The following is a 288358-nucleotide window of genomic DNA, read 5'->3' as shown; positions in this document are numbered from 1 at the left end:
TCAGAGTGCCCCGATGGCTGAAGAAAAGCCCAAGTATAACTGCACTGTCAGTGAAGTCACGATTGTGAACCTGCAGCCTGATAAAAATCCAGTTCTCCTCTTGCCAGGAGGGAAGCCAGGAAGTGAACATAGAAACCTTGGTTTCCAGCCTCCTTCTCCAAGGATTTCAGAGAAGAGGCTAGGCCAAGGAGAGAAAAAATTGTGGCCAGAAAAGATGAAAAAGGAGGGAGTTTTGTCTCCCAGCCTGCATCGTGCAAATGAGTTGTGTAGCACAGAGAATGTTACCCTGAAGAGGCCAGTGAAGCTGGCCCCTCTGGAGATCCCTCTAGAAGTAAAAGAAGCCCAGCTCCAAAAGATTATGAGCATCCAGAGAGAAGCCCAAATGGCTGCCCAGAAGCTGATGGTGATCAACTCCATGCGGAATGAGCCCCATGTGAAACGGGTAAAGAATCTGGCACAGGGGGAGCTGGGAAACCTTCAAAAGATCAAGCTGAGTGAGAAGGCTGCTCTGGAGAGCAAAGATGATCTCCTACCCCCTAAAAGCAGCAAACCCCTTGGAGAAATCCAAATTATTTTGCCTTCAGAGACAACCTCCAAGGTGACTAAACAAGCAGGTGCTGAGGAGGCTCCCAAGACACTCTGTAAGCCATTAATCCCCACTCTCCACGTGTCTGACATGCACGGAGAGTCCAACAGCCCCGACAGCATCCCTGATCCCTGCCAAAATGTTTCTCGGCGCCGATTCAGATTAAGACACACGAAAGAGCAGCAGGAAGACCACGGGAAAGCCGAACCCTTAAAGGCCACAGATCCAAGTGTGGGAGAAGGCAGGAAGAAAACTGCAGGTCAGCGGACACAAAAAACCCTCAGTGACGCCAGCAAGCTCATTGAAAATGTGTCCAAAAAGCAGAAGGAACAAGGAGCAAAGCAAAGGGAAATGGATGAAGCCTCTCTTGTGAGGAGGCAGTCCATTCGAAGGATGGCCTTGGGAGACATCATACAGGTGGATGATGACTGAATGTTACAGCACAGATACCCAGAAAAATGTTTCAGAATGACTGCTTAGCTAGAAGTCTTCAGAAGAGTGCTTGGAGACATTTAGTAGACCACCAAGTAAAAATAAGGCAATATTGTTGAACAACTCCAGCATTTCTGAGATGCTCAAACAAGTGGCTCAGAGAAAATAACATTCCACCCTGCTCAACACTAGAAAGGCCTCAAATATCCTGAGCCCAGCAGGGAGTATAACTTTTCAAGACACATATGGACCATGCAGGAAAACTAGGGATGTGGACTGGGTGGAGGAATCAAGAAAAAAACAGGAACATAGAAAGTGCTGTGTCTGGGGCTTTTTGCTCCTGAGAATACATCCCTTCCACTCTCAGATGTGGCATGTTTGTTTCAGAAAAAAAGATTAAAAAGTTCTTCATATCTACTGTTGGCAGAACAAAAAATAATTAGCATTAGTTTAGCAGGAGACATTCAAGTCAGAAAAGGAGAAAAACTTTTAAGTACAACAGACACCGAAGAATGATGTTTACCAAGATGGGAATCTCTGTCACTGAAATTTTTAATAATGCATTAGGCAAACACCTGCCAAGGATGTTTTCAGATGAATTAATCCTTCATTCACACACAAGGACCGGATGATCTGTAATGTCCTTCAGTCTCAATTTTCTTATATTGTATGGTGTATCTTTTCAGTTGTCCACCTGTGGGGCTGCATACTAAGCCATGTAGTGCAAAAAGGTACAATAAATGCAACTTTTCACTTTTCACTGATTCTTCATTGTCTTGCAGCTTGTGCCAAGATATTCATTGAATCCTTCAGAAGGAAGCATCTAGTGCTGCTTTCCCTTGGTTTCTTCAGACTTCTGTTTATTCTTTCACAATTTCTTGGTAAATGGAGGAACAGTTCATCCGTATATTTTTTGTGTTGCCCTTTTTACCTTTTCACCTTTGGTCACTTTTTAAGATCTTAGTCATCTTGTAAAGATTGAGTATTGGGTTTATGTATAATACAGAATAAACCAAACCTATTCAGTCTCAACTTAGTCCCCCTTAGAATCTTTTTAGGGGGCAAAACCTATTTCGTGGGGTTTAGGACAGGTATTATGACAATGTGGCAGAGTTTCTAGCATGGTGCAAATATTATTAATAAGGTTAACATACGATAACATTTGCTTTATAAATGACTTTTACAGAAAGAATTAGGATGCTCAATGTCTTCTGGGAATTCACTTCTTCAGTTGTTTGACTTTTTTATTAAAGGTGGTGAAATGATCTTAGAGGCTGGGACTTCAATAAACCAATGGTGAGACTTGCCATAAAACCCCAAGAGCTGGTAAAAATACATGGATGTCTAGAAAAACAAAAGGTGGGTAGAAGCAGCAGAACTCAGTCTTTAAACATGCTGGGGTTGGTGGGAGATGAGAAAAGAAGAATGAAGATCTTTTGATATAGAAGTGAGCCTTTTTGCCTCTAATTCTTTCTTCTATGTACATGATGAAGACAACCAAAGACAGAGCAGATGAGGGCTTGAAAAATATTTGAGTATTCTTCTGCATTCCAACAATATCAGAAAATGTGAAACTTTTTTTTGATTGTTTGTTTCCTGATTGTTCTCTTAGTAAGGGAAGACCCACAATTCAGAGATTCTTTTGGAATTTGCTTGAGTGTTCCTTGCTGAAGAGAAAACAGACATTGCCAGGACTGAAACTCTGCCCAGGCTTGTCACAGCAGCAGTGGCTGAATTTATACAAATCAGTCACCCTGTGACTTGCCACCACCTTTATCTGTCAATTTTCTACGCTGAGAATACCTGGGGAATGAGGGCTCACAACTATGCAGGCCAGATAATTCCAGGTGAATAAGAATTTTTGTAGCAGTTGAACAAATAACTTGGAATTAAAAAGAGATGTTAAACCAGGAATAAAAAAAAAAAGAAAGAGAAGTATGTCCTCCTTGTGATGTCTGGGCAGTGAGAAGAAATAAAAATTTAACTAATAAACTCAACTGCATCTCTGACTCAGTGCAACTTCTCAATTGTGAATGTGAAACTGCAATTCCCATGCATTTTGTTGGCATCTCACAAGTTCCCAGACAGTATTAATGGGATATCCAAAGAACATGCTACCAAGACTTTCAGTTTTCAGTAGAAGAGGGATGGCATGAGACAACAGCTGAGTTAAGCTTGGTCTGGCTCACCTGAGAAGCTGCTGCCTTTCGTTAAGCCATGATGTAAGAAGGTCCTTCAAATGGGTGTTGAGCCCATCTGGTTGGGTCTCTTGCCTTGGAAATACAGTGACAACCAGGATGAACAACCCCTTCAGTTGTCTGTGGGAAGGCCACTACAGGTGTCACAATGACTTTCTATTCCTCTATTCTTTTAGTGAGCTCTTTTCATGCAAGTAAATGCCTTAAAACAAATTTTTAAGGAACAAATGATTAGGTGATGCTTTAAAAATGTGAACCAATGAGACTGAAAAGAACTCAGAGGTCCCAACTTTCTCCTGTGGCTGCAATGACAAATTGTTATTGGATAAACAGGTAGAAGACTTTTGATTGGGGAAAGGGACTAAAAGCTTTTCGATCTCCAGCATAACAAGGTCATTGAGGAAATGGCACCCCCAGGACTCAGTATCCAGTTTTACAAGGAATTTCATGCTGTGTCCCATGCTTCAAAGAGCACCTTCATTTACTGGAAAAGTGATAGGGGGCTAATCTGAATTCTAGGAAACTTAATCTTCCATGAGACAGGGAAAAAGTGTGAGCTGTAGTTTGTACAAGGTTTTTTAGGAAGAAGGAAAAAAAAAAGGATATAAATAATTTAGCAGAAGCTGAATCTTGAGAAATTCATATAGGAATTGGGTGCAGCATTTTAACTCGGGCTGCTGTCCAATATAAATGCATTCTGCCCTGGCTCTTTGCACTGCTTAGACCTTCTCACCACCCCCTTATGCTGGCACTGCTTCTCAAACAGCAGCACAGTGATCTGGAACAGTGAATTTAACAGAAAATTCCCCCAAAAGATGAGTATTCAACTGGGGTTTGCACCAGGCTTGATTTAGCGAATTGATTCACTGGTGCTTGAGTCAGTATGAAGGAGGCAAGGACAGGGAAGCACACATGCATTCTGGTCACTCACTGGTCTTTTGTCATACTGAAGTGTATCTAAATTATAGTCTAAAGGCAGTAAACTACTGCACTGAAGTGGCCAGGGTCACAGTGGGCTCTGTGACACGACACAAATATTTGAACAACCTGGGCTCCACCCTCAGACTTCTGAGACTGAAGACTAATGGTGGCTTGGTTTAGAAATGCCTGTCCAGTGTTGGCTGCTCCACTCCCTGTTCTGGATCTGTTCACTCTTCTGATCAACTGTGGTTTTGAATCTATTTAGTCTGAAACATGATGGAAGTCATGTTTTCCATAACACCAAACTGTATCAGTGTGGGAGCATCAGAGGAACTCTGGTGCCTATACAAAGAGAGCAGAATGCTTCCAAAGTATTGCCCTTTTCTAGTAAAATAGGTGTGCTTCAATGTTATCTAATGCTTGCTAGTGTGTAAAGCAAGAAGAGAAAAAGCAGTGCTGTGCACACATAAAATAACATTTTGAGGGCAAATTCAATTTCAGAAGGATCCCATTGAAAAGGCAAGATTAGGGCAAAAGAGGCTGGTTTTTTTTCAACCTAACTCAGGCCATGTCAAGGTGGGTATTGTGGAAGGGGAACCAAGCTCTGCTCCCATTTACATGCTGTACATGGAGTATCAGTCCCTTGAGTCAATTCAGTTGCCCTATCTTCAGACTGATGTCAGAAAATGATTCAGGAACTTCAAACCACAGCATTAACTGTGGATGATGCAATCAGTGGAGCTGAGATTTAATTGATCTCTAAAGACCTTCTCAAATATTGAGAATAAAGGAAAAAAATGCAGCAACTTAATAATGAGGGGGATCCATTCTTATGCAAATAAATTTAATAAAGGAATAAATGTACTTTAAGGATTCATATCCATGTCTCTGTTCAGTTGGTTTTTCCAAGAGAAAACCCCTTTGATTGCATATTCCATTGCTCTTGCTTCCAATGTTTTTGCAGCTCAGGAACCCAGTGGGTGATTTGTTTTGTGTAATGCAAAAACAATTTCTATCCCTTTCCCCTAGGCTGTGAAAAAGCAGGGCACAAAGATGGTCTCCACTCCAAAGACATTTTAGCCTCAATGTAAAATAAAGAGGTAGTGGGCAGACACAACAAACACAGACAAGTGAGATACCTTCCAAGTCAGTCATGAGCAAAATTTACAGGCTAATGTCACAATCCCCTAATTTAGGAATAGCACATGTTTCACAAACAGCACCTTCCACCCCCACAGAGTCTTACAGGCTTCGCAGAAGAACAGGATAACACTGGGATGAGAAAAAAAGGGTAAATTCTTGATTGATTCATCGACCTCTAGAGCCAAACATGGTCCCTCACTGGAAGTGTGAAGAGGACAGCCCAGAGATAACTGGATCCCAGTCACGACTTGTAACGGATAGGAACACTGTGAAATAGCCAAATGTCTTGGCTGTCCCCTCCACCGTGCAGAAATGTCCCTGAAAACACTGCCTGGGTGTTTGCTCACAGTTTGTTCTCCTTTCAGTCAGCAACAGGATAACTCAGTCCTGGATGGAACACAAAGAGATTCAGGAAAGCTTTTAGAGGCAAGGACCTGAAAGAGCACCATTTCTTATAAAGAAAAGTATTTTTTTAATCTCTATTGTTGCTTATTATTAGATTGTCTTTGCAATTGCCTTTACATTTTCAGGGATTGCCATATGGATTTTGTGGAGAATTACAGGAAATGAAAACACAGTCATCAACAGATGAAAGGAAGGGAAAGGTAAGAACCAGAACACAAATCCAAGAACTCCAGAGATAGTCTTCATTCTGACTGCCGTTAGTGCTTGCTCTAGACTTTCCCCCATCTCTTCAAATTGTAAAATCTAGAAGTTTTAAAAATCCCAAAGTCTCCATCTTGCAGTTCATACCAGTCTGGAGAAGCCTGAGTCAGGCCCACAAATAATGAATCAATGACTGCACAAGATTCTGTCCATGCACTTCTCTGGGGTGAATCACAGGGAGCAGGATCCCACTCTGGAGTCTGTGATCCCACTGCTACTGCCTTTGAGTTTAAGTAGCCACAGGGTTCTTTCCAGAAGAGCTCAACAATTAGCAGCAGTAGGGAAAATCCTGCTATACTAAATTGAGATTTCTAGTTATTGCTGTGGGGCTGGGAGAGCACAAACACTGGCTCTGATTGCTCCTGCTGGTGTAACCTGGGCACACTAAACCCTTGGAAAACAGCCTTACAACTTCAGGAACGAGATGGCACTATGTCTGCCTTTGAGATCCATGTGCTGATGCTCTCAGGATGTTTGTGCCAACAGGTTGCCTTAATTTTCAGTGTGAGAGACATGATTTTAAACATAATCGTTTCCTCTGGATATTCACCAAGGCTCTAGGGGTGACATGCTTTCAGGCAATTGCAGCAGGAACAGCAGTAAAAGGAACAGTGCTTGAAAATCTTTAGCAGGGAGTACTTTTAACTTTGTTCCTTGAATACATTGCCTTCTACCCAGGCAGCTTGCTGACACTTCTATCTCTTGAAATTTATTGTAACAGTGGAAGTTGAAATTGGTTCAGTTAAAATAAAGGATGTGTGGAGCCACCAGCTAAACCCAGAAGCAAACCCAGACGAGCTGTTAGAGGTACAAAACACACAGAGCCTTCTTCCTCCTCATATTTCTTTTCCTGTTAATTCTTGATGGAAACAGGGACAGAAACTATGAAAGGCCCGCTAAGTGTTCCTGTCCCAGTAAGGAACAGAAAAGAGCATGCAAGCATCAGCCATGTTTTCAGAGCAAGAAAGATCCAAAAAGTCCAATAAAGTTGAGGTGAGCAAAGAGTACACGAGGCCTTGGTGTGACCAAGACTTTTTATGTGGCTTTGTAATCAATGGGAATCAATCAGCAGGACTTCAATGAATTTCTGAGGTAACCTTTTTACTTAGGCCTCCTGCAGTTACATTTATCCAGCTCCTGACAGACACCTGGACAGGGATTTGTTCTGATAGTACTACATAGAATGTTAGAGATGAGTCAAATGCACAGGGGAAGGTATCTCAGCTCAGACTGGAGGCACTAAAACCACCTGAAAAGCAAACCCCAGAACGTCCTAGGTGGAATTCACTCGGGTTGTGTAAGCTACATCCTCTCTACATTTCCAGCTTCAGGTGATTTGGCTGACTTATCTGACTTGTGGTTGTTCTATCTAGGCTGCATATTTTAAGATGTTGGTGCAGACTTAGCATGAGAATATGGGGGACAAATTACTGAAAAGTATTTGCTTGATGATTAATTACTTAGTGGAGAAGGAAGTGTGGAGTTCCTGTTGTTAAATTGCTGCAAAATGAAAGTTTGGGAGGAGCTTTTTCCCTTATATTTGCATTTCCCCTTTGCCCATTGAGGTAAGGAAAGGAAAATCCCTTACTAATTACTGTTAAGGGCAAAATAGATTTGAAACAGAAAGAAAAAATACATTAAAATAGATTCTGACAGTGAGACATAGACACAAATACTCAAACAACACCTTATCTCCACCCAAGGGTCTTTCCCAGTCCCCCTCCTCCCCTTCACTCCTGACTCCTCTGCCCCATGGGGAACAGGGGTGGGACAGCACTGCAGTCAGTCCCTCTCAACCCCTCTGGGATGCCCCTCCCTCCCCCCTGCCCCAGGCTGGGCCTTTTCCTGGGCTGCAGCCTCTCAGGGACGGCTGCTCCCCTTGGGACTCTCCATGGCAGCAGCTCCTGGGCATGTCTGGTACACCCAGTACACTCCAGAGTTGTCCCGGGATGCCCACATGGATGGTAACAGATCACGCTGTGGATTTTCTGTCTTCTCAGAGGCTGCTTTTTGGCTGTGTTTTTCCATCTATGAAAAGTCCCAGTGGCCACACCAGTGCCACTGGGTGCACAGAGAGAAGCCCTGACACTCTTCCCTAGACATGAATGCCAGTGATAATCCATGGTCTAGTCAGAGAATCACAGAATCACAGAACCATTTCGGTTGGAAAAGACCTTGAAGATAATCCAACAAAACATCAACCCAGACCTGCCAAGTGCACCACTACACCTTGTCCATCAGTGCCACGTGTACCCAGCCAGCAGAGCAACCTCTTCAGCAGGGGCAGAAGGAAGTAAAGCCAACCACTTTTAATAACCTCTTGGTCCCAACAAACCAAGACTGCTGTATTAGGAACAGAGGTGTGGAAGATATTTTTTATTTCTCCTCTTGATAGTGAACATGCTTTTTCATGCCTCTAATTCAATTAATGCTTTTCCATCATCAGGTTTTCTGTTTGTGCTTTTCTCATTTTAGAGATCTGTCAGTGGAAGGTAATGAAAATGTAAGCAAGCCAGCATTGTGTGGGTGGAAAGCAAACTTTGGTGTTAAGTTAAAAATCACAGTTTGAGGTCTGGGTGCACTTCCAGAGGTAATTCACTTGGTAAATCAACCAGTTTGTTCTATCATCCAGCTGTCATTTCTAAGCAGTGCTGCAGCAGCTTACTGCCAGAGACTATTAAGCAAGTCATTATTATTTCAGCCCCATTAGCTAACGGGATACACCTCTCTGCCCAAGGAAAGGTGTTAATCAGCTTCGCCTTGAAGCTGATTCAGCCTTTTGCTTCTGAGATATGACTTCCTACACCATTATTAAAAATCAACTTGAACTGTGGGGCAAAGAGCAGAGTGTTCAGGGGTGAGATAACATGATCCCTTCTCCATCTGACTGCGGTGACAAGTAGCAAAGACAGGCATGGGACCAGGAACTACAGATTCCACAAGGAGAAGGATAAAAACACAGCCCTAGTTTCCAAGCTAAACATGGTGACCAGTTTGTTCAACCTGCCTCCCTCCTCCTTCAGTCCCTTTTGGAAACTGAATATGTGCTGTGAAGTCGTTTGGGTGATTTTTGATTTTGGTAGTTTCCCTGTTGGTCTTAGTTACACACACACCCCACAGGCTCCACACATGCCCAGGCACACAGATCAATGCAGAAAGAGATTACTTTTTTTTTTTTTTTTGGTCAACATCCCCACAAACACACTCAGCACTCATAGAAAAATGAACAAAGATGGCTCAATCCTCTTCTCCCCTCAAGCTGATCAGGATTGAAGGCTGCTATTGAAGTACACATCCACAGTGTGGATCTCACCAGCAGCTCATCTGGGACCTCCCTCCTACTCAATAAGCAGCCTCTGAACCTCAGTGTTCTCCAGGTGCTGGCACCCAGGTCTCTTATCCCAGTCACCAACCAACTCACCTGGCAGCTCACTGGTATTGAGACATGAATTTAGAATAGAGAGAGCAGCTGGAAATAGGATTTAATGAGGATATAGGACAGATTGTAGTGATCGAGCACTGTCCATTCACCAGTAACATGGTAACACATACCCAGCTCCTTTCCCCTTTATTTCCTGTCTTTTTTCTCCTCAGTTCACCTTAGTCCCTCCCTTTCCCCACTTCCAATTCTTCCCCTGATCATCCCATAATTAATTTTGCACATTTACACAATCTCCTTAAAATCTTCCATCCTGAATTTTACAAAATCTCAAAATGCTCTTCTCATGTTAAATCCTGTATCCCTTTAGGTAAACCAACTGTTCAGGTAGTTTGGCTTTCTGTGGGCAGAATGTCTTTGGCTGGCTCCTTTTGGTGGGCTCCATTCCAGGATGCTGTTCTAGTCCTTCTCCTCTGAAGTTCTGTTCATCGGTCTGGTATCATTGTTCAGGTTTTCAACATGCAGATGGATGCTGTATCTGTGCTTAACGTTTTATGCTCTGTTTGCCCATCATAGATGTTTTCACCTCCATCAGCATTTAGCATCTGTATAATGCTCTATTTTTAAGGTATCTCTTCATAGTTTCCCAACTTTCTTTACCAAGCTGCTTATTTTTCATGAAATTTGAAGGAAAAAAAAAAGATTTCTCAGTTTTTCAAACATCAGCAAGTGGCTGTGTCCTGCAGCCCTAGAAAGGGTTATTGCAGCAGCACTCCAGCAGATGGCTGGCTTCTGTCAGGAATAAAACTTTCCCAAGGAAAACACATCATGCAGCAGCACATTTGCAGGAAAGAGCAGAGATTTATTTCCTTTGGCTATGGATTAATACAGCAGCTCTCTTTCCACTCTGAATTCGTTAGTGAAAACAAACCTGTGGAGCTCAAGGAAGACAAATATGACAAAGCAAAGCAAATTGCTGACATGAAAGATTCACAATTGCCTAAAGAAAAGCCACTAAAACTCCATTCCCAGTTCAGCTCTCCTTTTTAAGAACTGGTACTGCCAATCACAGAATCACAGAATCTGCTGAGTTGGAAGGGACCCACAGGATCACTGAGTCCCACTCCTGGCCCTGCACAGCACCATTCCCAAGAGTCACACCAGGTGCCTGAGAGCATTGTCCAAACACTCCTTGAACTCTGCCAGGCTTGGTGCTGTGATCACTGTCCTGGGAAGCTGTTCCAGTGCCCAGCCACCCTCTGGGGGAAGAACCTTTTCCAAATATCCAACCTAAACCTCCCTGGACACAGCTTCAGGCCATTCCCTCAGGTCCTGTCCCTGTCACTGAAGAGATCAGTGCCTACCTGTCCTCTTCCCCCCATGAGGAAATTGTAACTGCAATGAGGTCTCCCCTCAGCCTCCTCTTTTTGACGTTGAACAGAACTAAGTTCATGCACATAACTATTATATTCTGGATAAATTCTTTTTGGGTCATGCTAAAATAAGTGCTGTTCCCCTTCCCTAGAACCAAAGGGAAAAGGCTGAATGTATCTAAACAACCAGATTTGATTTGTCTCAGTAGGAGAAGGGAAGATGAAATAAGAATTGTCAAATGAGACGATCTGACAGTTCTTGAGCATTCGGATACGTGACTTAAAGTGAGTGTGCTCAACAGTAAAGAAAGCAAATCTTCAAAAACTGGAAGCTGTTGGATTCAGGTTGTTTCAAACACAAATGTGCCCTGAAGTCTTTTAGCTTGCTGAAATCTTTCAGTCTCACTGTATGCAAAAGTAGGTAAATACCAATTCTTCCCAACTATTGAACTAAAACAAGGGGAAAAGGGGCCCTGAGTCCAAGAGTCATAAAGGACACACCGGGAAGCCCATCCAGAACTGGCTCACTGGTACCATCACTGCTGTCTCTGCAATAACTAAGCTGACAAACAATTTGATGTTTGCCACTGCAGTCAATAAAGGGATGAAGTTATGACCAAGCAGCCACAACTGTGTGGTGAATCACAGAAAACAGGGTTTAATGGACTGTCAGAGACTCCCTCTTAGTCCATGTTTCTGTTCCATACAAATCTGTCCTAGTAGTGCTTCTTCAAATTCTAACCCCCAGCCCCCTCAACCTATATTTTCAAGAATAAATATTTCATTACTATTTCTCTCTGTTTTTCTCTGACAGTTTATCTCCCTAAAGACAACTGAAGCCCACTGCTTGTTGACCTAACCCAGATGGGTATGCAGGAAAATCTACTGCCTTTCTCCTTTCAGCAACCTCCTACATATTTCAGGATTTCTGCCATGTCCACCCTCAATTTCCTCTTTGCTAGGCTAAACAATCCATTCCTTTCAATCTGTTTGCTTAGGTTATGTTTTCCTGACTTTTGAGCATCCATCCAGGTCTCTGAATAAAGTCCAGCTCCGCCACTTTACTCTTGTAATGCAGAGCCCAAAGCAGGACACAGCCCTGAGTGTTGTAAAAAAGCTGCTGCTTAGGAGTTAGGAGGAATAACTTTGAGTCTGCAGATGACAGCACCTGTTCTGCCACGTGGCTGTTGTCAATTCAACAAGGACTTTGCTTGTTTTTTACTGTAATGCTCTCTCCAGGTGAAGAGGTGAGGGGATTAAACCTATCTGCCTGTATTCCAAGTAACTCTCTAGGAATTTTTATTTGGAATGTGATCAAACCCATGAAAGCAGAATTAAGAATGTACTCTGAAAAGCATTTAGAAGTCTCTCTATCACATTCTATCTGCACCATAGGAAAAAATAGACCCATAGGTCCTCGGAGGGGGGATTTTCTGTCTGATGGTTGTCATCTTCCATAAAGATGGTCCCATTAACCTCATAGGTAATCACTGTAGGGTGTTGTGGGCATGGAAAAGTGTTTCAATCCTATGAGAGAGACAGATTGGCTAATGCTTTTAAATCTGATAGATTATGTACTCTTTTAAAAGCCTGGTATAATCCTCACTCATGAAGTTAGATCAAGTTCTCAGACTGATAAATTTTGAGGTCCAGCAATCTGTGACGTCCCATTAAAACAATTTATTCACCTTCCTTAAGAAGTAATGGATTAGCAGATACAGAGGAAGTGACATAATGGTACTTTATGAGTTATACTGGCTTTTGGTAAGGCCTGATGTGACATTTTCAGATATACACAATGAGCAAAAGATGACATGTGGATGACAGATTGGAAAATCACTCCCAAAAGTATTAGTCAGTTTGAATGGAGATGCTGAGTAGGTTTATAGCAGAATCTACAGTTACTGATTTATCTTCATTAAAGACTTTGTTGATGGAAGAGAGTGAATTTTAGTAAATGTGCAGCTAACAACAGGGGAAAAAAGTTGAGAATAAATGATTTCTATTTATTTATGTCTATGAATGGATGACTATGTGCAGCTACTGACGTAGACTTAAATACAGAGACTAATTAGAGAGGTGTGAGAAAAAGCAGCAAGGCTGGCAAAAGCTTTTGAGGATATGAAATAAGAATACTGAGGGGCAAGTCAATAGTATTCTTCAGGAAAAATGTTTTAGTGGGGCATGTTGTGATAGGACAAGGATTAATAGTTTAAAATTAAAGTATTAAGAAAATAATAATTTCTGAGGGCAGTCATCATTATCCAGGTTGGACAGGCTTCCAGTTGGATGGTCTGACTTTATCAAGTTCACTTTGTGGGCACACCCAGCCCATGACGCACTTTAACCTAGTTCACAGTTTTACTCCTGTAGAAGACTGTTCAAGCAGTAAATGTCATGTGAGCAGCTTAAAGATATGTGAGCTAGAACAGCTGTCTGAGACTATCACTCACATGCAGTGACACTGTCTCACCAGAGAGCTTCCAAAACTCTGAGTCACCTGTGAAGGCAGCTGAGGCCAGATGACACAGGTGGGATGGAGTAGAGAGACAATTCTAGAGGAGTCCTAACTTTCTGTAGAGCAGTTAGTTCAGAAACAAATCACTTGATGTTGCATTGAACCATGACCAACCCCAGGGCAAGCCCCAAAAACCGTGAGCACCCCAAAAGCTGCGATCCGTGCCTTACCTGAAGCTGCAGCTCTCCCTTCCCCACATTTCTTACATTCGGTTGTATTTCCAAAGAGATCTATGTTCTTCAGCAGCTAATTGGTCTTTGTTACTCCTCCTCTCCTACCACTTCCCCCATTGGCTGTAATTCCTTCTCGGAATTCGGGCAGTAGTTTGCTCGGTACCAGGACACTCACCCAGGACAGTACTGCAGCAACTTGCCAAGCAAGATTTTCTTACACTTCTCCTTATCCACGTAAGCCAGGTTTGCTGTTCAGACAAGTCATCAGGTGCCAGCCTGTGCCACTTTGTCACCCAACTTCCTGCTAAATGGAAGTACCTTAGGAAGCTGTTTATTTGGCTCAAACCATGGTCACACTAAATCAAAGATAATTTAATCACTGCCTATGTGAGAAATGAGACAACTCTTAGTTTAAAAAAAAAAAAAAAATTGAAAACAGAAAAGGGAAAAAATTACAGAAATTAGAAAAATATAAAAATTTGGGATCCTATGGCTCGGTAGATGGTATACCCCAGGAGCGCAGGGATTTTAGATCTTCTGGCTGAAACAGCACTGGACCTCAGGTAGAGAAAAAGGGCTTGCAGTGCTAGGCTGGCTTTTGGCTGGTCCAAAAGCAAAAAAAATTACTAAAGGCTCCTTAATAGGAGTAGGCTTTCCCAGCACTGGCGTCCACCACAGCTAGGCTGGAGAGAGAAAAGGGGCATGGCTCTGTCTAGCTCGTTGTTTTATAGTGCCTTTGCTCTGCCCCAGTCCGCCCACAGCCCGCCCACAGCCCGCCCCTTCGCTTTAAAGTGATTGGTGCTTTCCCTTTGACAGATCATCTCCGTCCACCAATGGCTCATCCTTGTCAGAGGGGTGGTACTAGTTGAGATAAGGGTGCTACAATGCCTTCATTAAAGTTCAGGTTGCCATGGGGCTTGCCTACAGGGTAATGGCTATGGGGCTAAAAATAGCTGCTGGCTGTTAGAACTGGGGTTTTTGAAATTTGCCTTGGAACCAAAGTACAAGTAAAAACACCTAAAAAAGTATTAAAATACATCTAACACATCTTAAAACACTTGTAAAAGTATACAGTAAACACAGGAAAGACAACTCTTATGGTATACAAGTGGTTTGAAGTTTGAAAAGGGAGCATTAAGTTGGGAATTTTAACTGGGGAAATTTTAACTGGGAAGGATGCAACTCTCTTAATAAACTACTTTGAACAATTGAAAACACTGATAATGGAACTTGATTTTTGTACCTGGGCTGATGGGTTAATTTTAACATTCAAATTAAAAATATTTAACTCAAAATTAATTAATTAAAGCACTTAATATGCAAAGACCAAGCACAAATAGGGATTTCATGTATGACAACTTAAAACTGTAACTTCACTGGAGCTGAACAGAAGCTTTGCTCTCGGAGTTGTATGTGTTTCAGTCACCCATTCATGTGGTGGAATTTATGGCTGCTATAAAACACAAGGAAATGGACAATGACCAAAGGGAAGCTTCCAAATCTTTACGACTCTTTGGTCTCAATGTCCTGGCAACATGCATATTTTTGTACAGTGTATTGAGTTCTGCACACCCTCACTGGTGACACTCATGGAACAAAGCTCACTGATGAACCATGTAGCATTGCCACTCCTTGGAGTTTAAATGACACTGCAGACTCCTCCTGTGACCGTGTTGAAGAGAATGTAACTGTGCTGCTATGCTCACTGAAGGCATTTTGCTTGGTTTGTGATGAGGCTGAGGCATCCTACAGTCATCACAAGCTGTATCACCTAAGTAGGATTTTCAGTTCAGGGGAGAAGCTCTGAGCATTGACAGAAGAAGGGGAAGGTCTCAGGCTTCCTTTGGTATCATGAGTTAGATCCTACAGAGGAGCCATTTTTGAAGCTGTACTGAACAATTCACCAAAATTACTGAACCAGTTTTTGGCTCTGTTGTAATATTTCTTTCCATCAGTAGTGAAAAAATGATAAAAAAACCCATGAAGAATGTGTAGTGATGGGACTTTTCACCAGATCCACAAAACCGTTATATCAGTAAAAGGAACACAACAAGCTGGAAAGAGCAGGCAGAGATTAATGTTCTGTCTGATGAAACAAGAGCAATTCTTTAACTGCTCTGACATTTGGAGGGCAAAGATGTGGTAAAGGTCAAATCTGGCTTCCCATTTCTTAGCTGCACTTACTGATCATGATTGATTGTTGTGTCTGGTGCTTACCACATTTGTTGCTACCAGAAAAGAGTCTGGTCTTGCCCAAGTAGTCCCCAAGTGCAGTCCCTTCCTTCATGCATGTCATGACTGCGTATCCTGGGAAAGCCATACCTGAAGGTCAGACATTTATTCTGTGTTTGAGGTAGTTTAGAGGACTTGGTTAAAAATATGTTTCATGAAGAATCTAGAAAGAAGGTCAGATTGCGTCACAAAGTTTTGCCCTGACATAAGCTTCTATCAAAAGTCCTTAAAACTAAAATTTTCACATTAAAAACATTGTGTGAGAAAGTTAATTTTCTGCAGGAAATACTTCTAGTGAGGCCTTTCAACTTATTTGATGCTGCTGGTTTTCTTTCCTTGTTTTATTATTTCCACATATTTGTTTCATAGGACAATTGAATGAATCTCCTCACACACCCATTTGTGGTTCAAAACACTGATGTCTAATCCAGAAAACCACTGCTGTCTTCTTTTTCCGGTAGTCTGCCTATTTATCCTCCTCCAGAATTTATTTGGCTTGTCTTACTTTACCTTTTCTTTTGCAGTGACTGTCAGTGGGGGTGTGCATGTCCCTAACAAAGCTGCCTTCCTTTTCCATGCTCTTCTAAGGTGAATTTTATATCTGATTTACTTCAGGTAACTCACAGATGTAGATTTCCAGCAACAGGCAGCAGAATTCTACTGCAGAAAAGGAAAAATCTTATTCTGGAAAGTATTAATGGGCAGGAGGATCAATTATTCCATTGCAATTAAACCCTGTGAGATTTCATTTGGAGCACTGGATGTTGTTTTGGGCCAAGATTCTGAAGTCTCTCGTGTTCACTCTTGGACTTCTTATGGCAACTTCATCGCTGCCTGCATGAAAAAACAATAATGGATAATCACCCAAGGGCTTTACCAATATAGGAAGTATTCCCATCACACCTTTCACCTGGGTCCCAGTGAGGCAGCAGACTTTGCTGAACAGTGAGTCCAGAGGGGTCAAGGACCTGGTGAAAGGGCTGGAGCAAAAGTCTGATGAGGAGCAGCTGAGGGAGGTGGGGGTGTTTAGCCTGGGAAAGGAGGCTCAGGGGGAGCCTTATCACCCTCTACAAATACCTGAAAGGAGGGTGTAGGCAGTTGGGAATCAGTCTCTTCTCCCAAGTAACAAGCAAGAGGTTGGGAGGAAATGGCCTCAAGTTGTACCAGGGGAGGTTTAGACTGGATATTAGGAAAAATCTCTTTCCAGAAAGTGTTCTTAAGCTTTGGAACAGGCTGCTCAGGGAAGTGGTTGAGTCACAATGCATGCAAGTATTTAAAAGATGTGTAGATGTGTCACTTAGGGACATGGTTTAGTGGTGGAGTTGGCAGTGCTGGGTTAATGATTGGACTCAAGGCTCCTAAGGGTCTTTGCGATTCTGTGATCCAGTGATACCTTCCAGAGGGAGTGCAGCTTATCAGACCAGACAAAGGAGCAAGATGTCATAATTTACCTGCTGAACTTGTATTTTGCTTTGAACAGCACCTCTACTTTTTCAGTCTGCATTTCAGGGAAAAGTTCTATATTGGGTTTGGGAAGAAGCAAAGATTTCCGAGTTCAGCAAATGACATCAGGAACCTGACAAGCAGATTGTCTTTTTAATATATACCACCTTCCTGGAAAGAAACTACACTTGGTCAGCAAAAGTTGGAAAATAATGCCTGTTTTTCAGGCTCCCCCTCCACTGCAAGTGGCAGCCTTTTACTTTACTTAGAGCTTACTACAATGCTCAGTGCAGAGCTTCACAGTGGCCAGAAGTCACTTGTGGAGTCTCACTGGGGTTGGTGTGAGCAGATCTTGTCCTCAAAAACTAATGGAATAACAAGGAGGCAAAATTATCTAACAATAGTAAATCATTCGTGTTAGAAGAGAGATAAACCAACTGCACATAGTGACAGAAAGACTTAGTGAAGGACAGGGATCTAGAACTGCAGATGAAATTCTTTATTGATAAGTATAAAAGGGTGTACATGGGAATCCAATCCCAAATCTATACAGAGAGTGATAAGTTTCTACCCTGTTGTTAGAAGATATTGGGATTACAATAGGCAGGTCCATGAAATGCTTAGTAGCAGTCAAAGACAAGAGCATTTTGCAATTATGAGGAGAAGAACTGAGAGCAAAGCAGTAACAGGTAAGTCACTGCATGTGTACCTCATGGCAGGAGCAAATCATAACTACTGACTCCTGCCCTTGTTGCTTCCCAAACAATTCCCCATCTTAATATGGATAAACTGATATTTGCCAAGGCACAGAGAAGACTGGCAGGGATAATTAGAATTTTGAGAAGGTCAAGCAAATGAGCTACAGCTCATCCTGCAAGAAATAAAGACTGAAGAGGACTATGATAGAGGCTTAATTAAATCATGGAAGATATGGAGAGTCAGAACAAGGAAGGACTGCATTCTAGACCAAAGAGGGTATTAAGGGTCATCAAGTAAAATTAATAAGTGTCAAATATGTAGAAGGAGTTGTTTTTTTTGCACAATGCAGCAAAGTTTTGAAACTTGCTGTGTGATCAGCTTGTGTTAGTTCAAAGAGGAATTGTGTATTTCATGAGGGAGAAATCTACTGAATGTTGTTAAATACCATCCTCTCATCTAGGAAAAGACAAAAATAAAAATTACTGGAGCAAGGGAGATGATTATGGAGAGCTTTACTGTAGATTCAGCCTGCTTTTCTCTAGGAGTGTTTTATTAACTATTAATGAAGAGTAGGGACTAAGTGCAGCATTGGTCTAACTCTGTAGAGCTCTTCTTATATCCTTCCAATTTCTAAATCACATAGAGTATCCCACAGTCTCCAAAATCAACCAGTAAAACCATTCTTCTGGCTTGTCACTCTGCTTAGTCACCCTACCATCCTGCCCTAAGCTGTCTGACATTCACTCTATGAAATTCAAGCTTCTTAAAGTGCTCCTTCAGAAAACTCACAGTTCTTTCTCCTCCCAAATTTTCCATCTGTTCATATTTTATATTGTGTCCGAAGACCACACTTGCACTGTCAATCACTCAACTGTGTGGTGCATTTATATGCACAGAATAATCTTCAAAATTGCTCTTCTCCCTGCTTTTACCTCAACTCATCCCACCTCTCTGATAGTACAAACCTTAACTTGTTTTCTACCTCTTTTCTTTCAAAATATCTTTTTTTTTTTTTTCTCAAATGATGTAATCTAATTTCGATATTTCTTTAAAGGCACCAAAAAGAAATACATCAGTATTTTCAATAGAAAAATGTATTTCATATTCATAGGGGTTTTTTCACCGTGTTGCTCAACCTGTAAATACACTGCAGCTAGGTGCAGATGTTACCATCAACACTGACACTGACTTTTCTCTGTATTTTGAAGTCCAATGGAAAGGGAAAAACAGGCTCTTCCTAGTAAATATACTATGCATGAGTTATGGATATCCATGTAATAAATTTGTGTATTTTTTCCCTTTGACAACGTCACCACCACATCACCTTTCTTCCCAGACTAATTGCAATATTTCAAACCTGGGAAAAATACCAGTCAGTTGACATGAAAGTAAGTTTTCTTGTATGAGAATATCTTCTTCATCTCTCAAATTTAATCCTTAAAACTTTCCTTCTATATTTGTCTTGGCTTGAGGCCATGAATAAGCCATATTCAGTCTGGGTCATTATTTTTGTCTTCTGTATATAAAAATCTACAGAACTTTATTTTCTGGAAGTCATAGTGAAGAAATTTGACTTTATCTTTGGTTAAAATGTGATTTTTTCCTCTCAGTGGGATACAAAATATAACTTACAGACCTAGGAGCTACCAAGATGCAAAATTATTCCCAGTGGAAAGTTATTTCCATATTGAAAATATTATTTTGCATTGAAAATATATGGAGAAAAAGGTTTCAGAAATATTTCTGGACTTTTATAATGGCTTCACACAGAAGGACACTTGGGTGGTGTAAGAACGGGAAACTGTGGTGCAGAGGATAAACAACACCAGCCTCTAACCTTTTAAAAACATATCAGCTGACAGGCTGAGAGAGTGAAAAAGGAAAGGGATGATTAGCACTTGCATGGGCTGCCCAGTTTCTTTGTATTTTGAGTTATCCCTTCATCTCAAATGTGCACAGTGAGAGGTTTTACACCCACAGCACCACTCGCCCTCATGTATCTCCTTTGGGCCTGACATGCACAGGCTTCTACACCCCATTTCCTGCTGTCATGCTGCAGGTTAGTTCAGTTGCAAGATCTCCAGTGTGGCTCTAGAATTAGGCAAGGATGCCGAGAACATGAAGAAATTTTACAGGTGGGAAGCTGTTGCAGGATATATCAAACAGTACAAGCTGGAGAAGAAACCATATCAGATCAACTGCTTGAAAAGGGTCTTCCAGCACAAATAAGGGTCACAGTGGTGACTATGCTATCAGAATAAATTTCTGTTCTTATAGGTATTTTTAAAAGCTCATGAGTGACCTCAAGAATCACAGTCACAGAATCCTAGAATGGCTTGGATTGTAAGGGACCTTGAAGATAATTTAGTTCCAACCCCCTGCCATGGACAGGGACACCTTCCACTAGACCAGGGTGCTCAGAGCCCCATCCAATCGGACTTTGAAGGCCAGGACACAAGGACTTCAAACTGGTTAATTGTCTACTTCAAAAATATAGAATTTTTAATGTTTACTGGCACCTTAACTTTAGACTCATAAACATATTTTCCCTCTTCTTCTTCTGGGTCTCTTTTCCCAGGTAAAAAGTATTCAGGACCAGAGGAAATGGCATCAAGTTGCACCAGGGGAAATTGAGATGGGATATTTGGAAAACATTCTTCCCTCAGAGGGCTACCAAGCATTGGAACAGGCTGGCCAGGGAAGTGGTGGAGTCACCATCCATGGGGGTACTTAAAAGCCATGTAGATGTGGAATTTGGGGACATGGCTTAGTGGTGAACTTGGCAGTGCTGGGTTAATGGTTGGACTTCATCTTGAAGGACTTTTCCAACCTAAATTATTCTATTATACTCTGATTCTTTAATTCTTGCTCCTGTTCTGCCTGTCTCTATTTATAAAGAATAATTCCTTGATTTCAATGCAGTATTAACTTCAAAGAAATAGACAATATATGTAAAAGTAAAATTACCTAGAGAAGCAGTGTAGTCTGTATCTTTTCACTCAGTCTGCATTACACTCTCAAAAAGAGAGAGAAAAAAGCCATTCTGATCATGTTTATAGATGAAGTGCAAACAACAAAGGATTGGTGATGTTCAACATTGAGTTCTGTCCTGAGCATATGTGATGCTTTTGAGTTCAGTGATCAGGGTGTTTGTAAATGAATTAGGCTGTGGAATTCCAGATTCTTTGATGATTGTCAAAATATTAAAATGTAATGGAAGAGGGGAAGAAAGGTGTTTCACTGTCCTAGAGATGGAGACAATGCACTTAGGCTTTACTTGCAGCAACCCCAGCCCCAACCCACTTTGCCTGGCTTCACTGAAAATCCAGGAAAGAGGCATCAATGTTGATTTACTGTAGTACAAGGAAATGCAAAGTTGAAGAGCACTCCAGGCCCTGTGTTGGAGTTCAATAAAGAGGAAGAAAACTGTTCTGTGCTAGTCCATCAGACAAGCTTCATTTTGCAATTCATTGACTGTTTGAGCCACTGAGTCACAGACACATTCAGAAGAAAGCCTTCACTGTATCAATATCTTTACAAGTGTCTTGATTTCAAGTGTGTTGTGAGTTACTATCATCCCCAGAACTTGGCATTACAGAAGTTTGTACCTAAAAATGGAGAGAAGGAAAAGCATTTAATTTATAGACCTTGTAATGTTGTCAGGTCATCAGTCAGGTAATGTCATCAGTCGTGAGCTGGATTCGATGATCCCAGTGGGTCCCTTCCAACTCAGAATATTGTGATCATGTGATTCTCTAGTGTCACCAGTGATCAGATATCAGATTTACAGAAGCTACTAAATCTACCAGTAGTCCTTGTAGTAATTTGTAATAAATAACTCAAACCTATGACAAGGATGTGATACTTTGTCCTCTTTGATATTGATATAACTAACAAGAACTCAATTATATGTTTGGCTTGTGCATTGCTTTTTCAGACTTTTGTGGAGGGAGCCATGTGATAAATCACATTTATTACATACAGAGAAGTTTTTTCCACTATGCATCCTTTTCATAGGTCAGCCCAATGAACTGCTTAAAACAGTTATGTTTTACAAAATGAGTTTCAGAAGGTTGGGTCACCATAAGGAAAGATTTCTCCCTTTCTCTACCATAGTATTTTCTCCCCCAAATTACATGGAGAAGACAAAAAGGGATTTTATGAAATACTATGTTTGTTATATGGTTTAGGTATTAACTTATAAAAGCAAAGTTTACATTTTTTTAAAATGTGATTTGTGAACAAAGAATCAGAAGTTGGTGACTGAGAGATGGATAAACATAAACACTGCGCATTAGAGAGATGGAGAACTATGAAAATGCCCTTAGATAAGTCAGGAAACAAGAAATAATTATAACAATATTTGTGTGAGTTATCATTGTTCTTACAACCATTTTATATTAAATGGGATTTAGAAGCAGCTGGGGTTATCAATACAGGAACAAATTATATGTGGCTCAAGAGTCAGCTGGTTTTTCTGAAGAGTAGGAAGGAAATTTTTAGTCTTTGCTCATGTTGATGGTAGATTTTTCCATTTTTGTTGCCATTGCTCTTCGCTCTTGAAGGTGTTATTCTGAAACTTACTGTAGGATTAGTAGAAATTTTATTTGTTTTTAAATTAACTTTATGATTCTTTTCTTCACTATACTGTGAGGTCTCCATAATTCATGACTTTGTAACTTGCAGCATTGGATGAAAAGAGGCATGCAATGCTCATCCAACAGAAATAGTTAATGTGTCAGGATTTAGGAAATACAAATCCTGTGATTCACTAACAACAACAAAGTAAGAACAAGACCAAAACAGAATACTTTCATGGTACATGAGTCCTATAAAACCTATAACAAACTAAACCATGACATGCAGCACAATAATGCAAAATATATTCTTCTGCAGAATTTAGTCTTTTCCTTTCATTGCTCTCAATAGGTTTTGGCATAGAAAATTCTACACTGCAGGGAAGAGAATATTTCTTTTCTAGCTAGACTTTTTCTTAGGAGAGACCATTTGGATCTGCTTCATGCCTTGAAATGTAAGCCTTTAGGGACTATAATACACAATGTGCACAAGAGAATGTATATAAAGATAAAAAAAAGGACAAGAGTACTCCCCAGTGATGCAAATCCTTGTTTCTTAAGAATTTATGACTTGCCAGCACACAGCTACTGATCTGAGCCTTGACAGCACCAGAATTTTCAGGGAATTTGTATAAGAAACCTGTCAGAGCCCTGAGACACCATTAACTGGGCAGAAGGAAAAGCCAGTTATATCTGTGATCAAACTGGATGTTTCAGGAGGTAAAGGCACCGTGATTTGCAGAGTGCATAATTCCTGGGAGTGAACTATTGCAGGATATGTCACCACAAAAAATTTGTAAGTAATACTTATCTGGCTTCAAATGTGGCTGGAAAATTTACTAGAGAAGAAAGGACTGTGAGCAGTTCAAGTCACACACCATGTCTTTGTGAGGAAATCCCTCTGCAACAATCACAGACCGAGACATCATTCTCAGGAAGCATTGTTGGAATGATTACTGTTTTCCTACACACCTGCTGAGCCATCCGTTCCTGGGGATAAGATATCAGGCTACACAGACCTTCTTCTCCATGCAGTACATCCATCTTTTATATTCCTAACCCCAGGGTGAAAATGGAAATCAAAGGCTCACAATCAGAACAGAAAGAACTGAAAAATGTGGGGAAATTGAGTTATGTATCTGTGCATCGATGTTTGTCATAATCCTCTGAGCTGCTGATTCAGTGCTGTTTCCAACAGAAATCGTAATAAGACAGCAGCTTGAATTGCCATCTACTTGTTTATACTTCTTCCAGATCATTGGAGACAAAGTACCTGCAAAGAGGAATGATTCTCTTTCAGTTAATCACCTTGGTACATTGTAAAGAGAAGCAACAACTTTAACAACTGAGCTTGCTGTAAGAATGTTGACAGATGATTATTATGTGCAGTAGATGAAATACTAACTGCTGCAAGATCTAAATACAAACCTTCTACAGACCAAGGGAGGATATTAGGTTTTCTTTTATGTACACAACACTCATCTGCTTTACACCACTTGGTTTAATGTCTTAGAACAGATCAAGCTAATGTGACAGTGAGAAGATCCTTCACTTGTGTGAGGCAAAATATTCTTGGGAAGGTGAAGCTTTAGGGAGAAAACCACCAGCATCCCATAGGCTTAACATTAGGTAAAGATAATATTTAATATAATACTGGGTTGGGAACTGAAGTAGCCTGAAGAAAAAGTTATGCAGAAAGTCAGCATAAAGAACATAGCACTCTATTATGGGAAAAGTTTTGCTTTGCTGCTTCAGGCTAGAGTTGAGCAACCCCCTGCCCTCCTTTTTCTTTTCATAGAAACATTAAGGTTGAAAAGACCTCTAAAACTGAGTCAAACCATTAACCCAGCATCACCAGCTGCACCACTAAACCATGGCCATAAGCACCACACCTACAGGTTTTTTGAACACTTCCGGGAATGGTGATCCCACCACGTCCTTGGGCAGCCTGTTCCAATGCCTGCCCGCCCTTCTGATGCAATTTATGAGTGCTGGAATGGGATCAGCTGGAGACAGTGGATTCCTTCTCAGGTTTGTAGATGCATATCCAGCATTCAATATTTCATCTGCTTTTCGTAGACCAATGATTCTGGGTGATTCTGACGGCAGAGATGTGAATAAAGCATGCAATCACTCCAAAAGCTGGGCAGAGGTCAGCAAGGCTGTGAGTCCTCAGGAAACTTCTCACCTTCCTGCACTCATGGATATTTTCTTTCATACCACTGAACAGATTGTCTAATAACCTGTGCCTAAAATGCAATCCTGTCAAGAAATTTTAAACAGCCATACGATGAACACAAACCTCAAGTCCCAATCCAGTAAATACAGCAAAGTGCTTTGGGGACTCAGGCTCTAACTTATATTGAGGTAGAGATCCCTGCAGGAAACCTGAAAGGGAACAGCAAAGGTTGTGATCCTCCTCCACTAGCCAAGTCTTTCTGTACCCACACAGAAGCTGAATGTGTTCTGTCCAAGGAATGGAGGAACTGGGAGGTGAACAGGTCTCTTAAAAAATGCACAGGATGGCCATGAATTGGTCTTAATATCACACGAAGGATAACATAATTACACTTTGTCTCATTGGCAGTAGCAGGGATGAGACTGGGCTGAGTGAAAATAACATGTCACTGGCAAAAGGGGTGAGAGAAGACACTGGACACCTGCCTTTCCAACCACCTGACAGGGTGCTCCATTTAAGCATATGTCAACTTAAAGTATGTATAATAATGAATGCACGTTCCCCAGAAAATTCTGAAGTTTAGAAAACTGAATTTGGTCAATGATTTCTCATAGCAAAGCAGAAAACTTTGTGGAAAGGTATCTGCAGTGCTTCTTCAGCTTGAGGGTGAGCTGTAACACAACAGAAAGAACCTTCTGAGTCTGTTACTACCACATAGTAGATAGACCAAAAAAAGGGAAATCAAACCTGCCATCTGCCACCAAAGCTGTGTGGGCTTTCATGGATCTGAGCAGCCACAAACCTGCTGACACCTAAGGTCTCAAGCCTACACTGGGAAATTACAGCAGACACAGGAACATCGTTATAACCCGGCCTAGATCCTGACCCACCGATCTGCTCTAGATGCAACTGTGTTTATGATAGAATCAGAACGGTTTGGGTTGGAAGGCACCTCAAAGATCATCCCGTTTCAACCCCCCTGCCATGGGCAGGGACACCTTCCACTAACCTAGGTTGCTCCAAGCCCTGTCCAACCTGGCCTTGAACACTTCCAGGGATGGGACACCCACCACTTTTCTGAGCAACCTGAGAAAACATGTTTACAGTCACGCTAAAAAAGTGCATGGGCACTGATGACATCCTTTGTATGTCGTTTGGGTCTGCTTTGAGACCTCCCGTTTGGGGCAGGCATCCGTCCCCTCGTGGACACCCGCCCTGATGGGACCGCGGGGACAGCTGTGAATTGCTTCCGCCAGGGCAGAGGCTGTGGCGTGCGGCAGCAGAGGGACCGGGGATGTGTCTGGAGGAGGGGTGAAGGAAGAGTGGCTCCAGCTCACAAGTCAGAGCTGAAATTCAAGCAAAAATATCCCATCTAAGGGCTTTTTATTTAGACACTGAGCTCAGGGAGGAGGTAAAAGCAGAAACCACCTGTTTGCTAAGACAGGAAGGGCGTTTCCTCCCCACACTGCGGGGACACAGCTCCCTCAATTCTCTGCCCTTCGGGGAACACATTTCTCAGCCCCTCGGGCCGGCACCCCCATCCCCTTCCTTCGAACCTCTCTCTCATCGCCCACATCTCCCACCCCCCCGTCCCCCAGCCCACACCCCCGGACCGGTCAGTCCCGGCCCCATCCCCGGACCCCCCGCCCCGGCCAGCGGCGGGGCCCGCAGCCCTCCCCGCCCAGCGCTTCCCCTCCCCTCGCTCCTTAAACCCGCGCCCGCCCTGCCCGGCCCCTCTCCGGCCCCTCTCCGGCATCGCCGCCGGCCCGGCCCGGCTCCGTGCCCGCCGCTGCCGCCAGCGCCCGCTGCCCTCCGCTCCATCTCTTCTCTTCTCTTCTCTTCTCTTCTCTTCTCTTCTCTTCTCTTCTCTTCTCTTCTCTTCTCTTCTCTTCTCTTCTCTTCTCTTCTCTTCTCTTCTCTTCTCTTCTCTTCTCTTCTCTTCTCTTCTCTTCTCTTCTCTTCTCTTCTCTTCTCTTCCTCTTCTCTTCCTCTTCTCTTCCTCTTCTCTTCCTCTTCTCTTCCTCTTCTCTTCCTCTTCTCTTCCTCTTCTCTTCCTCTTCTCTTCCTCTTCTCTCGCAGGTGGGGGTGCACAGGGGATGCAGCGTTTTGGCCATCCTTGCCGTGTCACTGACAGGGACCTGTGAGCGCGTGTGTGCGCAGGGGGGCTCAGGGGAGTGTGTCTGTCTGTGTGTCCCTGTCCCCGAGTCCGTGTCCGTGCGTCTGTCTGTGCGCTCCTGCCCCACCCGCCCATCAGTACCACATCCCCGCCGGGCTGACAGCTCTGCAGGGCGCACCCGGATCAGGAGCCGGGCTCCAGGTACCACTTCGGGTGGTGCTGTGTCTGTGAAGGTAAGAGGACATTATTGGGTTTGCAAATCTGGCACCTGGGGCACTGTTACTGAACACAGCTTCTGCTGTGTCTTTTTCATTTTTCCCTCCAGCAGGGAGGAATATCAAATTCAGAAGACTAATTTTTTTAAACTATGCAAACATGAAGGAACAGGGTCTGTCTTTTACAAAGGAAATCCAGAAGGATCTGTGTTCCATTATTCTTAAGCTGGGTTTATTTATTTCTCATTTAGTCAACAACATTTTCAGACTAGAGTGTGCTAGGTGAGTCTGTCACCTGAATCAGGTTTGGTCAGCCCTCAAATTTGGATCAGCAGATGTAGAAGACTTCATTGCAGGTGATAAAGCAGCAACTGAGGGATGTGTAATGCCTTCATTGAGGAAAGCCATTGACAGGAGGTTGACAGATGTCAAGATTACACTATAATCAGTTTTCAGTGTTGGGTCTCAGAACATAAATACCTTGGGATTTCTGTGACCTAACACCTTCTTGTATTCTGTCTTTGTGTTGGTGCAGTTTGTACCAGTATCTGGAAATACCTTGCCATGTTAACATGGTATTTTCTTCACATTTATTACAAATGTCACCCTCTAGCTGTAACCTCCAAGCCTTCCTTTAAACTGCCTAAATCATCCTTCTCTTCTGGGTTTTAACATAGCTAGAGTTCTTAAAAGTGCAGTGACTGCTGACACTTCACAGCATTAGCGTGCATGTGGTGCTGTGCCTGTTTGCACGTATTTTGATTAAAATCTTAAAATAGCACAGCCCATCTGTGCAGTGTGGACACTAATAGGATCATTCTCATGAAGATGCACCTGCAAAGTCTGTCTGTATTACTATGTGCTCAATTACCAACCAGAATTACTGTAGGTGCATGCCTGAATCTTTTTCTCTTTGATGAAAGACTGGTTAGACACCTGTTTTGGGGGAGTTTGTATAGATAATAATTGATAAAATAATAGGAAGGAGTGTTGCTAAATAGGTCAGGCAGGCAATTGCAAGGTTTATTCCACTTCAAAAACTATATCACTTTTTTTATTTGTTTGTTTTTTTAAAGAGTAAGAATTTAGTAGTTTTAGCTAAAGTTTCAATCCTACCAACTATCATACATATTTTCCACCAAGATGCTGCTATTCTGAATATACAAATACTATGGTCTGGGCAGCTGGGACAGTGTCCTGAAGTAACTTCTAGTTAGACATATCAAGTACATGAAGATAGATTTTATATCAATAAAGTGTTTATAGAATATTATTACAAAAGAAACTCCTGAATATGTGTTGTAGATTCACTGTGCATCTTCAATAAGTGTGTTGTGTTCTGTTGCTTCTAGGAAGAGGCAATGTTGGATATTTTGGCATCTTTTCTGGTGAAATGGAGAAGAGTCCAGTTCTGAGCTTAGGAATGGGCAGCCCACCAACTGATGAATGTCATCTGGTTTTGTGGAGAATTGCTCCAAGTAGTTTGCAGAAAGGCAGTCCTCAACACATTGCAAAGCAAAGGGAGGAAACCAGGTCTTTTGACTTTTAAACCAGCAGATGACAGTGCTTCTCTCTCCTGGGATCAGTTTGGGGCCAAATCTTGTTTGTTTTAACAGAAAACGATAGTCTCTCTGATTTTAGTGATTGTCTCTTGAATTTGAGTGAGACCTGTGCCATGAATGAGAAGAGTCTTTGGGTTGGAATAGCACATCTGATGGAGGACTCATTGCAGGGGAAGTATCTGTCTGACTCATGTTACTCTGACTCATATTACTACAGTGGAAGAAAAGCTCCCCAGTGGGGATCTAACAGAGGAAGAATGAAGTGGAAGGATTAGTTTATTTTTTTGGTCTGTGGGAAGGTTTTTCTGAGCTCAGATACCCAGAGAATGTGTGGGTGAGCATGTCTATAGCACCTATACATACAATACATACACAGAAGTATTTTCTTACTTCTTCAGGCATTTCACATGGTTTTAAGGCAAACATCTTTGCTACATGCCAGAGCTAGCTTTTGATTCTGGAGATTATGATACTGAAAATAATAGGAATAAAAGAACACTTTTGTTTCCAGCATGTGATAACTTACTTGCTAAAATATATTTCTGAGATTTGTTCCATTATTATCTTGGCTTCAAAGGATATTTCAATTTGTCATACTGCAATGTTTTATTCTAAAACCTGTTTTGATTAATCACTGCTGGGTGATCACAATTCCTCCTGTTTAAAGACCATTCTTAAATTCTTCCTATTTCTCATAATGAGGATCAAAATCTTTAAGAAAAAAGTTCACATTATATCAACATCTTGTCTGTACCACCACACCTGAATGGTACGGGTGGTACTGGACTATTTCAGCTCTTCAGGCAATGCCAAATTCCCCAGTCATTCTTACATGAGCTTTAATTATGTATTATCTCCTATGACACTGAAATATCTCCTTCCAGGCTTCCCAAGTCTATTTCCCATTGCAAGAAAATGTAGTGGTGCATTTTTGTCTTTAAAACTGACTCTTTAGAGAAGAGTTATTCCTGCAGGTCTTTCCATGGCTGAGTGAGTCTAAATTCAGGAATGTTGGGTCCTTACTGGGTGCTGCTCACTTTGTATTAGGCACTACCAGCTGTTAAAAAGATGTTTTGGAGTTTGAGAACTCGAGTTATGTTTGGGGAGTGAGGAAAGGGGGAGACAGTATCTGTGGAAATCACTGAACTGTAACTGAGGAACTGTGAACATTTTTTTTTTTTAATTCTTGTAGCAAATGTAGGTACAGCAGGAAACAAACAGGAAAATGGACATATTGGAACCTAATCCCCTTTGGACACAAACTCATTCTGGTAATTTTCTTCATCATGTGCTTGATTTTACTTCGTGTTTTCCTAGAGGCTTCTTCTAGTTGCTGCTGGAAATTTAGTGATCCCCTTCAGTGGAAATCACATCAGGCTTCTGAAGCTGGCTGGAGCAAAGCTTGGCTGAGATGTCTCAGCTCCATGAGCGGAGCCAAGCAGAGGAATGCATTCTGCAGAAAGAAACTTCTGCAAAAGGCTCCCCAGTACTTTTGGGAGGCTTGCAGGTCTTAAGTCCTGAAGTGATCTGCTCAAGGTTCACTCAGACTTGCCTTCTCCTTTGCAAGCAAGTGAAAACTCACAAAGCAATAATCATAACATTTATTTTACAGTTTTTAATTTCAAATTTTGTTTAAAATATACTGCTAGGTTTTGTTTGTTTGTTTGTTTTTTCCCGGGGAGAGGAGGTCTTAGACCTAATGTTCTTGATTTATAAATATCATCAAGGGTCAGTAAATTACAGGTGAAGTTAAGGATTTTTTTTTAATTTCTGGGCATAGGCAGCGATATGGGATACACATCATAAGGTCACCCCAAGACACCTTAACAATGCCGCTCACTGAAGTGTAGTCAGGAACTATGGATTGAGGATGTTGCACTGGCAGCCTTTGGCAAGTCACTGAATCTGTGAACAGTCAATTCTTCCAGCTGTGAATAAGAGTTAGTATTAGAAGGAGGTTTCACATGAATTGTGGCTTTAAGTTCCTAAAAATACCCCAAACAAATCAGAAGGTCTATATTAGTTCAAAGCATCTTGATTTCTTATTAATTGAATAATATATTCTGTAACAATCTGCAACATTTATAGAATTTTAGTTGCAAAGAGACACTAGCTGGAGCTGATTTCTTGATAAGTATGGAATCAGAGAATAATAAAACAGTTTAGGTTGGAAAAGACCCCTAAGAACATCAAGTCCAAGCATTAACCCAGCACTGTTGTGTCCACCACTAAACCATGTCCCCAGGTGCCACATGCATTTTAAATACCTGCAGGGATGGTGACTCCACAGCTTCCCTGGGCAGCCTCTTCCAATGCTTGACAACCCTTTCAGTGGAGAAGTTTTTCATAATCTCCAATCTAAACCTCCTCTGGTGCAATTTGAGGCCATTTCCTCTTGTCCTATCCCTGTGACCTGGGAGAAGAAACCAACCTCCTCTCAGGTCTTCTATTCAGAGATAACAGTGGAGCACACAGATCCCTACAGCCCTCGTTCTCCCTCTCAGGATTTTTCCTTCATGTGATCTCCTTTGCCCTTGCTGGTGCAGGCTGCCATGGGGGTTGTGATAAGCAATTACAAACCCTGGGCTGGAAATCACAGCAGAGGAGCTTGGCTGGGGGCAAAGGGTGGGGGGAGTATGCCCTGATTTCTTCTTCCTGCTTTACTCCTGATGTCCAGCTCCACTGACTAGGCTGAAAAAAATGATCATGTGAATGTGAGCCACGAAACAGGATGGATAGTTCTGCTTGTGGGACAAGTTGCTTCTTCCTTTCTAGTCTGAATATGAGGGTGGGAGTGGACTGATAATATTTATTTTTCAGCATCACTAAAAGGTCAGTTGAATAGCTCATACTTCTCATAGCAAAAAAAAAGTATGCACACACTATTATTGCCCTGAGAAAACTGATTCAGGATTGGCAGTAGGTGGGTTGATGGCGGATACATCACCTACCAGAGACTTGTGTTATAGCTTGGAGATTTAATCTGGAGTGGGGAAAAAAAAGAAACAACCCATCTCTATAATAACCATTATTGATATACAACATCATGTTGTTTAGTGGAAAATTTATTTCACAAATCAGGTGATGCAAGTAGTGAGACACCTTTTGATTCCTTGTACTGCCAGATGCAACCTAAAAAAAAAAAAAAGTACATTTGGGAGATCAAAGTGGGCTGAGTTGCTATTCTTTATTACATTGAGGTTTTCATGGCAAATATCTGGTACCTCTGTGTACAGTAACAAGGGTCTGAGATTTCTGGAAGTGTTTTGACTTTAGAAAGCTTCTTCCTGTAAAGCAGTATGAATACTCTCTAAAAACTTCCCATTTCTTTCCTAGTACGGAGGAAATTCAGCAGTAAATACTGGGCAGGTGCCTGTGAGCTCTGATACTCACTTGCAAATCCTGGCTCTACAGAAAAAGCAAAGCAGCCTGTCCTGGGAGCCCACTGAGGAGTCACAGATCCCAGCCCAGGGTGTGTGGGGCTGCAGAGCTGGCCAAAAAGTGCCAAACCTGTACCTCATCTGATCACATGCCACAAACCTTCTCCAAGATGTGTTAGCCGTGATTATTCATTAGGAATGAATGAAACAGTTATAGGTCATGTTTTGCAAGTGCTGTCAGTCCTGATTATGCAGTTGTGTAGATTTCCTCTGCTCAGGGAGTGCTGTTATCACAGAGCTCATCTACTATGCAGTAGATGTAAGTTATCCTTCTCCAGCTCATCAGAATCTATTTACTTTGCATTGATTCAGTTCCTTAGAAATTAATCTTTGATTCTTTGCAGAACAGAAGGATCCCCTGAGTTTGGTATAAGCAACTTGATATGATTATTGTTATGTCCTGAATATTGATTCTTAAGTGATTTTAATAAGAGATGTCAAAACTGCCATATTTCACTTCACAGTGGAGGGCAAGTTTAAACCATTGACAGATTTAATTATTTTTGGACTCATGGTCTTTGTTCTAAGCTTAGTCAATACTTGGTTGTGGTTTAACTGCTTATTGCCCAAATGCAATTTTTTCAGTGCTCAACCATGTTGAATTGTGTTCCCATGGTCAGCACCAGGTATTTCCTTCCAGAGCAACCTGGTTAATACTGATTGCCATAGGAGGAATTACTCTGCCTATTGATTGCAAAGATTTTCTTTGAGCTGTAAAGTTTAGCGGTACTGGGGGATTTCTGCTGGCTCCATACTTAGTGTGAAACTAATGACCTCTTGTATGACAGAACTTCACCAATTCCAAATTCACCAGCAGATAAGGGCTACAGATAATCTGTGTGGACTCTCTTGATTGCCACTGCAGTTCTTAGAAATGAAACAGCAGCTGGTACCTATTTCACAGCACTTCTGGTGCTGGACATCCCTGAAACCCTTTATCTATTTCAGTGGTAGGACTGCTTTTTCTTCACAATAAATTAGATACCCTAATGAATCTACAAGGAAAGGAACACATGGTTTTCAGTCCATTGTAATGCTCGATAAAAAAATGTTTCTCAGTGCTTATCTTTGCAAGATATACCAGAAAATCTGCAGCAAACCCCACTGACTGGGTCTAGACAGGGTGGTCAGGCACAGTGGTTTTAAATCCTGACTGGGAAATTAGTTCAGCACCGGCCAGGAGACAGCAAGGCACTGCTCTTCTGTAGCACTTGGAATTCTCCTGTTCCTGTGTGAGCACTGACAAAGCTCAGATCTGCCTCATTTCCATGATCTGCAGCAGCACAGCCCAGGATGCTCAGTCTGAACACAGGACCTGATGGTGTAGCTCTGCCATGGACAGTGCTTCATATTCCTGCTGAAAGAGGAAGAAGAAAAAAAAAACCATTCTTTTTTAAAGGACAATGCTTTAACATAGATAATAAATCTCTTCAGCTGCCCTGGGAGGCTGGGGCAGAAGTAAGCAGCTCATTCCTAACAGATGGGTTGACAATCCTTGTTCAAGTCTGATATTTCATAAGCCACCTTGAGCTGTTTCAAGGCAATTTCGCTTGTCCTGCTTTGCTGTTTAATTATGGTACCACCTCTAGAGTGTTTCTGAGAGTGGTTTTTATGTTTTCTGGAGGCTTTTCTTAATTATACGGATAAGTACTTTTATGATTGATTCCCAAAATTAAAACAGTTTACAACTGGGCTTGTATTATCTTCTTTCTTTGCCATCCCTTGGGTTTATTACTGAGTACATTTTCTGTTCAGTTTTTACTCAAGCTATTTGTATATATTTGACTACTTTTTTCTCCTCCCTTTAAATTTGCTGTTCTGCCATTATTTATTTTTATTGCTGCCTTGGATTTTTTTCTCATTTTCAGTATATATTTTTACTGCCACATTTTCCTCCCTTAGCATCCTTTTCACTTCCCTTAGCAGCTGTTCCCAGACTATGGGCCATGACCCCAGGCAGGCTGTGGCAGTTACGAGTGGGCTACAAAATTAAGTTGCTAATTTTGGATGTGGTGACACAGGGAAGTCAAAGAGCTGCTGATTTCCTTCAGCATTTTTCTGAGCTAAGACTGATAACGTAGGAAAACAGATAAAGCATCAAGTACCCTTATACCAGATTCCACTGGTATGATAAACAACTTAAACCTATTTACTCTTACTTCAATTTCTCCTCATTTCCATGTCTATGGCTCTGCTCCCTGTCTCTCCCCCAGAGAATGTTTTTGAAGGCAATAACCTCTAAGACATGTTCTGCCCAGCCAAGGAAGCCACAGAGGGTGCACTGAGTTTTGGGGAGTTTTGGAAAGTCTGTCCCCCTAGTTGAAAGAGTTGCTGGCAGTTTTGTAGGTCTTTAGGATTCAGAAGAAAAAACAAAACAGAACAAAACAAAACAACCCAGAAAACCAACAAAACAAAAAAACCCAAATGAACAAAACAAACCAAATCAAAACTATACAAGAAAAATCCCACCAGAAATAAGCAGGAATAACTCTGGTTTAACCAGTGTCACTTTTTCCCTTAGCTCTATGCCTCTGTACCTCTCTTCATTAGTGACTTGCAGATGCATCATATTGTGAGCTTAATTGCCATACATAATTGCAGTGGCCCATGGCATGGATGGACATAACACGGGACAAGAGGCTGTGACGCTGGTTTGTGTGGCATTTACCTCTCTTGGGTCTGTCTGCCTCAAGCAGAGAGGCTGAGTGTGTGTGGAGATGGGCCTTTCCTGTCCAAGATGTCATGTTGGGTCACTTCACCTAGATTTAGATGTCTGTCGTTGATCCTCACTCTCAGCCAGACATCCCTTGCTGCCTTAAAATGGTGGAAAAAATACTAAGTTTTTCAGGGTAATTTGTCTGACCTTTTTGAAATATGTTACTCCCCAGAAATGTCTGTTCCTCTTTATGTGTTATAGAGGGCTGGCAGCTGGTTTACTCAGACACTACACTGTAAATCTCTGTATTTGGTCAGAGGAAACCTCATCATTTTAATAAGGCTCAGCAGAGTCTCAGCAGGAACTGATTGCCCACAGCAGCGTGGACTAGCCATGTCTGTTGGCCCAGTATAAGTGGTAGCTCTCTGTCAATAAATTGAAACATTTTGTATTGATTAAAAAACCAGTTTGGGTGAGCAGGAAGGTCTGGAATAGCTGTAGAGGGGTGCTGTGACTATTTACCCCAGGTATCAGGTTTAGGATCTTTCAGGAGACACATGATGTGACAGTGATGTCGTACAGCTGAGTGTCAAAGATGGCAGAGGTAGCATTAGGCTGTTGGACTGCACATTGCCTTTAAAAAACCCTCTCTCATCCAGGGCCCATGAAAGAGGTAAATTGGCTTTGGGGAATACCAGTCTTTGGGTTGATTTAGTGCAAGTTTAAGGCAATTCTGACATGAAGCCAGTGTTGCTTTGAAACCAAAATAATTGCTGGAACATGGCAGGCAACAATTTCCTGTGAAACAGACACCTGCATAAATGATCATTTCACTTATTCCTGTTACAAATAGGACGAGGTTTATTAATTCTGATTTGTCATTAAGAAGTTCCGCAGAGCATGAATTTTTTCTTTTGTCAGTCCTATGCTGTCTGCAAAAACTTGGCCTTTATCTACGCGAGTGTCTCAATTAAAAATTGGCCTTTATCTATGGAGTCTCTCAATTAAATAGCAGTATTATGAATACTCTTGATTCATGCCTAGGTGGGAGGATCTGGGCCATGTGCAAACAGCTTTTCTGCCTCATTACCAGCTCTTCTTGTTTGGCTAACTTGTTTGCCCGATCAGATGATAAGTGCTAATCCCTTCTCTCTTCTGTGACATGATGCTGAATTGGATGGCTGCAAAGCTCGTAGGAGAGTTTTTCTCCTTCAGTACCATTGGGAAGAATGGGAGATTTGAGGAGGCTATTAGCCCCTTTGGACTTTTAATGCTGTGTACTCATGGGCTTAGTGAAATCCTGTCTATTACAAGGTAAATCTTTCCACACAAGGATCAAGTCTGGTAAACAGGGCACCCTTTGCTCCTGTCCCAGCTGAGATAATGTGGGACAGGAGGGCCTTGCTTTTGGTGTGGGGCTTGGACAGCTGAACTGAGCTTAATTCTGGGTCTGTCACAATAATTTTATACAAAATGAACCATAGAAATCATAGAATTTTTTGGTTTGAAGGGAACCTCAAAAATCATCTTGTTCCCACCCCCTGCCATGATCAGGGACACCTTCCACTGGCCCAGGTTGCTCCAAACCGCATCCAGCCTGTTCTTGTACCTCCAGGGATGGGGCATCCACATCTTCTTCATCTGAAATCCATCCCCTATCCCCATCTAAAAAAATGGCATTTTAAAGACCAGGTGACAGGTGAAGAGTCTCGTTATAACCCTATTTTTCTCACCACCTGCCTTCATTTTTTATTCATTGCCTAACTTGCATTTCTTCATGAAAAACTCCATCTTGGTAGCTGCTCACATTGCAAGAGCAGCACCCAGACGCCTGAGCAGTGGACAAGTGACCAGGGGGGTCTCGTAGGTTTTACACCAGGTCCCTGCTGTCCTAGAGGGTTTTGAAAAGAGTCAATGATCAGCATTTCATGCTTCTGGAATTGCTGTTGTTTTAACTGTATGGCCTGCTGCCAAGAGCAGAGCCTTCTTCCCAAGAATTTGAATGATTATTGGCTCAATAATCATCTAAAACACATAATTCACATCTAAGCATCCTTTTCCTTTGGTCCTAGGACTTGTGAAATCTTTTATTTTACAGGAGATGGTTCTTTTAACTCATCATTTTTCACAAAAGACAAGCTTTTGGCCTTCTTGGAGAAGTCAAACTGAATCACAAAACACTCTGAATTTCATCCCCTGGGACACAAAATGACAAAAAGTGAAAAGAATGGGAGCTAAAAGCTAAAAATTGAAGAAGGAGCTTGTAAAGTATTAGATACCTGGGAAAACTTTCAAAAGTTTGTACCATTATTTTCTAGGAGAAAGGAGAAATATACCCATTTCTTACTAAATTAAAAAAAAAAAAAAAATTAGTCTGATACTTGAAGGAGACTAAACACATCTTCCATCAATGATCACAGAAGCACAGAATTCCTGAGCTGGAAGGGACCCACAAGGCTCATTGAGTCCAGCTCGGAAGTGAATGCTCCCCATGGGGATCAAACCCACAACCTTGGTGTTATCAGCACCAGGCTCTGACCAAGTGAGCTCATCCCAGAACAATTTCAAATGCTGCCATCTGGTTCATAATGAAAGAAATTCTGAAAACACTGGAGAATGCGGGCATCGATCCCGCTGCCTCTCGCACGCTAAGCGAGCGCTCTGCCACTTGAGCTAATTCCCCATCAGTGGTGCCACTCGAGTGAAAGTGTTAGGATGAAATACTGAAAATACTGCTCACTTTAGTGACCATGTTCAAAACATGGCAGGCATGTCTAGTTCAGTGCCTGCTTCTGTGCTGTAGGGTCCCAAATTTCAAACTTCTAATGGGAAAACTTGTTGATGAAAATAAGTAGATTTTCTGTATGGGTGGGTATTCAGGCATTACTCAGGGATTACTTTATATTCAACTCTATATTTAAGGCTCAAAAATTCTTTTGCTAAGGTCCTTCATTGTATCACTTGAATTTGGGGAAAGGCCTCTGACCTTGTTCCCACTGATGCTTTCTTAGACAGTAAAACCCAATTTTTTTGTATTTGTTTTAAACAGTGTGCAAGCAGAGTGGGAACTAGTAATAAAAAAATGAATGTAATCTTTCCCATGGGCTTAATGTTTTCTGGGAATAAATCCATGAAGCTTAAGAAGGACTCTGTCACCAGCAATTATTTTCTGTGATTTAAGGTTTCAACAGTGTCTTTGATGTTATACAGACTTAAGTGGAAAATTACTCCCAATTTATTGATGCTTCAATTGTGTTGTCTTTATTTAGGGACAGATTCTGTCATTCCAATAAAAAATTATGGAGTGCTTTAATCTGCTAAGAGGTGTGCTGAGAGACCAGGGGGATTGCCTGAACATTGATCCTTTTGTGAGCCATGCTACTAAATCAGCAGAGCCAGCAAAGTCTAAATCACATATCTCAGGGTGTGGTATTTAATAAAACAATTGTCTGTGTTGGCTTCCACTGATGTGATAATTTCAGAAGGCATACCTGAACTATTAAAAATGCTTAATTTTTAAAATGCATAAGTTTAAAAATGCGTATCTTTTCTAATGCTTTCAATAACTGTCAAAACCTGTAGGTTTAAAATTATGACTTAATTGTTTTTTTAAAAATTGTATATGACAATATTGTGAAAAATAATGCCCTCAGACTGCTCTGTTCAGCAAACCAGGTGAGCTGGAATATTTCTGGTAACATCCTTCCTAGGCAATTTCATCAGGAAATACTCGAAATCACAGACTAGAAGCCACTGACCTGTGAGTGCCAGGCAGCAATCTGAATTAAACGGGTATCTGCCAACCCCAGTGAAACCCTCAGTCCATGAGTGCTGATCCTGGGACCAGGAGAAGCTCTGGTGGATCTGCCAGCAGAGGGAAGGGGTGTTAAGCTGTGCCTGTGTGTTCCCCTGGCCAGGCAGAGGATCCAAGGGCAGCAATCATGGGAGGCACCACGGCAGGGGTAGCCCTTCCTTACTATCCTTCTCTTCTGCATTTGTGGTGGCTCTGAGGCTACTTTGGTCCCTGGGAGGGGTAGAGAAGTTCCCAAGTTCTGCCCACATCCTGCCCGTCCCTGCCTGTTTACTTGCAGGGCTGTAGCCTGCAGGAAAAGCATTCCTAAAGGCAATCCTCTGCTGCAGGACAGAGCTCAGGAATAAGGTAGGTCTTAATGTGCCTCAGAGACACATGGATGGAAAAATACTTCTCCTTCCTCTTATTCTTTTCCTAAAATGAGAAATGGGGTGATATAATCCATTCCTAGATTAAATATCTGAATTTCCCCTAGAAATGTTCCCCTTGCTGTGAGTTTCACACTATGCAAAGACAATGCTCCTATTTATAACTTGTGGCTGAAGAGAAGTCTCTCATTAAGTAGAATCATCTTAGAGTAACTGTTGAATGGATTTCAGTGCTTTGGTAACATTTATTTTAAGAGCTTGTCCTCTGCAGAAAGGTGGGTCAGCCTCAGCATCAGGGTCTGTGTGGCTTTATTCAGACTTTGCACTTGTGTGTGTCCCTTGGAGTTTGCTTTTTTTTTTTTTTTTTCTTTTTTTGTGGTTGTTGGTTTTGTTTTCATTTTTTTATTTTTGATTTACACTAATAGAGTTGCAGCTGCACATCAGGATGGAGCCAGGCTCTGAGGTATGAGAGATTTGCTGTGACAAAAAAATAATTGGTTCCTGCAATTTGGAATCTGATGAAACTGAACCATTTAAGGTTGAATACTTAGCCTGCTCTTGCATGATCTTTCCAATAACTCATGCTCCTTTGAAGTCACTTCATTGTCCTGACTTTCCTGGGTTTGAATTGTTGCCAGTGAAACTGAGTCCTCCTGGTGTAATTCATAGGCAGGAGTTATAAACCTGACACTCTTGCATATTGGTATAGGGGGAAGAAATCTTTTTGCCCCTAGGATGTTATTAGGATCAAGATGACAACTTGTGAATATTTTCCAGGTATCATAATGCTTTAATATATTGGAATGTTGAATAACATCAGTGATAACATCACAGCAATGTGTGACACAGTGTTTCTCTTGCCCTGAATTGCAGCTCTGTTCTAGCTTATGGTGGACATCAAAAGTTTTAATGCTCAAACTTTTATTATAGATTTTAATATTATTTATGTTTTTTAATACTTTGAACCTTACAAGGACATTACCTATGAAGTACACAAAAACAGGGAAAACAGTGGTCTTATGGATATCCAGTGGCATTCCTGTGGTTATAACTGAACACTTTAGAAAAGTAATAGAACTGGCTTTTATGAATAGCATCCCAAAGCAAATCTGCTGGAAAAAATCTGTCAGTCTATGAAGGATTTATTTGTGCATTTTGTTTTGTTTTCCATGGTGAACTTTTCATAAATAGTGTACTTATAGGCGAGGTGGACAAGCTGCTTCATGTGAATAAATGAATCGATACATCAAACTAATGCAGTGGTGTGGAAAAGCAAGAAGTGGCCTATTGACAGCGAGAAGAGACTTGAGGGGTGTGAGGGTGGACACACTTTTCAATTTGCTGCAATAAATATTTTTCCAAAGACTTCACTAGTGGAAGTTCAGTATAAAGACTGAAGACCTGCATTATTCTCTCAATCTTTTGTTTCTTACACCTCAGAGGGAAATAAAATTCTGCCTTCTCAAAGGGGAGACCAAATGTGAGGAGATAGTGCTTTTCTCTCTCAGACTTGAGAGTCAAAGCTATGGTTCATGTGGATGGGACCACCAAAGAGAAGAGTTAAGCCTGCACCAGTCTTCTGCTCAGAAGGTTGATCCAGTACAGGGAACCAGCAGCACTCTCATCTGTCTCACAAAGACATTTCATGGGTGAGGGAAATCCCTCTCAACAGATAAATGTCAAACCTGGCTGTTGTACTGTATGGTGCCAGTGGTGCAGAGAAGACTGTGCCATGGGAAGGCATCATTTATGTGACATGAATTAAGTACAGTGGCTCTCCAAAGCTGTCATACCACATGTAGTGTTGAAATTTTGTAGCTTTCCAGCACTTGCTAGTAAGCAAATGCAGCAAGACCAGAATTCTAATGCAGCAAATCATAGAATCACAGAGTGGTTTGGGTTGGAAGCAACCTTACAGGTCCTCTAGTTCCAACTCCCTTCCACTCGACCAGGTTCCTCAAACCCCCATCCAAGCTGGAACACTTCCAGGGATGGGGCACCCACAGCTTCTCTGGGCAACCTGCGCCAGGGCCTCATCACCCTCACAGAGAAGAATGTCTTCCTAATATCTGATCTAAATCTGCCCTCTTTCAGCTTAAAGCCATTCCCCTTTGTCCTGTTATTGCATGCCTTTATAAAAAATTTCTCTCTCCATGTCTAGCAAATTAGGGTTCTTATAGATATTTCCTTTCCTATCCCCTTCATAGTGTTTTGGGGTATACACCAGTTATTGCTCTAAGTGTAATTCTCTTGGATGTCCGATTTGCCTGAGAGATGTTAAGTATTTGTACTGGCATGGCATTTCACTGGAAATGAAAGCCACAGTTCAGCAGTTTTGATTTAAGCCTGCTGAATTTTTGAAAGAAAATTCCTTCCCTGAATTTGGGAGTAACCCCAGCAACCCACATGCCATGCATGCCAAGTGGAAGAGGGAGTGTGGAGGCTGAATGGGGAGCAGGATTGCATCAAAAAGCCTGGAAGTTGGATATGTAGATAACGGCTGAAAAATGCGCTTTCTTATGTAGCTTTAAAAAGCGTTCCCATTAAAAATACAGTGAATACAGTTGCTATAGCTACTAGCAGGGTTTTGTGCAGAACTTCATGAGGTACTTGCTGTGTAGTTGTAGAAAAGTTTTTCTCAGTTTGAGGGTTCAGTATCACCTTGTGATTAGTTTTTCTCCATTTAAGCAGGCATTGTTGAGCACCAGCTGTGTTTACAGTTTCTGCACAGAGCAGAAGAAGGCAAGGAGCTTGAAAACTTTTTTCTTTTTCTCTTTATTGTGCAAGTGAAACACTGCTGATGTAGCTGAGCTAACGTGTTACTTAATTTCTTACTTATTTGTCTGTTTGGGATTGTTTGTAGGCCAAGAAACAGCTAATGGCATTGTGGGCTTTTATGTTTACCTTAGTATGGAAAAATTACAATTCTTTTATGATTAACCACCAGTCAAGCAACTTGTTCTGGGCCCTAGAAGACAGGGAAAAGTTTCAGATTAAAACATGACACTGCAAACAGAAGATGAATGCATTAATTCTAGAGATCAAGTGCATCAGGCGATGATAGCTGAGCACTCAAATAGCTTTCTAGTCCTAGTGAGGGAATGTTCTGTCTCATATATCAAAACTGATAGTTCTATAGATCAGGAAAAGTACTGCAGCTTTGAACAAGTTATAGATGATATACTGGGATTGTTAGGAATAATTTTGGATTTAAGTTGGCCAGCAGGTCAGACTGCATGTTATAGTCTCTTTCAGCTGTACTAATCTGTAAGTAAGTGTTGTTCTCTGAATAAATTGACATGACTATGACAAATTTTCATACATCGAATTAGGTCTCATATGTATCTGTGGAAAACAAGTTATAACACCTGTTCTATCTCTTAAAGAACAGGCTGTCAGACTTGTTAACAAAGACAGAACAGCAAAACAAGCACAATCACATCCTTTTTTCTTTTTTTTTTTTATTTGGCAACAGATAGATTAAAACAGTTACTCTTCAGACAACAACTGTGTTTGAAATATTTTCTTATTTGTACATGATGTCAATTCATGTGCATGTCTGCCCAGGGCAATGTATTAATACTTTGGTATTTTTCTTGGCATCAAAAGGAAAAGAAAGCAAACTACCTTCTTGCTCCTGGGTGGAGCAGGAAATGTAGTGCCAAAACAGATGTAGAAAGGCCAAGGTGCTCAGGGCCTTTTATTTTCCTTGTGAGGGCTCCTGAGCCTCCGAGCAGTCAATGAGAGCAAAGCATCACCCACTGGCATTTGGGACAGCTGAGCATCAGGGCTGGCTTCATCCAATCCAATTCATGGATAGAGAAGACTCAGAGTGAAGTGTAACCCTTTAGGCAATCCAGGAGTGCCCCATAGTTTTAGTTCCCATATCCATTATATTTCACCTAGAAACTAGACTAAACTCTGCACAGAATGTTCTTAAGCTCTCCCTGTGGAAAGTAGTGTGAAAGTTCAGAAAGACATTACTTTTCCTAGCTCCATTTTGGTTCTTCTTCCCAAATCTGCTTTTCTTGGACAATTTCATCATTCAGGGAGGAGGATCTGTTTAGAAGTCAAGATGTGCTTCTTCTGTTCCCCACTAGGCAAAGATTTTGTACTCAAGTCTATTCATCCTCTGCCTCTGAAGTTGATAAAGTTTCCTGTCGTTACCTTTACCATCTTTAGCTGTTGCTGGTTTTGGCTGACTTTCTTATGTCACCTTGACCAGACAGACATCTGCTGAAATATTGGTGTCTGTTTGTACACCAATATCTAAATCTTTGCTCTTTGTCTAAGCTTCTTTTATTGTGTCTGGGGAAAATAAACACTTCTTGTGAGTAGTTAATTTATTTTACTCTTCCTCATGAGAAAGAGATAAAATAAATCTGGGTATGGATTTTTTCTTTCTTCTTTTTTTTTTGATTCTCTCCATGAACTGGAGATGAGCTTAAGAATAAAACCACATAAAATGTTAGTTAGACACCTACAGCCTAAACTTAAATGACAAAAATCCCAGCCAGAGCTCTGCTATTTCTAAGAAAAAGAGTGTAGTGTGAGACTGTTTGAAACTAAGCTTTACAATGCAGGAAGGCAGAGATTTAACTTGTTTTAAGTTCTAGCACTGCTGTCTAAGTAGGTACTTCTCCATTTCTACAAATTTTCCATGTCCTTTCTCCTCCACCAAATTTTCCATTGTTGCTTTAGTTATTATTTTCCTGGAAGCACTTTATGTCCTTATCCATTTCAATATATCCTCTCCCCAACTACTTAGTAAAATCTTTGATATCTTATATTACTTTCCCAATAGCTCCCTCTTCTTCTAAGGTAAAAATTCAGGATATTGCATATGAAGAGGTAGGGAAAAGGGAATTAACTAATTTTTGGAGTTTCAGGTCTTTTTGAGACAGCTTGAGGCACTGAATCTTAGAGTTAATTGTGAAAACTTTAAATATGAAGATATGAGAATGTTAGGAAGACCTGAGTATAATGTTATTTCATGTCTCATTCATGTGATCTGTATATTCCTTTTTTCTTTCATGGCCCATTCCCTTTTTGCTTTCTCTTTTTCCACTGCTGTTTCTGAAACTTGCATGAAGAATGAAAAGGAAGGAAGCAGAGTGGAGAGGATGGGACAGGGTGAGAGTTGAAATGGCTCAAAACCCTTCCAGCCAACATCAGGATTATTGATTTGATACTGTCCCACCCCTTGCCATAAGCACAGACAGGCAAAGCCAGCTGTGGTGCAGGGGTAGCAGCACATCTCTTATCAGCTCCTGAGTGACAGCCCTCTTGCCTCTGTCAGCTGCCTGGTGTGAGAGCTCTGCATGGGCTGTAGAGCACAAGCTTTTGTATCTTATCCTTTCTATGTATGTAAGTGACAGTGGTGAAGAGAGCCCTTCCTGTTAGAAAATGGGGATAATTTACATGTTTTCTCCAGCTACATCTTTTCCTGTTTAATTTACATCTGTCAGACCCTTATTTGCTGTACTTCTCTTCAGTGCATTCTTGATCATCTTCTGTTTTCACAGAATCATAAAAGGATTTGGGTTGGAAGGGACCTTCAAGACCGCCTAGTCCTGACCTCCCTGCCATGGGCAGGGACACTTTCCACTAGACCAGGTTGCTCAGAGCCCCATCCAACCTGGCCTTGAACACTTCCAGGGATAGGATATCCACAACTTCTCTGGGCAACCTGTGCCAGTGCCTCACCACCTTCAAAGTAAAGAATTCCTCCCTAATATCCAATCTAAACCTGCCCTCTGCCACTTTATAGCCAATACCCTTGTTCTGTCACTATGTTGTCCTTGAAAAAAGGCCCCCTTCATCTCTCTTGTAGCCCCTTTAGATAGTGGAAGGGTGCTGTAATGTCTTTTCCAGGTTGAACAACTCCAATTATCTCAGCCTTTCCAACAGGAGAGGTTTTCCATCCCTCTAATCCTTTCCTTGGCCCCCTGTGGGCTTGCTTCAACAGCTCAATATCCTTCCAGTGTTGCTTTAGATGGGGTCTCATGACAGTGGAGTAGAGGAGCAGAATCACCTCGGTCAACCTCCTGACCACGCTGATTTTGATGCAGACCAGGATATGGTTGAATTTTTGGGCTGCAAGTTCACATTGCTGTGTCATGTCCATCTTCTCCTCCACCAGCACCTTCAATTCCTTCTCAGCAGGGCTGCTCTCGATCTCTTCATCCCATCTTACTTAGTTTTCCATCTTACAGCCCGTGGGGCAGAAATGACAATAAAAGTGACAAGGTAGAACTTTCCTGCAGGTCTCCGTCTGATGGGATCATGGTAAAATCGTGGAAGGATTCACAGTCAGTGATTTCCTGTGTGTCACATTCAGAAATTGAGAGGAGTAAAGTGTATTTTATCTCAGTCTTGGACTTAGGATCTCTAACACTTGATAAACTCTTTTCCTTCTTGACTCCCCTGTGTTCCCCCTTCCTCCATGCCCGATGTTGGTGGTGGCCACAGTGCTGGACAGAGATGGCTGAGACATCAAAGATCCAACTTGTCTTCACTGAAAACTGCCCTGCACTGAGGCCATGCTTCTTATTTCTCTCATTTTATAGGAGTCTGTTCATGGTGAAGACAACCACAATGCAGAACTTTGTGGTCAGAGGAGATGGTTCTTCCTGTCTTCTCTTAGCCCAGCTCCTTGCATAAGAAAGAGAAACCTTTCAGGTCAGAGTCAAAGAGAGACTGGAGGCAGTCACTTCCAAGATTTTCAATCTTGAATTCTGCATCCAACCTTGCCACTCTACAGACACCTATGCTGGGTAAGGTGTCTAAACTTAGGTTTCTGTGGCTGGGGCTTCCAAGATTTGTCTCTGCCTTAAATGATTTGAGTTGTACAGTTATGAGATATTAAAGTGGCAATCCTACATTGGTTCCAGTACCACTTTTTTTTTCAGGTCAGTTCCCAAAATGCTTTGTTACAAAGTCAACTAGCTGTGAATTGCTTCCTACCCTGGGGCCCTGTTGCAACAAGGAGGTAAAGAATGGCCTGTTTCTAGAATACCTGGTGGGGAAGGGGTTGCTTGCAAGCTTCCTATATCTGTTTAACTGTCCTTTTCACTCTGGTGTTTTAAAAAAGAAATGTCCATGCTTGTTCTCAGTGGAGGAGAGCATGGAGATGCTCAGTTTGTGTGGATTTCAGGCAGTGGATACAATGGGAGTTCTGGGTACAGAGGGAAAGGTTCAGAGCTGAGGATGTAACCCTGCTATCTGCACCTCTGCAAGTAAAGAGACACCTCTTACTGTCATGGCCTTTATTCACAGATCCCTCACTTTTGCTGGTGTGTTGGTGTCCACAGTAGAGTTCTGGATTTCATTACAAGGGCCAAGACCATGCAGATCAGACCATGGAAAGGCTTTGCAATACTAAATCTCTTAATCAAATGCACTTGTTGTTTCTGAACAAACTTTCATTATATTAGATATCCATCATCTTTTCGGAACATATGGAAGAGGAATGCACCCACATGGTGCAAGTAGAAGGCATTGATATTCCTGTATTTGGGAAATTTTTTGTCATTAGTTCAGCAGAAGTGTTGGGAAGTGGTAGGTGAGTGTGTGGTGTATCTCCAATTAGCAGGGCCCTATTAATAACCCTGAGAGTGACAGACAATGGGTATGAGCTCATTTCTAGAGTTTGTAGGGATTCTGGTTATCCAGGCCATTATTATAAGGCATAGAGCAAGGAATGCAAAGCAATTCTTCCTTGCCCCAGTTAAGAGTTCTGGGAAATGCGTTCACCAGGCTTCTCTTTGTTAGAAAGTATGTTGCCTATTTTCCAAATAGGTTTAGGCTGTTACCCCATCCTGATTCCTCGCTCCAGCTCTGCTGGCTAACTATATAAAGCCATGACATATGGGTCTTTTTACTGACATAATCCTCTACTGTACTAAAAAAGAAAATATTAAATTTCATTCCAAGAGCTGTAAGAACTTCCATGAGGATATAAAAAGCAGGAAATTGGCCCTGTAAGAGTGGAGTACTCTCATATTGAATAGCCTCCAGGGGCTCAGTCTTAAAATCGTCTTCCTAATAGCTAATGTAGGTTGGAACATCTCAGCCTCTGCCTGAGAGGAAATGGGATTTGTAGGACTTTGCTGCTACAGGTTACAGGTCTTAGGCCAAAGGACTGGTGTTCTGTGGCCCTGTACAAAATCAACATGCTCCGTACGTACTGCACTAACGAGGGTTTGAACATGCAGTATGGAGGAAGAATCTCAGGATTTTCCACTCCACCACGAACTGTTCCTACCATAATGTTTCTGGACATCATTTTGGTCTTTGTCTTGCTTAGATCATTCCTCCCTAATCTGAACACCCTGCAGGCAGAAGTGGGGGTTAATTTGAATGTATGAAGCTCTGGGAATAATGTTATCTATTACCCCAAACAGCCAGTGAGCCTTGGATTACCTGCAGGTGATAGATTTTCCATTTCCAGGATGTGTGCGTGCTGCAAACCCTGCTTCAGCCACAACATGAGACATTTCAGCCTTGTGCTAGGTTTAAAAGAAGCAGACAAAAAGATACAGGCAAAGCTTTCTAACTTAGCCTGGTGCAATAAAGTCATTATCAGGATGGGTGAGCTGTGCACCTGCTACTGGGTAGTTTGGAGTGTGTTTTCCCCCAAGAGCATTCCTAAATTATTATGTATCTAATAATATCATTGTGTTAATATTCACAAGATTCAAATACATTTGCACCTCAAAGGATGAGGCACTGCAGAGGCAGAATATGGACCAACATGTTCTGTAATGGACTTGCAATCTACATGACTTGAATTATATACTTGAGAAACTTTTGGGGGGGGAAGAGGATGGAGCAAATGAGATTATGACAAGTTAACTGACCTCTGAGTATCCTGTTCTGTTGCTAGTTCCCTGGTCCATGCTAAAGAGGTGCAGGCTACAGCTTTGCAAAAGAAAGTAAGTAACAATTAAAGGGAAAAAATTGGTTCAAACAAAATGCAGCCCTGAGAGGCTACTTTGCTATTAATAAAAAAAAGCATCTAGAAATATTGAACCAATGCTTCAGTTTCAAGTTCAGGATGTTCTTCCTGCCTTTGCCAGTGAGTGAATAAACACTGTGAGAGAAGCTGTCAGTACAAGTGCTACAGGTGCTGGTGCCTGGTTCTTGGGCAAACTCTTTTTTCAGGCATTGTTTTCCCAAATCAGATATGCAAAACTTCCTCTTATCAGCCTCCCCTTATCAGCTCTTCTAATCCCTTCGACCTCACATATGCTCTGAGACACTTCCCATGGGTCTTTTCCTTGATAACTATTTCAGTCAGGCTAACCAACACACTTGAGCAACTGTGTTTTATACAGAACCAGCCTTTTAGATGTAGAACTTCTTTTGAAATTCAAACTCCTTGTTAGCTTGATGCCTTTTCCTGGTCTTAAAATCAAGAGTCACACACGGTTAGAAGGGGAAAAGGGATTTTACCTTGGTATTTATTTTAAGGATCCTTAGGTGTACACGTCCAGGTCATATGCATTGAGATGCACCCTGCCGAGTCTATCTATGTCTCTGTTTGTCTCTGTTCCCCCTCCCCAACATTGGGTATAACATTATAGGTTTTTCTAATTAGCAGATCTATCAAAGATTCCCCAATGAGAGGCTCAAGTGAGCCCCCCCTCCCCAAGGAACCTTCCCCTGGATGGTTCTATCTTGGTTTACAGAATGTGTTCTGGAGAGGACCTTGGGGTCTGGGGCACACTGATCTCTAACTACGAAGCTTCTAAAATGTTTAGTCTCTTAGCTTAACAAACAAGTCCAAGAATGTAGGCAAAAAGCACTAGGAATACAGAAGTTGTAAAAAGGTATAACAGGGGTCTAAAAGAAAAGGCAAAAATCTTCATGGCATCAAGCTGAAGTGAGAAGGGGTCACCACTTGGCTGCTCCATAAACACAGGTGTTCACATGGTACAGTGGAGATTTTGCTTACAGTCTGGTCGATGATGCCAAAGCCAAAGAGAGAGTCTGTCACACAGATTTTCATTGCAGGTTCCTTTGGGGTTTTCTTAGACAATCAGTAGAGAGATTTTTAAGCTTGATATACAAGAGTACAATTTAAATTTAGAGTTACTTCCTCTGGGCAAAACACTGAAAAGTTATACTTGGGGATATTGCATCAAGGTTTCAGCCTGCAGACACTGCGTGGCTGCAGCAGGCAAAAATACCCTGCAAAATCCTCTTCTAACAGTGAGGGTGTTTTAGAATAGCAGTGATTTGGCAGACAACCAGTAAGGGCTTGTTTTAAAGCATCTATGGTAAATGCATTTATGAGGGGTCAATTTGTGGAATGCATGATCCAAGCATAGGTTAAGGAGTCAAGAGTAGCTGAATTCTAATTCTGACCTTCTCTCAGGATTCCTTGTGTGTGCACATGCAGCATGACAAAGGTTAAAGGAACGTTTCTCAGGCTGCAAATTAGGAAATGCCCATGTTGAGTTAATCCTTGGAGTGTGCTTTATGGCCCTCTAGGACTCTTGGTTATGGTCCTGTTTAGGATATTTTTCCCCATTCACCTCCTGTTTTGTTCTGTCTCCTGGACAGGTACCTGCCACTTAGGGAACAGCTATTTATTATTTTTCCCCTCCTAAATTATGGACTTTATTTCTCGCACAATCAAACTTGCTTCCAATTGCAGCAATATTAATCATTCATGGGCCCAGGCAGTTCCAGCACCAAGTACTTCAGGGCAGTAATAGAGTTCAGCTAAGGCAAAAAAAGCGCTGGGATGGAATGGTCTGCTGATCATTCCCACCACCCTATTTCATCTCTCATAAAGCTGACAGATTGCTTTGGCTCACACTCATGTTAACCATCTCTCTGCATCTGATCAGTATTTTAGGGATTGAGATAGAAGTTGCTCTTGAGATGTGATGTAGCCCAGAGAAACTGTGGATGCCCCATCATCCCTGGAAGAGTTCAAGGCCAGGCTGGATGGGGCTCTGAGAAACCTGGGGTAGTTGAAGGTGTCCCTCCCTGTGGCAGGGGTTGGAATGGGATCATCTTGATGGTCCCTTTCAACCCAAACAATTCTGTGATTCTGTCATTGCAAATGAAGAGAAGAACCATCCCACCCCCTGCAGCCTCGCCAGCACTTAGAGCAGACATTGAAGAGTTTTTTCCTAGCAGGGTGCATGAATGGCTTCATCCAACATACTGTGGGGCTGCTGACTGTCTCCTCCTTGATTTCAGCAGACTTTGGATCAGTTGTAGTTGAGCAAAATATCTCAGGAAGAACTCTGGTGTTAGCAAAGAGTTTTCTGCTCTATTATTCACTTGGGTTTTTGAACAACGTCCACTGAAATCAATGTCCCTCTTTTCATTAACTACAGTTGGCTTTGGATCAGGCCTGGGAAGATGCACATCTTCCAGAAATGCCATCAGATGATTTCTATGAAAATCATAGAACAAAGATACACAACTGCATGGGATGATCAGCAGGGAAGGAAGTCCTATCTCTCTTTTATACGGTTGGCTTCCTGCTCATATCAGCAATAATTTAGATAATTAAATTGCTTAGTTCAGTAGTTGGAAGAGGCACAATCAAAAAACTGACTCTACTAAGATGTCAGATGTATTAGTGTGCTGGGTTTTATATTTGTTTTTCTTTTTTGTGTGTGTGTGAAAAGCTGTGTAATTGGACACTGTCTTTTTCACCCCCGGCTAACCTCTTCTTCAGAGGAGCATACCAAAGACATTTAAAATCACATTATGAATGCCAGCATAGTTACAACATTTATATGGCATATGGTGATGTTCAGTGGCAGCAGACGAATGGATGAAATCAAGCACAATAATAGAATCAGCCCCCCTTGAATTTAACAGTGAGAGAGACAGTTCAGTGGTATAATTTAGTAAAATGCAAGTAGGAGTTTGAATATTTTAATGAGGTGTCTAAAGTACATAACTGGGCATACTTTTAGCATTCAACTTTGATTCAGTGGTCTTTGTACTGTCCCTGTAGGGTCTTTGAACTTTTGCTCCCATGAGGTAGAAACGGTTTTATTAAATCACACTCCTGAAACGCTCGTCTTACTGTGACTCCAGGTTTATTTTATTTTGATTTATGAATATTTGTGCCTGAATCACTCCTCTGAAGAATGAAGGAGATCACAGAAAGTGTTCTGTGTTGTTCCATCTCTAATTCACGTGGGTTTTGCTGTTGATGGCGTCTCTCAAACCAGGACAGAAGAGCAGTCTCTGGAATGGCTGAGATGGGGTATATCCAGTGCCGGTGCAAATTGCTTCTCCTAGCAGTGCCGTGAAGTTTTCTTCTCTGACACATTCTCCGTGGCTGCCCCTTCTTTTCCTTTTATTTTTCCAAGATGCCACTTCCAAACAAACAGTTTCGCTTCTCTTTTTCCACAAGTGTTTTTCATCCTTGTTCTCTGAATCTCAGTGTTGAGATGAGAAGTCCCAGTTCTTCTTTGGCTCTTTTTTTTTTATTGATGTTTTTTGCCCTATATTCCCCAATGAGTGTTTACTTATTGTTCAAAACTAGAGAGACCTTACCATGGATTCTAACTGACCTAAAACTCTATACTAACCCCTACAAAAAGCCATTCTGAAGCTGAAAGTTATATAGAACTCGTGCCTATCTTTTGCATATTGTTTGTTCAACTGTGAGATGGTATGAATAGCTTAGTGCTGTGCTTGTATTTTGAGTGCAGAGGGCTCACTAACATCTACTGACTTCTCAGCCAGGATGCCATTCCCACATCAAGTTTGCATGTAGCCAGAAGTATTCACTTCTTTTTTTCCCATTAAACTATTAAAAATGGAGCCTCAGACACAGAGCCCGCAGTTCAGTGATAAATTTGGACGTGATGGGATTTGTCAGTTCTTTTTGCAATATCCCTTAATGCATCACAAGGGAATCCCAAAGTGATGTTTGTGAAATATAATGAAAATGGGAGGTATTTTTAAATGATGTACATTGGCTTAGGCCTCTTTGAGCAAAATTATTCCCACATGATAGGCTGAACTAAAAATAATAGTAATAAAAAAAAATCCATGTTGGCCATTTGGAAATAGGGTCAACTAAAGAGAATTTCGTAGTCTTGGATCACTCTGAAACCTAAACTGTCCCACTTTTGGCTCCTTTTGACCATTTCTCCTGGAAAAGGAAATAAATAGTGATCAGCTGCTGCAATTTCAAACTGGGCTCAGTCTCAAAGTGGCTGACTGAAGTGGGAAAGAAACAAGTATGGAAAACCCATTACTGAAAATATTTCGTTTCCAACCTTTCTTCTAACATCCCTGAAGACTTCCTTGCCATGACATGAGTCCTGCTGATGTGAATGGGGCAATTTTCTCTCACTGGTATATTTGTACACAAAGTAGTTGCAAGTTAAGAGACGTGGTTCAATCCTTCGTGCTATAAAAGTGGATAAAATTATATATTTTGGCCCGAATGCAAGAATAATATTGAACCATAAATGTGTATTAAAGCCACCACAAGTTATGATTATAGATTTTAAGCAGATGTTCTGTTTTGATTTGCAGCTTTTTTTTTGCCACTATTTTTAGCCTAAATGGCTGTTCTGAGACACCTTGCAGCATTCATAACGCAGAAATGAGTTCTTGAAGCGTTTTGGCAAGGAGGGGAGAATAATGAGGCCTTAGAGACAGAGCCCTCAGGCCTGGCCATGGGGGAAGTCCTTCTGCTGGGGTAGAATCCCACATGTACCAAGTGAGCCCCATCCACCGAGCTGCATCCGCTGCTCGCAGAGCCAGAGTTGTTCTGCTGACTGACACCAGCTGGTGCTCTGCTCCTTTTATCCTGGCCTCATGTGGGTTAGCAGCTGGTTAAGACTGTTTTTAAGAATGTATTTATAAAACTTCACAGCCGTGCAAGCCCAGACACAGAGAAAGGACGTTTTGAGCTCGGCACTGGAAGTGCAGGATGCCGCTTGGCAGATCTGGTTTCCCAGCTCCTGCTGCTGCCACAAACCTGCTGTCCCATCACTAGTACCCAAAAACAGTGTTTCCTAAAAAAATCCAGGGGAGCGAAAACCTAGGGCTGAAGGCTCCTGTAGATATTTTAAGCAATGCCTGTCCTGATCCCTCTGCAGGTGGCTGCCTGATTGGTATTTCAATAACGTGCTTATTTAGAAGGAAATTCTAACTCCTGTAGGGCACAGTGGTGTTTTCATGCCTTTTTTACCCTGCAGCCTTTTCCAGCTGGCTCAAACCTGAGCACCTCACTGTCTGGTAGGGACATCATCTGGCTGAGGTGTAAACTACAGCACTTGATTTTGTCCTTTGTATTTAGAGTTGGTACATGAATAAATACAATTTTTTTTTTTTTTTTAATCTTTCTTGTATTTATGTTCCACTGTTGGCAGACACTTCCACATTTTATTTGCAGTGAAGGATTTATTATATGTATTGCTTTTCTCCTTGTCTGCATGTGATACGGACTTCTGAAAATAGCCTGTATTTTATCTTTTGAAAAGAGCCTGTATTTTTTTGTGGGGATAAAAATTTATAGCGACATCTTGAAAACTTCATAAGATTTTTCCCCTTTTTAATTTCCTAAACCAGGACAACATGCTGAGATACGTGGTAGAGATAGGCCCAACATCTGACTGATCAAAATGGGTTTTGAACCAATGCTGACGCCACTGTTTTTTCTGTCTGTGATTCCCACAGAACCTTATTGCTTTGAAAAGAAATATCCTAGAAGGCATAATCGACCCTGCAGCAATGAACTACATCAGACAGTGTCCCCTTCATGACTTCTACCCAGCTACCAACAGTGAGAAGCAGACATGCATGTTAAAACACTGAGAAGGCAGAACTTCCCCAAGAAAATGGACAAAGAAATCATTAAAATCATTAAAGAGGAAAAGAAGGAATCAGAATCTGGGAGAAAGTTTTTAAAAATAATGCCTTAGGCAGTGAGAGCTGCAGAGTGGAAGCTGGTTTCTCCCTTCTGGGTGTGCAAACAGTAGATCAAACTGCAATGACTTTATGATATAATAAAAAATAATAAAACAAGAGCAATAAGAGATTAATTTTTTAAAGTGTCTATCTAGTGTTAGAAAACACAGCTTAACTTAACAGCTCAGCCACTTTGCCTGACTTCTTACAATACCTTCTGACTTCAGTGACTCCACTCACAGTCAACTCAAACCAAAGACCTTATACTGAAGATAACCCTGAGTTTTTGCACGTCTTTAAACTAAATAGTGGAAAGACATGTTTTGAAACTGCTGAGTTTACTCCTACCAAGAAGGACCAATGGCAACAAATATATATATGAAAACAGTGTTGTGTTTTTAGCATGTGTCATTTTAGGGGCTGCTGAACTGACTGAAAGCAGCGATGGGTGAAGTGGCAACGGGTTGTGTGTGTGATTTGTAGTGGTTTGTATCTGGGCTCTGCGCTGTGTATCTCCTAATGATGAATGCGTGGGAGGGCCAGGTCAGGAATGGTTTCCACTCCAGTGCGCTGATTGTGTAGTTGGCAGTGGGCTCAATTAAAGTATAATAATCTGGTAATCTCTCTCCTGTTTCCATTCAGCTGCTTCACAGTGAATAGAGCCAGTGAACAAGTATAGCTTTTGAAAAGTAGGTGAACTCCTGCCTCTTTGTCTGAGCAGTTTATGTCTAGTCAAGTAAAATGACAGGCAGAAGAGGCGACTCTCCAAAACGTTGCTCTCATGACTTGCATCACTGCTGCCGTTTGTGCTGCTGTGAGATAACACTTGCTCTTTATTTCCCTCTCTAGGCTGCGTGTTGGATTTCTAGCAAGCTTCGCACCACGGAGAAAAGACGAGCTGATGTGAGAAAGGAGATATGGATATGTCCATGATGGGAAGGTGCTGTGTGCTCCATCTCTTGGTTCTTCTCACATTCATGTTCAGCGGGGAGAGAACCGAGGCACAAAGAGCAGGTATGCCTTCAGTTTACTGCCTCGTGCCCTGGAGGTGCTGGGGCTCTCCCATGGCTGGGAAGCCATCAGTACAAGGAGGAAAACTATAAACAACCCAAGAAATTTACTGCTGAAAATACATTAAATGGACCTTAGGGATGGAGAAGGCTCAGGGATCAAGGCTGTGGTTTACCTGGGTCTCTTGTTCTGTTGCAGGCTTAGAAAGTTTAGCTCAGCTACCCACAGCGAGAGGAGCAGCTCGCCACAGTTAGCTCTGGATGTGCTGCATCTACCCTGCACTGGCATGGAGATCACGTCTTCCATTGCCTCCTGTGGGTGTCAGATGAGACCTGGTGAATCTTCTGCCTGGCTGTGACTGTCCTGTGAGCTAAACAGGGCCAGGGTACTGTTCTTACCCTCCCTTGATTCAAGATATTTGAAGGACGTGTTGATGTGGTGCTTAGGGACATGGCTTAGTGATGGACATAACAGTGTTGGGTTAGTGGTCGAAATTTATGATCTCAGAGGCCTTTTCCAACCTAAGTGACTCTAGGATTCTATGCTTCTCTACTGTCTAGTTGCTAGCATGGTCCCTGGCACAGCTTTTGGCCTGGGCTCATGAACACTCCCCCAAATGCCACTGAATGCATTAGAGGATGGTGTAGCTGAGGGACTGTTCTTACAGGGATCCTTGACAAGGACACGTTGGCTTTTGTGTGGTAGCAAGAAGAGTTGAGTTATCTGGCATCAGTGATGCCACACCTCAAATTTAACGTGGTTGTAGACCCACACAATTTTTTTATAAGAGTCCAAAGGCATTTTGAGATGGAGGTTTTCCCTCTCTTTTTCTAGGAAAGCAGCTAGTCTGTAGGCTTGGGTATTTTATAAGAAAGAAAAGGCTTTTTTAGGCCTTCTTTCACTTTAAGGAATAGCTGCTTTGCAGCTTTATTATGTGATCTTTCTATGGTTTTCTAGATGAAGTTTAACAGGAATAAATACTTAGTAACCAAAAAAAGTGAAATCTCACATTTTTTTCTCTGCTTCTGGACCTGTCACAGGCAGAATATAGTGGTGGCATTTATATGTTCCTTCTGTGCTTACTTTAAATAGTTTTGGGCTTATAGCTTGTTTGTGAACTATTTTTAAAGGAAATATTGCAAAACAGTTCATTCAGTGTCTGAGTAGATGAACACAACTCCTTGAATCATGCTCCCAGAGAGCATTTCTGCAATCACAAACCTGAATTTTTGCTTTCTATGAGTTATCTCCCATATTCCCTTAACATGAACTGAATTGTTTCTGCCAGTAAAAAGTAATGTTATGGCATTCTTGGCAAACAATCAATTTTGTCCAGCAGTGGACATTAGAGTGCTAAAAATGCAGATTAATATTTACTAAAAGCATTTCTGCAGCATTTCATCTCACTGCCATCAGGCGTGTAAGCAAAGAATCACTAACTCAAAAAAAATGATCCTGAAAGACCATGTTTTTCTTCCATGCAATGCTGCCTTGAATAGACATCACTTTTTAAACCTTAACTCCCCCTTGTTTTAAGGCTCATTGCCCTTGAACACAGACAGAATTCATTCTGTCTGTTCTGTTTGTTTTGAAATTGCAGTTGTCTCACCTGCTGAGAGTCATTAAAGTTACAGGAAGTTCTGTACCTTGTGGGTTTTGCTCTCTAGTTAGTCTCACCTAATTAACATTCTTCCAGCCAGAATAGATTAATATAATAATGAATTTAGGAAGGAGGTGAGGTGGGAAAGTGTAGAATCCTTTCTTACCTTTTGCTGTTAATCCTTTATATTCTCCAAAAATCAAGCAGAATCACACTTGAGGGTCCAGCTGATATACAGAGATTTAATGTTACTTACATGCCAAAATATAAAATTATATAAACCATCATCTCCCCTCTCAGACTGCCATTAAGAGAGTTTTTCCAGACAGACTTTTCTTGCTTTGGGGTTAGAGACAAGCACTCCCTTGCTCACAGATGCCATCACAGAACACATTCCCACAGGAAGGTTTTGGCTCAGATAGAGTTAATTTTCCTCACAGTAGCTGGTATGGGGCTGTGCTTTGGATTTGTGCTGGAAACGGTGTTGATGACACAGGGATGTTTTTGTTACTGATGAGCAGAGCTCACACTGAGCCAAGGCCTTTTTTATTCCTCCTCACACCAGCCAGGAGGCTGGGGGTGCACAAGAAATTGGGAGGGGATAAAGTCGGGACAGCTGCCCCCACCTGACCAGAGGGGTATCCCAAACCATAAGGTGCCATGCTCAGGAATAAAACTGGGGAGTCACTTGGCTGGAGACTCCTGCTCAGGCACTGTCTGTGAGTCAGTCAGTGGTGAGCAACTGTTTTCATTTGCATCTCTCCTCGTTCTTGGGTTTTATTTATATCTCTTTGTTATTTTGCTTTTCATTACAACTTCTTCTTTCTCTTCTTCTTATTTTGTGTTATAGTATTTTATTTCAATTATTAAACTTTCTTCTCTCAACCCACTTTTACCTTTCCAATTCTCTTCCCCCTGATCCTGCTGAGGGCAGTGGGTGAGGGGGTGTGTGGTAATTAGTTGCCAGCTGGGCAACCACAACAACAGGTCATTTCCAAAGAGATCCCATGTGGATGGGGTGATCCCAGTGTGGTCCCAATCCTTTGTGCATAGGTTGTTCCCATGGGCCCTGCACCTGGAATGTGCTGGGATGCGCTCTGCTACAGAAGTCAACACAGCAGCAGGTGATGATGCTCATTTCTCATCACCTGCCACACTCCAAGTGTGCAGTCAATCATTCTCATGGTCATCATGCAATACCGTGAACACTGACCTACTCTTTTGTAATGCTTTTACTCTTCTCCTTAGGCAAATCCTCTCCATGTAGCTGAGCTACCCACTCCCTCCTGCCCAGTGCAGTAGGGTGTTCTGGAATTCTTCCATTCCGGGCAGGGTCACAACCCTAGGATGAGCAAAAGAACCAGAGCCAATTTATTTCAAAATCTGGGTGTGGGAGAAGACTTTTTGACTTTCCTATCGGTTCAAGTGCTGGAATTCAATAGGAAATATGTATTTTTTACCACTGGTTCAAACATGCAGTTTTACTTTGTGAGACAACATGAGACAAGCTGGAGAAGTAATGGCTGTGATCAAACTGACTTTGTAGAGCAGCTTTGAGTCTTAAAACTCATAATTTATTAGGGATTGTGGTCTATAATACTGGTTTAGAGAAACATATGTATTTATATGCACATTTTGTCCAGCTGGGGCATTATGTTGATAAATCTTGGGCATCTGTGGGACTTTTATGGATCTACTGCGTCCTGACTTGCATGTATCCAGAAACAGCTAAGAAACATCTCCTGAGAGATCTACTTTTTTTTGCAAGTGTCTGACAAATGATAGTCTGGACTGATAGACCAAACAAGTTGCAATTAAAATAAATTTGTGTTTTGAATTACACAGGCCTCACATTGAAAATATCATGGTTGGAGGCAAAGGGATGGTTGTGGGTATAAGTGAACTTTTCCCTTACAAGGCAGCTGCCCTTTGTTGTTGAGGAACACATCCTAAAATTCAGTGAGTCATCCTTTAGTCAATAGTCAGTGGCAGAAAGCCTCAAAATTGAAATAATCTTGTTATAGACTTGCTACATCAACATATCACACTGGGCAAAATAACTACCTCTAGCTAAGCATAAATTAATCATAACATTAATGCAAGAGGGAACACGAAAGCTTCACTACTCAGGGTCAGGATTGGCATAGGCAAGGTCAGGGCAGGGCTCTTGATCTGTCCAGGTCATTTCAGAGCATTGCCTGAGCAAAGGCACTGCAATGAAGTCAGAGAAAAAGAGCTTCATGTGCATGCAGGGGGTGTAGGTGAAGGATTGAGCAGAAGTAGTTAGAAGCAAAGGAATGGAAAGCGTTTGCATTTCAAAGCAAATTGTGTACTGGTCTGTAGATGTCCTGAAACAGATGAGCTGAATCACAAGGAAGAAAGGCTAGGAATCTGCTTTTCCTCTGCAGGATAGGGAGAGGGTTTGCTGCCTCCTCCAAATTGCTCACAAGGGAGCTGTGGCTAGGGAATATTTGGTATGTTTCCTGCCACTTAACAATGTTTCCTGCCACTCTTGCAGGTTGCAAAAGTGTTCACTACGACCTTGTCTTCCTCTTGGATGCCTCCTCCAGCGTTGGAAAAGAAGATTTTGAGAAAGTTCGTCAGTGGGTGTCTAATTTGGTGGAAACTTTTGAGATTGGGCCAGACAAAACCCGTGTAGGTGTGGTGCGATACAGCGATCATCCAACCACGGAGTTCGACCTGGGAAAGTACAAAACCCGTGAGGAAATCAAAGAGGCTGCACGAAAGATTCAGTATTATGGGGGTAACACGAACACTGGCGATGCTCTCAGGTACATCACCACCTACAGTTTTTCCAAAGAAGCTGGTGGGAGACTTAGTGATCGAACTGTTAAAAAGGTGGCTATCCTTTTGACTGACGGAAGGAGCCAGGATTTTGTCTTGGATCCAGCCACTGCAGCCCATCAGGCTGGGATTAGGATTTTTGCTGTGGGTGTTGGAGAAGCCTTAAAAGAGGAACTCGATGAGATTGCTTCAGAGCCCAAGTCTGCTCACGTGTTTCATGTCTCTGATTACAACGCCATCGATAAAATTCGGGGGAAGCTGAGGAGGCGTCTCTGTGAGAGTAAGTAGAATGCCCCATTCTGCAGAATTAAAATAGGTTCAGTTAGCATATAGGTATGAAAAGCTGTGATTGTTTTCTTTCATGCTTATACTTCTTTATTTTCATGTCTTCCACTCAGTTCCACTCCGTAAGAGATCACTGTTAAAGGTCAGGTTGGGTGGAGCTTTGAGCAAGCTGATCTAGTGGAAGTTGTACCTGATTATGGCAGGGATTTGGAATTGGGTGATCTTTAAGGTCCCTTCCAGCCCAAACTATTCTCTGGTGTTATGATTCTGTTGTTTTACTACAGGAGATATGATGGGTTTTTCTCCCAAGTCAGTATTAACTATAGGTCATCTTCCAGAGCAAAAGATTAATTCCCTTTTCATTCTGATATAGTTAATTACTTTATAATAATTTGGACTACTGAATATGAATATTGCATTTATACATAGATTTTGGGTTATTTTGTGTACAGTCTTTCCCCCCACCTTATTTGCTGGCATTGTACTGTGAAAAGAATGCTCTGGATGCTGCTGGGAAGGATCCTTAAGGAAGCAAAGGGATGTTTGTGCTTTTCTGCCTTTCAGCATCTCAACTCTACTGACAACTGGTGTTCTGTAGTGCTCTGGCCACCAACAGCACAAGGATTGGTGATGTCTTGAATGACTTTTAATGGAGAAAAGTGTGGAGGATTTGCACTGAATAAATGACCTTGATTTTCCAGCTCCTTGGTGAAGAGCATGGGAATGGCATTGTGGCTGGTATCTCCCAGCACTTTAACAGGAACAGCAGTCACACAGCCTGTTCTCCTTCCACCAGATAAATCACTCTCTTGTTCTTAGTGACTACCTGAAACCTGCCTGGTTTTGCTGCAGTGTGTGTTGTGGTTACTGTGAACAGGCCTCGTAGATGATGTTGTGAAGACCTGTTATTGCATTCTGTAAACTCTGTTTGTAAGAAAAAAGCTCTGGGCTTATGTAGGGTCCTTAAAGAATGACAAGCACGAGTAGGCAGAGTCTAGTTGACATTGCCCAGCAATGTCAAGATATGACTGCTTTTTTAGCCTAAACATAAATGGGTAATGGGTGGGGTAATCCCCATACAAATGGAAGTCATGGGGGATAATGACTGTAAGATATGCAGACTGAAGGAGCTTGTTTTTTTTCTGTGAAAATCTTATGTAATCCTACACACAACTGGGCTGTAATAGAGAAGGGTAAACCCTTCTGGTTGGCACACTTGGCCAACTCAAACAACTTCCTGCTGCAGCTGCTGAACTCCAAAAATGTTATTTTCGTTTGCAATTCTATTGCTTTCCTTTTCCAAAGCAAGTGTTTTCTCTGCTTTGTACCTGGGTCACCATTTGTTGCCTACTCAAAAATTCCTTTACCTGCCTGTCGGAGTATAATACCATCTGTCTGTGGCTTTCTGAGCCCATCCTGTGTCCACACGTGCCAGCATAACACTTCTCATTCAATTGCAAAGGACCACTGGGAGCATCCTTCATCCTGAATCTGATGAGTCCCTCCTCTCCAAGGTGTTTGCTTCCGCCTGCACTAGTGAGCTCAGTAAGAACTGGGGGCTGTGGGCAGTCCATCACACATCTCTGCTGCTCCTTCCTCCTAGTGAGGAGGACTCCTCGCACTCTTTCCCTTCTCTGGCATGAGCTCCTCTCTCCATGTGTCCACAGGTCCTGCCAGGAGTCTTCTCCAGCATGGGCTAAGCCACAACCTCCTTCAGGTATCCACCTGCCTTGGTGTGGGATCCTTCCCGGAATGCAGGTGGATCTCTGCTCCCCCATGTGCTGCAGGGACACAGCTGCCTCACCATGGGCTGCACAGGAGCTGCAGGGGAATCTTCTGACACCTGGAGCATCTCCTGCCCCTCCTTCTCCACTGACCTCTGTGTCTGCTCGGCTATTTCGCTCACATATTCTCACCTCTGACTGCAATTTCTCCTGCATAGAAACTTTTCCCCCTTAAATACACTATCCCAAAGTCTTCCCTAATTTTTTTCTTCCTACATTTAAAACAGGGAAAGTGGTCTTTGGCAAGAATCAGTGTTATCATACTTACTTAATTTACTGCTTTGCACACAGAAAGTTTTTGAGAGGCATGATGTTTAGATCAGGTCTAAAAAATCATGAAAATCTTGCTGAAGCAGAAGATGAGGTAGTGAGAGCACCTCCAGCAGAAATACTATGGTAGAGATCAGTTAATTTTTTGTTACCTGCATGTGTGAGGTAGAACTGGGAGGGTGAGAGAATTGAGGTGGAGAACAGGACCAAGAGATTTCTTGTGCATGTACCACTTTTAAATTCTATGTTAATACAGCAGGAACAGGAAAGGAGTGATGGCCGGACCTTCTACATATTTAGAAGGTCAACCTTTAACAGCTGTTGCAGTTAGCTCTCAGTGGTTTTAATGACAGCACTGCACAAAACATGAACATACAAACCACAGGGTGGGTGGAAAACGTGACCAGGGCACATGCCAAGCTGCTGTTTGTTTTGTGCACATTCTGAGACAAAAGCGTATATTGCCACAGCCAAGCTGGGGTTTTAATAGACATAATCCCTTGTGAGCTCCAGGGAGACACATCAATCAAAGGGCGGAAATGGGAGGAAGTTTATTTTGTACTGACCACTGATGAGTCCTCCAGTCCTGGTACTGCCACTGAAATGGGAAGGGTCGTCAAGTGTTGCAAATGCTGGATTTCACGCCAGCAGCTGTTCAGAATCACTTGTCTCAGGTCTCCCTGGACATCTGGCCTAGACTCTGTCATTCCATCTTGCTATATTTGACTGAATTTATTGCTAAGAACATTGCTAAGACTCATTGAGTGCATTAATAGCATTTCAGCTTTCATTTGATCTTGTGGCAGTAAGCATAGCATAATCGAAAAATAACATGTCTGCTCAGCAGGACATCACGGCAGGGGGAGATATTTTTGCCACACGTCTCCATTACATTCTGGACTATAGCTGGCAGGCAAGAATGGGTGATGCTTTCACAGGAAAGCAGGAGAGATACATTCTGCTAAAAATTCCAAAGATACTACATGCTTCCTAAATACAGTTCCTGCTTATATGTTGCAGGGATAACAACAGGCAGATATGGAATATTTAAAAATATACTAGACCAAAGGACCATCATCACATGAATCTCAAGTGCTTTGCAAACAGAAGGAGATGAGGCTGAATTGTTTAAAAAATAGCTTGATACCGATGGTTTGTTATTGATTTCAGTTGATTTAGTGAGGCCTGTGATATCAAAAGCAGTCACATGTCCATTTATATTTCTATTTTTACACATCTTTGTTGACTTTGGGAAGTGCATAAAACAAGACATACACTTCTACTGTTCTGTTACTGATGATGAAGGGCTTCCAGCCTTCAAGGCAACACCTTGAAGGCCTGTCAAAAGAATAGTCTGAAGGCTTCAGAAATGTCTTTTTTTGAGGTTCCCTTTGCCCAGGTTCATGATATAATCACAGAAGAACAGCAAGCTGTTTCTTCTTGGCCTTCAGTGTTAAAAATACCTCATGCACAGAGACCATGACAAAAGGCAGGCATCTGAATTGCCGTATCTTGACTGACACCTCCTAAGAGACTTATCAGTACAGTCAAATCTCACAAAAATACTGAAATATTGGAACATATCAACACCTAAGGGTGTGTTCCAAATTTTGCTGCTTAAGAAGATGTCCAGATTAGGGGCAGGTACTAAGAATTTGACCATCACTTGAAAATCTAGTGACTTTCAGATGGCTTGGGAAGTCTGCTAAAAGCTCAGCAGACCACTGCTGCTTTTTAAAAAGCTGCAGCTGGGCAGTGACCCAGCTGATGTCACCTCTGATATGTCCTGCTGCTTCTTGATGCTCTACTCCCACAGCTGCAGTGGTGCCTTTCCCAAACTCTGTAACATCTCCAACTTGTAGCATCACTCATGTTACAGATGACAGGATCACTTATCCTTTCATCACCATATTTGCTGGCTAACTGCGGTGTCCTGTGAAGGCATAAAAGGTCTGTGACAGAATTTCCGACTGATTTATCCTTTTCTTGAAACTAAAGAAAAAAAATGATTTTCATGGATGTGAGGAGACAAAATATTTATTTAGTGGTGGTCTTCTGCAATTTAGTTGGACAACTGTCTATTGGCTCCAGGAAGCACAGCAGAGATATTCAGATATTCTTTTACAGAATGTTTTATTTTCAAATAAAATGTCTGAAACTCTCAGATCTAATTTTCCACTTGGCCCAATCATCATCACCAGCTTAGAGAGAAATGGTTCCAGAGCTGGCTTCTGGCAGGCAGCCTTGAACTTTGGGAATGAGCTGTGGCTGCTGGTTGCCCTTCAGTTCCTCCACAGATTGTGCAGAAGCGACTGTTTTCCCAGATGATAACTACAGTTCTGGCACTGTGTAATCTCCACATCATTTAAATGTTGCATGTCCAAAGAAGGGCATCAAAGCTGGTGAAGGGTCTTGAGCACAAGTCCTTTGAGTAGTGGCTGAGGGAGCTGGGAGTGTTAAGCCTGGGGAAAAGAAGGCTGAGGAGGAATCTTATAACTCTCTACAACTCCCTGAGAGGAGGGTGTAGCCACGTGGGGATTGGTCTCTTCTCCCAGGTAACAAGCAACAGGACAAGAGGAAATGGCCTCAAGTTTCACCAGGGGAAGTTTAGATTGGATATTAAGAAAAAATTTCTTCACTGAAAGGATTGTCAAGCAGTGTAAGAGGCTGCCCAGGGAAGTGGTGGAGTCACCATCCCTGGAGGTATTTAAAAGATGTGTAGGTGTGACACTTTGGGACATGGTTTATTGGTGGACCTGGCAGTGCTGGGTTAATGGTTGGACTCAATATTCTCATTGGTCTTTTCCAACATAAACAATTATATGATTTTCAATAAGTTCCTCTTTTGCTTGGTACTCTGAAATGAATAGGTTTATTCTGAGATTTGCAACAGTGCTGTTTTATGACCAGCCCAACTTCTAAAAAAGAAAATCTTATTCTTCTTAACTTCCTTCTCCCATCTGCCAGCACATGCATTTGTGTGGCCCCACCATGAACTATAGCAGGGAGCCAAGGAATATTTTTGTTTTCTTTCCCAGATTAGTTTTTACTCAGATTTAGTTCACCATGCTGTCCCAGGGGAGGAACTGGCACAAGGTGAGAATGGCTAACTAGGAGCAGAAGACCTGGATTGTGTCCTTTGGTGCAGTGCTAGCTCATATCAGCTTGATGAACATTAGTTAAGGACTCCAGAAAACTGAGGAACATCCTTCATGTGCTCCCAATGCAAACCCAAGCCTGTGCTCTGCTGTTCTCTGGTTGAAGTGTGCATAAAGTGGATTGCTAGGCAGGTTTTTTTCCCATTCAAACTCCACTTCTCGGCTTCAGCACAACTTGCTTGCCTTGAATAAACAGCTTGCTTAACAAAAATATCCCGCTGCAGATGGATCTCTTCAGGATCCTGTTCCATTTTCCTTAAACAGGCCTTCCAGTACACACGATTGTTGCTGTTTTAGTACAGCCTTAGCTCCTGTTTGTTCAGGGAGGGATGGCAGAGTTCTCCCTCCTCAGACACACTGTGTCTGGCTGGGAGCATCTTGCTGGGAGTTGTTGGTAGGAGGGATAAGCAAGCTTGCCACCACCTTCACTTAGACACAGACTGTCTGTCAGTGCCTCCAGGCAGCACTTTGATATTTCTGTGCACCCGGGTAGCTTCTCTCCTCCAGAATGGATGTTAGCTCTGTTAGAGTTTCAGAAAGTGATTTATTGATTTATTTTCCTTCCCTTGTACATTGGAAAAAGCAATGTCTTAGACATTGCCCTCAGGTGATGAGGATATTTCAGCATCTGTGGCCTGATTTCTTCTTTGGTGAGGGAGAAAAGATATGAATCCAGAAGTCATCCAAAAACCAGAGTTTTAGAAATAAGTCTGTGACAGAAAATGGTTTTACTTCTTTTCTTTGATGAAGTTTGTGAGAAAAGGAGTCTGTTCCAATCCTGCAATTTCATACATACCACTGGGAATATTAATATGGGACTCTGAAGATAGGAATATAATAAAATGAGATCAATTAAACCTTTTGCACTTGCCTTTCTTATCTCTAGCTTCTTTCTTTAGCAGTTACAGACAAATAGTAGCATCATAAACCACAGGCAATCACTTTATGTAAAGCAGTGAATCTCTGGACTGCCAACATCTTGTCTGAAATCACAAAATCAGGCTGGTTGATAACATCTCCCCAAGATTGTAATAGGTTTTTTTTCATTTCGGACAAGAAAGCTCTCTGAACAATGTTTGATGTACAGTAAAACTAATTGTAAAGGCAAAGACTCAGATAAAAGTAAGTCCCAGATTTAGAAAGAAACACTGAGTCAGTCAGAGAAAGCATGAGTCTCAGAGCCAGGAGAAATGGCATCTTATGAAAAAGTAATGAACTGCTTGGAGAAAAAAAAAGGGGGGAAATGTGGTGACTATGGAAGCCATTTCTAAATAATGTAGAGGTGAAGGAGAAATACAGAAAAAGGAGCAGGCAAAAAACATATTCTTATGTGCTGGAAGTAGCTTGTTTTCCAACAATATCTGCAGCCCTCATTGATTTTGCAGGATCTGTGGATGCTCAGCCTGTTCAAAATTGATCTGTAGAGCCCAAAACTTCTCCAGCTGCAATCAGAAGGAGGCTTTCTGTCTGCTCCAGTGGAGTCCAAATGATGGGGTAAAAGAGACAACTTGTCCTTGGGGCAGCACTGTCTTTCTTGGTGTTTGCTGTCTGATGGACTGCTGAGGAATGTTCAGTAGAAAGAATAACCTCTGAAGATGGCCAGATGCTCAGCAGGAGACTAGGGCAAGGCACTTAAAAACCTCTGAGGCCTTAGGTTTAGTTACAGGCTTTTCTGTCCAAGAAAAACAAAGCTATGAGGAGAAAATCCTTGGCATGTAGACTTCACGAATCTAAAATACTTTATATTTCAGCAGATTTGTACAGTCAGGCCTTTCTTCCTCCTTCATTAACAACCCCTAAACTGACCTCAAACTGAAAGGACACCACTTACTTAAAGTCTTAGTGTTGTAAGCCTGCCCTGTTGTTAATTTGTATGCTTTATGTGACTATTCACATCAAAATCTAAGGGTAACTTCCAGCACAATCTATTAATGGAATAGACCGTTGCCTGCTGTGGTTAGGTGCACCTGCAAATTAAAGATTTCCTCTGCTCTCCCTCGATTTGGGGATGTAGTTCTATTTAGGATGGATAAAGTCTGGGGGGGTGCTATGGCGATTTAGTCCCAGTTCTCCTGATGGAGCTGGTAGAATTTACTGAAAATGATAGAAAAGGTTGAATTCATGTCAGAGCATGCAAACCCCATGAAATGTATGAAAGGTTCCATCATAACATACTGTACTTCTGAAACACAGTGGGTTTCCTGAAACCCCCAGCTTCTTATAAAATGAATATTTCTATAAGCCCACTATAGCAATGGTGAGCTTGGTCTCTCAGGGCTGGTGGTTTTTTTTTTTGCTCCTGGCTCCATAAATTCCAGCCTCAAATTCTTGTGAGGAGTAACTGTACTGAGAGCTGCAGATCCTATGATTCAACCTAATGAGGGAGCTTGGAGGTACCATGGCAGGTCCTGGATTTCATGGAAAGATGCAGTGATTGCTGGTCATGGGCTGCCTGTGATACTTGGGAAAAGGTTTGGCACAAAAAGTCAGCTTTCTCATCAAATAGATTAACCAGAAAATTTGTGATCTTTCATGGTATTGAATCAAGGTCTTTGCATCCCCTAAAAATTAAACTGATTTTGAAACAATTTCACAGGCAGAACTGAACTATAAGACCCAAACTGTGTTTGGATCTGGATAAGCTGTCACATTAACACCTGGAACAAAATGGGCAGGAACACCTATTTTTAAGATCAGGAATGAAACCATTGATTCCAGTTCTGTCTTTAGCTGAGCTGTCTTTAGAACAGCTTTGTTAGAACAGCAGTGTTGTTTATTTCTCTGATCAGGACCAAAGCAAAGCTGGGCATTTAAGTTTGAAGGGCTTATTTTGAAGCTGTAGGTAGATCATTAAATCATAGAATGTTCTGGGTTAGAAGAGACCTTTAAGATCATCTCAGTCCAACTCCCTTGTCATGGACAGGGACATCTTCAACGATCCCAGGTTGCTCTGAACTCCATCCAGCCTGGCCTTGAACACTTCCAGGGATGGGGCATCTGGTTGAACAGATCTGTGATACCTGTAAACCTTGTGTGGTGTCTCTGCAACAGAGATAGTCATGCTATTACTGGAGTTCAAACTGAAATGACACAATGATTTCCTTTCTCATCCCTTGGTAATATGAAGTGGTGCATCCTTTCTTCCGTGGATGTTTGTAAATGCCACTGAATTTCAACTCTTTTTCTTTAAATCAACCAAGCCAGCAAACAAAATTGAATTGTAATGTACCAATCTGTAATGTACCAGTCTGTTAAGAATATTTTCTCTTCAGTGGTAGAGCTGCAGTGTGGTTTAACTGGTGGGCTATTTTTGTTAGTAAATTGTAGGGTTAGTGATTCAATACCATCAAGTTCCCGACAAGTTGCACACAAACACCAAATTCCTTTTCAAATCAGTAAGGTTGTTTATGATGTGAAACAAAAGCAGTAGGAGTACTCTGACACCTTGGAGAACTGCTTTTTGGTAAAGTACTAATTAAGTTCTTTAAAATGCAATTAAGAAATTTCAAGTTCTGCTGTATTAATGTATTTTAAAATGGTGGAGAATAGTTCTAAGTTCTGCATAAAATGCTTTTTGGCATGCTATATATTTTGGGAATTGTGAGTACTGCTGCTAATCCTGGCCAGAAGTAGGGAAGGTATCTTTCAGGAAAGGTAGCTCAATTGGATAAGGTGATTTTTGTCACATGCTGTGATTTTTGTCTGTTGAGCAGCAGGGTCATGGGACATCACATTCCTAAACTCCATTAATTTCCTTATGAATTAATAGTCAACATTCAATGTCAGTTTAGCTATAACTTCATCTGTACTCTAGGAAACTAAGTAATTTATATGTAGAATACATATACGTGTGTGACTGTATATAAGATATTTATTTCTATGTATATAAACTCTGAAAAATAAATCTGTGTCCTTTCAGCCTGAAGCTTCAGTCTATTTTACAGTGAGGTAGATAAAGGTTTGTTAAAGCTCTAGAGAGGATGAAATACAGGACATTTTTACTGCAAAGTAACTACACAGAATCAACCGAATCCACAACTTCTGGGCAGGGCTTCATTTAGCTACACTGCCATAGGAATCACTGTGCTTTGTTCCTCCAGGGTTTTACAGCAAGATGGATAGCATATATTAGTTCCATCTATATATTAGTTCTATATCTACTAAAAACCCCTCTATTTTTTGGCACTGAAGATGCAGCATCTTTGTGAGAGGCTGCAATACTAATATGACAGGTGTAATGGTGCAGCAGAATTTTAGTCACTAGTTCTAAAGCTTTGTGGCAAATGACTCTTAGTAGCTTAGATCAAAGACTGATGTTGGATCACAACTGAGAAGCATAAATAGAATTTAAAAATTTTGGCAACTTGAATCTTTATATTCAAGTATCTTTAGTGGGATTCATATCACCTAACTACAGTAGCCTGAAAGTTATTTGTCTGCGGTCTTTTGATAGTCAGTGGAAAGGAGTACACATCTCAAGAGAATGTTTCATCCTGTTTGAGACAGGTGACATGATTCAACCTCTGAGTGTCTCTCTCTTTTCATTCACTTTTGAGAGTGCTTATATAACTTTCTCATTGGATTCTTCACTTTGACAGCCAAAAGCAAAAGAGCTGAACCTTTCCCTGCTGCATTCTGGGAATACAATAATATTTGCTTCCTTTGCCAGTACATCAGTCTGCTGAAATTTATATTACTGATGGATACTCAGGCCAGTGTTGTTGCAAGCTGAGGCGGACATGCTGCATTTCTCATCCAGCTCCCTGATGCTGCAGGATTTGTGCAGTTGAAGGAGACAATGTCAGTTTAGAGAGCTGTTATCAAGTATTGCCATATGCTTAGGGTCAAAGATTGCACTGCCAAATTTATTTAATCCCTAAGGGACTACTCCTGTGAGAAGAATGGTTCCCTCTCCCTTATCCTTGGCTTGTTCCTAAATCTTGTGATAAATTTGTCCTTGAAGTGAATTGTGTTGTGATATTACCTGCTGCAGTCTGTTGACTCATTTATAGCAAGGAGATAATGCTTTAAGAAACAACTAATGGCTGCAATACAATTAAGAGTAACAGAGACAGCTTTTTAAATTACTATTATTGAAAGATACCTTTGCTGCTAATAGCTTTTTTTGTTGTTGTTGTTAATTGAAGCGTGAATCCACTCGTGCTTAATGATCCTTTCCGTTCTCACTGTAACAAAGTCAGACCCCAAACCAAACTGTACTTTATTGGAACCAAAATGGGAAGGATGCCAGCTCAGACCAGCTCGAATGTTAACCAAAACCATGTTGCTGGTGCATCCTGGTTGTCTTTCCATAGAGACAAGCTTTATAAAAATTCACTTGGAGGACCTGGTGAACAAACCCAGTGGAAGAACTGCTGGGATAAATTCATCCTGCTATGGATGGGATTGGAAAGCTGGTAAATGACTTTGAGCCAGTGGAGTTCTGAGTATGGGTTAAGGAAATTAAACAATCTTTCTTATCTGATTATTATCTGGTAGAAAAAATGGAAATGGCTTTAAACTGGAAGAGATTAAATTTAGATTAAATAGTAGGAAGAAACTCTTTGAGGGTGGTAAGGCACTGGAGCAGGTTCCAGTGCAACAGGACTTTGAGCACCCTGGTCTAGCAGAAGGTATCCCTGCCCGTGGCAGGTTTGGAACTGAATGATCCTTTAGGTCCCTTCCAAACCAAACCATTCTATGATTCTATAATTCAAATTTTTATTGAATTCACTCTGGGTGCCATTTGCAGAAGTGTCCATGTGAATGGCCCCTCTGCAGTAGTGTGCTGGTTTTGGCTGGGATGGAGTTAATTTTTTTCACAGTGGCTGGTATGGAGATAGATTTCTGCTGAATAGAGTGTTGACAATGTAGAGATAGTTTTGTTGTTGCTGAGCAGGGCTTGTCTGATGGAATACAGCAGGGCTTGTCTCGGATATTTTGACTCGTATATAAACATAACACATATAAGAAGGCTCATGGTAGAGAGGGGATGTGCTCTGGACTAACAATCCCCAGGGGACTGAAATGATCCAGACCAGCCTTTGAGTCACAGACTCCTGAAACTCAGTCTCAATGCTCTCTGGTGCAGCACACTGCACAGATCAGGCACTTTGGAAGGGTCACTTAGGTGTCTACACTAGGAAACTGGATATCCATTTTTTCCAATTCCCGACATCATATTTCCCTATATATTTTGGGTGTGTCCAGAGCCAAGAGTTTTGCTACAGGGCAGATGTTGGCCATAATCCCTAGATGATCTTATTGACAACCTGCGGTCATCACTCCCATTCCAGAAAAATAACCCCACTTCTACACCTGTGGCTCTATTAGAGCTCATGGCGCTAATGAAAAGGGTAACAAAGTTCTATAAAAATAGAAGGAAATCATCATTATTCTTGTAATGAATAGGATATGAGTATTAGTTGAATTGTGAGTGTATAATACTCATGGAATAAAGCAAAATGTACTGGAAAATTTGCTGTGTTAGTTTATTCAGGGAAGTATCTGCTAACTATTCCTCCAAGCTATCAGAGCTATGTGCTGGAATAGTGAGTCATACCTGTTGATTTTTAACAAAGTTGTTTAAAGACAAGTGTAACATTTGCAGAACTGCAAATCTTTCAAAAATTCAACATCATTTACAATGGCTGTTCTGATTTCTATTAGCAAGCACAGAAGCAGATGCCTGTCTAATTTACCTGCCTGATAAACTGTTCTTTGTAGTGACCTTGATGATATCCTGAAGTATTAATTTCCTTGGCTAATATTATATTTATAATGTATTTATCACCAGCTGAGTATTTACGTGCTCACAGCTTTATAAGCTGTAAGACACTGTGGCTTCACGCAATGTAAGATGGTACACAGGAATCTCTTTAATGTATGACTGGCTCAGAATCAAGGATTTTTATCATCTATAATTAGGAGTTTATCCCAGTGGGTGGGATTTTTTTTTCATCATAAATCCTTTCGCATACTATTATTTAGTTAAAAATACTGTCCTGTGTGCTTGCTGACAGCACAAGAAAACAGCGTAGGAACTCTAAATAAATGGAATTAGTGGGTGGGTTGCTACACCCTGCCACTACATTCATCTCTGCAAGCTATTTTTGAGTTGATTATAAGTAATTTGGCTTTGGAGGTCGATATTTTTATTTGTTCTAGAGGCCCTGTAATAAAGAAAAGTCTCTCAGCTTTTTACTTTGATTCCCATGGGCCTATGCCTTGACCATAAAATGTTAGGTGCTACTGAAATTCTGAAAAACACCTCTTAGTCTCACAGGGTCAAGAATATTCCTTCCTTGTTCAGATCCCAGAGAAGGTTGTTTCCTTTTTTATTTTTTTTTTTTTTTTTGGTTCTTTAGTTTATCTTATAACTAAAGCATTAATTTCTATTTTAGAGCATAGAGTAGTTTCACTCCTCTGTGTTTATGCTCAGTAATATCTCGCTGCTAATTATTTTCCACAAACTAGTATTGCGCAAGATAATAAATGTTTAATTAACGAAACATCTGAGAAACTATTAGACTGACTTGGCACGACTTGTCACATTCTGAGTTATTTCTCGTGAATCCAATGGTTTTCTTAAGCTCACACAGCAGGGCAGTAAAAGACCTCAGAAATAAACCTTGTCTGGACAGACTCACACGTGGTGCAAATCCCTTCCTTGTGGGGAGCTCGGAAGGTTTTCCATGGGAGGTTTGGTGCACTCCAGTATAACGAAGATGCACATTGGGCCGTAGAGATCCAGCCTCTTGGTCCTAAAAGAACTCCTGTCCTACCAGCAGGGAAGGTATGTGAAACAAACGTAGAAGCTCTTAGGAGATGGTTCCTCACTGCTGGCTGTATGTGGAGGTTTTACCTCTGGGGGCAGGGGTGGGGTCAGGGGTGTCCCTATGCCTTCTTAGTGCACTCAGCACAGCCCAGCTCTAAACATGGAGCTGGGCTGGCTCCGTAGGTTTCTGGATGGTGTTTCTGCTCACATCTCTCCCACTGCTGCCTGACAGGCACCTCCAGCATGGTGCCAGGCTGAGGCTATGTTGGTGCAGTTCAGGAATGGTGCAGGAGCACTAGAGGCTGTAATTGTGTGAGGCTGACCCTTTCATCTTCTGTTCTTTCCTTTTGTCTTCTCAATAATTGTCTCCCCTTCACCACAAAATGCACAGGAGAAGAACAGCTTTTCAGGAAAAGTGTTTTCTACCCGGAACCCTGTGGTGGAGTGAGAGGGAGTAATGCCAAGTAAATTGATGTCAATAAGTTCATAGTCACAGAGGTTGTTTTGTCTGTGTTTTTTCTTCCCCCACCACCCCTCATTATAGAATAGCCTTCCAAGTAACCTGCAGCCAGCAGAACACAGTGGGACTGAAGGCACCAAGGGCCCTCTCCCCTTCATCTGCTTTGTCCCAGGGGCTTGTGACTTTTTTCCTGTGACTGGATGGATTCAAACTGAGCAGGGGATGAAGTATTGATCAAGTCACTAAGTGGAAGGGGCTGGATGCTCATCTTGTGGATTTCTGGTGAAGAATGGTCACGGATGGGGGACTCTACAACTCCCATGGTATCAGGCATCCCCCACAATCCATCCTTTAAATTTGCCTCTTTTGTAGTACAGGATATTCTTTTGGAATATCCTTTATTTTCTTCTCTTCTGGACCCAGTTCTTTTTATAGCATCCACATTTTTTTTAATGTATGTATATGCACACACATCCATATATATATATAACTGAAAGGGAATTGAGAGGATTTCTCTCAGTTAACACAAATTAAATCTAGGGAATGGAAACCACAGGGGTGGATAAACATGCTATTCATGCTGGGTGGATCTGTGCTCCCATGGGGGTAGGTGAGTGTCCTAATTTCAGAATAGGACACACTGAGTTTTCATTGAATCAGTAGATGTTTAATTATATAATTTTGAATGGGAAAGTGGAGTGTAGACATATATCTGCAATGAATCTATAATTATATAGTAATTTCTGTTGTTTTGTTGGGGTTTTGATGGTTTGGGTTTTTTTTTTTGACATGTTGATGATTTTCCTAGGGGTGGTGGGACCCATGAAAAAGCAGCTGAAGCCAGTAAAAAGAAAACATTGTCTGTGTGCTTTCCTGCTCTTGGGCTGAGCTTTTATTTCACTTTCATCTGGAATTCCAGGCTGGATGCAGAGTTTGATTCTCCCTATGCTTCTGGGTTTGTAGGCAAGGAGGAGCTGTGCTAGGGTGATAGCATGAAGAAATGGTTGATATTTCACCAAGGAAAACAACACAGTGCTTACTCCCCTGTGATTCTGCCAAGCAGCATTTAACCTTCCCTGCTGGATTCACTCATTCTGCTATGGCAGCTCTTTTTAATGAAGGTGGAGCACAAAGTGATGAACTCCAGCTGTGGGAGGTAGATCCTCTTGGTTAAAATGGGCCAGCTCAGGGAGTGGTTCTAGTAAGGTACACCATGGCAACATTAACTCAAAAGAAATTACATTTAGAAGTTTATTATAGAATTATAGAATGGGTTGGAAGGGACATTAAAGATCATCCCTTTCCAACCTCCTGCCATGGACAAGGATACCTTTCACTGGATCATGTTGCTCACAGCTCCATCCAGCCTGGCCTTGAACTCTGACAGGGATGGGGCATCCAAAACCACTCTGGTCAGCCTGTCCCAGTGCTTCACCACCTTTAGAGTAAACCAACTTTTTTCTAATATCTAATCTAAACCTACTGTCTTTCAAATTGAATTCTTTCTCCATCTCTCAGCTATAAAAAGGCTGCAATCGGGTCACCCCAAAGCCTTCTCTTTACCTCCTGAATAATCCCAATTCTCTCCAACTTTGCTCATAGGAGAGATGCTCCATCCCTCTAATCAACTCAGTGGCTTCCTCTGGACTTGCTCCCACAGGTTGATGTCCTATGTACATGTATAAAGAAATTAATGCAAACAGTAGATTGGATGCACTTGTGCAGCTTTATTTTTGTCTGGGCAGATACCATGTGATGGAAACTTGGGCTTGCTTGGGATTTGTGCAAGATGTCAAGAGAAACATGACACTGAATCTTACCTTTAAATTACTCTTTTATTTGGACTTCTACATAACCTTGCACTGACTAAGAAAATACATGCCACATAAAACACTGGCATTGGTAATGATCAAAACTCCCAAACCACATGTGGAGAATATATGAGGAGAAATGACCATCAGTACCTATCTTGCCTTGGAGAAGTATGGAAACGTGGAAATAGAGGGCACATCATCAGTGTTAAAATTTGTTGCACTGATTGTCTGAATCCCTTCAGCAAGGCAAAAGTGGAAACTAGGAGTTGCTTCTAAGGGGCATGTAAGATTCATTTTTGCTAACTGAGCATAGTTAATCCCTGAAAAAAGATCACCTATGGGGCTGGTAGAGTGTGCTCTGGCTTCTTTAAAATGCAGGCTGATGCCTCTGTAAGAGATGAGGTTTTGTTCATCTCAGCCTCAAACTGCTGGCTTTAACATCATTTTCTTCTGAAAAAGGAAAAATTCTTTTCCAAACAAGCAGATATTGCAGATATTGCTGTGGAATATGAGATGTCTGATGTCATGTGCAAGAGGCCTTGACACTGGTCATAGTTTTCTGTAGCAGTAAAATTTGTGAGTCTGGCAGAGAGATGGAAAAACAGCTTTGTTGAGAGATCACCAATATATTTTCCTTGTGATTTCTTCCAGCAGAAAATCCACCAGAACCTCTCTATTAGACTGAGCTTTCAGATCTTGGAGGAGGAATATTTTAATCTCTAAGTGTCTACACGTATAGGAATGTTTGCAGCATCTTGGCCCTGGCATGGGTGGAAGATGGGAAGAAAAATAAAATGGAAAATGTGGCCTTTGATTAGAAGGCAAACTGCTCCAATGGAGGTGATTAGAGACAGACTGTAAACTTGTTTGGCCATAAGGCAATAGAGTGATTTTCTTGTGTGGTGGCCTGGAAGACTGCCAAGCTGTTTCTCAGTAACTAATCCCGAGTCAGTTATGGGCACAGAAAACAACACCACCTCTCCAGCACTTTCCAGGAAAAGGGGTCAGACACTGATGGTGGTGATCACTGCAGGGAGCACATTCTCAATTTCCCAGCAGGAGCACTGGGTCCATATCTCTCTCCCTAACTCATCTGCTTCCCAGAGAGGCAGTGGGGGAACAACTGAAGAGAAGCTGGCCTTGGATCGTTATAAAGACAGTCAGTTCTTCGGGAAGCTAATGATGTGATGGCTAGTGGATGGCTAGGAAAAAAACAGATCCAAAATGGATCAAGCCTAACTTTGAAAGGAGTCCGGGTTTCCCCATCTTCTTATCTCTCATGAAAATTCCCTCTTTCTGTAAGACCATATAAAAGCATGTCCTGGCCAAAGAAATGCCCCTTTGTAAGGCCTTTGTAAGATGGAGTCACTGTCACCTGGAAGGCATTCTGGCCATGACAGCCACTGCTATGAGCTTAAGGCAGCGTCCTGCAAAGTTGAAACTACCAGAGCTACAAGTGACCACTGGTACATTAAGGTGAGAAAAGACCTCTAAAATCATTGAGTTCAATCCCATCGCTGCCATGGCCACCACCAAACCATGTCCCTCAGTGCCACATCTACACATTTTTTGTGCACTTCAAGGGATGATGATTCCACCATGTCCCTCAGAAGCCTGTTCCAATGCTTGGCCATTCTTTCAGTGAAGAAATTTTTCCTAATATCCAATTCCTGGTGCAACTTGAGGCCATTTCCTCTTGTCCTCTTGCTTGTTACTTGGGAGAAAAGACCCACCCCCACCTGGCTACAACCTCCTTTCAGGGAATTATAGAAAGTGAGAAGGTCCCCCCTGAGCCTCCTTTTCTCCAGGCTGAACACCCCCAGATCCCTCAGCTGCTTTTTATCAGACTTGTGCTCCAGACCCTTCCCCAGCTTTGTTGCCCTTCTCTGGACACGCTCCAGCAACTCTGTAATCTACTTGAGTAACTCAACCAAATCCATGCTGGTTCTGGATATCTCCCCTTGAGCTCTGGGATGGAGGGAACCCCTTTGAATACCCCAGCTGTCTCTGTGGATGCTTGTGCGGAGCAGCAGTGATGGAGGGCCCAACTCTACGTGTGCACACACAGTGCAGGCAGGAGAAATGCCACCCAGAGGGATGTCCTGTGTCAGCACAGGCCCTTGGAAGCCACACCACTGCCAGTAAAATCCTGGGCCCTGGCACTGTCCCACCGCAGCCCATAGGACACTCGGTGGGATGGGTTCACTCTGTGCTAATGAGCTCTTTCTAAACAATGACCTGACATGGTTCAGGGAATAGCAGGGTCCCAGGCCAGGAACCTTTCCCTAATGGGCAGTGGGAATGTGGCATCCCAATTTTGGGTGGATGGGAATAGGGAGAATAGTTTGGCTCTGCCTTCCTGCCCTTCTGGCCAAAGAATGAGTTTGGTTTGTATAGAAATATGAAAGTGCTGAGCATGGTAAAGCCGATGGGATGTTTGAATGTGGAAGCATTGGTCCATACTACACTATTTTGGGGTGGATGGGAGTTTCCTCAGCTAGTCATAAATGCTGTTGCCATTTTTTGTGTAGTGGCACAGCCATCAAGTTTGTAAGTACTTCTTAGGCAAATCACATTCTTTGTGGTGTTTTTTTTTTCCTATGTGGATTTGGGGTTTGGTACAGTTACCTGTGAAATCTCATCTAAAATGTTGCTGGGATGAGAAGCTTAGTGAAATAATGAAGTTCTGACCTCATGGCCAAAGACAAGAATGTGATCACAGAATCGTGGAATCACTGAATAGTTTGGGTTGGAGGGGAAGTTAAAAAATCATCTAGTTCTAAGCCCCTGCTATGGCCAGAAACACCTTTGACTAGATCAGGTTGCTCAAAGCCCCGTCTCACCCAGCCTTGAAACTTCCAGGGATGGGGCATCCAAAGGTTTTCTGGGCAACCTATGCCAGGGCATCATCACGTTTATAATAAAGAATTTCTTCCTAATCCTCATATCTAATCTCAATCTACTCTTTTTCAGTTTGAAATAATTTCCCTTTGACCTGTCGCTACCTGCTCCTGTAAAGAGTTCCTCTCCAGATTTCTTGTATTATATACGAAGATTTCTCGCTGCTTACCAAACCAAGGCTGTCCTGTTCCCTCCACATGGGGAACTTGAGGCAAACTGCCTTTCCTGTTTTCTGCTTTTACTTCTGTGTGAGCTTTGTCTAGATTTATTTCTGTTCACCTGAATGGCTTCACATCCTCAGAATGAGTTTTGGGGGCTCACAGCTGTAACAGGACACATTTGATTGATAGCAGGCCTTGGTCATTAGGGATAGAGCTGACTTTCAGGCATCCTGTGCTGTGCTTTTAGCTTTGTTTCTTTGTGATCGGCAACAGCAGCAAATGGGTGTACACAAAACAAAACACCCAGCTACATTCCTCACTCATTTACATTGATCTAAATCCAGATTAATTTCACTTTAATGAATGACCAACTAAGCAAGAGAGTTGGCCTATCACCATACTTTGTACTAATTAGTATTTTTCTTACCAGTGCCTGCAGAAAAGCCAATCTGTTTTGTATTCCGAGCTGAAAAACACCCTCTGCGGTAATTTTCATCGCCAGCATGTATGTCATTCCTCTGGGCTTCCGCAGCCTCTTAGAAAAACCTGTTGTGGGGCAAAATAATTTCAACAAGCTTCTGGTGCTCAGCAAGCGTGGGGCATGGAGGGCTGGACGTGCTCTCTGCCATGGGGACTTTCCTGGAATTCACGCTGGCCTCCATTTGCTCATAGCTGGGTTTTGTGATAGCTGCTTTCCATGCAAAATAGCTCAGCTTTTGTGACATCCAAGCACAGACCAGCATGAGTGGCAGCTGTGCTCTGCGGCGAGGGGAGCTCTGCCTTTGTTGGAGGGGTTGGGTACTTGCTCCCAGTTATTCAGAGCCTCAATTAAAGGAGGCAAACTGTGGTTATTAGTTGTGCTCACTGGGGCAGAGCACAATAAGGTCGGCTCAGTGTGCGAGGGAACCCCCTGGATGGCTCAGGCAGCCCAGGCCTCCCAAAGACTCAGGGGGAAATGGGGAGGGGAAAAGCACAAAGCTCTGGGTGCTGGTGCCAAGCAGGGACACTTGGGCTAAACGTGTCAAAGGCAGCCCTGCTCCCTGGAGGGGCTGTGGGGTGATGTGTGGGAATGGTGCTGGTGCCAGCAAATCTTGGCAGTGGGGCCTTTGTTCACCAGCAGTATTTGCTGAGCTGATGGATCCCATTTCCATTGCCCTGGGGGAGAAGGTGGCAAGGGGCCATCTGGTCCACACTGGGACTTGTGAAGTGGGTTTTAGAGTTATTAAAAGATTCTTTTAAGAAATGGATTAACTTCTTCAGCTCTGTTTTTCCATCTTCTGCATTCCCCTCTCATGTGTGTTCTTTATAATCTTTATAATGAACTTACAGTCTTTTGCTACTTCAGGCTTTTGGCCACTCTAGCTAATGGCACTTACACAGAATATTTATAATCTTATCAGAAAGTGCTAATGAAAAACTTTAATGTGTCTAGCCATGTTCTTGCAGCAGACTTCACTGTTCCTTCCTTCACACAGAAAGTGTCAGCCCAGCATGTGCCCTGATACACTTCTGCAAGCACAGACTCATCCTCCCATGATCCTCACCTACAAACAATTTCTTCTTCAGGTCAGAACCTAAAATATCCACTCCACAAGTCAGTACCTCTGCAAGCCAGGTCAGATAAACTTGCACAAGCCTTCACCACATTCTCCTAAGGCTCAAATCTCTCTTTAAGAGGGGAGGAATCCCACCTGCAAAAGGCAGCTGGGAACTTCCTTAGGATTGCAGTTCCTATGATAACATTAGCTCCTCTTCCAGTTCTCCCTCTGCATGGGTAGCATATAACTGCAAGTCAAACCTTGCTAAATAGGCAACTTCCCCAAGAAGTAAAGCTGAAATGTCATTTTTCCATCTTCCTTGAGGGACAGATGCTGTGATCCGGGTAAAATAACAGCTCTGATTGCTCAGTAGTTGCACAGATGTCTAACTTCTGGACCTTATGGGCAAGTGGGAATGACTCTGCAGGGTTGATTTTCTCTAGTCCTCCCTGATAAAACCAAAGCTGATTGCCCTGTCCTTTACTGGGTGCTTGTGAGCCCTCCTGGCTGTTCTCTCTCTGTGTGCAGAGACACATGGATGTCCTAGCCAAGCTCTATCCCTGCTCTTTCCTGCTTTTATTTTGTTTCGTGCCCAGCATACTCTCTATAAAGTATTGGAAATAACTGCTCAAGAGCTAACAGAATTGCTTTTTCAGGTATCAATTATACAGATTATAATCTCCTCTGCCAGTGAAGAAAGGGGGAGAATTACCTAAGAAAATAGGTTGAATATTAGGAAAAAATTCTTCACTGAAAGAATGTTTAAGCGTTGGAACAGGCTTCCCAGGGAAGTGGTGGAGTCACCATGCCTGGAAGTGTTAAAAACAGGAGTGGACATGGCACTTTGTGATATGGTTTAGTGGGCATGGTGGTTAAAATGTTGGACTCAATGATCCTGGAGGTCTTTTCCAACCTTAATGATTTGTGATTCAGTGTTACTATAGGAAAGAGTTAAAAAAAAATTAGAGTCTGACTGGTTCTTAGTACCTGTGTGGCTCTGGTGCAATGAGAGCATCTTCATTTAAGCACTGTACAAAGGTGCAAATCCCCAAAGTAGCTGTGCTGAAAGGATCCCAGTGGATCCCCATGCTAGGTGATGCAGACTGAGGATGCAGAACTGATTGTGAAATCCCACTTCCCAGCTATGCAGCCCCACCTGATGCAGCAATTCCCTGTATATGTTCTGCATGAGCATAAATTAGTGGGGGTAAAAAAAGTCTGAAAGGAAAGAAAAGAATTGGTATTTGGCCTAAATTTGAAAGACAGGTATAGTGGTTTGGTCCAAAATACTCATGACTATTTACCTTCTGTGAGATAAGAATTAGGAGAAATGCAAAGCAGGCACCAAACTGGAAAGAATATAAAGAAGTTTATTAACAGACCTAAAATAAGGAAAAAGAAAAGAGAAAAAAAAGCCATACCACACCTTCAGAACACTTCTCCTCCCCCCACCTTTCTCCCTTCTCCCACTGACAATGTAAAAAGACAACCCTTAAGATGTTCAGTCTGTTACCACTTCCATAATAACCTTGTTCAGTCCATTTAGAAAGGGGAGTCTCTTCTTGCTCATGCTATGGAGACATTATCACAACGAGACAGCTGCCCGGGTTGGTTCTCTGCTCACATCATGTGAGAGTCCCTTCCCACGATTTGCAGCGTTTCCCACAACTGCTTTCAAGGGTCCAATCTTGAGCTACTGAGCTGCAATTTTAAGGTTGAGCTGTTCAGAAACAAAAGTTCTCTTCACCCATCTCTGGGAGCATTTAATCTCTAAGCACAGAGGCCCTTCTCCTTCCCTGGGAGCAAAGGGTCCTCCTCATCTTCATCTTTAGGACTATCTCTGGGAGCATCTCCAGGAACTGAGGTTTTCTCCTTTTCCATTTGGAGCAAAAGTCCTCATCACTTCCATCTCTCCCTGTTCAAACTTCTCATGAAATTACAGCTGTGTCAGCATCTGCCTATCTCAGTGCATGTGCTTTTGCTCACAAGTACAAGTTGAACGCTCCACCCGCCATGCCTTCATGAAATTACAACGGGTACTCCGATACATCATAGCTTTACAACAGAATTTCAGCTTTAAGCATCTCCTCTTTCTCCTCCCTCAGGTTTTCAGCTCTTCACAGCACTAAAAGGGTTAATCTCACCTGGGCCTTGCAGCTGGAATTTCGCTTATCGCTGTTGGTCACATGATCTTTGCTGGACAGCCGGGCAGCTTCAGCTGAATCTTGGCCACACTGGAGAAGGGGAGCCGGGCTGCTCCGGCTGCCCACAGCAGGGCTGTGGGGGGGTTCCGTGGGTGGAACAGGGCCCATTGGCTCCAGGCTGGCCGTGGCCCGGCCTGGCCTGGCCCGAGCAGGGCCTGGGCTGGCCCCGCTGGCCCCCACACGGGGCCCGCAGCCACCTGTGCCAGCGCCGGCAACTAGAGAGGGCTCTGATCGGGGTTTGTCTATTCTTAAGTGTGGATCACAGAGGTGGTCACCATTTTAAGCAGCTTAAAAAATTGTCCATATTCAAACTGGCCAGCTGATAGGTTCTGTCAGGTCACAGAGGAAGCTGTAAGCACCCCTTTGCAAGAACATCACATCCGAGACTATGCTTTGCTAACCCATGACAACAGGTTTCAGAGGTCCTTGGATAAAATTAGGGATGTGTAAATGAAAAAAATTTAAAAAACCCAAATCTGTTGGATGTGCTTTAAAATGTGAAATGACCCTGCAAAAACACCTTGTGGGGATAAATTTTACTACAGACCACTTGCTGAACTGCTGCTGAGGCATCTGATACAATACAGCAAATCTCCTTTCTGAGGCCACAAGAGGTTTTCTGAAACCGTTTTCCTTCTCAGGCTGGAGAAGAGCATGCACGATGAGCACGATGCTGAATGTTGTCCTTCAGGACTCATCAGAAGCTCTCGAGCTAATACACTGTACTTCTGCCTGCAACATTTTATTTTATTTCAGATTTAAATGTCAGTTCCAAATCTCTCACTCCTAACTGGCATCAGGTAAAATTATCCACCTCCCACATCCTATACCCCTAGGTGCATGGGCTAGCAGACATTATATTTTGTAGGAAAAGAAACCTCTCAGAATTGATTTGGGACCTCTTAATTACATGCCTGTCATAGGGAAAATGCTAATTCATCAAGATCAAAACTTCTGGGCAAAACCAATTTAGATGAGTTTTTGATCATGGAGAAGGATGGGGAAAAAAATCTTTGAAGCCATTAAAATGCTTTATTTTGAACTCGGGGGTTTTTTTGAAGGGGAGAAGTTCTGGTTTTGGTTCAAAACATCAATTACTTAATATGTTTTAAAAAATCAATGCAAACCATGTTCCCCTTCAGAGAGTCAGAGTGCTCAGCTCCCTGGAGAGGGACAATGGAGACAGGTACCACTGGGCTGACTTTGCAGGTCCTTTGGAAGCACAGATTGTCTCACCCTGGGATGTGCCTTTTGTGGTCATGTAGCTGAAAGTTTTACAGCATTAACTCATCCTGGCATGTCTGTGGGGAAGCTTGGGTTCTGCTGCTGGCAGACTGGCACAACAATAACACAATTAGCTTCCAGGTACATGAATAAGGCAGCACAGGTGTATTGCACAGTGTGGCAGCCCTTTATTAGTGCAGAGGGCTTGATAAATGGGGGCTTTTCTGGCACAGATAAGCTTTTAGTGGGGAATTAAGATCTCAGTACCCAGAAGTGGCAAGGCTGTAGCTGCTGATTGATACCCATGTGCTTTCTGCCTCTTGATTAATTTCTTTTTTGTCGTCTGGTTTGATTCTCACCCTTTCCCCTTCTTGCACAGTGCTCTTGTCTGAAATATCTTCTTAGACCTCCTTAAAAAATGAGAGTTTGACATTTTTGAGCAGGGAAAACTCTGTTGGGGGAAAGAAAGGGGAAATTGGCATTTGAACTATGTGCACCTGGCTTGAGTAACACAGCCCAGGTTGTGCCTGCTTTGATTTATTGCTCAAAACCCCTTGTTTTCCAAGCTCCACTTGTCACATCCTTTGTTTGGCAGAGTGTGGAGGGGGCAGATGCCCTCAAAAGCACTTCCTGTTAAGTTGCTTTTTTTTTTTTTTTGGCTGCTTTTAGGCTTCAGAAGAGAGATTGCTGAAGTGCCCATGGGAAGGAAGCACCCAGATCTTATGCAAACTTCCTTAGAAAGTTTGGGTCTGGTGGCATGTTTGGAACTGGAAGGCGGACGAAGCTGTGTGGATAAAATTAATATTGGACTGAAGTTATCTTTCAAAATTTAAGTCAGAAGTGAACTCAGTGCTTTCAACCTGGCTATTTTTAGGTGTATTTGAAAGCTAAAAACCCAGAGAGTCTCCAAAAGGTCTTTAAATCTCCAGAGACCTTTACAGATATCAATGGTCTGTTTAAACCCTTTGCAGGTAGAGAAGCAGACACTGGGCTTGTTTCTGCCATCCCCCACTCATTTTGAGTAAGGTCTCTTTTCTGCTGGACTCTGTAGCACCCTGCAAGGCAGAGACAGAGCTCTGAGACCCAGCAGCTTGTGGTGGCATGCAATCTGGGACAAGCCCTTTTTCCCCACATGATCAATAATCCTCATGCTGTTTCCATTGGTGTCCCCAAGGTTTATCCCCATGAAGATTATCAGATGGATGGCTTGCTCTTAAAGGATCTCTTCTGAAGAGCTGTACCACTACAGAAGTATCCCATTGCTTTCTCCAGCTGGTCTTGGGGCTGTCACATGCCCGCCACTTCCTTCTGCTTCTGTGGGGCCCATTCCATGTCCTACCCAGGAAAGGACATATGCAGGTAGTGGCAAGATGTGGACATCAACCAGAAAAACTTCTGAGTTTGCTGAGGTGCATCCATGAAATAGCATCCTTCAGCCAGGATGTTATTTTTACCTGGTTTCTTCTAAGAGGAAACCAAAGTCACTTATTTTTCTTAAACCCTCTCCACTTTGCAAAGGTGATGTTACAATTCTTTACAAGACAAAACCAAACTCTTAGACAGTCATGTTTAGTATTTATACAGAAATTTCTTTGCTTTGCTCTTATGATATATTTATACTGCTGCTGGTCAAAGTCCCAAAGCCACAGTTACAGCAGCCCCCAAAAATACCCACATGGAAGAAGATACTGTTCAATTTGCAGTTGTATAATTACACCAGAAGAGTAATGGCAGTCAGAGTCCCTCTTAAACTTGTCCTTGAGCTATATTTCTCTCTTGGAAGTTATTTGAGAACAGCTAGTGTATATTTATTGATCAGCTGAGAAGCCATGAGCTTTGAAACAAGTTGCTTCTAATTAATTCACTTTTGGAACTACTGTGAGGGAACAGAACACCTTACCTGGATTTCTCGTTATTATTCTGGACAAGTAATTGCTTTTACAGAAATTTAACAAATAAAATAACATTTGCAGTCTGCCCAGGATTTGCTTTTTTAAAAAATCAATTATAAACTGTGCCTTGACATCTCAGCTTTCTGGCAAGTGCTCAGATGAGGAGACTCCACGCTCTTTTCTCCATGTTGTGGCATGTGGGAGGATAATGGACAGACTGTCTTGTCTCTCCAGCCAGCAGTGGGAACTGATGGCTTCAGCAGATCTGTAGCTGCACTGCTCCATTGGGCTCATCTGGGGAATGTGCCTTCCATGAATGCCGAGTGCAAGTGAGATTGATGGAGTTTTGCAGCAGAAATACTGTAATGTTCCTATTCAGTGAGAACCAACCTACTGGAACTTCACACTGAGTTTATTTTTAATCATCCCAGTGATTTCAATTACAGGACTAACACAGAATTGCTATTTTAAAAACCAAATGAAAAAAAGCCAAACACCTCTCTTGTGTTGGTAGCATTTTACAACACTTGAGTCCGTCCTAAAACCAGCCATTGCTTTAAGAGATTTAGCATTTTTTGCTACTGTTGCTACCAGCTCCCTGTTGTGAAATTTGCTGCTGGCAGAATTTTGCTTCCATATTACTTGTTTAATAGCACAGGAAAAAAAAAAGAGGGATCTGCTTGTGTTAGTGAAATGCTACATTTGCATGAGTAGAACTAATCTTTATAAGTTTTTAAGGGAGTAAAAAGCACAGATGTTTTAGCTTGGGTCTTCTTACACACCACAGAAATCTCATTGTTCATTACACTGGTGGATATTGGAACTGATCCATATCCAGTGGTGCAAAATCCCAGAAAATAAAAACTTTTATTTTCTAGAACTTAATGAGTGAGAAGGGGACAGAGAGTAATGGAAATTTTTGATGCTTGGCAGTTCTGCAGCTTTGAGTTGGTTGGCAGGAGAGACAATCTACATGGAGTGCTTCCTGTCCCATCCACAGACTAGTCATTCCCATCTGCACCCCTAGAGAGGCCCTGTGTGCTGATCTCTTCTTTCTACACTCCTGGGATCCTCGCTTTGGCAGGTGGGGTGGCTTTGTCTCCCCACAGCCAAGTGAGCAGAACCTTTGATCTTTGCTCTTCCTCTGGGACACAAGGCCAAGCAGGAAACATTTTTAGCCTTGCAGCACCCTGTTCTCACCAGCTTCTGGGGTGCAGGCAGCAAACACACCTAAAATTGTGCCAAAGAGCCCAGCAGCTGGGTCAGGAGTGACATGTTCCATCTGTGCCAATAGAGCAGCCACTGAGGAAGGGCTTCTTGTTGTGGCTGGTGGCTCCTGGAGGATGTGCTCCAGCTCATCTCCATACTGCCATCTTCTTAAATATTTTATGTCATCAGCATGAAGACATGCTCATGGCAATTGCTCTGCTAAGGCAATGATTGGCCACTCAGGAGAAACTCTGTAGCTCACTAGGATCAAGGACACTTTTCATGGTGAAGCTTCACCCTTTTCCCAAAATGAGAAAGTGAGTTGGACTTGCCCCAGAGCAGCAATCAGCTCCTGGACTGGATGGAGAGTAGCTGCTAATTGCTTTCCTCAAAACCTTGTGCTGTTTGCCGACGAGCTCCTTGGCACACAGTCTCTGTATTTGTTTAGGGGCAGACACAAACAAATTAGCTTGGAAGTGCCAAGGCCTGATGCTATTTTTGTAGTTCCCAGAGTGCCACTTATTCCCTGTGGGAGCATGTGCAAATTAATTCTGTATGCTGCTCACTTAAATGGTGCTAATTGCATCAGTCCTCTTGACAATATACTTCTGCTGCCAGTCATACTACGAGTTTCTTGCATTTGTGTGGGTGCATCAGAGAGGGAGAGGTTCTCTGAGCATCCCGCAGTGCAGGTATCCTTTGGAAAGATGAGTCCTCACCAAGATGCAGGAACATCTCTAGGAAATTTCAAAGGGCATCTGAAGCTGAGCTAAGGATTAGAGTATGGAGTCAGCCTGGAGATGGGGCTGTAAAAGGCTCCCTGTGCCAGTGGGGGGGTGTAGTTGTCACTCCTTGTGTGCTGTTGGGGTGTGAGTGCCTGTAGTAGCATTCTCCCTTTTGGAATCAAGATCCAGAGCACGGGACAGAGAAATGAGAAATAAAAAAGCAGTTGATGGTGACAAAAGGAGAAGAGAGAGATGCTTGGATCCAGGGTGAGAAGATGGTATAAATGCACAGCACAGCCTGCCACATTGTGGGGAAAACAGTATTTTTCAAATCTCTCTGATCAGCTCCAGTATAAGTGAAGCGGGACATGAATAAAAGAGTAGGAGAAGAATATTTTTAATTTTACTTTTTCATCTTCAAAAGGACTTCAAGTGCTTTGCAAATGCCAGAACTCCCTGCATTCCTGTTGTCCCTATTTAAATAGGATACAGTATTTATTGGCTGTGCACTCAGCCCCCCTTCCAACTTTCCCATTTGCACTGAATGCATTAAAAAATTGGTTGCCTGTGACCATAAAATCAATTAGCATTTTTGCTCAAGAGGGTCCTTTTGATTTGCATCAGAGAACTCTTAGCAAAGGATGGTATTTATGGGCTGTATCTAAACCAGTTACCATAAATGTGGCCAGAAGCATTCCTGGGCAGTGGAATGCGCTCATCTGCCCTGGGCTCTGGCACGTTTTGCCCCAGGCAAACTGATGCTCCACTGGAACATCTCTAGGGCCCAGGTGGGTACTTCCAACATGCCAGGGAGTGTTCATTGTCAGCAGCCATCTCGTTTTGGAGGCTAAGACCGTTTGCTAGCATAGATATGGGCTTGAACATGCCTTGGCCTCGGTGCCCAGGAATGCACCCAACCATGCTTGTTTTAATTGGATGGATGTGACTCTGGTGCCTTTGATAGATGTCTAATTTGGGAACCATGTGTTCCTAGGTTTCTCCTACAAACAATGGGAAGAGAGTAGCTTTTTCATGGCTACATCAGGGCACCTAAATTGGGTTTCTACTCTGAATTGCTCTTTGAAGGAGCCCTGTTTCTCCATTCTGTAGAAAGAGCCTTTCAAAGAAGAGTGTCCTCTTACCTGGGACCTTAAATGTGTGTTGCATGAGAGCTCTCTGGGGTATAATACCCTGTAGTAATTCTGCTTACTCTCTGTGTGGAACATACAGTCTGCTGAGCAGTGCCAGCACTGAATGTGCAGTCACACAGAGATTCACTTTTTCTGGCTACTGTGCTGGAAAAGGGGAGGGACCCCTGTGGACACAGATATCCACAGTCTCACTGAAGTCACTTGGGAATTTCTCAGGAGACAGGGGAGCCTGGGGAGCAGTTCAGTTGAGTGCTGGTGTATTTTCAGAATAATGTTTTAATGGAAAAATGTGACAGCCTTAGGATATTATGAGAAATAGGGTGGGCTGTGGCTGTGTTTTCTCAGCCTGTAAGCTGTGTTGTGGGGAGCGTTTACTATTCCCTTTGCATTTCATCATGAGCATTTATGAGCTCTACAAGAGAGCTGGACAGGGATTTTTGACAAGAGCATGTAGTGATAGGTAAGGGGTAATGGTTTTAAATTGGAAGAGGGCAGGTTTAGGTTAAATATCATGAAGAAATTCTTCACTGTGAGGATGGTGAGGCACTGGAACATGTTGGCCAGAGAAGCTGCAGATGCTGGATCCCTGGAAGTGTTCAAGGCCGGGTTGGATGGGGCCCTGAGAAATGTGGTCTTGTGAAAGGTGTCCTTAGCCATGGCAGAGGGATTGGAAACAGAGGATCCTTAAGGTCCTTTCCAGCCCAAAGCATTCCATGATGCTCTGATTCTATCCCTGAAGTGACAGAGAGCCTTCGTGTGACACCAAATATGGAAACCTCATCCATCATCAATGTAGGCATTATTTGAAGGAAAAAAGGCAGAATCGACCTTGGCTTCAGCAGCCACAAACAGGTGATTTTCCTGGCACTGAGGGACTTCAAAATCAGCAGTGTGAAGATTCAGTGTGATTTCAGAAAGGAAGAGAGAGTTGCACAAGGCATTATACTGCAAGGTGTAATCATATAATTGCTGTGATCCTCTGTTGTACCTACACCTTGATACAAATTATAATGTTAGTACAGACACTATTGCAGGCTCATTACACTGCCAGGGCCGCCTGCCACTGTAGCTGGAAAAAAACACCACATTTTTCCTTATAAATTTGTTTCCATGGTGGGTGGCACTTTATGGATTGGTTCACTTGCAGGGAAAGAATATCTGACAACAAACATTTGCCAAAAAATATTCAGTGAATATGGGCAGAGAGTGGAGGTATCTTTTAAAAGAAGCTTTTTTAAAAGAGTAGGGGAAAAAACCCTTAAATTTTGAGGCTATAAAGTGGTCTATGTGCAATGTTTTATAAAAGAAAAGAAAAGAACAAATAAAGGTAGTACTATATATAGGAGTCATCAACTGACTGCAGGGAATTAAATGTGCTGGAGGAACTGCTGCACAGAGAACCGCCTGCATAATTAAAGAACAGAGCTGATGGGCTCTGAGAAAGCTCCTCTGAGAAACTACTTTCATGAAATATTCTTGACTTTAAGAAAAATTTTCTCACCAGGCCCCTTCCCCTTTAAGTGCAATCTTCAATGGGAAAAATTATTTCAATGTAGAAAAAATATGCAATACTATCTCCATAAAAATATGAAACCTCCCCACCCCTTACCCCAAATCCCTCTTTCTTACCAGGCTGTCTGGTCTCAAGTTTTGGGAGACAAATTTTAGGGAAGCCTGCATTTGCCCTGTATTGCCTTATCCATGGATAGAATTATGAGGGGCTAAACTTCATTGTCAGGGGATGAGACAACTCAAATGTTTCGGTTGGGAGAATCCCACCTTTTGAGAGAAACTGGAGAATTTCTCTTGTGGGAATGGAATAATGACGGAGATACAGGGTGTGTCTGAATCTCTGCCACTGCACTGGGTGCTGCTGAGATTCTGGAATCCTGAAATTCTGACTCTGGAAAGGAAAAAAAAAAAACCAACCCAAAAAACATGGTAATAAATAATGTTTGCTTTAACCTTCTTGTGTTTCTATTCTCACCTCTCTACTTTGTTCTTGTGGAACTTGACAGCTACACATGTTCAGCATTCATTATACACAAGTCCCCAGAGGAGCCCTTGGCAGCGGAGGGCTTGCTTTTTCTTGAAAGAATTAAAATGAAAATTAAAAAACTGTTTCAGCTGAGTCCTATGGACACAAGGATGGAGTGCTGGCAACGGGGATTTGTGTTTGTCACTTTACAGGGAAGGTTTCTCTACAGAAAGCCCTAAGGGGCAGCAGAATCACACCATTCCTGGCCAGGAAATGCTATAATAAACACAATACTGCCATTTCCTTCCTTCCTTCCTTCCTTCCTTCCTTCCTTCCTTCCTTCCTTCCTTCCTTCCTTCCTTCCTTCCTTCCTTCCTTCCTTCCTTCCTTCCTTCCTTCCTTCCTTCCTTCCTTCCTTCCTTCCTTCCTTCCTTCCTTCCTTCCTCCCTTCCTTCCTCCCTTCCTTCCTCCCTTCCTTCCCTTCCTTCCCTCCTACCCTCTCTCCTACCCTCCCTCACTACCTGTTTTTCTCTCCACTCCTTTCTCATTCTCTTTTGTTTTTCCCTTTGTTTTCTGTCCCATTTCCTTAATTTGCTTTTGAAACGGCTTGGAGGAAAAGAGACTTAAATGACCAGATCATTCTTCTTTTCCAAACTCACAGCCCTATTGCTACATTTTAGTGATAATAGGTTATTAATATTATTTTAGTGCTAGTGAATGTTCCTGAGCCAAGACCTTCTTCTGACATGTCTCTTTCTGGAACATGTACTCTGTAGGACATATTTTCTCTTGCTTTTAAAATGTTTGAGAGCTTTGGGATTCTTTTCATAGGGAAGGTTCTAAGAAATGATGTTTAAAAGTGATGTTTAAGTCCCTCCCATCAAACAGATCTCAGTGTGGTTTCAGGAAAGAGTGTTATCTGCAGTTAAATTACTTTCAGAAATCTTCCTTCACCAAGAAGCTTGTACAAACAAAGGACATGATTGGTTTATGGGCTGCCAGTGCACACGGCCAGCTCCTGTCCAGCCTCTCACCTGCCTGCAGCCCTAAGTCCTTCTGGGCAAGGCTGCTCTCAGTCCCTTCATTCCCCAGCCCCAACCCAAATTCAGCACCAGCACCTGGTCTTGTTAAACCTGATGAGATTTCCATGAGCCTCTTCTTGAGCTTGTGCAGGTCCCTCTGGATGGCTCCATCCTTCAGGGGTGTCAGCAGCCTCACTCAGCTTGGTGTCATCTGCAAATTTACATACATAGAGCTTCCTAGTCCCTCTAATTATGGGCCTTTGAAATGATGATAATGTAAGGCTGTTAAAAATTGAAAAATGGTCCATATGTATAGTTATAAAGCAATTTTCCTGATCTCACTCACAAAAAAAGTAATATTTGATGTTGAAGCCAGTGAATAAAGTATTACAGAATAGGAATTATTATGTATCCCTAGTCAAGAATTATAATTTTATGAGAAAGAGGTCATCTCTAACAAAACTAATTTTCTTCTGTGGAGTTACAGTTTGGTTGATATGGTAACTACCTTGATAAAGTACATTTGTTCTTTAATAAAGTACAGTGTTTCTTAGGCATTGTTACCATGTATTGAATTGCATTTGCATTAAAAAGTAGCACTTTATAATGGATTGAAAGCTGACTGATCTCATGTAGCAGATGTCAGTGGAAATTCAGCCATCATTTGTAGTGCAACTCTAAAGGGAAATATAGCACTGCTGGTGCTATTAAAAATTTCCATCAACCCCATGGATATAAATGCAAAATCTGTGCTGATAAAAATTTTGGATAAAACAAATGATTGACAGAATATTATATAAATTTCAATACAAGAAATAAGTTTTAAATAATATGTATTTAAAGGCAACTGCAAGCAGAGGATGTAACAAGGAGCAGAGGCTGAAAGCTCAGGTCAGTCAGCTGTATTTTCTCTTCTGTAAATCCATAAAGATTTACAAATTAGCAGAGCCTTAGCTGTAGTGCAGATTTTGTTACTGTCTCTGCCATTTGCAGCAGATGCTCATTGCTGCAAATCCTCTGAGCATCACAAGTATTTGCTCAGAGTTTTGCGTGGTGGTAGCAGAAAGAACAGGCAGAAACACTCTTTGGCACTAAAATGTTCACCTATATCAGGGGTTTCATAGAAAGGCTCCACAGAAGGACAGCTTTTTTCTTGCCTTCCCAACAATGCAGACCTGGGTGTAGCAATAAGACCTGCTGCCTCCTTGGGACATATGGATGTGCTGTCAGACCAGCACTCTGCTCCTTTGGACACACAGAGCCATGATAATAACTGGGATGGTAAAGTACCAACCACTTTTGAGCCTCTGTGAATTATTCTGTGGCTGGAAAGTGAGAATTGCAATAATTTTCTTTCCCTTGCTGACTATTTATGCCTTAGATGCAGGCAGGCAGGGAGGAGCCAAAAGGAGCACAGGATGTTTGTAAAATAAAGGCAAAAGGGAGGCTACGGTTCTTTAAGAGGCAATAAGAGATTGTCCTATCACTCTCCTTTTTTATAAGCCCCTTTTAATTAGTGGAAGGTGCTATAAGGTCTTCCTGGAACTTTGCCTTCTCCAGGCTGAACAACCCCACCTCTCTCAGTCTGTCTTTATAGGAGAGGTGCTCCAGGCCTCAGATCATTCTTATGGATTTCTCTGGACCTGCTCTAACAAGTCCAATATTATAATGTTATATATTTATTGTTGCTGTTGTTGTTACTATTGTTACTATTTTTATAGTAGTTATTATTATTATTATTATTATTATTATTATTATTATTATTATATTGGACCTAAACAGGCTAAATATCTCTAACAGTTCTCATTAAACTGATTCCTTGAGCTACCTGTCCCCATTGTTTACAAGTGTGCAATAAACTACTGATTTGGGAAAAGAAAGCAAAAACAGAAGTTATTTCAAAGGTTTGGCAGGAAGGAGGTGGATACATAGTTCTCTGTGGAAAAGCATTTATCTGCAATTGTGCTGACACTAATTGGGAGCATGAGAAATGGCTGAGAAAGGCTGGGTATTTTCATGACTTTTTGAAGCCTGTCTTTAAGGGTGAATATTCTTGAAAGTTTTAGTCATATTTAACTCTGATTTCTGCTTGAACAAACTCAAGGAGGTTTTCCAGACTAGGAGCTGTCCTTTCTGAAAAGTTTGGGCAGCACCCCATGTCAGCTGGCCTTTCAGAACTTCCCTTCCAACCAATACAAGAGTGGAAGCACATTCTGTATTTTCTTACGTTTTTTGTGACTTTCATGCACATTTATGGGCAGGAGAAAGACACAAACCCAGAGTGTTGTCTGAGCTGATGGAAAGGCTCGGTTCACCTATCCTGACTGTCCTCCTGTCTGGTCAGGCAGAAAATGTGCCACAAAACCAGACACAGTATATTGGGTCTCTTGTCCATCATGAAGTTAGGGAATAGGAGAGAGGAAGGGTATTTAAGATGTACAGAGCCTGGGCTGGAATTATTGCTGAATTATTTCCACGTTCAAGAATCTGAACAACACCCAGAAGATCAGCTTTTGTTAGTTCTGCAGATGTGTTTCCTTGGGATAATTCTGTACTGGTTCTTTTGCTTTTCAGATGTCCTGTGCCCAAATGTCCACGTGGAAGGAGATCGGTTCAAACACACCAACGGGGGCACTGATGAAATTCCAGGTAAACAGACACACTTTTCAGCTGTACCTCTGGGAACTGAAATAGTATAACTGTGCATTTCTAGTGTGACGCTCTGATTACTTACATCTTTCCTAGCTGGAGTTTTCTTATTCCAACATGTGTTCAGTGGTGGAGAAGTGTATTACAAACTGTGAGGCTCCAAATGAGATACAGGTGGACAGCCAACACCAAATTAATCACATCAAGCATCTTTTGATATGGCATCAAATTAAAAAGCCAGTGGAGCTTAGTGCAGTAGCTAGAGGAGTGCAATAAGTTTTGGAGGTCACTTTTTTCTTACCACTGCACACTTAGTGACTTTTAATGTCCATTTATTTGATCTGTGATTGTTGTGGAAATCCAAGCACGATGGTAGTTATCACTGAAGAAGGTTTATGTGTGTTTTTATATAAATAAAAGATTTTCTGAAGCACTGGTGAGACATCAAGGGGAAATACAGTCTGGTGATATCTCTGCTTTTCTGTGAGCTCTGATATATCTTTTCAGCCAGCTGAAGGACTTAATCTGTCAGATATATGCGTGGACTGTGCCTCTTTTCCAGCCTCCAAAGACTGTTTGAGCTGTTGGCAGAGAAAAGATGCCCATCAAGGTTGCACTGGGAATAATTGTGACTGACCCAAGAACACAAGTCACTGCAGTGGGAGGCTGAAGGCTCTTCTGAAGCTTGATTATGAGTAGAAATGGTCAATGTTGACAGCTTTGAAACTCACTCGGAATTTTTTCCTTGGAGGATTTTCACTCCTTGCACAAAATATCAGCTCCAACTGGGCTGTCTGTGGGAAGCTTATTTTGGCTGCAGTCTGATTACATCTGAGCCTGTGATAATGTTGCGTGGTAACATCTCTTCTGGTCATTACACCCAAGCAGATCATTCCCAAACACCTATTTTGAACTGCTGTCTATTGCTGGGTCTTGCATTAACCTGTCCTGAAAGTCCTCCTGGTGCTGGCTGGGCAAACTTCAGAGCAATTCAGCCCTACTGATTCTGAATGAACCTATCTGCAGTGGAAGCCACTCCTCAAAACGAGTGGGAGGATTGTGTCCCTTCTCAGATGATCACATTCTGTGATTCTTTCCAGAAGAATGGAGTTGCAAAAGGACTCCTATAGCCAGTTCATGTTTCTCTGAATTTTGATTCAAGTGCTAATTAGTAGACTCTATGCTTTCATTTGACTTCTAAAATATATCTTTTGTTGATCAATGTAAAGGACAGGAATCCCAATTAAGATCTGGCACAAAAATTTTGAGTAGAATGCCTATTTACAGTAATATTTATATATGTGTGTATATACACATATATACGTGTGTGTGTGTGTGTGTGTGTGTGTATATACATCTATATATAAATACACTTAGTCTCTGCCATAATGTTTTTGAAGTTTTTTTCCCTTTTATGTTCAAATTCCACTTCCCTGCTAGGAAAGAAGCCAATATTCAGCCTGTTAATGTAAAAGATGACTTTTCTGTCTCAGATCTGTATGTTAGTTCAGGTTGGAAGGGTCCTATGGAAATCATCTAGTCCAACCTCCCACTCAAAAATAGGATCTTCTTTGAAACTGGGCCCATTTTAAAGTTAGATCAGATGTCTCAAGACCTTGTATAGTTGAGTTTTCAGTATCTTCAAAGATGGATACTTCATAGATCCTCTGGGCAACTGTTCCAGTTTGGTCAGCATCACAGTGGTTTTTTTGTTTTTGTTTTTTTTTTTTTTTTTTTTTTTTGTTTTTTTTTGTTTTTTTTTTTTTTTTTTTTTTTTGTTGTTGTTTTTGGTTTTTTTTTTGTTTGTTTGTTTGTTTGTTGTTTTTGGTTTTTTTGTTGTTTTTTTGTTGTTGTTTTTTGTTTTTTGTTTTTTCCACTATATTAGGGAATTCCCTAAGCAGAAAATAAATTTTTTGCACCATCTGGTCAGGCTGATCATTCAGGGCTGGTCATTTATTTGACCTAAGAGATCTCTGTTCACTACAAATGTTCACCATAGCATTCGGTGTCTTAACAACAGATTAGTTACAGTATTTAATTAAAAGTGACAACTCCAGTCCCTCACCAACAAAACAGAGGATTTGCAGAAGGCTCCTGATTGCTCCAATATGGTGAGAAAATTATTTATTTCACATCCTGTTCATGGTGATTAGGAAAATGTGTGCCTCTTCCCTGGAAGAAATGGAACAGATAGTCTGGGTCTGCTATGGATTGTTGTGCTGCTGGAGATGGATCATGTAAGATTAAAGTGCTGTTCCACTTCTCATGTGGTCCTTACTTAATTCATAGCATTTTCTGAAGACTCTGGGCTCCTGGGTTGGATTCCAACAGAAAAACATTGTCTTCTTCCAGTTAAACTGGAAAATTTGGTCCACGGTGCTGTGCTTCCCATTCCAAAAGGATATGTTGTGCTGAAAGGCTTTTGTGTTTTACTGCAATGGGGAGTGCACTTCAGCTTTGAGGCACAACCTGTGTCCTGCTCTCTCAGACCTGTGAGGGAGGTTCAGCTCTGGGAGGTCTGTGAGTGACAGCACTGAGGGGGAGGCTGTTCCTCTGCCACTCAGGTCCTCATATGTACAAGGATTTTAAGGTAACACCTGTGCCTTGTGCTCCAGTTGGAACCAGAATCGATCCTTGCCCAACAGGCTCCTAACACTGAACTTCGTAGCTTTGTCTTGCACAAACTTGTTTCTCAATGGACACTAAGTGCAGTCTCATAGAGTAGAAGTTGCAGTAAATCTCGTTTTGGGGACAAAGAAAACAGTATTTAAAAGCTCTTAGATTTAACACCTTTTCCTCTCTCAGAGGACAAGACATCAGAACTGAGGGACAGAGGGGAAAAAGTCTTTCTGTGGATTTTTTAATTTTTTTTTTTTGTCTTATATTCAACAGCAGAAGGGACAGACAATTGTTTCACACAAGGCATCACCAGTTCCAGCCCTTTCTTGTCTACCCTACCTGCATACAAGTTATAGCATGACTTGCTACATTTAGTTCTGTGCCTGCATTTAAGTGGATGTGAATTGAGTCACTCTGTATCAGCAGAAGTAAAAATAAAAGCTAAGCCATAAAACCAGCTATAAAAGGAGGAACTCAGTGAGATGAAGTGAAACAGTGGTGTGGCTGAGGTGAAAGATTCATAGATTTCGTTAAGTCAGAGGCTGAGAGTGGGGGTGAGGGTAGTGAGGGTTGCTCCATGCAGAATCAAATAACTGCATCAAAAAAACACATTGTGATCTGGAGGAGAGCCAGTGCTCTAAACTGATATTTTCCTTTTAAAAGACAGATGATTTTTTTTTTTTCTTTAGACAAACAGCAATAAGTAAATCTCATCTATCTGGACTTCAGCAAGCATTTGTTGAGCACTGCACTGAAAGTCACTGCTAAAGTGAAAAAGGGTAGAGATTAATAAATGTAAACTGAGCCAGAAACTGCCTGGCAGGGTGACAATTATGAAGTTTCTAGGAAAGAGAGTAACAAGTAAGAGTGTAGGCAGTGATTAAGTCCATCAGGGTCTATTTTTAGGTCTAATCTCCCCTGTGAGTTTCCACTCTATAGACTGGGATCAAAATATCCTTGAAGGAGGAACTGGTTGGCTCCAAAAAACAGGGATTTTTTTCCAACTAACTTGAGACTCTTAGTTTAAAAGGCCTGTTTTGGTAGGTATGGATCAATATCAGGACTATAAACTATAAACTCCTCCTGTGGGAACTGATGGTGTTTTAGTCAGCAGATGTTTGCACGTCACAATCCTGTAGAGCTGGGGAAAATGCAAATGTCATTGCTGGACAAGGTAGAGAAGGGAAGAATTCCTGAGACTGGAAAGGGCTTTTGGTTACTGCTCATCTAGAAAAGTGTGCTCAGACCTCCTTAGCTCAGGAAGGATGGATTCAGCCTTGAGGAGCTATTAGAGTGTTCAGGAGACAGAGACAGGCGATTAAAAACCTGGGCTTGGTTAATCTTGCAGGGTGCAGGTGGAAAGGGGAGATAATACTGCTGTCTGTTAATAGATCAGGAGAACAGCAGGAGGGAGACAGGGGAACCACTCAAGCTGAAGGACGAAGGCAGCAATAAGAAATGAAATCAGCTGTTTAAGAGATACATTCAAGACATCAGAAGAAGACTTGAAGCTATCAGAGATATGAACTGCTGGGACAAGAGGTGAAATAGTACTAATGGAGACAAATAAACAGTGATGGATAGTCATGAGTCCTCTCATAGCAGAGGTTTGTACTCTATGACCCTCTGGTCTCAAAGCATTTAAATAAAAAATCTCCAGCTGTATCATTCAGGAAGGGCTGCTACAGTGAAATAGGGTTTCATGAGAAAGAATAGATACATATATATATATAAGCAGCTTTAATACTGAAAAAATTTTGTCAGTGAAGTGAAGCAGCATCTACTTAACAGTACATAAAACATGAATTCAGAATATAACGCTGAATATGTTGCTAAATACATTAGAAATCAACAGACAACTTTGAAAGAAAGCAAGGAATCTACTTAGAAGATCACTTTATCCTTCAGGAAGTCTGATACTTTAAACCAATGCTTAATAATGGTTTAAAAAAAAGTCCTTACAGCATTCTTGTGGGTACTATGTTTCAGCTGGTTTTTTTTTAAAGAGAAATAAAGACAAGAGGGTTTAACTCATCTGCCCTAAAATATTCAATAAAACCTCCCCTTATCTTACTTAATCTTATCATACTTAATACCTCTTATCATGCTGAATTGTCATTTTCATTCCATTAGCATTTACCAAGGATGGAAAACCAGGCAGGGAAACACATTGGTAATATTTTGCATCATGAAGATGTGCCCTTTGTGTATTTTTAGGAGATATAATACTGCATCAAAGTTACACCTGAATGTTATTTAAAATGAATTATACTTCTTGAGGTTTTAAGACTTCACATTTGAATTATATGCATTTTAAACTAGACCTGCTGGGCATGGGATTTGGTTGCAGAAATCTGGATGATCTCTAGAATTAAGAATGAGCTGAGCTCTAGTCCTGAGCATTACTAGAGGAGATAAAACTCCTCAACAGATACTGGCTGCTGCTTTCAGGGGACTCTGCCACGGAAGTAAAGAAAGGCCTGAAGTGATTTCCACAGGGTCTTAAGAAAAATAAACCCTGGGGAGGGACAATTACAGCCACTACATGGGATTAAACATCCCACACTGGATGGTGTTAATAGGGCAAGGGAGGAACATGAAAGCCCTGACTTCAACTCCTGAGTAGTTGCACAGGCCGTGTGTGTGAACAAGAGCAGAAACTGCATTATGAGTTGTACCACAGACTGACCTCAGCCTCCAACTCTCTTCCCTGTCTCTGAAACCTCCATGTGTAAATGACCAAAATTCCAACACATTTATGACCTGCATGTTTTTCTGTGACTCTCTAAAGGGTGTTTGGGTATTTTACAATGAAGGCACTGGTTGTAAAACTAGTTCCCTACAATTACAGACTGCAGTGGCTGTGTTTAGCTGTCAGTGTGTCTCCAGTTCCTGTGGTTTGCAGCACATGGGTTCACATTCCAGAGGTGCCAGTGACTCACTAGCTAATTACAATATCCCTGGGACTATTTATATGTGCCCACTAAAGCATGTGGTAGTATGAGAAAATTGGAGTGTCCAGGCTGCTGAACCTGCAGAACGAGCGCATTCGACCGACATCCTCCTGGGGAAAAAAATGTATTTGTGGTGCCTGTGTGACAGGCATTGTGCCCTCCCTTTGCACGTGGCAGTCTCCTTGGGAAGCCCCCGAAAGGCCAGTGAATAGTCCATGAACAGCTGATATTTGTGAGGGATCGCTGCCTTGGGTCAGTGGATGCGCAGTCACAGTGGTCGCCAGCAGAGACTGCACACGTGCAGTGCTGGTGGAGCTGGCTGTTCGTGCAGACAGCACCACTCTCCTCTCCATCCTCAGGGATTTGCTCATACAGGCAGGACTGGAAGCAGCTGTGACATTTGTGAGAGATGGGGCAGAAGGATGCAGCCTTGCTGTGCCACGGCACAGTCACTTTGCTCTCATGTTTTTCAGTGACCCATCTCTAGGCAGTGCTAATGGGATAGGGCTCAAGACTTCTTATTTCCTCCTCCCCCTGCATTTTCTCTAGGAAGTCCCCCAGATAATGTGAAACTGGGCTGAGCTGAATTTGAAACTGAGTTCTGACATACAGACATCTGGTGATAGCTGCTCTAAGTCCTGAGAAGCAAATAGGGAAAGGAACAGCTGACCTGTAGCTGTAGTCACAGGAGCTATGTGAGTCTCCTGTGAGCTGGAGAAAATGTCTGGACTTGTGTTGTGAGGTGGATTTGTCCTCTGGGCTGGTGGATGTGATACCTGCAGTACAGGTGATACTATGGAGGTCCTGTTAGCTCATTTTTTAGGAGTCTATACAAGTCTTATGAAGAGAAGCTGAGGGAACTGGGAGTGTTTAGCCTGGAAAAAAAGAGGCCCAGGAGGACCTTATTGCTCTCCACAAATCCTTGGGAGGAGGGTGTTGTGAGGTGGGGGTCAGTCTCTCATGCCAGGTAACAAGTGACCAGAGGAAATGGCCTCAAGTTGTGCCAGGGGCCGTTTTGTTTGGATATTAGGGAGAATATCTCCACTGATTAGATGGTCAAGCATTGAAACAGGCTGACCAGGGAACTGGTGGAATCACCATCCCTGGAAAGCTTTAAAGCCATGTAGATGTGGCACATGGGGACATGGTCTGGTGATAAACCTGGCAGTGTTAGGTTAATGGTTGGAGTCAGTGATCTTAGAGATCTTTTCAACCTTAATAATTCTGTGATTCTACCATTCTACTGTGCAATAGTTAATCTCAACACTATAGCCTAGATCACTGCACTTAAAAAGTCTGTGAAGTTTTTCAGAGGTTGACAAATGGTTCACTTGTGTTCAAAAGCATTTTAATATTCAGTAACTCTAAAAAAACCCAAAAAAAACAGGTCAAGCAGGCAAATAATTACCAAAAAATCATCTGTGACTTCTAAGCACAGCCACTGCAGTCCTGTGGGCTGGCTCTCACTTGTGCATGCCCAGTGTCCAGACCCGCCAGTCATCCAACATGGGCACCCTGGTTTCTTTAGGGGTTGTGTGACAAGGAATTTCCCTTCTACAGAAACTAAAGAATTGCTGAGTGAAAATGTACAGTCACCCCAACAGGGAGTAGGGAGTCACCAAAGTGTGCATCGGGATTAGGAGCCTGGAATTACTAGAACATCCTCTAAAGTGTGCACAGCCAGGCTGACACCAACAGAGCTGGGGTGAGTTCTTTGAATTAGAAAAAAACATGTTTTAAATGAATTTTTTTTTTCTTAATATGGTCAGAGATGTAGCTGTTACCCAAAGCCATGGATCTCAGTGGACTCTTGACAGAGCAAATGACCTGACAACATCAGGTCTGTGCTGGAGCAGGCAGCATGGCTGAGTTTCTCAAAAACATCAGGAAATATGCAGAATGAACGCTGAATTTACTTTAAAATGTGCTTCTGCAGGAAGTAAACTGGTACCAGCTGAGCAGTCCCTGTGAAAGACATTCCCTGGTCTGAATCCCCACAATGGCAAATTCTAACATCTGCATTCACATTAAAGTTTTAACAAAGGTTAATCATACACATGAAAGAGCACGTGAATTATTCAGATCTACCTGCACATTAAACAAAATAAAAATAAATCTGTCCCTATTTTTTTTTATTTTTTTTTTCCTTTGACTAGTAGTATTTTCTTTCTCCCAGAAGTTAAACAATCCAGGTCTTTTTCTTACTCCAGTGCATTTGAGATTGATGAAAAGGAAATAAATTCAATTTTGCCTGTTCATACCCAAGAAGCAACCAATCCTTTGGCTATAAAAAGAATAATAGGTTGTCTACCTGTGATATACTCTCAGTTTTTTCTCAGTCCAAATATTCTAGATTAATTCTCCTTCAGAAATCAGCCCATGGATTTTTAATCAGTGCAAGCTTTCTGGTTATTGTGGACAAATGAGGAGAAGAAGGCATATATGGAATCTTAATAAACTACTCCTAATTCTTGGAGTTAAATTAGTCTGTCTGATAAGAATTCTCTGTGATGACAGCTGTGGCCAGGTTTTGGGGTAGTGGTAGGTCTAATCTGTTTTGTATTGGTCACCTGGCATAAGCAACCATGACAGTCTCTTAAAGAGTAGTCCCTACCCGCTTTCATATTAGGCCTTGTTCATCACACCTAAAATTACTGGGAATATTTTAATTTTCATGGAAAAATAGCTTATTGGTCGAGTTTTCCTATAGCCCAGACAGCGTTACAAGGAGAATCTAGCAGGTCTTAGTAAGATGTTTTTCCTTAAATATATTTTCCTACCTTAAAAATAATACTTCCTGCTTGTACAGAGGTCCTCCCCTCCCCACTGCTTTCCCAAGGGATGACTTTGCAGATGTGCCACTTGATGGTTTTCTGGAGGAACACAGAGCACCTTGACACCTGAGGAACTCAAAAGAGGCCTTCAAAATAGAGGAACTAATTAAAACCAGAACCTAATACAAATAGTCCCAGGAAAATTCATCTGGTTCAAGGCTATCTGGCACACAAAGGACATCAAAGGAGTAATGAACTCCTGTTTAATCTTGTAAATCACTAGAGCAGGAAAGGAGCTGAAAGAGGGTCTGTGGCAGCAAGCCGAATGTCCATCACTGAGAAAATGGAGATGACTTCAACACAAGAAAAGCCTTCAGTAAAGAGGCAAAGAGTTCAGTGTCAAAACCACCTTTCAGTCTTGTTCAATATGCCACTTGCAACTGTTTGAAAACTGAGAGGCAAAAGGGTAAGAGAGAAGCAGGGGACTGATGTAGATAAACAGAACCATGCATCACATAAAGTGGTGTGTTATTAACATGGGATCAGGTGTTGAAAGGTGCTGCCTCAGAGGCAGCTGCTGTATACATTAATTTATTTCCTGTTTTTACAGCAGGCTGGAGGTTAGATTACAACAGCCTTTACACAGGGTGGGGTGGCTAGAATTGTGTATTCACTTACTTGCTTCTGTTTTTTATTTCTCTCTCATACTGCATCTTTGGCCTAATTTTCTTATTGGTTTATGTTCATTTTATATTTCCTGAAGTGTTATCTTTTCTTTCCTGTGTAAAGATACCAAGTGCTGTATTTTTCTCCTCTGTTTTGGCTGAAACTTTAGACTGATGTTTCTGAAACAGTGGCCCCATACTTCAGTCCAGTGACTGCCTGCTCACCTGCCTCACTGCCTCTGGAAGATTGCTCCTTTTTGAAGTATTACTCCATTATATACCTCAAGTAAGGTTTCTGCTCCTCATAATCCCAAATGTGGATTGGTGCTCAAGCTGAGATCAAACTCCTTTTTGTGGTCTGCATGGGACTCTTGGGGCTTGTTCCTTTCCTGGGGCCAAGGAAAAGTAGAAATTGTGTCTTCCAGTGCTGTGATGCAGAAGAAGCAAACCAGGATCAGTAAACCAACAGCCTGAGTGGTGGCATCATGTACTGGGGTAAATCTGATATATAAATTTTATAAAATTGAGACCATCTAAAATGTGCTCTAAGCCAAATTATTTGAGTATGACCTAGAAGGTAGTAGGCTTGCTGGAAGATACCTTCTTCATGCTGGTGTAAGACCTGTTCCCCCTGCTTCAGCATTAGGTTAAGCTCTAGCTGCTCTCCCTGCTGGAATCTGGGGATCTAGTGAGAAGAAAGTTGGGTCAGCATGAAGTGTTGCTTGAATCCCAGCTGGAACATTACTGGAAACAAAGGTTAATAGCAAGAACCTCTTTAAAGCACTCTTGAGGCCCTTAATCTACAGACTCTGGAAAGCTTTATAGTTCCAAAATTCCCTTGCAAGCTTCTTGTAAAATTTAGCTAACAAATTTTTTTAATGACCTGTTCAACCCATTTAGTCGTCATTACAGTGCTTCATGCAGGGCATGTGGGCAGCCAATAAATCTCTGGTTTGTTCCTCCAGAGGTGCAGTCCTTAATGCTTTGGGGGTAAGTCAGGGAACCACTGCGGACTGATGATGCTGAATCAAACTGCTGGGAGAGCTGAATGGGGGTTGAATTACCCACGCAAAAATGAGCTGTTCCTTTTTCCATTTTTGCTGAAGAGGTGGAATACAGGGAAATAAACAGGGCAAGAAGACAGAACTCATATCCTTTGTTAGTCTTTGGAAAGAATTTCTTCTGACAGCCAAAAATAGTTGGGGAAAAAAAATATTCCAGACAACTACTTTCTTTCAAACCCCTTTATACAAACATTTGCAATGCCACAGGTCTAAAGAGTGTGAGCTGCAAGACTCATGCACCTGCACTTGTGCAAGGTGTTTGACACAAGCATGACCTGCTTGTCTCTAAATTGGAGAGACATGGATTGGGTAGACGGACCACTCAGATAAAGAGCTGGATGGGTTGGCATTCAAACTGTCGTGGTCAATGGCTCAATGTCTGAGTGGAAACCAGCGATGACTGGTATCCCTTGGGGTTGGTATTGGGGCTGACACTGTTTGACATTTTTTTGGTGACATGGGCAGTGGGATTGAGGCACCCTCAGCAAGTTTGCTGAGCACACCAAGCTGTGAGTGCAGTCACACACTGGAAGAAGGGGATCCAGAGGGACCTGGACAGGCTGGAGAGGTGGAGCTGAACCTTATGAAGTTCAGCAAGGCCAAATATGAGGTCCTACGCGTGAGTCAGAGAATGTATTGATTGCAGCCCTGAGGAGAAGGACTGGGGGGTGCTGGTGGATGAGAAGCTCAACATGTCTCAGCCATGTGCACTTGCAGCCCAAAAAGCCAGTCATGTCCTGGGCTGTATCCAAAGCCACATGGAGAGCAGGAGGGGATTATGCTCCTATATTCTGTCCTCATGAGACCCCATCTGACATGCTGCTCTGGGATACCCATCATAAGAAGGATGTGGAACTGTGGGAGGAAGTCCAGAGGAGGCCAGAAATATGCTCAGAGAACCTCTGCTTTGAAGACAGGCTGAGAGATCTGGGGATGCTCAGCCAGGAGAAGAGAGGGGGCCAAGGACACCTTCTTACAACCTTCAGTACTTAAAGGGGGCCGATAAGAAAGCTGGAGAGAGACATTTTAAAAATGCAAGGGGTGGTTGGACAAGGGGAAATGGCTTCAAACAGAAAGAGTGTAGGTTTAGATTAGATGTGGTAGAAAATCCTTGGAGATGGAGATTTAAAATTATGCCTAAAATCTGATACTCAGCTCTTGACAGGGTTTCCTTTCCTGTGGAGGAAGAAATGCCAGGAACAGCAAAAATACTGTAGCAGATGATGGCTACTATGACAATAACAGCAATGCATGCTGAATAAAGTCAGTGGCCCCCCTTTGGGATTTGGATACTTTTGCTTCTATCCCAGCCCTGAACTGAGGCACAAATAGCCTCTTTCAACGCAGAGCACTGTGGAAGACAAGGATGCTGAATGTTTAGATACAGGAGAAAAAAAAAATAACTCTCGTCTATACTCTGCCTTCACATAACTAATTTGCCAGACCTATCTCATTGAATTCACCATGTAACCTTATCTTATGGCATGATAGCATATATTTTTTTCTCTTTTTTTTAGAGTCTATATTAGCACAGAAAATAACTAAGATAGGTAACAAAAACTAGGGCTCTTTACAGTGGCAATAACCTTGCAGACCATGCTGGAAGAATTAAAAGGGACACTGAGGGCATACAGGCTCTTCCTTGTGGTCACAGGCAATCCGTGAAAACTTAACTTTCAAGAGTGCAGAAATGTTAGACAAGATCATGTATTTGCTGGAAGACTCCCAGGTGCTACTGTTTTTCATAGGAATTTATACACTGCTCTGGTGTACAATAAAGTTTAGTGCTGTTGACTATCCTCCAGTAAAAGTAACGTGTGCTATTTTATCACAGGCTGTACAGATTGCTGTTTTCAGAAGTGTCAGTGAACCAGCAGGTGATGACAACCTCCCTGATCTTGGCTACTGGTGATATTTCATCAATGCATTGGGAAGGCTGATAATTCAGCTGGGAGGCTGAGCAAAACCAGAGTCAGGAGCATTTACTGCAAAAGCTGCTTTGTTTGATATTAGTGCTCATGGCTGGCAATCCACTGTAGTAAATATATTCCAGACTCCACACTTGAGGCTGTTATGTCCAGTGCCTTTCCTGATTCCTTTCTCAACCACTTTCCACATTCCTCTCCAGGTTGTTTTCTCACCAAAAACTTTCACAATTAGAAGTATCCCACTTTTTCCCCCTGTGAGTGTTATCTTGGGACCCTTGGGAACACAAAGCAAGAGACTTTTTTCAGAATCTTCTTTGGGAAAAATAAGAAGTCAGTGATTCTGTGCTGCTTTGAGAAGCCTTTCCAAATGTACACACTGCTGTGTTTTGTGGCTATTAAATATTACATTTTTTACTCTCTTTTTCTGGATTTGGATGCTGTTTTTATTTTGTGGGGTTTTTGCCCCTGAAGACAGAACAATCAGGAAAATCTCAACATACACATGAGCTGCCACCATGCTGCCCATATCAGATCCTTAATGGAGCCAGGCAGAAATCCAGCTCATATTCAGGGCAACCAACCATGGCCCCTTTAGTCAAGTCTTCAGATAATTATCTTAAAATAAAGGTTGTAGGATGATGGGATGAATACAGAGTTGTTGGATCATGCTTTGGCCATGCTTTAAGGTGCTGGGTGCAGTGTGGACATTTGTCCTGTAAAAGAGAATCTGGCTGCACATTACAGTTAGATGATGTATAAATTGTCCAGTGCCAAGGTTTGCCATCTTCTCCCTGCAGCAGAAAGATCTGGGTGTGTTTTCTGATTCTGGAAAACAGGCTGCTTCCTGTAAGGGGGTTATAACTCTTCGGGGTGACACATTCGGCTGATTTGATCAGCAGAGCAGTGCATAAGAAATTACTTTTCAAGCCAAGTATACTGTTACAAATCTGAGCTTCTCTTTCAGCTCTCTATTTTAATTTTAATATGGACTAAGGTCTGCTGCTTTTCAGGAGATGTAATCATGTTAGAGGGTTTCAGTGGCCCCATATTGTTTTAGAAGCTCTAATGAAGTAAGAGGCTTAAGATCAAAGAGCATCTTACTAAATGCCATGTTTATGGCATTACTGATTAAGCAGTTCATGAGCCAATTGGGAAACCACACCTGCCCTGTAACACAAAAAGCCACCTTTTAAATCAAAGCAGCTGAGAACAAGAAAATCCTACCTTTTCACCCTGTGCTTGAGCATGGTACAATAGGTAACAGCAACTTTGTCCTTGCTAATTCAGGCAGGTCTGTTCTTCCCCATTCACTTGTAGAGATGACTGGGAAGTTTGGGAAGTGGCATCTCACTCTCCATATGCCACTGACAATATGGTGCCTCCTTGGTGGTGGGAAAACCAATGAACAGACTGTACTTCTGCTGTAACTCCAGCACAGAAATGCTGTGTGACACATTTAACTGTTTGGGGAAAGATCTCATTGAGCAGTTTGTCCACTGCTAGTGGACAAACACTGCTAGGTGAAATGTCCTGGTCAGGTGGTGCAGAAATGATCACAGCATTGCTTATTTTTTTACATTAATATTGTTGTTCAGGATTAAAAAGTCAAAATTGAAGGCTTCATGCTGTGTCCCTCACAATACCAGCTCCATTCCTGAAGTCAAAGGAAAATAATCCATGCAAAATTCTTCCAGGCACATGAAGTAAACAAAATTATAGTAATAATAGTAGCAATATTAGTACTAACAGTAGTAATACTACTATTAGTGGTAGTGGTAATAGTAATGGTAATAATATATTTGCTTGTCCTTCAGCTGAAACAATCTTAGAGGTTCCTTTAATTCATAAATTCATTTTTAGGTTTGCCTAGGTGTTTTCTTTCCAGTTCCACTTGAGTAATCTGCCTTTACTACTTTCTCAGCTGACATAACAATATTTTGGGTTTGTTTGTTTGTTCTTCAGAAGTGATTTTGAAAATCATAGCTGGTTAATCAAGCTGAATTTAAAAATCTGCAATCTTTACTCAGTCCTGATGGCAAATGAGGAAATGTGAATATAAATTATGTGTGATTTGTTAACAGTTTTGTCCTCTTTACCTCTGCTTTACTCACTGCACAAAATGGATAGCATTCCCTATAAGCAGAATACATCTCAGACAGCTTCAGTACTCTGGAAATTCCCATCTGTATGAGCTCCCTCTCCTGTGAATGGAAGGAGGCACTTCCAGGTAGGGGTTCAGCCTGTCTTTAAGATGAGTTGTTTTTAAGATGAATTGTCTTAAAGACTCCTGAATTTCTCTGCTGACTCACAAGGAAACTGAGGAAGCCTGCATCTATCACGTCTCTTTTTCAGACAGCTAAAATGAGGTGAGATGCATCTCATCCTTGTCAGAGTTCTTAATTTTTTTTAGTGTATGGCCTGATGACAAATCTTCTGTAATTCTATTGAAATCTTTCAGCAAGCAAAGTGCCCCTTACCTTTAAGGGCTTTGGTTGTAAATGGAGTATCCAAGAGTAGAGGTTATCTCACCAGTTGGACAATACTTAAATTTGACAGAGAACAAATCAATAGTGTGGTTAAAGTAAAAAAACCCTTTGCTTTTGAGTGTGGACTCTGATACAGCTAAGGACTTGAATTTCAGTGGATCTACATTACATCTTTCAAAAAGCCATCGTCATTCATCAATTAAATAAAAATAGAGAAAGAAATTTTTGATTTGCCAATCCATAATCTGAATAAAAGAAAAAAATGCCATTGTTATTTACTTTTGTGCTTTATCCAATCCTAAATGTAAATGTGATTATGTTGTGAGAGTGTGAGTTATTTTCATTACACCAAGTTCCATTTGCAAAATAGTTTTGATAACCATGTTTATGTTTCATGGAGTTATTTAAGCATTGAAACTGCATTTTGATGGATAATTCAGGGAAAAAAAAAAAGAAGATATTGATTGAATCTGACTCTTGTTTCTACTGGAAAAGCATACTACTGCACACAGCTTCAGAGTTGCTCATGATGTGAACGCTCATTTGAGTTGTCGGAGAAAATGAGAGCAGCTTTGGGCCTGAACTATGGGAAAACTTAGCAGGATGTTCTTGTCACTGTACCTTGCACTTGTGCATTTTTAGCAATGGAGCTTTACAGGACCCATGAGGTGAGCAGGATTTCACAGCTTGAGGCCTCTGGAGACTGGGCATAAGGACGTCACTTGGGCAGCATTTCAGCCTTCACCATCCACAGCTCCTCTCCTGTGAATGGTTAACAATTTCCCTTCCCAGTCAGTGTGGTCTCTTCCTGCCAGCAACACTCAATTGCTTCCCTCAATTCCTGTAGTTGGTGTGGATGATGGATATGTACTGGGCAGAGGAATGAGCTGTATGGACAAGTCATAGTGTTGTTTGTGACAGCCTCATGTTCTGGTATTGATAGCTGCAATCGTGGCTGATTGCAGTGTGTCAGCGGGTGTATCACTGGAGTTGTGCAGAGGTGATTATGAGGTGCAGCCATGAGGCCCTGGAGCATCTTAACTGCTTTATTTGCCCTCCTGAATGCCCAGTAATAACTGAAAATAGAGTGGACAAAAGGGAAAAGCTGTTGACAGCCAGGAAAGTTACTGTAATACTAAAGGCCTCAACTTGGCACCAGACAGCCATTTCTGTCTTTGCAAACAATTAAGAGTATATTTCCTCAGAAAAAGCAATTTCTGCAGAAAAAGGTCCAGAAAATGATGGAAGCTTTACATTTTATTTGCTGTTTGCTATTTTGATTTGCCTAGGCACTGGCCCATGCAAGTTTTTGCACCTATTTATTCATATAAATGTGAAGAATAATATCATTTGGTTGGTGCCTTTTCATGTTGAAGCTGTTTTCAAGCTCTGCAGTGCCTTTCAGCCTGAAAGGTTCATGAAGACAACTAAGAAACCTAAGAATCTTCAGGCTTAATTTCATCAAATAAAAATGTTTATCTATCCTAGAAAACTTTTAAGAGCTCACTAACTGAACAAAGTTGAAAGAACTGCCATAGTTTAAAAGCAACTTATCCAAATAAGCTACACTTATGTCATCAGGTTTGTGTGCTGGAATTACAAAAGCACGAATTAATATGTGCAATTGTGCATATGTGAGGGGGAGAAGATGTGGGAATAGGCTGAATAACATTAAAACACATATTCTCTGCTCAGTTGCTCACAACATGCCTTTTACAGTGCCTTCACCTCTAACTCCACAGAGTGTTTGTTTCTGGGAGTGGCTGATAGTTTGGATTTGCATCCTGTGGAGACAGTTTGGAGATTAAAGCAGGATGTTTGCATCCACACAGTTCCACACCTCCAGGAACCGGATGCATTCATGGCACCATTGCACCCTTCCTGTCCCTCATGGTTTAGCAGCTGGGACTTCATGTCACAAAACCATGTGTTCATTGTGGCTGGGACCATGTTGATACTGGAGCTGTGTAGACTCACTTGTGTGGTTTAGGATTGACCTAAAAATACCTTGTTAGAACAAAGTCAGAAGCTTTAGACAAATGTCTTCCGTCAAGATTCATAGCTCTCAATAATGATAAGTTGATTGTACTGAATTGTATTAAAATGATATGAAAAGTGTATGTAGTCAAGTTTCTTGGACAAGTAGTCTTCAGTAAAGACCTGTACCACTGGAGTGGACACACAGTGGAGGTCCATGAAAAAGATGGAACACCTCCGCTGTGAAAAAAATTTGAGAAGGTTGGGGATGCTCAGCTTGGAGAAGTGAAGGCTCCAGGGGGACTTTCTCATGGCCTTTCAGTATATAAAAGGGCCTTGTAAGGAGGAAAGAGGCCTTTTATCAAGGTCTGTAGTGACAGGACAAGGTGCAACAGTTTTAAGCTGAAAGAGGGTAGATTTAGATCAGAGATAAAGAACTAAATTTTTACAATGAGGGTGAGGAGACACTAGACTAGGTTGCCCAGAGAAGCTGTGACTGCCCCATCTCTGGAAGTGTTCAAGACCAGGTTGGATGGGGCTTGGAGCAATCTGGGCTAGTGGAAGGTATCCCTGCCCATGGCAGAGGGATTGGAACTAGATGATCTTTGAAGGTCCCTTCCAACCCAGAACATTCTGTGTTTTCTATTAGTCTATAGGCTAGACTAATAGAAATAGCACTATAGTGCTTCAGCCTGCACTTGTGCATTTTTCTCCATGGGAGTTAATGAATTATGCAGCATTTTTCAGGATGTTGTGGCAATGCAAATATTAGCTACTGATTTCTGGAAAACACTGTTCATGCCTGTGGCAGCTTGAATTTAAGCTTGGTTTTGAGTTTTTTGACTGAGAGGATTAGACCATATCAGAATTTTGTTCTGGGTTTTCCCAACAGGAACAAGACTTGTTTCTGAAGTGCAGTTTGTGGGCTAAGAAATCCATGTAGTTACAGTTGGAGGCGTGTCCCACTGCCTGATTAATGTCTTTTATTTATGTTTCTGTAATGGATAGGATTTGACCTGATGGATTCGTTCAGCGTGAAGCAGATTTTTGGAATGAAAGAAGATGGGATTCAGAGTGCTTATGTACGGCTTGGAAGCTTTCCGGTTGTTCAGAAAACTGAGTGAGTACTCTGGGTTTTCACTTTATTCTCATCTGAACGTCTGCCTTACATTATTTGGTTCCTCTAGGTTAACCTTGTAGTAGTTATCTGGTACCTACAGGTTTATTCCTGCTTTGAGCAGCTCTTTCAGTTCAGCTCACAGAATATGCACGACGTGGTCAGGAGTCTCAGCAGTAACTACAGGCTCCATCCTGGCAGAATATGAGCTGTGTTTGGTGTATCTGAGTGGTTCTGAGAAGCAGTATCAAGACATTCACAAAAGAGCTTAGGGCTTCATAAATAGCTTCTAAAGGGAATATTTGGTAGCACTCCCATTGAGATGGAAATTTGCTAAACACAGAGACCAGTTGCTGGTAGACATTGTGACGAGTTAGCAAATACGGGTTCTGGCCTTGTAGAAGAATGAGCAGTTTTTAATCCTGTGTCAGCATGGATTCAGTCCTCAGAGTCTTTTCTGACCTAAGGCTGCCAGTTGTGTCGCAGTCTATCACAAGTGTTTCTTTGGGTTGTCACTTGAGCCCTGCTAGCATTAGCCTTGAAAAGAGTGAGTGCATAATTGCACTGAGTAACTGCGAGCCATAGATTGAATTGTCATCATTAACATTTTTGCAGTAAATTTCTCTGTGCTGGTTTGAACTTCAGCTTAAAAAATCAATAATACTTCTTTTCCTTCTTATGGAGGAGGACTTTTTTTTTTCAATCTGTTTTTAGCTCTTTTACTCAGCTCACTTCATTTTTGAGATTGTCCCATGAATTACATTTGCTTGATTTCACAATATTTTTTTTCATCCTGGAACCAAACAGGATTGATGTACTCTTTTCCCCTCCCTCTCTTTTTCCATGTTAATACACAATTAAAAAAAATAAAAAAGTAAAAATATGACATACTGAGAGGAAAACTGTTTTCTCTAGAGTCCATAAATGATATCAAGTCCAAGGGTAAAGAGTCATGATCAGTGATCTCATTCAACACAGCCAACTAAAATCATCTTAGGTTTGGTATATACATAACTGGTCTGAGTGTGGATGGGAATAAACCATCAACCTATTTCATTTGGATGGGAATAAACCTATTTCATTTGTCTCATTGTGATCTCTGGGTTCTGGGTGATACTATGACAAATAGTGCAATCCTTGGAGTATAAGCAGGAACTGTCATGTATCAGCTGATAATCTTCATATCACACAGCTCAGTCACTGCTGCTGCTGTGCCCAGCCTTAATTTCCATAAGTCATTAGGTAGAAATGGAGTGAATGAAAGTTTGAAGAGCTGTGGAGCAAGTAGGATAGTGATAAATTCAAGAAGTACAGCGTAGACAGGTAAAGTTAGGAAGCAGCCAACAACTGAAGGGATCATTCTTTGTGAGAACCTCTGGGAAATCAAAGCTTGGTTAAGGGTCTTTGAATAAGGGTCATGGTAGACTGAAAGTCAGTGGCTACTTGACATCAAAAACCAGCAGGGAAAAAAGGCATGCTTTTAAGGATGAATGTAATTAACCACTGAAGAAAGTTAGCACAGATTGCAGAGAGTTGTCCATTTGAATCCCTTTTTCAAAGTAAGGATTGAAGTACTTTGTTGTTGTTGTTTCTGTTGTTATTTTCTCAGAAAGACTGAGGGAGTGAAGCCAGACCAACCAGCTGTGATGACTTTCCATCTGCTCAGATTACACCCATTTATTTGTTGTTGCTGTTGTCTTTAAAATAAGCACAATATTTTACGGCCCAGGACAATTAGAAGTAAAACATCCTTAATTAGTAGATTAAAATGAATAAGATTCCTTTTGGATTATTCTGAAACATGGAATTCAAGGAGGACTTTTACATTTTCAGCCTTTTGTATTATAACTTCCACCCTCTTGTATTTTGGGAATGAACCCAAATGGATATAACACCATGGAAGGTGTTTGCATATTTGGTTCATTTTAGCATTTGTTTGCCAGGACTCTGAGATGCTGCACATAGGGTCATTGCTCACAGAAAATGAAATCTTGTAAAGCTCCACAAAACCGATAACTGGAATAATAAACCAAACAAAAACATCTGTTGTGGCTCACAGATAACCTCCAGCAATGTGTAGCAACTGATAGCAACATCTCATAATTAGATACAAAATCATTAACTGAGTAATATATGTGATTCGCTTTATTATCTGCTTAAAGGATTTGTATCCTTTTATACAAGCAATAGTACTTCTACAGAGTGCCAGATTAGCTGTCTGGGAAATGTGCCTACTCATCTTCTGATCTGTAACCTACAACGATGAACTTTCTTCCTCTTTGTGGTGAGGCATCATCTGTGAGCAAGGAAACCCAGCAGCCAGAGCTTGGCTGCAGTCAAGGACCTGATCACTGAAGGACACACAGGTGTCTGTACCTGTCTGAGGACTGGCCCCAAAATCTGGCTGGTGCTTGTCCCCACTCCTCATGTAGCTGGGGCTGTCCTACTCTATGTTCATGGCTTCTCAGTGGATCTTCTGGCCAAAACTGTGCCCCAGACTTCTGGTTTTGGATGCTCAGGCTTGTTTCTCATTACTGGTGTCTTGTCTAATGCCAAGATTTTGGCTCACTCTTTTGTTCTGTCATCTATCTATATCTCCCAGGACCCTCCCCCTGACCATGTCCATTCCTCAGTTTTCTCTTTCCTGGTGCGGTTCCAGCCTGACTGGATCATGATCTTGGCTACGACCTCACAGAATTACCTGATGCTTGATCTAGTCGTGATCTCTTTGCTCTTTATATTGGGATAGTGTTGTACCAATACAGAGTCTTGGGTTGTTTAGGGCATGTATACCTTGGTGTGTATTTCTGGGGACTGTGTCTCCTGACATCAGCTTTGACTGCAGTCACCTGCCTTAGGTTTCTCCATGGGGTCCTGCCCTGGTCTCATCATTTGTCTCCTTCCCAGGGAAGAAATTGTACAAAAAGCTACTGAAACCTCCTACACTGAATATGGAACCTGTTGAAAGTTTCCTTGTTTCTTACTTTTCCCAAACAAATACTTCATATTGAGAACAGCAGAGACAAAAAAGCTTGTTCAGCTTAGAGAAGGGAAGAGTCAGGGAGGGAGTATCTTACCCATGTGTATAAATACCTGATGGGGAGGAAACAAAGACTATGGAGCCAGAATCCTTTTAGTCATATTCATTGACAGGACAAGAAGGAATAGGAACAATTTAAATCCATTAAATCTAAACACAAGAAAAATATTTTTAGATAAGATGATCTCAAGAGGTCCCTCACTGTCTCCTATTTCTAACAAGGTAAAGGAGATAAAGCATGATGGAGGAGGAATGACTGAAGGCTTTTTCAGTCTTGTGGAGAGTAAAGGACTGTAGAGAGAGCAGAGAAACAGAGAAAAGACTGCAGCAAGGAGAGGAGAACAAGTTGTTCACATGGCTTCTTGTGGAAAAAAGTTGTTTTGGGAAAATTAAACTACAGCAAGTGAGATTTAGGATAGATTCCTTTTTTTTACAGCATGTAGAACAGAGAAACACAGGAAGAAATTACCTAGAGAGGTTGTATCTTTTCCATCACTGAGGTTTCTGAAGTAGAAGCCAAAAAGATGCCTGCCAAAGATGTGAGACACATCCTTCCACAGCCTTTTTCCTTTTTCCTTTTTCCTTTTTCCTTTTTCCTTTTTCCTTTTTCCTTTTTCCTTTTTCCTTTTTCCTTTTTCCTTTTTCCTTTTTCCTTTTTTTTTCCTTTTTCCTTTTCTTTTCCTTTTTCGTTTTTCCTCTTTTATTTTTTTCTCCCATCATTCTAAGACCCTCTGGTGATGAGAAGCATATGGAAATGAACTGGCTTTCTCCAACTTGGTTTTGCAGATCTTAGTGGGTTACATTTCATATTAGTGGGTTTTAGCTTTGTAAAATTGGTCAAATTGCTCAAGCACATTAACTACACTCTTCCTCACCAAACACCTATTAGGTACTATTGCATTCAGTGTCTGAAATGAGAACTGATGCTATCATTTTTTCCATAGGGTTATGATAGATGTGGGATCTCAGGCTTATTGTCCCAGATGAAAGCTCTTATTGCAAATTAAAGCATGTGAGGTCGCTATATATTGAAATTCAGCAATGGTTAAAAGAGTTTTCTGCCTTCTTATTAAATTTTTTTCCTTTGTACAAGTTGTGATTCACCTGACCTTGTAGTTGAGTTAATTGACTCTTAGACTAACCTGCAGCACCAGGGGATTATTTTGTCTTGGAGTTTTATTAGGGCCTCTTCTGCAATCTATCCTGTTGTCAGAATTATAGAACAAGGAGCTGGCAGAATGCTCCCTGTCAGTACCAGGCATCCAGCAAAGTTCCACAATATCGATCATCACTTCAGTTCAGCCTTGTGTGAAAGAAGAACATAAAACATTTCTGGATGGGAAATGTTTCTGGGGACAGCAATTCCTGCTCTTGGATCCCCAAGTAAAGCTGAACTTCTAGATGGAGATAGTTTTTAAATGAGGAAATAAGTTAAAACTCCTAAACAAAGTTTTTGTTATTTTTGTAGCAATGCAGCTCTGTAAAACATACAGGGACCCATGACTTCAACAACAGCTTTTGTCACATCTTCAAAGCAATGAGAATCTTTTTAGATTTCCTTTTGGCATGAAACCTTTCTCTGTTGGGAACTTCCATCTGGTTCCTCAGCAGCTTTAAAAATCAGTTGAGGGTGGCAGGTAATGGGTCATTATGGCTTTCTGTCAGTTTAAATCTACTTGATGGACTGTTTGTCAGCCTTGTGTGATGAGGTGTGGCCAGGCTCACAGGGATATTTAGGTACCTAACTCCCAGTTATTTCTGTGGGCATTAAGCACCTGAAAACCCTTTTTGAAATGAAGCTTGCATGATGATATTCCTGTTCCTAGCTCAAAGCTGTCCAGAACCATAAAATTGTTAACTTTGGAAAAGCCCTATAAGGTCACTGAGTCCAACAGTTATCCTACACTTCCACGTTCACCACAAACCATGTTCCCAAGTGCCCAAGTGCCCAAGTGCTTTTATTTCAACATTTTCAGCGATGGCAAATCCACCACTTCCTGAGCAGACAGTTCCAGTGCCTGACCACCTTTTCAGTAAAGAATTTTTTCCTAATATCTAGTTTAAGGCAATCCTCCTTCTGCCTCCTACTTCTGTTCACCTCCAGGTGCTCCTTCTGGTTCTTCTTGTAGCTTTGCTAACTTCCAGGCAACTGGGGCCTCCCTGAATAAAATAACTAGTACCAAAAAGTGAGACAGCCTTGTCTCCTCTCCTAAAGGACGGATTTTGTAGGGGAGCTAGTGGGAGCCTGGTTCAGTTTTCTTTTGTGTTGGAAGAATTCTGAGAGTCTCTGTGTCCCCAGAGGGAAAACCAACTTATAATGGTGCATATCCTGCAGGGGAACTTTATACAGCAAAAGCCATATTAATGGATGAAAACAGAGTGTTCTGAATTTATAACTTGGCTGAAAACATAGGAGATTCAAAGCACAGATTAAAATATGATTGAATATTTTGGCATTAGGAAAGACTGGATCTCAACCTTTGCTGCAATTGCAAAACAGTATTCTGGAAATTTTGAGGACTGTTTGCTTTTAATACAATTAAAGGCCTCTAGTTCTGTGTGCCTTGAACTGTGCCAATTTCTGCATAGTGATGGATTATGTCAACTATTCATTAAGACAATATCTTCATAGTTTGCTCTTCATTAATTGCTGTCATTATGTTTTTTTTTTCTATCGAGTGTTTATGCCTGACTGCTCAGATATCCTGAAGCAAAGACATATTTGGGAAGGGTTTCTTTAGGAATGATGAAAGGAGCAGGTTGGCTTGAGCATGAAGAACAATGTTAACTGGGACTCTTCAGGTGGGAAAAGAGGTGGCTTAGAGGCATTACAAACAAAGTTTGAAAAATCATGGGTGGTATAAAAGATAGAAAAAGAATGGGTTCATTGTGCTGTCCCTGATAAGAACTGAGTTAGTACCTAAACAAACAGGAGGATGCCCATCATACAACGGGCAGCAGAGGGGGATTCCTTGTCAAGGGAGGTTGTGAATGTCATAAGTCTATCTGAGTTCAAGAGGAGGATGCAGAAGTCTAAATGAGATAAATCCATAAAAATTTATTGATATAGAAATTTAATTTGTCTCTGAATTAAACTCCTGGATTCCAAAGATCTGGAGGTAGGAGAGAGATGTTTTTTCTGTTCATTCTTGTTCTTAGGCATCCAATAATGGCTAATAACAAAAAAAATAGTAATACTGGATTAGTTATCCCTTCTGTCCAGCCCTGCATCCCTATGTTATGCCAGGTTTTTATGCTGGAGCAGAGAAAAGCAGTGTTGGATTTGGTTACTTCATATGTTTAGTTACATGCAGGGGTTGTGGTGTCAGGCTGAGTAAATTTCTGCCTGATGTGTTTGCAATGTTTGATTTCAGAAGCTTCTGTTATCCAGGGCCACCAGCTAAGGAATATCTTGGAAAGACATGAGCTGTAGTGCCTGTTTTGGGACAGATATTATAATGTTGTTGCTATAATTTGATGTCTTTATAGAAGGTTTTGGGTGCTCCTGGCCATTTTCAGAAGTCACAGGTCTCCAGTGCATCTGGAGCAGAACAGAATTATTTACACGTTGTGTGAGTGGAAGCATGAAGTGAAAAACAACCTTTTTAACATGATGGATACTCAACTGCAGATTTCTGTTACATTTTATCCAGTTTGAGAGCTTCACCATTGGAATGATAAAAGGGCTCCACAAAGACAGAACCTGGAGGGCACAAGCTCATGTTCATCTCTCTCCAGGCTTCCAAATAAAGCAGATTTTTTAGGAACTATGATACTTTTAGAAAGTGTTGCTGGGACATGGAGAGAATTTTAGATGTTCTGCTCTTCACTGCTAAGCCTGATACATTGCTCTTTTTCCCCTCCCGTGCCAGGGATGTATTTCCACAAGGCCTGCCTGATGAATATGCCTTTGTAACTACTTTCAAATTCCGGAAGGCTTCCAGGAAAGAAGACTGGTATATCTGGCAGATTATAGACAAGTACGGCATACCCCAGGTAAGAGGCCCTTTTGCAGACAGCAGGAACATCCTTCTTTTTTTTTTTTTTTTTGCCATGAGCTAATTTTTTTGCCTTAACCTCCCAGTCCTTTTTCTTATGAACTAGTAAAAATCCTGTTACTTTTTTGCTGCATTTTGCTGAAAATCTTTTACTTTTAGTTCAAACCCTGAAGAAAGGTTTGTATACACCTTGGTTCTTATTAGTATGCAGGTAAATGTGTTAGTTGGAAAGGGGGACAAAAAAATACCATCCTTGCTCTTGAAACTAGTGTTGGGTTTTTGGTTGTTTTGTTCAGACAGTTCTGCTTAGGGAAAATATTTTGCCTGCTTGGAAAGAGATGTCGCAGAGATGTACTACAGAGTAGTGAATTATGTCAGGTTTTGCCAGACTTTTAGGTATCCTGTAAATTATGGGTTCGTGTTCTGGATGTGGGTGTAACACCTATTATAGCTCCGTAACCCTGAGTCCTGACTGCTGCACAATTTGATTTAATAATTTTTTTTCCAAGTACTTTCAGGTTCTCAGGAAAAAAATACTATAAGTGTGTACTAAAGGGCTGTCTGTCCCTACACATGTTCTTAGCAGCTTGGTAGAGTTTAGGTTTTTGATGGTACTTCAGAGGGAGTGGTTTGGATGGGCTGTACATTTTTCTGCTCAGCACCAAATATAGTGGTGATAGCATTACCTAGGACTCTAACATGGGCTGTCAGCATGGGCTCACATAGTTAAAATAATTCAATATTACTGCTTTGGGACTGGTATTTAAAAGGATTTTGGGAGCTCTCAGTGAAGGATAGGTGCAGTTTGAAGAATTAGATAACTGGATTTGAGACAATGGTAAAAGGTTTATATGAAAGCTATTATCAGCTGCACTTTGTTAAATGAAATGTGGTTTACTGTGCCACATGCATTCCTAGTTGCTGCAGAGTGAGAATGTGTGAATCACTTAGTATTTCTAGAAGAAAGTTGAAAGCTTGAGCTGCTCAAGTGAGAAGAGAAAAAAACACTCAATATTTCCAGTAATAATTTCAAAAGTGCCTTAAATTGTGGTGCCAGAAGTGCCTTGGAGCCCCATCAGCCTCCTTTCATGTAAAGTTGGTTGTGGTTTGGCCACTCCCTTGCAGACCTGCACAGTTCAGAGATGCAGACACTCCTGAGCCAACAGTGATCCGCGCTGGCATTCCCAGCCAGAGCAGTGCTCAGCTGCACAGAGAAGTTGGGTCAGATGTGGAGTCAGCCTACCCCGGGCTCCTCACATCACTCACAGCTTGGTGCCAAGGTGGCCCAAACTCCTTCCAGCCCTGCAGCTTGTGGATATACCACTCCTGGCTCTGCCTGCTCCATTCCCTGCTGCTTGCTGGTAACTGCCTGACTTTGGTGAAAGAAGATCCAATTTGTAAATGAACTCAAAGTCGCATGTCTTCAAAACCTATTTTTGCCTGCTCTGTAGCTTGCAGGACAGGGGGATGGGGTGTAGCTGTAGTTTTCTATTCAAAGCACCTGAAATAAAGTGTGGGCAGTGCCACAGCTCAGCAGGCTGGTTTCATACCAGGCAGTGAGGTATTTTTTCATATCCCAGGGGACAGTTGAGGGCGTATGATGGGAGTAAAAAGCCTGCTGGGAAGTAGTGGGGCAGTACACGGGATAGAGGAATCCAAACCAGGTCTGGCTTTGTACCTTTGTGGAGGTGCCCCTGAGCTGTGTTACCACCCAGCCACAGCAGCAAGGTGGCCTGTGCTGAAACCATGCCAAGGGTTGTACTCACAGGAGGAGGCTTTAGCTGGTCATGGGTCTGCACCAAAACCTGTGCAGCCCCATCTTATTTACCAGCACAGGTATAGGCTCCCTGTCCACATCTCCCACTAAATTTTGTCCTCTGCTCTTTGCTTGGGCTTCTCACCACAGCCTGTGCCATCCCTGGCTTTGGGGTGTTGGTGGTAGTGGAAAGCAGCCAGGAGGAAGGAAAAGGCTTTCTTCCTTAGCAAACCCCCTTCTGTTTCCTCGCAGGTCTCGATCCGGCTGGATGGAGAGAACAAAGCTGTGGAGTACAACGCCGTTGGACTCACCAAGGACGCTGTCAGGGTGGTCTTCCGAAACACACGGGTCAGTGACCTGTTTGACCGCAACTGGCACAAAATCGCCCTCAGCATCCAGGCCAAGGCTGTCTCGCTGTACATAGACTGCAAGCTGGTGCAGATGCTGCCCATTGAAGACAGGGAGAACATTGACATTCAGGGAAAGACTGTGATTGGCAAACGCTTGTATGACAGTGTCCCCATTGATGTAAGTACTGCACTTGCTGATTAGAGCTGGGGTAACATTCAGCTTTGGGTTTGCAGCCTGTGAATGAGTGGGGTTTTGGGGGTTATGTTGTAATCGACCCTTTTCCTGAGGCAGCATTGCTGAAATGCTGCCAGTGTTACATAGCAAAGACAGATTGGCACCTTATGATGTACAGGACTTGCTGTATTTTTATGTGAGACTGTATCTCCATAAGAGAGATTAAAAATGAGAAGTTTATTTCATCTTTCTGTCTAGTCACAGAATGTGCTACACTTAGAAGCAGAGACAAAATCGTATGCAAATATCATCAAACTGGGTACTGAATTACACAGAAAGGTCTTTCTCCATCTGATCTTGGCATTATGAATGTTTCCACATGTGACAGAAAGAGATGGGGAAAAAAAGGAAGCTTGTTAACTCAGGACAGTTGTGATATATTCTTCATTCCTCAGATATTAACTTTATAGAGCAAAAGCCATATTAATGTATGAAAACAGAGTGTTCTGAATTTATAACTTGGCTGAATCAAACTCAAATTTATAACTTGACAAATGAACCAAAGTCAAGACACACAGGCTGATTGTCCAGCAGCAGTGTTACCCTGGTATAATTTATGTGTGATCGTTTTGTGTTTGAGACTTGTACAATCTTTCTTAGCTGTGCAAAATGGATAGCACATGCATATCAAATGTATTCATAACATTTCTCACACAGGAATAAATGGTCAGAAGATGCAAGGCACAACAGGAGAAAAACAGACCTTGTGTCTAGATGAAATTCTAGGAGGGATAGACGTGGCCAGGATATGTCTTCTCAGACAGAAATTTGGCCAGAACATGGGGATTATCATGAAAACCTGCACCAGAATTTGAATAGGCCTTTTCAGGGTCTTATTATCTCACCTCTTGGAGGCATGCTGAGATATTGGTCTATTATTGATAGGGGGAGATAGAGATTGACCACAGGATCCATAGAACCGCTGTGAAGTTAGCACCATCTGGTTTTTGTTTGTATTTGCCTGCTCTGTTTGTGGCCAAGCAAAAGGACACACAGCCTTTAATAATTCACTGTCTCTGAGACTGTTGCCTCCCTTTGTCTCCCAGTTTGATCTTCAGCGGATGGTGATTTACTGTGATTCCCGGCACGCCGAGCTGGAGACCTGCTGCGACATTCCCTCTGGACCAGTAAGCTCCTTTTTGTCATTTATTCATTTTCACATGAACACTCTTCATTGAAATCTATTACATAAATCAGGGAATATGTGGCAGTGTGGGATTATAATTTTGTTTAATAAGGGTGATTGAAACCTAACTATGTAATTGGCCCTGTAGCAGTGCCAGAGGAGGACCACTGCAGAGGGATGAGTATGAGGAATTTGAAGTTTCCAAGTTCCGTTTTCCTTGTCAAACTGTCAGGGGAAACAAAACCCTGAAGTGATGATGGAACAACAGAAATGCAGCATGAAATATTCAACATGTTCCCCACTGGTTTTATTTGGGAACAGCTAAAAACAGTGCCAGTTGCAGCTTGTTTTCCTGTGCCCAAATCTCACTAGAAACTTACACCCTCCTTTCACTCTTCTTCCCTCAGTCTTGGTTAGAGAGGTTCATTGTTCATTTTGCCACATTTTCCCCTATTGCTCGGATGAATGGCTTTTGTGGGATTTCATTCCTCATGAGGACACATTTGGCTGTGCATTACACAGTAGTGCCTCTGGGTTTTGTCTAAAGTGGGTGGAAGGGGAAACTTTCCAGCATCAAAGGCTTTGTCCTAACCTTGGGTGTTTGGGTGCAGTGCCAGGTCACGGTCCTGACAGAAGCACCTCCCCTGGAAGTGAGGCCCACTGCTGGCAGTGAGCAAGTTGGACATCTGAAGATTTTCAACTGCTCCTGTCCTCCTGGACAAAAGGTGAGTGTTGAGACAAGTGTGTTTCATTTGGGATGTCTTTAGAGGTAATGGAAGTTTTCCCAGGTGTTTTCTCTTTACCTGATTCAGTGATTCTGATCATGCTGGTAGACCTGGTAACAACATTGAAAACAAAGTGATTGTTCTTATCCAGCCCAGTTATGTACATCCTTCTGCAAATAAAATAAAACAGATTCTGAAGGTAAATGTGGCCACATTGAAAAAAAATCTCATAGCTTTTAAAAGCAATGCTCTTGCTTGTTCTGGCTCTGACTGGGACCTCTGAGAGACCAGCTTCATTGTCATTGCTCCTGAGGGCATGTCAGCTTTATTCTCTTCTCTGCTTAAACCTGAAAACATTTTTGTTATCCTCAGTAGATGTAGGATTGGGCCCCTTGCTTGAATATAAAATGAGAAGATCAGTTTGATTAATCATATATTTTCTGTCTTAGGGGGAGAGGGGTCCACTTGGCTTTGAAGGTCCCAAAGGTCAAAAGGTCAGTAATATGTGCTAGTTCATTTATTTAATTAAAAAACAATGACAGTGAAACAATATCAGAACAAGTTGAGGAGTTGAAGATTTTGAGAAATCAGAGTCAATTTAACATATGACTAAGTTCAGGCAGTTTTGGGTGAGCCTGGGACTGCAGGAGGCTCTGGCCATCTTTTATACTTGCATTTTATACTTGCATTTAGGCTTCTCCATTGCTGCTTTATGTCATTCTTAGAGTAAATGTGTTGCAAAATCCTTTTGTGCAACTTCTAAACTGGCATTTTTGCAAGTTACTGTTATTCACTAGGTCATGCACAGCTTCCATGGTAGGTCACCTGGAAAATAAGGTCGTGCTTCCATGCTGTGCCTTGCTCAGCAGTAATACATGTGCATAGTTTAGGTAGCAGCCTTCCAGTCACACTCGAGAAAATCTTGAGACTAGGGGTAAAGAATCAGTCGCAATCTGTTATCCTTAGCAAGACTGTCTGAGTCATGGTGTTAAATATAGGACACTTCCCTCAGTACTCTTCTTCCTAGATAAAAGAGTAGGAGAGTGGTCGTGATGTCTGTTTCAAGTTTCACAGTGCAGCCTTTATATTACCCTGCATGTTCTGCAAGCCTCTTTGATATACACGTGTGTGCATTCAGCATGGGCACATTTTCCTTCTGTGCCTGTTTACAAATAGAGCCATGAGGCAATAGACTCACAAGGAGCACTTGTACTGGAAGAAAACAGAGACTCAACATTGCTGGAAAGTTGGTGGTGTTGGTGGTTCCCAGTTTTACTATCTGTGAAAAGATGTTGGGGGAAAAAAGTTGTATTCAAAACTATTTCCATCTGAATCACTTCTGCAAATTGAGTCACTGAATTTATACCTGTTTGGTAAATAACCAAGTTGTATCCCACCAAAAGTCACTCAGTTATTATGAAAGACTGTGAGAGGGGAAAGGAAAAATCTCTGGGTCTTGGAAAGTCAAATGTCCTCAGAGATGTGTTGTCTTTTGGCAAAGCTTGGTCTGCTGTCTGCAAGGAGAAGTTTTGGAGATAAGAATATGCCTTTTGGAGGCTGGGATGAAAGAACATGGGCTCATTACTGCTCAAATGTGCCTGGCTGAAAGCACAGAAAAAGGTTCCTTATGCTTCCACATATATATAAATAGGAGCTTTCTATTTTAATCTGTGACAGTTTAAATAGCGATGGGCTATTTTAAGGAATGGCAAAGCCATGACTGTTGTGAGGAGGTTGCAGAAAAGGCAATGATGATAATGATAAAAGGGCCCTGCATCAAGATCCCATTGTCTTCCCCTGCTTTGCCAAGGTCTGTGTGCTGGTGAGGGTGTCTCTGTGTCGCATGGGACAGTGTTGGGTGCAGGTCACACTAGTGGAACACAGAGGAGTGTATCTACAAGCACAGCATCAGCAGGTTTTCCGGAACAGACCCCAAAAGGGCTGCCCCACTCCTGTGTGACATTCCTCTGGCTGTAGTGGTTTGAGACTTGTACACAGACAAGGCAGGACTGCGTCACAGTCTCAAGGACCTGGGGATGATGCCATTTAAATCTGGGATCTGACAACAATTTAGTACAAATGTGATGACTTGAGACAAATGACTTAGCTTCTCTATCTGCTAAATAAGGCACGTAATAGATTTTTCTCCCAGCTTGCAAAGACGTTGTGATTCAATAACATACACTACTCTCGACAGCAGTTCTTACATCACTGTTGCCAAGGACCAGCTTGTCACAGTCCTTGCTCTATGTTCAAGAAAGAATTTTGCTCTCCTTCTTGCTCTCTGCAATGTTACTGAGCTAACCAGGCTAAAATGCTGGCCTTGGCAAGGAATTCAATGCTATTTGCAACTCCCCAACATTACCACCTGCTATTTATTAAAGAACGATGAAGATAATGAGTTTCTGATCTTCTCTAAGTCTTCAAAGGCAGGGCAGAACAGGAGAGCTTGCAGTTATTAAAAAAGTTGAAAAAATTCCTGGGAGATAAACACCTCTGCCTCTATCCCCCATGCTGCCAAACAGAGGGTAATGCATGGAAACACAGTTGATGTGTTTTGGAATGAGATACGGTAAAGGAGCGTATTGGGAAACAGCTAGGCAGGAAATAGCTGTGGCAGAATTGGCTAATATGTCTGAAACTGGGTCCTATTGATAAATTTTAGATGGTAATGACAACCCAGTCTGATTTATTTTCCTTCTACAGTCCCTCTGCAGGCTGTGTTGTTTGCAGGCAGCCAGGACGGCTGGTTGGGGCACTGGGCTGATGATCAACAGCCTTCTTCTCTCTTCCAGCATTGCTATTGATCCAAGTTTACAGAAATTTTTTTCTGTGTGAGACGTTTTTGTCCACATAGAAATTACAATTCTTACCTGCAATTGTGAACTTTGTGAAGTCCAGTACATTAGACAAGCTCTAGCAAGATATACCTTTTCCTCCAAATTAGAAAGGTTTTGTACTTTCAGTGACTTAAAAGAGATGGCTGCATACAAATTTTTATGAATTTTACCACAGCCTTCTTAATATTACTGTGACGTAACTTTTGCATATATGCTACTTTGTGAGTTTTCTTTCAGCAAAAAAACAAAACAGAAAGGTTAAAGAAAGAAACTTCATATTTCCTGTGCTTTCAAAAGCATTTCTTCACCTGGGGAAAAGAAAGCATGATCCTGGCAAATGTTTTCAGTGTCTGGTGCTGCTAAGCACATTTTTTGAGGGGGCATAGATCAGGATAAATTGGATAGAGGCACAAAATTAAATCCTGCTGTGGTCCATGTGGGGAGATTTGGGGAGAGCAGGGGTCATCAGACTTATTGATGCTGTGGTACTGGAGGGTTCTGCTCCAGGTCTGAGACTTTTTCAGCTTGATATTAAGTCTGTACTGAAGTCCACAGTGCCTAAATTCCCTACCAGCAAAAGACGATGGGAGGCACAAATAGGTGAGCACGCTGTATTTGTTAGTGAGGGATGGGATGCTCAGCACAGCAGGTTTCTGGTTTGTACATTTTGGGTAAGAATCAGGAAGGAGCTAGGTAGAGGTGTGTGGGCAGAGCCCTCTCCTCCCCAGCAGCTCCCAGTGCTGGAGGAATTAAATGAACTGATGGCGACACTGCACATAGCCTTGAACTAGTTCTAGTAGTGGATATATCCTCAGCTGGTCCTTCCTCTAGTTTTGAGACTGCAGAGCAGTGTGTGAAAATGATTTATGGGTATTTTTTCTGCACTTGCTGGGTTTGGCAACACTTCTAGTTCTGTATCTGATAAATATTTATGAAATTTTGTATATTCTTTGATTCTTTATCCCTTTTACCCCTGTCCTTTTTAGGAGAAAAGTGAAAGAAAATTTCGCTTGGTTTTTGATTGACCGTTTTTCTCTTTTCCTCCCTATGGATGTCTTTCTCCAGTTATAATTTTTCCAACCATCATAAATTGTACCTTTTCAACTGTCTCTTTTCTATGTTCCTTTCCCTCTCTCTCATTGGAACAAGCAGAAAGAGTGAGTCTTTGTGTGTTGCACACTTGTGGGAGGGAAGAGAAGAGTTATCTGACACTGAAGAGTTAGTGTGAATGAAAACAAGGGTTTTGAATTAAAAAGAAAAACAACAAAAAACTCTCAAATCTTAACAGTATTTTCAGGTTTATTTTTTGAGTATTTTAGGCATGTGCACTCTAGGTCTTCTGCAAAGCACCTTTCCAAGTACCTCCTCTCTTAATAAAAATCAAGTACTTTTGAAGTACCTCACAGGAGAAAACTCTGTCTTGCCAGTGCACTCCAAAGGCTTCTACCTGTATTTTCATATGAAAAATAGAATAGAAAATAAATCTGAAGACTTGGATATTCAAGACATGCAATTAGGTACATCCAGTCCTCAGGGCAGGAGCTGAAATCTTGGCTGTAGAGACTTGTGGGAGCAAAAGTGTCCATAATTTCAGTCAAACCCTTGTTGCATCACTTTCCTTCTTTGTCTAAGAAAGGAATGAATTAACTCTGTGATATTAACACATTTTCTATTTCAAGGGAGAAAGAGGCATCCCAGGGCTCCCTGGACTCCGAGGAGAAAAAGGAGAGTCAGTAAGTAAGAAACATCCAATGATTTTGCTAAAGGAGATGAAAATGTAAGTAGCTGTTTTCTCCTTTATGTTGAGAACCTGCTCACAACGTTGTGTGCCCTGGTCGAAGCTGTTCCCTCTGCTGGACCTGAATCCCAGGAGGAATCTGATCTTCCTGGCATTCACTGTCCTCTCTTGGAGAGGGGGAAATGGAGGTTCAGCCCTGGGTACAGCTGATAACTGACTTAGTATGGACCTTCTAATTAAGTATGTGACTTGGATGTACTTGATTATGTCACAGCTGCACCTCTGCTGGGGACAATATGAGGCAACTGAACACAAAGAAGATGCAAATCTCTCTCGACTATTTACAGTCAGATGACCAAGATACAGCCTTCCCCATCTGCAATTAATGCAAATGCCAGACTGAGTTTTTAGGCAAGAAAATCTTTAACCCTATGTAAAATTCATTCCAGTAAGCCTTGTTGGCAACGTTGCTTTTGGAAATGTAGCATCAGACTCTTCCATGAATAAAAAATAAGATGTTTTTCTGGCTGCAGTAGGAGAATTTGGGATAAGTTTTTTAGTTTAATTTGTCACTGAGTTATTATCAAGGAATTATGCCCAAGGAAAATTGCTTTCCTTATAGTAGCTGTGAGGTGACTTGTGTGTCCATATATAAAGAGAGATAGATCTCGGATACATAACAAGGAAAACATGAAATATGTATTTGTAGTGTTGTTTGATATCCTTGTTTTCAAATGTATATTTTCCCCTTGTTTTTTTTCATTTCTAGGGCAAAGCCTATGGCATAGGAGAAAAAGGAGAAAAGGTAAGATCTAATCCTTCACTGTTCCAACAAATGAATTGCTTGCTGTTGCCTTCTGTAGTTCAGAGGCTCCTTTTGGAGTGCACAGGATGCATAGATCTTTGTGGGGAACTTTTATGCCTTGTTATGCCTCCTTCTGCAGACAAGCTTTTGAGTGTTCATTGCTTTTTCCCCTTTGTGTTCTTGGAGTTTCTTTGTGCACTGCCCATGGAAAATCTTATCAAATTGAAATCATAATCTTTGCTTTGTGTAAGGAGCAGTGAGTTCGTGGAGGATAATGCACTAAAGAAATTGGCTGGAAAGATGAAAAACAAAAGGAAAGCATAATTTTGAGTTTATTGAATTTTCAGCAGGATTAAATTTGGCTTATGAGGAGTCTGTTGTAGTCTTTCTTCCAATTGGATCTTTTCATTAATAAACTGAATGACAAAAGCTGGAATATTTTTTTACTTCAAATATTAGGCAGGACAGAATAATAAGACTTGGATGTTTAAACTGAGGACATGGAATAACCACAGAAAATTTCTGGTTTATCTGTCTTGTAAAACTCTTTCATTGGTGATCAACACTGGGAAACAAGTAGCATGACTGGATTAATTTCATTTTAAAAAGATAGTGATTTCGAGGCAATTCTGGCTGCAAACTTTCTGTTCTGCACAGAAAAATGAATCTTGATGCCTTGATTTCAATTAGCTCTTTCTGTCTGTAGCTCCATATCACAGCTGGTTGAGGGTGTTTTCCTTTTGATCAAAATGAAATTTCAAGTTGCAGCAAACAATGGAAAAAGAGGGTATAGGAGACAAATGTATTAAGGAGGGAGTATGGCTCATTTTGAAAATGAGATTAAGAATCTGTTGGGCTGTTTCTCAGGGAATCTGTGGCTACTCAATTGCTCAGAGAACTTAAAACAATATTGGACTGTGATCGAAAAGGAAGAATGCTGCACCAGAGAGAACATGGCATTTATGGCCATTGCACCTTATCATTTGCTCTTTCTATGGTTATGATATATTGATTGTAAATAGTGGTAATTCATCATGTGAAATTACAATCAAAATGGCAGGAAATATTATTGAGCCAGGCTAGAGACATGGGGCCATAAAGAACACATTTCTGCATTCATTTTCCTGCAGTCCTCCCACTGACAGCCACTGTTTAGCCTTTGGGACTCAGGATTCAGCCTTTGGAAAGCAGTTCGTGTTTGGCAGGTGGTGAGAGTCAGCAGTGTGGTGGGAAGCATGATGTTTATGATATGAGTTGTGCTGTAGTTTAAGCAAGTTCTTGTTTTCTTATGTTTTGAACTCTGCAGAAAAATGCTGGAAAATATCTTTCCATCTGTATTATTTTCATGCATAGGCAAATAGATTTGCATGTCTGGAGGGGGGAAAGTAGAGAGACCTCACAGTATGTGCAGAACTTCTTTGGCTGGAGCAGCCAAACAGCACTGAGTGCCCAAACAAATGTGCAGGCTTGGAGGATGCTGAGTTTATGGTCAGCTTGTTGTGTTTATTTGGTACCTCTGCCAGCTGAGGCAGCTTGTTCTCATCTGTGGAGGGAGGGTATCTGGTACCCAGGTGTTTGTGCCCCATGTGCACCCAATGGCTGAGTGTCAGTGCTGTTGCTGATGCAGAGCAAAGATATATCAGCTTTATGTTGCTGGCTTGATTAAAAAGGGAGCCTGGGGACACAGAAGCATGAAATCATAGACTATGTCAGGTAGGAAGGAACCCACTGGGATCATCTAATTCAACTCTCTGCTCCTTCCAGGACTACCTAAAACTAAGCTCTGTAACTAAGAGCACAATCCATATGATTCTTGAGCTCTGACAGGCTTGGTGCCATGGCCATGTCCTTGCACAGTCTGTTCCAGTGCCCAAGAAGTAGCCAGAACCACAGGGAGCGGGGCTGCAAGTGCCTGCAATGCCAGTTACCATCTCTACTCCCGAAGAAAAGTAGAATAACGTATGGAATTAAAACCTTCCTGAAGAGGAGAACACCTGGAAGTAGAGAATTCGTGTCTGCTTTGTTTGCCTGTTGGTGCTGCAATGGCTGCATGAGCAGGAATTCTTGTTTTTCACTTTGGCTGTGACAGCTTTGTTTCCTTGATTTTCACAAGTATGAGCCAGTGCTGGAAAGCTGGATCAGAGATGCTGGACTTTACTAACAGCTGCAGTCTGTGTGATTGTTGCCGTGTATGTGCTGCGGGATCCTTTAAAAGCATGAGGCTCACATCCTAAATGTTGATGGAACTAAGTTGTCTCACCTTTGAAAAGACTGAGATGACAAGATTAAAATCATCCCCTTATTACAGTCTTGCTCTCCAGCTGTGCCAGTGCCAAACACCTGTCAGACCACGTGTTGCCAAGTACTGTTTGTAGGGCATTTATGTGAGGTCTGAGGCATTTGTTAGATGGAAAATCCTGTGCTTTTCCAGGAGGACAGGAGAGGCACTGGCCTTGCTTCTCCAGATCATTACCTTGGTTATATCACCAAGTTAAAGCCAAGAGGATGTTTGTATTAGAATATATAAAATGGTGGGCACAGCATTGGTGGTAAACCAAAAGATAATTGCAGCTGTGGCTAAATTCATATTGACATGAGGACTTGACTTTTACACCCAGGAAACTCACAGTGATACTTCAAGCAGCAGCCTGGCATGTTCTGCCAGGCTTAAATAGCTCAGAGTGATGGAGGATGCTTTTTATGTACAGAAACATGCATATGCAGCCAAGTTATTGCACACAGATATAAAAAAAAGAAAATACCACAATGCATCTACAGGTGCCCTTGTAAACCTCTCTCAAGTGGATTTCCTGGAAAGGTGGGATTCAGCTATTGCTATTCTGTATTTGATCTTAAATTTCCATTGCTGACTGTCATCTCTCAGCCCTTGGAGTTCTTAACCCCTTTCACATTAGATGCAGTCTGTCATATTTCTGCTCATAAATCTGTTTCCCTTTACTGTGTGTGTTCATTCACTTTTGAAAACGCTTCTTTTGTTGAACTGATTATTATACATGGGTAAATATCCAATTCTGTAACATCACCACCATGAAAGGGAATGTTCTAGCTTTATTCTGGCAGTCATTCAAGTGGACATCTGCTAAACTAGATAGTCTGATCCTGCAAGGGTTATAACTCCCATCTTCAAATCTCTATTTGTTCAAGAGGAGTAGAGGCAAGAGAGGAGTGAGGGCAGCAGGAGCAGGTGGAGAGTGCAAGAGCCACGGCTCACCGCAACAGGACAGCATTTCTGAGGATGATTCAAGCAAAATGGGGTTTCAGTAACTCAATAAAAGTCAGAGAATTCATGTCTGAAAAGGGAGGTTCTGTAGAGCATGAGGGCTGCATTCCTGGGGCACAGCCATCCACATGATGAGCCAGCCCTTTTAATGCCTCCATGCAAAATTTAACTGGGAGACTTTCAAAAACTTATCCCTTTATCTTGCAAAGTAAAGAGCATTATGCAATGGTGCTGAGCCACCCTTCCAGCATCCCAAAGGCCAAGAGAAGTGAGAAGGCTCTGCAGGCAGGAAGGTGCTTGCATGCAAAAGTGATGACTTTGGAGAGAATAAGATGAAAATTTGTCAGACTTTGAGTGGTATGGAGATACTAGTAGGAAATTATTTTTCACTCTTTCTTCTGTTGTAAAACTGAAGGGGAAGCAAATCAAGCTACCTGATGGCAAGTTTAAAATTAACAAAATGAAGTTGCTTTTCATCCATCAGGTCTTGAAACACTTCTCTGCAGTCTGTTCTGGAGGTTAAAATTTTGTGTCTTTAAAACAGTGCATATGAGTTAATTAGAGAGAGACATCTGTAAACCTCTAGTCAGTACAAAGACATTCTTTGCTTCAGGATGTCAGTGGAGCCCTGCAAACTTTGATTGGTGACAGCAGGACAAAAAGTTTGAGAAGTCTCCAAGGCAGATGGGACAGGAGCTCACTGCACCTTTGTCTTGACTGCTGGTAGTCGTTCTTAGACTTTTGGTACAACTCTTGAATATTTGTAACACACTCACTGCCCAGAAAGGGACAGAAATTTCTACAGTCTGTTCAGGGCTTAGGCCAACACTATCCACACCTTCTGAAGAAGAGTAGAAAACATGAAAAAGGTGTCATGAAACAAGTGGATCAAGTGATCACTACCATGATTTTTCCACAGGAAACCAATTTGTCAGAGGAAAAAAACTCTAACCACAAGCACCCACCTTTTGCAGAGGTGGTGGATGAAGGTTTCATTATGTTTTACACTGGGACTTTCCTCACTAATGAGCTTCCAAGATATCCAAGCTTTCTTTTTGTGCTTATCTGTTTCCCTTTATGCTAATAATCACACAGACAGCAATGAATATGAGAAACAACTTTGGTAGATTAAGTCTATATTCTCCTGGAATTTTTTTTTTTTTCATGGTAATGACTCTGATAAAAATTCAGAAGGATTATTATAGTATTTCTAAGGAGAATAAAATCTCTGAAGTGGCTTGGCTTATTAGAAATGCCCTGACTGCAAGACCAAGTGTAGAAAAGAAAAGCAGGCAGATAGTTAAGGCTCTGGGCTACACTGTAGGACATCCAGACTTAGAACTTGGCTCTAATGACCTTGAGCAAAGCAGCTAGTCTTTGTTCCTCTAAAATTAAGCTGAAGAACCTCTTTCTCTGCAGGTTTGTATATCTTGCCTGCTAGATCCTTCAAACAAAGGCTTTGCTTCCCCTTTTCTTCCAAGTTGGAGCTATTGCCATTTCTAGAGCTTCTGGAGAAGCTGTGGAAATCTGCTCTGTTAGATACAGTCTCTCCAACACAGAGCCCTGTGCTCTGTCTGCCCCGAGGCACCTGAATGAAAGGCCTGACCTGAAAGCCCTGTTGCTTTTTATCCCTGTGCTGTGAGCAGGACTTACCAAATTAGCATGAGTGCTGTGCCTTTAGATCAGGGCTGGCCAGCATCCAGCAACTTGGGACACAACAAAATGAGTGCAGTTCTACCTGCAAAAATGCTGCAGGCATAGCTGGAGTCTGGTGCTGCAGGGTGGTTCGATGGTGAAGGAGAGCTTTCATGTGTGTATTTTTAAGGGATGCATTTTGGGACCAGGAAGATGGTTTGTGTGATTTGCTGGCAGGTAAGGCTCAGACTGACAGTGATATTTTAGACCCAAGGGCCAGAGGTGAAATCTTGAAAACAACTTCAGTACAGAGGAGAGGGAAAAACCAGCTGAACTTCTAATAGCAGGATGTGTTCTGTGAGCTCTTAAATGATGTGGGGTCTGAGCTTACATGAACCAAGATATAGTCCTTATTTCTGCAACTTCCAAATAAAGCTATTTATCACTTCAAGAGATATGTATGTCCTTTTCATTGCTGAAACCATGAGCCCAGTGCAGGGAAGATGCTCCGGTGAGGTTACAGACCTTGCTTGGGTTGCTGTGGTGTTCAGATAGTGTTACTAACTCCCTGAACTTGTAAATGCCACCCAGTTTACCCAGGACTGGTGAGCTGAAGGGTTTCCCCTGAGAGACTAAGGCAGAAGCAGGCAGGAGCCTTGGTACATCAGCCCCCGTGCCCACTCCTTCAGTGAGCACATCCAGACAGTAACAAAATGGGAAAACATCTCCAAGTTTAGGGATAATATTGAGTTGAAATCTGAAGACCAAAAAAAACCCCACTGCCCTGTCACTGATGTTCCTTGGAGACAGTGGCTATGGAAACATTGCCTTCTCAGGGTTGCGTTCTAATGTTCTTAGTGCTCAGTTCTTATTTTATTGCAGAATAAAAAGTAATGTGAGCATAGCTAAAACTGACCTGGCAATGAAAAGTGAAAGCACAATCTTCAGGCTTTTTTCTATATATGTTTTGGGTTTGGTTTTGATTGGTTTTCTTGGGTTTTTTTTTTTTTTTTTGTTTTGTTTTTTTTTTTTTTGTGTCTTTTTTTTTTTTTTTTTGTTTTTTTGTTTTTTGTTTTGTTTTGTTTCGGTTTTTTTTTTGTGCTGGGAATCATCTCTCTCAGCAACTATCCTTAGCTACTGACTTAATCTAGTTAAGAGCACTTAACCTCTCAGTCCAGCACTTAAACAGCTGTACAATAATACCTCGTCTAGTTCACTGGAGTTGTTCATACCTGGGATTTCTTCTCAGAATCCTCATATTAAAGATGAGTTCTAGTAATGTTACTATCTGCCTTAGTATGTTCTGAATCCTCTTGTGTATGTGGCCAGTTCTGCTCTGCATGCTGAGCATTTTTGTGTCCCCTTAACTGTAATTAAAGCACATTCTGCAGAGCTAAATAACCGTGGTTTGATGGAGTTCTTTTTCTTAACCATAATTAGAGGGTTTTAGATAAATTCTGTGGGTTTCTGTGACCCAGAATAACAGCTGCAGACTGCAATAAACAACTCGAAGACAGCTCACATGCTTATTGTGATTGTGACAGCTTAATTCTCAGCAGTGTAAGAGTAATACTAACTTGGTTCCTTTTTTTTTCCTTACATAAACTTAGAAAACATGTATTTCTTTTCATCATTGTCCCCTGGCTGGCAGGTACATTGCTAGTATGCAATGACATCTACTGGCAGCCAGAAGTTTGCAAAGTCTTCAGCACTTGTTTCTTTAGAGGATTTCTCTGCCAAGATCCACTGGCAGTGGAGAAAGGAAGCATCTGAGATTTGCCAGCTTCATGTTTCTTCTGAAAATAAATTGGGCGGGGAAAAAAACAATTGTCTTGATTCTGTAATTGATAAATCTTGCTGGAATGCAGGATGCTCCTGAGAGTGATATTGCAGTGGAGAGGTATGGATTATCTGCCTGTTAGGTGGAAAATAAAACAGCTTTCCCAGCAGTCTGGAGAACACCCTCTGAAGAGCAGCTCGTAGAATGAATCTAATGAATCTAATGAATCACAGAGAGCTGAAGCATTACACGAAGTAAGTTGCTATCACTGGTCCATCAAAGGTATCCTAAGCATTCCCTGCTGGTTAATCTCCCCAGTTAAGCAGACAGGTTTTCCCCTTTCCACAGATCAAAGCTGTTGCTGGGCTGTTCTTGGTTCTTGTGATGGCTGAGAAGGTGCAGGTGCCTTGTTCATGGGCTCTCTGAAGATGCAGGTGAGGGCAGCTGAGACAGGGCAGCACTGGATTTTATGCTGTTCTTTACTTGCCCAAGTGCAACCCTGGACACCTTTAATTTCCTCTTCTGGATTTCTCACCCTTTTTCTTAAGCACTACCTTGAGGTTTTGCCTCCCAAAGCCCACAAGGCCTTCTGCCTCTGGCAGTGACGGGATGATGGTGTTTTGGGTCTCAGACCCTGCTGAATAATGAATGTACACATAGTACTAAGTGACAGATAAGGAAAATGTGAGGGTTTTTTTATCATGGCAAATGCTTGCTTTCCTGCTGAAGCAGTGTGTGGACCCTTAGTGGTTGTTGTTTCAAGGATATCTGATACAGTTGGTATTGGGAGTAGTTTTGCGTCTCTGGAGACTCTGTTTTTATTTCTGTCCTTGTCACTTGCTCCAAATGAGATCTTGACCAGAGCTTTTCCCTTTCTTTTACCTCAGTGTCGAAGTACAATGGGAAGATGGATCATGACCTTTTTCATGACATCTGAGATGAAAAAGACCTAGGGAGCAGCACCACTTTATAAAGAAATAGCACAAAATCATAGAATAGTTTGGGTTGGAAGGGACTTTAAAGATCATCTATTTGCAGACCCTGTGTCTGGCTGGATCAAAGAGATTTATAGCTTTGGCAAAGACTTGACAGAGCAGCCTCAGGTGTGTTTGGCAATGAACAGTAGTGCATCACTGCAACTAATAAATAGGTGGTGATAAGACTTTAGGCAGATGTTCTCTCCAGTTTGGGTGTGACATTTAAAGAGAGGTGTGGAGAGATGTTGCTCTTGCAAAGAGCAATGAGAAGAATGATCACTGATTTGGCAAATTTACCCAGCAGGGAGAGATTTAAAGGAAGGGACTCCTCAAGGAGGGGAGGAATCATGGACCAGACAATGCAGTTAATCCTGAGGAAAAGCTTTGTACATATTTCAGGGAGGCACCAGAAGATAGACTAAGTGGTGAATGTGGAATATCAGTAGCAGGAGATGGTTAAAAGCAGATCAACACCAGAGTTCAGAGTGCTCTGACACATTACTCCTCTGCCCTAAAATGCTCTTCTTGGAACTACTGAAATTTTTGAGGGGTATCTGGAGATCTGAAGTATCAGAAACTTCCCAGAAACAGAAGAAATTGAATTTATAGATTATTCTGGCAAGAAAAAATATCAACCAGTGTCTGTAAAATCATCCACAAGACCAGAACCATTTTCTGTATATTTTTTGTAGATGTAAGGACTTTAATTCATCAGTGCCATGATACATGACTGGAATATTTTTCTGTTTCAATGAACACTTCCCTCTGGCACTTGGCAAGCTGTTTGTCTGGTCCTGAGCAGTGTCAGGTGCTGGCAAGGAGCATTGACTTGCTCTTCAGGGCAAAGAAGTTTTTGGAGCAAAGTTATGTTTTTCATATTTCAAGGTTTCTAAGAATCGTATCTTTAATTGAAGACCCTCTTGCCCCAACCATGCAAACAAGAAAAAATGGACTTTTGGCATCTGTTAGTCCTGCTTCTACAAATCGAACTCATTGCAGTCCAGTATTTTGGTCAGGTTATTCCTCTGTGCAGTGAGAGTATGATACCAATTGTTTCCAATTATATTTTACCTCCTATTCATGATGTTCAATCATAAATAGCTCTGCAAACTCTTGACTGTTTCTTAATTTGAACGTTTCAACGATTGATTGAGCAACTCCAGCTGTAGAACAGGAGTATTTCAAACAGAAGAGCTCCCTCCTGTACTCTCCTGTGCTCTCTGCTGCAGAGGTGCTTTCTTTAGTTACATTCTCCACTTGGCTCAGCCTGGGTTGGAGATGAAGCAGCAGTGCAGGAGTTGTCAGAGGTGTCTGACCACGCCAGTCTCTCAGCAATCACCTACTAAGGGAGTGAAGGAGTATCGTGGTGGGGAGGCAGATAATATGAAGCTGATGGAAAGAATTCCAGGCACCAGTGATAAAATTGTAGGATATTTCAGTGTTATTGTGAATTATACACTGACTTAAATTAGTGTAAAGCTGTGTCACATGAGTGAGCTCTGATGCAACTTTTCTCCTGCAGTACCAAGTTTATAGGTGACCACGTGTCAAATTAATTATGACCCACTGTTGCTTTACCTATTTTTATGAAAATTTGGAGTATCGAGTTTCTTGAGAGAAAGATATCTGTTGGAATCTCTGAAAAATGATGCATCTGCTCTCTCCAGCACATCAGTGATGATAAAATGGAGGGTCAGAAGGACTTTTCTGGTCTCATGGTGGGATCCATGATATTCATGATAAGATTCAAGGGTTCAGAGAGTATTTGAAAACACGGTTCCCTGAATTTCTTTTGGGAAAGTACCTTTTGGGGACAATTGACTTCTATTTAGTGGATTAAATAAAATCTTTCATATGTTTGAAATACAAAAAATTCCAATAGTTATCATTTAAACAGTTGTTTGCACTGGGCTGGATTTCCTGATAGTCCTGCAGAACCTGTGTCTTCCACTGACCCCTGTGTATCATGTCCACGTTACCATTCTGTTTATTAGAACAGACTATAATGCACACACCCAGAAGAGAAGATTTTCTTAATTTCTTTCTTGTTCTTTACTGCAGCAAAATCCAAGTTGAGATGAATATCTTATTTTATGTGGAAGCAGAAGATTAGGCCAACTTTGGTGTCAAATTTGCCAAGATATTAATAGGGTTTTAGCATCATTAAGCTAATAGAATCTTGCACCTGGGCACTGGAGAATGGCAGTCATTTGTGCTGGCTGTCTGGTCAGCAGCTTTTGAAAATGGAGCTAGGTGACATATATCCACTGCAGCTCTGCAGTTGATCTGCAGATCACCCCTGGCTTTTAATGAAACCTTTATCTTTGCCTTGCTTATCTAAAAAAAACCCCACCTCAAAATTTAAAGTATATTTCAATAGAATATTTATTTTGTCATTGGTTGGTTCCCTTGAATGAAGAAACCCTGAAAGGAAAGATATTGCATTCTTCCAGACCATGATGTCTCTTGGAAGTGTTCTAAGACATTTGAACCTGAAGACCCCACCCAGCTTGTGACATCTCTTCTGTCCTCCCATTTCATGTGACTCATCAAACACTGATAACAGTTCAGAGTGTAACCATGGATCAGCAGCAGGACAGCTACCCATCATCTTCTCATTTATTCTTCATGAACATCAAGCTGTTGTGTTAGATGCAGGCCAAAGAGCCAGGAAAAAGAACAAATTTATGGTTAAGGCACTGACCTAGGTCACAGAAAATCTGGAGTGAGTTTCTATCTTTGTCCCAGGCCCTGGGACCTTCCATCCGTCCTCTGCTTCGTTGTACCTCCAACTCATCACCCTCATGAGGTGACAGCAAAATTACAGTTGCTGTAACTCCCTTCTCATTTCACAGGGGTGCTGTGAAGTTAATTAACAAAGGAGAGAGGGGGTGTTAATGGTGAAGTGCCACCACTGCATAGTTCAATTTTACTTCTGTTTCTGTTTCATCTTGCCCAGTTGTTCTGTTTTTCTTCAGATCTTGCTATTTTGTCTCCTACTTTGGCTCTAGACTTCCCAGTTTGTGAAGCTGCCAACATGCTGAGCGTGTGATTCATGGTGTTCTGCTTGGCAGATTTTTTTTATGTCTCCCAATGACACCTCCACTGACATTTTGTGACAGGGTTAGAAATTTTAATTTCATACCAGGATTAGAAAAGTGGCACTTTTGCGTGAGATGTAGACCAGTTTGGAAGATAAAATAAATAAAATGTATGGAATTGACCTTAGAATTATCTGTCTTTTGATGTCTGCTCTGTATGCTGAAGGAAAAGTCCTGTGATTTATTTGAATTTGACAGGCAAATGAGAATCTAACCATGTGTTTTGGACTGACTTTTCCCCATTATTTTTTTTTTTTTTGTTTCGTTTGCTCTATTTTCATTAACATAGGCTGCAACCCAGAGTTTCAAATAAAATATGTGATTATAGGCCACAGCTGTTCTCAAGTTAGAAGAAATATTTGTAAACTTGGCAGCTGCTTGAGGAGCTGCAAATGGAGGAAAGAGAAACATTTAAATTTGAGTGGATTGCTTAAAAAAATCACTGAGGAATTTTTCCTTTATGTGATTCTGATGTCTCTCTAGGATCAGGTAATATTGAATTGTTCTATCTCTGCATCTTTCCTTATACCTGCAGATTCTTTCCTTCTCTGTTTTAAATCTGTTCAGAAAAAAATTGCTATGAGGCAATTTTGCTATGGCAAAATCTGTGCACTAGTTTTTCCCACTCTGATGAAATATATCATCTAGTAATTAAGGTTATTTTTACTGTAATGTCTTTGTTATCTCCATTCAGACATACCAGAATCTATATGGGATGTTGTGCTGGTTTTGGCTGGGGTGGAGTTATTTTTCTTCACAATGGCTGGTATGGGGCTGTGTTTTGGATTTTTGTTGATAATACAAAGATGTTTTTGTTATTGCTGAGCAGGGCCTACACAGAGCCAAGGCCTTTTCTGCTTTTTGTACTGCCACATTGGCAAGGAAGTTGGGGGTGCAGGGGAGGTTGGGAAGAGACACAGCCAGGGTAGGTGACCCAAACTGACCAAAGGGATATTCCAGACCAGGTGACATCATGCTCTGTATATAAAGTAGGGGAACAAGAAAGAAGGGGGGGACATTTGCAGTGATGGTGTTTGACTTCCCAAGTCACCTTTACATGTGATGGAGCCCTGCTCTCCTGGAGGTGGCTGAACACCTGCCTGCCCATGGGAAGCAGGGAATTAATTCCTTGCTTTGCTTTGTTTCTGGGCAGTTTTTGCTTTCCCTATTAAACTGTCTTTATCTCCACCCGTGAGTTTTCCAGCTTTTACCCTTCTGATTCTCCCCCCAGTCCCGCTGGTAGGGGAGTGAGTGAGTGGCTGCATGGGCCTTGGCTGCTGGCTGGGGTTACACCATGGCAAACGTGTACATAATTTGGCCACAGACCATAAATACATGGGCTACCATAAACACGGGGTAGAGGGGCTCACTGTAATCCAGCTGAGGTGAACCTTTGCACAACCTACAACAAATTAAGGTTCATGGAGCAATTGCTAACCTGGAGCTGGCATGGTCTGGCAAATCCACAGGATGCTGGTGTATCCAGAAGACATCCTTCCTCAAATAGAAAAATGGAGTAATTCTGCTGATGTACACAAACTAGCAGAGGAACTTCTCTGGGTGTGTTTGTCCTTACCCACATCACCTATTTGTTTTTAATGGCTGAAGCCAAGAGGAGTATTTTTATTCTTCATCATCCCAATATTCTTGTCTGCAGCATCTGAGAGTTGCCTGTGCTTTGAAGTTTCTCATGATGTGGCATTTCCTTTGATCCACTGGGCCTGGACAACCCATGTACCCATGTGAGGCCCTCTCTGAGAGCCCCTTGGAAGAACAGAAGTAGTGGTTACCCCTTGCTTTGTATCCATTGTGTGGCTCTGAATGCTTCCATTTAAAAGCAAATACAAAGAAATTCAAAATTCTATCCTTTTTACTGAATTCTGCTTAAACTTTTTGGTTTCAGTATGGCTTGGAAAACCTTCCTAATTTTCTTGTAGAATTGTTACCAATTCTTTGAGGAATGAGGGATGGACTTTTCAGAGTGACTTTTCTAGTGCTGCATCCTGAGAGGCTGCAGTATTTCATTTTTTTAATAACTTCCTAAGACAAGCTTATTTGTTACTGCAAATGCCATATTTGTTACTGCAAAACAGCTCACAGATACCACTACCTGCACATTCCAGTTTTCTCCACAAAACTATTGACCAAAAAAGCGAAAGGTCACCCCACTTAAAGTATAAAACTACTCCAGAAATTATAGGCTAAACCTAAGGGAAGCTGCCTTAGAAGCTGTAGTCTGTTCCCCTCTTTATCAGTAGCCTCTTCTCTTGCTGGTGCTCCTCATTTCCCTGGTCCTTGTTACCTTCCTATTCTGGTCCTGATGCTTCTCTAGAAAAGGAAAGCCTTGGAATTTCAGATATTCTTAAAATAGATAGATGACAATAGGAGTGCATGGCATAAACAGCTAAGTGTGGTTTACATGTCACCACCTGATTCCCATTGTGTTGAAGCTGGGAGTGCAGCCAATCTGTGGGAATACAGGATTATTTCAATCCCTCCCAGTGGCAAAACCAGGTCTGGCCTTTGTGCAAAGAATGTGACGGACTTTTGTTCCCCAGGGCTCAGTGCCAGCTGCCAGAGCCTACACGTTCTCCCAATGTGGTTCATCCCAGAGCATTTGTGGACAGTGTCTGCTTGGCAGCCATTCCACTGCCCTGTGCTCTCTGCTATTTCTTTCTTATATTTACACATTGCTTGCAATTTTAAATGGAGATTTGAAGCACAGTGGTTGTCATTTAATGTTTATTTATACTGTGTCCAGCACTGACCCAAGCAGGGAACAAATGAGTTGTTGCTGTTATTCAAGTAACTAACCATAGAATAACTGTTGAAAAGCAGAAATTGGCATTTGCAGAAATATGTAGCTGTGGGCTGTGTAACCTCTGTATACTCACAGCCCATGGCAGTACATGGCTTCAGTGCTTGCAGCACTTGCCTGGCCTCCCTTGCTCTGCTTCCATCTGACTGCACTTCACAGCCACAGTGCAAGAAAAGTCTTCTGCTTGCTTTGGATCAGATTTGCCAAATCTAGGCTCCTTTGACAGATGTTTTGCCAACTGTGAGCTTATGGACTTGTTTATTCCCTTGCTAACTTTGGTGGAAATGTTTGATTAAAGGCCACTGGCTGTGCAGCTCAGAGGGGAAAACTCAACACAAGCAGCAGGTTTTCCAGTGGGTCAGGAAGGAACAGCAGGCTCATGAGCTGGGAAAGGGAAAATTCTCAGGAAAATCTGCTGCCTTTCTTTGAGCCTAACTGCCAAATATATAATGTCCCAGCAAGGACTCCTCTGGAACACCATTATTTGGGTCCCTCTGATTTCTTCCTTGGACAACTTTGTCTTTTTCTAACTGCGACTTTCCCTAGAAAGTCATTTCCAGGATAGATGTGCCAGCAGATCCTCCCCAGTCCACAAGTGCTAGGGAGAGAGGCAAGCACTTTTTCTAAACTAACTGACCCATTTTGAGGGGCTAAGGGGAAGGAACAGATGCCTTTTGGGTATACCAGCAGTTCCCCAGGTCTCAGCAGCATGCTGAGCACAATACTTGGGATTTTACCTGATTTAAAAATTTGGTGGACAAGTGAAAAGAAAAGGTGATTGTTCTGCAGTGCAGTTCACAAAGTCGGACAGTTAGGAAAAAAAGAAAAAAAAAAAGAGTTGCTTAATGAAGTAAATTGCTGTGACAACATGACTCCGTTCCAGTTAGCTGCACCCTCAGAAGGGTTTGGCAGCTGGCTGGGAATTAGGCGAGCTGCTGGTTGCTCTCCCATCCCTGTCTGTCACAGCTTCTTTGGCCCCGTGCAGCGCAGCAGCACCAATGCCTCTCTGCTTTCTGCTCTCTACCACTGCTCACTCCTGTGAAGTCCCTGTGAATGTGAGCTTTTTGGAACAGGCTACATGATCTTCTCTTGTGCTTTTATTAAGGTTCAAACATATGCAGAACCTACCCCTATCCTGACATGTTTTTCTGCTTACTGAGGCATACAAAGCAGCCAGCTGGGGAACTGAGATTGTTTAGCCTGGAGAAAAGGAGGCTCAGGGAGCCCTTATTGCTCGCTACAACTCCGTGAAAGGAGGTTGGAGCACGGTAGGAGGGCAGTCTCTTCTCCCAGGTAACAAGTGATAGGACGAGAGGAAATGTCCTCAAGTTGTACTAACGCACTGTGTGGGTTCGTGAAGGGTAGCTGCGTTTCCCTGACACGTCCCTGGCAAAGGAATCATTCCGGGGGTGCAGGATAGCGCTCCAGCACGCTTACTCCTTTCACCCGCGCTGTTAGGTGCGGACTCTCACACCACACTCAAGCTGGACTGCTCAGCGTTACCAGAAGCAGAGAGTCAGGAGGGCTCTCCTGCATGGCATTCCACAGAAGATGCTTCATTGCTGCACCCACAGACAGGACCAGAGGTGAAAGAGACCACGACCCAGCAGTCCCAGAGTTTTTGTACAGGAGCGGAGGGAGCGCCAGGAACCAGGGATCGGAGGGCACGGGGGCGGTACAAAGGCGGGACTGGGGAGAGGGAGCTGATGGGGAAGATCGGAGGGCGGGGAGGGTAACAAGTCAATCAAACAGACCAAGTCTGCATAGCACCACAAAGCCTGAAGGGAGAGGCCTTTCCCTTCTCCCCGTGCGGTCAGGGCGTGTTCTTAAACCTCGGAATCGGTCCACCAGCAGGCCTCTGCTATTCTGGGGCTCCTTGGGCCCTCAGCAATCACAATTGCTGGCTCAGTCACCTCCACATTGCACCAGGGGAGGTTTAGATTGGATATTAGGAAAAATTTTATCACTGCAAGGGTATTCAAGCATTGGAACAGACTGCCCAAGGAAGTTAAGGAATCACCGTCCTTGGAAGTGTTGAAGAAACATTCAGATGTGGCACTTGGGGACATGGTTTAGTGGTGGACTTTCATTAACCTGCTGGGATAATGGTTGGGCTCGATGATTTGGAGGTCTTTTCAATCCTTAATGGTTCTATTGGAAGTCAGCAGAAGGTGCAGAAGTAGGAGCTCTTTTCATTCTATAGCCTTTCCAGTGGTGGTTCCCCAGGTAACATTAAACCTGTCTCTAGAGTCTAGGTTGCTTTTACGCAATTTTCTCCTTGGAAAGAAACTGGAAAAGCTGGTGGATACTCTCCTGTCTTGCATGAATATTTCTATGAGCGCTGTGCTTCAAACTTATTGACTACTCCCAGGATTAATTTGTTCAGCTTTGCCAAGCAGTTGCGATTTCACGGAGGAAAAAAAAAAGGCAAGAGAAGAAGCTAATTAACTGAACCTTATGCAAACTCCCTTTGCTTTGCATAGGAATGACACAAATTGTTCTCCTACCTGTGTGACACACTTTGCCATGGAACAGCAGTTCCTTCAAGTTATATTGACCTCTTAGAGCAAATGATTTCCTCAAAAATCACGTTTGCTATTTGATGGGTTTTCTATCTCATTAGAGAGCCGTTTGAATACAGCAGAGCTGATTTTTATCACCAGCTGCATTGCAAATTCTGGAATGCTTCATGAAGGTTCAGTTAGCAAGGAATGTGATTATAAATGTAAAGACTTTAATTTGCATGTACAGGACAGATCCTTTTCAGATACTATCTTTTATTTACTTTTAAATGCCAAATACACCTATAAATAAATAAGGCTGGATTTGGACTCATCTATTGTTGTCTGGAACCTTGCCCTAGGAATACATCCATCTAAGTCTGCTGGACTAGACCTACAGAAAAAAACTAACAAATCAGATTGCATGTGGCAGAATTTGGCCTGAATTTATCTACATATTTAGTTAGTCCTTATGTATGTACAGACAACTTGGAAATACATGCATCAATTTCTTAGCCAATTGAATGCTCTTAGAAAAGGATTTTTCTGTGCTAGTGAGTTTTTACAAAAGCAGATGGGGAAAAAGCTCTCAGTCTTTTGTCCTAAAGAGAGCAGATAAAGGGGAAAAAATCCTATATTTGAATTTTTCCAATATTTTCCATGTCAATTTCCCTGCCATTTATTTAAATTAAAAAACCCCAAAACCACACAGTTGGGAACTTGGCATTTTGGCCAGGCCAAACTTCAAGTTTTTGTGCTTTGGAATATGGCAACAGGAGTATTTCTCAGGGACGTGGTGCTATGCTTCAAATACTTTTTTTAACAAGGGTCACTCTCTAATCTTTTTCTTGTAAAACTACTGGTTCTGGATGGTAATTACAAAAAGGAGGGGCAGGAATATACTGGAATGGAAAACTGAAAGTGAACCTGTTCAAATATGGGCAAGTTAGAGGTGACTGAGGACAGTATTGTTACAGTGAGGGTGAAAAGCTGGACTCAGTTCTCAAGAGATGACAACTGCACTGTCTAAAATACACAGATATACCACAGAATGATATGGCATTTGATATGAGGTATTTTTTACTTTGGTGTTGTAGGGTGAAGAAGGGTTCCCTGGTTTTCCTGGACTGAAAGGGGACAAAGGAGAAAAAGTAAGTCCAAATTTTTATTAATTATCGTCTGAAAAGTGGACGAGTTTATAAAGCTATTGTGGAAGTGTAATGAAAACCAACCCTCCTCTAAGTCTTTCATTTTACCTCTATATTATATTTTGTTTCATTTTGTGTAAGCAAGGTGCTCAGAAAAGGAGATTGTGATGTTGTACTGTTTTTCATCAAAGTGCAGCTTAAAGTTTTCTAAACCTATGGTTTAGATGGTCAGTCACATTTATCATATGTGTGGAGAGCTCAAAGGCATGAGCTTTGACTAAACTTTGTAAAACTCCAAAATACATAAATGTAATAGAACAGGAACTCAGTGCTAATACACACAGAAACACTAGAGTCTCTTCAATATGAGACATGGAAGGCCAAATATTACTATGCCTTGACTTGCACTGAACATAAATAACTTTTGGACTGTGGTGGCCTTTAGCTGCTTGTTGTGGTTCTGTTGACTAGTATTTATTTTGGGCACATTTATTGGAAATCCCTTAATCATAATTTGCAGGAGGAATTTTAGGAATTTAAACTTTTTCCACCTCATGAAATATCAAGATGCCCCTCCAAGTAATACACAACAAACCGGTCCTGTACAATCTCAGCCCACAGTGGCATCTTGCAGTGCCTGTGTCTGTTTCTCATTTGAGCCTTTTATAAAAACACACCTAAGACAAAACTACTGCAGTGCCTAGAAGTGAAAACACTAAGCCAGTTCCTCACTGTATGGCTTGACTTGCCTGTTGTTTGTCCATTGTCTTTCCATTCTCCATTTGTTCTTTAAATTGCAAGCTGCAGGCAGCAAACTTTCCTTTTCTCCACATTTGCTGCTGTTCCTGTTAGCTGGGGGGCTACCAATCTCAGCATATTTAGTTCCATTCATCGTGGTGCATAGGAAGATTTTAAATGGTAACATTTCAAATTTAATTGGTGTTTGGCTTTCTGTTCCTTGTTTTCTTCACCTTTGCACATTCACAGCTCTGGGACTTGATATCCAGTGGCCAGGGTCATTCCTGAGGACTGCTTGAGTATTTCAAGACTTCTTTTCTGTTTGCTTTTTGGCTTACTACTTATGCATATTATAGCTTTGCCTAGAGGCTTCTGAGCTTTGGGATGGATGCTGTACAATCAAGGAGGAAAATATAAAATTTTGAATGCAACTTTTTGAGACAATGGAATGGTGAAGAGAGAGACTAAGGGAAGATGATATGATAATATTAAGATGACTCAGTTGTTATGTGTCTAATTAGCTCCAGAGCTTTTATATTAATTTATTCTTAAATGAGTTAAGTGGACGAGAGTGCCTTGTTCCTCGTTAGCAGCTCATCAATCATCCCTAGTGTGTTAATGTCAGCAGCATCTCCTCCAGAAACTAAATAATAAATGTTTGTGTTGAAATGTTTCTCCTCATTCCTTATTCTTGTCTTGATGCTCTCCTCATGTCACTGCACTTGCAGTGGGTGTTAATGCTGTGCTGATGATAACTCCCTTGTTGTTACAGGGTTCCCTGGGCTCACCTGGCCCCCCTGGGAGGGATGGAGCAAAAGGAGAAGCCGTAAGCATTTTTGTGCCTCCCATGTAATCCTGCTTTTCAGTGAGAGTCAGGCAGTGGGAATCAATCTGCCTTGAGTGGAACACATCTGGGGGATTTGTGTGGCCGTTTTAGGAGCAGCAGAAACAAATAGCAGGGGATAAATAGCCCTGAAACTCTCCCTCACATGTTTGCAGCCAAGGCAGGTGTCCTATGGATTAACCATCGCTAGAGGCTCCAGGGCAGCTCTGTTATCATTCATTAAGGAGGGAAAGGGAGCAGCCTGTGGTTTGAGACCTGCTGGTAAATAGCTGCAGCTGCAGAGCCTGGCCACTTGTTTTATGGCTGGCAAGGAGTCCTTGGCTAGTGGAGATGGCAGGGGTGCAAGGGACTACCTTGTGCTTCCACAACAGACATGGGTTGGAGAAATTGGAGTCTTGGTCACAGAAGCAAGGGCCTGAACTCCTCTTGTGCACTGCTAAAAGCCAGGAGAAGAGGAGGAGGGGCAGGGCTAGCTCAAGGAAGGATGCAGTGTACCGAATACTGCCTGTAAGGGGACTACAGTTAAAACACAAAACCACAAATACGTTTTCCAGTATCTTATAGAAGTATGTTTTAGAGCCTTGCATCCTTTCCCTAGCCTGATCACCATCCTTTAGAATTATCTTCAACCTGATGGTGAACCTTCACCATGTCATTCACTGTCTCTTTGTGGCAGTCACTTGGTGGCAACTGAAGGAGCTTGGGAAAGGATCCTTTGGAAGGGCAGGCATACACAAAAGGAGTGACATACAGCAGAACAGCTCTTTTCCTTACATCCTGTTTCTTTGTGCCACACTTGTCCTGCTTTGGAAAAACTGTGACAATTTTTCAATATTATTTCCAGAACTGATGCAACTTCATCACATCACGGGATGGACGTGTCATACTTGTACTTGCAGAATTCCTTATAAGATGTGTTCATACACTGCAAGGTGCAAATTCAAAACCAAATGCGTTATGCTGACTCCAAGGAATCCTTTTTTGCATGCTGTAATCAGTGCAAGCTGTTCACAACTTAGGGAACTCACTTCTTGCTACTTGGTTGTGTTTTGAGAGCAGATGAAGAGCTGCTTTGCTTTTCATTTTGTTTCTTTCTGATTTCATTTTTTGTGAGGCAAAAACACTGTAAGCTTTCAGATCTCTGTATAGCAGTACTCAGGACTGTCAGTATTTCTAAATGCATGTACTGACTGGTTTGAGCTATCCTAGCCTTTGTATATAAAAGATATGTGTTTGCCAGTGATATTTCTGTTATTTGCAGGGTGAACCAGGACAGCCAGGAGCATTTGGACTGCCTGGGCCAGCAGGTCCAAAGGTAAGTTTTCCATTTCTTCTTTACACGGGCAAGCATATTTTTTTCACTGACTTTTTATGCGTATGTTGCTTGAATTACTCCTTGTTGATGACATTTGATATTCTCACTGGTGAATGGAAAAACTCAAAATGCTCATTTTCATCAAGGGTCTGCTAAAGGTATCAGCAATTAAACAAAGTATGTAAAAAGAAGAAATACCTTTTGTTCAATCAACAGTGTAGCTGGAGAAGGTGAAGAAAACATGTTTTGGGGCACATAAGCCTTTTTTCATGTCTTCAGTAGATTTTCCAATTCTCACAAAGATGCAGATGAGATTATTATCCCTACATTATGACTTGGAAAAAAAAATCACGTAGAGACCCTAGCCTGGATGTCTCTGCCTATTTTGGGAGCTTCAGTTTTGCACCAGTGAACAGTGGCTGAGTGATACAGAACTTGAGCCAGTGCTTATATCACTGGGTTTGCTTCAAACAAAGTGCTTCTGAATGCAGATCTGGTGAGACTTAGCTGAGCATCAGAAATATGAATTTTGAAGAAGCAATTCTTTAATCTCCTTTCAAAGTCTCAGCTCTCCTTGCCTTGTTCCCTGGTTATTGAGGGGATAAAATACCCCTCAGGTGGTTTCAGTCTTCTTGTAATAACACAAAAAGTAGATGGTGCATTGTGACAAGTGTGTTTTTAGGGGTATCATGTGAAAGGTGCCGCAAGGACAACAGTTTGATTGCCTGAAATAACTTCACTCAGTTCTGCTTCTGTACAAGCCAAGACCTTTGAATATCTCATCTTTCTGGAAGAGACATTTCTAGTCACCTAAATCTCGCACTGAGTTCACTGATGCCTTTATCCTCAAATAGGAGTTAAGTACCTCAGCATCTTTCTGGGTGCAGCCTTGGCTGTCACTTGGCTCTGTCTGAGAGGACTCGATGAAACAGGTCATATACAGGTCCTCTGGGTTCCTCAGGTCATATACAGGTCCTCTGGGTTCCTCAGCTATGGAGAGCCCTGTCTCCAAACTGTCCTGTCTTCGCATTGTGGGAAATGTTCACCCTTTCCCAAAGTCCCATCAGGAGGGTATTGGAACTTATGGGGTGTCTGTGGATTAGCAGAAATACTTGGCAGCCACCCCAGGGTTCTCTATAGGGACCGTACTGGCTTCAGCAGGAGATAAATGACACATGCAAAGCAGGGCTGGGCTAGGCTGGGCTGGGCTGAGTGGAGGCACACTGAATATTTTGCCCTTCAGTGGGATTTTGATCTTGGATGAAATGAACTGAATTTATCACTCACATGCTTTTCAGCTGCATCTTTCCTATCAAGTAAATCAATACATATTTTCTCTCTGTCCTGCATGTCTCACTTGGTGGAATTACAAAACAGCAGGCTATATGATGCTCTTTGTGGTATGAACTTCCTCACGCTTGCTTTGCAAAGCTTTTCCAAACCAAGCTAAACTGAGGCACCTACATCTACCTCAAGGTGGACTTGATCCTGCTCCATGTTTCCCACCAGGTTCATCAGGAACATGCAGTTCAGCCAATTGATGAGGCAATGCTGAATAGGAGTTCAGATCTATGGGCTGGGCAGGACAAGTGCTGGTGGGGCTGGACCAAAAGACATCTGACTGGACAGTGCCAGGTGCTCCCAGGGAAGACAGGAGCTTGGCCAACTGCAGCCTCTCACAGTGCCTAAATATAAAATGTGTGTTTTCACAGTGACTTTCATTTACCTCAACGGATGCATTGGCTGTGTGCAGTGTCCTTGAGCTGGATTCTGGCCTGAGCTATTTTAAGAAATAATCCTGACTTTGCTGACAGGACTTTAAAATCTAAAATGGGAATGCACACTCCTTTATGCCTCGGTGTAAAGCCTGAGCACGTTGCCAGCGTGGAACAAGGTGTATAAGGATGAGTGGCGTTGGCAATTAGAGAGGTCACATCTCCAATTACTGGTGTAATGACTGTTTGGGGTATTTTTTGCCAGATCACTTATTTTTGTCATCAGCATCAATACAGCAGCTCTGGGCTCTACCACAGGCTCCATGGAGAGCAGCCTTGCAGTTTCTCTGGTTGGCTGGGTTGTGGTCCTTCCTGGTTCAATCCATCTTCATTAGCATTGAGCCAGGCAAGCCCAATGTGTGCTCAGCAATGATACCTGTGCCCCAGGAAATTCAGCCCCTTGTTTGTCTCCTTGGCTGTGGAGCCTGTTGCTTCAGTGGGAATTGCCAGCACTTTCATTTAAGAAATTGTCTTGTACTTTTTACAGACCTCGTTAATTGTGTGAAGCTTCCAGTAGCATAGACAAGGGTCTTCCAGACTCCTGGTATGGGATTTCAGTCCAAAGAGTTACAGAAATGGCTGCTGAGCCCATTAGAGTACATGTATAGGTTGCAGGAATGAAATGGCCTCAGTATGTCATCCCTTCTCAGTGATGTCTCCAGGGGAGACAGACTAGACTAGACTCCTAGCTCAGTGTCTTTGGCATAAAACTGTGGGGTTTGGTGTGTATTTTTTTTCCTTTTCATCAGGCCTGGAGGGTAAACTTCACTGCTACCCAAGAAGGATATGTGATCTTGCTGGCTACAAGCTGGACACAAAAAAGAGTTATCAAAGCCAGCCTTGTGCTGAGGTGTTGGAGCTTCTGGTTATAGAAGATGTCATGGTGGTCTGAGATGGCAAGAAATATCCACTGGTCAGTGGGGAAACTCTCACATAAGTATGTGGGACCTGGCAGGTTAATTTAAATGGAATAAGTGGGTCCAGAGAAAAAGGGCCATAGCTGAGATTGTTCGCTGTGCGATGTTATAGCAGAGAAATAAAGTTTGGATTTTTGAGGTCAGACCCTTTAGCCCATAATATCCTGCAGCAAATATTCAACATTTTCCTTCTTATTTTTCCCCTGTATCTCTAATAAAAGGATAAAGAGTTTTTTTGTGGTTGTCATTGCTGTGGCACAGACATAGCTATAGCATTCCCATCTGAACTGACAGTTATCTGCACTTAATAGAAAAAGCAGAGGGAGAGGGGGAAAAAAAAATCAATCCTTTGAAATAAAAAGTATTAGGTAAGAGTTTCATTTTGACAAATTTCCTTCTTGCTTGCTCGAGCTGTCGAAGGTCTCACGCTTCTCTGGTTTACCAGACATGATCTCAGCACAGGCCTTGAGTGGGTTCAGCACATCTCATCCAGGCAAACCCAGATTCTCTATAACTTTTGCTGAGTGTTACGACCACGTTTTATGTAACAGGACTGAGATGAGATTCTAGAATTTGGACAGCTTGGAGCAGGACTCTGTTTCTCTTGGGGTTTTGTCTAGGCTTTGGTAGCAGTATTTTTCTGCAGGCTGAAGGAGCGATTTAGGTGCATGCCTGCTGCTCCCCCTCTGCTATTAGAGGACTTGTAATGCTTCTGACCTTGCAGAGGTTCTCACATGTCTGATGATGTAAAGATCCCAGAGCCACCTTTGCTTGTGCTTGAACCCCATTCTTGCACTGCACTGGGTGAAAAAAAAAGCCTCAGTTCTGCTACTAATTCATTGCAAACACATCTTGCATTTTTAATTTTATTATCTTTTTAATAGGAAACTTCTATTAATAGAAAATGTAGAAATTATTTTTGAATTATTTAATAATAATACCTCTATCTGTTTTGAAGCCTTATCCATTACAGCCACCCAGTCAGGGTTAGACAGGAGTTAGCTGACAGTGGTGGGAAAGGGCAAGTGATATAAGTAAGAAAATAATCAGTTAAATATGTGATATAATATGCCAAACCAGTTCTCTAGGTCAACTTGCCAGACCCAGGCTGTGTCCATAGGATGGCTCAGAGGGCTAAGCCTGTTCAGCTGAGGATCCAGATAATTTTCAGGCACTGTAAGACACATAAAGGCACACAGTGAATACTGTCCATTTCAATGTACCTTCTCCAGGGAGAGTCAGTGCACAACCAGCTGAAGGATTGATGAAATGTACCTGATCCTCCTGCATTTTTTCTTATTATTAAAAATAAACATTGGAAAATGTAGTTCTGATCTGTTTCTTTTCATTTACTCTTCAAAACATATAACATTTTGAAGACTGTGGTCATTTTGCAGCAATGTATATCTTTGCTTTGTTCCATTAACACTGTGTTCAGGAGCCAAAACAGATGTCATGTGCAACAACTGACATTGCCAAACCCTCTGAAATAACCTGTAGAGAAACTTGTATGGCACAGTTTGCCTTTGTAGACTAAGTCTGAAAGCAGAGGGATAAAATTTGCTAATGTCTGAGGGGACAGAGGAAAATATTGGGGTGTCACTTTGGGTAAGTAGTTGGAAAGTTGAACATTACTCCTTTACTAGCACTGAGAGAGTCAAGAAGCCTCAACAGCTCAATGTGAGCCTGGAAGAGCAACTTACATTTCTGACTAACTAATTTTATTCTTGGTCTTTTATGTGAAAGAGTTTCTGGTGGTTTACTGTATCTCAATTCCTTGTCAGGGATCCGAGGGAAAACAGGGTCCTCCAGGCATTAAAGGCTACGTAGGTGCACCGGTAAGTCATGGCTCTTGTTCAATTTCTAATGCTCTAGAAACTTCCTTTTTCAATGTGTTCTGCCCAGCTATATTCTTTTATTATTAAGCAGTCTATAGTCTCTCTGTCCACTTACCTGCACTGTGTCCAAGTGGTGAAATTTTCTTGACTTCACTGAATTTCTTCTGTCTTCTTTAAATGAGAACACACCTGTAGCCAGTAGAGAGATGTCAGCAGAAATGACTTGATTACTGAGATAACAGCTGGTGATTTCGTGATGCTCCCACTGTAATGCAATTGCTTTGGTCTGTGATGATGCACCATTTATACGGTGCTAAAAAACTTCATCAGAACACTAAAAAAAATACCACTTCTCAGCAAGTTTCCAATCATATTTTCAAAACTCTCAGGGAATAGCCTTTAGGCTCAGGGGAAAAACCTGCATTAAATGAACAGACAGCAGACCAAAATAAATTAGATTCTATCCAGTTAGCACCTCTGTCTTGTGGTCCCAGCTTAGTAAGCAGCCTTTAAACTGGTGTTGGAAAGGCTGTCTGGATTTTCTGAGATCTGATGACCCAGATGGGTTGAGGCCACCTCCCACAGGCTGGGGGATGAAAAGATTGTGAGCTGCCCTGGTGAGACATACTTGGGGTGCTGGTGGATGAAAAGTTGGACATGAGCTGATAGTGTGCACTCACAGCCCAAAAGCACCATGGGCAGCAGGTGAGGGAAATTATTCTGCCCCTCTGCTCTGCTCTGATGAGACCCACCTGCAGTGCTGCATCCAGCTCTGGGGTCCCAGCACAGGAAAGATTCATGGACCTCTGACAGCAGGTCCAGAACAGGGCCATGGAAATTGTAGGAAGGCTAGAGCACCTCTCCTGTGAGGTAAGGTTGAGAGTTGGGATTTTTCAGTCTGGAGAAGGCTCTGAAGAGACCTTATTGTGTCCTTTCAATATTTAAAAGGTGCCAAACTTTTTTATAAGACCTCTTGTGATAGGACAAGAGGTAATGGTTTTAAAGTAAAAGGGTTAGATTTAGATTAGATTAGATAGTTTTTACTATGAGGATGGTGAGACTCTGGGACAGGTTGTCCAGAGAGGTGGTGGATGCCTCATCCTTGGAAACACGCAAGGCCAGCTTGGACTAGGCTCTGAGCAATCTGCTCTAGTATAAAATATCCCTGCCCATTTAGATGATTATGTAAATCATCCTGAGGGCCAAATACACCCAAACATGGAGCTCTCATTAGCTTGGAGATAAGACTCCACCATAGTGTAAACTAAACTGAAGTTTAAATTATTAGAGCAGGAAGCATTTTAAGCTTTGGCAGTTTTAGAGAGGTCACTACTAACTGAGCGTATTTGTCTCTATAGCTATTAGTTGATTGCTCAATTTCTACAATAAAGGTAAAATACAAGGTGTTTGCTGAGCCAAAGCAAGGTGAAATCCCTTTGTGCCCATTGAGGCAATTGTCTCTGTTAGTGCTACATCCAGCAATGCTTCTGGTGTAGCTGGGAAGAGATGAATTATGCAGTCCTGAGGAACACTGGCACTGGATTTATAGCACAAAAATGTGCTGGGGCCCCAGGACAGAGAGCATCTAACCTTTGCCAGTTCTCAAAGCTACCTGCTGTCTGCCTGGCTACCACATCCAAACCCACCAGGAATGGGAATTCTTGCTTGTTTATGTGATAGGTTTTCTCATCAGTATTGTCCTCTACCAAAGTTCTCATTGTTTACAAGAAACATGAAAAATTCAGAGCATTGGTTGTTTTCCAGGCCATCTGCAGCTGTGGTGTGTTCCCTGTCCCTCCACTCTGCTGTTGGCAGGAGGGTCGTGTGTCTGCAGGCAATATAATATTACAGATGTTCTTGGGCTCACAAGTGGTCCCTGCTCTGGGTCTGCTTAGACCATGCCTGCAGCCAACTTTGAGGACTGGCAACACAGAAAATGTCCTTGAGGTTCACTTGAATAGCTTGTGCAGATGTGCACACTGATTTGGTGACTAATTAGAGGAGATAACTATGCCTCTACTTGGATTTAGCTTTATAATCTCTGTTTCTTTTTATTTTTAGGGTCTACAAGGAGAAAGAGGAGAAAAGGGAACACGAGGAGACAAGGTATTTCTGCTTCATGCTAGGAAAAGCCAGGCCTTTTCTTTGCCCATTAGGTGAGGTGGGCTGCTACCAGCAGCTCTGGACGGGGTTGAATGATGGAGTTGCCTACTGTGCTGCACTTCCAAGTGCTCTCCACCTCCCATGGGTGTGCAGGAGGGCTTTTGGGATCTATGCTGTCTACTAAGCACACATTCAGGGAATTCTTGTCTGTGTGTAGCCAGGGATGGAGGAGAGAGAGGAGGAGTGAAGGTTGCCAGTGGGGAGATCTGGAGGGGTGTCCACAAACCTGAGAGTTGAGAATGATCACTGACTGCCACTGACCAAGTCTGCATCCAACATTTTCCTATCTCATTCCAGTTTTTCACGTTCTCCAACTTCCTATGTTTCTTTCTTCTCCCATCCCCATAAACTCACTAGAAGTAAGTACCAGGTAATTTGTCCTATGATAAATGCTTCACCCAAAAGGAGTTGCTTCCCAGTTCCATGTTCTCTCCTGACTGTGAAGAGCTGTTTTACAGAGTACATGTCACTCTGGGATTTGAACCATATTTGTGGCTCAAGGAAGAAACCAAGTGCTTATTATACCTGGAATAAGTATTTAAAAGGCGAGATGGGCAGGCACAAAACCTTAGTTATTTCAGTTTGCTCATTGTGTTCAGAGAGACTTCAGATGTGCACCCACTTCTGCTGTAGACCTGCTTGGCAGTGCTCAAGGCCCCCCAAAAATGTTCTGTCTCACTTATGACTCCAGCTGGTCCTGACACAGGTTTATCCCAGGGAGGGTCTGGCAACTTTGCCTGTGTTTGTGTAAAGGAGGGAGTCATCATCTTGCTGGCATAGCTTTGTTCCCATTTCTCAGTGCCTGTCTTTTTCTGGAGAGGAAACCCAGCCATTAACACCAAACTTCTGCCTACTGGGAAAAATTATCAGTAGACCTTTAGTGTGAGATATTGTGTTTCTCTTTACCAGTGTCCTTTCTGCTGTTTATGATGAAGTAGCCAGGATCATATTTTATATTACCTCTTCTTGTTATTGCAGCTAGAGCAAATGGCTGGTTTGTACATTATCTTCCTCATGCTTTTCCCTCAGCCCTTTGCAGAACTGGATAGGTGTCCTGTGTCTAGCCAGTGCCTCTGCTGCTTTTCCAGAGGCAACATTGTCTAATCTGCTGGAATATTTGGCTCCTGGAAGAAAATATATCTTTCTGACATCACTGTGATGGGAGAGGAAGCTGGAGCTGTGTGTGGGTAGGCAGCTGACTAAGTAGAGGAAGATTAAAGTGGGGAAGAAATGAATTAGGTTTTGTTTCATTAGAAGGATCTGCACAATTAGAGGTTCTCCCCATCCTTTTTGTTTTTTTCCCTGAAGCAGCCAAATCTCTGCTACAACAATTGTGGTTTGATTTTTTTCCGGATTTTAATGATGGTCTCAGTGCACCCACTGCCAGTGCTTTAACTTCTACCAGTCAGTGCTACTGTGAAAACAGTGGGCGTAAATTCGGTGGGCCAAATATTTTCTTGTCTGCTCTTCAGTCTGTAACCCGAATACTGACACCTACGCAATCTGTGTTTCTTTGTGCCTGAGGAGAAAAGGGGTTATAATATCAGGTTATAATATCAGCACTGGTTCATGCACTGAGTATTGTTCTGTCAAGTCTTCCCCCTTACTACCAAAAAAGCCCTAAGTATCCCATCCACCTTGCTGCTTTATTCACATATCCTGGGACCTCGGATGTAAATGTTGAGGTTTTATAATGAGGTTCCCAAATCCAGTAGTACTGGTTACACTTTAAGAAAATCACTGCACCATGTGAGGGAAATCCCATGCCCTTTTGCATCCAGTGAGCTCATTGTAGACCCCAGGACAGACTCCAGAGATAAATATGATGCACTTCCTTGCCAACAGGAGCCATGTCTGTATGTGATATTTGGCATGTTGATTTAGGCACGTCCAGGAGTTCAGTGTGACAAGGGGCACTGCTTTTGCTGCATAATCCTGTGTCCATCCTGTAAACCCTTGTCTTTTTTATGGAGAAGGAATTGTGTAAGGAGGCAGCAGAGCTGGTCTGCTGCTGTCAGATCCCTCTGTAATGATTTTTTTTTCTCTCCAGCCTTTTCCAGGGCCCTACAGACTCCTGGGTAATATTTTTTCCAACAAATCATTAAATTTTCTAAATGGTAGAGGTCAGAGAGCAGCACTGAAGTTTTGGCAGAATTGTCATTTCCCCTGATTGCTTGTGAGCCTTCACCATTTTGTTCCAGTGGTTAAAAGAAAAAAATAAAACAGTAGAACACCGGAGAAAGAAATTGAGTCTTAAAGTGAAAATTTGAGAATGAAACTTTAATGTGTTTGTTCTTTCTGTTCGGAGAAAACTACCTTTCACTGAGTAGCCTTACTTAAAAAACAGAAAAATATTAAAAAATATTTATAATGACAGATTTTTCTGAAGAAGCAGCAGAAAAACAGTAGTTTTCAAATGGAATTTTTAGTATTTGCTTTTATAAAAAATACACTTGCCTTTCCCAGCCCCCACTGATAGCAGTAAGAACATCGATGCTTTTCTGTTTTGGCAGCTAAACCAGCATGTGTGAAGTACTCATTGCTGCAGTGTATTGATGTTAAAAATTCTCCTGGGAACGGACTGCACATTTTGTCAGCAATATACCAGGCTGTTGTTTGCTGAAAGTCTTAGATTCAGGATATTTGTAGTTCAGTCAGTGCAAAAGAAAACGTTAATGTGGAACCTATCACCTCCAAAGCAAGTGGATCTGGGTGTCTGACACTGCTTTTCAGCTGCTTTCTGTAGGATATGGGTCCCTCTAATTTCATTCCTGGAATACATAATTTGAAATAACATTTATGCTAGAAGATTGATTTACTTTCTAAGGAGGAAAAATAAACAGTGATTAGCAAACCCATTTCTGACTTGCCAAATCAATGTAGTTTACAAAGAAGCTAATTAAATCCAGTGCTGTAAGTGTGGGTTTGCAGGCAATAACAGTGGTCTAAAAGGATTTAAGATATATAAAAACATTTAAAAAGTAGCATAAAACTATTAGTTTTCTGTCACTGTTTCTACTTGTACAATTTGTTTTTACATGCACATTCATATTAACACTGGCACTGTGTGTGCGTGTTTGATAGTTTATATTCAACTATGGGTGCAGGATCCAAGCAAAATCTGTGTTTCATTTTACAGAGGTTTAAGGATTTTAAAGAGCACAAGAAAGTCCCTGTTTCTAAGAGTTTTTAAACTAAAGAGGTTGGAATGGTCAAAGGCCACAATCAGTAGGAGAAAAGTGAAGTTCAGCACAAGTATGTAATTGATCCAGTTATCTCTATCAAGAACCTTGATTATAAAATATGAAATATGTTGAGCTTGAATATGGAAGAACAGTAGAGATCAGGGTCAGAATTCAAAATTATCCTGTAAACACAATCCCCCAAAGCAGAAGATGACATTGAGAAGGGGCAACTGCAGGACGTTTCATACACATAGGACAACAAATTGCAGTTATGGATTGGGAACAACTGATCAAGGAGCTGTCTTGTGGAAGGTGGGTTGGTATAAAGTAAACATTCTCCTGGGATTTAAACAGAAGAATAGTCTACAAAACATGAAAACATATTTCTGCTCAAAGTTAGCCTTGGCTGTGTTGAGTTTCATGCACCTAGCTACAATGAAGATGTGGAAAAATTGGACATTGCACAAAGGGGAGCAACAAAAATGATCGGAGGACTGACAAACATGGCCATGAAGTAAAGCTGAAAGTATTATGGTTTAGTCTAGAGAAATTTGAAATGAGAGTTTTGTAAATCTTCAAATACTTAACAGGTCATTGTAAAGATGAAAGAAACAGTTCCCTCTGTGGGGGGTTAAGGAAGGACTTACTAGTCTGGAAGTGCAGCAAAAAAAAAGAGTCAAGTTTAGGTACAGGGGAAAGAACCCATATATTCAGGTAATAAAGTAGTGAAATCAATTGCATATGGACTTTGTGGACTGTCCAGCTCTGGAGACATATAGGAACAGATTAATTTTTCCCCAGGTTACAGAAAGGAAAGGTGAAGAATAAAAGATTTTTCCTTTACTGGCTAAAACTGACCTATTGGTGGACTGCTTCATTATTTTTTTAAGAGCTGGTCGGGGCTGACATTCTCCTGGAGCCCATTGTCCAGTTTACACGAACCCACCTCAGCAGGCAGAGGAAGGATGCCAACATGGAAAGCTAGCACACAACTGCTTCTGGTTGCAGCAACTTTTCATGGTACAGATGTGGGAACTTTTGCCATTTTCTCTATGGGGCTAGCTGGAATTTCTCTCCTTATTCATTTCTCTTGGAGCAGATAACATGGACATACCCTTCAGGGCAGTGACCTAAACACCACAGATTTGAGTTATAGTGGTTCTTTCTCTTTTTTTTCCAGGGAGAGAGAGGCCTGGATGGGTTCCCTGGAAAGCCAGGTGTGGAGGGGAAACAGGTATGTGGCAAATACTCAGTAACATGAAGTGTTTCTTTGGAACAAGTGGAAGTTGACTCTAAAACTGATACTTATCCTTGGTGGCTGCTGAACCATGACAGTACCCAAACATGTCCCTATTCTGAGGATCTTTGATGGCACCATTTTATTTTTTTGTTTGGTTGGTTTTAGAATTAAACTAGAATGCAATATACACTTACAGGAAATGCCAGTCCTTTAAACGTGATAAGTTAAATGTTTGTCTTAATTTTCATTAAATACATAAAAAAGCACTCATAAAAATTCAGTTGTTTAAGCCCACAACAAGAAAGGAAGAGAACTGGATTTAATATATTGGGTTTGTTTGAAATAAAAAAGGCTTGGAACTATTTACATTTTTAAAACAAAAAGAAAACAGAAAAAGGCCCAGAAGATCAGTACATTTCTGCTGATCAGACACACAATGCTTTGTCTAAAACTGCTATCTGTAGATTCTGCAAGACTGTTTTCATTACCCAGAGAATGATACTTAATGAGAGGCATCCTTTCCTTCCAAGGACCTTCTGGTCTAAATAGCAAAGAACAGAGTAAGAAGCAGAGGCCATAAGTTATTTGCCAAAAGCCATGCAGTTAATCATTGCCACCCTTGAGCCTGAAGCCTCCGAGGTGCAGCATCTGCATCCTGTTCTATCCTTCAGTCACAGCTTACTTTGTACCAAGAAGTATGTATCTAGTTAGTGTTTATCTATCCTTGTAAGATGGACATGTTTTTCGGTGTTACAAAAGGATAAGGAACTGGTTTATACTTGTAGCAAACATAGATGAACTAGGAAATTGCAGAGGGACATGAAGATGAATCTTGTTTGTTTACTACTTCAAAGGAACAATTTCTCCAAGTGAAACCCTGTTACAGAAGTTTAGTTATCTGAAGCATTTCTTCCTTTTTCATGTCTAGACACTTAGAAGGGGGTAAATCTTCATGTCTGAATTTTATACTAAATTTTGTGTTTGACACTGATATATTCACTGAACTGCAATTCTTCTTAACCAGCTGAAATTGGATTGGTGTTATTGTGGTTGCTGTGGCATCTCCATTGTTATTCTTTTTCCTCTCTGTACAGCAGAGTCAAAGTAGCCTCATGTGTTCTATTAGTTCCTCCCCACTACAATAGGATATCACTATTTGTGCTGCCAATACCTGCAGCCTTATGTTTCTCCTGCACTTTAGAAACAAAGAGTTTTCTCTCAATTTTACCTCTTTATAGGGCCCTCCTGGCAGCCCTGGCCCCCCTGGTGCTAGTGGGACCAAAGGAGAAAAGGTGAGTTGGAATGGGGTGCACAGAGTGGATTTAGAAACACATTTGTTAATTCTTCTTTGGGCCCTCAGTGCTGGAAGTATCAGGGCTGTTGGACTAATATTTATCTCATTTATGTATAACAGAAATTTATATACATTTAAATGTTTCACTTTTCTGACAGGGCTTCAGTCTGTAATGGGTGTGAGTGTTGTGTCTGATTCCTCTGCTCTTAGTTTAATGCTCATAGTGGGAGTAGAAAGAAATACTGTAGTTTGGGTCAGAAAATATTTCTCATATAAGAAATGTGGGTAGAGATGTCAATATGCTTGTGTAGAAGCTGTTTTTCTGACCCAGGAGATGTAGAATTGACTCAGAAAGTGACAACAAAATGACTCTGAGCCTCCTACCTGCAAAATAATTATTCACTGCTCTCAGCAGCAATTTTGACCTTGTTATTTTACAGAGTTGTTAGAGTATTCAGGGAAGCATTATGTTTCCCTCCCTGTTAGAGATGATGTTGTGGTGTTAGAGATGATGTTGTGGTTTTGGTATTTCTGACGTAGCTCTTTGGCGTGAGTGGAAAGGCATGGCCAGTTCTGTATTTCTTTATCACCTCTGGATTAAGTCAGTGACCCTTATCCAAGAATGCAGAGATTGGAAGCAATTCCTTCTATTTTCTTCCTGGAGTAGTGATCAGTCTTGAGTTCATAGCGCTTCATCCAGCTGCCCCCTCTGCCACCTTCTGTGTAATTCTACAAGGCAACACTGTAATCCATCCTCAGCCGGCTCTCCCTGCCCAGGATACCCTTCTGTTGTCTTGGGTGTGTCGGGCTGAGGCTGGCAGCAGGACCTACCTTTGGCAGGTGGTTGCCTCAGCATGAGCAGTCATCCTTGGGGATCGTCCCGGTGCTGGCAGTCGGGCTCACTCCTCCAGCTGCGTACTGCGGCAGCAGAAAGAGAAGAGCCGGCGCAGAGCCCGCCGGGCCGTCTTGACGATGGAGCGCCATCGCCGTGGGGCCGGGGGCCGCGGGCCAGTGGCCATGCCAGCGGGGGGAGAAGGGCCACTGCGTGCCAGGGGCTGGGCAGGCACCGGGCAAGCTCCTGCCGGCGCCCCAACCCTGAAGGGCTTTGCCTGGGGAGGGGTGGACAGTGTGACACCCATGCCCAAGAAGGGCCGGAGGGAGGACGAGGGGAACTGCAGGCCTGTCAGCCTGACCTCGGGGCCCGGCAGGGTTCTGGAGCAGATTGTTGTGAGTGGGATCGCACAGCCCAGAGAGGGGAACCGAGGGATCAGGCCCAGCCAGCGTGGGTTTAGGAAAGGCAGGTCCTGCCTGAGCAATGTGTTGTTCTTTGAGAAGTGCGTGACCCACCTCAAGGCTGAGGGAAAAGCAGTGGGTGGAGTCTCCCTGGACTTGAGCAAAGCCTTTGACTCCGTCTCCCACAGCACAGGGGAAAGCTGGAAAAGCCGTCAGCCCAGGGCTTGGGCAGGTGCACTCTTTGCTGGCTTAAGAACTGTCGGGATGGCCAGGCCCGGGGAGTCGCAGTGAATGGTGCCACATCCAGTTGGTGTCCGGTCAGTAGCGCTGTCCCCTGGGCCCAGTCCTTTTCAGTATCTGTCCTGCTGATGTGGCCAAGGGCATCGAGCGTACCCTCAGTAGCAAATTTGTGATGATACCAAGGTGGGTGGGGATGTCGATGCCCTGCAGGGTAGGAAGGCTCTGCAGGGGTACGTGGACAGGCTGGCTGGATGGTGTGAGACCAGCAGGATGAGATTCAAGGAGAGCAAGGCCTGGGTCCTGCCCTTGTCTCCCAACAAGGCCCTGCAGTGCTCCAGGCTGGGGGCAGAGTGGCTGGAAAGCTGCCCAGCAGGAAAGGCCCTGGGGGTGCTGGCCGACAGCGGCCAAATGTGAGCCGGCGTGTGCCCAGCTGGGCAAGGAGGCCAGCAGCCTCCTGGCATTCTGTGTCAGCAATAGTGTGGCCAGCAGGATCAGGCTGGTGATTGTCCCTCTGTGCTGAGCACTGGGGAGAAGTTCTGCATTTGGTTCTGGGCTCCTCATGACAAGAAAGAGATTGAGGTGCCAGAGCATTTCCAGAGAAGGGCAGTGCAGTTGATGAAGGATCTAGAGTGTAAGTCCTATGAAGAGTGTCTTTGGGAGCTGTGTGTATTTATTCTGGAGAAAAGGAGGCTCAGGGGGGACCTTATTGCTCTTTACAACTCCCTGGCAAGTGGTTGTAGCTGGGTTGGGATCTGTCTCTACTTGCAGGCAACCAGCAACAGGACAAGAGAAAATTGCCTCAAACTATGCCAGGGAACATTCAGGTTGGACATCAGGAGTAATTTGTTCACTGAAAGATTGTCAGGAATTGGAAGGTTCTGCCCAGGGACATGGTACAGTCACCATCCCTGGAGATGTTCAAGGAACAACTGGATGTGGCACTCAGTGCTGTGGTCTTGTTGCTGTTGTGGTGTTCAGTCAAAGGTTGGACTCAATGACCTTGGAGGTCTTTCCAACCTTAATGTTTCAGTGATTCGGTTGTCAAGGTCCCTTCAAACTCAAACCATTCTATGAAGCTCTGAATAAATAACACATAGTAATTGAACTTAAAGAGAAAAAAATATGAAAAATATGCTGGGTCATTCAGAGACCTGCATGAGTAATGAATAAATAGAGTGTGGAAGGAAGCTGTGTGATAAATTTAACACCAGTCTGTGCCTAAAGTAAAGGATATACCTTCTGTATAAACAGTCTTAAAGCATAATAAATGATGGACATCACTGAAGAAAAATGAACTGGAACAAATTGATAGCCTAGATAGCAATAAATCATGGAAAGAGGGTATAGCATCCTAGTGTCTTGCAAACACTGTGGCATGATTCGCTCTATAAAATGACTTGGGGAAAATGGTACCATTATTCACTTTTTTTGCAAAGTTATTTTGGTCACTAATGAACAAAAGCATTTTGATCTCCTAAATATCCATCCTGTTGAGGGTCTGTTAGGGATCTATGCATCAAGCAGTTTGTTTATGTGGTAAGTGTACAGAGCAAATACAAGACTTTTTGAAGCCAAAATCTAATGCTATTGTGCATCCAAGTGCATCATTCATTTTAAGTCGCTGAATGTCATTAAAATGAATGTAAAATCATCACAGTAACACAGACCACAACCAGTTCCTGTATGCATTCATCTGCAGAGCAGAGAAACAGAGTTAACTGAGGTTGTGTGTCCAGATCTATTAATTATGGGGTGGTATTGAAAATAAGAATGTACAACAACAGTTGGAAAACATGCTCAGGTTGTTGATTTTGTTTTGCACTGTGTCATATATTATGCCATGTTGTGTTCTGTGTGTGTTTTTTCATTTCTTTTATGTTTTCCTGCAGGGTGAACCAGGACTTCCAGGATTGCCTGGCACTTTAGTAAGAATTTTTTTTTAGATTTCCCAAACTTTGTAGGCACTATTGCATGAGAAGAGAAAGTTGAAGTGCAGGGTGGGAGGATCTCACTGAGAGATGTTCTTAAATCCTTTTGGTTTGCTCTTTTTTTTAAAGAAGTTTTAAAAAGTGAAGACTTTTGAAGAAGGCTTGTGACAGGTTCCGATGAGGAGATGCTCTGCCACAATTTTGGGGGATTGTGAAGTGTGAAGATCAGGACTTGAGGCGATGAAAGCATTGCATCAAGTGCATCAAACAGAGCAATATTGTGACAGGAGACTGTGTGGTTTCTGACAGTTGATTCCAAGTGGCCTTTGGTACACAGAGCCTGTGAAAGTTACAAACGCAAATGAAATTTCAGTTTTGAGTAGCTGAGTGTCTTTGACACAGACTGAGTGTGAGAGTTGGGGTAGGAGAAGAAAAAGGCAGTTTCTGATTAGAGGGAATGATCTTTCCTTGGCTTGTATCTGAAATAGTCCTGGTGGAATGTAAGACAGCTAGGACTTGATGTGCTGAAATCAGGAAAGCACTGATGAAAAAATTAAGCAGAGAAAACAAAAGAGTGGGGTTTATCTTTCCCATGGCACTAAATTAACATCCTTGTGCATCCCTCTGCCTTCAGCTTTAGGGACCAAGTCTGAAGAGCTGGCCAGAGTACTGACACGTACACCGATACGATTTGAGCATCGTTCTCCCTTTATTGTTCAACTATGCTAACTTATATCTACTTTTGCAAAGATTCACACCCAGTCCCTCTAGACAGCCTCTAATCAGCGGGGGAGATGACCAGTGCATAACTTTGCCAAGGACTTTCAGGGCTGCCTGCAGCCAGGTGCTTTCCAGCCTTGCTTGCAGCCAGGGGCCAGTTCAGGGGTTTTTCCTCAGAAACCTTGGGTTGTCCAATCTTTCCAGGGGTATCATATGCCCCTGTTCCACAAGGAATCCCTCTACATTCAGCAGTGCCTTCACTGATGCCAGAGACATCTCTGGTTGGGATGTCAGCATGCCCAGAGACTAGTATTGTCTGTATGAAGAGGTCATCTCCAAGTGAATGGAGAAAGATTTACCACTAAGTATGCAGAGGAGATGTCTAGAACTGAGTTCAGTACGGGCAAGTAACAAATCAGTTAGGGTGTATCCCTTTTACTTTCCAAAAAAATAGGATTAAAATAGGAAACAGTACTCTTCAACTAAAGACAAGAATGAGAGGCTCCCTGGTAATCATGGGGAAGTCAGCAGGCAATTCCCTTACTCAGAATGTGGTAGAAAGTAAAGGAATTAGAAAAAGAAAACTATGAAAAAACACCCTATTTGGGTAAGAACATTTTGTTGTCCTGCTTAAATGTAATATTAATGATGGGACAGTAGTTACCAAGAAATTTTGAAAGATGTGTATAACATCTGAAAATGAGCCTAACAGGTGGGGCATATCCCAAGCCAGTCTGCTTGTTATGTGATGCCTTCTGCATTCGATAGAACTTTGTAATTTAGAATAAAACAAGATCTGGGGAATTTACTAACTTGTTTATATGATGAGATAATGAATTAAGTTCTTACTGTTTATACAGCCACCCAAATCACTTCACAGGTAACTGTGTGAGCAAACCTTGTGTCAGTCTGAGCTCTTTAAATAGAAAGCATCCCCCAGCATGCAACAGGATTTGAGGAGCTGTAGGAGTCATCATGCAATTTGAAGGAACCTCAAGGGGAGAAAAACACCCTGTGGGGGCCCATATTTGGCCTTCTATTTCTGCCTTGTATTTACTCTTTCCATCCTTTTTGACTCTGCATTTCTATTGCAGGTGCATACTGAAGGCCTAAAAGGAGAGGAAGTAAGAGAGACTCAATATCTCTTCTTTCATTGCAAGGATATTTTAATGTAATTCTGTTGCCTGTTAGGTTAGATTTCTCTTTAGAATGGTACTTTAAAGGGCAGGTGGATGGAAGCATTATCAGGCCATCAAGAAATAAATTTTCCTGTTCACAGTGGAGAAAATAACCAAGAAAGGAAAAAGAGCAATGTCCTTCTCATATGCAGTGAATCTTACATGAATAAGAAGTATGAAGTGTAGAGTCAGCAATGCAATTATTTAAGGACAGCAATGTGTTAACATTAATGTTAAACTGTATTTGATTTTTATGCCTAGTTTCTCTCTGAACCTGGGCACTCAAATCGGGGGGACATATCCATTGTGTCAGTCTGTTAGTCCTATGTATAAATATATATATATATTTAAATCTTGATTTTGTGTTGGTAGATGTGCAATTTGCATTTAGCTGTTACTTAATTTAATGGAATACATCATATAAATGATAATTTAAAGCCCTTCACTGCTCTGCAGGCTTGGGGGAAATGCTGGTGGAAGCTGCTTATGCAAAAATTGCTCTTCTCCACCACCAAACCCCAACACAGAGTGTTGTAGTGGAATATCCAGGATATCCCAATGTTTCAGACCTCTGAAAATCAGAGAGCCAGATATGGATAAGTGCCTGCTGAGTGTGGGTGGATCATTCTGTCTGCAGTCTAGTGAGTGCTGATAATTCGAGTAGCCAGAGGTTAAGGAGAAAACCAGCTGGTCTCTGCATTGGTTCTTCAGGACTTGTGGGGAAAGGGGTGGTATAGGTCCTGTAAAGACAGACAACGTGTCTAATGTGCCCATGCACATTTTCATAAAGATATTTTAACACTTTTTAAAAAAAACCCCAAACATTCCTGTAGGGAAAGCCTGGGCCACGAGGACCACAAGGCCAACCTGGACTTCCTGGACCTCCAGTAAGTTGTTTCTCTCACTGCTTGCAATTTCAGAAGCTGAAACTCAGGCTGGAGTGAGGCATACGAAAATCTTATACATTATTCAGGCTATAAAATATTTAAACAGTGCCCACAGCCTCCAGTTTTCTTCATTGCTGAGAGGAGGTGTTGTGCTGTGGATGGCCTGTCTGAACACAGGGAGGTGACAACCAGGACATGGGCAGACTTTGCCTCAAGGCTGTTGTCATGCAGAACCTGATTGGCTTTCTGTTTCTAATGTCCTGAAGAGCTGTATGGGCATTCAGCACATCTCAGAGAGGCACTGACTGATAACTTTTGAGCTGTCATGTCATGAAGGTCAGGGAATATTTGCTGTCAGAGGGGTTGGCGTTATGCCACAAGGTCATGGCTGAAATATTTTGTGGATGAAAACTAGGAATTGGGTATGTGTGTTTATATTTCAGCACAATTTTTGAAAGTTTGTACATGCCCACATTCTTACTTCTGACTTAAATTGTAGCCTATTCTAGTTATATTTTATGACCCAGCTCTGCAGGATGTCTCAGTTCAGACTGTCACTGCTGCCTCATTTGCAAACACTCTGTGTTTCTTCTCTTTTGAATTGCTTGTTGTGTTTCACTGTTGATTGGCTTTTGTAAAATTGATGGCATTATGAAGATGTGTTACTTAGGTAAATCTGTTTTGAATAATGTAATTTAAATATAGTTGTGTGCTCTGTATTTAATCAGGGCATTGTCACTTTTCTCTACCTTGTTTACTCATTCTCTTCTGCTCACAGGACAACATAATTATCAGGTAAGAGTTGTCTGGGTACCCATGAAGTAATGGTGGCACAAAACAGATAGGAAATTGTTATATAGTTCACTAGTTTTTCTTATTCTGTTAACTTTCTAAATCTTTTCACTTTTAAAGGGACAGCCTGGTCTGGAAGGCAAGCCTGGAGTCCCTGGTTTGCCAGGTCAAAGGGTGAGTTGCTTTTTTATTTAATCTGAGTCTCAAATGGCTCAGGACAGCTTTGTTCAATAAGGTTTGCTACTCTCACCCACCTTACATGTACTTTTCTACTTACATAAGAATCCTGAGGCCCAGATCCTTCCCTATACTCCTTATTTATGGTGCAGGAACTTTCAGTACCTCTTGGAGTCGACAGGTTGAATGCAGCACAGGTTCTTTCTTGCTATGTGCTCTGTATTTATATCTGCTCCTTACTGCCCAGGGGATTCTTGATATGACTGAGTGTGCAGAACCACTACAAATGGAGTCTCTTTGAAATTCCAGAGAAATTTTGTTGTCCTGGAAGTCAAATGAGTGTAAAGATTCTTGCAATACTTTTTGTTTTCTTTTCTGTTTGGTCTGTACTCAAAAAGAGGGTTCCCAAAAGTGGTAGCTGGTGTACCATTCTCTGCCAGGAGCTTAGTTTTCCTGTGTATGAAAAAATGTTGGATTTTCTCTGACATGGAATTATGTCTCAAATATTTGAGTACTGCTAAAAGGTAAATTTCACAGTGGGCCTGATGTTATTACACTCATACTCTGAACCTGCCTTTCCTTGCTTCAGCCTGTTCTTATGAAGAACGTTTCACTAGACAACATAGAATCATACAATATCCTGATTTGGAAAGGACCCAGAAGAATCATTGGGTCCAACTCCTGGCTCTGCACAGGACACCCCAAGAATCCCACCATGTTCCTGAGAGCACCGTCCAAACACTTCTTGAACTCTGTCAGGCTTGGTCCTGTGACCACTTCCCAGGGGAGCCTGTTCCAGTGCTCAGCCACACTCTGGGTGAAAAACTTTTTCCTGATATCCAACCTAAACCCTCCCCAATTCAGCTTTATGCTGTTACCTCAAGTCCTGTCACTATCACCTGAGAGAAGAGATCTGTACCTGCCCCTCCTATTCCTCTCTTGTCGGGGTCCCTCCCCCGCCATGTAGCCCTGGGAGCCCTGAGGGAGGCACGGGGTTTCCGTGCCCCTGCTCAGCCTCGTTCCCCATGGGTTGGTTTGTGTTTCCTGCACGGGCAGAAGGACCCTCGGGTCCTGACTGTAGCAGTTCCTGGGCAGAGCCCGGCCATGCGGCTGGAGAAATAAACATCTCTGAAACATCTAGCAAGAGTCCATCCATATATATTTCTTTTCCACGGGACTCCTGATTTGATATATGCGTGTTACAGTAATCCCCGCTGTAACACTCTCTCAAGGAAGTTGTAACTGCAATGAGGTCACCCCTCAGTCTCCTCCAGGCAGAACAGACCAAGGGTCCTCAGCCACTCCTCATAAGGCCATTCTCTTTGCCCCCCTTTGGACACTCTCTAATAGCTTTATATCTCTCTTATATTGTGGCACCCAAAACTGCCCCCATGACTCGAGGTGAGGCTGCCCCAGTGCAGAGCAGAGCAGAACAATCCCCTCTCTTGCCTGGCTGGTGCCTGATGGCCCCAGGACAGGGTTGTCCCTCCTGGCTGCCAGGGTACTGCTGACCCATATTCAACTTTCCATTGACCAGGACCCCCAGGTCCTTCCCACAGCTGCCTTCCAACCTCTCATTCCCCAGTCTGTCCATATATCCACTGTTTCCCCATCCCAGGTGCAGAATCTGGCCCTTGCCCTTGTGGAACTTGGTACAGTTGGTGATTGCCCAGTCCATTTTTCAAGGTCTTTCTGCAGGGCCTCTCTGCCCTCAAGGGAGTCAACAAATAGGAGTGGAAGTGAGATACCTGCCTAGCCTTTTTGGAGGCAGTCACTTGGGTCTCAGTACTGCTATTTCAGTACTTTTTAAAATAATCACAGAGACCTGATGATAGCTCACTCCTTAAAGGAGAACATGGGGTTTGCCTGCAGTGCTTTGAGTCAGCACCAGTGCTGTTATCAGCCTGTGTGAGAACCTGTGACCATAGGAGGGTGATGAGCAAACAACAGTACAGGGAAGAAATACACCCCTTGCTAAGAGGTTTTCTACAGACTGTCCATTGGATTGCATGCTATTCAATTTAGCTGTAAACCTGACTTTTAGGAATCTTCTTGGGAAGATAGTGCACGCAGCCTTTAGTCAATGCCTCAGTGGAAAAGGGCATTTACTTACTTTCTTGTAATTTCTCAGTCCTTGGAAAATATCACTTTAGAAAATAGCTCTGCAGTGCTTTACTCATAAGTTGGTAAGTTAGGAATTACCCTGGTTTTAAAGCCTGCTGTGAAACGTTGGTTCTTGAATAAGATTAATAGAGCATATTAGCTGGGTAAAGGACAGTGATCTGTCAGGATCTGCAACAGGACAGAAAATGCTTCTGTTAATGATCATTTGACTATAGATGTCATTTGATCTGTTCTGTCTTTGAATTTTTCCCTAGACTGTTGTGTCGAGCTAGTTAGACTTCTCCTAAAGGTCTTTATTAGTCACCAGGCATCTTAGATAAATAGATATATTTTTTAATTAAAGGCCATTATTCAATGACTGAATACATGAGATGAATCAAAGTCCTGGGCTTGGTGGATCTCCACAGATCCTATCTGGGGGCAGGAGGTAACAATTTCATCCTGAACCAAGCAACTGGATTGTGTTCATTTTATTAGTCAGAAGTTCCTGGCACTGGAGGTCTGCGTTTTGACAACGATACTCTCACATTAGGAGCACACTTTGTGAAGAAAAATGCTTTGCTATTCTCATGTGACCTGTAAGACCTTTGAGTGACAGACAATACTGTCCTCAATTTATTAAAACTGCCTGAAGAAGAAGGAGAAATCTGAGAGTCTGGTTTCACTTTTATGGTGGTTTTGTGGTTGTTTTTCTTCTTCCTGTCCTTTTTCTTCTGTCAAAATGAAGAGAACTGAAGTGCTTTGGTTCTGCTCTTAAGTCTTTGATACCTGATCTACTGAAATATTTGTTGGAAATAAAACCAATTTTTTTTCTTAATAGACACAAAAGGTGCAGACGTATGACATGCTTCTGGAAAGCACACAGATCTGTGGCCAGTACAGACTAAACATAGGGCTCTTCTGAAGTGTACTCAATAACTTGGATTTCAAGAATTTGCCTCTTTTTTAAATGTTACAAGTTCATTCAAGTGATTGAAATCTCAGAAAGAGACCAAGAGAAAACATTTATCCTACAGCAGTACTTCCCACACAGGCATGAAGTAGGACCTATCGAGACCATTTTGAGTTTGTTGTGCTGGACTGCAGCTTAGTTTTATAAAGTTGTGTTGATAAAATCTTTCCAAGATACAAGGTACAATCAATACATAGCAAAAAATAATACAGCAGTCTCATAGGGTAGTAAGAATAATCTTATTCAAAGATAATTAATGTTACTATATTTATAATGTAGTAACATTTATTGAATGTCCTACTCCAAGTTTAAGACATGTAAGTCAGGAAGATAAGTAATAATAATAATAATAATAATAATAATAAAAGTTAAAACTGGGAACTCCTGGGTTCAGGGTACACCTATGTGCCTGGTAACAAATCTACCTCTGTTCCTGGGACCAAGCCTCAGAGAAAAACCCCAGCATCTCTCTTATGAGGAAAAGCTGAGGGAGCTGGGCCTGTTCAGCCTGGAGAAGTGATGGCTGAGAGGGGACCTCATCCCTGTCTGTCAGTGTCTGCAGGGAGGGCTCAGAGCATGGACCAGGCTCTGCTCCTGGTGCCCAGCAATGGGACAAGAAGAACGGGCAGGAACTGATGCACAAGAAGTTCCACCTGAACACGAGGCAGCACTTCTTTCCTGTGCAGCGACTGAGTGCCGAATGGATTGTGCAGAAAGGCTGTGGAGTCTCCCTCACTGGAGATATTCCAGAACTGTCTGGACACAATCCTGTGCCTGTGCCCTGGGATGACCCTGCTGGAGCAGGGAGGTTTGACCCCATGACCCACTGTGGTCCCTTCCAGCCTGACTGTGGTTCCATGATTCGGTGATTCTCTGTTCTGGCTTCAATGTTGTAACTCTGGAAGTAGCCACCTTGACATGTAGCTCCCACATGGAAAGGAAGCTGGAGGTGGCTCATCTCCCGTGTCTGGCCCCACACACCACATCCTGTGTGCTTTATTCATAAGATTATTTATTTATTTATTTGAGTTTTTTAACAGTGTCCTTTGCATAGTCACCTTGACAGTGGGCAAAATGATCATCTTTAACTAGAAAACATTTGTTAAATCCTGTGGTGACGAGTCCTTCAGATTAAAAATGGGCTCTTGTTGGCTTTGACAAGAAAAGAAATGATGAACGTTGGAAAAGTAGAAGGAACATTTATGAATAGTGGGTGTGCTGGAGTATATAATTCAAATTTTTATTGGTATCAAGTCCTGGAAATGATTACAAATTCCTTCTGATATCTGAGGACCCTATAATCACTCCTTTAATATTCTTCTTAAATTCTTCTGTATATGACCGCTGATTTTCTTTGTTTTGAAGTGGAGGGTTGTTGGGGATTTTTTTATGAGAAAAACAAGTAAAATGACTGATTCTGACACACCAGCTAATAAATCTCAGTCACAACTGAGGAAAATATGATGAAAACTTGTTTTGTTTTTGATATTAGATTTTTCATTCATTTAAGTCAGCAGAAAGCTTGTTGTTCATAGATGTTTCTGCACTTATTTCCATGAAGAAAAATGAAAATTTTATATATGAATCTTAAGCATCTGTATGACCATTCACATTATCAGGGACATAAACTTCCTTAATTATATTTTCCTTCTAAAAAGAAAATCAGTCTGGATGAGAAGGAGAAATGACAGAGAAGAAAGTCTGTTTCTCAGATATTTGCATGACTCTTCTTGTATCCTCCTACTATATTACTAACAGCCTCAGAAATATTAATAATTCAGTGTCTGTTACACATGAGGGAAGAATAGATCAATTTTATAAAATATATGACTTGCCTAAAGTAACACAGCATGTCACCTGTTTGGTTGAGAAACAAATCCAGCCTCTGCCTTAACTCCAGTGCTTTCTCCATCCTTTCTTCCTCATTTTTCTTGTGTAGGATTTTTTCCTTTTGAATCATTTGAGGTCAAACCCATGGGGACAGAGATGCTGCAGCAATCCATATAGGTGACCTTGGTGCAAGGGTATACTCCAGGTCTTGGCTTGTCCTTCCCTTGCACCAGTGAAGTTCTCTGGTTCCCCTGAAGGGATGATTTTTACTTGCTGAGGAGTCAGTGAGCTCTGCCCCTTGGTGCTAATGGCACCCTTACTTACAATTGCCTCACGGATTCCTGTTTCCCAGCTTAGAGATTGTGAATCCTTTCTATTCAACCATGCACCAAAGTTCTTAATTATTTTATATCTTCATGCGTGGAGCAGTGCAGGGAACCAAAGGGACACTGCTTTACCTCTCAGCCCATGTCGACATTTGGCACCTCCCTTGGCTGCATCTCAGCACCACGACTTTCTTACCTGTCTGTAGGGAGAAGCCAGGTGGGATTGCAGAGTGTAGGAGATGCCATGATGTGCATGAGAACAACCCTCAACTTTAGGATTATTGTCACAATTTGGAAGATACAGGACTGTCAAAGACAGCTGGAATTTCATTTCCAAATCGTGTCTGCTGTCTTCATTTCTAGCTTTTGTGTTCTGTGTACTCACATTACGTTGATTTACCAGTTTGGGGGTAACAGACTTTGGAAAATCAATAGCAGCATTTGGTCTGCTCTCTAATATGTTCTCCTCTGTTGAACATGCAGGGTAAAAAGGGAGAACCAGGATTCCCAGGAATCAATGGTCTTATTGGACCTCAGGTAAGCAATGATTTCTTCATTTTCATAAAATATGTGGAAAAAACAGAGTTTCGTGGCAACAGAGGATTTGGAACTATGCAGCATGTGTGATCTCCTCTGTACCATTTATGAAGCTTTTTTTTTCTCCTTTTAAGAACTAAATAATTTCTCTTGTGATTGAGAGAAGTCTGTCTGCAAGCAATTACTTTTACTTTCTACAGTTTTTCAACATCTCTGAACAGGGATGTAAGGAGGTGTTTTGTATGTGATTTCCCCATTGCTTGTGCTTAGAGCAGCATCATTGCAGAGGGAAATCACTGATTTGTGTTTTGTGAGGAAAGGGGATGTCTTTAGTTAATGACCCCTTAGCTCCTTTGTTTTAAAGCTTTTGGCAAGTTAGTGCTCCAACTTGCACCATAACATCATAAGGGCAAAATACTGTGGTATATGTTAAGAATCATAAGAGAGGATTTAACTCCACCTTGGATCAACCCATCCTGCCCTGTGTTATGATAACACGGACACCTCGGGCTTAGTTTCTCACTAACTTTACAGACAAATTCAGCAGACCTAAATCACTTTGTAGGGTCAGCCCTGCAATAAGAAAAATATCTGTGGGAATGTCCTCAAGTAGGAAAGATACAACCTCACACTGAGCTGACCGCTCAGAATAAAACTGAGAATTTCATCTGTTCCCCTTTCAATAGTAAATTAACAAACTGGACTTTGGATTTAGGATTCTGTTTCAATAACGGGTAAAGTTTGGGGAAGAATGATGAGCTTCCATTGCTACAGCTGTTGGTGATGTACTGTAACAAGCAGCACACTGCTAGACAGCAGATACTGACTGCTCATTTATTTGCCCCGGCAATCTGTGCCCTTGTAACCAGGAGAAATGATCTAGAAATGGTTTGTGTGGCAGGAGTTTTGTAATGAGCTGTCCATATGCCTGTGGAGGATGTCAGAGAGGCAATCCAAGGGCTTCAGACCCTCTGCAGGTGAAGTCCCTTGTGTCCAGCTGGGAGCCTTGCCCTGCAAAACACCACTTGATACTGGTTTACATATTTTAAGACTTTTTTCTTTGGTATAGGATCTAGTTTGCAAGTATTTCAGCAGCAGCCTGCAAGAATGAAGACAATATTTCTAATGGATTTAAAAGATTTTAGAACCACAGAATATGCTGCATTGGAATGAACTGATAAGGATCATCAAGTCCAACTCCTGACCCTACACAGGACACCCCAAGAATCTCTTTATATGCCTGAGAGCATTGTCCAAATGCTTCTTGAATTCTTGGATCATTGAGTACAACTCCCTGCTTTAGTTGTGTTTTATTTTTCTTAGAGTGATTGGTTTTCTTTTTTTTGTTTGTTTGTTTGTTTTTTCCCCTTCATTTTGGAGGAAGATTTTTATCCATGTATTATTTTTAAGATACCTGACAGTATCCATCCAAACAATGTCACACTTTCTCAGCTCGGGTTCCCTGCAAATTAAACATATATATATGCATGTGTTAGCAATTTTATAAATGCATCTGATAAAATTGCTGACATAGGATTAAGTAATTTTCCTTTTTGCACAAGCTAAATAATGTTAGCAAATTTTATATTAATTAAAACCGCACAAAATTCTAGCCCCATCAAGGGATGCTAAAATTGACTCTTCCTCCAAGCTAACTGCATGAAAGGTAAAATATTGTTCCTATTCCTGCAGTGGCACTCTGTTCTGGACATATTACTGCAGATTTCCACATTTCTCTTTAAAGAAAATGCTTACATTCACTTTGTGACAAAACTACTTTTATGCTTAAAAGCACTTTTGGTGACGTTAGATTTTATCAGCAATTTTTTTTTTTTTCTTAATTAGACTATACCCCAAAAATGCACAGGAAGAAAAGTGGTTTCCTTATACTGTAGTTACATGGATATTCATTCAAGTTATGTGTGGAAACCTATGTCAGCTATTCTGTGCTGTCCCCATGGTGTTGAGGGCCTACTGATTTGAGTTGGCTGCACATAAACTAGATTAGGACATGAAAATAATCTCCCTTTCCTCTGCAATTTTAACTTTATGTCTGATTTTGTTTCCTGACCTGATTCCCCACATTGATACCTGTATGGACAAAAGGACAGGGTTGATATAGGAGCTTTAGAAGGCTCATTGTTGCTGAAGGACACATGAAAGATCTGAAGTTATTATTGGGCTTTGTCAAGAAAAATTGTTGCTGTCATGCTCAGTCCAGCTGAGAAGCCACAGAAGATCAGGTAGCTGTGCAAGGGAACTGACTTAAGGGCTACTCTTCGGGGTCCCTTCCAGCTGGGGATATTGTCATTCTATGATCCCGTGATGAACTGCAGTTGAGATGAGTCAGTCCAACTCTCAAGGACCATTTGAGAGGTAATTTAAGTGTCAGACCCTGAAGCAGAATCTCAGAGGCAACTTCCCTGCTAGTCTGAGGATGTTTTTTGACAATAGAGTAGCCTTACCTTTGTCTCTCTTTGCACAAACCGACTCAAACCAAATTAGAATATAAAAATATTTTTAAATATTTATTTTTCCTTCCAAATCAGCTGTGGTGGTGAACCTATCCATGTGCTTATTTGCTCCATGTTGTCTGGTCAGCACCCCCAAAAAGAGCATTTATATTCCAATGACCTTTAGAAATGGTTCATCTTGCAACATCAGTAAGCCATGGAATAGAAACTCTGGCTATTTTTTCCCTTTTAGACTTGAACAATTTTCTGGCAGCAAGGACACAGACACCTGAACTTATAATGTGTTTATATTGTTATTATTTATTTGTACTCTTTTAGTGTCCAGGAACCTTAATCATGGGCCCAACTTTTTTTGCAGTAGGATGTTCAAATGCAGACTGAAAAATGGGCATTTCTGTAACGAACTTTCAGCTGAAATAGTTGGCTCAGGCACTCTGAGCTGTATCACTGAATTACCAAGGTTGGGGTTTAGCTCCAAATGCAAGCACTTTTTTGGGCGAAGAATGGGGATGCAGGTGCCTGCTCCTCTTGATGGAGATCCAGTTAATATCATCAGTGGAACCTGAAGCTCTCTTAAGACAGGCACCTACAAATGTGCCACTGAGCCACTGTCAAGGCTCCCCAAGCTGAGTGGGTACTTGCTGGCCACCTGTAAGACAGCAAAACACATCAAACGTCTTTGAGATTTAAACAAAAATGCAATACCTCAGCCTTGCAATACCTCTGGGCTGTTATTGAGGCTTGCCTTATGCTAGATAACCTGGTGGTGTAAGTAAGACCTGAGAGGAAGACCAGTACAAGCTGTACCTATTATGGTCTTGGCTGGCAGTGATTTAATTAGTATAGACTTGTCTGTAGGGTGTGAGCTCAAGCTCAGGTTTTTTTAAGTAATTCAGGAAATAAATTATCTCCTCTGAAACATACAGTGTCCTTAATGTCCTTTTTATAATGCAAGTTAAAACTGCAAAATGTAAGAAAAGGATGTGGGCCCCAGCTTCAAAGCTCAGATAGAATTCAAACTTTGCCAGTGCTGTTTGGAATTGGAAGATATTGCTCAGAACTATCTTTAATAAGATCTATACCTTTAAAGAAACTAAATTAAACCAGTCTTCACCTGTGAAGATTACTAATAGTGCTGAAACAGAAGACATTAAAGGAGGTTTTTTTTAGCTGTTTTTTCTCATTTGCTGCACTGACTCAGTAAACCAACTCCAAGCGAACACATAAGGAAATAAATCTTCCTCTGTAGACAAAAGATCATGTCCATAGCTTACACCAAGTGATTAAATTAAGTAAACACTGCCTTTCACTGACAGCAGGAAACCTTCCTAGAGAGACTGCTATGTACAAAGTCAACTTTGTTCAGTACTTTTAAAGAGTTACAAAGACAGTTAAGAGAATATTTTGTTGACAGAACTTTTATTTTAAATTTAATGCTGGTACTCCAGTTTCAATGCTACCTAATGAAATGACTGGAGACTGGATCCATATAAGAATTATGGCACTGCCACTGATGCTGACTGTAGGACATGTATTGTAGACAAATGTTCAGATCTGTTGGCTCTTCAGGCTTTTGGTTTTTAGTGTGATCAGCAACAGCTTTTTTTATAAGTCCTCTTACCTTAATATTGATTTGTAAGGCAGGATTTAAGCAGAGAAAGAAACACAGTGCTCTAATGCAGCCTTACAGAAAATAAGTCAGTAATATGTTCTGTTTTAGATTGGATATAAGGAAAATTTCTTCACTGAAAGGGTGGTCAAGCATTGGATCAGGCTGCCCAGGGAAGTGGTAGAATCACTGTCTCTCGAACTATTTAAAAGAAGTGGCACTTAGAGATGTGGTTTGGTGGTTGCAGTGGCAGTCCTGGGTTGATGGTTGGAATCGAGGATCTTAGAGGTCTTTTCCAACCATAATGATTCTCTGATTGTATAATTCCAATTCACAGTAGTAGTGGCTGGGATGAGAAATGAAAAGCAGATTTGAGGAGCTGATCCTGGAATCCACTCGGAGGCAGTGGAGGAGAAGTGGAGCAATGGAGTAGCAAAGGACATAGTGCAACACGTGGGCTGCTCCACAAAACTGGCTGCAACACTTCATTTCTGATGGGAAAGGAGATCAAATAAAGGGGAGACAGCACAAAGCCAACAGGAGGGGTCTGTGGGGTCTTTCTGAGAGTGAAATTGTGGGGAAAGTCTTTGAAGTGGAGACAAGAAGAGAGAGTGGAAGGGAAAGGGCTGTCAGCTCCTCATTTACTCATTTTGCTCTCATTTTGTCAGCAGACAGAATGCTCCTGCGTGTCCCTTCTTCTTGTTCATAAATCTGGCACACTGCATTAACAGCCCAGACCAGAATCTGTTTTAATCTGGGTTAAGGGCTTATCTAAACCTTTGCCATAGTGTAACAGAATCCAGACATTGGCATGGAATAATACACAGAAAATACGTCTGTGCAGGCTTTGCCTTCAGATATCTGGGAAAGCCATCAGACTCCAGTTTTCACTGTGGAATGCCATTTGTTCACCTCTCTCCAAGACTTATTCATCCCTTCTTTCATGGAAAATAGATTTAGGCCAAGAAGTCTACTGATGGAGTCACAGACAAAGGCTTCTGTTCCTTTTCAGAGCCTCCTTAGGGAGTGCACAACCTAAATCTTAATATTTGTGCCTTTCCCAGCCCATCTTCAAGCAAGGTACACACCGGAACAGGAGAACATCCTTTAGTGCATTCTTGAGGGCAGACACAGCTGTTTCTCCAGTATGAACAGTGTCACATTTCTTTCCTGAACACTGTCACTGCATTACGTTGTCTAAGGAATGGAGCTGGATGAAACACAAGCCTGAAAAAATCCACCCCCCACAATGATTTTAAAGATGTCCCATCACATAAGACACATACCTCTACAAAGTATTTTGATTTTAGATTTTAATGAGCATTTGAAATATTTTTGTTTCAAAACAACAGTTTTAAAATATTCTGGTCCAAATATTTTATTTAAAAAATCCTTGTTTTGCATTTGTTTTCCAAAGTGAGTTTGTGTAGATCTGTTTTAAAATCAAATTTTCAAGTTTATATCAGTTTTTGCTTCAACATGTACAAAGGATACATCAGAGTGTTTGCCAGCCAGAAAAAAAAATACATCCTGTGATTATTTTCTTCTGGTTCAGGGTTTCAACAGGACACCACTGTGGTCTGGATTTGGGATAAGGACTCTCATGTGCATAATTCATCAAATAATCTTTGAAAAATGTAGTTGTATAAATCAGGTGCTTTAATCTGGATTCACTTAAAAATGGAAGCAAAGAAAACAGATGGTTTGAGATTCCTTGGGGTAAACATTACACACAGTCCTGCTGCTGTAGTTTTATAGTGTTGGGTTTTTTAAAACTTTGATAGATTCTGTCATTTTGGTGAATTATAATATTTGAAAAGAATATTACTTGCTCTGAATTACACTCAGAAGTCAGGAGAAGGGCTACAATAAGATATTGAAATACAAGTGAAACAGAACTTTTCTGCACAGTAGCAAAAGGGAGGGCTCTATAAAGGATATTTATGATGTATTTCTGCCATTTTATTTCACTTTGTCTCATCACTTGCTGTAGCCCAGGCTGCAGAAAGCAGGAAACCCAGTAGGACAGTCGATGTACTGGTGTGTGCAGTCAGCTGGAGCAGGCTGCCAGCACCCTGTGCATCACCAAGGGATACTGCTGGCTATCCCATAAAACTATCCTTTCTGTGTCCATCTCAGAGAAGATTTTATCAGAACAGCTTTCCGTTAGTATGTGTAGCATTTGTTGATGCAACACATGGTGAGTATACCTGTAAACCAGTTTGGGCATGATATCCTGGGCAATTATCTCTTGGAGAATGATGAAAGGGAATTATTAGTGGCAATTTAGGAAAAGGATCAGTGGTATTCCATTTCAGGACTTACAGTTGCATTAAGGTTGGCCTTGAATATGGAAAGTCTGTGAGAATAATTAGAAATTCTCTGGGATAGTGAGAAAACCAAGAGTAACTGGGAAAAAGAGTTGGGATGGGGAGGACTTAATGCTTCCTATTTTATGGTTTACACTGGTTGCTGTCAGATGCTGGAGTAAGACTGGTTTCAGATCAGACTGACCCCTGCCACTCTGTCACTGTGTGGGGTAACTCACATCATACCTGGGATTGCATGGGCTGAGGCTGGGTCCTGACTGGGCTTTTTCACCTCCTGGTAGAAGTTTCCTGTTCTAGGGCCATGAGGGATGTGTGTGTTTCATGGTGGGAGACAGTTCACTTACTGACAGAGAGAGAACAAAATTAAATTATTAGGAAGGAACCACTGGAATTGTCAAGGAAAGCCTGCAGAGTAAATTTAGACATAGTCCAATATGAATCAGTTTTTTGTTTTAATAAAGTTTTGCCTTCATTCCTAGGTCTCCTCCCACTCTTCATGGAAGCCCCTTCTTGGAGCCCATACCTTCTCCAGGGCCTCTCAGCAGTGCCTTGTAGAGGTGGAGTAGGGACAAGCAGAATTTCCATGTCCTTGGTGTCTGGGGCTGCTCCATCCAGCTGTGTCTGCACACAATTCTGTCTGTGGGGGGTATTTGCTCCTATGCTGGGCTTATTTGGACTATTGACTCTTTTTCTTGAATAGTGAAGCCTTTTTAAGTGAAGGATGGTCTTGACCATACGTCTCCTGATGGGGGTAAAATCTTTAACTGCAGGACCCAACCACAGGATTCCCCAGGAATTAAATCATCAGCATCAGTGCATCCTAAAGCACATCTGTCTGGGGATGTTTTAGCCGTGCTCACATTTGAGGCACTCTACAAAAGTGAGAGTGCTGTTGACAGGATAACTCCATGTCTGTTCTGAGTTGCAATGAGACTAGTGCAGCTACAGGATCCTTTTCTGGTCTCTTTGCCCCATCTATTGGTCAGAGACTCTCAGCTGCTCCTGGCTGAATTTTGTGAGTATTCTATAAGATCACTTACCTGCATTTTTTGCCAAACCATGCCCCAAACACCTCTTTTTCCTCACTTTTTTACACCATTTTCTTCTCATCACCTACATTTTCAGTTAAACATAAATGCTAATATTGATCCATGACTCATAATACCTTAATATTGAATGGTGGCAGGGAAAATGCTGTCTGGCTGTTTTCTGTCTTGTATCAGTTGCTCAGTTTCAAATCTTTACAGAGGGTTTGGGTGGGGTGGGGAGGTTTTTTTGATTTTTTGTTTTTTTGGTTTTTTTTGGGTTTTTTTAAGTCCAATTGCACCAGAACTCCTCTTATGCTGAAAACTGAGAATTAATGAGATTGTCATGTTAGAAAGACAGAAAGAGGCAGCCAGGGTAAAATTTCAGCTCAGTCATATATCCATTTCTCATGCTGTTTGCTCAGGTCCTGATCCAAAAAATACATGAACACATGTTTCATTCTGAGCTTAGGAGAAATCCTGTCTTGTCTACAGGGGAAGCTGGCAGTAACAAACATGCTTTGTATCTCAAGCAACATACTAAGATTTGTCAAGGCTGGAAACAAATTTCTCATAGGAAGCCAAATTTAACAATTTGCTCGATGCATAAAAATAAATCCCTCTGTAAATCAGGTGACTATTAAGAGAATATTTTCCCTAAGAGAAACAGCTGTTGCAGAGAGATGAGTAAGAATGTTAAGATATTTCCAACTGAATGTGTTCATCAAACTATGAATTAATGAGGATCTTTTACTACCTACCAGGTTGATGTTGAGCAACAAAAGGATGGCACATTTTGTTTTAAAAGTCACTGCAGCGTTTCTCGATACTCTTGGATTCATATTTTTACCTCCACCCTCCCAAAAAAAGCAAGCTCAAAGCACAAGCCTGTTCCATTATTAGTTGCTTTCAGCAGTCTTTTTGCAGAGGTAAATTATTCACTTTGAAACAACAGGAATCAAAGTTAACTTCGACTGGATGCTCCAAGGAATCCTACTGGACAATCTTTGTGTTGTAGGTTACCACTGATGGCCTTCAACTGCTCCTTCTCTTGTACTGGAGTGCAGGATGGAGCTCCCCTCATAGCAATGGCAGCAGTGGCTTAAGCAGAAGATCCTGTTCTGCCTGTGTTCATGGCCCCTTGTCTTGGCATCTTGCACTTTTCGGGTAGAAGTTAAGAAAATAAAGCTGAATGCTTTTGTCCATTTCCTACAGGGCTCCTATTACACAGGGAAGGACCTGAGGCTTTCAGCCACTACCAGAGAATTTAATAAACTGGCTTTGCTTCCTCCCTTGCAGGGACCTCCAGGGCCCCCTGGCATTGCTGGACCCCTGGGACCACCTGGACCACCGGTAAGAAAGCTCTGGGGTTTTTTGTTTTATATCGAGAAAAAAAAAACAGGTGGGGAAAATTTTAGGTCATGGCTTTCAGAGGGAACAGAGTTAGGGCCTCTGGCAATGTGTGTTTTCTCTTATATTTTCTCACTGCAAAGCCACAGCTGGTCCTAGAGCATTGCTTCTCCCTGCTGAGCCTTGGAACCATGTCGGTACTTCCTGGGAATAAGTCACTGTCTCCAGGGCTCCCCATGGCAGTGACCTGACTGCAGTTGAAGGGAAAACTGCACTTCAATTGAAAGCAGCAATCCCCAGTGCGATTCCTGCAAAGAACAGAAATACTGATTTATTTTTTCTTCTGGTTTCATTTCTCAGGGACTTCCAGGAGAGATTGGAGTTTCTGGTAAAACCGGACCACCTGGACCAGCTGTAAGTGTTGAGGAGCTGCTTCCCTCATCTCCGAGCTCTCCATTATTTCAGATAGTTTAATTCTCACGTCTGCTTTGTTTCCCACGTCTTGACTGCACACCAGGTTTTAACATGGGCTCCAATACTGTCACTTTTATTCCAGAAAGTAATCTCTGATACCTTTTGTAAATAAGAATTTTACCAGCTGCAGTCCCACTATTCTTATGGAATTGGATCATGATATTTTTTTTATATGATACCTTTCAAAATTCCTTTTGCATTTTACACAATATTGTTTTTCCAAACCTGGAATTTCCTGAATCAGGCCAAATAACTCATGATTAAAATCTCAGATTTAGCAGAGCATAGCGATTTCTGTTGGGTCTTAAGTCATAAAAGTTGAATTATTAAATACTTAGTACAGAAATGCCACCTACAGCCTGCAGGTTTTGGGGATTGACTGACACTTGGAAAAGGGAAGAAAACTTTTTCTCACCATTTAAAATGCATTACAGGAAGTAATTTTAATTCTTATCTTGCTGAACCACTATGTCACTATGTGTTATGTAATTTAATTTTAGGAGTCTATGTACTGTATAAGAAATTACCAATATTTAAAAGGAGAAATGGATGTAAAAGAAAATCTTTATATCTACAGATAATAGGGACTTACAGAGAATAAGTTAAAATGCAAGTAAGATAGATAAAAAAATATTTAAAGATCCACAGTGTAGAAAAGCTCTACACTGGAGTTTCTCTGTAACAATGCTGACATCCAGTGGTCATTCACTAAAACTGGGATACTGGAAAAAAAGGCAGAGCAAACATGTACAGTGTGAGAATTTTTGTGTATTTTAAGACACAGTAGAAAAAAATTTAAAAAAATTCATGAGGGGGTTCCTCTTTTCTTAAAATTAGGTGGGTGGCTAGAGGGTTGAAATGAGCACACTTTTGTTGAATTTGATGGTAACAATTTAAAGAACTGGCACTTACAGTTTATGATTTCCTCTTGTTTAGGGGCTGCCTGGCAAAGATGGACTCAATGGGCTTCCTGGGCTTCCAGGTCTAAAGGCAAGTGACACCACAGACACTGGGACTAAGCTGCTTAGCTGGGCAGATCATTGGGGTGAGCAAGCAAGGGAAGCAGGAAAAGCACAGCTGGGCATTGCAAAAAATCATTCAGGAAGTCCAGTGACTCTGGCAAGTCAAGGCATGTATCCAAGGCACAACGAAGAACAAAGAAGTGTAGCAGACTACAAAGGTGTTCCTTTCTTTCCTCCCTGAAGGGCTGGAAAGAAGAGATGCCATCCCCCTGAGCCTTCCCTAGGTCTGTGTGGCAGAAAGTTGGTTCTTTATTATTTTCTACTTCTTATATCCCATTTGAAAGCTTCTCCCAATGGCAGATTGGAAAGCAGAGTTGTCTCCTCTGTTGTCTCTGCATTGGGAGAAGGGAGATAGGAAATTTAGAGATCGGAGACACTTGACTTGTCATCCCCCTGCAAATAAGGGTCAAAAAAATGTACCATGTTTTGACTACAAAGGCCAAACTAGGTTTTGGGGATGATGGTGCTTATTAAATAAAACTGCTCTTAACCATCTGTTGCCTTGGATTGCATTGGCAGAGGTTTTCTTGCTTCTGATACTTGAGCCCACGTCTAGCAGAGTCCCTAGCTCCCATTAATTGATGAATAAAAGAGAGGAATTTGGAGCCCATGACATATTTCTGATGTTAAATAAACTTTGGGTTTTATCCACACTTCTGTGCAGTACTTACTGTACTTCCCAGCTATGTAACCATATTTCAACCACTGTAGCCTCTGCTGTCCATACTAACACCACCCACCTTGGAACATCAGTTTTAAAGTATTTATATAATGGACCCAGTGACCAAGGCCCCAGCCCCAAAATTTTATGGTTTTTTTAAAACACTTTCTGACTTTCTAACCACATAGAGTTTGAATAAACTGAATTGAGGTGTTGTTTTTCAGGTAATTCACTATGGGCATCTTTAATGTAGCAGTGATTGTGTTATTCCAGAAATTCTCCAGTAGAGTGCTGCAGATGTGATTGCAAATGACACTTGAATGGAAAAACAGTCCAGGAAGCATATTCTCATATGACTCCATTTACACCCTCAAGCTGATCCTGAGGAGCTGAGTTAAAATATTCCTCACCATTGGCTGCAAACGTGCTGCACAAACACCAGAGGAGTTTGTGTATTGACTTGTTGTGTTCCCTGCAGGGAGAACGAGGGGAAAAGGGTGAGGAAGGCTTTCCTGGAAAAGCTGGCCCTAAGGTAAGGGATTTTATTTCATAGTCTCCTGTATCCACTGAGTCAACCAAGGTATGATTTTGGAAGGTCTTATACTGAAGTCAGGAGAGTAAGATTCCTCTGAAGTTGGAGACATAAGGGGATGAGCACATGGGGCTCACTGACTTTCATGGTGTTCCAAAATACCAACCCTTGTTTGATGTTCTTCTCTCAAGCCTAAGTGTGCAGGGAGATCTAACCTGGACCTTGCATTGGCTCCATGCAGTCTGCATTCCCAAGCCATCAAAAAAGGCAAATTCAGAGCCTTATGGGACAAAGTAGAACAATATGGAGCAGTAGGGACCACATTTGCTAATGAGAAAATGTTCTTACCAAAGGCTCAGGTCCTTACAATGTTATAGATTTGCTTTTGTTTTTCCAGGGTGAACCTGGGAGCCGTGGCCAACCCGGTGAGCAGGTGAGCAGGAAAAATAGTCTTAACTGCGAGACCTACCTGTCAAAGCAGTATAAAGTGACCCCATGCAACCACAAAGCCATTTGCCAATGATAAAATCTGTGCATGTCATTTGCATCTGTGATTGAAGGTGCAAGAATTATATTGATGAGACTTATGGTTGATCTTAGAGGTCTTTTCCAACCTTAATGATTCTATGATTGATAGAATAAGACTCCAAGTCTGAGGCACAAATTGAGGTTTATTGGGATAAAGCACTTATTAAATTAATAACAATTACACCATCCTGCGAGTCTGGACTGTACTGCTGCTATTCCAAAAGTCTTTATAATCTACCTGATAGGTGTCACTCAATTCCCAGGAAAGTATCCTTACCTGGCATCCCAGGTAAGGGGAAATCACCATGGCATGGGCAAATGATTCCTCAGGACTGTTTGCATCAGGCTCTAAGGGAGGAGTGGTTTCTGTACCCTTCCTTGGTGTCATTTCACCGTAGCTGGGCAAACAAACTACCAGGCTTGAAGTTTCCAGGCAGGCTCGGTCCAAGTGCAGTGAAAGGCCAGGCCCTGACCAGAGCACTGTCCCTTGGTCTGAATCATCTCCCCACAGAGGGCTGTTTTGAATTTTAACACGACCTTCCAAATCACTTGCCCCTCTCTCCACAATGTGATGGTCTCCACATGTTTCATAAATGTTGTTTCCTGTTGTAAGTTGAATAGTGCTGTCCCTGAGAGGGCTTCATTTCATATATCCTCTGAATTGTGACAGTAAGTTGCTAATAGCAAGGTGTGTGAATGCTATTTCTTCAATCAGTTGTACACCACCCTCCAGACACCCTTCTGTACTATGTTTCTGTGATTACTGATGAGAATGTCATGTTGGCCTGTGTCAGATAATTTACTAAGGTCAAGATACATCACACAAATGCTTCCTTCTTGTCTGCTTAGTTTTCGTGTCAAGGGAAGGAACTGGATGGGTTTGATATGATTAGTTTTTAACAAATCCACATTGGCTGTTTTGTATTATCTTTCTGTCCTTGACCTCATACAAACTCACTGATGTTTTGCTTCAGGACTTTTTCAGAGGCCAACTTTACACCATGTTTTTATTTTCCCTCCAAATTCTCCTTTTTCTTCTTCAGTGTTAGGCACTCCGATCTCTGAATTTCTGAAATCACTGTCATTTCCATCCCTGGAAGTGTCCAAGGCCAGACAGGATGTGTTGTTGAGCAACCTGGTCTAGGAGAAGGTGTCCCTGCCCAAGGCAGGGGGCTGGAACTAGAGGATCTTTAGGGTCCCTTCCAACCCAGACCATTCTATGATTCCCTTATAGCCAGGATCCCCCAGTGGCTCTGAGAAAGCACCACTCCATCTGTCACCAAATGCCACTTTCTTTAAAATTCTCCCAACATCACCCTGATGTTCTTAATCATCCTCAGTTACCACAGCATCTTGTTCTTCACCTGGTTTTGTCTACAGACTCATTCTACCTCTACAATGATAATCTTTTGTTCTCCCTATACTTAAGATAATCTCTTTAAAGATGGCATTACCTTTTCTTTGTTCAGTATTTGTACAAGACTTAGTGAATTTGGGTCCTGTCCATGACTGATCCCCTTTGTGATACTGCACTATGAATTCAGATAGAAAAGAATTATAAATAGGAAACCACATGGTTATTTTCAGATGACAAGCTGGGTCAACGGGGAGCTAAATTTGAGAGTACTTGATAAATTTAGGAGAAACCACATGACACAGAGATCATAGTTACTCCAATAACAAGTATTATAAAGCAGAAACTCAAAGGTAATGTTCAAATAGAAATAAATCCAAATGTGCAATATTTTACTCAGAAAACTCTAGATCTGTTCAAGTGACATCTGTACTGTTCAGATTAATACTTTGCAGTTTTTTTTCATTTCCAGACTACACCAGATCATTAAAGATGAAAATAAAAGTCATGTTTTATTTCTTTACCTGCTTTTATTTTCTTGCTTAGTCCTGCTACAGAGCAGCATGAAGAAAATATGTCCTAAATTCTGTGGCATCACTTAACAGGAAAAAAATGGAGAAGTCTTAACTTCTGGTTTAAGTAATGGTTTAAAAAACCTAAGAAATTATTTGATAATCAAACTGATCTCATTCTCTCTCACCAAAATACATCTACAATCAATCCCATAAGAAAACTAAGGCAGGGTCTGTCTTATAGAATTCAGATTTCACACACTTCTTTGTCTTATTTTCAGGGTGAAGCAGGTTTTCCTGGCCCTAGGGGCTTACCAGGACTGAGAGGAGAAAAAGGAGACCGGGTAAGTGACTTTGAGCCACAAATTCATCTTTTTTTGTGGCTGTTTAGCATCAGGAGGACTTATCTTGAGTGTCCCTATGTGATGTTCTCCCTTGGTGTGATGGCTGTGGTGAGCAGCTGATTGGCAACCAGCAAGGTTACCAAGTACTCAAAAAGGTATTCCCTGCCTAGTGACTGTTCCTAATTGCAACAGAGGTATTAATGAATGGTGTCTATCCTAAATGCAGAAGGTTGTGACTGATGCCGTGCTGCTTGTGAGGCAGTAGAGGAGGTAAACTGCACTTTTAGGACTCACTTTTAGAATTATTTGCCTGATTTAAGGACTTGAAAAAATTCTTGATAACAACAAGAAAAAAACAAATCCCCCTGTGGGGTATGCCCAGCCCCTGCTCTGGAGGGATCTCTGCTGAGATAAGAGATTTCTCAGTCGCCCAGCAGGACTCCCTGGAAAGGCAACCACTTCTTTGGTCACAGCGAGGAAAGACAGACCCACAATCCTTTAGGAGACCCTATACAGATCCCTTGTAACCCACTGGCCTTCACCCATGCCCTGTATCCCTATAAAAGCAAGCTCTCTGCCCCTGTGGGACAGAGAGAGCTCTCATCCCTGGCTCTCCCCTTCACTGGAGTACGGACCAACAATAAAGCCACCTTTGTGTGGAACCAGCCACACGAGCCTCTCCTCTCTCTCTGGTCTGCTTGGCTGCCCTGCCAAGCTGCAGGTCTGCTTGGAGGCTGCCCTGCAGAGCTGAGCTGGAATCATGAGCTGATAATCACTAAAGAGCTGACAGCCTCTGCAAGGGCCCCTCTGCCAGCAGCTGAGGGAAGACACCGGGCCTTGGGAAGGTGATTCCCTTTGGGACCATCTCTCCGGACTGGTCACCTCTTCCTGGGTCAGAGCCGCTGACCCCACCACCAGCTGTAATATCCCCCCTGTCACTGAGCCATGGAAAAGGCTTCAGATGGCTGAATTATTTTCTGATGGCTTAACTCCCATCCAAGTCCTGGTGTCTACTGATTCCTCTGGGTAGCTGCAGAACTCTGGAGACATCTTCATACCAGGAAATGTTTGGATCAGGGGCCTGACAGTAAATTTAGCCATGTAAATGTGGTCTGTAATCCTGATAACTGATGACATGCTTGAATGTGATCAAGAAGGATATAAAATCACCTGAGGTTTTTTCCATGCAGTTTGCTCCATTATATGTCTTGTAGAGCATAGGATGGAGAATATATTCTATTGGAAGTGTTTGAGGCAAGGCTGGATGGAGCTCTGAACAACCCTGGTCTAGAGGAAATTGTCCCTGCCCATGGCAGGGGGTTGGAACTAAATGGTCTTTAAGGTCCCCTCTGACCCAAAACATTCTATGATTCTGTGATTTGCTCTGTAAATAAAATCATAGAAATGTCAGGTAATTCCATTCTGGATGCAGGATAAATAGACTTTGTGTCTGTACTTTGAGGAGAATCACATCATCTTTGTTAAGCATCTCACATTCAGAAGTCCACGTTACCTGGGAAAAATAAAGAAGTAGTCACCAGGGAATGGATGATTCAGAAATCTCTTATGTAAACAAAACATTGTTATAAATATCCACTTTGGGTTTTAACTGCTGTTCTGCTGTCTCTCTTTTCCAACTGGGAAAAAAATCTGTTTTTTATAATTCCATCAGGCAGTTAAGATCTTCTATAAGCAAGTTATTTTAGGATTGTTTCATTCCTTTCTGGGAACTCAATTGATATTCTTTGGTTTTGAAAATATAGTGGATTTTTGAAGCCATCTTCAAAATGTTACATTTTTAATTGCTTTCTCTACATCTTAGAAGACAGGTAAGATAACAGAAAGTGTAGAATATTTTAGTGAGGCTGATGCATTCAAATCAAAATGTGCATATTTCTTGCTTCCTTCCCCTGCTTTTAGGGAGAAAAAGGAAGAGATGGTCTCCCAGCAATGAAAGGTGAAAGAGGAGAAAAGGTAAGTCATGAAATGACCATGATCTTCCTTAGATGAGAGAGGAAAACCGACAAAGGGGCAGAGAAAAGTGATAGAGGAGGCTATCCGAGGAAGATTAGAAAATTTGGAAGACTTTTAGCTGAACTTTACAGAGAAGCAGCAGAAATAACTATGTGTGGGATGGAGACAATCATGTATTGAGCAATGAAATCTGATGAAATTAAGGATAAGTGCATTAATTCAAGGAGAATTTTCTTTAGTTTGTAGCTGTCTGATATAAATGAGCCTGGAATTAAAATGTAATAAGTTTTCTGTGCCTATCTGTGGGGGATAGAACAATAATTAAGGAACAGTCTGGGCTTCTGCCATCACAACACCATTAATTTTAGTGAGAGTGAGAGAAGTAGACAAAGGTAATGTCCACCAAAATTTACATTCAACCCTTGTGAACATGAAGGTGAAGAAGCGCTGACCTTGCAGATGCTTGTGGGTGTATAGTGGAAAACTGCCTTCATTACAGTGGCAGTAGCATTCAGGATGTGGGTTCTTCCATCAGTCCTCAGTTCATCAGTGACTTTTACCATCTGTGGTGGTAGAAATTCTTTCATGGGTGGTCCACTGACATCAGTGAGGCACCTGAACCTCCTGTACTTGGCTTTCGAGTGTCAGGGGACAGATGTTTGTGGAGCACAGCCAACAGGAAGGTAATGCCAGTGCTCAGGGGATCCTCCAGCAACAGTATGGAGAGAAATGTATTTAGAAGCTTAAATATTTGATGAAAAACATGGGGTTTATCAATGAAAGATGTTCAGCTAAAACATTTTTTTCAATCAAGAATTCTGATCAACCATAATTTAAAGAGCAAATTAAACTCTATATCCTAAACTGAATGGGACAACTTTAGAAATTCATTGACCTGTGAAGTCAGGTCAGCGATAAAATCATAGGGGGATGAAGAAAACAGAGTGAGAATCCTGCATGCAGCAAAGCAAGGACAGCAAAAATTCTGTCCAGAAGTGTGACTGAGCTGGGGGGTTGGCTTACATCTCATCTGGTAATGCTGCATCTTCTAAATTATAATGTTGAGTTTTATTTGGTAATTTTTTTATGTAATTATTTACATTTTTTTCCTCTCTCCAGGGTGACACAGGTTCCCCTGGACCACCAGGCTTACCTGGAACAGTAAGTAGGACTGTGTTTGGTGCTGTAACAATATTCAAGGCATCACTGCACTTTCTCCACATAAGTTCTTCAGAAACAAATATTTTCAAGTTTAAGGTTTCTTACTTCTCTGCAGAAACTTTAGGACCTATTTACTCTGAGATTATTTCCTTTTGTTTCAGAGAAGCAACATCAAGGTGTATTTGGGTGGTTTTTTTTTTTTGTTTCCTTTTTGTTTGTTTGTTTGGTTTTTTTTTGTTTTTTTTGGTGAGGTTGTTCCTTCCTCTGCCTCTTTGCAAAAACAGACCAAGAATACATATATTTATTGTTTTCAAAAAGAAGATTCAGTGTTACTTTGGGGACCCTGAGTATAATTACAATGAAGTTCACTGGTGATAAAATCAGCACCCACTGAGTGTAAATACACAAACTTCTGAGTTCCCTCCAAGAAAACTTGAGTAAGCAGCTTGGAATAAGCACCATCATTGCAACTGGAGGACTGATGCCAGTCACAGATCCTCCAAGACATGGCAGATATCCTCTCATCAGCTCTGCTCACCACAGCTGGATACAAGCTACCACATTCATAATTCAGATTATGGAGAAAATTTGAATCAAGGTCTGTTGTTGAAAATCAAGTGCCTAAAGACGTCCATGCAGCAATGGACAAGGTGGTGAAATTTATTCCATGCCTTTCACTGGGCCTAAATCTATGCCACAGGGTCCTTCATGGTGCTTTGTGTAGACAGACTCCACATGTATCAGACAAGAATGACCCAGTCACAACACCAAGGATGATCTGTGTTAGTAAAGGCAGAGAAGGCAGCTCACAAACACAGTACAACATGGCTGGACATGGAGAAGATGTGCCTGACTGCTCAAGCTTCCTGTGTTTGTAGGAAGAAATAATTTCTCTGTGTTGTGGTTTAGGAATTTTATTCCCCAGTTTAGCACCCCTGACCCCCCAAGAGTCCAAAACCACCCTCTGGTCCCTCACTTCCCTCCTCTTCCACTTATGTGTGGCCAGAGGGGAGAACTTGGGCCACAAAAGGAAAAGACTGCAGGTTGAGATAAGAACAATTTATGGAAACAACAATAAGATAAGAAATTGAACAGTAACAGCAACAATATTAATAACAAAAGTGGACAAAAGAGAGAGTCTGGAGCTTGACCTGACTGCAGCCATGGCACCCAAAACGCTCCCTCCAATCAGGACCAGCATTATCCCACTGCTCCATCTGCTGCGCTCACTACAATGGAAAGGGATGTCCTTCCCTTCTCCAAAGCAAGAGAGATAACCCCTTTCTTCCACCCTTGGCAGTGGCATAAGGTGGTATTGAATAACATAATTTCTTGGCCATGTTCTCTCCCACTGATATAGGCTGGAACTGGGGCACTATTTCAGCTGTTAAAAGTAGGGAATGCTTTTGACATATTTCATGTCATCAAGGACTATTTTTTTCTTCAAAATTTTATCAGCTTTGAGAAAATATACTGTGTCTTTCTACAAAACTTTGTCCTTCAGAGTTATTATGTATTCCCTAAGAAAACCATGTTGAGATGTCATGTACATGGTACAAAGCAGAACTCAACAATGTATCAGGAAATATCATGTACAAGCTCAACCATGACATCAGGAAATTTAATAACACAGAAGATGTCTCCAAGTCAAAAAGTAAGCAAGAGATTGCTAGCAGTAAAATTGCTATAAAGTTTAAAGATTGATTGTTTTTGCATCATGGTAGGACACACAGGATTGTCTTGAGATTACGTTCATATTTCAAATATTCTGGGAGATGTAAGATATTTGTGGGCTTCTTTCCAAACACACAGATGTTACAATGGGTTGCTCTTTTATAAACCTACTTATGGATGTATGGAATGTGCAATCTGTAATGACAGGAGATTATGTAAACTATTGCAATGTAAGGAAAATAGGCTATCCTGTTTTTAACACTGTGATTTCTGTTCCAGACAGCCTTCTTCACCCCACACCCCAGGATTCCTGTAAGTAACATCTCTAATTAATATGGCCTCTGGCTTACCCCCTCTTGTATCTGACAGACATACAGCCCTTAGTGTTTTCTGTGTTATTTAAATGCTTTCAGTAAAGATCTCAGATTGAGTCTGGTTCTGGGCATCCTCATCAGCTGTGAAGTCCAAAGTTGTGCTGGTAAGATCAGCATTCAAGCTAGCCGTGGCTGGGACAGAGCTGTGTGCTATTCCAGCCTCTTAAACTGAGTTTAAAATGAAGATTTAGTTCCCACTTACAGCACCTAGTGGGAAATAAATGACATAACATGATCTGCAGATAAGTTTGTTATGGATCAGGAGGTTTTATGGATGCCAGAGGTAGGCTGTAGGAGTGCCATTAGAAAGAAAACATATATGCCAGGTTCTTCAGAGGCTGAGGAAGGAAATAAGGATATGAGGTAGTACTGGAAAAAGAGACAAGATTTCTTTGGCTTGCTTTTCCCCTTTGCTCACATACATTTATGTTTATATATATATGTACACTAAGGAAACATGCAGAACAATGACATCTTATGTGGTCTTTGTAGTGCTACAGTCACAGAAGGAATTGTTTCTTTTGCTTTGAGTACATTGCTCTTGTAAATGAGCTGCAAGACAGTAAGAAGTAAAAGGCTTGAAGTGTGTCAGCTGTTCCATTTGCTGGGATTTCTCCATGTGCAAGACGACTGTGGTGACACCTGCCACAGCACAGCTCTGCACATAGCACTGTGAGGGAGGAGAAGGGGAGGTAAGAATAGTTACCTTTAATTTACAGGTGTTCAAAGTAAAGTGTCAGAAAGAGGTGATCAGCCTTAAGCGAGTGTCATGGGTAGTGTTACAGAGATGGCAGGACCAGCAGGGTGCTGACAGTTGTGGAGAGACAGCATTCTCCCAAAACCAGGCTTTGCCATTGCTTCCCATGGAGTGTATGGTGTATAGTACCAGGGAGCTACTTCATATATATTTAGGCTAGTCAGTTAGGATCATGAAGTATTCTTGGAGATGGGGTGAGAGAACCACAGTGGTAGTCAGATATCATGGCTGGAAAGAGGCAAAAGCAGTAAAAAAGAGGTGGCTCCTCACTTTGCCTTCTGTTTCCCACTGTGGCTGGGCACAGCTGAACCCCCATTGCATTTGCTTTCCTTTAAGTGACACAGGAATTACTGAGACATAATTGAGACTACAGGAAGATACTGCAGGGAGCAGGCCGTGGAAGCTGTAAGTCCTCCTCTGGGCCAGGCTGGTGGCAGCTGTCAGCTGTCACTGTGTCATTTCTGTGCACTGAGCTGTAGGTAAGAAGTGGGTGGCAGTGGATTAAGAGCAGCTGCCAGTGGGCAGCCCTAGCAGGCAGAGTGTTAACAGCCTCAGCAGAGAGACATGAATTTGGCAAACTTGAAAGGACTCACAGGCAGATTGGCTGGAGGGTTGGGTTAACAAAAGCCAGTTGTGTCCTGGGCTGCAGCAATGGCCAGCAGGTCGAGGGAGGTGATTATACCCCTCTGCTCTGGTGAGACCCCTCCTGGAATGCTGCATCCAGCTCTGGAGCCCCCAAAACAAGGACATCTTGGACCTCTTGGAGCAAATCCAGAGGAGGCCACAAAGAGGCTTTAAACAGTCAGAGGGCAGGTTTAGATTAGGTATTTGGAAGTAGTTCTTTACTGTGAGGGTGCTGAGACACTGAACAGGTTGCCCAGAGAAGCTGTGGGTGCCCCATGTCTGGAAGTGTTCAAGGCCAGGTTGGATGGGGCTTTGAGCAACTTGATTGAGTGGGTGGCATCCTTTCCAGTGGCAGAGAGGTTGGAAATAGATGATTTTAAGGTCTCTTCCTCTCCAAGCCATTGTATGAATCTGTGAAGAAATACTTCCTTTGCCCATGTCTGTGGCTGTTAGATTTTGCACTACTGTGCAAGTCAAGTATCAAGGAAAAAGTGGGACAAAGGAGAATATTAAAAATGTCCCCTCTTTACCTGTTGTTACTTCTTCCCTTTGCAGTTTTGTTTTCCCTGGTAATATACATCCTTATTCCCACTCAGTAGCACTATCCCTGCCTACAAATGTACTGACCTATGTCTGTGCCTTGTTGTTGTGCTCTCTCAAAAGAGTTTTAGAACTTGAAATGTCATTATACAAAACAACTTCCACACACAAACATACAGATTTGCAGCTTTAGACTCTTTGCTCAAGCTACTTTAGGTGATCCTGATGTCTTTCTGAAGGACACTAGATGGCATCAGGGACTGCCTGGTTAAAAGTCGATCTAATGGGATGTTACTTGAGGACTAAAATTTCTCCCATTATTTATCACCAATGATAATATTTATTCATAATGCATAATAAACACAAGCATAAGTAATATTTATGCAGCTACATTTATTTTGTCTGTTAGAAAATCATTTGAAAATGGGCTGTGAATTCCCAGGTGATGCAGAAATGATTGGCAAATAGCTGACGTAAATAAAATTCAAACTGATTTATCTGGCTCTGCATTTTGGCTGATCACTATGCCTTGCTTGTGTGTGTAGCTTAAATCACTGATGTTCTTACTCTTCCTTGATTGCATAATTGAAACACTTGGTATGATAAATAATGAATAAGTAATGATTGCTGTTGCCTGAATACATATGTTCATAACAATATACAAATGTGAGTATTCGTGTAGTGCCTGGTTTATTCCAGCTAGTTCCATAATTGTGTGCTTTCCTTTTCAATTTATAAAAAGCAGAAATATGGATTTATTGATTATTGCTCTAGACCACAGGACAAAGCTGATGAACTTCTGTCTGAATGCATATTCAATTTACTGTAAGGAGGAAGAACAGGAATAAATTAATCCTATTAGGCAGTGATGGTGGTGCATGAAAAAAGGTACTGATATTGCAGGAGGGAGAGGAAGCTGCATGAATGTATGGAGATGTTAGTAGAACTAGAGATCAGGAATAGCTGCGTAGTGCACACCTCTGGAAATGCTCCAGATGAGCACTGAACACTTCTCTTTTGTAGGTGGAATAGGGAACTGTCTTTATGTGGGATCACTGTAGGATGACATTAGGGCTGGGGTCCTACAGAGAGGTAGTGCAGTGGCACTGGTGCTTTTGCTATTGATCACATCATGTGGCCTTTTAAAACGTTAGAGATTAATTGATCAAATTTTGAGTACATTCTTTAGTTACTCTTCTCCATGAGGGCAAAATGTTCTCCCTTTTAACTGAATATTTTTTCAGTTAGTATCAGAACAGACCAAGAAGTCTAGACAGTGATCTCCCTGTTTCAGTGTGGGATATCAGTTTTGATGCATTGACCTCAAAGTCCTTTGGAGAAGCTACTTTGTGTAATGGATAACTGGTTGAAAGAGCCCTTTACTAAGCAGGACTAGTGTGAGTTCCAGCCCTGGAAATAGCTTTTATTTCTCTGTTTTATTGTTTTATATCAGGGTGAACCTGGACCAAAAGGGGACAAAGGAGATCAAGGAATGAGTGGAGAACCTGTAAGTACAGCCAAGTGTTTCTTCAATTGGCTTTGAACTTTAGCAAGGAGAGGACATGAGAGAGGTCAGTTTTGGAGGGAGAGGGTTGTACATGCTCCTTCCATAGCTGGGATGCTTCACTCATCAGAAATAGCCACGGTGGTGCTTGTCTTTGTACTGCCTGTAGAGGAAGCTACATGACTACAGGAGTTTAAGCACCTAATCTATAGTTCTGGGCTTCAGTAGCTGAAAAGAGGACTATGGGATTTGGTAGGCAGAGCTTGGCTGACAGTCATTTATGTGCAGGATTTATAAAGGGATTTTGAAGTGATGTGGCCCAGCTAAATTGTGCATTTGGCTACTGCATTTGTATTCTGGACCCTCCTGTTCTGGATGGGGCTCCCAAAAGAGACAGAACCCTGTGCAGTGGCAGCCTCTGTAAAAACCACACTTCCTTCTCTCAGTGGAAGGAGCTCTTTTACCTCTCCCTCTGTTTTGCAGGGATTACCTGGGGTCCCAGGTGAACAAGGTGTGCCAGGACCTGCAGGACTACAGGTAAGAGAGCCTTTGAAGACAGTCTTTGACATGACTAGAGTGGAGTGCCCTCAAGGTCTATATCACTGTAAATAATTCTTCCCTTATGTACCAGCACTCATTTCTTTTTTCTCACTGTTGTAAGTTCAGGGACTTCTGTAGAGATATTTACATCTGTTCCACATCAGGACAACAGAAGGGAAATAAGCTCAGAAATACAGTATCTTTGTATCATGGTCAGTATTGTCTGAGGGACTTCTTCCAACTTCATGGCCTTTCAAGAGGGCCTCTTGTTCTGCTACCAAACCACAGGTCTTGGAAAAAAGTTCAGAACTGTAGGCAAATCTTCCTCTGTGAAGGAAGACCATCAAAGTTCAGCTGGAAATGAAGTAGTTGGTAGGCCTGAGGATATGAAGGAGGCACACCCAGATGAATACCTGCAAGTTTCAGCATCCTGTGCTGAGAAACAGCTTCTGAGCTGATCAGTCATTAGTAATTCTTTTTAAGTCCCACGGCTTTATTTTGTTAGTTTCTTTTCTTGGTGCATAGAGAACGGGGAGCTATTTCCTCAGCCATTAACTCCTCTGTGGACTGGTTAACAAAAACCATTGCCTAGTACACATTCAGGCATCTTGAAGATTTTTTGTCTGGCAGGAGGTCTCCTCCCATGTCTAACCAGCTGGTATCTCTCCTTTCTGCACAGGGTGCAAAGGGGGAGAAAGGAGCTCAAGGAGAGGCTGGAGCTCCTGGAGAGACTGTAAGTAACTGCTTCCCTTGCAGCATTTTTCCCTGACAGTAACACACTTGAAAGGACACTGACAGCAACATCTTGTGGATCTGCAGTCCCAGGCTCCTTGGGCACAGGGCACATCCTAATCCACAGCTGAAAGAGTGGCTGCTTGTGGGCAAACAGGACCATCTGCACCAAACAGATCAATGCCCCATTCAGCTAGCTCATCAATCCATTCATCCCAGCTCGAGATTGTGCATCTTTTCCTGCTCAGATCTCTCCCTGCCTAACAAAACACCCTTTTCTGGGTGAGTGTGACTGCACTGCAATGTCAGCCCAGCTCTGGCAGCCAGCTGGAGCAGAGAGCTCCCTGCTCAGCAGCAGGGAATTGTTTTTTGATCATGGTTACCTTTAGGCTTCACTGCCAATTCTATTTTTTTTTAATAGTGGCTCATCCAGAAGACTCATCCCACACATCTTTTTGAGGCATTTGTTGTAGGGAGTGCTCCTCTTGTCAGGCTGTGTGCTTAGGAACACAAAGGATTCCAGTCCAATTTTATTATTGTGAGAGCATGTAAGCCCTTTGTGGCTGAATAAAAGGCCACAGACTTTCTTTGCAAGCAAAGAAGGAAGAAACACTGAAGAACTGTTTGAAATAATGATTGAGAGACAGGGGATGGCTGCAATTAGGAGAAGGAGGAAATAGAAAATCCAAATGGTGCATCCTAGACCACTGAAATTTCTTCTTCCGCCTTTGCATTCAGGGTTTTCCTTCTTGGGCTTGTGCTTAGACATTGTCCCTGAGGAGTGCTTTGACCCTAAACCCTGAACTGCCTGTTTTCAGGTGTCTCTCCCTCTTGGTTGAAGTACTCCTTAGTATTTTGGGGAAAAAAAAAAAAAAAGAAGGTAAAAACCATCCCACTTCCACCAAAACCCATTCCTTGGTTTTATTTCTTTGTGTAACTTGGTGGCTCAGAGGATGTTAATGATATGGAAATGCAGGTATTTGCAGGCACCTTCTCATTTTTTGACATCCTTTCACAGACTGCTGCTTCTCCAATTGTTTCTATTGCCTCAAAGACCACTGACTAAATAACACAGAAATGAGGAAACCTTTAAGCCTCTGTTATGAGCCAAGGCTAAGAGGGTTGGGATTGTTCAGCCTGGAGAAGAGAAGGCTCCAGGGAGACCTTAGAGCCCCTTCCAGTGCCTAAGAAGGAACTACAAGAGAGCTGGGGAGGGATGTTGTAAAGGGCATGGAGTGATAGGACAAGGGGGAATGGCTTCAAACTGAAAGTAGGTTTAGATTAATATGAAGAAGAAATTATTTCCTGTGAAGGGGGTGAAGCACTGGCACAGGTTGCCCAGAGCAAGCTGGTCTATTGGAACGTGTCCCTGTTTATGACAGTTTGGAACCAGATGATGTTTGAGGTCCCTTCCAACTGAAATCTATGATTCTATGAAACATCTAAATATAGCCTGGTAACCCCAAACACACATCTATATGGGGACATAAATCCCCAAATATATGTCCTCTAATGTCTCCCATGGAATTTTGGGGGCACACATGGGTTTTTTCATGCTATAAAGCTTTGACTTGCAAATGGAAAAAGACCTGCAATTCAAAACTATGCACTCCAGATGGTTTAGGCTATTTCACCTGTTTAGTGCAAATGAATGTTTTCAGGTTTTGTTCCCCACAGCAGAGAAAGGTAGAATTGTCAACAAAGCATATTTTGTTGACCTAGATTTTTTTTTATGATAAATCAACATACTTTCCTTTGTTCTTTTTATGTTTCTGGCCCAGACTTTTCTTCCTGTATCTGAGCTAGATTTAGTATTTATTTTGATAGAAGGTAGGTTTACGCTCCCAGAGAGATCCTTCCCCCATTTTGTATTGTTTCATTATTCTTTACATTAAAAAGTTTCAAACAAACATGCTGTTCTTTGCTTTCTTGTTGTACAACACCTTGTCTGACATGAAATCCAATCTCACTTGGCACATCTTGTTCCTATGGTGATACAAGTTGTGATTTATATATGCACACACACATACACACTTCATTTTCTTAAAACAGGGTTTGAGTGGACCAGCAGGGCCCCCAGGTCCAAGAGGCTTGCCAGGAAATGTGGTAAGTCTGCACCAGTGTATTTGTTTTCCCATCTGTGGCCTGATTTCTTTATTTAATGTGTTTAGTTTTCCCTTCCACGGGGATTACTATGAAGTTCAGAAGGCTGTGTTTCATTACACTTGTTTCTTATGGCTGAATTGAAAGATCTGGAGGCACCTGGGAATGGTGTATCCATGAAATACCTTAACATACTCATTTTATCAAGGGGAAGAACAGAGCTGCTTCATTCCTCACCAAATTGTCAAAAGCAATTTTTGCTGCCAACTCTTCAAAAGAAAAAATTCCATGTTTATTGTCTCTTTGGTTTTGTTTTCTTTGCCTTGTTTTCATTTGTCCTCTCCTTTTGTAAACATGACTTCTTGATACAAAAATAGTGTGGTAAACTGCCACTTTTATTATGAAAGCGTGTAGGCATTTGAGCCTAAAGAGCCTTGAAATCAATGCAGTGTCCCCCTCACTGGGGGGTTCATCACCACTATTAAGTTGTGCATGATAAAACACTTCATATTTGGTAAAAACATCTTTGGACTAACTCTACTCCCAGCTCCACTAGGGTAATTTTCTTTCTAGTTCCTGGGGTTTCTCTGGGCTTAGACTGGAGTAGGTGAAAACCAGTATTACTTAGTTCCCTGCAGCTCTGTGGCTCAGGTGCACGAACGCACAGACGCAGGGATGGCTTCAGTAATATTAACCCCAACAGCAAGGAGCTGAGAAGGGTCATTGCATAGAGTTCCACAGAAAGCAGTTTATTGCTACAACTTGTGAAGGGTTCTAGAGGCAAATGACCCCGAGCACGTGACAGCTCAGGCTTAAGTACAGGGGTGTGGCTAACCCCAGGAGCCAACCGGGGAAGCTGAACTGGGGTACATCACCATAACCAAACACGGCATCCCGGGAGAGGCTTCTTTCCCTCACCATAACCGATAAGTCTTTGGCACCACAGACTGTCTTACCAAGAGCTCTCTCTGTCTCTCGTACCACAGGTCAATCGGCCACCACCACCAGCATTTAGACCTCAGGATATGATGTATTCAGGCACAGTGGTTTAGAACACAGCACTCTTAGAACCAGAGTTTACTACCTGGGCAATCTAAGAAAACCTAAATTGCCTTTCTACTAATTGTTAAGATACATTTGGTTTAATTGTATTAATGTGGTGATTTCATTTCAAACTGAAAGGTGATCTTGAAAATGAAGAACTTTTCAATTTCATATTCCATTAACTTCTATACCAGTAATACCAATATATTACCTATAAAAGCTAATATAGTTGGAAATAATTTTTACTGGTGCAGAAAGGAAAATAATTATCACATCCATTCTGAGGTCAATCCAATCTTAATGGTGCCAAGACATGACTTCACATCTTAAAATGGAGTACCATTCTAAAATGTGTTTTGGTGGGTTAGAAAGTTACAGTATTTAATTTATAGCTCTAAATCATCTATATTTTGACACGGAGTCTTTTGAGACCTGCCAAGACGTTAAAAGGATTGAAAACTGAAATAGAGGAAGAAATGAACATTTCCCAGTGTTGGGAGGCTTTTGGCTTCTCTGATACAGAGGTGGTGATTGGGGGGTTGTTGGTAGCATATTAGGAACTGCTGAGGATTTCAAAAAAATGAAAAAAATAGTTACTGGTAGCATGCACAAATCTGGTACTAGCTCAGTTTCTGCATTTTCTGTTCAGCTCTTTTTTTATATTGAAAGAGAAATTCCTCCTTTAAGGACCTGTTACACAGCTCTTCTGTGGTGTTCTCTGGATTACAGGTTTTCTGTATTGGGAGATGTAGAGCTGATACTGATCCTTGAGATAAACTGTACTGAACCCACAGGTCTGCCCCTTTGTTTAGGATCCAATACTGCCTACAAAAAAACTTTTAAGCTTTAAATTTCTTTTCTCTCCAGGGTGTGCCTGGAGGCCCTGGACTCCCAGGAAAGGCAGGAGAAAAGGGGGAAAGGGTGAGTTGGTTCTTTGATGGATTTCTTTTTTTTTTTTTTTAAGTATTTTAGGTAATAGGAACAGATGCAGTCTGAACTGGGAAATTATTTCAAAGGTTCATGGATAGTAAAGACACATGGGTTCATGACATAATCTTGTCTGAATTCCTCTATTACATGTGCTGTCAGGTTTTCACCCAGTTGCAACTTTATAATTTACCTAATAAACCACTGAGATATGACTGGATATAGTGAAGTCAGTGCTACACAATTATGGTCTTCTGCTGCCCTCATTATCAGACAAGAGTGGACATTTGGTCTCTTAAGAAACTCCTATTCATCTCTGTAAATCCAGAGCTGGAAGAAAAATTGGCTTTCTGTCCCGTTTCATGAGCTTTCTAAGACCAGGGGGTTGGGATTTGGATTCATGCACCCCAGAGTGCTTAGCATGCTGGAGTCCTGATCTTTGTTTGCTGGAGTAGGAATGATTAATCAGAAACTTGGCCCCCTGTATCCATGTATTTGGGGCTTAAAAGGCTTAAAAATCCTAGCTCCTTCATTAAAATCTTCTTCCAAATTACTGAGTTCTACCTCAAGGTCCTGTGAGGACCAAGGGCTCTCTCATTCGGTGTTGCAGAAAGAGTGATGCACTTCACTCACAAGAAAGAAGCAACAGTATATTTCATTGATATAAGACACCAAGTTAACAAAGTTCAATGGTAAATGCCACAATGGTTTAGCAAGATTCAATGCAAGGTACACTTGATTATGTACTGCATTGAGGACAGGGTCAGACAAAACGGTCAGGGAGATCCTTCCCATTGAGTCATGAGGTTCAGAAAGAATCCCTTTCTGTTTTAAACTCCTTCTCAGAGAGGAGTTTAGGTGTGGCTTCATCCAGACTTAGTCCCCAACGTGATCGCTATTTTGTCTAAAGCATTATGTGTGCACAACCAATCCCCTATATAACTTAGCTAAGGTTTCAAAGTTTCAATTCACTTATTCCCATTCTGTTTGCTGAGTATCTGAAGTGATAAGGTGGTAATTTGAGGGGTAACCTTGAGAGGCATCCATGCCAAGGGGAGATCTGGCCATGCAGCCCACTGCAGGCCCTGGGCTGCCCACTGTTTATGGGGTAAGATGGTTGTCTCATATTTTCATACTGACTACAAATGTTCATTTTTCCCAAATTTGTGAAGACATTAACTGTGGTTAGGTGGGCACACTGCCCAAGCCAGCCCTTGCCTGTTACCTGCCTCCCCTGAACCCACTGTGAATCAGATGCAGCCATCACAACCAGACGCATCCACTACTACTGCTGCTGGCAGGTGTCAATTGGGCAGGATCACAGGAAGCAAAGATCACCTTGGGATCAGGGCACATTCCAACATTTCTCAGTGTCACAGCAGGGATAACCAATTTTTACAAGATCAGGTTGGGGTGTGCTCCATGGGGAGAGCACACTGCCACATTTAGCTGGTTCCAAAAACATTCTGAAGTCTCCTTTTACTTTCCTTAATGGAAATTACAAGTGCCTTGAGTTTACTGAAGGAAAAGACATCCCATAAAAGAGAGTTTCCTATGATACCAAAAGAAATCCAGATGAGAAAGGTAGGAAAAAATCCATGTCTTTCAGTCCTAGTGAAAGATCCGAGATGGGGATAGTCTATAGTATTCTAATGAGTTCTGATGGATTGTTTTCTATAGGGTGATCCTGGAAAAGAAGGAAAAGTGGGTTTACCTGGGCCACCTGGTGAGCCAGGGCGTGCTGGAGAGCCAGGTTTGCCTGGGAAGGGTAAAGATGGAGAAAGGGTAAGTACTGCTGGCAGGCTTTGTGCTTGGCTTGTTCAAGATGAGACAGACAAGTATGACTTCTGCAGGAGAGTGTGGATTTACCTGAATCCATGAAAGGCCTGCCTGTACAAAATGCTCCTGATCCCATCTCTGCATAAAAAAAAAAGTCAGAACTGAAGCTGTATTTCTGAAATTTACATTGAAAACAAGAGACCTCCACAAGGAGCAGCCATTGTCCCTGTGACTAGTACAAAAATTATTAGCTTGATGGAAGTTCCCTTAAAGCACTTAATTCTTGCCCAATTAGCAGATTGTTTAATTTGGTTGCATGTTATCAGTAAAATATTGCCAGGATAGTGTGAGCTCAGGAGGGCGTGGTGGGATAATTTCTGCCTTGACTGTAGCAAAGTCCGGGCTCTGTTTGGCTGGATGGTGACTGTTTTCTTGTTTTGCTTCTGTCACTTTAAGGGGGAAAGAGGACCACCAGGCTTGCCAGGACCCTTTGGACATAAGGTGAGCATGGGCTTCATTGTGGATTGCTCCTCTTAATTGCTTGAACTGGAGAAAAGAACATGGTGCAAACATGGTCTGTTTCCCACTGGAAAAGAGAGTTTGTGGAGCTGTAACTCAAAAATGCACTTCTAGTCTTCTAGGAGGTTCCTTTTTTAATTATGCCAGTATCTCTGTGGATGTAAATACTCAGATATGAATTATCTGTGTTCATTTTCCACATTTAAAATTCCTTCCAGCACTATAATAATTCAACATAGATGGAGGTCCAAGTGCACAATTTTTCAGGGAAACTGGGACCGAGACCCTTTAATCCACACAGCCAGGGAGACACTGCAGGTCTCAGGGATGATCTGCTCTCAGGACCACCTGTCAGCTCTCAAAGAGAACCTTTCCCTAGCACTCATTCCCTTCACCTCCCTCCAAGGAGGATGAAAATTATTTTCCAGTGGAACCAGGTAGTCCTGGTTTCCCCTCCTGTATTGACGCAAAGACTAGCTAGTTGAAGAGGTTGATGACACTAACTACTTCTGGTGAAACTAGTGTTCATTCCCTTATAAGCACACAGAAAAGAAAGGAATAAAACAGCAAAAATCGTTGATTCTGGGAGGATCTGGATTGTGCTTGAACCCTCAATCAGGCATTTCAGAAATTCTCCTCTTCAAAATGACCATATTCTGATCTGGACTGGAATAAGAATCAGATGTTGAAACAGATTCTGTAAATGATAGAAGCAGGATTATAGCAGTATGAGACTCCATCCATCTACCTCTCAAATAACCAAACTGCTGATTTTTTTTTTTTTTGGATGTGTTTTGTACAAATGCATTGTAGTCTTTTCTATGTATCTTTGACAGTTCAGCACACAGACCTACACCCACACAGACACACACTAATAGACCGAGAATTAATATAAAAGTCAGAAATCTCATTAAGTATTCTATTCAATATCAACAGAAGATGGCAAAAGTCTTAATTGTGTGTGGGAAAATACTATTGAAATTTTTGTATTGAAATTGTCTTTTTGAATAAAGTAACAGATAAGGGATGTGTGGATTGTTTGAACTAATCAGAATGCGTTTTTTCTCACTGGCCTTGCAGTATTATTTCTTTGTAGTATAAGATTAGCTTAAGAAGAAAGCAAGAAAGGGGAAAAATAGGAGTTACTGCAGATTTAAATTTGAGTGGGCAGGATCCACAGGTAACAATTTTTCTATCACACTTCTATATAGCTAGAAATAATGTCATAATAAATAGCATAAATAAGATTCATCGTTATAAATCTACTGCCAACGTGAGACCAAATCTCACAACTGCAATGCAATGCATAAAAATCTTATTGATTTCTCCCTATAACTAGAAAACAGATGTTAAATTAAAGTATTACAGCTGAATTCTTTCTTAGCCCTCTGTTTGCAGTGTACATTGAACAGTGTCAAGCTGTTTTCTGTGCTATTCAGGCTTTACTTTGAAAATTCTGGTTTTTACAAGGGAAGCCTTTCCTTTTCTAGTACAGTGCTAAAGAGAGTGGTAAAAGTGTTGACTTATTTTTTACCAAAATAATTTCATACACTTCTGTGAGTAGGCCTATGTTGGTAAAGGAAAGGAGAACAGTAAGATGCAATAAAACTTCCCTAATCCTGTCTTCCCCAGATAAACAATCTAAAAAACCTTTATCTCCTTCCTTTGTTTCAGGGTGAGAGGGGAGCTCCTGGCCTCCCTGGACAGCCAGGAGACAGAGGAGTGCCAGGAATCGGCCTGGCTGGACCCCCTGTAAGTACCAGGTCCTGCTGCAACCTGTGACAAGGTGGAAAATCAGGCATTGCCACCCGGGGAATGCATTGTCTGTGCTCGGCTGTGCTGAGAGCCTGGGGGACATTTTGCCTTCTGAACATGCAGATTCCAGACGAGTCCAGAGGCTGCCATTTGTGGCTCATGTGTCACATGTCTGTTATGAGGGCTCCTAATTCATTCAGTTTTAGTTGAAACAGAGTGCTAAAAGTGTAAAAGTGCTGTAGGATTGACTGGTGTCACTGGCTGTCACTCCTGAATTTTTTGCATCATCCTGGCACACTGGCTGTGGATAAGTGGAGATCCATGCTGACCCAGCAGCTCTGGTCTCCTGAAAAGATATAACCTTGCTGCTGTATAACCCCCGTTGGAAGGGATGAGTGTGGCATACATGCCCACATCAGTGACAGAGTGACACTCTGACAGCAAAATGCAAAATCAGATTGCTTAAACTGCTGTGTTCCAATGTTGTGGTGAACCATGACCAACCCTAGGGCCAGCCGGATCAAGTGGCCCAAAAGGTCAATTGGTTTGATGCTTCCACAGCCCAAAAGCCTTGAGCATTCAAAAGGCTGTGAAAAATATATAAATCCGTGCCTTATCATTGGCTGCAGCCCTCCGCTCCCCTTATTTCTCATATTAGGTTGTTTTTCCAGAGAATTCTATGCATTTTGGTAGTTAATTGGTCCTTGTTACTCCTCCCTGCCTACCCCTTCTCCCATTTGCTGTAATTCCTTCTCCCCGCCTTGGTAACACCCCCTGGCTGATGTTCCATTGGTTACTGTGTGTTTTCCATGCCCATATGGTGAGGGTACAAGACCCCCTGCAAGCCACGTTTCTTTGGCTTTCTCTGTGGATTTTTCTCTCCAATAAACCCTCTCCCCTCATGAAGAAGTCCCTCCACTTCTTTCCTGCCTCCTTCACGCACCTGTGCCATCAATGGGCAAGGCAAACCCGACCCGAAGCTTCTCCTGCCCTCCTGGGCCACGATCAGTTTCCGTCCTCCCTGCTTGGAGCAGGCAGAAGATTGCCTGGTGCTGGGACAGCGTGCTAGCCAGACGGCACCACGGCATTCCAAGAGGTCCATCCTCCCCGTAATTTCCCACAAATATTTGGTTGGTTGGACCTCATCCAGCTCTACCCTCACCTCCTGAGTATCAGCTGGTCACAAGGTGTATTTGGGAGTCTGCCCTGGAGAATTTGGATTTTCCTGTTGCTGGGCTTTGATCACTTCAGAACTTGTCATGTACAGCTCCTCTAGACATGAGAGGGATTTGGGAGTGCTCTGACTGTAATTCTGCTCAGACACTTCCAGATACGCACTGAATTTGTTAGTGGAATATGTTTAAGAGGAAACAAATGCTATTTCTGGCTGTAATTGCTAGAGGACATCTGAGCCCTTGCACTCTTGCAATACCAGGATCATTGGTCCATGATCCTGGACCAATCAGTCAGTGTTTGGTAATCACTGCTCTGTTTATCTAAATATAAATGTCCCAATTAATACAGGAAATTGCCTTGAAATGATAAGTCATATTGCTGGGTAATGGATTGAAAAATTTGACTTTCTGAGGTGTATCTCCATATATTTGCTTTTACCGTGCTGAATTCTATGAGTTAAAGCAAACTGGGTCAGTCATGTTTCATACTGTGACTGTATCATGGCTTTCATGGTCCTCACAGGGTTACCAATGACTGCAGGTTTCCTGGGTGTCATTTGTTAGGATTTATCTAAGGAACAGTGGTGTTCTTGCACTTCTCAATGTTCAGCCATTAATTAAATTAAAATTAAATTAACAAATGAGTATCTGGCTTGTTTGAAAATTGCTAACTAGTGGATTGTCTTTAATTACAGCTTTTTAGATTCAGTCCAGGGCTCGATGAGTTCATGTGTGCATCCGGATGTACACAAGATGACAAAGTTGTTCTTCACTGGGGATTTAGCATCCTCATATCCATAAACACAAATGAGTAAGAACTTGACTCCAAATGCAGACATCTCTTGTCTCACACCAGAAGACTGTTTTTTTCTTTGTCTTCTTTATTTGCCCACTGTCAGGATGTGTAGCCACCTACATACCACACTATTCTCAATTTATATGTTTTATTTATTTAATTTGCTTTATTAAACACTTAAAAAAAAACCCCAAAAAAACCCAACCAAAGCAAAAAAAACCAACCCAACCAAGATTATGGTGGTTTTTTCCACTGTAGATTCATCATAACCTCAGCTCCAGTGCAAAGACTGGAATTTGAAAAAAAACTTTGTATAACCTTGAATCTAGCAGACTGTCACAAAGACTGAATCCCATAGTAAAAAAAAACCTAGAATGAAATCAGTGCAGCTGCTTCAGTGCATATTACACACTGAATTAAAGGTGTCAGCCTCTACCCTTTTTAGCGATGTGACAAAATTGTGTTTATAATACTTCAGCTTCAGAGCTGAGAGCCAACAACTCTTTTTAATTGGAATTCTCACCCTGTTTCCTCCTGTGCCCTTAACCTCTCTCAGGCTTTGCTCCCTGCACAAAAAGTATATATAGATTAGGATTTTTTTTTTACCTTATCTGCTGAAGTATTGAGTTACAATTTACATAACCCTTAGCCATAAACTTGAGCATTAACAGAGTGTTATTCCCAACAGGGGAGGAGACAGCTTGGAGAATTGGGGTGAATTCACATGTTTATGCTGAAGTTACCCAATGAGTGCATACACAGTATAAGTAGAAAGGTTTCAATCTTGCCCTGCCTTTCCCTGTTGATATTAAATTATGCATTTAGCCATTTCTTTAGCACAGTACTAGGGTGTCTTTCATGGAGGACTGTATGAGGATTAGTGAGTTACTATTCCTGAAATAGAAAGCAAAAGGAGAGGAGTTATAGTGGTAGTCAATTTATTGTCTTGTTTAGGGTGTGTTTAGAATACCAGATCAATTCACCCATGCTGGATATGGTACTGCATTACTTCTGTGGTGTTCCTATAGAAGTGGGTACCTTCCAGTGACTGACTCTACTCAGCTGCACATTTTTAAGTTGCATCCCCAAACAAACAGCATGCACAAGCCCACTGGACCCCCTGGTTTGACCTAAGTTAATGAGCACAGAAGTTCTGTGGGATGTTTTTTCTTGTGTAAGAGGTAGCTGAATGTAGTGTTCTTCAGAACCTGGGAGGCTTGTCCTGTCTCAGCCCAAGAGATGTGTGGGTGCTGTGGTTCTGTGTTTGCAGACCCAGCCAGGAGTGAGGCTGAGCATGGATTGTCCATGGGCACAGGCAGTGCACACACCCCCACACTCATGAGTGTAGGACACAGTACAGTGCAGAGAATAATGCCTGAATGCAGGACCCACCCTGGTCAGCCAAATTTTAAGTGTTTTGATTACTGTGTCTCTTCTGTTTGCAGGGCCCTGTGGGACCCCCAGGAGACAAAGGGTCACTGGTACAGTATGTCTTTCTAGCTATACCCACATTCTTTGGGGAGGGGACAGCCACACTGAATGTGTTTCTACCAGTGATTTCATGAGGGCATGTGTAGCTGGTTTGGTTTTGCTCAAGGAATGGTCACAGAGGGGCTGACCCTCCAAAGGGAACTTCTCTTGTGTATTACCAGGTACTTGTCTGCAATATTGAGTTGTGAAAAAGAGTTGATTAAGAGTCTTGGCCTGGTGGCAACTTTTCTTTATGTGTCAATAGTCCTACAAGAGAAATGAGTTACTCATTTCTCCCTTCATTCAAAAAATTATTTCAAGGCACATAATTCAAGGCACATTGCTTATAGCCAAGGCCTCAAAGGTTTAAAATAAACCATTTTAAAACATTGGTCTTACTTAAATCTTACAGATTTCAGTATTAACCAGACACACTTTAGTCCCTCAACATTCAGTTTTTCAAGGATGCAATCCATTGGTGTGAAGCAAACAACTGTGTATCATGGTTTCAGTAGGCACTGGGATGAATTTCCAGCTCAACAGCCAGTCCTAGCCAGTGTGATAGCCTGGAACTGAGGAGATGGACCTTCTTTTCTCTTGTGCTCTCCTGTGCTCAGTCATGTTTTCTCCCTGTTCAAAAACCTGCCTCCTATAAAGAGTCATTACTTCTGCAATCAGTGTATGTGAAGCTTGACTTTAGTGATGCATGTGAAGTCCTTTGAGGCACAGAAATGACTGATACTGGGATAGTGCAATGTGAGCTGTAATTTTTTTTCTTAAACTCTCGCATAGTTGTGTAGGTGCTGGTTAATTTTTCCACCAATAACTATTAAATTAAGAATTTCTTCTCTTCAGCTAAGAAGCACCTCATAAATACTAGTCATGTTACTGGGTTTGTCTATTCTTTCCCTACCAGGGTCCCCGTGGTGTACCTGGTATCCCTGGACCACAAGGGCCTCCTGGCCAGGATGTAAGTAAAATAAAAGTGTAAGTGCTCAAGAAATTTGCTTGGATCTAATTTCCTTGAAAATTTGTGCTGATAATCAACTGCAGTCACTGATTGTTAGTAGGATTGTCCAAGGGAAATGATTTGCAAAAGTGGAGCTCTTACAACTTAGGATGTCAAAGGGGAAAATAGTTGGAATAAGGAGGATTGCTTCAAGGAAAGTAGTGGGCTTCACCACTGAGACATTTGAAAATGACACTGGAAAAGGGACTTGGCAGCATACACCAGGGAAAGATCTCACACTGGAAAAGGATGGTAATTAGGCTGTCTAGGAACTTCTTAGAATTCACTGAGATAAGTAGCCTGTAGTATTTCTGTTAAAACAGGGTCACAGCTGTTAGGAAGTTCTTTATGAGTTCATTTTGCTGCTGCTATTGTGCATGTTTGAGGACATTTTAACCTCTTGGTGTATTGTCCTCCTGCTGTCTCAGTGGGTGAGTCATGGAACTGAGGAATAGAGAGGAACGTGGCAGACTCCCAGCTGGAAAGCTGGCCCCTCTTTCTGCCTGGTTCTGTTTCAGTGCTGCATGAGAAAGAGGAGAATTTTTTTCCTCTGTGATGTGGAAACCAGTCCTCTGAAGGAGGCTCTGAAGATTTTGAAGGGCTTGATCTTTGGATTTGTGCCTGTTGAGGGAAGACTGTGGGAAGAGGGAAGTGGCCTTCTGTAACTCTCCTTCTCAGTGCTACTCCATGATGCTGATATGTCTGAAATGGGTACCAGTTTTCACCAACTCCACTGCAAGCAATTTCCAACCCTAGTGTGGCTTTATTGACATCCATCAGGTGGCCTAAAGGGGGTACTCTCCTGTGGGAAGAAGGTCTAGTTTTCTTCCCAGAGAGGCTGTGGATGCCCCATCCTTGGAAGTGTTCAAGGCCAGGTTGGATTTGGCTCAGAGCAACCTGATTTAGGGGAAGGTGTCCCTGCCCATGGCATGGGTTTGGAACTGGATGATGTTTAAGGTCCCTTCCAACCCCAACCCTTTTAAGATACTATGATGCTGCACTTTGTCACAAGACAAATGATTGTGCCAGGGTATTCTTCCACAGCCCATGATAGTTGAAATGGTCCTTTGCCTCCATCACCCTGTGTCCCTGAGCAGCCAGAGATTTGGGATTGATTGTGTCCTGCTTCCTGTCTCTAGAACTTGTCACCTTGCCTCAGATGTTTGAGATTTTTAATCAAGAGGTTTTGAACACGAGATAGGATAGATGGGTTTATTGGAGCTGTACTGTGCAAGGGAAGTGCCAGAGGCATCCTTTTGGAGTCTCTTTCTGGCTCTGCTCAGATCAGTGCTGACTGGTCAGCTCTTGGAGATGCAGCTCTAAGGTCTTTACATTTTTCTTTTCCCTGCAGAGATTTAACCCAAACACAACCATTCTTTGGGTTACTTATAAAGCACATTCTCTATTACACTCACTGCTTTAATTGCATTCAGTATGTCCTTTAGGACCTTTCTGTATTGTTTGATCACCTGTTAAACCATTCTACCTGTGTTTCAGGAGGTATAAATGGAGGTACAGGGCACATTCTAACATTTCTTGGTGCATCAGCAGAGATAACCTATTTTGACAAGATCATGCATTTGCAGTTTTCTGATCTCTATTTATCTCCTGATCTATATTTATTTAACTAGCACAAGGAGGTTTTTTTTCTGCTTCTGCACTCTTGTATGTCAATGCAGTGTTCTTGTAACCTCTGAAACATGTCCATTTTTGTACTCTGCTGTGTTCACATAGGATATCATTGGATAGGAGAACTCCAATTTGAATTGCTAATAGGAATTTGCCATGCAACTCCTAATCCATGCAGTGTCAATTGCTTGAATGACTTGCCTCAGTGTCTTGTACTTTGCTGTGGCCTTTGCAAATGTATTCCGTGTTTCTTTCTGAGACAGAAAATTCTTTTAAATCACATTTGCATACATTAAGTTACTCTGAATTATTTTTTTCAGTTGCAAACTCACCAGATGCTTGTGGAAGTGCCTGCTATAAGTTGCGTTCTCTGATAAAGCAAATCAGATTACAACTGCATTTGGGGAGGTGGAAGAGTCAATACTTCTTTTGCAATAGCTTTGGCTAGAATTCTCTCCCATAGGTGATTAAATTGGGTTTTTTTATAGTCTAGATTTTTTCTAGTCCCCTAAAAGCATGTGTCATACTTTTTGGGGATAGCCCAAGGTCACATTTTGAAATATCTGTTGGATACTCAATCGAATATCACTCAGGACAGTGACTTGTTTTATCAAAATTTAGGTTTTGAAAATACTTGCCTAGCTTTACAGTACAGTTGTGCTGGTTTGGCCTTGTTCTGTTCCTCTTAACAAAAGCCTTTCTGTTTGTTTGTCCTCTAGAGTTCATTATGTCCATAAATCCCTACAAATTCTCTTATTTTGGGAGAAAGCTGGGACATGCTTTCTTCTTTTATATAAGTTATTTTCTTGTCTTTAAATTTTCATTTTTTTTCTGAGTAACCAAAGCTCCAGTTCTTAAAGCCTGAAAATCACTTTTTTCTAGGTCTTTTTTTTTCAATAATATGACTAATTTTTTCCGTAACAGAACTACTATGTATTGCACTTATTTTAAGGACCTCAGTCACTTAAAGAAATTACTTTCTCTTGCTTTGGGAAAAAACAAAATCCAAATCACATTTTAACCTGGCAGTATTCCTGTATCAAGCATTAAAATAGTGTAGTCTTAAGTGCCTTTTGTCAGAGAAGTTGGCCAATCTCCTAGTCTAAGAATTATAAAAATTATTTCTACATGTTAAATGATGTTATATGCAGTGCTGTCTCCTCCAGCCGCTGCAGATGAGGTCTCTCAGCTTGGTAGGTGCAGGTTTAGATTAGGTATTAGGAAGAAATTCTTTACTGTGCATGTAGTGAGGCACTGGAGCAGAATGCCCAGAGAAGCTTTGGTTGTTCCATCCCTGGAAGTGTTCACGGCCTGGTTGGACAAGGCTTGGAGCAACCTGGTCCAGTGGAAGGTGTCCCTGCCCATGGCAGGGGGTTGGAATGAAATGATCTTTAAGGTCCCTTCCAAGCCAAACCATCCCATGATTCTATGGAAAGGTTTATAAGAAGATTTAAGGCAACAGGACAAACCATGGTGGGCAGGTGCAGGGCTCAGCCAAACAAATGCACCAGCCAGCTCCATGTTACACATGACCAGCCTCTTTTGTACCCTTTTCTGTTTTACCCCCCTGTTTGTTACTCTCTCTTCCCCTGCACAACCCCTCATGCATCTCCCCAGCTCCATCAGTCCCTCAGCCCTCCCAGTTCACAGTCCCCCAGTTTAGAATCTTACCACTTGCAAGGTCCAGATTGATCTCCCAGGAAGTGCAGTCTGTGGTTTCCTGATAGCCCATCAGTTACTGCGAGTGACAAGATTTGCCTCTGCTTAGGTCAGTGTCTTGGCAAATTTAGTTTCTGATTTCCTCCTTTCCCCTTAATTTCCCAGTTGACAAGGTCCTGGATGAGGTAACCTTGCTGGAATAAGCCTCCTCATATTTCCACATGCCTTCATCAATTAGTGTGAATGTCCAGGTTTGCTTCCCATCACTGCCATCCTTTTTTGTTGGTCAGGTTTGTGTCCTTGATGTTCTAATTGATGACTTTTTCTTTATCTTCCCTAGTTGAATTCAAAAAGGTCCTTGACCAGATACTCCCAAAGGAGCAGACACTCTCTGGCCAGCTACGTATTTGGGAATCATCTGTTCTCCCCTGACTGTCTGATGGGAGATAAAACGTTTCTGTTCAACACACCTATTTAGTGTCCTTATATTAGGAAACAATCTGAATGAGGCATTCCCTTAGTCCCCTATTAGCAGTGAGGGCACCTGTTTAATAGGCTCTTTCTGTATTTTGATTATGATAATTTTAATTAACATAAACATTGAATTAATCACTTTTTAATTAGGTTAATTATTTATGGTAACTAAGTTCCAGCATTACTGGGAAGTTAATCTTCCTGTGCTTGCTTTCATAATTGCAGACCCTTTGTGGATGCATACATTACTGCCACTAGATTTGAAAAGCAGAGTTTGCTGTTCTGGGGTTGATTTTCCCATACAGTTAAGAGAGTTCCAAGGAGCCTTTGTGTTTGTTTTAGGGTACTTACACCCCAAACCAGAGTACACTTATTAACCCTTCTATTGTTTCTTTATTCCTGTGACTTATAACTGATTTAAGACATTGCATTTCAAGTTTAATTTTCCATCTTGTAATAGAACTATCACACCATATGCCTGTGTCACTTATGCACTTCCCTTGTACACTTATGTTTCTTTAAGACTATCTTTGAGTATTTTCACATGCATCAACTTATCTGAGCATCATTTTACCTATCACAGGATTTTGCCTATTAAATGCACCAGCATTTAATTTCTTCTTGGTTACAGAATCACAGAATATTCTGAGTTGGAATGGACCCACAAGGCTCATCAAGTCCAAGTCTGAAGTGAATGGCCATGAGGGGATCAAACCCACAACCCTGGTGTTACTAGCACCATTTGCCAACCAACTAAGCTAAATACTGTTTTTCAGCATTATCAGCAGCACACTTTCCATCAGTTCCCATTTACATACCATTCCTGTGTGTCAAGATTTTGCACACTGATGCTCTGGATACATCACACCTTCTCATGGCTGACATCTTTTCCCTGTACTGGTGTGCTGTACCACTCATTGGATATTCTACTTTGTGCCAGCCACTCTTGGCTGCAAGCTCCTGAAAGTCTTCAAACTTTATGAGCTTTCCAACACTGGTTGTTATTTGGGACTGTGCATTTTCCCACGTCATGTTAGCTTCATTTCTTTTCAGTGCCATGCAATTTTTTGGTCAGACTAATTTTCTTTTTTCTTAATTTTCTGGCTTTCTTTTTTCCAGTTCAGTCCCCTATTAACTTGTCAGATGCAGATTTAGCTTCCATGACTTCATTCTAGCATTTTCATTCTGCTCTGAGAAATCTGAAGCTGCATCAGGGGAGGTTTAGGTTAGATATTATGGAATGGTTCCTCATCCAGATAGTGGCCAGACACTGCAACAGGATCCCCAAGCAAGCGGTCACAACACCAAGACTGACATAATGCAAGGAGCATTTGGACAATGCTCTCAGGCACATGATGTGATTCTTGGGATTGTCCTGTGCAAGACCAGGAGCTAGACTTGATTTTTGTGGTCCCTTACAACCCAGGATATTTTGTGATTCTATATTTGCAGCTTGTCCCTTTTTGTCAGCCTTTTCTAACTCCAGGCCTCTACAGACCATCAATATTTCCTCTACTTTTGACTTTGCTTCTGTTGACCTGTTCTCTGATAATGTATCATGCTGAAGTGCCATCACCCTGCATCTGGTTTCTTCATTTTGGCTCACAGAAGCATTCTTCAAAAGGCATTCTCCATTTTCAGTCTTGTACTTTTCAATTGTTTGACTTCTCCTGGGGATTCAGTGTTTTTTTCAGGTTTATCAGCCATGGCACAGAGCTTAATCTCTTTTCCTGTCTCATTTCCAACCTGTTCGAAACATGACCAGCTCCACATCATATAGCATGCAAGGAAACAGGTCCATCCCTTTTTGTCTCAAGGCAGTCTGATACCATTGGGTATGATATCTGTGCTTAATCCTTTCCAAGGATTTCCATTTTGTTAACTCTCTTCTTGCATGTCTTTTCACATAACTAAGAAGTCTTTTCCTATATTCTTTTTTTAAAAGATCTTTAAATACTCAAATTACACTGCTAGTGCCATGTTCATATTTCAGATCCCAAAGCAGAAGGCTCTCAGCAAGCCCTATGGCATGTATTTATAGCTATGCTACAGTCAGCATGAAAGACATTTCTGAACTGTCTTTTCTGTGTTGCTTTCTGATCCAGAATTATTATCATGGCTCAAGTTTTTTCTTTGCATCACACTTCTTAAAGCAAGTTCTGTGTGAGTCTTCCTGAACAAAGCAGGTCTGGGACTATAAGATCTGTGTAATTGTTATTTAGCCATCCCTCTTCCCACTTGCAGAAGTGGCTGAGAACCACAGTGGAGAGGATGCCAAAAGCAAGTCCTGACAATTAGCATCTGTGAAAGGGAAGGGACTTTGGGAACAATGCACAATCCTCTGGATTCACCTTGATGTTCTGTGGAAGAAGCAAAGCTATAAATGACTAAAATGTTTACTTATATTTACTCAATTCCCTAGAATGACATTTGTGGAGAATTGTGAGCTAACCCTTGAGACATTATCTTCTCTTTGTTCTCACCTGCAGAAGTTTTAGCTCCTTAGCAAAAAAGGACTTCAGTTCCACTTTAGGTCCACTTTAGTTTCACTTTAGTTTGTGTTTAATTTTCATCTCTTAGAAAGTCAAGGTAGTTGAAGGACTGTTGCTCACCCAGAAGCGTTTAATGTGGACATAGGAAAAGATAATCAATATATTTTCCCATTTTTTCTCTCCTCTAGCAAGACATACAGAATTTAAGTAGTAAGTGAGACTCAAAGATGAAATTCAAGTTTGCCCTATAGCTGTAACAGTGGTGTATCATGACACACAGCACACTTCAGTCATTAATCCCCACATCCCCATCTGGTTGTGTAAATAGTACAGTGAACTGATTGGCAAAATGGACTAACCTGAGACAAGGTGGTAGAAAGAACACCCAGTGCCCTTCCTGGCTAAGCATTTGACCAAATTTTAAAGGAACTTTCCAGATGGAAATATCATATAGTCTCAAAGAGTAGTCCCTGCTGAGCCTAGACTGATTGAAAGCCACTACTTGGACCTTGATCAGCATCCAGATGTTGATGCAGCTCAAAAAGCCAATGAAGTCCTGGGCTGTATCAAAACCAGCATGGCCAGCAGATCAAGGGAGGGGATTCTGCCCCTCTGCTCTGCTCTGGTGAGACCCCACCTGCAGTGCTGTGTCCAGCTCTGGGGTCCCATAGCACAGGAAGGACATGGAACTGTTGGAGTGAGTCCAGAGGAGGCCACCAAGGCAACTGAAAGGATGGAGCAACTCTTACAAAGAAAGGTGGAGAGAACTGGGATTGTTCAGCCTGGAAGAGTGAAGGCTTTAGGATGACCTATTTGTGGTCTTCCAGTGCCTGAAGGGAGCTTTCAAGAAAGATGGAGAGGGACTTTTGACAAGGTGTGAGAACCGAGTATATGCAGGTAACCAAGACAGCCAAAATCCAAAGCTGAACTGTAAAGAGTAGATTTATTCCATTACCACGCTGGCAGAATGGGGACACATACACTGCTAAGCTTATTCCATCTTAGCAGGGGCAAAAAGCACTTAGGGTAAACTGCCAAGCTTCTTATCTCCTCCCAGCAGGAAGGCCCCAGCCTGTGAGAAATGCCTTTTAAGTTTTTTACAGCATTCTGTTATCTTCTACAGAACCTCCATTTCTCAAGACTGACAGAAAACAACCCAAAGAAAACAAAACATGTGAAATTTTCCACACTGAATATTCTTAGCATCCTCCAGCTGCAAGGTCATCTTGAGTGAAAGCAACTCTATTTTTCCCTCATTGCCAAATCTTCCACTTTTAACCTTTTTCTTGCCACACAAGGGGAGTGACAGTAAAAGGGGTAATGGCTTCAAACTGGAAGAGAGTAGGTTTAAATTAAAAAATTAGGAAGAAGTTCTTTACTGTGAGGCTGGTGAAACATTGGCACAGGTTGCCCAGAGCAGCTGTGGATGCCCTATCCCTGGAACTGTCCAAGGCCAGGCTGGATGGAGCTCTGAGCAACCTGGTCTAGTGGAAGGTGTCCCTGCCCATGGCAGGAGGTGGAAGTAGATGGTCTTAAAGGTTCCTTTCAACCCAAACCATTCTATGATTCTGTGAACATCCTGGGTGGCAAATCTGGAACCATTCCAGAGAAAACCCCACGTGGGACCTGCTGCAGAATCAACAAAGCTGAACATGAATAAGATGCTTTTAGATGGTTGGTAGAAACTGTTCCTTTAGAAACAGAAATGATCAGATGGGACAGCTTTTGTATGTGGTGAATTTTGTATGCTCTTTGAGGTTCTTAATATGAATAAAATGTGCATTTGCTTGAGTGATGACACAGGGTGAGGGACCAGGGGGATACAGGAATTTAGCAGAGAATGCTCTGGGGAAGTGTCACCAAGTATCTTCAAACACCACTGCAAGCATCCTCACAATGCAGATTTCTGTCGCCATCTGAACAGTGACCAACAGTCTTGTTCAAAAGATTTGGTTTCCCAAGTGAGCATTACTTTATGAAAATATTTTACAATAATCTTTAGACATTGTTTTTGGTTTGTTTTTAACAAACTAATTCCTCGCTAATGACACAGAAGAGCTGCGCACTGAGGGGCGGCAGTTGTTTCTTTTCCTAATCCTGCCATTCTGGACATAACGTTCTGAGAATGCTGGTAATTTCTGTGCCTTCATCTCATGAAAAGTGATACCACTACACCTCAACAAACAAACCTATTTTGCCTTTTTCAGGCGCCTTCCAAGATTTAAAGCCTCATACTTCAGCAACTGAAGTTCATAGTGTTTCCTATGACCAGAAGACAGACTAAAGCAATTCTAATCTCTGTGTGACTCAAATGAATTTAGCAAGAGTTTGAGAGGATGTTAAAGCTGCAGATATTTGGAGGAGTTTGCTGTTTGTCACATGCAAGGAGCAGTGCTCTCAGCAGCAGAAAGTAAAATGTGTCCAGATGCCTGTGCCAGCAGACTGCAGGAGCAACCAGGGGGTTATTTTGTATAATAATTGTATAATAATTGTAATTGTATAATAATTTCACAATGTTTTTCTTTTTCTTGATCTGTAGGGTGTACCTGGAAATCCCGGGGAAAGAGGACCTCCTGGAAAACCTGTATGTAACTTCACTTCTGTATTACATCTTCCTTTTAACTCAGTTTCCACCTCTACACTTCACCTCAGAAGTGCACTTGGGTGCTTTTCCACTGTTGCTTTTCCCAGCAGAGCAGTGGGAAAAACACTAAAATACACTAAAGATTTAGTGAAAGCTTTGGAATGGTATGAAAATAACTGGATAGTCTGAATGTAAATGAAAGCCAAATTTTTTAAAGGCACTTCCTTAGCACTACTGTGCAGTACCCTCAGCAAGAACTCAACTCAGGTGGGATGAAGTGCATTGGTAAAGTGGGGTGGGAAGTACAAGTTTGGCCCAGTGAGTCCTAGGCAGGACAAAGAAAACCAGTGAGAATCCATGAGCATGTTTGCTGCTGCCTGTTCTGAGCTTCCCCTCCCCAAGACACTTGCCTCTGCCATGTGCTCTGAGCTCCTTTGTTCTAAGCACGGGCAAAACCAAAAGTAGCTCAAACTCTTAAGCAGCAGTGTCTGATTGGCCGCTCACCCTGGGTCTGCCCCCAGTCCTCCCCTTTCCCCTTCTCCGAATAAAAGAGAAGATCAAGGGAGGCCCTGCCTCTGTTGGCTCTTTGACTCTTTCTGCGGACGTCTCTTGTCGTCTGTTTCTTTTGAAAGGTTCTAATTGCAGAAAATTAAGCAGGCTAAGAGCTGTATGTCTCCCTCTTTGCTTCTGCTGATGGTATTTGCTTTGCAGCTGATACAGGTACCGATTTTAGAGCTACTGAAATGCTGGATTGCCCGTGCTTCCTCTCTGGGTTGCTCGAGGCTTTCTAAGGCATTGAACTACGAGCGCTAGCCAGTAAAAGCTGAAAAGATACCTCCTCACGTGTTCAGGAAAAATTCTTATGTCTTGATGCCTCTTAAAATGGCCTGAAATAATGAATCTCATTCCACAGGGTTCCCCACCCCTGCTCACTCCAGAGGATATAAATCTCCTAGTAAAGGTAATCAGCCTTTGATGAGGGTGGGAGTTTATTTCTGTTTGATTCAGACCTGACTAATGCTCTGTGATGAGAAAGTGTCTGAACTACAAGTGCAAAAGGTGTCTATAAGCACTCTTTCAAAGCTCAAAACTTGCAAGTCTCCCACTTGCACTGATATTGGGACACAAACTCACACTGGAGATCAAAATCCTTTCCCCAGCCGTGAAATGATCTACAAAGTTCTCTATAGCATTTCTGAGACTTTCTCAGCTCTTTCTGAGGCATGCATTCCCAAGGAGGAATAAACATTATCAAGTTGCATTATCTAAACCAGAAAATGGAAACCATTTTAATAAAATGCTGGATTTTTTCACATACACCATCAACACTGACTGGAGTAATTTTGGGTAGCTGTGGGTGCAAATTTAGTTTGTACTGTGAATCTAAACAGATGCTGGTAATTAACCCCAGAAGTACCTGTGTTTCAAAAGTGATAATCTGTCTGCCATTACTCTCCATATAGAGAGTTGTCTGAGAAATTAGTCAGTCTTTGATAGGTGTTGACTGAAAAATCTTTGCAGATTTAAATGGGCTGAGTTGAGAGTTTTTAAGCTATCTTGATACCTGGCAAGAAATCTTTTCTTATTGATTAAAACAAACTAAAAAATTACCTTCTTTCACCAACCACATTAACCAAAGGACCCTTTTAAGATTGCTGCTGTTAAATTACTCTTCACTGAAGAGCTGTCTTTGTTTTGTGGAGCCCAGTGTGGTTCTGGAGGTTTCACTGTAAGGTATTTGGGATATTTGATCTGGACAAGAGCAAGAGACTCATTCTTGGGTACAGGATGTCATTTTGATGACCTTTCATTTTCTTCCTTTGCTTGTAGTATGGTTAAACACATTTGTGCATTTTCTCTGCTTGGTATTTTTTCACTCTGTGCTTGGTTCAGAAAGCAGCACCTTGAAATCCCAGATGAAATTAAGGCTCTGCTGTTATGGGTGTTTCTCAAGCACTTACATCATAAGTAGATAAACGTGGATGTAGCGACTGAGACTCAGAGAGACAATTCACCCTACAGTTTTGCAACAGATCATTGACAGAGTTGGGTGTTGTAGCAGAGATTCCTGACTCTCAACCTGATGATCTGTTTTGTATTATGCTCTCTCTTATGAGCAGGATTCTCTCCCCTATTGCTGGAGGGAGTCTGCCTTTGAAATGGAAATGTCATACATGGATTCAGTTTCCTGAAGATAGTTGAAATGTAAAGACTACTGAGATGAAGCTTCAAAGAGGTTTGGAAGGAGGAGGTAGTGATTTTCCCTGATAAAATTTGGCCAGGACACTGTGACATTCACTTGGTCTTCACAAACTTCATTGGATGAGTTGTCCTTAGCCAAGCTGGCTGCTGAAGAGTTTCCCCTGCAGAACCCTTTCTGACATTGTGCTGCACCTGATTTTCCCCTAGAATTATACCCTCTAAACAGTAACTCAGCTCTTTCAGACTGGAACAGATGCAGTTTTCTAGTAGTCTTGTAGACTCAAACCAGTAGTTTTTTTGATAGTCTTGCTAGTCTCCCTGGCCTCCCATCAGGAACAGCTTTTCCACAGTTTCCTGATACCGGATGACCAGTTAGGACCTAGAACTGATAGGAAACTTCCCATGGGAGCATGTGTGAGCTCAGCTGCTGACCCTCACTGTGCTTCACACTGCCCTCATTGTGGTTCTTTAAGGCAAATTCACCCCGATCCTGAGGTAAACCGCACGGATTTATACATTTTACCAGCACCACAGTGCTGCATTCACAGTGGGTGTCTGTGTGGTCTGCTAAGTGCCTGCAGCCTATTGCTGATGTGTTTTTCCATGTCCTCTTCCAGGATGTGTGCAGTGAGTGCCCTCCTGGCCCACCAGGACTGCCAGGCATCCCAGGTTTCAAAGGGGATAAAGGTCTTCGAGGACCACCAGGTAGAGATGGCCAGGATGGGAAAATGGTAAGAGCTGAGGGAGTGACCACGCCTCAGATCTGCTGTAACCTTGTTTTTCTATTAATATGAAATATTATTTCTATTAATATGAAATAGACGGGTTCTTATAAGACAGTTCAGTCTTACTTATTTTTCATCAATAACCTGCTGAATTCTTTTTAGAGGCCTGTGGAGTCACTGAACTAAACTAGTGTTTACCTCTACCTCTTCTGCATTGCAGGGGATTGCTGGTCCCAGAGGTCCTCCAGGCCCACCTGGGCTCGATGGCCCAAAGGTTGGTTGGTTTTCTTCAGTTGTGTAATGAAAACTGACTTGTGGCTAGTTAGTCACAATAATTATTTTGGGAACAGGTTACTCAAAGAAGTTGTGGATGCCCTATCTCTGGAAATGTTAAAGGCTAAGTTGGATGGGGTTTTGAGCAACTTGGTTTAGTGAAAAGTGTCCCTGCCCATGGCATGAGGGATTTTTTCACTTAATTAGTGTATTATGCCCTCCCTTTGTTCACACACAGACAGGCAGGCACATCTAAAGGGCCTGATTCTTGATCTTGAATTTCATTGCATTGGTGTTCTAATGGTGGATAAAGACATGAAAGTAAATTTTACCTCAAATCTGGTGAGGAAGAAATTAAAGCCTCAGAAGTAGCCCCCATGCCTGTTCCTCTCCTCTCTGAATCTTATATGCTGGAACCACTTAAATTAAGACTGATGCAATGGTCTGCTGGGCTCCAAACACACCATCTGCCATGGTGGTCTTACCCACAAACTCCGAGTATTTCCTGAAACGTGTTATAGGAAGTACTCCTTGTTTCAGCTATATGGTCCTGCCTTGTGGTCCAGGGACATAGGCCAACATAAAACTTCCCTTGTCTGAAGTATTCCAATAATGTCACATTTCAAGCATTTCCTATGAAGAGGGCTGTCACCAGTCTGCTCACAGTGCCAGTGCCTGGCCACAATTAAAACTGCCTAATGTGAAATAAATCAAAACAAATCAATGGACAGAGAGATAAGGTGATTTAATGATGGGCCACAGTTTCCTCCAGACATCCCTTCACTACTGACTTACTGTCTAAAATAGCTCCTGCTATTTTAACATCTTTGTATTTGCACTTTTTAGAGTGCAGGACAAGCTAATAGTTTCATGAATTAATTTAATATCTTGCAATTAAAAGTGTGGTGGGGAGAGCAGCACAATCTCAAAAGTAAACATAGAGTTGATCGAAATGAAAGTATGTTCCAGGATAAAATTTACAAGAGAATTAATAACCCATAAAGCCAATAACAGGCAGAAATGCCAAGCAGTCTGAGACATACCACATCTGCTCCTTTCTTATATGTCATGACAAACCAGAGATTTAGGCAGCAAGAATGGATGGTTAGGTGAAATAACAGGATAAATTTCAAATTGTACATGTGCATAAAGTAAAATCAAGTACCTGATAAGTAGTCTAACTTGAATTTAATAAAAAGAGTTCGCAAATGCAAAATAGGAAGTATTGTAAGACCCCTGGGAAGGAGCAAACACAGACTTTGTGACTCTTTTCTACATACCTTAGGAGGATCCTTGCAGTAGAAGACCCAAACTGCTTTGCACTTTTGACTTTCTGGTATATTGTCCTTACCAACACCATCCAAGCTGTTACATCCCACTCAGAAACAGAGCAGTAGAACTGCAGATCTTTGCTCATGTGCAGCTTCATTCCTTCTGCCATACGAATTAGAGCTCTTTTATTAATAAATAGCAACCCTCTTTCTCCCCCTTGTCTCCTAGCTCCCATGTAGTAAACCAGTGTATTATTTCCATGGCCAGCAATTAATTATTGCTCTGTGCATTGTTCACACCTTGTTCACCATCACCTCAGTAGTTTTCACTGTCTCACTGTAAGCACTGATAATACAGACAGGGACATTTGAGTTGGCTGTCTCTATCCTGTGTCTCTAGAACAGAAAGAGAAAGAAAGAGAAAAGAGAGAAAGAAAAAGAGAGAGAAAGAGAGAAAGAGAGAAAAAGAAAGAAAAAGAGAAAAAGAGAAAAAGAGAAAAAGAGAAAGAAAGAGGAAGAGGGGAGCGCTTTCTGGGTATGAATTTTCTGGCTGCACCTTAGAAATGCTGGTTTTATTGCTGTTGTTCCTGAAGGATGTGGGCACCTTTGTTGGGCCAGGTGATTCCTTATCAAGGTGTGATTTAGTGGAGTTTCTAACAACCTTCCTGCTCTTTAGGGATGTGTAATTCCTCTTTATGAGTATGCGAATAAAGCATTAAAAACCAGTTATGCTGGGTCTGCTCAAAGGCCATTTTCCACATACATTCCTGGCTCCAGCACTGGTAGTGAAAGCCTAGAGAAGAATTTAAGAGGAGGGCAAGGAGGGCTCAGTCCTGATCTTGAGTTTTATTCTTGAATGTCCAAGTGCTTTATGAAAGAGGTCAAAAAGCTGTCACAACATTGAATCTCATTGACTTTCAGTGGCTCTTTTTTATTACCAGGGTGCTAAAGGAGACCGTGGTATGACTGGGGAAGTAGGAGAAAAAGGTGAACAGGTAAAAGCAGAGTGTGCTTTCCACCAGTGCTGTCACTGTGATTGTTCCTTCATCAGTAACTCCTATGATGCCTGTACAAGAGCACCCTTCTCAGAGGCAGAGCTGGAAGATGGGAGCTCTTCATCACTGACAAGCTATGCTCAAGAGTGGAACCAGAGCAATCCTCCACAGACTTCCATCCTCATCTCCAATAAAAACCTCCCAGTACCATCTGTTTCCTCACCTCTAGACTGAATGCATTGAATTCTCTACGTAACCTAACCCTTACTTATTTCCTTGGGTAATCCCTGGGTGATATCCAGGAGTTCAGGTGTCTTTGGATTGAAGAAACCAGTGTTTCTATTTGTCCTAGATGATGAATGTAAGGAGGACCTCTTTGAGGAGGGACTGAGATGCCATAGGAAAGATGAGGATGGTTTAAAGTAGAGCAAACTTTCATAGTTAATTTTGCCAAGGGCTGAGTCACTGGTTTAAGGTGCAAATCAGCACCTCTTCAATGACTTTTGTAGGACATTTAAACAGGTTTGTTTTCCTGACTGACCTCCTGTCTTGTGCAATTCCACAATATCTGCTCTCATCTTCCATTAGCATAGACTAAAATAAACATTGAAAGAAGTACACCTGAAATTAACTCTGTTATTTCTGAAATGCACGCTTTGAAAACCAAGGTTTCACTTTAAAAAGCCAGGGTTCTTTATTTCCTTACAACCAGCTCTCACTGACTCATTTTGATGTTACCTCACAATAATCACCAGTTAACTTTTATACAAGTAGATATGTGACTAACACATAAAGAATGTCTCTGTTTTCATTCTGCAGGGCCACCCTGGAATGCCTGGCTTCTCAGGGGCTCCTGGAAACCCTGGTCCACCTGTAAGTTCCTCTGTTGCAAAGATGGTCCTGTAGTTTTCTTACTAACAAAGGGTGTTGCAAGCTCCATGTGGTGGAAAGGACCATTCCCATCTGTCTGTGCACTGAATTTGCATTTTCCAGTGGGTTCCTAATGATCCCCTGAGTGTGATAGAGTTCCCTACTCATGGTTATTTCTATTTAATACATTGGCCACTGTTGGGGTCCCTCCCCCGCGCCATGTAGCCCTGAGGGAGGCACGGGGTTTCCCTGCCCCTGCTCAGCCTCGTTCCCCATTGGTTGGTTTGTGTTCCCCTGCGCGGGCAAAGCAGCTCGGGCCCCGACTGTAAGAGTCCCTCAGCAGAGCCCGGCCATGCGGCTGGGGAAATAAACATCTCTGAAACATCTAGCAAGAATCCGTCCGTATATATTTATTTCTTTTTCACGGGACTCCTGGTTTGATATATGCGTGTTGCAGTATCCCCGCTGCAACATATGGTGGAAGATTGCGGGCAGAACGATCCCCGTGACTGATTTGTGTGAGTAAACCCTGGAAACTTTGGATTCCTCTTCTTGGTTTTGTTTTGCTATTGCATATCTGGACTATGGAAGAATCGTGGGAAATGGGGCTCTCTGAGCCACAGAAAAAAATGTATCTAGAAGTAAAAGGGATCCTTGAACAACAAAACAAAAAAGTATTGGAACCGGGAGATCTTGAACACTTTTTTATCTGGCTTTTCAAAGAGTTCCCCTATATTTCTCGAGACTTACTTTTTGATATCAAACCTCCTGGATATTCTCAGGAGTGTTTCTGGAACGAGATCTGTGATAAGCTAAGGGATGGACTAGCGATAGAAGCTCTCCGTGGATCCTTTATAATCAGTGACGCTCTTCAGGAGCATCTGTATGATCCCATTACCCCTAAAGCAGAAGATCATACTTCTCCCGTGGCCGAGACCGCGTGGCGGCCACCCCAGGAGTGTATGACTGCAGCCGTGCCAGCGGAGGTGCCTGCGCTGGATGCGCCCGGCCCCCTCGGGAGCGCGCGCCTTACCGCGGACCCCATCCCTGTCTCGGGGTCCCCGGCCACGCGGCCGCGAGTGAGGGAGCGATGCCGCAGGCGCCATGGGTGCCGTGGGCCACGAGCAGCCAGGAAGCGGAGGTCAGCGTGGAAGCCCGCTCTGTGCATACGGCTCAGAGAGCCCTATGCAGGGAGAAGCGGCGGTTTCCACAGCGACACGAGAAGCTGTGCAGTGCAGCGCCGAGCCGAAACGGGGCCGCTCTCAAAGCAGCGTGGAGTTTGCGGAGCGGAGCCGTGCAGAGCCCAGACAGGCGCTGGAGCGGGGCCGTGCAGAGAGCGCAGAGCGGCCGCGGCGCGGGGGCCTGACCGAGACGTCGGAGTCGGCGAGGCGGCGGCCACGCGGGACCAGCAGCCACGACAGACACGCAAGCACGTGATAGGAGACGTTCTAGCAACGAAAGTCACAGGAACTGTGAAATGGTACAATGTGAAAAACAACTATGGATTTATAACACGAGATGATACAGGGGAAGATTTATTCATCCATAGAACTGCCATTAAAAGGAATAACCCTAAAAATTACCTGCAAAGTGTAGGAGATGGGGAAGTTGTTCAATTTGATATAGTGCAAGGAAAGAAGGGTTTACAAGCAGCGAATGTTACTGGGCCTGGAGGTATTCCCGTCAAAGGCAGCCGTTATGCACAAAATTATAAACAATATCCATTCCAGCAATTTCCCTACCCACAGCCTAATTTCCCCTTTTACCCTATACCCAATATGAACCCTTTCCTAAGTTTACCCTATCCCCAGTTTATTCCCAATCCGTTTTTTCATCCATGGTTTCCCTCACAAACCCCTGCCTTTGCCAATTGTTTCCCCAAAAATCCCTTTCCGATGCCGATGGGGGGATGAAAAGGGGGAGGAAAGAAATTAAACCCTCTCCTGCCTCAGTTTCCCCACAGGCATGTCCAGAGAGTTCTGTCTCCCTTCTGTCAGCCCTGAGATGTTCCACAGAATTTGTTTGGACATTTAAAGACTCAGGAGGGTGGCTTGTTTTGTTTTGAAACTGTTCTTGTTATGTTTATCCAATTGTCTTCATTCTCCTTTTATTAAAATAAAACGGGTGAGATGTTGGGGTCCCTCCCCCGCGCCATGTAGCCCTGAGGGAGGCACGGGGTTTCCCTGCCCCTGCTCAGCCTCGTTCCCCATTGGTTGGTTTGTGTTCCCCTGCGCGGGCAAAGCAGCTCGGGCCCCGACTGTAAGAGTCCCTCGGCAGAGCCCGGCCATGCGGCTGGGGAAATAAACATCTCTGAAACATCTAGCAAGAATCCGTCCGTATATATTTATTTCTTTTTCACGGGACTCCTGGTTTGATATATGCGTGTTGCAGTATCCCCGCTGCAACAGGCCACTTTCCACTGATTGCTTCAGCTCATTCTGTAAATTGTTTCTAAGCTTCAGTTACTCTCTGTATACAACACAAAATGATGATGAAAACTCTTCCATAGGGACTATTTAGTACATGTATAGGTGCTTTCCTGTATGTGGAATAAGTTGTTAGTCTAGAACTAGCAGATCTAAGAGCATTTTACTTCTCAATTTTACACAGTGGTATGAGACTGGATTTTCTCCAATTTTCATGTTGTGTGAGTTACTTTTGAATTAAAAGGCCTTTTACACATGCCCCTCTCCATCACAGTCCTCTTCATTCTTAGTTCTGCTCTCTCCATGAATAGAGTTGTGATTTCTTGTATTTAAAAAAGGGTGACAGTGGAGAATCAGGGCTGAAATCACTTGGCTCTCCTGCTGGTGATATCTCCATATCCCTTCAAGTTTGGGGATTTTTTCTGAGTAAAGGACTTTTCTCTCCAAACCACCTTTCATTGCCCAAAGTCATCACTGCTCATATTGCTGCTTGCAGTGCAGTTTGGCTCTGCTGTGCTGAGGATGTGCCACCCATCTGTTCTGGGCATCAGCACAGCCTGAATTCACATTGCACTGACTAAATGACAGGACATACCTGTTAGAAAAGGGGGGTTAGATTAAAAATCCCATATTCAGATGGTAGCAGTGCCTAAAGGACGTTGGATGCTTCACTGCTGGGACAACATGTGGACTTGTTTCATGGGTCATTTGAGCTCCCATGAGCATTATTTTAGGAGAAAGTTAATAACAGACACATTTGCTGTGTCTCTATTAACCTAATACTGCAACAACTAGAAAGTTATACTAGTGGGAATAAAACACTTAAAATTGTCCTGTGAGACCTCCTGAACACTCACAGCCAAAGGAAATGTGCAAAGTGAAACTGAGCCTGTCAAAACAGAGCAAAATGTGATGTCTCCTAGATAATTTTGTTCTTCACCTTTTGCTGACTTTTCCCTCTGTCTGCATTGACACGTGGCTCCAGGAGTTTGCCTGCCACAGAGTGCACTTCATAATTTCTGTTCTCCCGTAATTGCTGTTCTTCAGAGTTATTTTCGTCATGATTGGCTTTTTCCTACTTGTCTCCTATTTTCAGAAGGAAGAGCCAAGACCAAACTCAAATATCTGACTATTTCTGGCTTTGGAGGCTGATTGAGTGCAGAGGTTGGCACTGCTTTTCAGTGGTGAATGAAAAAATGGAATGAATATTGAGCTGAGTGATTAAAGAAAGCTCCAGAGTTGCCAGCCATGGTAGGGAATGTGTTGACAAACATACAAAATATGTTAATTATTCACATTGTTTCTACTTTATTTTGTTTAGGGATCAGATGGGGTGCCAGGACCAATAGGACCTGCAGGAAACCCCGGAGACATGGTAAGCTCTAAGCTCTGTGCTTCACCATGGCATCACCTATGTTTAGGTCTGTGAAGTAAAGCTGAGCTGGCAACTATGTAATGTCCTTTGAAAGCTCCCCAAAATATTCAGCCTGCAAGTAGAACCTCCATAAATAAACACAGATTACTGTTCTAGCACTTTTTTAACTCACCAAATGAAACTCCAAATTATCCAGAGGATAATCCAGCCCATGGGACCTCCATGGAGATTTTTATACCTCTTGTCTGTTCTGTCCTTGCTATTAACATCTCTCAGCCTCCAGAGCAGGATTATTAAATATTTTAGGATGCTTCATAACCTAAGGCTAATATCTGAACTCTGTGTGGGGATTATCAAAATATAACCAGCAACCTGTTGAAGGACATCACAGCACAGACTGCTCAGATTCTGGGGCCTGACACCATTTCCTGGCACCACCAAAAATACCAGTAACAGATACAACCTTTGAGAAGCCCATGAAGAATTGGGCTGTTTTATTTGAAGGATTTTCAGATGCTACTTTATGGTAATGCATCAGAAAACCCTGGGAGAGACAGGTAATCTGATTGATGCTAACTTCAGCTTGAAAAGTTAAAAATGAACCTTCCCTAAAGAATACACACTGTTGAGTTGGAACAGTTTAAGACTGTGTCATTCTGTGATGAATTTCTAGAGCAAGGTTTCCTAAGGAACAAGGTGCCTTTTGCAGAGCAGTTTCACAACCTGAACTTCATCATAAGTGAACAGTGATGGTCATTCTGATGACTGTTATGAAATCATTGAGCACTCTGTGCAGAAAGGCCAGAGACAAGAGGGACAGGACAGCTGAAATTCCATTTCAAAAGGATGATAAGGTTGTGATGCTGTGAAAGACATGGGATGATATTGTCCAGTCCTGTGGACTTCTTGGGACGGTCAGAGAGGCACTTCTTGTAACTACTCATTTAAAAGATATAAAATATACATCTGCTTCCTGGCTGGACACCTCATCCAGGAAGTTAAGGATGAAATATTAAATATAGTTCAGGAAAAAATTACCAGTGATTTCAGTGCTTTCTCAATTTGTAGGAACTCGTAGATAATACTGAATTTTTTATGTGAAAAGAGGGACATCTATTCTAAACTAGAAGGAGTTCAAGGGAACCTCATAGACTGTGTGACATGGGACACAAGAACACCTTCTCACAGTTGTCCCCTGTCATGATAAATCTTCATCTGATAGAAGCCTCTCAGGAGCATGCCTGACCCGTGGTGTTTGTTCTTTCCTTCCAGGGCAAGGATGGTCCCCCAGGTCCACAGGGCCCACCAGGGCTGCCTGGACTTCCAGTGAGTGTGGTTAAGCTCCTTCTAATTCAGTACATTAAATTATTCATGCACACACAGGTGTGTAAAACAAAGAGGTGACATTTCTGAGGTGCTTTGAAAGCCACATGTGGTCTGTAGTGGTGTCTATCATGCTGATGCAATGTCCTTGGTCCAGGACAGTGTGGATGCTGTATTTGATCTCTTTAAAGCAAAGTGTAAATAATAATGTGAACGAGGTCTGTTCCTTGCCTGTCTCCTCATTGAAAGAAATACTCTTATACAGAGCAAAAAATCAACTTATAACTCCAGTGTGAGGGCAAAAGGATTGAGAGACTGGGATATAAACTTTATCTGAATCCACAGACAAAATGATTCCTTTGCACTGACTCTAGTTCAAGTCCACCTTGGGCATAGACTCCTTTCTTCTGGAAAAGATTATAGTACAACATTTTGGGAGTTTTTTAATCTGTCATAAGGATAGAGCCAGAGATAGTTCTACTGTAAAGTAGCCTACCTGAATGAAGATAATGGCATTACAATGTTTTATAACAATTGGTTTTAGAATCCTGATTTAAGATTGTTGGAGTGCTCACCTTGGCGAAAAGGGAAATATTGCCATATTGGAAAGGGAAACAGGTTATGCTGTCACAGGGGTGTGGCAGGGAGAGATTTACAACAGAGCTATGGAAGTAGGGAGGGTTTTGGAGGTTTAGGCAAACAAGCATGCCATGATGAGTAGAGCTTTCACACTGACAAAAACCCCACCAACCATCCTTATCGCTTCCTTTTACCCTGTTTTGCATTTCATTTAACAGGGAATTGCTGGGAATGATGGCAAAGATGGCAAACCAGGATCTCTGGGGGAGCCGGTAATGTAATTTAAAACTGTTTTGCTCAGGCAATCAGAAGCTGCATCCAGTTGTTGTTTGTAGAGCTGCCTATCTATGGACTCCTTAGGGGGAACAAGGAGCCTGTTTGCACATCTGTTTCTAACACCAGAAGGACTGTATTGTCTTGAGCGATTTATAAGCATGACACATGAGCAATCTTGAAAAGAAACTGGGTTCTTTTACTTTTACATCTACCATAAATACACTAAAACTTAGTGACTCCACTTTTACAGCTGCCTTAAACACTGCAGAGAAGGAAGGTTGTCTTTTAACATTAAACATTGTGATCCATCCTTTTGATAGAAGTTTATGGGGCATAAAAGTTTAGAGGAGATGTCTTTAAAGAAGCTTTTTTCTGGATTTCTCTGAGACAGTTCTGTTGCCCAGAATCAGAGGGTTTATATTTGATTTTCTCTACTTAGTCCATACTTGCATTTGCTGAGGGAAAAAAGCTGTGCCACGAAGTTTTCAGCTAAAAGGAAATGTTAATAAATTTGGCAGTGAATGTTATTTCTTGCAACTGTGTGTGTTACACGAAGAGCATACTTCAAGTATCAGGCATTGCCATCCTCTTTCTGTGACTTGTCAAATGGGACTTAGTGGTTCTGGGAAGAGCCAAGTTCCCAGGCATTAGGACAACTGCTGAGTAGAGGAGTGCTTGTCACAGCAGCTGCAGACAGTTTGTGTTTGCACCAAACCACCCAATTTCTATGTGCAGATGTTGATTGTGCATGTGCTGATTAGGTGTTGGTGCAGCTCTGACACTGCAAACATACACCAGTCCTGATCTGTAAAATGCCTCAGGGCCTCAGAGTGCAGGTGACAGTGCAGGTTGAGGTGTGTTTGGGAATTTCTGTCACTGCTGTTCTCCTTGCAAACTCAGACTCCAGCACTGCTGGACAAACCCTGGGCCATCACAGTTCTCAGTGATGTTATGTCTAAGGGAGAGGAGGGGGAAGTCTTCTACAGCAGAGAGACAGACCTGGGGCTCTCTCTAACGTGAACATTATTGTTTCCCACAGGGAAAGCCTGGAGAACAAGGGCTCCCAGGCCGGGAGGGTGCCAGAGGATTACCGGTGGGTGCTGCTCTGAATGGTTCCACCCACTCAACCCCCTGTACTGTAGTCAGGGAGCATTTCTTGGGCAGATGAGGTTCTTTACTGATGCAAACATATAACCACTCGTGGTATTGTGGCTAAATAAGTACTTAAATAAGCAACAAAAGTAGAACACAGACATTTCTGAATTCTTCACACTTGGAGAAGATTAAATCCCTTACCTAGAAATTAAAGCATGTAGCCTCATTACACCTCTCTACCAGAAGTCACAGCTGTAGCCCTCGTGTTCTCTGTTACGTGTCCTCTGAAAGAGTGGGGACAGTAAAATTTAGGGTTAAATAATATAGGCTGGTCACACCAGGGATACACAGACCAGAGCCTTGCCTTTACAGTGTAAGGAGCTATGGAAAGCTTTTCCTGTGATGTGGCCCTGCCTCATTACTCCCTGGGACACAGCTGCTCCATGCTGACCAGTCCCCAGTAATCTTTGGCAAAACTGGAAAGATTATTAAATAAACATTCAAGCTAGAGTTTTCTTAAGTGTTTCATGCATCATTATTATTGATTTCATTCCCTTGTGTAGGGTTTCAAAGGACAGAGAGGAGATACAGGTCCCCCAGGTCCTCGGGTAAGTAACGGATACCTCATGCACGATCCTTTGGAGAAAGATTGTATGGAGTTGCCCTTTCTGAGGCAGTAGGCAAAAATGTTGGCAGTGTTTCATGTGCCTGTTTTCCACTATGATTCCATGGGCCACATCTATGGCACAAAAATGACAGCAGCTGTCTTCATTCCCTCTGCTGAACTTCTAGTTCTGGGGAAAGTGAGGCAGCTGGTAGAGCTGAATCCTCTGATGCTCCCTTTGAGATCGTCCTTTGTGAGGAAGCCTCAAGGATGCCTCCATAGCACATCCTTCTGGTAAAAATGCTGGCTAAATGAGGAACTCTATTGCACTTGTTGGACATGTACTAGTTCTCCTCCACAAATGCTGAAGAAGTGCAAAAAAGTTCAAGTACAAAACTTACAGAAAAGTGAATAGAAATGTCCCTTTGACTTAGTTGCCTGTGGATCATAAAACCCAAGCCTCAAGTCCTGCATGAAAAGTTGTTCTCCACTCTGTTTGGAGGTCCTTGGTGTAAAAGGGGGAATACAAAACTGAATGTTCTTCTACCTAATTCTGCCTTTTTTACAGGGAAATAAAATTCTCTGCTTGCAGAAGCTTATGTGAAAAATCCAGTGCTGGAGTTCTAATCTCTTCCTCATTATGACACCTTCTGCATCATGAGCATGTTGGTGGTTTTCAGTGCCTGAAGTAGCAGTAGCAAATAATCTGCTGGAAAGCAGAGCACTGCCTTGTGCATCACTTACAGGAGATATTTCTGAGTTATTTTTATAAGCTTCATGTCATCTAAGATGAACAAGGCTTTTGCTGCCTTTAAAAAAGTTTTCACTGAGCTTAGTCACAAATTGCAGAAACCCCATACCACTTATAGTGGTGATACTGGTCTGAATTTGACCTTGAGCTGATCTCTCTTCCCTTTTTGCTGAATTGCAGGGGGAGCCAGGTGTGACAGGTCCTGCTGGTCGTGAGGGGCCACCAGGGAAGGATGTAAGTGCACCATTTTGAGCAGAAATTAATCTCCTTCTCTGTGACAAATGAAAATTTTAATTCACAGTGACCCTGACCTGAAACAGCTGCAGAAACTGCAATAAAGGGTGAATTACTGCAGGGAATGATTTGTGCAAAGATCATTAGGGGAAACAAAGAATTGGAGGGCCTTTGTCACTGCTCAGCTGCTGACACTAAAATGTCAGATGTATCTTTGGATAAGCAGAGAAAGCAGCATTGTGTGAAACCCCGGCTGTGCTTGGTAGCCATGGACCTGCCTTCTGGCACCCATCTCTGAGCAGTGCTTTGCTCTGCAGGTCCCACCAGGCCAGCCTCTGTCATGCTTCCTTTGCCACACCTGACTGAGTGTGTCGCTCCACTGAAGTCTGTGAAATACCTATGGAATAAGTTGCTGCTGCTGAGAGGAAAGAAAGATGGTACTAACAGTTCCTCTGGCATGATTACTGTCAAGTGCAGTCATATAACAAAGTCCTGGGAGGGCGCAGCTGACGTGGGATCCTGCAGCAGCTACTGAGCAATGCTCTGAGCAGCTGATGTGCCACTGCCATGGGACCTGGAGAAGTGGCTTCCCAGTTGCACCCCCTTGTGTCACTGGAAAGTGGTGTGCTGTAAATGGTACCCTACAAAGCAAAATGTAAGGCAGACCTAAAGGAACCCCTTGGAGAAGATGGAAGCACCTCTGAAGCCTCCCTGGAGAGAGAACAGACTTGTCAGTTCTTGAGAAATATCAGAGAATCTCTGTCCCTAAGAAATACAGCTTTAAGATAATCTGATAATAGCCTGATAGAAATGGTTTCTGCCTGTAATCAGGCTGCATTTAGTGGTAGGTGTTTAAAATTCGAAGGGTTGGTCTTCCTCATAAATAACTGAAAGGGGGCAGTGAGACTCCTTTAATTCCGTTTCCCCTAATGTGTGAACAATGTAATTTAGCAGGAACATTTTAAAATGTCTGTTCACTTGCCCCCATGTCACCAGAATGCTTCTCTTCCTTTCAGGGTGATCCTGGTCCCATAGGGCCACAGGGCCCTCGAGGACTCCGAGGGCAGCCGGTGAGTTTTCTCTTCTGATAAGCCCTTTCTAGAGGTACATTATAGTTCATATAATGGTTTGGTTTGGAAGGAACATTAAAGAAAATGTAGTTCTAACCCCTTGCCATGGAAAGGGATGCCACCCACTAGACCAGGTTGTTCAGAGCCCCATCCAGCCCAGCCTTGAAAAATTCCAGGGATGGAGCATTGTTTGTGGTGGGAATGTTCTGCAGTCCAGAACTCTATCTTGAAAGAAGAGAGTTTAGGAAGATTGAGATGATGTTTGATTAAAACACTTTGCCTTTCAGAAAGACAGTTAAGAATGATATTGCTAGAAACTGATGAAGACTTATAATAGTGCAAGGAACTGATGGTTGCTGACTCAGTGGGAAGAACAGTTCAATGGATTCTGTCAGGATTGCAGAGTCAGAAATACTCATATTTCAGTCCTGCCTCTGGGATCCTGCTCACTTCTCACATGGTCTCAGTTTTCAAAGATACACACTCACTCTGGGTGCCTGGGTTGAGTTATGTGGGGGTCCAGTTGTGATACTATTCACCTGTACAATTTTATTACAGCTTTAGTGGAGAAATAGAAATCTAGTTGACATTTCAAAAAGTCTCCTTTGGGATGTCTCAGAAATTACTTTCATTAATTTCACGGGGTTTAAAATTCTGTCTTAGAAATTAATCCTTATCAAATCTGAATCAAGATCTCTATTGCTGAACCATGACACACCTTTAGTGTGTTGCAATGAGTGAGTTCCTTTCCTTCTCAGAACACCTGGTAGTGAAAGAGAGTCTATGTCATGATCAGGAAAAAATGCTGACTCAGCAATGCCAGGAGCTGGAGCAGCAGGTCCCTCCAAGCTGGGGGGTTGGGGTTTAGATTGGACTGTAAGAACATAGGGATACTTCCTGTGTCTACCTCATAATTCATCTCACTATTCCTGTACTGCTGGCATCACTCACTATCATGTCATGCCCCTGCACAACATTAGCAGTGAGTGAAAATACTTGAAGAGATGGAAATTATCGTAACTCCAGGCCATGTTGTTCTTTGCAGAAGAGATACTTGGGATTTTGTATGTTGGAGGGCCAAGTATCAGTTTCTCTTGTTCTTCCTCTTCTTTGTTTTTTATCTAAAAAGGAGTGTGAGGCATGATTTTTATTATTGACAGTACAAGGGCTGGTCTTTATGGTCAACTCCAATGCAGGGAAAAACACCTCCACATGGTGAGTTGAGAGAAGAGTGTAAAACTTCATCTCACCAAACTTTGTAGAGGATCAGCTCAGCTGCTTTCCTAAGGAGCAGTGAGAAACAGGTCTTTTTAAAGGATGATTTGGTTCATTCTGAATTGTGTGGTGTCAGGTAAGTATCAAATACCTCAAAGCATTAGAACAAGTGTTTCTCTCCATTCCCCAAGAAAGGGGAAGCCTGAGATGATTAAGAAGAGTCTTGTTTGAACACTGGTGACTTGGAGCAGCCAGAGGAGGTGGCTCCATCCATCCAGAAGGATGCTACATGTGAGAAAGACAAGGGTGAAGGAAAGGAGGAGGAGAAGTGCTGGTTTGGTCCTCCTCAGCCCTGCGGATTTGGGTCCACATCTCAATTTTTGTCCTGAGATCAGCCATGCAATCCGGGATGCAGAAGCTGTGAGGTCAATTGGAAATAAGATACTTCACAGTCTGTCAGGAGAGGAGACTGAACAACACTAAAGAAATCCCTGCTGATGTAGGTGTAGCTGGATATTTCTAGTTTTAGCATGCATTACATCACTAATTTTTTTCCTTTTGACACAGGGCAAGAATGGATTGCCTGGATCTGCAGGAGAACCTGGCCCAGCAGGTATCCCAGTAAGTACCACAAAGGGAAATTTGTGCAGCCAGGAGAGGTCACTGATGAAGTGTAGGTAGAATGGATTATGTGTAGCTGATTACCATCCCTGAGGCTTCCATGTCTGAGGATGGGTGATCTGAAAATCACTGTCTGGCCACAACTTTGAAGGGGGTTTGGCTACAGTCCTGGAATTGAGATGCTAGCTGGGTCATCACTTTTCCCAGTGAAAGTTAAGTATTCACAGCAAATGGAAATGATTGATTGCCTAGCATGGAAAAAAGATTGGCATGCCTCATCTTAACCAGTAGATTTAATTTTGCCAAGCAGGGAGCGTGCAGCCAGCAGAGAGTTGTCACAAGGAAGGAGAGGGCCTCGGGGAGCTGGCAGGCTGCCATTGAGGAATAGTGGCAGCAGAAAAATCCTCACAGGCACTTGGGGAAAGAGCAGACAGTGGGCAGTAAACCAAGATCGGAAAGCAGAATGAAACTCCCCTGAGGCCATCCTGTGGGGAAGAACAGCTTGGAAATGAAGAGCTGTAAGAAGGACAGTGAGGAACTGGTGGTTTGGTTGTTTTATCTGTTTTTTTTTTTTATTCTGTTCTGATGCTGAAAATCGTCCAGAATTCAGCAAATCCATGCAAATATTCCTTTGTGCCCAGTAGCATCTATCGCAATGCAGGGCTCTTTGCCCATGGAGACAGTAGAGCTTGCTGGACTGTTGGATTAATAGGGAAACAAAGGCAGAGCAGGAGGAATGTGAAAAGCTGCAGCAGGACTTCACTCTTGCAATGCCATAAAGCCACTCCAGCCTCGCCACAGACTTGTGCCCTGATGAGGCATCTGCAGGGATGTCTCAGAGAAGCAAATACCACCTTTCTGTGTGGGGAGGTGGGACAGGGTGGTGCAGTCTGACAGCCCTTTGGCATCAAACAATAAGTGCCACACGCTTTTTGTCCTTGACATAAACTCTTCTTACCTTCCTGGGACTGCTACCATTGCTTCTTGCCCCATGGATCCTTGCTCTTGCCTTTTCAAACTTCTTTTCTTCTTTTTGTTACACCCACCCCTGTTCTCAATTCCTATCACCACTTTTTTACCTTCTGGGTCTTTATCAGGTCACTGTGGCTTTGGGATGCCTTGTGAATGCCAAGTGGGGATTATTATTTTAATCATCACAGTGTTATCACAATACCTATACGATGTGACCCAGGGACTCACCGGGCAGCTTCCTGCACAAACAGCACCACAGCAGCATTTGCTCCAGAGGATTTAGAGTCCAAAAATAACATAGGAGATTGAAAAAGGATAAAATCAGATGGATGAGGAAGGGGAAACAATGAGACAGTGTTGGTCAGCAGAACAGACAGTCATCTCATCATTATCTTTCTCTGTCATTAAAATGAATCCTCTCCTTTTCATAAAGGTTATTATGGGAAGTATATCCTCGTGCTGTACATAAATCCATTTATTTTGAAATGCACTAATTTCCTTTACCGTGTAGTGTGACAAGCCAATATTTTATATTTCTATTTTGAAAAAAAGGAGATGTGAGGAAGGTTATCATGGTAACAAAGATGAATTTTTTTTCCCACCTTCAACATTGCTGACTTGTAATCACAAGGTAAAACTTGTCAGGAGCTTTCTCCTTTTGCATTTGCTGTTTGACAGTGCCCATCACAATTCACAATGCTCATGCTTAAGCCCACACACAGCAACACAGTCCAGCCCCTGAAGTCTCCAGGGCAATTTGCACACCCCAAATCCATGTGCTTTGTTCTTGTCAGGCTCATTGGTGCTCACTTTGCACAAGTTTTACCCTGAGAAGAAAAAGGGCTATGTTCTGAACTGAAAATGTAGGGGACAAATTTGTGAAAGGAAAGGTTAAAATAAGAGTTAAAACCAGAAATGTGCATGACATGGTTCTGTGTCATGAACTGTCATTTAAACTGCCCTATCTGTAAGGAAAAAGGGACAGTTTGACTGAATATCACAAGAGATAAGTGAAAGACAGACATTTTATAAATTGAGCCTGGAAATAAAGGCAGAGGAGAAGCCCTGTAAGTGTCTGTTGGTTGTATTCTCAGATGTGAGCAGTATGACCACCTGCGCTGTTTCCCTGTCCTCACCCATTACAGCATTTCTGCTCTCAACACCCCCTCAATAAGCCATGTGGTACCACAACAACCATGGAACACGGCTCCTGCCCCTGCCATAATTGTCCCTTCCTTTTTGTTTTCTCCCAGGGACCCTGTGTAGCTTGTTAATAACACAACCATGGTGCCTGCAACCTGCTTTTCTAAAATACTTTGTTCTTCCTTGTCAGTTTTGGGAGTCTTGCTGCTAAAGTGAAATTTCCCAGTTCCAGCATATCTGTAAATGAAGTCCCTGGGAAAGAGGTGTTGGGGAAAGGGCTGCTAGTGTCTGTCTCATTTCTGTCCTAAGGGTCCCAAAGGAAATAAAGGAGAAACAGGCAGCCCAGGACTCCCTGGCTTTATAGGACCCCGAGGACCACCTGTAAGTATGTCTGGGGATGGATTAGATCCTCTCTTTACCTGCTTTTAAGTGTTAGACTGATGAAGATGGGACACGGTCATCTTCATTTAGGTAAAATTAAAATTAAGCAGGAGATCTGAAAAATCCAGAAGCCATATAATTTTACTTCCAAAGGAAACTGGACTGCAAAAATACATTTTTCATATCGATAAACAACCGTAATCTCATGTATGGAGCTGATATCTGTCTGTCAGCCCTGATAATGTGTGCATTAATCAGACTGCTTCAACAGTCTTCTTAATACAGGTATGGGGTATTTAAGTTCTCAGACTATACCTCTGCATGAACCTTAGATGGACTAAATAAGGAAATTGTGAGTGCTGATAATAATACAGATATTTCTGATATTTGCTATTCTGAGGGAAATTCCTTTGTTGCCAGCAACAGAAATACATTGCAATTAAAGCATTCCTATATCTCCTGAAGTGATCTAAAATAATAAATAATAAACCTATACACATGACAATATCACAGCCTCAGAATCCAATATCTTTAGACCCTTCAAGGTGAGTAAAAGATGTTAAATTCCACTGGAAGAATGGAAAAGATAAATGCTAGGTAATTTTTTTTTTTATTTCTAGATCTGTTGTGACAAAAAATGAGATATAAAAGATTTTTGTGTGGCTCTAGCAGATCTGAATCTTTCACAGGGTGGTTCTTCTTTCCTTCTGTATTTTTGAATATTTTTTTAATAATTGAAAGGGATCTTTGGGATGAAAAGAAGAGAAAGAAATATTTCTCTGGACAATTAATTTTAAGCAGCAAACATGGTGGCCATTTAAAACTGAAGTGGCCCTAAGGAAAACTCGAGTGAGTTTAATGCAGCCTAATTTGGATCACACATCTCTGATTAGTTTCATTCCTCATGGATATGTGTATGGATGCTAACACAGCTGAAGATGTTTCCAGGGGGAAATATCACCTGCATGCGTGTTATAGGTATGATCATGTGTGTTGATTGCAAACAGACATAGAAAGATGAATTTTTCCATTTATGATACGGGAAAGTGGCCAGAATTTCAGCAATAACTAGCTTAATGTTCGTTTTGCTTTATCTGCAGTTCAGGACTGCAGTGACTTTTTTTTTTCATTGAAATGCTAAAATGGAAACTGCATTGTCTAATTATCACATTAAAAATGCAGAGAAAATAATTTAAATAAATATATATAAATAATTCTACGAGGGTGCTTATTCAAACTGAGATTATTTAAGAAAGTTCTGAAAGAACAGGTGAGCACTCAGGCTTAAAATTCCTTTATCACTGCCTCTGTATGTGTTTTTCCAGCTGGTGTAATACAAGATGGTACTTCTACCTACAAAATTTACTTAATTTACATCTTCAGATTCTTATGGGTATAATGCTGGTGCTTCTTAAGTTTAACAACACCATATAAAGTGTATGAAGCTTTGGGAAGTGTTGGTAAGAAAAAGGAACAAAATTTTTTGAAAGCAGGAACACACTTCCAGTGAAACATCTGCCCTCAGCTGGTTTGTTAGAAATTACTTCCTGTTATTTATGCTTACATGGGATGCAAATTCACTAAAAATTGCTTTCCAAATAGCAGGACGTGTCTCTCCAGGAATGACCAATAGCAGTAGGATAAGGACAAATCATGCAAACCTGCTAATTTGTAGAAGAAAACTTGTTAACAGAAAGCAAGACTTGCAGTTATTAGGTGGAGTCTTTCTTCCAACTCCTCCAGTGCAATGCTCAATTCACCTTCTGTGTGTCTTAGGGAGAACCCGGAGAAAAAGGTCCTCCTGGAAAAGAGGTAAGTTAAATTCCCAGTTGTTTCAATATAGGGCTGGTGTCACAGGGAAAAAAATTATCAAGGGTGTTACCAGGGCTGCAACAAATTGTTTTTTTTTTTCATAGAATGGTTTGGCTTGGAAGGGATCTTAAATATCATCTATTTCCACCCACCCTGCCAGGGGCAGAGACACCTTCCACTAGACCAAGTTGCTCAGAACCCCATTCAACCTGACTTTCAACCATTCTCAACTTTTCTGGGCAACCTGTTTCAGTGCCTCACCACCCTCCTAGTGAAAAATTTCTACCAAATATCCTACCCTCTCAGATTGTGAAGCCATTTCCTCTTGTCCTATCACTACAGTCCCTGAAAAAAGGTTTGTCCCCATCTTTCTTATAAACCCCCTTTTAGTACTGGAAGGGGCTCAGAACCTTCTGTCCTTCAGGCTGAACGACCCCAGCTCTCTCAGCCTGAATCCACAGCAGAGGTGCTTCAGCTCTCTGAGCATCTTCGTGACCTCATCTGAACTTGCTCCAACACATTCATGTCCTTGCTTATATTCTGGCACCAGAACTGGACACAGCACTTCAGGTGGGGTCTCACTAAAGGGGAGTGGAGGGGGAGAATCACTTCCCTCAACCTGCTTGTCATGCCTTTTTTTTTTTTTTTCCTTTCAATTGTTGATAATTGAGATCAAAAGGGAAAGCTCTCAGGAAACTGTCACTCTGTCATGAAAATAAATTTTCCTCAGGTCACAGGAGTCATTACAAAGGTGTTTGGTTCATTATTTACTCTCATTATGGATGGTTCTTTTATGTTTACCTTTATTTTGTTGCAGGGTGCACCAGGAAAACAGGGTGCAATTGGCTCCAAAGGAGAGAGGGTAAGATAAAGAATTTAACTAGTTTTTTCATTACATTGAAATAAAGAGAGCTATTTTGAGTTAGTGGCTGGGGGTAGGGGTCATTCAAAAGTGAAGCCAGTGCTTCCCAGTCTCCCAGGTCTCTCTTTAATCATTCTCTGTCAGTAATAATTTGTGGATCATTTGTAGTGCACCAGATATTGTACTCAGGAACTTTGCCAGCTCAGCTGTGAGTGTTTCTCTCTTTAGAAATCAGAAGTTTGCCTCTTATTTTGTGGTGGTAATGTCATTCTTTTCACTTAGGGTGAGCCTGGTTTCAAAGGTGAAAAAGGCCCTCAAGGAGAAAAGGGACCTCCAGGTGATCCCGGGATACCTGGTCATAAGGGTCATCCAGGACTGATGGGTCCCCATGGACCTCCAGGAGACACTGGGCAAGTTGGACCTCCTGGTCCTCCGGGACAGCCAGGATTTCCAGGACCAAGGGTAAGATTGCCAGAGAAAGGCTTTGTACAGTAATTTTCCTGCCACAGGGATCAGAGAAGTGCCTCAGAGTACATTGAGGCTGACAGAAACTGGAGCAGGAGCGTGTTATAATGGGGAGGCAGCACTTTTAGCTCTTGATACCTGTAAAGGAGAGCTATAGCACATCTCAGGGAATCATGGAATCATAGAATGGTTTGGATTAGAAGAAACCTTAAAGACCATTTAGTTCCAACCCCCTGCCATGGGCAGGGACACCTTCCACTAGACCATGTTGCTCCAAGCTCCATCCCACCTGGCCTTGGACACTTCCACGGATGGAAGTTGGGGAAGGCTTGTGGGGTTGTTGACTTGCCCTTTCAGGGGAGCTGAGTAATCCAGACCCATGGCCAGTTGCTGACACCTTTTACCCTTAAATGCCTAAATCAGGTCCTGTCGTGGTGGCCATGGCATTAGAGTCCAAAAAGAAATTTTTCTATAAGGGCAATAATGTGTAGCACTTCATAGAGAGGACTAACACCTTCCTTTGCTGCTGGTTGTTGTGAGAGACAAAATGCTGAGCCACGGAAAGGTCACCGCTCTATTCCTGGAAATCCAGGAGTCAGCTCATCAGAATTCATGAAATACTATTTCTGTTTAATATTCTCCCTCTTTTTTTTCCCCCCTGTTGGGAAACAATTTCACTACTGAGAATGCCTGAGGGTGTTGTATGTAGCAGAATGAGAAAAACTACCAACAGCAGTGAAGCCATTGCGCCCATCCTGAGAATGAATTTGAGATCATCTCAGAGGAGAATAAACAGAGAATAATCTCTGATGTAAAAGCTAGCTAAATTTTAGACAAAGCATTTCTTTGTGTGTGAAATCAAGTGATGATTATGGAAACTTAATTTAAACAATAGGGTTAAAACTTGAAAAGATAATTTGTAAGCCTTTAAAGTATGGTCCACAATTATGTTTATTTACTGGGATATACACTAACAGCCATCAAAAACAGTTAGTACTTAATGACAAAATTGTTTCTTTTGTCACCAGTGACACATCTTTTTCTCATGCAAAATTTGTGTCAGGAAGGAGGCAGCAAATAGACCAACTCTGTATTTATCAGCAATGTTATTGATTAAGACTGAAATGTCGCTTAGTTATTTAATAAAATCTCCTTTTCTTAATGAAGAAAACCTTCTGACTCAGAAGAGCTCACTAGGTTTTTGTAAATATAGAGGACACAAACTGCATCTTGTATGTTAAAACAGTGTGAGGGAAAAGTAACACTTTTGCAAGCAGCTCATTCACAAAAGAAGGCAGTCTTTAGGTTGACCAGAAGTATTTTCAAAACTGACAGAAATGCAAGGAATAATTTTTGCCAAAAAAATGAAAAGTGTATTTCAGGTGGAGCATCTCACTTTCTGATTTACAGAGAAAAACATTTGCTCTTGCTACTTGAGAATGGTTTATTGTTTAAATGTAGCTACATTTTTTCTTTTGAGTTTTTGCAAAGGCAAGAGCCTGGCTACCTTAAAACCTATTTTTTTTTTTTTTTATCATTTACTTGGAAAGACGCAATTGAAAAAATTCTTCCACCCATCAAAAATGGTTTCATAATAGTTTTAGTTGCATCATCTAGAGTTGTTGTTCACATTACTTTGAGTTTTTACAGCTATTACCACTGTACAACAGCAACAGCACAAAAGAACTAAGAGAAATGATGAAAGATACTGTGCCTTGGGGGCTGGGTAGGGGGCCAAGGCAAGGCAGCCACATACCCTGTCTCCCTTCAACAGTCTGAAGTCAGGCAAAACCTTGTACTGGTTTGGAAGAATAGGTATCATATGCATAAACTGGCTTCTGTTTCCTGAGATAAGGCCTGGTGGCAGGGGATGCATCCAATATGAGTGCTTTTAGCAAGTACAGATACCCAGCATTAGTACCCTGGGGGCACATGTAAATCTCTCTGTGAGGAAACATACCATGATGAAAAGGAACATGGGATTTCCACTGTGATCGGATAGAGCAGAGATGTCTCCTAATGTGATTTCTATTACTGGTCCTATGAGCTCATAGGAAGGAGATTTTCTCAAGGATGGAGATGGAAACAGTGCTGCAACTAGTGCCCTCAGACCAGGCTGCCTGCTTAAACCACAGAACCCATAGTTTACTAGAAGCTGGAGATTGAGGTGCCTTTGACTCTGTCTCCCAGAACACATTCCTGGAAAAGCCGTCAGCCCAGGGCTTGGGCAGGTGCACTCTTTGCTGGCTTAAGAACTGTCGGGATGGCCAGGCCCGGGGAGTCGCAGTGAATGGTGCCACATCCAGTTGGTGTCCGGTCAGTAGCGCTGTCCCCTGGGCCCAGTCCTTTTCAGTATCTGTCCTGCTGATGTGGCCAAGGGCATCGAGCGTACCCTCAGTAGCAAATTTGTGATGATACCAAGGTGGGTGGGGATGTCGATGCCCTGCAGGGTAGGAAGGCTCTGCAGGGGTACGTGGACAGGCTGGCTGGATGGTGTGAGACCAGCAGGATGAGATTCAAGGAGAGCAAGGCCTGGGTCCTGCCCTTGTCTCCCAACAAGGCCCTGCAGTGCTCCAGGCTGGGGGCAGAGTGGCTGGAAAGCTGCCCAGCAGGAAAGGCCCTGGGGGGTGCTGGCCGACAGCGGCCAAATGTGAGCCGGCGTGTGCCCAGCTGGGCAAGGAGGCCAGCAGCCTCCTGGCATTCTGTGTCAGCAATAGTGTGGCCAGCAGGATCAGGCTGGTGATTGTCCCTCTGTGCTGAGCACTGGGGAGGCCACAGCTCAAATGCTGTGTGCAGATGTGTGCCCCTGTTCAGATGCGATTAATGAGAGATGCCTCTGCCTGAATTACAGTGCCAAGGGGACCATCCACCAAAGTCAACAACAGGGATTTTATTTTACAATAAATGTGGGGTGGAGAGATAGAAAGGCATAGGAAAGAGGAGGGTGAGAAGGGAAGAGGGTGGTTGGGGTGGGGAGGGGAAGATCGGGGGTTGGAGGGTGTGGGGGACGAGCAGGGCTGGGGTGAGGTGGGGAAGAGAACAAACAGAAGAGAGTCCGAGATGCTCGGCTCCAGCAGCATCCCGTCGGTCCTTTGTCACCCCGCGCTTCTCTGCGCTGGGGGTGCCGGTGGTCCTTGTGGAGGTGAGGACCCCTGGGCTTTCATCCGGGGTTAACACCTTTCTGCAGTCCGTGTTGAGGGTATCCAGGGAAGCGTTTTCCGATTTGCCATGTGAAAGGAGGATGGGCTTTCCTTTGCCTGCAGTGCAGAGGCCCAAGGAGCATTTCTCAGCTCCTAATGCAGCCTGGGGGCAGGGGGGGATGCACCCCCACAATGCAGCCCGGGCCTAAAGTCAGCTTCTGTGGGATTTGCCAGGGCAGATCACCAGTCCTTCCTCTGGTGGCTGTCCCTGACCAGGCTGCCTGACAGTTGGCATGGGGGGTGAGGGGCTGGGGCCGGCAGCAGGACCGACCTTTGGCAACTGATTGCCTTGGGCACCATCCGTCCATCCATTCACCCATGCATGCATCGGTGCCTCCAGTGTTTGTCTCCCTCTCCAGTGCTGGTGCCTCCAGTAGCTGCCATTGCCCCTGGGAGCTGGGCATCCTCAGGGTGAGCCGGCATCTCTGGGGATCATCCCGGTGCTGGCAGTCGGGCTCACTCCTCCGGCTGCGTACTGCGGCAGCCGAAAGAGAAGAGCCGGTGCAGAGCCCGCCGGGCCGTCTTGACGATGGAGCGCCATCGCCGTGGGGCCGGGGGCTGCGTGACGGCTGCGCTGCCAGGGGGGGAAGCAGTAACCCTTTGTGCCAGGGGCTGGGCAGGCACCGGGCAAGCCCCTGCTGGCGCCCCAGCCCTGCAGGGCTTTTCCTGGGGAGGGGTGGCCTGGGCATGCCGAGCCTCCACGCGTGTTTCGTCGGCCTCGTCCACGGGTTCGGCAGGAGAGGCACAAACCGCAAACATCTTTGTGTTTTGGGGCAGTGCCGTGGGGAGAGGCTCGCTGTGCCCCTTGTCACAGGGATGGCTTTCTTTGTCCAGGAAGGAGAGGATGTCTCCAAACAGGTCTCCGTGTGTTTGGTCATCATCCTCTTCTTCCAGCTGTTGTGTTTGGATCTGCAGAAGGTCCTTTAACACGTCCTCAGTCCCCATGCAGAGCAGCTTGTCATGTTCAGCTTGCTGTGGTGGCTTACGAGTTGCCCTCTCCTCACAGGAGCCTCCAGATGAAGGAGAAGCTGGGAAGCCTGATGTCTCCTCAGGCTGTGATGTGGGGGGAGGCTGGCTTTTCCTCTCATCCCAGGGATAACTGTCCAGGGCAGAAGCCACTGGCTCTTCTTTTTTGTCTTGCGGCTGGAGAGACAAGGTGCTCTCTGGCTCTCTGTCCCTCTCTCCTGCCACTTCTCTGTCAGGGAGCTGTTCTTCCTCCCACTTTTCCTGTAGCCCCTTGACGAGAGCATTACAAGACAGCGAGTCATCAGAGACGGGGCACAGGTCGGCCAACAACTGGTCAAGAGACACAAGCTCTGAGGAGCTTTCTGTCTCTCCTGCGGCGTCTTTGGTCACGCTGCAGGTGCTGTGCGGCACCAAGGGACCTGCAGCTGGCTCCAGGGTGGGACTCCATGGATCCCTGATGACGCAGCTGGACGTCATGGGGCCTTCTTTGTCGTCCAGGGAGGAGAAGATGGCTCTAAACTTCTCCTCATACACTTTGTCTTCCAGCTCCTCCAGCTGCTCTGTCTTTTTACGGAGAAGCTGCATCAAAGCATCCTCATCCTCTGGGCACAGCTGCTTGCGACGCGCAGTTGGCTCGGCTGGCCAACACGTTCCCTGCGCCCCTTGGCGGGCACTCAACCACTTGAGAGTGCTTGAGGTGGACCTGAGGGACCTGTTCTCACGCAGATACAGGGCGAGGTCTCTAAACAGGTCACTGCAGGTGTTGCCACCGTGCCCCTCCTGCACCTTGATGAGCTCCTCTGTCTCAGAGTGCCCCAGGTGCTTCCAAGCTGGCTGGGTCCCAGTGCGGATCTGCGCTTTGTGTGCGGATTGCACCGATGGCAGGCGAAGGCCCTGCCTTGCTGCTGACCCTCGCCAGAACCCTTCAGCAGCAGGGCTGCTGTCCGGGGAAGGTGTTTCCCAGGCCCTGTCAGCAGCCATAGTGCCCCATGGAGCAGGTGGCACAAGCTGTCGGTGGCCGCTGGCCATGGGGCCCCCGGACCGTGCTCTGCGTCTGGGAGAAGACCCCGAGGCTGCTGCTGCTGCTGGCAGAAAGGGCAGCTTGACCTTTGCTGAGGCTGCTCTTGGCAGTTTAGGGCTGAGCCGTGTCACTGTCAATGGAGGGCCGTGGAGAGGCGGCAAGTCTGACACGGACAATCTTTGTGGCCGTGTGACTGTGCCGCTGCGGGGCAGGGAGTGCCCGCCCTCCAGGCTGTCCTGCATGTCACGTCCTGGGGATCTTCCTGAGGTGACTGGTCTGGGGAACAGTCTGTCCATGTAAAGGGGTGTGACGGTCTTCCAGGTGACCTGTGGTGCCTCCTGTGGCTGCCTCTGGGTCACCTGTGGGAAGCAGGAGGAGGCACAGGATGGAGGTGGCTGTGCGGGAACAGTGTCCCCCACATGCCAGCCAGCCCGGCCCTGGCCCCGAGGCAGGTGCTGGCCACGGCAGCCAGGCTGGGCTGGGTTCCCAGCTGCGCTCGCTGCCTCTGGGGCATTGCTGTGCCTTGCCCATGCCAGCACTGGCCCCTCCGCAGAGCAAGGCCTGGTGCCAGGCCTGGCTGTCTCTGCCCCAGGGCTTTCCCCGGCTCCCACTGCAGCCTCTCCCTCCATCCCTGTCCCTCACCTGCCGCCACGTGTACAGCAGTGGCTGCCCCTCACAGGGGTGCCTGTGAGCATTCGCCTGCTGCTGATTTGACATCTTGAGGGTGCTTTGCCAAACACTGGCCACAAGCCCCCAGGGGAGCTGCTGCCTCCTGAGAAGTTGCTGCCTCCAGAGAAGCTGCTGCCTCCTCAGAGAGCTGCTCTCCTGGGAGTGACCGCTGCAGGGACTTGGAGCCCCCAGGGTCACAACACTGACCCACAATGGTCACAATGGCCTCTGGGCACGATGCCACCGCGGGTCACAAAGGCCTGGTGGGCACGGCCGCCCCTTGTCCCAAAGGCCTGGCGGTTTCCATGGAGCCGCCCCTGGTCACAAAGGCCTTTGTTAGGCCTTTGCCCCTCAACTTTGCTTACACTTGTTCTTCTCCCAATGACCTGCACCTCTCTGTCGTCCCACCTTGTATGTTCCTCCTCTAAACATCCCCAAAGAAGCCCTGTACCATGCCAAAGTGCTTTTCCCACCCAGCCCACCATGTGCCTCAGCTGTTGACCCCAACCTCAGGTAGAAAGATCATCAGGAAGGCAAAAAATCTGTTTGAATTTAATCTGGCCACCACTGTAAAAGACAATGAAAAGTCTTTGTTTAAAAAGATTAGGAATGCAGCAGTGCCAAGGCAAATGGCTCTTCTTTAATCAATGCGGGGGTGAGGGGAATACGGTCACAATGGACGAGGAAAAGGCTGAGGTGCAGAATTCTTTCTTTTCCTCCATCTCCTCCAACAATCAGATGGGTTATCTGGAGGACCAGCAGTCAGCTGAGCTGGCACACAGGGACGGGGAGCAGGCCAGACTCCTGAAATCCCGGAGGGAGTTGTTAGTGACCTACGGAGCCACTTAAACAGTGACAAGTCACTGGGCCTGGCCTGGAGTCTCCCAAGGGTGCTGAGGGAGCCACGGAAGAGGTCGCTAAGCCACTCTCCCGTCCTTTATTATCATCATTCCTGGCCAGTCGGGGAGGTCCCAGATGACTGCAGGTGCCGCTGTGACGCCCAAGAAGGGCCGGAGGGAGGACGAGGGGAACTGCAGGCCTGTCAGCCTGACCTCGGGGCCCGGCAGGGTTCTGGAGCAGATTGTTGTGAGTGGGATCGCACAGCCCAGAGAGGGGAACCGAGGGATCAGGCCCAGCCAGCGTGGGTTTAGGAAAGGCAGGTCCTGCCTGAGCAATGTGTTATTCTTTGAGAAGTGCGTGACCCGCCTCAAGGCTGAGGGAAAAGCTGTGGATGGGGTCTCCCTGGACTTGAGCAAAGCCTTTGACTCCGTCTCCCACAGCACAGGGGAAAGCTGGAAAAGCCGTCAGCCCAGGGCTTGGGCAGGTGCACTCTTTGCTGGCTTAAGAACTGTCGGGATGGCCAGGCCCGGGGAGTCGCAGTGAATGGTGCCACATCCAGTTGGTGTCCGGACAGTAGCGCTGTCCCCTGGGCCCAGTCCTTTTCAGTATCTGTCCTGCTGATGTGGCCAAGGGCATCGAGCGTACCCTCAGTAGCAAATTTGTGATGATACCAAGGTGGGTGGGGATGTCGATGCCCTGCAGGGTAGGAAGGCTCTGCAGGGGTACGTGGACAGGCTGGCTGGATGGTGTGAGACCAGCAGGATGAGATTCAAGGAGAGCAAGGCCTGGGTCCTGCCCTTGTCTCCCAACAAGGCCCTGCAGTGCTCCAGGCTGGGGGCAGAGTGGCTGGAAAGCTGCCCAGCAGGAAAGGCCCTGGGGGGTGCTGGCCGACAGCGGCCAAATGTGAGCCGGCGTGTGCCCAGCTGGGCAAGGAGGCCAGCGGCCTCCTGGCATTCTGTGTCAGCAATAGTGTGGCCAGCAGGACCAGACTGTTGATTGTCCCTTTGTGCTGGGCACTGGGGAGGCCACACATCATATCCTGTGTCCAGTTCTGGGTGCCCCATTTGTGAGAAATGGGACAACTCTTAGTTAAAAATTAAAACATTTTATTAAAAATGGAAAGACTGAAAAATTGCAAAAATTAGCAAAATATAAAAATTTGGGATCATATGGCTTGGTAGACTGTATGCCCCAGGAGTGCAGGGATTTTTGATCTTCTTGCTGAAACAGCACTGGACCTTAGGTAGAGAAAAAGGGCTTGCAGTGCTAGGCTGGCCTTTGGCCGGCCCAAAAGCAAAAAAAAAAAAAAAAAATTACTAGAAGTTCCTTGTTAGGAATACGCCTTTCCAGCACTGAACTCCACCTCAGCAAGGCTGGAGAGAAGGGGGGTGCCTTTCTCGGGTGCCTTGTTTTATAGTGCCTTTGCTCCGCCCACAGCCCGCCCACAGCCCACCCCTTCGGTTTAAGGTGATTGGTGTTTTCCCTTTGACAGATTATCTGTCCACCAATGGCTCATCCTTGTCAGAGGAGTGGTATTAGTTAAGAGTCATTAAAATTCAGGTTGCCATGGAGCTTACAGGGTAATGGCCATGGGGGCTGGGCTGTTTGTTGGAACTGGGGTTTTGAAATCTGCCTTGGAACCAAAGTACAAGTAAAAACATAAAAAAATACATCCAACACATCTTAAAACACTTGTAAAAGTATACCGTAAACACAGGAAGATAACTCTTATGGTGTACAAGTGATTAATGGCACTTAAGTTTTGGCACCTGGGCTGATGGGTTAATTTTAACATTCAATTTAAAAATATTTAACTCAAAATTAATTAATTAAAGCACTTAATATGCAAAGACCAAGCACAAATAGGGATTTCATGTATGACACCAGTTCAGGAAGGACAGCAGGTTCTGGGGCGGTTTTGGAGAAGGGAACAGAGATGGTGAAAGGTCTGGAGCACAACTCCTGTGAAGACTGAGCGTGCTGGCTTTGTTCAGCTCAGAGGAAGGGAGGCTCAGGGGGGATTTTATTACTCTCTGTAACTGTCTAAGAGGAGGATCTATCTATGTGGGGATCAGTCTCTACTCCCAGACAACTAATGGTAGGACAAGAGGACATAGTCTCAATCTGTGCCAGGGAGGTTTAGGTTGGACATTAGGAAGAATTTCTTCACAGAAAGGGCAATTAAATATTGGAATGGGCTGCCCAGGGAAGTGGTGGAGTCACTGTCTCTGGAGATGTTTAAGGAAAGACTGGACGTGTCATTCAGTACCATAGTTTACTTGACATGGTGGTGTTCAGTCAAAGGTTAGACTTTATGATCTCAGAGGTCTTTTCCAGTCTAATTGATTCTGTGATTGTTTTGAATCCCTTTACATTCCTCTTTTAGGCAGACCCTGCAGCCCTGTGTGTGCTGTGGGTGATGACATGGCACCTGCTGAGCCCCTTGTGGAGGGCTTAGTTTGCGCATCATAGAACCACAGAGTGTTTTGGGTCGAAGGGACATTAAATATCATCTAGTTCCAAGCACTGCCCCCCCCCCCCCCCCACCATAGGCATTGATGCCATCCACTATATCAGGTTGCTCCAAAGCCCACCCAACTTGCCTTGAACACTTCCCAGGCTGGGGTATCTGCAGTTTCTCAGGGCAAACTGTTCCAGTGCCTCGCCACCCTCACAGTAAAGAATTTCTTCCCAACATCTAAATCTTTCCTCTTTCAGTTTAAAACTGTTCCCACTATCTGGGAAGTTCCTATCACCATCTGATCCCTTGGCTGTGATTATCTTGTCTCATCACTGTGATTCTGACTCTTTAGGGAGAACCCCCATCTCTAGAGACTTTGAGGAGACTCATCCAAGAGGAGTTATCCAAGCAGCTTGATGGTAAGTAATGAGTACCAGGAAGCCAGAAGATGGATCTGAGAGTACGAAAGATGCTTTCCATAGCTATGCTGGCATCTGAACTTCTGCTTAAGGAAGGTAGCATTGCAGCAAGCTTGCTTGGAAGATGTGTAAAAGGAAATGTGCTTTACGATTCCCCAAGCTTTAATGTTCCCAGCAATAGCACAGAAAGTAATCAGAGTAGATCATAAACTTGCTTTTGAGGTCCCAACTGGAGAAGAAATATTCCTGATTTTTGTCTGTGACTTGTGATACTCACCTATATAAGAACAGGGGCTGGAGGGAATGTGGGCTGCTGTTTCTCTCAAAGTATGTGAGTTACAGACCACTACTGATGCCATTGACAGTGAGATGCAAAGCTGTAGTCCTTCTCACACAGCTCTTGAAGCAGCTGACACACAGGTGCTAACATTTTGCTCCATGCTAAAGATCACAGGTAAATGGAGTGATTGTTTCACAGATTTTATTTACACACTCTCAGTCTTCAATATCCACACCAGTCTAAAATAATTTAAAATTTAGGATTAATGAAGAGAAGATAGAAAGAGAAGATCCTCTGTTCTGGAGGATGTTTGTGATGCTGAGTGTGTTTTATGAGCTCCCAAGGTTGTTTTTGTGGTGTAACCCCAGCCAGCAGCCAAGGCCCATGCAGCCACTCACTCACTCCCCTACCAGCGGGACTGGGGAGAGAATCAGAAGGGTAAAAGCTGGATAACTCATGGGTAGAGATAAAGACAGTTTAATAGGGAAAGCAAAAACTGCCCAGAAACAAAGCAAAGCAAGGAATTAATTCCCTGCTTCCCATGGGCAGGCAGGTGTTCAGCCACCTCCAGGAGAGCAGGGCTCCATCACATGTAAAGGTGACTTGGGAAGTCAAACACCATCACTGCAAATGTCCCCCCCTTCTTTCTTGTTCCCCTACTTTATATACAGAGCATGATGTCACCTGGTCTGGAATATCCCTTTGGTCAGTTTGGGTCACCTACCCTGGCTGTGTCTCTTCCCAACCTCCCCTGCACCCCCAACTTCCTTGCCAATGTGGCAGTACAAAAAGCAGAAAAGGCCTTGGCTCTGTGTAGGCCCTGCTCAGCAATAACAAAAACATCTTTGTATTATCAACAAAAATCCAAAACACAGCCCCATACCAGCCATTGTGAAGAAAAATAACTCCACCCCAGCTAAAACCAGCATGGTTGTTCAGGGTCTTAGCACTGAAATGGCAGGCAGTGTGTGCCTGCCAGGAATTGCAGAATATGCTGTTACAGGGAGCTTAGTTACAGCTTCTGACTTCACAGCCAGAGATGGGTGCATTAGGCTTTAACTCCATGTGTGACATAGCCTGGAACAAGAAAAGCTTTCTCCCTACAGACCAGCCATGTAGTATCTCTGTGTAACAAAAGCAGTAGAAAAAGCCTCTCCTTCTCAGAGCAGCAGTGGTCCCAGTTTAACAGGTATCCACCACCTGCACAACTAAAGGAAGGGACATTTCAGATTTTTGGACGACAAGGAGCAGAGGATGAGAGAAAAGTTTATCATAAAGTATTAAATTTATGAGAAATTTAAAGCTACCAAGAAATGAGATTTAAATAATTTAGAGGGGATTAGGTAGTCACAATCATGGATTATGGTGGGACAACAAATGGTTGTCCCTGGAAAAGTAATCTGTGACAATACTTGGACTTTACTGATCCCCTGGTTCTGGCTCTCCATCTCTTGGAGCATAGTCCTTCTAGTCTAACCAACCCATTTCCCTCTCTTCACAGCAAAGTTGCCCTATATCCTGGCTCAGATACAGCCTGCACAGGTAAAAGCATCCCATGGCAGACCAGGACCTCCTGGTCCCCCTGGGAAGGAAGGACTTCCAGGAAGAACTGGCCCTCCAGGAGAGCCTGGCCGACCTGGACAGACTGGGTCTGAAGGGCCACCTGGACCAGCTGGTCCCAAAGGTGAGTGAAACTTGGTTGTTGGGGCAGTCCAGTAAAAGGATGTGTCCACTCCACTTTGGCATCCACCTTTCCTTTTAGTAGCATATAAGTAGTCCTCAAAATGCAGGTGTTGAAAGCGACCTCAGTCTGTTGAATCAGAGGTTTGAATCTGACCAGCAATTGCTGGTATGTTCCACCTCTGGCCAGAACTGGAGTGGGGCAAGTCTTCATTCCCACGTAATGTCCCCTTTCAGAGGACTGGCCACAATTAGGAACTATTTTTACCAAATATATTTGCTTCAGTGTGGATGAAAGACCTATAGTAGTGTTTTGTTCTGTAGACCACGCTCATCAGGTCATATTTTTTCTTTTCCTCTACAGGAGAAAGAGGAGCAAAGGGTGAGAAGGGAGACACTGGTATTGGCCAGAGAGGGGAAATGGGTCCTCCAGGAATTCCAGGTGTGTTAATCAGAACACCCCACAAAACACACCACTTAGAACCACTACCAGGACACAGGTGTACACAGGTGTCTGCTGTATTAGAGAGACAATCAGGATGATATAAGTACAATGTGCACAGTTTCTGTAGGATGTGGCCCAAAGGGAAGGACTGTATCACTGACATCATATCTCGCCACCTTTATTTCCTCAGCCTGATGGGTATAATGAACCATCTCAGTTACAGCTAAGTTAGCTGTCCTTTGGGACAAATACAAAGTGAAGCTTTAATTATTAGAAGTGAAGTAAGTGTTTTCTCTGTCCTTGGCAGAGTCTTCTTGTGACCAAGCTGAACCCAGAGTTTCAGGCAGCTTCAGATGTTATAAAAGGTCATATTGAACACCTGTGCCTTGGGGATACAGCTGCTTTGCGGGTACTGACAAAGCAGCAGCAAATATAGTTTGTCTGCAGTATGAAATTAGGAACCATTGATCAGTTTTGCCTTCACTGCTTTTTTGGGAAAGGAGCTATGGGAAGCCCTCATAACCCCATGGTTTGCATTTGGCAGACTGGCCTTGCATTGCCTTCAAATAACTGTGCACACTATGCTCTGCAACAATGAGTTGTCTCCCCAAGCTGGCTCTTGCCTCCAGCTTTCCCATCCTCACCTCCTCTCTGTGAGGACTGTATGTCATTAGTTGTCTCATGCAGCTTCACAACTTTAGTGTGGAGATAGAGGAAGAGCAGCCATAGCAGAGCCAAGTATCCTGAGGTTGCCATAGGGAATAGAAATCTTTATTTCCGAGGAGATGTTCTGGTTATATCCTTGAGATATATCCTGGCTAAATCCAAATCTATAGAAGCTGCTATCTGCATCCCAGTTTGGCAGCAAAGCCATTTCCTGTGACATTACACTGCTGAGTACTGCACCCTGGGGGTGTCACTCTGGTGTCACTCACCAAGGGCATTTTGTTTCTATTTCAGGCCTCCCAGGGGAGCCTGGTTATGCCAAAGATGGGATGCCAGGACCTCCCGGCCCTCAAGGTGAAGCCGGTGTGCCGGGTCTGGCAGGTCCCCAGGGACCCCCAGGAGCCAGTGGACAGTGTGACCCCTCTCAATGCGCTTACTATGCAAGCCTGGCTGCCCGGCCCTCCAACGTCAAAGGGCCATAGCGTGCAGGGAGCACCCCCAGACTTGTTTTGAAAACTTGAATTCCTCACACCTGCCAAGAGCTCTCCAGTGTTTTCAGCTGTGTTTCTTTCGCGGGAGGCCTTCTAAAGCCAACGAATGCTGCCGGTCGGTCAGATTATTTTTATGACTTATAATAATTATTATTATTATTATCTTTGATGTGATATGTGAACTTTTTTGTTTTGTTTTGTTTTCTCTTACATCAGGGCATATTAAAATGTTAAAAATAAGTGGTTTTTTTTCCTCTTTTGAAGAGCATGTAATAGTAATGCATTGTGTGACTGTTTATGCAAAACCATTCCAATGCCAAATTTTTCATCTGTTATCTGATTAATTCTTTCCAAAGCTTTATCCCTCACCCTTTCAACTGAAATCAAATCCTGCAGCCTGGGGCATTAACTGTGACACACAGGCACAGGATTGTTGGTGCTATTTGCCATCCACATGGAGGGGGAAGATAAAGCTATACCAAAGCTGGAAAAGGGGTCTTCAGTATATCCATCTCCCAATGGACAGACAATATTGAACAGCTAGTGTGTGCTTTCCAGAAGATCCCTGTTAAATTTAATAAGTGAATCAATATTCTATAGGAGCTACTTTTTTATGGAGTCATGTGGGATCTCCTGAAGAGACGACACAGATGATCTAAACCTCCTTGCTACTCTCTGTACTCAGAGATTTTGGTTCTAAGAAATGGAACTTATTTCCCTCTGTCAGGGAAATGCCTCTGCCAAAATCTTCAAGGTTTTCCTCTGTCATGTCAAGGATGCCAAATCCCCTGTGCACTGTCAGCACATGCACAGCTCCCCTACCATTGCTTCACCCAAATATCAGCCAGAGCAGCATAGAAAGTCCCCTGGTATTAAAAACTCAGGAAGCCAACTGTGACCCAATTCACTGTTTTGGTTGATCCACTATGACAATAATTTGGCAAGTTGTGTTACTTAGAAGGCTGGTGCATAGTGCAGGCTGTTCTAGGCGGATTTTGATCTTTGATGAAGGATCAGAACAAAGAGATGTTCAGAAACATGGGGGAAATTGTGTTTGAGAGTGAAAGCAACAAGCCAGACAGTCGCCCTTTCTCCCTATCAGCTAATTGCCAAAATCAACCCGAGAATGCAAATACAAAGTAAAAAGGGGATGGAGTCTGAAAAGACCTTCACAATAGGTCATTTGTGAGCTTAACCCTCTGACCAAGCCATGCCGACCCACTAAGTGCAGATCTGAGAAGTGATCAGGCCTTGGGTATGTGCCAGCCAGCAAAGCAGCTGCATTCTCAAACCTCTTCTGCACAAAGCAGTTTGTAGTGAGAGATGGGGAGTAATGGACCCGACACAGGCACTAAGTGCTGAATGTATTTGGGAATCTCATCTGTTCTTTTGGAGACAGAAAAGAGGCACCCTGCCCTGCTAACACATTCACCATATGGCATGGTGCTTCCAAACTGGCCAACCCAAGCAGAAGCCACAGCTGTTGATAACCAGTCCAGAATCAGACCCTGAGGCTAAAGCCCAGAGATAAGCATTTGCCAGCATTGGAGTCTTTTTTTACCCACTAGCAGATAAAATTTGCCTCTGCTTTACTGAAAAATGAAATTAAATAACAAGTACAAATGTGAGGGTTAAACAAAGTCTTTACTGTGTAGCTCTCAGTGGTGCTATTTTTGCTATTTCCTATGCAAATAAACTCTTTGATTTGATTTTACTGTGTTTCTTTCTATGGAAAGACCAATCAAAGTGAAAATATCATGAAGTGAAAAGCTTACCACTTTTAAGTAACTCTCAATGGTATATCTGTTATTGTACTGCATCTTGGGTCAGCTTGCTGGATTTTAGTATTAAGCAATTATGTTAGTCACATATTTAACTGAAACATTTTTTCTAGTCCAGGCTGAGTGAGATTTCATCCCTCCAGTGGTGAGGCAGAACAGGGTCTGTATTTGAGAGCACTTCCTAACATGGGATGAGATATTTTTTGGGTAAATGTGATGGTAATGAACAGGTGTTACAGAGGTCAAACATGTTAACTGGACCATGCAAATATGACATTTAATTCCTGTCATGACGGTGACTCCTTCATCCCTACAGATTCCTTCTTATCATGTGTGTCATGATGTGCCATGCTATGCATGGCATCAATTTCAGTACATTCTAGTGCACCATGAGAAGGCAATATACATAATGATGTTCTGTTAAGCAAATTTCATAGTCTTTAACTCCTGTGAGGTCATAGAATCACAGAACAGTTTGGGTTGGAAGGGAACTCTAAGGGTTATCTCGTGCAATCCACAGTAGGTGAGATGGTGCAGTGGCATCCAGTTGAAGGAGATCAAAAGGGGTTTTTTGATAGCCCTTTTCATTTGAATGTCTGTGGGAGCCATTTCCAAGAGTCTGCATTCGGAACACACAGGACACACTTGCATCTTTAATAGCAATTGAAAAATATTCATGAGTTAGGACTACATCTCTGAACATTTACCACACATAAAAAGGGACACAGCCTAATTCCCTTTGCTCCAGCATATTCCCCAGCATATGGCTATCTGTTCAGTCTGTTCTCAGAGACACCCCAGACTGTCTCTGTGCCCTGAATTCACTGGGGGCCATTTCCCTGCTTTTTCTTAAACCTTGTTTTCTCTCCAGCCAGTTAAATGACATTTACCAGGCAGAATCTGTCACTCTGTTAGTGAGCAGAGTACAAGACATGAGCTGCAGACCCAGATCAAGACCTGTGTTTGTACTCACCCAGATTTTGGTCATCAAAGGGAGGTTCCTATAGCTGCCACCTCTTACAGAAGCAAGCCCTACAGGAATGTGCCTAAATAGTCACCAATAACAGGTAAGAATCTGGTGTATCTGGAGGATTTTGAAAACTCCCACAGTTTTTGCCTCACTCTGTTTGTATGTATTTGCAGTCTTTGGAAACGTGGTCTGAGATTACTTTCCAAAGTAGGTCTGCCATCTGGGAAGCCAGTAAACCTACAAGTACAGCCCTGGGCAAGGTCAGAAGCTGCCCTCCAGAAAATGCAGGTGCCTCTGTGCCTGAGCAGGTGGCTGTGTGTGTATTGTCTGTCCAGCACTGTGCAAGGTGAACACACAGGCAAGAGGTGGCAGGTAGGGCAGCGACAGTACTGGTGGCTCTCTCCTAACTGCCCTTGAATAAGGGGAAGTTGTGGCTTTGGAATCTCTGTGTTCCTGTCTCTACAACCAAGTGTTTGGTAAATCACCATACAGTCTGTTCACTGAGTCTGAGGTTTAAACATGGGAATAGGCTTATTTTTTGTTGGATTTTGTGTTGGCCCTGTGGCAATGTTCTGTTAAAATTGCATTAGAGTGTCAGACAATATATTATTCGCATTTTTAAAAGGTACACATGAGATTTATGGCACCACTGTCAGTTGCTCTTTTTTCTCCTTTTTTATATAATGTGCAAATTACTGTAATTATAGCAAACAGACCATTATTTCATTCAATTTTTTGCTTGTCAAATAAAAAAATTACAAAGACAGAAGAAAGTGGGACCATTTGGAGAAAATATTTTTTTTGTGCTAAATTATTTAACACTTTCTACTTGTTTTCTAAACAGTTTTGAATTAGCTGCTTCTTGGAAGCTGTATAAAATGCCTGTGGGTTTTTTTCTTTTTTTCCAGAGAGACAATAAAAATTCTGTGGCAGCTAAGCCCAAAGTCTGTGCTCTGACCACAGAAATGGTTGGGAGACAAACACAGATTTTACATTCTGGGCAATTATTAAAAAACAAAAAAGTTTAAAAATTATATTTAAAAAAACCCCTAAAATAGAGTCTAGTGATGGTTCAGTCTTTTAATGTGGAAACTGGCCAAGCTTTGCCCTGTTAAAGATTGCATTTGACACCTTCTGTAACAGGACTTGATGCCTAGGAATGGCTGGGTGTCACCATCCACACTGTGTGGGGCCACAGACAGTGACAGGAACTGGCAGGTATGATGTAGGACCTAGGGAAGCCTTTCCAGAGCTTCAGTGGGCAACCCCAGAGAGATCACGTCAAATGATGTAAAATGTTTGTGTCTGGGTACATCAATCCTGTGCTCAGTCTCTCAGAGTGAGATTCAGAGTCACAGAACATAGAACCATAGAATGTCCATAGTTGGAAGGGACCCACAGGGATCATCAAAATCCAACTCCTTGACTTTAAGGAGTCAAGCCTGGTACCTGCACTTTAGTGGCTCCAATGAGAGCTGGAGAGCCTGGAGATCCATTCAGTTTATCCTAAAGTACTCAGCTGCAGCATTCAGAGCTATGTTGCCCACATTAACTACATCTCCATGGAGAAAAGATCTGGTAGCTGTCTTTATCTTCCACCATCAGTAACTCACATTTCCCCTGAGCTGGTGTGGGGAATGTTGTCGCCAGCAGCCAGGCTGCTCAGGGAAAGAGGGACAAGGTTATGGAAGGAATTTGTACTGTCCTTGGGCCATGAAAATTTTCTTAAAATGACTGCAATAACTCAACAGTTATAATATAGACTGAAAAAAATCTACTACCACCCTTTCAGCCTCTATGAGCTGGAGCCCAGTGCTGGTGAGGGTTAAGGTGGCCGCTCCATGGCATGGCAGGAAGAGCGGCACAGGGATGAAGCCAGTCTGGAGTTGAAGGCAGGCTCCTGGCCCAGTCTGCAGCCCTGTGCAGGGGTGAGCATCCACCAGAGACCACCAAGAGTCCTTCTTGCTGCTGTTTCTGCAGAGCCAGAGCTGCTGGAGGAAGAGTCTCTTTATCAATTGCCTACCACATACTAAATTTGGCACCTGAAGTCCTTGGGGACATAAGAGTCCATTAGGGTTTGGATTTTTCTTTCAACACCTTTATAAATGATGAAGATGAATCAAGAAAAAGCCTGCTTAGTTTCCTTGATTTGGTTTAAACCTGGAAGTCACATACATAGTAGATATTTGTCTTCTGACTTGTGAAATGGGAATAACTGATTAGAAAAGCATGAAGATGTGATGAAGAGGAGACTGGTTTTGGTAGTTGCTTTACACAGCAGATTTTTGTTGTAAGGGTTAACATCTGAATACTTTTTCGGGCTTGGCTCCATAATATTGATGCTGGCAATGTTGTTGAAGTTTGTCTGAACTGAGAATGAGACCATCCTGCTGAGTTTCTAGGGGATTATGTGTTGAAAATGTAGGCTCTTTCTTGCTATTGTACAGTTTGTGACATGAACTTTATGTAGAAAGCACAAGGGGACAATTAGGAACATTAATCATACTCTGACATTCCTGAGGAGCCAGCTATAAGCATCAAGAAGAAGGATGTCCTGCAAGATGGAGCAGAGAAGAACCTGCCACCTTTGTAAAGGAAAATACAGGGTCAAACTCCAGGCTTGAAAAAGTGCAGCAAGAGAACAGTGCCAAAACCCACAGAAACTACTTTTTGACCATAGCTTTGTCTTTGCATGACATGCTATCTGAAAGACTCGGGTTTGGATTTGAAGAGAAAAGCATGTTCAAGCAGAAGGCAGCACATAGAGCAATTTGGTTTATTTCACAGGACAGATGTATTTGACAATGTGTTCTTAGAGACACATTTTTCCCCTTAGCAATGTGGGGGATGGTTTTCACCCAAGACTGAAATTATTGTCAGTGCAATAACTTCTTCAGCACCTTCTTGATGGGAGTTGAGTCTTATTTTTACAGTTATTTGTGAGGTCTGTTGGAAAGCAACCTTCCTCTGCGAGTGAAAATCTCACTTTTCCTTGGCTGCTGCGTTCAAGGCTGATGCACAGATATTTCTAAGTTATTGTACCCATTCATGCTTATGAAAAATTATTAGACTCTCTCAAGTTCTGCTGAATCCTTTTCATGTAACATCCATCTCTGGAAGGTTTCAAGGCCAGATTGGAAGGGGACCTGAACAACCTGGTCTAGTGGGTGGCATCCCTGCCCATGGCAAAGGGGTTGGAACTAGATAATATTTAAGGTCCCTTGCAACCCAAAGAATTCTGTGATTCTGTCCCAGGAGCCTGTAGTGTCTAAGCAGCCTCACAGGCAAGTGATACAGTTTTCTCTTACAGATGCTGAAAATTTATCTGGAGGAAATCCCAGGCTTGATTTCGATATGGTTATGATATTTGCACTCTGAATCCAAGTCAAGGGTGACAGCTGGTATATGCCAGGCCTTAAAAGCTGTATTTCAGGGTAAAACCCAATTAAAAATCACTAGCATCTAGAACGTAAGCTCTGAGACTTGAACGAGAATCCCCAAATCCTCTAGTCAGCATTGACAGCTACTACCACTCACCCCCATCTGTGCAGCCACACACTCCCCTGGTGCTGGAACACAGGTTCCAGCAAATTCAGGACCATCCTGGCCTGAGATGATCAGAACTGAACAGACAGGGAAAGCAAAGCTGATGTGCAAGACCTGACCTAGTAGACCAGCTTAGACTCTACCTCTAACATACTGTCTTCTACCTCTAATGGCCTATGGGGTGCTGAGGAGACCTCTCTTCTTGAGAAGCATTTGAAATGGCTCTCTACATCACTCACTGTGCTGAGTGGCTTGGGATAAACCTGGCATTTCACACATCTCCTACAAAACCTTTGACATCAAGGAATAAAAATTTGCTTTTAAATATGCCAGAGCAAGTGCAACACAAGAAAAATGGTACCTCTATGGTGTAGGGGTTCATGCACTTAGCAGGAGGGAAGAGGACTTCCAGATTTCAAAACTGGTCCTTTATTGTGTTTGCTGAATGTTAAAGACACAAACTAACTTGAGCACAAGGTATGTTCATGGTTCCCAGTTCCCAGGCCACCAGCTATAGCTCTGTCTTCTTTTTGTCCCATTTACCATGTTCTTGTCCCATTTACAATGTGCCTCATCTACTCTGCCTTGCTGCTTCCATTGTGATCCCAGTCAATGTGAATTCTTCAGGCAAAGGCACCCTTGATGCTCCAAGAAGGAGAGCTACTCACAAGCAGCGTTTTTAACACATCTGCTGAAAAGCAGAGGCAGATCTTTCCCTTTCTGACCACTGCTCACTGGTTGCAGCCGTTAGAGGCCAGGTCACAGCCCAGGAGCTGGGTTTGTGTACTCTGCAGAGCAGGAGGGGAAACACCTGATCATATGAGAACACCAAATATTTACTCAGTGGGATGTATCTCAGCAACTCAGACACTCTGCATGTCTGGTGTATTGGTAACGTGCCCAGCAGAGCAGAAAGCTGACAGAGAACCTTGATCCACCAAAAACCTCAGAGGCTGCCTGTGGAGCATGCAAGTAAGTGTGACTTACAGTTTCCATTCAACCAGCCACTGTTCTGGTGGGATATGGATGCAGTCACCTCTCCCAGATGTGCCTGTCCATGTCCTAATCCACTCTGGAGGTACCTTACAGAGTATGATCCAAAATATGAAGAAGAAATTCAAGATCTCTGGCAGAGAGCTGCTGTCAGTTCCCATACAGGTCTTTGGCTTGGACCAGATGCAGGTGCTGGAGATGAGCCTGGAACGAGAGAGCTGCCTGAGGTACTGGATGGAGCTGCTTCCCCAGGAGATTGGCTGTCTGAGGAACCTCACCTGCCTCTATGTGGACTCCAACAACTTGAAGAAAATCCCAGCTGAAATTAGCACTTTGACTCACTTGGAGAGGCTCACTGAGCAACAGCCTGAGCTCGCTGCCCGCTGAGATGGGGGCACTCCAAAGGCTGCACAGCCTCCACCTTGCCAACAACAGCCTCACCGAGCTGTCTGCACCCATCTGCCAGCTGAGGAGCCTCACCTTTCTGGATGTGAGTGACAACAAAATAGATACCATCCCCTCCAGCATTCAGCATCTGGAGAAACTGGAGACGTTGCTATTACTCTTTAACTCACTGGAGAGCCTTCCTGAGGATGTCTGTGTTCTAAGGAATATGCACACACTTTGGTTGGGAAACAACCATCTACGCTCCCTTCCAGAGCCTTTGTGGAGGTGGTGAACCTGGACTGGGGATACAACTACTGTTCATGCAACTTTGAGGGGAATCCACTGGAGAGTCCTCCCCCTGAAGTCTGCAGCAGAGACCCTGAAGGGATCAGACTATTTCTTGTCACTTCATAGGATTTGGAGAGACTAAACCACTGGTGTCAGTCCTCTTGAAGTGACTGTGATGGATTTATCTGGAGCAAATCATCTGCACAAGCAAAATGTGTTTCAGACAGAAAGGCCTGGTGAAATCACTCTGTGGAGCTCAAAAGCTTCCTCTCTGCTATAAGGTGTTTATCTGGCCGTCTTCCTTTTTTTTTAAACTAGTCTTGAGTGGTGTTGTATACCTTTCAAAAACTCATCCAGGGACAACTGTGATCTTTTTTCTTATTTATAGTTGCACAGACTTATCTCAGGAAATGTTGCAGACAAACATCCAGTCTGAGAAAATGAGCAAGTCTGAAAGGATAGAGTCAGGTAAACAACTGGTATGTAAATAGCAATAATCTGTACTTTGTTTGCACACTGGGCTGGGGCTTGAGTCTGGACTTGAAGTAAGGGCAGGCTGAGATTTCTGGAAGTGTTTAAGGTCATACTAACTTGTGGATTTGGCTTTGCTTCAGGTAGCCCAGAATCTCATCATTTTCCCTGATATTTTTCATCAAACACACAGGTTGAATCCGCTCAGGCTTCTGTGTGGCTCTGGATAAAAAAACAACCTGTATCCAGGTCCCACAAGGTATTGTGCAAACAATATCTCCATTCCTTTGGCAGGACGTAGTGTATTTCTCTGGAAGAGCAGCAGCAGCTGGCTCTGCAGAGTACACAGTCAGGGCTGTCACTCTCTGGAGGCAGCATGGACCTGGACTTGATGTGCCAGCCCATCCAGAGCAGACCTCAGAGATAGAGCTCCTTGGAGCTTGGTGATGCACAGGGGTAGCCCTAGAGCAAGCAGCACTAGCAGAAGAAGTTTCCACTTTTACTGAGTCTGGGAAAGTGTTCAGAGCTATTAAGATATAGTATGCAAACTTCCTGCAAGGGAACATTCTGAGGACCCCTGTCATATTCATAAAAGGCTTCATCAGTGTTACATTATGGAAATTTGCTGCGACTCCTTTCTGTTTCACTTTGCTCTCTCTTCCCCCTATCATCAACATTTTCCTCCCACCTCTCCTTAACTTTTACTCTTCGTGGGTGTTTTCTCTGCGGCTACTCCCTCTGACATTTGTGTTTCATTATTTTCTCATTAAAAGCCACTCATTCTCTTATAAATCCTTTTCTTTGCCCTCTGCATCCTTTGTTTCCTAGTTCTCCTTCGGCCAACACACAGAAAGATGCAGTTTTGTGTCTTTCCTGGGCAGAAGAAGGGCTGAGTCAGGCCTGGTGGGAGCTGAGCATGTTCTTACAGCATTCACAGAAAAAAAGGAGAAGGGGTTTGAGATATTGATACACGGGCCATTAATTCTCTTGTTCTGTCATTTTCTTCTCCTTTTAGTAAAGATCAGCACAAGGGGATCTGAATCAATGCTGAAATTTTTCTGGATGACAGAAGCACAACTCCAAATATGCTTAACATGAACTGATTTTTACATTGCTCTGCCCCTGACCTCTGTGAATTTTTCAAACCAGCTGTGACGTTTTGGTGTCATGGTAACCAGATTCATTATATCAGTGGGCTATCACACAGAGATAAATGAGTGCATGGCAGTAACGGGCACACAATTACATCACCAGTTCGTTCAGATTTCCTGCAGCTGATTATTTCCAAGATGTGTGACATAGGAAAGAAAAGAGTATAGGGACCACGATGCCTTGCTCGGTTGGCTCTTTCTGTGGAAGCTTGGAGAACTGGAGAGGAAAGAGCAGGAAAGAGCAGGACAATGAACTGCAAGTCTTTTGCAATTCAAGGTTTTTTCAGAGGAGATTTGGGACTCTGTGTGAAGTAGCTCCTGAAGCTGATGCCAGCTCTGGCAAAGGCGGTATCAAGGTGGCAACATTAAAGATGTTGAACGACTGTGGTCTTGTTCCTTATCCTGTCATTGATGTGTTCTCCAGACTCAAAGAGGTCTTATTTCCCCACTTTTTCTGCTATTTCCCCATTTCTGTTACCTCATTCAATATGTGCAGTCATCCTGCCTTTCTAAAGCTTGCCTGGTATAGGACATGAGGTTAAAGGCAGTATGAGCAGTGGGGCCCAAGTAAAGACAAGTCTATCACCCTGCTTTTGGACATGTGTGAGAATTGAATTCTAGTAACTGTGGTCTTTTTAGAGGATTGTGCCTAACACACAAAATCCTTCCAGGGCATCATCTTAACACAGGTGCTAAGAGGGACAATTTCTCATGTCCCATGTCGAACCCTTCAGATTCAATGTTGTTTTTCTTCTACATTGCACAAGGTTTGAGCTTAAGGTTCCATTTCCAATTTTCAGTACGTTTCACTTCTGCATCTTGGCTGGTGATTCCTGAAAAGCAAGCTGACTTCACCTTCTTTGGGGACTACATAGCATCTCAAAGCTTTCACTTTTGGTTTTAGTCAATCAGGTTTCACGTTTCATTTAACTAATCCTCTCTCCAAACCCCACAAACATAATTTGTGAAGCCTGATTGTGTCTGTTAATAATACACCTGTTATAGCTAGGAGTGAATGGAGCTAAAAGGGGGGTTAAAGAATGCAAAAAAAATGGAGTCTTTAAAAAGTAGTGCCAGTATCTCCATTATAATTCTCTAGTCTGTTGGGAACAAGAGAAATTCTGTGAAACTAATGCAAGTGAGGGCACTTGGACCATACCATCAAGCTGCTTGAGCAGACTGAATATGTTACTCAGATTATGTCCTGACACTTTGCTCTCTGTTGCCCCTTCCTTTCAATTTGTCCTGATTGCTTCCAAAATCCCACTTCCCAAAGTGGAAAACCCAATAATTCATATAGTCTGCAGTATTCTGGCATCTGTGTTAATGGCATAGTTACACAGAGCAGTAAGTAGATCTGGTGTTGTCATTAAGATGTCATTAAAATCTAATCTCAAACTGCTTATCCTGTATTTGTTGTACTTTCTATATTGTTGCTAAGCATCCTTCTTTGCCTGTGCTCATTAAAACTTCAAGTGTTAATATCAGAGAATGGCAAACTGCTCAGATATAGGCCCCTGGTGAAGAGAGATGGATATAATCCATACTCAGGGGTGAGAGGGAGGAGGGAGAGGGGGGAGTTGTTAAACCTGTCATTCAGTATTGATGGGAGTTGTGCTTGCATTTCCCTTTACCCTGTCTTGCACTGCTAACAGCCTGGCCTAGGAGAGCATCATTCCCTGGAACCACACAGGACTTTCATCTGAAAACTTTGAACTCTTGCAGCAGAGCAGTAATGAAATATAAAAGCAGTGAGTGGAAATAGCTCCAAATAGAAATTCAGGGAAATACTATATATAAGGGCAGAGGGCTTTATAATTTAACATACAAATACATAACACTTCACAGGCTGGTAGCTCAAGCTGGACAAGTTCTGACTACAGATAAGCTGCATATTTTTAATGCTGGAGAGTTCACCTGAGGATATGGCAGAGTCTCCACTCCTTGAAATCTGTAAACCCCACAGTCTCATTCACCTGAAGGTATGACTGTATAACACTTGCCTTGATTTATGCAAAGTCAAACTTGAAAAGGCTCCTTCTGTCTTTCAAGTATATGTTTACAATCTATGGCTACCATAAATCAAAAATATTAGATCCCAGCACTTAGTTACTTCTCCCTCAATTTGCCTTTACGTGAAATTCAGCTTTTTAGTTTTTTAATGCCTACGATTGGTACTTAAAAAGTTGAAGGTTCTCAAGTTTCATGATCAGGGCTCTTGTGGTCAGTGATGGAGTCTCTGAGTTGGCAAAAAAAAAAATGAAAAAGCAGTTGCTGTTCTACTCATGCCCGTTGGAGTTGGCAGCAGGTTTCCAAGCTAACAAATGAAAGGCTGGTCCAAAATTCACCTTGAGTGGACTTTAGCACCAACCAGTTTTCCAAGACCTTGAAAAGTCTTGAGGTTGATCAATCAGACATATTGCATATTAGCAGACTTCAAAGGAAATGTGACTTTGCAGACTGGAAGAAAACAAAGGACAATGCATGTACTACATAAATTACAAACATATTTGGTATCTGAGAGTGGTAGCTTGTGAATGTGCTGTTGTTGGGGAAAAGGCCATGCCCATCAAGAGAGGCCACTATCCCTGCTGGCTCGAGGGACCCCAACACCACATGCCTTTCTGTCTTCCTCTGGGGTCTGCAGCCTCATCTCAGAACTTGAGAGTCCAACTTCAGCAATGACAATTTTTGGGTGATGCAACACTGAGTCAGTGCAAGACATGAATCTGACATGAATCCAGAGGATCAACAAGTTTAATAATCATTGAATCAAATGATAAGTCACTGCCCGAGGAACCACATTCAGTGGAAGAAGTTTCCCTACACTTGGGCAATGGTAACACAGGAGAAACAAAGTAATCTATCATGGACAACTGCCATATCATTCAGCACATTAAATTGCAATGAAAGCCTAAGTAGCATATCTAATGAAGATCACTCTAAGCCATACAAAGAATGGGTTTTGACTCCCCAGAGTGTTCTGCCCACAAACCAAGACACAATGGTGGTTAAATAAATGTTATGTCCAAGCCATGGATTTCTTGTGTTCATTAAAGATCTCAGCAGTCACTGAGAAGCTTTTTATTTTTCTGCCACCCTATGGAAACAATGAAATGTGTTGCCATTCTCACTTCCATGCAAACAACTTTCTTTGAACAGTTCAGGCAGCAAGAGGAGGAGAGACTGATACCACAAGCAAAGCACAGATGGAATAACCCACATTGAGACTTTGTACTGAAACTCAGTGGGTTTTGTCAGACTTGAGACAGAGCCAGTCTGGAGCTCACTACTGCTGAGATTCCCAGAGATCCCATTTCCAGTTGTTTGGTGTGTGAAATTTATGAGGACTTGCTTTCAGCAGGATGCACTGACTCCTGCATCAAAGGTATTGATCCAGCTAAGGTCAGGCCATTAGCAAAGTTGTGTCTAAAAAGAAATCTTCCAAGTGCTTTGCAAGTCTCACTGTTGAAAAATTCAAACTGAAACTTCTAATTGTAAAGAAAGCTGCTTTTTGTTTGTTTTGTTTCCTATTCCCTGGAGACTTAGAAAACAGATTATTGTACTCCTGTTTGCAACAAGCCTTTTAAATACATGAAGCTTGTTAAGAGCTTCTTGTGAGACTTACTAAAGTTAAATAAACACTGAGCCTGCAAGTCTTTCTGCTCTGGCCATGTTTTTTACATCTCAGGTAGTCCTCTTCTCTTCTGAACTATTGCTGCACGCCGTTTTACTGAGCTGATATGTTCAAAATGGAATATGACATGGTATCTGAAGTCTTTCTAGTGACAAAGGAAGGACTGTTGCACATCTTTAATGTTATAACCCTGTTTTTTCACTCCTGCATGGTGGCAGTTTCTTTTTTTAACAAGAATTCACCTTGTTATCTACTACAGTTCCACACTTTGCTACAGAGCTGCTATTGGCAAATTTTGGTATTTGTGTATTGTATAAGCTGAAGTTTGTGGCCTTGCACTTGTCCCTGCTGAATTTCAGCTTCCCCTTTCCCACCCCAGACATCTTATACAATTCTTCCAAATCATTCTGAATTCAAACCCTGTCCTCCTGTGCTTACAATGTCTCTGAGGTTTATGTCATCTGAAAATTCAATAACCATACTTTCTTTTCTATCATCTAATTCATTAATGAAAGCATATGCCAGGATTGTATCCAGAAGAGACCTGGCTGAACTCCATTTCTGCATCCTTCCACTCTGACAAAGCACCATTGATAACCTTTCTGATATGTTATCAAGCCAGCTTTGCGCCCAATCGATCACAGTCTCATCTAGACCAGGCTGCTGGGGCTCACTTATGAGAATGTCACATGCAACCCTTTTGAAAACCTTAGTAAGGGGGTAAGATTTGTGACAGCTACTTCTCCTTTATTCTTAAGGCCTGTTACATTGCTAAAAGGGGAGATTAGATCAGTTCAACACAATTTATTCTTGACAAATCCACACGGGCTACTTGTCCTTGCTGCTACATGAAGCAGCTGTTTCACGTTTCAAGCTGTGACTTGTTATCTTCCAAGGGCTTATGAAATGTGCCTTTGTTCCAGAATCTGTGCAAGTCTCAAAGGCAGGTGAGGATCATTCCCATCCCTCTCTCCCAACAAGAAACTATTTTTAATGCAACAGCCACTTGCTGTTTCAACCTCAGGAGAGAAATTCAGGGCTGGTAAGGGACCAAGACTGCAGCAGAGCTCAGTAGAGCACAAGCACATCCAGGCTGGAAGGATTTGGGAGGGTCTGTTCCATGTCATGGCCAGTCCTGATATGCTCTGGGTGGCCCCATAGTGGGAGTGGCGGGCTACAGCTCCTCTTGCAGTTTGGGAAATGCAGCTCAGAAACATGTGGGGTAACACTTATTTCCATTTGCCTACTTGGCTACTGTGCAGAGGACTTCAGCCTGGTCATGGCTCGGGGAAAGGCAGTCACTGGGAGGGGGAAAAAACACAAGTCTTGAGATACCTAACCCATTTTGGTCTTGTCCTATCAGCTGGGAGCTCTCCTTGACTTTTTTCCTGTGTCCTACTTTTAAATGGATGTGCTTAATCCTATTTCTCAGACTCAGAATGGGCCTGAGCAGCATGAAATTTCTCAGAAGGCACCAGGAAACTGAGAGTTTTGATCCTGAAGTAACTGGCTTCAGTAGCTCACAGCATGTGTCTGTGTGTGTTCCCTGGGCAGCTGTGTCAACTGGAGGATATCTGCACCCTTCCACTTGTAAAAGGGCTCAGATCAGTTCAGACATCTTCTTTTGATCTAGATGAAAGGAGGATTCCTTTTTGTTCTCAACACTAGTGCTGCCTGCTAGGAGGATGTCCCTTTGCATTGGGTCTGTATGTTCACAGAAAGAATACAGAGAAAAAAAGTCAGCTCACATGGTCTAAATATCTGCCAGACTGATTGCTCCTGCATCATTTTCACACATAAAATACTGTTGCACTTCAGCTATTTCTAAACATCCACGCAGTGATAACAGCAGGGTTCTGTGTCTGGTTGCTATTGGCAAACTTTCCTTTTCAGGTCTAAAGTAGGTCTTACCCAGACTGAATAACTGATTTGTTCCTAGAGCACTAATGAACCTAAATTATCCTTTTTTTTTTTTTTTTTTTTTTTTCCAACTGTGTGATTCCAGCACTTTAGCTATGCTCTTGATCCACTCTTCCATTTGGTGGTGTCCAGGTTTGCACAACTGTGAAGGGAATATAGGACTGAGAGGCAGAGCTTCTCTGTAGACTCTGAGTTGACAACTCTCAAAAAATCTGCCTGCTCTTCCAAGGACGTAGACTAGATGATCCTGCTTGTTCTTTCCAGTTCTGTGTTCCGAGTTGTCTCTTTGTTTATTAGATGATGTTGCTTGTTGGGAACATGCTAAATTGATGCTTTGTATATCAAGACTTTTTCTGTTTGAAATGTTGTTTTTCTTTGGCTTTTCGTTCTGTTCTTTGTATTGTACAGGCTGACCAGTTCTGCACAGTTCTGACACATTCTGCACAGTCATATACACCAGGACTTTTTGTTGTTGTTGTTTCCTAGAAAACTTTTGACTGAGTGAAACTAGAAAATAAGTTATACAATTCCATGTTTATGTGTGTGTAAGGATTCTGCATCCTTATTCTGCAGAGCCATTAGGCAGATGCCCGGTACAGATCCCGGTTCTTTGTCCTGTTCTAATATTCAAAGCACTTTATAGACCCTTCTGGATGTCACTGTGCTCATGCCAGACCTTCAGAGAGAAAGGATAATAATGGTTTGACATTATACAGGAAAACAAACATTTGCTTTATTTGACTTAGGTAGATTGTCACTGGAAATGTCTTGCATTTCAGACTGCTAGAAAGAGCCTAAGCCAAAATGATTTTTCTGTCTAGAGAACAGCACATAGGATATTCTGCAATTAATTTTCAAAATCAAATGTGCTTTTCAGTTTAAAGATCTTCCCTTGCCTCCTCCCAAATAAATTTAAATAAGAACAGTGCTTTATTTCAGAATTATCAGAAGTTCGTCTGTAATTTTTTTTATTGCAAACAGTAGCAGTAGTAGCAAACCTGCATTTTTTTTCTATGAATGTGGGTTTTTTTCTGTGGGCAGGTATGGTATGGCAAAATATAGAGGCTGTTGTTGAAGAAAAAGATGCAGATTTTTTTATCTAGTTCCTTGAATAAAAGGAGTGTGGCTACAGGCATAAATTTAAGTAGATGTTTTCAGAGCTGGAGCTGTTGAGCTGCAGCATCGTTCAGGAATCTGCAAAGACTGATTCCCTCCTATCTCCAGGACAGATTGTTAGTCTGTGACACTGTTTGCAAAATTTCCTTAGGCAAATGGCCTCAAACCATTCCCACTGAGGACCCTCCATGTGACAGCAGTGCTGCACATTGCCAGCCTCGTTGGTGCTTCTTGGAGAAGGTGAATTTGCCTACACATTTTCCTGAAAATTAGACTCCCCTACCCCCAAAATTCCCAACAGAGAAAAAAAGCTGTGTTGTATTACAAAAGGAACTCTGGCAATAATAATTTTAAACCCAAGGAAGCTCTGAGTGGGAGGGAACAAGTTCAAATTTGTTTGTAAACACAGCTCTGTACTGGCAATCCCATCCTTTATATGAGATTTGTTGTCTCTCCAGTATTTTTTCTGTAGTTTCTGGGATCACAACTTACTGCACATGGTACCCTCTGGAGGGGTTTCTTTTCATCCCATTTTGGTCCTGACTGCCTGTCTCTGGAAGAAGAACCATGTTGATTCAGATTAAGGGTTATCTTGGACCATCTCTGCAGCATTTGCCCTCTAATTAGGGCTGCACAAAGTAACCTTAGGAGAAATAAGATCAAGGAAAAACATTAAACACTAACCCTGTGAAGCTCTGCCAGTTCCTGAGTATTTATAGTTCAGGAGACACCCTAACCTGACAGACCTTCTCTGCTTAACAGATAATCCTGGGATTTCTCTTTCAAGTTCTAGTCCAGTCTGTTTTGAGCCCACACAAACTTCCTGCATCCACACAATCTTTGGCAAGGAATTTCCTAGGTCTGAAGTCAATTTCATAAAGCATGAGCCCCATTTGAGGTCTCCACTGACTTCACTTCATGGTACCCTGAACAGTCAGTTCCCATCCACCCTCTTTTTGCTGCTTGTGAGATATTAAGGGGGCTTAAAAAAAGGAGGGAGAGGGACTTTTTGTATGGGCAGATAGTGATAGGAAAAGGGGCAATGGCAGAGGAAGGAGGGCATGTTTAGATGAGATGTTAGGAAGAAATTCTTTACTCAGAGGGTGTTGAGGCCCCTGGCACAAGTTGCCCAGAGAGGTAGTGAATAGCCCATTCCTGGAAGTGTTTAAAGCCAGGCTGGATGGGGCCATGAGCAATCTGATCTAGTGAATGACATGTCTGCCCATGGCAGGAATGTTAGAACAGGATTATCTTTAATGTCCCTTTCAACCCAAACCTTTCTGTGATTCTTCGATTTTACATGTGCACCTTCTACCTCCTGCCCAGGCTGCAGCTCCCTCCTGGCCAGGTTTCTTCTCTGCCCATTCCATGTCATCTTGAAAACTTTTCCAGGCATGTTTAGTTATTCTAAGGAAGGTACGAGCTTCTCCCTTCTTAGTGCTTTTACCTGGCCAGGTTGTTGCATCCACAGCAAAAGGAAATCAGCTGGGCTTCCTTCTTACCCCTCACCAGAACCTTTGAAAGGAAAACACATAAACAACATGTGAGTTTTTCTCTCAGTGAGAAATTCTGAATCCCTTCACTTTTTTACAGCCCCCTCCACTCCAGCAGTTTTCCTTGCTCTAAAAATAGAATTTGCTTTTCAATTAAAATCAACTAATTTTTGAGCTAATATGTTAATTAAAACTAAACATGTTTGAGGCTGAATTACAAGTCTCTGTGGGATAAAGGGCACCCCAGTACTAAAAAGGAAAGATGCAAAGTCATTTGAGTATGAAAGTGCAAGTTTGATCTGTAGTGAAGTCTGCTTTTGTTCCACTTGCTTCTGTACAACTGCAGCAATTTACTGCACTTGACCTTTACCGTGAGATTTAGAAAGGAAATGTTTGATATTCTACTCTGTTTTCAAGAAACCTATGAGGCAGATAAGTAACACTGCTGCCTTTTACAGATTGTTCCCTGAATAATTTCTTTGATACACAGTCAGAATTCAGAGACCTTGATTTCTTGCTCAAGGAACTCTTAGGAAGTAAGAAACTGGCACTGAACGCACTGAATGTTGACATCAGAAGTCCATACACTCCTGTTTTCAATGGGGGGAAATCTGCCTAGCATTCTGACTTTATTTCCTCTGTAGTTTGTATGACTTGGGAATCAGTTATAATTTTCACATGAAATTACGTCTACAGGAATCCCATCAAAAACCCACACAGAATCTTCTGCACAGAAGTGGATCTTTTCTGCCCTGTTCACTGGTGAGCTGTACTGGCTATATATGAAGTGGATGAATCATGGATGAGAAGGGCATTGATTTAATTCTTTCCATGTTCATTTTACTCTCGAATTTCAATATACATCTCTAGATACCTCCACAGAGCATTCCAGCAGTATTTCTGCCTTTTTAAAAGACAGGGTTGGAATGGTATTTCCAATTCCTATTAAAGCTTTATGCCCTGAGCTTTGCATCACTATATTAGAGCTCTATAAAATATCTACCCAATATCTGTCCATAAACAATTGGATGAAGCTCCTGTACTGGGAGTTGCACTAAGAGAGTGCTGCAAAGCTGCACATACAGTGTTTTAGGCCATGTTTCAGAACTAGGGGATGATGATGAACACTGAGGGAAAAGAATTGGTTTTTAGGAAGGAGCCTTTTGAGGGTAGCATCCAGGTCTTTAAGAAGCTGAGTTCATTCATGCAGTGAAGTACGTAATTCCAGAATCCAGTCTTTGGTACTGGCCACTTTGTATGGTCAAGACTGATCTTTCTCACAGAATAACATGTCTCATTATTAATGAAGAACACAGGCTTTCTCTTTAACCCTCCTACTCACTTCTTTTTGTGTGATATTTACTGAATAAATCACAAGCACATTTTTTTCATTATTATTTTGTGTCTGCTTTCATTCCTTGCCTACTTTCCCACTAAGTGAGTCCATGAGGCAAGGTGCAACCAACAGTAACCCAGGCGGTGGAGTTTCAGACTGGATTTTGTTGCACCTATTGAAGGATGCTTTTGTACACAAATAGCTTTTCCAAAATGGTCTCCAAAATGAAAATGAGATTTCACAACAGCAGGTATTCATGTACCTCTGTATTACTGGTTTGTTTTTTTTTTTCCTGATGCAAAAGAATTTTTTTCAGTGTTCAGTACACATTATATTGTGGATTCATAAACTCCCCACAGATAACAATGCTAGAGATAGCAGCAGGGATCAAGAACTGCAGCATACTTGTTTGGAGAAATTCTATAAATGAAAAAGTGCCATGAAAATGCAAGGCATGAATACATTGCAGCCTCCTCAGCTTTCAGACCTGTCAAAGGTCTCAGTAAATGTAATTACATCAGTCACATGCTTTCTCCATGCCATGTTAACAGAAGAGAAAGAAGACATAGAGTGGCTGTTAAACTCCTTGATCCAGATTTAATTCTGTCATTCACATGTTGAAAATAAATTGCAAACAGAAGTATTTTTTGCTGCCTTTATGGTGAATTATCACAACAGTATGTATCCTGGGCCATTATGTATCTGCTTCAATAATGGAAGAGAAAAACACACCCTTGCCTCCAGGAATTAAAATCAACTTAGTACAAGACTATGGTCAATGAGCATTCATGTTCACACTTGTCTGCCTGTGCTGGTGCCAAGGGCTTTGAGAAAACAGCAAGTGCAGAGAAGATATCAGATTGCAGGGATTGCTGTTAAGTCTCTGCTTACTGGACCAAGGCTTGAAAAGTCATCAGGTAACATGGTGAAGAACAAGTCCAGCACAGTAAGGGTCACAGGATGCTTGTCTTTACTAAGGGAGAGGAGTGATGTGCTGAATTAGGTACAGAGGAAGACAAGGCAATGACATTACACAGGCTGCTTGATTTAGCTGCTGTTCACTTGCCCATCAAAGGAGTCTCAGGGTAGACTAGATCCTGTATGCTGGCCCACAGCAGCATCTCATTTTATATAGATTTTTCTGGCTGCTGACTGTTTTTATCAACATCTCTAGAACAACAACAAAAAAGAGCCAAGTCAGTAAGATCGTGTGCAAGTTATTGAAGAAGCTTAAATCCTTTGGGTTAGCAGCAGTAGTTTCTATCCATTTTTTATATAATGACTGTGGAAGTTGTCTGTGAGCACCAGAAAAGATTGCTTTTATCTGGTCAACAGTCTTCTATTTATAGTTGGCAAATATTTCATGGTTCAGGTTTATGAGCACACTAGACTTTGGTGTCATGACTTCAGCTTAAGCCACTCACAGCCATGAAGCAGATTGCACATGAGGCTTTTTGCTGGGGGGTGCAATAGAGGATGCAGCACTTACATTCATTTCAGATATTCAGAGCTGCTAGCCACGAAGCCCAATAATGAAGAGGAAAATGTGTAATGCCTCAGAAAGTTAAGCTTAATACTCTGCTTTGTCAATAAATAACAACACCAAAAAAAAAAAAAAATAGAAGTAAGGCACCCAAAAGCTGTGAGTCCCTTTGCTTAAATATATTCAAGTATAATGCTGAGGAAAAGGATCCCAAGCAGAAAGTCAACAGTCTACATCTCAAACTGTGGGTCCTTGCTGACTCTAATCACTGATAAAGATGCAGCTATCTTTGGGATCTGTCCCATGGGATGCCTTACCCAGAGTACCAAAATACTCTTGGACAGATCTGGAGAACAATGACATTACAACGCTGTGTTCTTCCTTGGATGCAAAGCAATACTGAACTTCTGTGCCTGTCAGACTCCTTGGGGAAAAAAATAAAAAAAAAGTGGCCTAAAACTTAAGCAATGTGGAAGGGATATTTTTCAAAGCTGAGACAAGAATAGGGATGTGAGTTTTCAGTGTTTCCCACTCAGAATTGCAGGGCTTTGCGTGCTATCCTTAGTAGTGCAGGGAATACCTTTTCCCAAAGAGATTAAGCTGCACCAGCATCTGTCATTGAGATCAGTCCATTATTTATGACATGGGAGCTGTCAGGTTAGATCTTAGACATGTTCCCTGCAGGCTTAAGCCTTATACCCCAGGCAAGCACACACAGAGAGTGTCACTGACATCCCATGGGAGTCAGGATTCACCTGAGATGGATTATAAGATTCTTTCAGAGTAGAGAATAAGGAATAATAAGGCGAATCATGATGGAAATGTTTGGAATGTGTATCTTACACATGCCTTGCACTCTAGTTAATATGTCCACCTCTTTGGGAAACTTTCTTTGGGCTATTAATTAGTGTTGAAATAACCCCACCTACAGAGCTATATTAACATTTTTAGGGGTGGATATATAAAGCTTGTCGGAGTTTGCCAAGGGTAAGACAAAGTGCACCATAACTGTTAGTGTCTCTTGTTGCTGGAGTCAATTTAAGAAACAAGGAGACGGGAATTTTTACCCTACTTCATTATCTCAGACTCACACATGCACTTTGCCACCCAGTGTTTACATTCATCGGGATTCATCTTTCATTCCCTGCAGGGAGGTTGCTGTTGGCCTGGGATACTTAGGAAGGAAGTGATGTCAGTCTACACTGAGATGGTGCTCACACGTACAACCCGTGGGCATCGCTGGTGAGGTCCCTGGGGGTCCCCCTGGACTTGGTCTCATGCATCTGTCCCACCTCCAATGCCTCCCTCTATTCCAAGGGTCTTTTCTCCAGTCAGGGTCTTTACCTTCTTCTTTCCTGGCCCCCAATTTCTTCTCAAAACCACTCATTTTTTTCAGGTATGTCTTCTCTTCTTTCCAGACTGGGAGCCCTCAGTTTTGTAGTTCTGTACCTAGACCTGCATGGTCTAGGTACAGAACTACAGGAAGTGACCAGCCTCCTATCTGGTGGTCCTTTTTCATGTCCCTCTACTGATAGGAGATTCAGAATGTGCCATTTCTGTTTAGATCTGAACTTAAAAAAAATTTACAGCCAGCCTCTACTGTTGCAGCAAACAGGTTTCTGCTTGAGAGTTCAGTTTGATTTCAGACAAAAACATAGAATCATGGAATGGTTTGGATTGGAAGTGACTGGAATCACTAGATGAGGAGTGTTGTCACTTAGGATGTTTAAGCAGTCTTAAACTGTTGTCCCCAGAAAGTATCACTAGAGTCAGGTGTTACCATTTTTGAAATTTCTGTGTATGGATTAATAATGAAGTGCATCCACTTCTGTCCTCTCTGTTGTAGTGCTAGGTTTGGTTTAGCAAGCTGCAGCTTTCCCTGAGAGCTCAGCAGGGCTGCTTAGGGCAGTGTGAGCATTTTGCCCTCCCGCAGTCCTTTTCGGGTGGCTCCGCGCTCTTGCTGGGGCCTGCTATCAGCTCTACAACACAGTGAGGGCAAGGAGGCGAGAAGGATCTCTCCACTGGGAACCTTTACTCTTTCAGCTCGGTCCGCTGGTTCCCAGAAGCAGAGTGACCTCATGATCTGGGGTCACAGGGGGGGTTTCTCAGATCGCAGGGGCGGTACATAGGCGGAGTTGGGGTACAGGAACCAATAGGGAGAACTGGAGGGAGTGGCCAGGACGAGGGGCAAGGGAAAGCAGGGGGGCAACAGTGTAGGGTAAGAAAAGCAATGGGCAAACAGATCACCACACCTCTCATCTCAAAAACTGCTTAAATTTGATACTTCTGTTAAGTCCATCAGAGATCCTTCAAAACCAAACAGCCCTTACTCTTCTTAACTCAGGCATATTCTGCTCCCTTTTTTTGACACACAAATTATGACAGGCACTGTTTTCCCCCATGCTCTGTGTTTTCAGCTACAGAACTGACGTCTCTGACCATAATTCACTCACTTGTTGCTAGAAAGTTGAGCCCAGAGCAGGTCCTGTCCCACACACACTTGGAGAGCAGAAAACTGAGGAAAAGGCAGAAATCTTTGCTGATTTTGATTTTGATTATAAGCTCCTATAGACAGAGCAGAGTAGCACCTCTTCAGTTTATTTCCACATATAGGAGCCTTGAAAATGATTAAATAATAATGGTTTTCAATGTATTGTGTGAAAACTTTAGAATTGTTTTCACTGTCAGGTTGTTGAGATGTTTGAGGGTGAGATTTCTGGCATGGAGTGGTTGGTCTCTGCCTTGTCCTCACTCTTCATTGGCAGCAGAGGCCAAATTGTTCACTGTGAAAGTAAACATTTCAAAGTTCATAGCTCAGCAGCTGGTGAGTCACTCCTGAGCCAAGGGGAATGTCAATAAGAAGAGATGCTCTGTGAGAGGTGATTATTTCTGTAGAGAGATTCAGTGATTCATTATCAGGTCTGGCTGCATTTTAATTGCAAAGGTTAGAAAACTGTGTTTTGACCTAGGGATTAATAGGGAAAATAACACATTTTGGATGACTGGAATGTCTTAGCTTAAACTTTTGCTAAGATCTGCTTGTAGCCATTAGTTGTACATGTCTTTCGTGTCTTTTATTTGTATCTGTGCACTGGCATTTAGATGAGTCTAGTGCAGGGATTGTGTTGGAAAGCTGTGGGAACAGAACAGAACAGTGGTCCCTGACCCAAAAAGATACTATCAATGTAGAGCATGAAAAAAGATGGAGGTAACTAGGTATGTACAGGTGATGGGGAAGCACAAGCAGAAAAGAAACCAATACAAATCACATGGAAATCTCTGAAGGAGGCAAGGATTTGAGAAGCAGTAATGTGGGCTACACAAGGGTAACCTAAGAGGAGGTCAGATGGAATGAGTGGAATTCTCTCAGCTGGAAGAGATGAGAAAAGACTGACTTTTCATTTATTTAGGCAAGAAAAGCCATTTTTTGCTTTTAACAATAAGGGATAAGAACAAAGAATAGGATTCTCTTTCCTTGAGAAGTCAGTGAAAACATAGAGGAGGAGAAAGAGCTGTGTGTGGTTGATTGAAGGGAAGTCGAGCTAGTCGAGCCAGATAGGGTTAAGATTATGCAAGACTTGTCCTCATTTCTGCTACTTGTAGCTTTGCCAAATTTTAATTATCCTGGCTGATTATTTTCATGCTGGGTGTGTGCCTAAAACTGAAGGGTGTGTATGTCTCTCTGTGTGTTTTACTATTTCAGTCATTCTGAAAACTGAGAACCGAAGAAAGAATTTTTTTCTGTGTGAAGCAGACACCAGCCTATTTTATTTCCTCAAGAGGCTCTAATGCCAGAGTACCTGAAAATCCAGTTGTTAATATCAATGCCAGAGATGTGTCTTTTGGCTCACTGGAAGCAGATTTTGTTTGTAAATTTTGGAAAACATGGTAGAAACAAAAAGGTCTCAAGACATGGGAGCTCTCCCAGCACCACCATAAACAGGGGTAGCACCTGCACTCCCACACATTGAGCAGGATCTTCTCTTCATTGACCCTATCACAGGATTATCACAGGACCCAAGGTCTTTCTGAGGGTCAGCATCCATCTCAGTTATGTGAAGGTTCATCCAGTGTTAACATGCACAGATAAACCTAGAGGAGAGATGAACTGTTCTCTAGGCTTGATTGACTAATTGGCCAAATCTCTGTTAACTTCAGGGAAAGTTGGACACCTACATGTTGACATCTATATGTAGGTGCTTGAATCTGGAATTCAATCCCATCCCTCCTATCTCTGGAAAACTGGAGATAAAGGGTGTTGACAGCAGAAGGTGTTGACAGAGAATGAGTGCTGACAACAGAAAGCCTGTGGCTTGTGTTCAGGGCTGCTTTTTGTGCAGGGACCACGATGAAGGGAAGGAGATCCTGGTTAAAGCCAACAATGGAGGGTTGCAAGCCAATAAATCTGAGGGCATTGTCCAAGGACCCCAGGTACCAAGGGACATCAGACTGGAGGGGATAGAGTGACCTGAGCAAAGAGGTGTGGAAGGAAAGACAGTTGGAGTGAGCAGGCAACAAAGCAGATTAAAACAGAGCCAGTAGTAGAGGACTTTTATTGAAGGAAACTACTTTCTAGAGAGAAGGATAGGAGCAGCTTTTTTTTTTCCCCCACAAGGAAAGCAAAATAGGACTCAAAGGATGCCCTTGTATAACATGCCACAGAAACAAATTCCTACACTTGAGAATATCTATGTCATAACCTCATTTCTTCATAAAATAAGGGACAGATGGAGGAGAAAATAACTTCTAGAATTGTGGGTTTCATTAAAAGGTAAACAGAGAAAAGATCATCAACAACAAAACATTAAAAAGTCTTGACAAAACATCTTTCACACTCTCCATAGCCACACAACACATGGTGCTCCCAGCTGGCAATGGTCCTATGCAGGGTCTTGTACAGACAAAGTTCAGATCAGAGGCTGAGAAACAGCACAGATCTGAGCAACTCGTCCACTTATCTCTCCATCATTCCAGAGTGAATCTTTGGCCAATCTACATTTCTTTCTTAGTCCTTTGCAAAGAAATCAGTTAATTTCATTAACTATTTTTTACAACTCAGCAAAGCATAAGCAATTGTTTTGCTGAATTAGAGCAAGTCTTACCTAACATTTCTGCAAGCCCATTAGCACTTACCCAAAACTTGACTTCAGATAGCTTTGTGGAACCCTTACATTTTAGTGTTTCAGATTGTGGTTCATTCTAAATGTAAGAAAGTTACTGAGAAGTACTTCAGCTTGTGTTTTTAGACTTGGCTTGTCACATAGATGGATTTTATAATTAGTATTTTGTAATGCCCAGGAGTCCTGGTCATGGATCAGGAACCCTCTTGCCTTAACAGCTGTACAAACACAGGCACAATGAGCTCTCCATCCTTGTGGATAGCATCCCTTCCCCTTTAATAAGATGTAGTTTTGTTGAAGTCAGGTCAAACTCTGTTGTCAGCTACCCTGGAGTATATCTAAAGTCCCTTTGTTGTTATTTCAACAAAAACGCAGAGTACACAGCAAGGTTTTCCCTTCAAAGTGAATGCCCTTCATCAGTGTGAAATTGCCTCCTACAGCAGAAACCTCTGAGCTCTGCTGCTGGATCTGCCAGGCGCTGACAGTTGATGCACTGAGTGCCAGCAGTGCCAACTGGCAGCCGAGTCCTTGGGTGGATTAAACCAATTATTACTGCTCTCTGTCCTCCTGCTTCGTGCTCTCCCCTGACTTCCCAAGTCTTTCAGTTTACACAACTTTATATGAATGCTGTAGAGTTTTGTTGTCTCTGTGTAAGGATGTTCAGTGTGGCTCAGTGCTCCTGCATACACTGTTGCTGTTGTGCAGACTGACCAGACAGAGGTTCTGGTGCACTGGAAGATGCCCTGTGTGTGGCTTTCTGCTTCCCTTCCTCTTTCAAAACCTGATGTTAGGTTGTTTTTCTGGCTCTGAAGGGTGAACTGCCCAGTGATTACTCTTATTTGGATGTTCCTGCCTCTCTGGGTGTTCCCAGATCAGGGTACTGCTGAATGGGAGTGTGGATGTTTAAAAAGAGGTTGATTTCTGTGAAGGTTTTAGGTCTTCTTTTCACCTCTGGTGTGGAAAAAGGAGTGTTTCCTAGTGAGGGACTGGGGAGGGTGGTGCTGTCTGCCATTGTGTGTGCACAGCACTGGGCACCCCACCAACTCCTCCTTATGATCCACTCACTGTAGACCTTCAGCAGGCAGAAGAATCTTCCCAGTAACACTTAGAGATGGTTTAAATATTTTAATATCTGAAAAAAACCTAGGTTGGCAGAAGTATTCTGAAGAGTGAAAAATTAACTGTTTTATATGATAACTTCCATTGAATGGTACTGGGGCTGTTTTTCTCACAAATAAAAACAAGAATGATCCCAGGACTGTGCTCTGCTTTAAATGAACATTTGTGCACTGGACTGCGCAAAACTAGTTTATATATATAAAAAAAAAAAAATCCAGTATTCCACTGTATCTTCATTTCCTGTCTTCAAGGCATTATTCTGTAAGCATTCAGTTACACAACCTGTGGCTGAGCTGGAGAATATTAATGAGTTTATCAGTGCTACACCAATCTGATGTCTCTAGGCCTTCAGCAAATAGATTTAATCATGTTTGTAGGTACATTTAGCTGGAAAGACCAAGAAAGTTACTCCTCCAGCTCTCCAGGATGACAGTCTTCCAGAGCTTCCTGCCAAATGGAATGTTTTAACATTGATGAATCCTTGTGATTTAACATGAGCCATACCAGGTCTTCCAGAAGCAGCAGCAAAAACATGTTCCTGAAAACCCAGAATATTCCACCCACACATGTCCTGTGTCTCTTTGCCATGCAAATAGAAAAGTGAGGGCTCATACCAGACACAAATCCCACAGAAACATGAGAACTAATATTTCACACTTCTGAGAACTTATTATAATTTTTTTCACAGTCAAATCATTTTATCAAATGTTCTCCAGTGGACAGATCAAGGATTGGAGGGTTGGTTTAGAACTGATTCTGTACCATCAGTGCTACAGCATGACCCCAGGATATGTCTTCATCCTAGCTCTTCCTTTTCCTAGATAAAAGTCATTTAACATATACTGCAGTGAGTCAATAAGCGCTGCTGTGATTTTGTATCTTCGTATATGTGGCAGAAGAATGGGGGAAGAACTGCCTGATTCAGGATTTTTCATCAAACATTAAGACTTTTCAGGAGAATGTCCTACCTACAACTGTTATGGCTTACACATATGTAGTATCTTGTAGTCTTGTTAATGGGAGTAAAAATTGAGCAACAAAGCTCCCATGGCAGAGAACCAGTGGACTCAGGATTCATGATGGGCACTTTAACTTTACAGTTTCTATTTGTCTGGTCTTCATCTTAACCCAAATGACCACCCCTGTGGAAAAGGTGACAAACCAGGCAATGTCACAGCTGAACCCACAAGTTCAGGTGTCATCTGTTTAAGCTCATGCTCCAGTGTACCACCACAGACTCATAGAGGGGCTTGGGTTGAAAGGGACTGTAAAGATCGCCTTGTTCCACTCCCCTGCCATGGGCATGGACAAATTCCACTAGACCAGGCTGGTAAGAACCTCATCCAACCTGAACACTTCCAGGGATGGGGCATCCACAGCTTTTTTGGGTAACCTGTGCCACAGCCTCACCACTCTCACCCAATTTGAAGACCCCTGTATGAAGCACCTTTTTCTGCCACAACCTCTCCTCTCGGAGAGAGATTCTGATCTAATCCTATGTCTGGACTGCACATAAACTGCAGAACAAAGAGAAGTGAATGAATGAAATCAAGGAGCTGTTAAAGTGACGGTACTGGGCTGGCTGGTGACCTTTTCCTCAGTAGCTTAATGACTGACAACAAGTTCCAGCTGTTCATCAACATTTACAGGTGAGACCTCAGTGCAAAACATCTGAAGGATTTCCTCCAGGTACAGTAATTAGAGCATAATTAGAGCCATTTACAGAGGAAACATATACTGTTCTCTCCTTGGGAAAGTGGAGATCTCTCCTCCCTGTGCTACAGCTCAGCTGCATCTGTCAGTGCAGGGGCCAGGCTTCTCATTGCATTTCTTTCCTATTTCTGACTAATTGTTTAAGACCTCTGCTGCACAGAGAAAATAGAGACATAAAAAATCTGGAAACATGAGATTGGCATCTCTCAGCCACTCCCCTTGCCAGGTGCTGAGCCTTTCCCTTTTCTCTGTGTCTGTAGGGAAGAGGCAGCAAGTTTTCCATCTGTGCCAGCTTTAGGCCTTGTTAAATCATTTGAGTTCACTGTTTCCTGTATATATAATGAGTTTCCAAAGGAAATCCCATTAACAGTGTTAGCAGCTAAAACTAGAGGACCTCTTCCATCTAACCAAGTAAAGCCTCCTAGAACTAAATTTTTCTACTCTGGAGGTAGATTTCTAATCCAATCTCCATCTGGAGAAGACAACTTCTACGTTCTATGTGTTGCTTTGGTCTTCATAATGGAGGAGATGGGTGTTTTACTAGTCCAAAACCTTCATCTTCAGCCTGATAAAATTGCCATACTTCCAGCTGGGGAAGACCAGAAATATTCCTGGTGTTGGTGAAGAGGGTGAAAATCACCCTGTGTTTTCATTTGCACTATAAGCACTCGCTTGCTTGAGGGTATTGGTCCTACACAATTCTGTTGATGACATTTGCTAAATCCCTTTGAGTGCTCAGCAATAACAGCAGCTCGCTCAGCACCAAGAGTAGCCTGGGAGTTTTGTTGGGTGCCTTTTGATGATTAAATGGCTTTCAGTGTAAAAATTATCCTTTTTATTGACATTTTTCTCACCTCAAATGTAAGGCAAAAACTTTCTGGAATATATTTCAGGGCAGCCTGGTACGGATTGCTCTTGCCCTTATCTAATTTTCACTTGACAAATTGTCTCAGATTTTCATTTTCCCTCAACCTTACCTTCCCTTCACTTAAACTGCCTAAGTCTCTTTATGCTTCCTCTCCATTTCATCCCTTGCAGGCCTTTTACCACCTGTGTTATGGATGATGCTTTATTTCAAGCTATTTTAAAACTTTGCTCCTTCAGTTTCTTCAACTCTGAGCAACACTGGCATGCAGACATCATTAGCAAGATTAGATCAAAACTATCCTTTCATAAGGGGATGTTGCAGACAGAAGCATTCAGCTCCCTACATTTTTCAAAACAGGTACTACTTGAACATCAGAAGAGGAAGTTATATAAGGTGTTTTCCTTCTCCAACATGTTGCTTTTTCAAATATGTAGCCCTGGCAGGCATGCTAAACAACGTGCACAGAACAGTATTGATTAGCATGTTATTAGTTTCACAAGCAGAGCCTGGGACTGCGGGTATGCTGCGAGTAAGCCCGGAGATGCTAATGACGGCTGTGAGCAGAATGAAGATGAAGATGGACCCTGCTCAAACATCAGCTCTCAGCAGCAGCAGTGAAACAGTTCAGGTGTACAGCTGGTTATGAATGGGAGCCTGTACTCAATAGGACACACTGTGGCAGCCTGATTAAAATCTGTGCTGATCTGGAGCAGCCCCACTGAATTTAATGTACATGGAATCATAGAATCATTTAGATTGAAAAGGACCTTTAAGATCATTCAGTCCAATTATTGACCCAGCACTGCCAATTCAAACACTAAACCATGTCCCCAAGGACCACATCTACACATCTTGTAAATATCTCAAGGGTTGGCGATTCCACTGTTTCCTTGGACAGCTTGTTCCAGTGCTTGACAACCTTTTTGGTCAAGAAATTTTCCCTAATATCCAATCTAAACCTCCCCTGGTGCAACTTGAGGCTGTTTCCTCTTGTCCTATTGATTGTTATTTGGGATAAGAGGCCAACCCCCACCTATCTCCAGCCTCCTTTCAGGTAGTTTGAGAAAGCAAGAAAGTCCATCCTGAGCCTGTTTTTCTCCAGAGTAAACACACCCAGCTCCCTCAGCTGCTCCTCATCAGACTTGTGCTCCAGACCCTTCCCCAGCTCTGTTGCCCTTCTTTGGTGTCACCTGAGATTGTTTGGGTGAAGGAGCTCTTTCCCAATCCCACTGTCTTCTCTCTCCTCACCCTCCCCTGTGCTTGGCTCTTGTAGGGCAGGTCTTCTCCTAACCAGATTAGATGCTCTATCTTCACTTCTGCTTTGAAATTTTCTGTACTAGGGAAGACCAGAATGCTAGAGTAAATAGGACTCAGCAGAGAACATTTATTAGACCAGGGAATAAGTCTGTATCAAAAAAAGAGAGTGGACCTTAGAAAACACATGTCCATTTGTTCTCCCCAGCCCCAATCCTCCTCTCCAAATCTGCACACAGATCAAGGAGGTTAACCCAGAGGAAGAAACAGAAAACAGAAAGTAACACTCCAAGGAAGTAGTAATTTTTGCTTTTTCCATGATGGCAACTCAGACTAAAATATTTCAGGGATATCTACAATGAAAATGATGGTGTTATTTCAGGTTTAGCCAAAGATGGCAACTATTTGTTGTGGTCTTTTGCACTAATTCCATGGGAATTCATGTTCCTGAGAGGCAGTGACAAGCCCTGCTCTGCTGTGGGGCAGTTACAGCACGTCAGCTGTCATGACAGGGGAAATGTATGCTTCCTACCTATCATTTAAGAAAAAAACAAAAAAAAGGTGATAATTAGGTCTCTTTAGGAGGTCTGGGTGAACATCAGGTACCTTGTACACAGGCCAGTGGGAAGTTTCTATTAGGAACAGATTTAGTTCATGACTAATCTGAACCATATTTAAACCATGACCTCACTTATTCATTAATTTTTATCTCAATAGGGTGCATTGGAGTGAGGAAAATCATCCGTGTGCTATTTCTTCACATCACTTGTTTATATCTGCAATCATCTTTTATCATGAAAAGTATCAGCCTACAAACAAAAATTGCTAGATCTTGAAAGAAACCCCAGCTGTAAATCTGAATCTTGTGGGGCCATAGCACTCTGTTTCCCCTGGAAGCACTTCTTTCCCTTTCTGGTGTAATCATGCAGGAAGTTTAACATGAAAACCAATGAAGGAAATCCTTATTGATTTATTCAACCCTGTAAAGGTGTAACAGCAAGCAAGAAGGTATCCCCAAAGTGCTTTTTAAAGATGTACTCTGCATAGCAAATGGATTTTAAACTCTGGAAAAAATAATTAATTCAAAGTTTGTTCATGATACCTGAAATAGAAATACATAAAAGAAGAGAAAGTGGGAAAAAAAAGTTTATGCAGGCATTCCAGTGTAAAAGCTTCCTGCTGTGGAGAAAAGGAAGAAATCAGAAATGGTAATATCCACAATCTGGAGTAGAATTTTATGATGGTTCATGAATTTACAGAAGTTTATATCCTTAAATCTCAACTGTAAAAATTAATGACTCACTTAAAAGTCCAGATTCATACTTCTGGATTTCAGATGCTTACCTGAAACCACTGCACATGTCTGTTTGGCAAATGTTTCTTCTACAGAGAGACATAATCTTCTTTAGAGTAATTTATCCCATCCTGAGGTCTGGAGGACCCTGGCTTTCCTCACTTGCTACACAGGCTCCTTAGACAGAGAACAGATCCATGTTTTTCTGCTTGTTGGATAGAGTCTGGACCTCGGTATTACTCTGGGCAGTATTTTTAAGAGTTCACATATTAATCCCAGATATAAAGACATTGGTTGTGGACTGGAAGTATTCATCTGACAAGGTAAAGTTTGTTTTTTTCAAGCCTTGATGTAAAAGTTACTCAAATAGCTCACATAGATCCTGTCAGATTCTCAAAATCACATATTTTGTAATGCAAATGGAGTCACTGGAGCAACTTATAAAGGGGGGAAAAAAAACCATAATGAGATTGGTAACCTTTCAAATAAAACATTTAGCTTTATCTATTTGGTTTGGTTCATGGTAAGAACAGGTGAGTTAGAAAAGTAGTGATTCTGAACCCCTGTGTGATTACAACTCTACCAGTGTTTAAATGGGATGTGATGGCACCTGGCCATAGCACCACTGAGGAGCAGCAAAGCTGGATCCCTACTCTGGCAGCAGCCTGCTCATCATGTCAGGGCAAGGGGTGGATGCCATCACTTTCAGGAAAGCTGGGAGCAGCACTGTACTTCACTTACTGCCTTAGTGTTAAGTGGAGGAACGGCAGGAGAAATTGGTTTGGTTTTGAGATGTTAAAGAGACAGTTAAATGGGATGGGGCATAAATTATCAGTCTTCTTAAAAGATCTTGTTTCTGGTGTGTAGAGGAAGATTAAATGATCAAAGAGAGCTCAGTGAGAGCAGTGTGCCCAGATTAGCTGCAACCAGGTGAATGTGCAGAAGGAAACCCGTGGTAGCCAAAGAGCAGAAATGAGATGAAGAGAGGGAGGTTTTCACCTGTGTGGCACAGCCAAGGGTGTGGAAATACCATTTGAGAGCATTTTGTTAAAGAAAGAACATATTTAGAAGGAAGAATTTCTCTCCTGGCTAAAATTAAAAGGTAACAACCCTAAGTAGCAACCAGCCGAGCGCAGTTCTGCGTCAGAGGCAGGATGGAAAGAACGATCTGATCAACATTGGACTGTAAGTTTAGCTGGGATCATTATGAAAAATGAATGATAATCAGCCTTGTGGGATAAAACCTCAGTAAAGCATGCTTCTTAACACCATATCCAGCTTTCCTGGTGCACAGCTGAGAAGCTGCTTTCATTCCCACCTTCCCAGGACAGTCACATGGAATAACAAGCCTGTAAATACCACATAAATACTGCCAAATGGGCAG

General features: G+C 42.5%; 1 protein-coding gene across 1 annotated transcript; it reads left to right on the top strand.

Annotated features, from left to right (window-relative positions):
* The first annotated feature begins 54514 nt into the window (after positions 1 to 54514).
* COL22A1 (collagen type XXII alpha 1 chain) lies at positions 54515 to 255144 on the top strand. The gene is made up of 64 exons (XM_069005532.1): positions 54515 to 54611; positions 58727 to 59293; positions 93141 to 93215; positions 110691 to 110802; positions 117712 to 117835; positions 119846 to 120121; positions 121225 to 121305; positions 121916 to 122029; positions 122479 to 122523; positions 126549 to 126602; positions 127377 to 127412; positions 144563 to 144616; positions 146124 to 146177; positions 147457 to 147510; positions 151987 to 152040; positions 154102 to 154146; positions 158569 to 158622; positions 159867 to 159920; positions 163285 to 163320; positions 165138 to 165167; positions 166055 to 166108; positions 167021 to 167074; positions 172793 to 172846; positions 181584 to 181637; positions 181995 to 182048; positions 183045 to 183098; positions 184270 to 184323; positions 184721 to 184756; positions 186999 to 187061; positions 188982 to 189035; positions 190155 to 190196; positions 192150 to 192182; positions 195619 to 195672; positions 196153 to 196206; positions 196889 to 196942; positions 198994 to 199047; positions 200956 to 201009; positions 202696 to 202800; positions 203251 to 203295; positions 204988 to 205065; positions 208485 to 208520; positions 209426 to 209479; positions 218312 to 218356; positions 219270 to 219317; positions 221176 to 221289; positions 221504 to 221557; positions 223769 to 223822; positions 224642 to 224695; positions 228440 to 228493; positions 229766 to 229819; positions 230614 to 230667; positions 231711 to 231764; positions 232330 to 232374; positions 233302 to 233355; positions 234372 to 234425; positions 236208 to 236261; positions 238686 to 238757; positions 240534 to 240569; positions 241387 to 241431; positions 241714 to 241893; positions 251406 to 251472; positions 253254 to 253436; positions 253797 to 253874; positions 254838 to 255144. The coding sequence occupies exons 1-64, from the start codon at positions 54515 to 54517 to the stop codon at positions 255023 to 255025; spliced, it is 4851 nt and encodes a 1616-aa protein (XP_068861633.1). The 3' UTR covers positions 255026 to 255144.
* The last annotated feature ends 33214 nt before the right edge of the window (positions 255145 to 288358 follow it).

Source organism: Aphelocoma coerulescens, chromosome 2 (assembly GCF_041296385.1).
Source record: "Aphelocoma coerulescens isolate FSJ_1873_10779 chromosome 2, UR_Acoe_1.0, whole genome shotgun sequence".
NCBI classification, from domain to species: domain Eukaryota; kingdom Metazoa; phylum Chordata; class Aves; order Passeriformes; family Corvidae; genus Aphelocoma; species Aphelocoma coerulescens.
The sequence above is the reverse complement of the archived record's forward strand: the minus strand, read 5'-3'. Positions and strand labels throughout refer to the sequence as shown.

Bases quoted from the DNA above. Each gene is read 5' to 3' on its own strand.
- COL22A1 (XM_069005532.1), top strand. From the start codon at position 54,515: ATGGATATGTCCATGATGGGAAGGTGCTGTGTGCTCCATCTCTTGGTT. The intron at 144,617-146,123 runs GTAAGTCCAAAT...TTGTTGTTACAG, and splicing joins AAGGGGACAAAGGAGAAAAA to GGTTCCCTGGGCTCACCTGG. The intron at 251,473-253,253 runs GTAAGTAATGAG...CTCTCTTCACAG, and splicing joins GTTATCCAAGCAGCTTGATG to CAAAGTTGCCCTATATCCTG.